Source organism: Podarcis raffonei, chromosome 5 (assembly GCF_027172205.1).
Source record: "Podarcis raffonei isolate rPodRaf1 chromosome 5, rPodRaf1.pri, whole genome shotgun sequence".
In the NCBI taxonomy this organism is placed as follows: domain Eukaryota; kingdom Metazoa; phylum Chordata; class Lepidosauria; order Squamata; family Lacertidae; genus Podarcis; species Podarcis raffonei.
This window is the reverse complement of record NC_070606.1, coordinates 8,122,743-8,408,857: the sequence shown is the minus strand read 5'-3', so window position 1 is coordinate 8,408,857 and position 286,115 is coordinate 8,122,743. Positions and strand designations below refer to the sequence as shown.

Here is a 286,115-nt window from a genome sequence, read left to right as displayed (position 1 = left end):
TTATGTTGTCCTTGGCTGATTTCTTGCTCTGTGATATAAAGCCTTCTGTTTCAACCGCCAAACCTCTCAGGGGAGCATTTGCAACCGTTTGGCACCATTTTTGAGTGAATTGCCGAAGGTCAGATTTTTGATGAAATTGTGACCCCGTGGCTTAGGGATTTTTTCAAAAAAATATTTTTCTGCCGGTTAAGTTGTTTTGGGCTGATTTCCTTTCCCATGATAAAAAGCCTTCTGTTTCGACCGCCAAACCTCTCAGGGAAGCATTTGCAACCGTTTGGCACCATTTTTGAGTGAATTGCCGAAAGTCAGATTTTTGATGAAATTGTGACCCCGGGGCTTAGGGATTTTTTCAAAAAATTCTTTTTCTGCCGGTAAAGTTGTCTTGGGCTGATTTCTTTTCCCGTGATAAAAAGCCTTCTGTTTCGACCGCCAAACCTCTCAGTGGAGCATTTGCAACCGTTTGGCACCATTTTTGAGTGAATTGCCGAAAGTCTGATTTTTGATGAAATTGTGACCCCGGGGCTTAGGGATTTTTTCAAAAACATCTTTTTCTGCCGGTTAAGTTTTCGAGGGCTGATTTCTTTTCCTGTGATAAAAAGCCTTCTGTTTCGACCACCAAACCTCTCACGGGAGCATTTGAAACCGTTTCGGACCATTTTTGAGTGAAATGCCGAAAGTCAGATTTTTGATGAAATTGTGACCCCGCGGCTTAGGGATTTATTGGAAAAAATATTTTTCTGCCGGTTAAGTTGTTTTGGGCTGATTTCCTTTCCCGTGATAAAAAGCCTTCTGTTTCGACCGCCAAACCTCTCAGGAGAGCATTTGCAACCGTTTGGCACCATTTTGGAGTGAATTGCCGAAAGTCAGATTTTTGATGAAATTGTGACCCCGGGGCTTAGGGATTTTTTCAAAAAAATCTTTTTTTGCCGGTTAATTTGTCTTCGGATGATTTCTTTTCCCGTGATAAAAAGCCTTCTGTTTCGACCGCCAAACCTCTCAGGGGAGCATTTGCAACCGTTTGGCACCATTTTTGAATGAAATGCCGAAAGCCAGAATTTGATGAAATTGTGACCCCGGGGCTTAGGGATTTTTTCAAAAACATCTTTTTCTGCCCGTTAAGTTTTCGAGGGCTGATTTCTTTTCCTGTGAAAAAAAGCCTTCTGTTTCGACCACCAAACCTCTCACGGGAGCATTTGAAACCGTTTCGGACCATTTTTGAGTGAAATGCCGAAAGTCAGATTTTTGATGAAATTGTGACCCCGGGGCTTAGGGATTTTTTCAAAAAAATCTTTTTCTGCCGGTTAAGTTGTTTTGGGCTGATTTCCTTTCCCGTGATAATAAGCCTTCTGTTTCGACCGCCAAACCTCTCAGGGGAGCATTTGCAACCGTTTGGTACCATTTTTGAGTGAATTGCCGAAAGTCACGGGGCTCAGGGATTTTTTCAAAAACATCTTTTTCTGCCGGTTAAGTTGTCGAGGCCTGTTTTCTTTTCCTGTGATAAAAAGCCTTTTCTTTCGACCGCCAAACCTCTCACGGGAGCATTTGCAACCGTTTGGCACCATTTTTCTGCCGGTTATGTTGTCCATGGCTGATTTCTTGCTCTGTGATATAAAGCCTTCTGTTTCGACTGCCAAACCTCTCAGGGGAGCATTTGCAACCGTCTGGCACCATTTTTGAGTGAATTGCTGAAAGTCTGATTTTTGATGAAATTGTGACCCCGGAGCTTAGGGATTTTTTCAAAAACATCTTTTTCTGCCGGTTAAGTTTTCGAGGGCTGATTTCTTTTCCTGTGATAAAAAGCCTTCTGTTTCGACCACCAAACCTCTCACGGGAGCATTTGCAACCGTTTGGCACCATTTTTGAGTGAATTGCCGAAAGTCAGATTTTTGATGAAATTGTGACTCCGCGGCTTAGGGATTTTTTCAAAAAAATATTTTTCTGCCGGTTAAGTTGTTTTGGGCTGATTTCCTTTCCCGTGATAACAAGCCTTCTGTTTCGACCGCCAAACCTCTCAGGGAAGCATTTGCAACCGTCTGGCACCATTTTTGAGTGAATTGCCGAAAGTCAGATTTCTGATGAAATTGTGACCCCGGGGCTTAGGGATTTTTTCAAAAAAATCTTTTTCTGCCGGTTAAGTTGTCTTGGGCTGATTTCTTTTCCCGTGATAAAAAGCATTCTGTTTCGACCACCAAACCTCTCAGGGGAGCATTTGCAACCGTTTGGTACCATTTTTGAGTGAATTGCCGAAAGTCAGATTTTTGATGAAATTGTGACCCCGGGGCTCAGGGATTTTTTCAAAAACATCTTTTTCTGCCGGTTAAGTTGTCGAGGCCTGTTTTCTTTTCCTGTGATAAAAAGCCTTTTCTTTCGACCGCCAAACTCTCACGGGAGCATTTGCAACCGTTTGGCACCATTTTTCTGCCGGTTATGTTGTCCATGGCTGATTTCTTGCTCTGTGATAAAAAGCCTTCTGTTTCGACCGCCAAACCTCTCAGGGGAGCATTTGCAACCGTTTGGCACCATTTTTGAGTGAATTGCCGAAAGTCAGATTTTTGATGAAATTGTGACCCCGCGGCTTAGGGATTTTTTCGAAAAAATATTTTTCTGCCGGTTAAGTTGTTTTGGGCTGATTTCCTTTCCCGTGATAAAAAGCTTTCTGTTTCGACCGCCAAACCTCTCAGGGAAGCATTTGCAACCGTTTGGCACCATTTTTCAGTGAATTGCCGAAAGTCAGATTTTTGATGAAATTGTGACCCCGGGGCTTAGGGATTTTTTCAAAAAAATCTTTTTCTGCCGGTTATGTTGTCCATGGCTGATTTCTTGCTCTGTGATATAAAGCCTTCTGTTTCGACCGCCAAACCTCTCAGGGGAGCATTTGCAACCGTTTGGCACGATTTTTGAGTGAATTGCCGAAAGTCAGATTTTTGATGAAATTGTGACCCCGCCGCGGCTTGGGAATTTTTTCAAATAAATATTTTTCTGCCGGTTAAGTTGTCTTGGGCTGATTTCTTTTCCCATGATAAAAAGCCTTCTGTTTCGACCACCAAACCTCTCACGGGAGCATTTGAAACCGTTTGGGACCATTTTTGATTGAAATGCCGAAAGTCAGATTTTTGATGAAATTGTGACCCCGGGGCTTAGGGATTTTTTCAAAAAAATCTTTTTCTGCCGGTTAATTTGTCTTGGGCTGATTTCTTTTCCCGTGATAAAAAGCCTTCTGTTTCGACTGCCAAACCTCTCAGGGGAGCATTTGCAACCGTTTGGCACCATTTTTTAGTGAAATGCCGAAAGTTAGAATTTGATGAAATTGTGACCCCGCGGCTTAGGCATTTTTTCAAAAAAATATTTTTCTGCCGGTTAAGTTGTTTTGGGCTCATTTCCTTTCCAGTGATAAAAAGCCTTCTGTTTCAACCGCCAAACCTCTCAGGGTAGCAATTGCAACCGTTTGGCACCATTTTTGAGTGAATTGCCGAAAGTCAGATTTTTGATGAAATTGTGACCCCGGGGCTTAGGGATTTTTTCAAAAAAATCTTTTTCTGCCGGTTAATTTGTCTTGGGCTGATTTCTTTTCCCGTGATAAAAAGCCTTCTGTTTCGACCGCCAAAACTCTCAGGGGTGCAATTGCAACCGTTTGACAGCATTTTTGAGTGAATTGCCGAAAGTCAGATTTTTGATGAAATTGTGACCCCGGGGCTTAGGGATTTTTTCAAAAAAATCTTTTTCTGCCGGTTAATTTGTCTTGGGCTGATTTCTTTTCTCGTGATAAAAAGCCTACTGTTTCGACCGCCAAACCTCTCAGGGGTGCATTTGCAACCGTTTGGCACCATTTTTGAGTGAATTGCCAAAAGTCAGATATTTGATGAAATTGTGACCCCGGGGCTTAGGGATTTTTTCAAAAAAATCTTTTTCTGCCGGTTAAGTTTTCGAGGGCTGATTTCTTTTCCTTTGATAAAAAGCCTTCTGTTTCGACCGCCAAATCTCTCAGGGGAGCATTTGCAACCGTTTGGCACCATTTTTGAGTGAAATGCCGAAAGTCAGAATTTGATGAAATTGTGACCCCGCGGTTTAGGCATTTTTTCAAAAAAAATATTTTTCTGCCGGTTAAGTTGTTTTGGGCTCATTTCCTTTCCCGTGATAAAAAGCCTTCTGTTTCGACCGCCAAACCTCTCAGGGTAGCAATTGCAACCGTTTGGCACCATTTTTGAGTGAATTGCCGAAAGTCAGATTTTTGATGAAATTGTGACCCCGGGGCTTAGGGATTTTTTCAAAAAAATCTTTTTCTGCCGGTTAATTTGTCTTCGGCTGATTTCTTTTCCCGTGATAAAAAGCCTTATGTTTCGACCGCCAAACCTCTCAGGGGTGCATTTGCAACCGTTTGGCACCATTTTTGAGTGAATTGCCGAAAGTCAGATTTTTGATGAAATTGTGACCCCGGGGCTTAGGGATTTTTTCAAAAAAATCTTTTTCTGCCGGTTAATTTGTCTTAGGCTGATTTCTTTTCCCGTGATAAAAAGCCTTCTGTTTCGACCACCAAACCTCTCAGGGGAGCATTTGCAACCGTTTGGCACCATTTTTGAGTGAATTGCCGAAAGTCAGATTTTTGATGAAATTGTGACCCCTGGGCTTAGGGATTTTTTCAAAAAAATAGTTTTCTGCCGGTTAAGTTGTTTTGGGCTGATTTCCTTTCCCGTGATAAAAAGCCTTCTGTTTCGATCGCCAAACCTCTCAGGGGAGCATTTGCAACCGTTTGGCAACATTTTTCTGCCGGTTATGTTGTCCATGGCTGATTTCTTTTCCCGTGATAAAAAGCCTTCTGTTTCGACCGCCACACCTCTCATGGGAGCATTTGCAACCGTTTGGCACCATTTTTGAGTGAATTGCCGAAAGTCAGAATTTGGTGAAATTGTGACCCCGGGGCTTAGGGATTTTTTCAAAAACATATTTTTCTGCCGGTTAAGTTGTCGAGGGCTGTTTTCTTTTCCTGTGATAAAAAGCCTTTTCTTTCGACCGCCAAACCTCTCACGGGAGCATTTGCAACCGTTTGGCACCATTTTTGAGTGAATTGCCGAAAGTCAGATTTTTGATGAAATTGTGACCCCGGGGCTTAGGGATTTTTTCAAAAAAATCTTTTTCTGCTGGTTAAGTTTTCGAGGGCTGATTTTTTTCCCTGTGATAAAAAGCCTTCTGTTTCGACCACCAAACCTCTCACGGGAGCATTTGAAACCGTTTCGGACCATTTTTGAGTGAAATGCCGAAAGTCAGATTTTTGATGAAATTGTGACCCCGGGGCTTAGGGATTTTTTCAAAAAAATATTTTTCTGCCGGTTAAGTTGTTTTGGGCTGATTTCCTTTCCCGTGATAAAAAGCCTTCTGTTTCGACCGCCAAACCTCTCAGGGGAGCATTTGTAACCGTTTGGCACCATTTTTGAGTGAATTGCCGAAAGTCAGATTTTTGATGAAATTGTGACCCCGGGGCTTAGCGATTTTTTCCCAAAAAAAAATTTTTGCCGGTTAAATTGTTTTGGGCTGATTTCCTTTCCCATGATAAAAAGCCTTCTGTTTCGACCGCCAAACCTCTCACGGGAGCATTTGCAACCGTTTTTGCAACATTTTTCTGCCGGTTATGTTGTCCATGGCTGATTTCTTTTCCCGTGATAAAAAGCCTTCTGTTTCGACCGCCAAACCTCTCAGGGGAGCATTTGCAACCGTTTGGCACCATTTTTGAGTGAATTGCCGAAAGTCAGAATTTGGTGAAATTGTGACCCCGGGGCTTAGGGATTTTTTCAAAAACATATTTTTCTTCCGGTTAAGTTGTCGAGGGCTGTTTTCTTTTCCTGTGATAAAAAGCCTTTTCTTTCGACTGCCAAACCTCTCACGGGAGCATTTGCAACCGTTTGGCACCATTTTTGTGCCTGTTAAGTTGTCCATGGCTGATTTAATGCTCTGTGATATGAAGCCTTCTGTTTCGACGGCCAAAACTCTCAGGGGAGCATTTGCAACCGTTTGGCACCATTTTTGAGTGAACTGCCGAAAGTCAGATTTTTGATGAAATTGTGACCCCGGGGCTTAGGTATTTTTTTTTAAAAAAAAATTCTGCCGGTTAAGTTGTCTTGGGCTGATTTCTTTTCCCGTGATAAAAAGTCTTCTTTTTCGACCGCCAAACCTCTCAGGGGAGCATTTGCAACCGTTTGGCACCATTTTTGAGTGAATTGCCGAAAGTCAGATATTTGATGAAATTGTGACCCCAGGGCTTAGGGATTTTTTCAAAAAAATCTTTTTCTGCCGGTTAAGTTTTCGAGGGCAGATTTTTTTCCCTGTGATAAAAAGCCTTCTGTTTCGACCACCAAACCTCTCAGGGGAGCATTTGCAACCGTTTGGCACCATTTTTGAGTGAATTGCCGAAAGTCAGATTTTTTATAAAATTGTGACTCCGCGGGTTAGGGATTTTTTCAAAAAAATATTTTTCTGCCGGTTAAGTTGTTTTGGGCTGATTTCCTTTCCCGTGATAAAAAGCCTTCTGTTTCGACCGCCAAACCTCTCAGGGGAGCATTTGTAACCGTTTGGCACCATTTTTGAGTGAATTGCCGAAAGTCAGATTTTTTATAAAATTGTGACTCCGCGGGTTAGGGATTTTTTCAAAAAAATATTTTTCTGCCGGTTAAGTTGTCTTGGGCTGATTTCCTTTCCCATGATAAAAAGCCTTCTGTTTCGACCGCCAAACCTCTCAGGGGAGCATTTGCAAACGTTTGGCACCATTTTTGAGTGAATTGCCGAAAGCCTGATTTTTGATGAAATTGTGACCCCGGGGCTTAGGCATTTTTTCAAAAAGATCTTTTTCTGCCGGTTAAGTTGTCGAGGGCTGTTTTCTTTTCCTGCGATAAAAAGCCTTTTCTTTCGACTGCCAAACCTCTCACGGGAGCATTTGCAACCGTTTGGCACCATTTTTGAGTGAATTGCCGAAAGTCAGATTTTTTATGAAATTGTGACTCCGCGGCTTAGGGATTTTTTCCAAAAAAAATTTTTTTGCCGGTTAAATTGTTTTGGGCGGATTTCCTTTCCCGTGATAAAAAGCCTTCTGTTTCGACCGCCAAACCTCTCAGGGGAACATTTGCAACCGTTTGGCACCATTTTTGAGTGAATTGCCGAAAGTCAGATTTTTGATGAAATTGTTACCCCGGGGCTTAGGCATTTTTTCAAAAAAAATTTTTTCTGCCGGTTAAGTTGTTGAGGACTGATTTCTTTTCCCGTGATGAAAAGCCTTCTGTTTCGACCGCCAAACCTCTCAGGGGAGCATTTGCAACCGTTTGGCACCATTTTTGAGTGAATTGCCGAAAGTCAGATTTTTGATGAAATTGTGACCCCGCGGCTTAGGGATTTTTTCAAAAAAATATTTTTCTGCCGGTTAAGTTGTTTTGGGCTGATTTCCTTTCCCATGATAAAAAGCCTTCTGTTTCGACCGCCAAACCTCTCAGGGAAGCATTTGCAACCGTTTGGCACCATTTTTGAGTGAATTGCCGAAAGTCAGATTTTTGATGAAATTGTGACCGTGGGGCTTAGGGATTTTTTCAAAAAAATCTTTTTCTGCCGGTTAAGTTTTCGAGGGCTGATTTCTTTTCCCGTGATAAAAAGCCTTCTGTTTTGACCGCCAAACCTCTCAGGGGAGCAATTGCAACCGTTTGGCACCATTTTTGAGTGAATTGCCGAAAGTCAGATTTTTTATAAAATTGTGACTCCGCGGGTTAGGGATTTTTTCAAAAAAATATTTTTCTGCCGGTTAAGTTGTTTTGGGCTGATTTCCTTTCCCGTGATAAAAAGCCTTCTGTTTCGACCGCCAAACCTCTCAGGGGAGCATTTGTAACCGTTTGGCACCATTTTTGAGTGAATTGCCGAAAGTCAGATTTTTTATAAAATTGTGACTCCGCGGGTTAGGGATTTTTTCAAAAAAATATTTTTCTGCCGGTTAAGTTGTCTTGGGCTGATTTCCTTTCCCATGATAAAAAGCCTTCTGTTTCGACCGCCAAACCTCTCAGGGGAGCATTTGCAAACGTTTGGCACCATTTTTGAGTGAATTGCCGAAAGCCTGATTTTTGATGAAATTGTGACCCCGGGGCTTAGGCATTTTTTCAAAAAGATCTTTTTCTGCCGGTTAAGTTGTCGAGGGCTGTTTTCTTTTCCTGCGATAAAAAGCCTTTTCTTTCGACTGCCAAACCTCTCAGGGGAGCATTTGCAACCGTTTGGCACCATTTTTGAGTGAATTGCCGAAAGTCAGATTTTTTATGAAATTGTGACTCCGCGGCTTAGGGATTTTTTCCAAAAAAAATTTTTTTGCCGGTTAAATTGTTTTGGGCGGATTTCCTTTCCCGTGATAAAAAGCCTTCTGTTTCGACCGCCAAACCTCTCAGGGGAACATTTGCAACCGTTTGGCACCATTTTTGAGTGAATTGCCGAAAGTCAGATTTTTGATGAAATTGTTACCCCGGGGCTTAGGCATTTTTTCAAAAAAAAATTTTTCTGCCGGTTAAGTTGTTGAGGACTGATTTCTTTTCCCGTGATGAAAAGCCTTCTGTTTCGACCGCCAAACCTCTCAGGGGAGCATTTGCAACCGTTTGGCACCATTTTTGAGTGAATTGCCGAAAGTCAGATTTTTGATGAAATTGTGACCCCGCGGCTTAGGGATTTTTTCAAAAAAATATTTTTCTGCCGGTTAAGTTGTTTTGGGCTGATTTCCTTTCCCATGATAAAAAGCCTTCTGTTTCGACCGCCAAACCTCTCAGGGAAGCATTTGCAACCGTTTGGCACCATTTTTGAGTGAATTGCCGAAAGTCAGATTTTTGATGAAATTGTGACCGTGGGGCTTAGGGATTTTTTCAAAAAAATCTTTTTCTGCCGGTTAAGTTTTCGAGGGCTGATTTCTTTTCCCGTGATAAAAAGCCTTCTGTTTTGACCGCCAAACCTCTCAGGGGAGCAATTGCAACCGTTTGGCACCATTTTTGAGTGAATTGCCGAAAGTCAGATTTTTGATGAAATTGTGACCCCGGGGCTTAGGGATTTTTTCAAAAACATCTTTTTCTGCCGGTTAAGTTGTCGAGGGCTGTTTTCTTTTCCTGTGATAAAAAGCCTTCTGTTTCGACCACCAAACCTCTCACGGGAGCACTTGCAACCGTTTGGCACCATTTCTGAGTGAATTGCCGAAAGTCAGATTTTTTATAAAATTGTGACTCCGTGGCTTAGGGATTTTTTCAAAAAAATATTTTTCTGCCGGTTAAGTTGTCTTGGGCTGATTTCCTTTCCTGTGATAAAAAGCCTTCTGTTTCGACCGCCAAACCTTTCAGGGGAGCATTTGCAACCGTTTGGCACCATTTTTGAGTGAATTGCCGAAAGTCAGATTTTTGATGTAATTGTGACCCCGGGGCTTAGGGATTTTTTCAAAAAAATCTTTTTCTTCCGGTTAAGTTGTCTAGGGCTGATTTCTTTTCCCGTGATAAAAAGCCTTCTGTTTCGACCGCCAAACCTTTCACTGGAGCATTTGCAAAAATGGTTTGGCACCCTTTTTCTGCCGGTTAAGTTGTCAATGGTTGATTTCTTGCTCTGTGATATAAAGCCTTCTGTTTCGACGACCAAACCTCTCAGGGGAGCATTTGCAACCGTTTGGCACTATTTTTGAGTGAATTGACGAAAGTCAGATTTTTGATGAAATTGTGACCCCGGGGCTTATGCATTTTTTCAAAAAAATATTTTTCTGCCGGTTAAGTTGTTGAGGGCTGATTTCTTTTCCCGTGATGAAAAGCCTTCTGTTTCGACCGCCAAACCTCTCAGGGGAGCATTTGCAACCGTTTGGCACCATTTTTCTGCTGGTTAAGTTGTCCATGGCTGATTTAATGCTCTGTGATATAAAGCCTTCTGTTTCGACGGCCAAAACTCTCAGGGGAGCATTTTCAACCGTTTGGCACCATTTTTGAGTGAATTGCCGAAAGTCAGATTTCTGATGAAATTGTGACCCCGGGGCTTAGGGATTTTTTCAAAAAAATCTTTTTCTGCCCGTTAAGTTGTCTTGGGCTGATTTCCTTTCCCGTGATAAAAAGCCTTCTTTTTCGACCGCCAAACCTCTCAGGGGAGCATTTGCAACCGTTTGGCATCATTTTTGAGTGAATTGCCGAAAGTCAGATTTTTGATGAAATTGTGACCCCGGGGCTTAGGGATTTTTTCAAAAAAATCTTTTTCTGCCGGTTAAGTTGTCTTCGGCTGATTTCTTTTCCCGTGATAAAAAGCCTTCTGTTTCGACCGCCAAACCTCTCAGGGGAGCATTTGCAAACGTTTGGCACCATTTTTGAGTGAATTGCCGAAAGTCTGATTTTTGATGAAATTGTGACCCCGGGGCTTAGGGATTTTTTCAAAAAAATCTTTTTCTGCCGGTTAAGTTTTCGAGGGCTGATTTCTTTTCCCGTGATTAAAAGCGTTCTGTTTTGACCGCCAAACCTCTCAGGGGAGCATTTGCAACCGTTTGGCACCATTTTTGACTGAATTGCCGAAAGTCAGATTTTTGATGAAATTGTGACCCCGGGGGTTAGGCATTTTTTCAAAAAAATCTTTTTCTGCCGGTTAAGTTGTTTTGGGCTGATTTCCTTTCCCGTGATAAAAAGCCTTCTGTTTCGACCGCCAAACCTCTCAAGGGAGCAATTGCAACCGTTTGGCACCATTTTTGAGTGAATTGCCGAAAGTCAGATTTTTGATGAAATTGTGACCCCGGGGCTTAGGGATTTTTTCAAAAACATCTTTTTCTGCCGGTTAAGTTGTCGAGGGCTGTTTTTTTTTCCTGTGATAAAAAGCCTTTTCTTTCGACCGCCAAACCTCTCAGGGGAGCATTTGCAACTGTTTGGCACCATTTTTGAGTGAATTGCCGAAAGTCAGATATTTGATGAAATTGTGACCCCGGGGCTTAGGGATTTTTTCAAAAAAATATTTTTCTGCGGGTTAAGTTGTCTTGGGCTGATTTCCTTCCTGTGATAAAAAGCCTTCTGTTTCGACCGCCAAACCTCTCAGGGGAGCATTTGCAACCGTTTGGCACCATTTTTGAGTGAATTTCCGAAAGTCAGATTTTTGATGAAATTGTGACCCCGGGGCTTAGGGATTTTTTCAAAAAAATCTTTTTCTGCCGGTTAAGTTGTCTTGGGCTGATTTCTTTTCCCGTGATAAAAAGCCTTCTGTTTCGACCGCCAAACCTCTCATGGAAGCATTTGCAACCGTTTGGCACCATTTTTGAGTGAATTGCCGAAAGTCAGAATTTGATGAAATTGTGACCCCGGGGCTTAGGGATTTTTTCAAAAACATCTTTTTCTGCCGGTTAAGTTGTCGAGGACTGTTTTCTTTTCCTGTGATAAAAAGCCTTTTCTTTCGACCGCCAAACCTCTCACGGGAGCATTTGCAACCGTTTGGCACCATTTTTCTGCCTGTTAAGTTGTCCATGGCGGATTTAATGCTCTGTGATATGAAGCCTTCTGTTTCGATGGCCAAAACTCTCAGGGGAGCATTTGCAACCGTTTGGCACCATTTTTGAGTGAATTGCCGAAAGTCAGATTTTTGATGAAATTGTGACCCCAGGGCTTAGGGATTTTTTCAAAAAAATCTTTTTCTGCTGGTTAAGTTTTCGAGGGCTGATTTTTTTCCCTGTGATAAAAAGCCTTCTGTTTCGACCACCAAACCTCTCAGGGGAGCATTTGCAACCGTTTGGCACCATTTTTGAGTGAATTTCCGAAAGTCAGATTTTTGATGAAATTGTGACCCCGGGGCTTAGGGATTTTTTCAAAAAAATCTTTTTCTGCCGGTTAAGTTGTCTTGGGCTGATTTCTTTTCCCGTGATAAAAAGCCTTCTGTTTCGACCGCCAAACCTCTCATGGAAGCATTTGCAACCGTTTGGCACCATTTTTGAGTGAATTGCCGAAAGTCAGAATTTGATGAAATTGTGACCCCGGGGCTTAGGGATTTTTTCAAAAACATCTTTTTCTGCCGGTTAAGTTGTCGAGGACTGTTTTCTTTTCCTGTGATAAAAAGCCTTTTCTTTCGACCGCCAAACCTCTCACGGGAGCATTTGCAACCGTTTGGCACCATTTTTCTGCCTGTTAAGTTGTCCATGGCGGATTTAATGCTCTGTGATATGAAGCCTTCTGTTTCGATGGCCAAAACTCTCAGGGGAGCATTTGCAACCGTTTGGCACCATTTTTGAGTGAATTGCCGAAAGTCAGATTTTTGATGAAATTGTGACCCCAGGGCTTAGGGATTTTTTCAAAAAAATCTTTTTCTGCTGGTTAAGTTTTCGAGGGCTGATTTTTTTCCCTGTGATAAAAAGCCTTCTGTTTCGACCACCAAACCTCTCACGGGAGCATTTGAAACCGTTTCGGACCATTTTTGAGTGAAATGCCGAAAGTCAGATTTTTGATGAAATTGTGACCCCGGGGCTTAGGGATTTTTTCAAGAAAATAGTTTTCTGCCGGTTAAGTTGTTTTGGGCTGATTTCCTTTCCCGTGATAAAAAGCCTTCTGTTTCGACCGCCAAACCTCTCAGGGGAGTATTTGTAACCGTTTGGCACCATTTTTGAGTGAATTGCCGAAAGTCAGATTTTTTATAAAATTGTGACTCCGCGGGTTAGGGATTTTTTCAAAAAAATATTTTTCTGCCGTTTAAGTTTTCGAGGGCTGATTTCTTTTCCCGTGATTAAAAGCCTTCTGTTTCGACCGCCAAACCTCTCAGGGGAGCAATTGCAACCGTTTGGCACCATTTTTGAGTGAATTGCCGAAAGTCAGATTTTTGATGAAATTGTGACCCCGGGGTTTAGGGATTTTTTCAAATAAATCTTTTTCTGCCGGTTAATTTGTCTTGGGCTGATTTCTTTTCCCGTGATAAAAAGCCTTCTGTTTCGACCGCCAAACCTCTCAGGGGAGCATTTGCAACCGTTTGGCACCATTTTTGAGTGAATTGCCAAAAGTCAGATATTTGATGAAATTGTGACCCCGGGGCTTAGGGATTTTTTCAAAAAAATCCTTTTCTGCCGGTTAACTTTTCGAGGGCTGATTTCTTTTCCTTTGATAAAAAGTCTTCTGTTTCGACCGCCAAACCTCTCAGGGGAGCATTTGCAACCGTTTGGCACCATTTTTGAGTGAATTGCCGAAAGTCAGATTTTTGATGAAATTGTGACCCCGGGGCTTAGGGATTTTTTCAAAAAAATCTTTTTCTGCCGGTTAATTTGTCCTCGGCTGATTTTTTTTCCCGTGATAAAAAGCCTTCTGTTTCGACCGCCAAACCTCTCAGGGGAGCAATTGCAACCGTTTGGCACAATTTTTGAGTGAATTGCCGAAATTCAGATATTTGATGAAATTGTGACCCCGGGGCTTAGGGATTTTTTCAAAAAAATATTTTTCTGCCGGTTAAGTTGTTGAGGGCTGATTTCTTTTCCCGTGATGAAAAGCCTTCTGTTTCGACGGCCAAAACTCTCAGGGGAGCATTTTCAACCGTTTGGCACCATTTTTGAGTGAATTGCCGAAAGTCAGATTTCTGATGAAATTGTGACCCCGGGGCTTAGGGATTTTTTCAAAAAAATCTTTTTCTGCCGGTTAAGTTGTCTTGGGCTGATTTCCTTTCCCGTGATAAAAAGCCTTCTGTTTCGACCGCCAAACCTCTCAGGGGAGCATTTGCAACCGTTTGGCACCATTTTTGAGTGAATTGCCGAAAGTCAGATTTTTGATGAAATTGTGACCCCGGGGCTTAGGGATTTTTTCAAAAAAATCTTTTTCTGCCGGTTAAGTTGTCTTCGGCTGATTTCTTTTCCCGTGATAAAAAGCCTTCTGTTTCGACCGCCAAACCTCTCAGGGGAGCATTTGCAAACGTTTGGCACCATTTTTGAGTGAATTGCCGAAAGTCTGATTTTTGATGAAATTGTGACCCCGGGGCTTAGGGATTTTTTCAAAAAAATCTTTTTCTGCCGGTTAAGTTTTCGAGGGCTGATTTCTTTTCCCGTGATTAAAAGCGTTCTTTTTTGACCGCCAAACCTCTCAGGGGAGCATTTGCAACCGTTTGGCACCATTTTTCTGCTGGTTAAGTTGTCCATGGCTGATTTAATGCTCTGTGATATAAAGCCTTCTGTTTCGACGGCCAAAACTCTCAGGGGAGCATTTGCAACCGTTTGGCACCATTTTTGACTGAATTGCCGAAAGTCAGATTTTTGATGAAATTGTGACCCCGGGGGTTAGGCATTTTTTCAAAAAAATATTTTTCTGCCGGTTAAGTTGTCTTGGGCTGATTTCCTTTCCCGTGATAAAAAGCCTTCTGTTTCGACCGCCAAACCTCTCAGGGGAGCATTTGCAACCGTTTGGCACCATTTTTGAGTGAATTGCCGAAAGTCAGATTTTTGATGAAATTGTGACCCCGGGGCTTAGGGATTTTTTCACAAAAATCTTTTTCTGCCGGTTAAGTTGTCTTCGGCTGATTTCTTTTCCCGTGATAAAAAGCCTTCTGTTTCGACCGCCAAACCTCTCACGGGAGCATTTGCAAACGTTTGGCACCATTTTTGAGTGAATTGCCGAAAGTCTGATTTTTGATGAAATTGTGACCCCGGGGCTTAGGGATTTTTTCAAAAAAATCTTTTTCTGCCGGTTAAGTTTTCGAGGGCTGATTTCTTTTCCCGTGATTAAAAGCGTTCTGTTTTGACCGCCAAACCTCTCAGGGGAGCATTTGCAACCGTTTGGCACCATTTTTCTGCTGGTTAAGTTGTCCTTGGCTGATTTAATGCTCTGTGATATAACGCCTTCTGTTTCGACGGCCAAAACTCTCAGGGGAGCATTTGCAACCGTTTGGCACCATTTTTGACTGAATTGCCGAAAGTCAGATTTTTGATGAAATTGTGACCCCGGGGGTTAGGCATTTTTTCAAAAAAATCTTTTTCTGCCGGTTAAGTTGTTTTGGGCTGATTTCCTTTCCCGTGATAAAAAGCCTTCTGTTTCGACCGCCAAACCTCTCAGGGGAGCAATTGCAACCGTTTGGCACCATTTTTGAGTGAATTGCCGAAAGTCAGATTTTTGATGAAATTGTGACCCCGGGGCTTAGGGATTTTTTCAAAAACATCTTTTTCTGCCGGTTAAGTTGTCGAGGGCTGTTTTTTTTTCCTGTGATAAAAAGCCTTTTCTTTCGACCGCCAAACCTCTCAGGGGAGCATTTGCAACTGTTTGGCACCATTTTTGAGTGAATTGCCGAAAGTCAGATATTTGATGAAATTGTGACCCCGGGGCTTAGGGATTTTTTCAAAAAAATATTTTTCTGCCGGTTAAGTTGTCTTGGGCTGATTTCCTTCCTGTGATAAAAAGCCTTCTGTTTCGACCGCCAAACCTCTCAGGGGAGCATTTGCAACCGTTTGGCACCATTTTTGAGTGAATTTCCGAAAGTCAGATTTTTGATGAAATTGTGACCCCGGGGCTTAGGGATTTTTTCAAAAAAATCTTTTTCTGCCGGTTAAGTTGTCTTGGGCTGATTTCTTTTCCCGTGATAAAAAGCCTTCTGTTTCGACCGCCAAACCTCTCATGGGAGCATTTGCAACCGTTTGGCACCATTTTTGAGTGAATTGCCGAAAGTCAGAATTTGATGAAATTGTGACCCCGGGGCTTAGGGATTTTTTCAAAAACATCTTTTTCTACCGGTTAAGTTGTCGAGGACTGTTTTCTTTTCCTGTGATAAAAAGCCTTTTCTTTCGACCGCCAAACCTCTCACGGGAGCATTTGCAACCGTTTGGCACCATTTTTCTGCCTGTTAAGTTGTCCATGGCGGATTTAATGCTCTGTGATATGAAGCCTTCTGTTTCGACGGCCAAAACTCTCAGGGGAGCATTTGCAACCGTTTGGAACCATTTTTGAGTGAATTGCCGAAAGTCAGATTTTTGATGAAATTGTGACCCCAGGGCTTAGGGATTTTTTCAAAAAAATCTTTTTCTGCTGGTTAAGTTTTCGAGGGCTGATTTTTTTCCCTGTGATAAAAAGCCTTCTGTTTCGACCACCAAACCTCTCACGGGAGCATTTGAAACGGTTTCGGACCATTTTTGAGTGAAATGCCGAAAGTCAGATTTTTGATGAAATTGTGACCCCGGGGCTTAGGGATTTTTTCAAAAAAATAGTTTTCTGCCGGTTAAGTTGTTTTGGGCTGATTTCCTTTCCCGTGATAAAAAGCCTTCTGTTTCGACCGCCAAACCTCTCAGGGGAGCATTTGTAACCGTTTGGCACCATTTTTGAGTGAATTGCCGAAAGTCAGATTTTTTATAAAATTGTGACTCAGCGGGTTAGGGATTTTTTCAAAAAAATATTTTTCTGCCGGTTAAGTTGTTGAGGGCTGATTTCTTTTCCCGTGATGAAAAGCCTTCTGTTTCGACCGCCAAACCTCTCAGGGGAGCATTTGCAACCGTTTGGCACCATTTTTCTGCTGGTTAAGTTGTCCATGGCTGATTTAATGCTCTGTGATATAAAGCCTTCTGTTTCGACGGCCAAAACTCTCAGGGGAGCATTTTCAACCGTTTGGCACCATTTTTGAGTGAATTGCCGAAAGTCAGATTTCTGATGAAATTGTGACCCCGGGGCTTAGGGATTTTTTCAAAAAAATATTTTTCTGCCGGTTAAGTTGTCTTGGGCTGATTTCCTTTCCCGTGATAAAAAGCCTTCTGTTTCGACCGCGAAACCTCTCAGGGGAGCATTTGCAACCGTTTGGCACCATTTTTGAGTGAATTGCCGAAAGTCAGATTTTTGATGAAATTGTGACCCCGGGGCTTAGGGATTTTTTCACAAAAATCTTTTTCTGCCGGTTAAGTTGTCTTCGGCTGATTTCTTTTCCCGTGATAAAAAGCCTTCTGTTTCGACCGCCAAACCTCTCAGGGGAGCATTTGCAAACGTTTGGCACCATTTTTGAGTGAATTGCCGAAAGTCTGATTTTTGATGAAATTGTGACCCCAGGGGTTAGGCATTTTTTCAAAAAAATCTTTTTCTGCCGGTTAAGTTGTTTTGGGCTGATTTCCTTTCCCGTGATAAAAAGCCTTCTGTTTCGACCGCCAAACCTCTCAGGGGAGCAATTGCAACCGTTTGGCACCATTTTTGAGTGAATTGCCGAAAGTCAGATTTTTGATGAAATTGTGACCCCGGGGCTTAGGGATTTTTTCAAAAACATCTTTTTCTGCCGGTTAAGTTGTCGAGGGCTGTTTTTTTTTCCTGTGATAAAAAGCCTTTTCTTTCGACCGCCAAACCTCTCAGGGGAGCATTTGCAACTGTTTGGCACCATTTTTGAGTGAATTGCCGAAAGTCAGATATTTGATGAAATTGTGACCCCGGGGCTTAGGGATTTTTTCAAAAAAATATTTTTCTGCCGGTTAAGTTGTCTTGGGCTGATTTCCTTCCTGTGATAAAAAGCCTTCTGTTTCGACCGCCAAACCTCTCAGGGGAGCATTTGCAACCGTTTGGCACCATTTTTGAGTGAATTTCCGAAAGTCAGATTTTTGATGAAATTGTGACCCCGGGGCTTAGGGATTTTTTCAAAAAAATCTTTTTCTGCCGGTTAAGTTGTCTTGGGCTGATTTCTTTTCCCGTGATAAAAAGCCTTCTGTTTCGACCGCCAAACCTCTCATGGGAGCATTTGCAACCGTTTGGCACCATTTTTGAGTGAATTGCCGAAAGTCAGAATTTGATGAAATTGTGACCCCGGGGCTTAGGGATTTTTTCAAAAACATCTTTTTCTACCGGTTAAGTTGTCGAGGACTGTTTTCTTTTCCTGTGATAAAAAGCCTTTTCTTTCGACCGCCAAACCTCTCACGGGAGCATTTGCAACCGTTTGGCACCATTTTTCTGCCTGTTAAGTTGTCCATGGCGGATTTAATGCTCTGTGATATGAAGCCTTCTGTTTCGACGGCCAAAACTCTCAGGGGAGCATTTGCAACCGTTTGGAACCATTTTTGAGTGAATTGCCGAAAGTCAGATTTTTGATGAAATTGTGACCCCAGGGCTTAGGGATTTTTTCAAAAAAATCTTTTTCTGCTGGTTAAGTTTTCGAGGGCTGATTTTTTTCCCTGTGATAAAAAGCCTTCTGTTTCGACCACCAAACCTCTCACGGGAGCATTTGAAACGGTTTCGGACCATTTTTGAGTGAAATGCCGAAAGTCAGATTTTTGATGAAATTGTGACCCCGGGGCTTAGGGATTTTTTCAAAAAAATAGTTTTCTGCCGGTTAAGTTGTTTTGGGCTGATTTCCTTTCCCGTGATAAAAAGCCTTCTGTTTCGACCGCCAAACCTCTCAGGGGAGCATTTGTAACCGTTTGGCACCATTTTTGAGTGAATTGCCGAAAGTCAGATTTTTTATAAAATTGTGACTCCGCGGGTTAGGGATTTTTTCAAAAAAATATTTTTCTGCCGGTTAAGTTGTTGAGGGCTGATTTCTTTTCCCGTGATGAAAAGCCTTCTGTTTCGACCGCCAAACCTCTCAGGGGAGCATTTGCAACCGTTTGGCACCATTTTTCTGCTGGTTAAGTTGTCCATGGCTGATTTAATGCTCTGTGATATAAAGCCTTCTGTTTCGACGGCCAAAACTCTCAGGGGAGCATTTTCAACCGTTTGGCACCATTTTTGAGTGAATTGCCGAAAGTCAGATTTCTGATGAAATTGTGACCCCGGGGCTTAGGGATTTTTTCAAAAAAATATTTTTCTGCCGGTTAAGTTGTCTTGGGCTGATTTCCTTTCCCGTGATAAAAAGCCTTCTGTTTCGACCGCGAAACCTCTCAGGGGAGCATTTGCAACCGTTTGGCACCATTTTTGAGTGAATTGCCGAAAGTCAGATTTTTGATGAAATTGTGACCCCGGGGCTTAGGGATTTTTTCACAAAAATCTTTTTCTGCCGGTTAAGTTGTCTTCGGCTGATTTCTTTTCCCGTGATAAAAAGCCTTCTGTTTCGACCGCCAAACCTCTCAGGGGAGCATTTGCAAACGTTTGGCACCATTTTTGAGTGAATTGCCGAAAGTCTGATTTTTGATGAAATTGTGACCCCGGGGCTTAGGGATTTTTTCAAAAAAATCTTTTTCTGCCGGTTAAGTTTTCGAGGGCTGATTTCTTTTCCCGTGATTAAAAGCGTTCTGTTTTGACCGCCAAACCTCTCAGGGGAGCATTTGCAACCGTTTGGCACCATTTTTCTGCTGGTTAAGTTGTCCATGGCTGATTTAATGCTCTGTGATAATAAGCCTTCTGTTTCGACCGCGAAACCTCTCAGGGGAGCATTTGCAACCGTTTGGCACCATTTTTGAGTGATTGCCGAAAGTCAGATTTTTGATGAAATTGTGACCCCAGGGCTTAGGGATTTTTTCAAAAAAATCTTTTTCTGCCGGTTAATTTGTCTTGGGCTGATTTCTTTTCCCGTGATAAAAAGCCTTCTGTTTCGAGCGCCAAACCTCTCAGGGGTGCATTTGAAACCGTTTGGCACCATTTTTGAGTGAATTGCCGAAAGTCAGATATTTGATGAAATTGTGACCCCGGGGCTTAGGGATTTTTTCAAAAAAATCTTTCTCTGCCGGTTAAGTTTCCGAGGGCTGATTTCTTTTCCTTTGATAAAAAGCCTTCTGTTTCGACCGCCTAACCTCTCAGGGGAGCATTTGCAAGCGTTTGGGACCATTTTTGAGTGAAATGCCGAGAGTCAGATTTTTGATGAAATTGTGACCCTGGGGCTTAGGGATTTTTTCAAAAAAATCTTTCTCTGCCGGTTAAGTTTCCGAGGGCTGATTTCTTTTCCTGTGATAAAAAGCCTTCTGTTTCGACCGCGAAACCTCTCAGGGGAGCAATTGCAACCGTTTGGCACAATTTTTGAGTGAATTGCCGAAAGTCAGATTTTTGATGAAATTGTGACCCCGGGGTTTAGGGATTTTTTCAAATAAATCTTTTTCTGCCGGTTAATTTGTCTTGGGCTGATTTCTTTTCCCGTGATAAAAAGCCTTCTGTTTCGACCGCCAAACCTCTCAGGGGAGCATTTGAAACCGTTTGGCACCATTTTTGAGTGAATTGCCGAAAGTCAGATATTTGATGAAATTGTGACCCCGGGGCTTAGGGATTTTTTCAAAAAAATATTTTTCTGCCGGTTAAGTTGTTTTGGGCTGATTTCCTTTCCCGTGATAATAAGCCTTCTGTTTCGACCGCGAAACCTCTCAGGGGAGCATTTGCAACCGTTTGGCACCATTTTTGAGTGAATTGCCGAAAGTCAGATTTTTTATGAAATTGTGACCCCGGGGCTTAGGGATTTTTTCAAAAACATCTTTTTCTGCCGGTTAAGTTGTCGAGGGCTGTTTTCTTTTCCTGTGATAAAAAGCCTTTTCTTTCGACCGCCAAACCTCTCACGGGAGCATTTGCAACCGTTTGGCACCATTTTTCTGCCTGTTAAGTTGTCCATGGCGGATTTAATGCTCTGTGATATGAAGCCTTCTGTTTCGACGGCCAAAACTCTCAGGGGAGCATTTGCAACCGTTTGGCACCATTTTTGAGTGAATTGCCGAAAGTCAGATTTTTGATGAAATTGTGACCTCAGGGCTTAGGGATTTTTTCAAAAAAATCTTTTTCTGCTGGTTAAGTTTTCGAGGGCTGATTTTTTCCCCTGTGATAAAAAGCCTTCTGTTTCGACCACCAAACCTCTCACGGGAGCATTTGAAACCGTTTCGGACCATTTTTGAGTGAAATGCCGAAAGTCAGATTTTTGATGAAATTGTGACCCCGGGGCTTACGGATTTTTTCAAAAAAATAGTTTTCTGCCGGTTAAGTTGTTTTGGGCTGATTTCCTTTCCCGTGATAAAAAGCCTTCTGTTTCGACCGCCAAACCTCTCAGGGGAGCATTTGTAACCGTTTGGCACCATTTTTGAGTGAATTGCCGAAAGTCAGATTTTTTATAAAATTGTGACTCCGCGGGTTAGGGATTTTTTCAAAAAAATATTTTTCTGCCGGTTAAGTTTTCGAGGGCTGATTTCTTTTCCCGTGATTAAAAGCCTTCTGTTTCGACCGCCAAACCTCTCAGGGGAGCAACTGCAACCGTTTGGCACCATTTTTGAGTGAATTGCCGAAAGTCAGATTTTTGATGAAATTGTGACCCCGGGGTTTAGGGATTTTTTCAAATAAATCTTTTTCTGCCGGTTAATTTGTCTTGGGCTGATTTCTTTTCCCGTGATAAAAAGCCTTCTGTTTCGACCGCGAAACCTCTCAGGGGAGCATTTGCAACCGTTTGGCACCATTTTTGAGTGAATTGCCGAAAGTCAGATATTTGATGAAATTGTGACCCCGGGGCTTAGGGATTTTTTCAAAAAAATCTTTTTCTGCCGGTTAATTTGTCTTCGGCTGATTTCTTTTCCCGTGATAAAAAGCCTTCTGTTTCGACCGCCAAACCTCTCAGGGGAGCAATTGCAACCGTTTGGCACAATTTTTGAGTGAATTGCCGAAATTCAGATATTTGATGAAATTGTGACCCCGGGGCTTAGGGATTTTTTCAAAAAAATATTTTTCTGCCGGTTAAGTTGTTTTGGGCTGATTTCCTTTCCCGTGATAATAAGCCTTCTGTTTCGACCGCGAAACCTCTCAGGGGAGCATTTGCAACCGTTTGGCACCATTTTTGAGTGAATTGCCGAAAGTCAGATTTTTGATGAAATTGTGACCCCGGGGCTTAGGGATTTTTTCAAAAACATCTTTTTCTGCCGGTTAAGTTGTCGAGGACTGTTTTCTTTTCCTGTGATAAAAAGCCTTTTCTTTCGACCGCCAAACCTCTCACGGGAGCATTTGCAACCGTTTGGCACCATTTTTCTGCCTGTTAAGTTGTCCATGGCGCATTTAATGCTCTGTGATATGAAGCCTTCTGTTTCGACGGCCAAAACTCTCAGGGGAGCATTTGCAACCGTTTGGCACCATTTTTGAGTGAATTGCCGAAAGTCAGATTTTTGATGAAATTGTGACCCCAGGGCTTAGGGATTTTTTCAAAAAAATCTTTTTCTGCTGGTTAAGTTTTCGAGGGCTGATTTTTTTCCCTGTGATAAAAAGCCTTCTGTTTCGACCACCAAACCTCTCACGGGAGCATTTGAAACCGTTTCGGACCATTTTTGAGTGAAATGCCGAAAGTCAGATTTTTGATGAAATTGTGACTCCGCGGGTTAGGGATTTTTTCAAAAAAATATTTTTCTGCCGGTTAAGTTTTCGAGGGCTGATTTCTTTTCCCGTGATTAAAAGCCTTCTGTTTTGACCGCCAAACCTCTCAGGGGAGCATTTGCAACCGTTTGGCACCATTTTAAGTGAATTGCCGAAAGTCAGATTTTTGATGAAATTGTGACCCCGGGGCTTAGGGATTTTTTCAAAAAAATATTTTTCTGCCGGTTAAGTTGTCTTGGGCTGATTTCCTTTCCCGTGATAAAAAGCCTTCTGTTTCGATCGCCAAACCTCTCACGGGAGCATTTGCAACCGTTTGGCACCATTTTTGAGTGAATTGACGAAAGTCAGATTTTTGATGAAATTGTGACCCCGGGGCTTAGCGATTTTTTCCAAAAAAATTTTTTTTGCCGGTTAAATTGTTTTGGGCTGATTTCCTTTCCCATGATAAAAAGCCTTCTGTTTCGACCGCCAAAACTCTCACGGGAGCATTTGCAACCGTTTGGCAACATTTTTCTGCCGGTTATGTTGTCCATGGCTGATTTCTTTTCCCGTGATAAAAAGCCTTTTGTTTCGACCGCCAAACCTCTCAGGGGAGCACTTGCAACCGTTTGGCACCATTTTTGAGTGAATTGCCGAAAGTCAGATATTTGATGAAATTGTGACCCCCGGGCTTAGGGATTTTTTCAAAAAAATATTTTTCTGCCGGTTAAGTTTTCGAGGGCTGATTTTTTTTCCTGTGATAAAAAGCCTTCTGTTTCGACCACCAAACCTCTCACGGGAGCATTTGCAACCGTTTGGCACCATTTTTGAGTGATTGCCGAAAGTCAGATTTTTGATGAAATTGTGACCCCGGGGCTTAGGGATTTTTTCAAAAAAATCTTTTTCTGCCGGTTAATTTGTCTTGGGCTAATTACTTTTCCCGTGATAAAAAGCCTTCTGTTTCGACCACCAAACCTCTCAGGGGAGCATTTGCAACCGTTTGGCACCATTTTTGAGTGAATTGCCGAAAGTCAGATTTTGATGAAATTGTGACCCCGGGGCTTAGGGATTTTTTCAAAAACATCTTTTTCTGCCGGTTAAGTTGTCGAGGGCTGTTTTCTTTTCCTGTGATAAAAAGCCTTTTCTTTCGACCGCCAAACCTCTCACGGGAGCATATGCAACCGTTTGGCACCATTTTTCTGCCTGTTAAGTTGTCCATGGCGGATTTAATGCTCTGTGATATGAAGCCTTCTGTTTCGACGGCCAAAACTCTCAGGGGAGCATTTGCAACCGTTTGGCACCATTTTTGAGTGAATTGCCGAAAGTCAGATTTTTGATGAAATTGTGACCCCAGGGCTTAGGGATTTTTTCAAAAAAATCTTTTTCTGCTGGTTAAGTTTTCGAGGGCTGATTTTTTTCCCTGTGATAAAAAGCCTTCTGTTTCGACCACCAAACCTCTCACGGGAGCATTTGAAACCGTTTCGGACCATTTTTGAGTGAAATGCCGAAAGTCAGATTTTTGATGAAATTGTGACCCCGGGGCTTAGGGATTTTTTCAAAAAAATAGTTTTCTGCCGGTTAAGTTGTTTTGGGCTGATTTCCTTTCCCGTGATAAAAAGCCTTCTGTTTCGACCGGCAAACCTCTCAGGGGAGCATTTGTAACCGTTTGGCACCATTTTTGAGTGAATTGCCGAAAGTCAGATTTTTTATAAAATTGTGACTCCGCGGGTTAGGGATTTTTTCAAAAAAATATTTTTCTGCCGGTTAAGTTTTCGAGGGCTGATTTCTTTTCCCGTGATTAAAAGCCTTCTGTTTTGACCGCCAAACCTCTCAGGGGAGCATTTGCAACCGTTTGGCACCATTTTAAGTGAATTGCCGAAAGTCAGATTTTTGATGAAATTGTGACCCCGGGGCTTAGGCATTTTTTCAAAAAAATATTTTTCTGCCGGTTAAGTTGTCTTGGGCTGATTTCCTTTCCCGTGATAAAAAGCCTTCTGTTTCGATCGCCAAACCTCTCAGGGGAGCATTTGCAACCGTTTGGCACCATTTTTGAGTGAATTGCCGAAAGTCAGAATTTGGTGAAATTGTGACCCGGGGGCTTAGGGATTTTTTCAAAAACATATTTTTCTGCCGGTTAAGTTGTCGAGGGCTGTTTTCTTTTCCTGTGATAAAAAAGCCTTTTCTTTCGACCGCCAAACCTCTCACGGGAGCATTTGCAACCGTTTGGCACCATTTTTCTGCCTGTTAAGTTGTCCATGGCGGATTTAATGCTCTGTGATATGAAGCGTTCTGTTTCGACGGCCAAAACTCTCAGGGGAGCATTTGTAACCGTTTGGCACCATTTTTGAGTGAATTGCCGAAAGTCAGATTTTTGATGAAATTGTGACCCCAGGGCTTAGGGATTTTTTCAAAAAAATCTTTTTATGCTGGTTAAGTTTTCGAGGGCTGATTTTTTTCCCTGTGATAAAAAGCCTTCTGTTTCGACCACCAAACCTCTCACGGGAGCATTTGAAACCGTTTCGGACCATTTTTGAGTGAAATGCCGAAAGTCAGATTTTTGATGAAATTGTGACCCCGGGGCTTAGGGATTTTTTCAAAAAAATAGTTTTCTGCCGGTTAAGTTGTTTTGGGCTGATTTCCTTTCCCGTGATAAAAAACCTTCTGTTTCGACCGCCAAACCTCTCAGGGGAGCATTTGTAACCGTTTGGCACCATTTTTGAGTGAATTGCCGAAAGTCAGATTTTTTATAAAATTGTGACTCCGCGGGTTAGGGATTTTTTCAAAAAAATATTTTTCTGCCGGTTAAGTTGTCTTGGGCTGATTTCTTTTCCTGTGATAAAAAGCCTTCTTTTTCGACCGCCAAACCTCTCAGGGGAGCATTTGCAACCGTTTGGCACCATTTTTGAGTGAATTGCCGAAAGTCAGATATTTGATGAAATTGTGACCCCCGGGCTTAGGGATTTTTTCAAAAAAATCTTTTTCTGCCGGTTAAGTTTTCGAGGGCTGATTTTTTTTCCTGTGATAAAAAGCCTTCTGTTTCGACCACCAAACCTCTCACGGGAGCATTTGCAACCGTTTGGCACCATTTTTGAGTGATTGCCGAAAGTCAGATTTTTGATGAAATTGTGACCTCGGGGCTTAGGGATTTTTTCAAAAAAATCTTTTTCTGCCGGTTAAATTGTTTTGGGCTGATTTCCTTTCCCGTGATAAAAAGCCTTCTGTTTCGATCGCCAAACCTCTCACGGGAGCATTTGCAACCGTTTGGCACCATTTTTGAGTGAATTGACGAAAGTCAGATTTTTGATGAAATTGTGACCCCGGGGCTTAGCGATTTTTTCCAAAAAAATTTTTTTTGCCGGTTAAATTGTTTTGGGCTGATTTCCTTTCCCATGATAAAAAGCCTTCTGTTTCGACCGCCAAACCTCTCAGGGGAGCATTTGCAACCGTTTGGCAACATTTTTCTGCCGGTTATGTTGTCCATGGCTGATTTCTTTTCCCGTGATAAAAAGCCTTCTGTTTCGACCGCCAAACCTCTCAGGGGAGCACTTGCAACCGTTTGTCACCATTTTTGAGTGAATTGCCGAAAGTCAGAATTTGGTGAAATTGTGACCCCGGGGCTTAGGGATTTTTTCAAAAACATATTTTTCTGCCGGTTAAGTTGTCGAGGGCTGTTTTCTTTTCCTGTGATAAAAAGCCTTTTCTTTCGACCGCCAAACCTCTCACGGGAGCATTTGCAACCGTTTGGCACCATTTTTCTGCCTGTTAAGTTGTCCATGGCTGATTTAATGCTCTGTGATATGAAGCCTTCTGTTTCGACGGCCAAAACTCTCAGGGAAGCATTTGCAACCGTTTGGCACCATTTTTGACTGAATTGCCGAAAGTCAGATTTTTGATGAAATTGTGACCCCGGGGCTTAGAGATTTTTTCAAAAAAAAAATTTCTGCCGGTTAAGTTGTCTTGGGCTGATTTCTTTTCCCGTGAAAAAAAGCGTTCTTTTTCTACAGCCAAACCTCTCAGGGGAGCATTTGCAACCGTTTGGCACCATTTTTGAGTGAATGGCCGAAAGTCAGATATTTGATGAAATTGTGACCCCGGGGCTTAGGGATTTTTTCAAAAAAATCTTTTTATGCCGGTTAAGTTTTCGAGGGCTGATTTTTTTTCCTGTGATAAAAAGCCTTCTGTTTCGACCACCAAACCTCTCACGGGAGCATTTGCAACCGTTTGGCACCATTTTTGAGTGAATTGCCGAAAGTCAGATTTTGATGAAATTGTGACCCCGGGGCTTAGGGATTTTTTCAAAAACATCTTTTTCTGCCGGTTAAGTTGTCGAGGGCTGTTTTCTTTTCCTGTGATAAAAAGCCTTTTCTTTCGACCGCCAAACCTCTCACGGGAGCATTTGCAACCGTTTGGCACCATTTTTCTGCCTGTTAAGTTGTCCATGGCGGATTTAATGCTCTGTGATATGAAGCCTTCTGTTTCGACGGCCAAAACTCTCAGGGGAGCATTTGCAACCGTTTGGCACCATTTTTGAGTGAATTGCCGAAAGTCAGATTTTTGATGAAATTGTGACCCCAGGGCTTAGGGATTTTTTCAAAAAAATCTTTTTCTGCTGGTTAAGTTTTCGAGGGCTGATTTTTTTCCCTGTGATAAAAAGCCTTCTGTTTCGACCACCAAACCTCTCACGGGAGCATTTGAAACCGTTTCGGACCATTTTTGAGTGAAATGCCGAAAGTCAGATTTTTGATGAAATTGTGACCCCGGGGCTTAGGGATTTTTTCAAAAAAATAGTTTTCTGCCGGTTAAGTTGTTTTGGGCTGATTTCCTTTCCCTTGATAAAAAGCCTTCTGTTTCGACCGCCAAACCTCTCAGGGGAGCATTTGTAACCGTTTGGCACCATTTTTGAGTGAATTGCCGAAAGTCAGATTTTTTATAAAATTGTGACTGCGCGGGTTAGGGATTTTTTCAAAAAAATATTTTTCTGCCGGTTAAGTTTTCGAGGGCTGATTGTTTTTCCCGTGATTAAAAGCCTTCTGTTTTGACCGCCAAACCTCTCAGGAGAGCATTTGCAACCGTTTGGCACCATTTTAAGTGAATTGCCGAAAGTCAGATTTTTGATGAAATTGTGACCCCGGGGCTTAGGCATTTTTTCAAAAAAATATTTTTCTGCCGGTTAAGTTGTCTTGGGCTGATTTCCTTTCCCGTGATAAAAAGCCTTCTGTTTCGATCGCCAAACCTCTCACGGGAGCATTTGCAACCGTTTGGCACCATTTTTGAGTGAATTGACGAAAGTCAGATTTTTGATGAAATTGTGACCCCGGGGCTTAGAGATTTTTTCCGAAAAAATTTTTTTTGCCGGTTAAATTGTTTTGGGCTGATTTCCTTTCCCATGATAAAAAGCCTTCTGTTTCGACCGCCAAAACTCTCACGGGAGCATTTGCAACCGTTTGGCAACATTTTTCTGCCGGTTATGTTGTCCATGGCTGATTTCTTTTCCCGTGATAAAAAGCCTTCTGTTTCGACCGCCAAACCTCTCAGGGGAGCACTTGCAACCGTTTGGCACCATTTTTGAGTGAATTGCCGAAAGTCAGAATTTGGTGAAATTGTGACCCCGGGGCTTAGGGATTTTTTCAAAAACATATTTTTCTGCCGGTTAAGTTGTCGAGGGCTGTTTTCTTTTCCTGTGATAAAAAGCCTTTTCTTTCGACCGCCAAACCTCTCACGGGAGCATTTGCAACCGTTTGGCACCATTTTTCTGCCTGTTAAGTTGTCCATGGCTGATTTAATGCTCTGTGAGATGAAGCCTTCTGTTTCGACGGCCAAAACTCTCAGGGAAGCATTTGCAACCGTTTGGCACCATTTTTGAGTGAATTGCCGAAAGACAGATTTTTGATGAAATTGTGACCCCGGGGCTTAGAGATTTTTTCAAAAAAAAAATTTCTGCCGGTTAAGTTGTCTTGGGCTGATTTCTTTTCCCGTGATAAAAAGCGTTCTTTTTCGACCACCAAACCTCTCACGGGAGCATTTGCAACCGTTTGGCACCATTTTTGAGTGAATTGCCGAAAGTCTGATTCTTGATGAAATTGTGACCCCGGGGCTTAGGCATTTTTTCAAAAACATCTTTTTCTGCCGGTTAAGTTTTCGAGGGCTGTTTTCTTTTCCTGCGATAAAAAGCCTTTTCTTTCGACCGCCAAACCTCTCACGGGAGCATTTGCAACCGTTTGGCACCATTTTTGAGTGAATTGCCGAAAGTCAGATTTTTTATGAAATTGTGACTCCGCGGATTAGGGATTTTTTCCAAAAAAACTTTTTTTGCCGGTTTAATTGTTTTGGGATGATTTCCTTTCCCGTGATAAAAAGCCTTCTGTTTCGACCGCCAAACCTCTCAGGGGAGCATTTGCAACCGTTTGGCACCATTTTTGACTGAATTGCCGAAAGTCAGATTTTTGATGAAATTGTGACCCCAGGGCTTAGGGATTTTTTCAAAAAAATCTTTTTCTGCTGGTTAAGTTTTCGAGGGCTGATTTTTTCGCCTGTGATAAAAAGCCTTCTGTTTCGACCACCAAACCTCTCACGGGAGCATTTGAAACCGTTTCGGACCATTTTTGAGTGAAATGCCGAAAGTCAGGTTTTTGATGAAATTGTGACCCCGGGGCTTAGGGATTTTTTCAAAAAAATATTTTTCTGCCGGTTAAGTTGTTTTGGGCTGATTTCATTTCCTGTGATAAAAAGCCTTCTGTTTCGACCGCCAAACCTCTCAGGGGAGCATTTGTAACCGTTTGGCACCATTTTTGAGTGAATTGCCGAAAGTCAGATTTTTGATGAAATTGTGACCCCGGGGCTTAGCGATTTTCCCCCAAAAAAATTTTTTTGCCGGTTAAATTGTTTTGGGCTGATTTCCTTTCCCATGATAAAAAGCCTTCTGTTTCGACCGCCAAAACTCTCACGGGAGCATTTGCAACCGTTTGGCAACATTTTTCTGCCGGTTATGTTGTCCATGGCTGATTTCTTTTCCCGTGATAAAAAGCCTTCTGTTTCGACCGCCAAACCTCTCAGGGGAGCACTTGCAACCGTTTGGCACCATTTTTGAGTGAATTGCCGAAAGTCAGAATTTGGTGAAATTGTGACCCCGGGGCTTAGGGATTTTTTCAAAAACATATTTTTCTGCCGGTTAAGTTGTCGAGGGCTGTTTTCTTTTCCTGTGATAAAAAGCCTTTTCTTTCGACTGCCAAACCTCTCACGGGAGCATTTGCAACCGTTTGGCACCATTTTTCTGCCTGTTAAGTTGTCCATGGCTGATTTAATGCTCTGTGATATGAAGCCTTCTGTTTCGACGGCCAAAACTCTAAGGGAAGCATTTGCAACCGTTTGGCACCATTTTTGAGTGAATTGCCGAAAGTCAGATTTTTGATGAAATTGTGACCCCGGGGCTTAGAGATTTTTTCAAAAAAAAAATTTCTGCCGGTTAAGTTGTCTTGGGCTGATTTCTTTTCCCGTGATATAAAGCCTTCTGTTTCGACGACCAAACCTCTCAGGGGAGGATTTGCAACCGTTTGGCACCATTTTTGAGTGAATTGCCGAAAGTCAGATTTTTGATGAAATTGTGACCCCTGGACTTAGGGATTTTTTCAAAAAAATCTTTTTCTGCCGGTTAAGTTGTCGAGGGCTGTTTTTTTTTCCTGTGATAAAAAGCCTTTTCTTTTGACCGCCAAACCTCTCACGGGAGCATTTGCAACCGTTTGGCAACATTTTTCTGCCGGTTATGTTGTCCATGGCTGATTTCTTGCTCTGTGATATAAAGCCTTTTTTTCGACCGCCAAACCTCTCAGGGGAGCATTTGCAACCGTTTGGCACCATTTTTGAGTGAATTGCCGAAAGTCAGATTTTTGATGAAATTGTGACCCCGGGGCTTAGGGATTTTTTCAAAAAAATCTTTTTCTGCCGGTTAAGTTTTCGAGGGCTGATTTCTTTTCCTGTGATAAAAAGCCTTCTGTTTCGACCACCAAACCTCTCACGGGAGCATTTGCAACCGTTTGGCACCATTTTTGAGTGAATTGCTGAAAGTCAGATATTTGATGAAATTGTGACCCCGGGGCTTAGGGATTTTTTCAAAAAAATCTTTTTATGCCTGTTCAGTTTTCGAGGGCTGATTTCTTTTCCTGTGATAAAAAGCCTTCTGTTTCGACCACCAAACCTCTTACGGTAGCATTTGAAACCGTTTGAAACCATTTTTGAGAGAAATGCCGAAAGTCAGATTTTTGATGGAATTGTGACCCGGGGCTTAGGGATTTTTTCAAAAAAATATTTTTCTGCCGGTTAATTTGTCTTGGGCTTATTTCCTTTCCCGTGATAAACAGCCTTCTGTTTCAACCGCCAAACCTCTCAGGGGAGCATTTACAACCGTATGGCACCATTTTTGAGTGAATTGCCGAAAGTCAGATTTTTGATGAAATTGTGACCCCGGGGCTTAGGGATTTTTTCAAAAAAATCTTTTTCTGCCGGTTAAGTTGTCTTGGGCTGATTTCTTTTCCCGTGATAAAAAGCCTTCTGTTTCGACCGCCAAACCTCTCAGGGGAGCATTTGCAACCGTTTGGCACCATTTTTGAGTGAATTGCCGAAAGTCAGATATTTGATGAAATTGTGACCTCGGGGCTTAGGGATTTTTTCAAAAAAATCTTTTTCTGCCGGTTAATTTGTCTTGGGATGATTTCTTTTCCCGTGATAAAAAGCCTTCTGTTTCGACCACCAAACCTCTTACGGGAGCATTTGAAACCGTTTGGGACCATTTTTGAGAGAAATGCCGAAAGTCAGATTTTTTATGGAATTGTGACCCCGGGGCTTAGGGATTTTTTCAAAAAAATCTTTTTCTGCCGGTTAAGTTTTCGAGGGCTGATTTCTTTTCCTGTGATAAAAAGCCTTCTGTTTCGACCACCAAACGTCTTACGGTAGTTTTGAAACCGTTTGGGACCATTTTTGAGAGAAATGTCGAAAGTCAGATTTTTGATGGAATTGTGACCCCGGGGCTTAGGGATTTTTTCAAAAAAATCTTTTTCTGCCCGTTAATTTGTCTTGGGCTGATTTCCTTTCCCGTGATAAACAGCCTTCTGTTTCAACCGCCAAACCTCTCAGGGGAGCATTTACAACCGTTTGGCACCATGTTTGAGTGAAATGCCGAAAGTCAGAATTTGATGAAATTGTGACCCCGCGGCTTAGGGATTTTTTCAAAAAAATCTTTTTCTGCCGGTTAAGTTGTCTTCGGCTGATTTCTTTTCCCGTGATAAAAAGCCTTCTGTTTCGACCGCCAAACCTCTCAGGGGAGCATTTGCAAACGTTTGGCACCATTTTTGAGTGAATTGCGGAAAGTCAGATTTTTTATGAAATTGTGACTCCGCGGCTTAGGGATTTTTTCCAAAAAAATTTTTTTTGCCGGTTAAATTGTTTTGGGCTGATTTCCTTTCCCGTGATAAAAAGCCTTCTGTTTCGACCGATAAACCTCTCAGGGGAGCATTTGCAACCGTTTGGCACCATTTTTGAGTGAATTGCCGAAAGTCAGATTTTTGATGAAATTGTGGCCCCGGGGCTTAGGCATTTTTTCAAAAAAATATTTTTCTGCCGGTTAAGTTGTTGAGGGCTGATTTCTTTTCCCGTGATGAAAAGCCTTCTGTTTCGACCGCCAAACCTCTCAGGGGAGCATTTGCAACCGTTTGGCACCATTTTTCTGCTAGTTAAGTAGTCCATGGCTGATTTAATGCTCTGTGATATAAAGCCTTCTGTTTCGACGGCCAAAACTCTCAGGGGAGCATTTTCAACCGTTTGGCACCATTTTTGAGTGAATTGCCGAAAGTCAGATTTCTGATGAAATTGTGACCCCGGGGCTTAGGAATTTTTTCAAAAAAATCTTTTTCTGCCGGTTAAGTTGTCTTGGGCTGATTTCCTTTCCCGTGATAAAAAGCCTTCTGTTTCGACCGCCAAACCTCTCAGGGGAGCATTTGCAACCGTTTGGCACCATTTTTGAGTGAATTGCCGAAAGTCAAATTTTTGATGAAATTGTGACCCCGGGGCTTAGGGATTTTTTCAAAAAAATATTTTTCTGCGGGTTAAGTTGTCTTGGGCTGATTTCCTTTCCTGTGATAAAAAGCCTTCTGTTTCGACCGCCAAACCTCTCAGGGGAGCACTTGCAACCGTTTGGCACCATTTCTGAGTGAATTGCCGAAAGTCAGATTTTTTATAAAATTGTGACTCCGTGGCTTAGGGATTTTTTCAAAAAAATATTTTTCTGCCGGTTAAGTTGTCTTGGGCTGATTTCTTTTCCCGTGATAAAAAGCCTTCTGTTTCGACCGCCAAACCTTTCACGGGAGCATTTGCAAAAATGGTTTGGCACCATTTTTCTGCCGGTTAAGTTTTCGAGGGCTGATTTCTTTTCCCGTGATAAAAAGCCTTCTGTTTCGACCACCAAACCTCTCACGGGAGCACTTGCAACCGTTTGGCACCATTTTTAAGTGAATTTCCGAAAGTCAGATTTTTGATGAAATTGTGACTCCGTGGCTTAGGGATTTTTTCAAAAAAATCTTTTTCTGCCGGTTATGTTGTATTGGCTGATTTCTTTTCCCGTGATAAAAAGCCTTCTGTTTCGACCGCCAAACCTTTCACGGGAGCATTTGCAAAAATGGTTTGGCACAATTTTTCTGCCGGTTAAGTTGTCCATGGTTGATTTCTTGCTCTGTGATATAAAGCCTTCTGTTTCGACGACCAAACCTCTCAGGGGAGCATTTGCAACCGTTTGGCACCATTTTTGAGTGAATTGCCGAAAGTCAGATTTTTGATGAAATTGTGACCCCGGGGCTTAGGCATTTTTTCAAAAAAATCTTTTTCTGCCGGTTAAGTTTTCGAGGGCTGACTTCTTTTCCCATGATTAAAAGCGTTCTGTTTCGACCGCCAAACCTCTCAGGGGAGCATTTGCAACCGTTTGGCAACATTTTTCTGCTGGTTAAGTTGTCCATGGCTGATTTAATGCTCTGTGATATAAAGCCTTCTGTTTCGACGGCCAAAACTCTCAGGGGAGCATTTTCAACCGTTTGGCACCATTTTTGAGTGAATTGCCGAAAGTCAGAATTTGTTGAAATTGTGACCCCGGGGCTTAGGGATTTTTTCAAAAAAATCTTTTTCTGCCGGTTAAGTTGTCTTGGGCTGATTTCCTTTCCCGTGATAAAAAGCCTTCTGTTTCGACCGCCAAACCTCTCAGGGGAGCATTTGCAACCATTTGGCACCATTTTTGAGTGAAATGCCGAAAGTCAGATTTTTGATGAAATTGTGACCCCGGGGCTTAGGCATTTTTTCAAAAAAATATTTTTCTGCCTGTTAAGTTGTTTTGGGCTGATTTCCTTTCCCGTGATAAAAAGCCTTCTGTTTTGACCGCCAAACCTCTCAGGGGAGCAATTGCAACCGTTTGGCACCATTTTTGAATGAATTGCCGAAAGTCAGATTTTTGATGAAATTGTGACCCCGGGGCTTAGGGATTTTTACAAAAACATATTTTTCTGCCGGTTAAGTTGTCGAGGGCTGTTTTCTTTTCCTGTGATAAAAAGCCTTCTGTTTCGACCACCAAACCTCTCACGGGAGCACTTGCAACCGTTTGGCACCATTTCTGAGTCAATTGCTGAAAGTCAGATTTTTTATAAAATTGTGACCCCGGGGCTCAGGGATTTTTTCAAAAAAATCTTTTTCTTCCGGTTAAGTTGTCAAGGGCTGATTTCTTTTCCCGTGATAAAAAGCCTTCTGTTTCGACCGCCAAACCTTTCACGGGAGCATTTGCAAAAATGGTTTGGCACCATTTTTCTGCCGGTTAAGTTGTCTTGGGCTGATTTCTTTTCCCGTGATATAAAGCCTTCTGTTTCGACGACCAAACCTCTCAGGGGAGGATTTGCAACCGTTTGGCACCATTTTTGAGTGAATTGCTGAAAGTCAGATTTTTGATGAAATTGTGACCCCGGGGCTTAGGGATTTTTTCAAAAAAATCTTTTTCTGCCGGTTAAGTTTTCGAGGGCTGACTTCTTTTCCCATGATTAAAAGCGTTCTGTTTCGACCGCCAAACCTCTCAGGGGAGCATTTGCAACCGTTTGGCAACATTTTTCTGTTGGTTAAGTTGTCCATGGCTGATTTAATGCTCTGTGATATAAAGCCTTCTGTTTCGACAGCCAAAACTCTCAGGGGAGCATTTTCAACCGTTTGGCACGATTTTTGAGTGAATTGCCGAAAGTCAGAATTTGTTGAAATTGTGACCCCGGGGCTTAGGGATTTTTTCAAAAAAATCTTTTTCTGCCGGTTAAGTTGTCTTGGGCTGATTTCCTTTCCCGTGATAAAAAGCCTTCTGTTTCGACCGCCAAACCTCTCAGGGGAGCATTTGCAACCATTTGGCACCATTTTTGACTGAATTGCCGAAAGTCAGATTTTTGATGAAATTGTGACCCCGGGGCTTAGGCATTTTTTCAAAAAAATATTTTTCTGCCTGTTAAGTTGTTTTGGGCTGATTTCCTTTCCCGTGATAAAAAGCCTTCTGTTTTGACCGCCAAACCTCTCAGGGGAGCAATTGCAACCGTTTGGCACCATTTTTGAATGAATTGCCGAAAGTCAGATTTTTGATGAAATTGTGACCCCGGGGCTTAGGGATTTTTTCAAAAACATATTTTTCTGCCGGTTAAGTTGTCGAGGGCTGTTTTCTTTTCCTGTGATAAAAAGCCTTCTGTTTCGACCACCAAACCTCTCACGGGAGCACTTGCAACCGTTTGGCACCATTTCTGAGTCAATTGCTGAAAGTCAGATTTTTTATAAAATTGTGACCCCGGGGCTCAGGGATTTTTTCAAAAAAATCTTTTTCTTCCGGTTAAGTTGTCAAGGGCTGATTTCTTTTCCCGTGATAAAAAGCCTTCTGTTTCGACCGCCAAACCTTTCACGGGAGCATTTGCAAAAATGGTTTGGCACCATTTTTCTGCCGGTTAAGTTGTCTTGGGCTGATTTCTTTTCCCGTGATATAAAGCCTTCTGTTTCGACGACCAAACCTCTCAGGGGAGGATTTGCAACCGTTTGGCACCATTTTTGAGTGAATTGCTGAAAGTCAGATTTTTGATGAAATTGTGACCCCGGGGCTTAGGGATTTTTTCAAAAAAATCTTTTTCTGCCGGTTAAGTTGTCGAGGGCTGATTTCTTTTCCCGTGATAAAAAGCCTTCTGTTTCGACCGCCAAACCTCTCAGGGGAGCATTTGCAACCGTTTGGTACCATGTTTGAGTGAATTGCTGAAAGTCAGATTTTTGATGAAATTGTGACCCCGGGGCTCAGGGATTTTTTCAAAAACATCTTTTTCTGCCGGTTAAGTTGTCGAGGGCTGTTTTTTTTTCCTGTGATAAAAAGCCTTTTCTTTTGACCGCCAAACCTCTCACGGGAGCATTTGCAACCGTTTGGCAACATTTTTCTGCCGGTTATGTTGTCCATGGCTGATTTCTTGCTCTGTGATATAAAGCCTTTTTTTCGACCGCCAAACCTCTCAGGGGAGCATTTGCAACCGTTTGGCACCATTTTTGAGTGAATTGCCGAAAGTCAGATTTTTGATGAAATTGTGACCCCGGGGCTTAGGGATTTTTTCAAAAAAATCTTTTTCTGCCGGTTAAGTTTTCGAGGGCTGATTTCTTTTCCTGTGATAAAAAGCCTTCTGTTTCGACCACCAAACCTCTCACGGGAGCATTTGCAACCGTTTGGCACCATTTTTGAGTGAATTGCTGAAAGTCAGATATTTGATGAAATTGTGACCCCGGGGCTTAGGGATTTTTTCAAAAAAATCTTTTTATGCCTGTTCAGTTTTCGAGGGCTGATTTCTTTTCCTGTGATAAAAAGCCTTCTGTTTCGACCACCAAACCTCTTACGGTAGCATTTGAAACCGTTTGAAACCATTTTTGAGAGAAATGCCGAAAGTCAGATTTTTGATGGAATTGTGACCCCGGGGCTTAGGGATTTTCTCAAAAAAATCTTTTTCTGCCGGTTAATTTGTCTTGGGCTGATTTCCTTTCCCGTGATAAACAGCCTTCTGTTTCAACCGCCAAACCTCTCAGGGGAGCATTTACAACCGTATGGCACCATTTTTGAGTGAATTGCCGAAAGTCAGATTTTTGATGAAATTGTGACCCCGGGGCTTAGGGATTTTTTCAAAAAAATCTTTTTCTGCCGGTTAAGTTGTCTTGGGCTGATTTCTTTTCCCGTGATAAAAAGCCTTCTGTTTCGACCGCCAAACCTCTCAGGGGAGCATTTGCAACCGTTTGGCACCATTTTTGAGTGAATTGCCGAAAGTCAGATATTTGATGAAATTGTGACCTCGGGGCTTAGGGATTTTTTCAAAAAAATCTTTTTCTGCCGGTTAATTTGTCTTGGGATGATTTCTTTTCCCGTGATAAAAAGCCTTCTGTTTCGACCACCAAACCTCTTACGGGAGCATTTGAAACCGTTTGGGACCATTTTTGAGAGAAATGCCGAAAGTCAGATTTTTGATGGAATTGTGACCCCGGGGCTTAGGGATTTTTTCAAAAAAATCTTTTTCTGCCGGTTAAGTTTTCGAGGGCTGATTTCTTTTCCTGTGATAAAAAGCCTTCTGTTTCGACCACCAAACTTCTTACGGTAGTTTTGAAACCGTTTGGGACCATTTTTGAGAGAAATGCCGAAAGTCAGATTTTTGATGGAATTGTGACCCCGGGGCTTAGGGATTTTTTCAAAAAAATCTTTTTCTGCCCGTTAATTTGTCTTGGGCTGATTTCCTTTCCCGTGATAAACAGCCTTCTGTTTCAACCGCCAAACCTCTCAGGGGAGCATTTGCAACCGTTTGGCACCATGTTTGAGTGAAATGCCGAAAGTCAGAATTTGATGAAATTGTGACCCCGCGGCTTAGGGATTTTTTCAAAAAAATCTTTTTCTGCCGGTTAAGTTGTTTTGGGCTGATTTCCTTTCCCGTGATAAACAGCCTTCTGTTTCGTCCGCCAAACCTCTCACGGGAGTATTTGAAACCGTTTGGGACCATTATTGAGTGAAATGCCGAAAGTCAGATTTTTGATGAAATTGTGACCCCGGGGCTTAGGGATTTTTTCAAAAAAATATTCTTCTGCCAGTTAAGTTTTCGAGGGCTGATTTCTTTTCCCATGATAAAAAGCCTTCTGCTTCGACCACGAAACCTCTCACGGGAGCATTTGAAACCGTTTGGCACCATTTTTGAGTGAATTGCCGAAAGTCAGATTTTTTATGAAATTGTGACTCCGTGGCTTAGGGATTTTTTCAAAAAAATATTTTTCTGCCGGTTAAGTTGTTTTGGGCTGATTTCCTTTCCCGTGATAAAAAGCCTTCTGTTTCGAACGCCAAACCTCTCAGGGGAGCATTTGAAACCGTTTGGCACCATTCTTGAGTGAAATGCCGAAAGTCAGATTTTTGATGAAATTGTGACCCCGGGGCTTAGGGATTTTTTCAAAAAAATCTTTTTCTGCCGGTTAAGTTGTTTTGGGCTGATTTCCTTTCCCGTGATAAAAAGCCTTCTGTTTCGACCGCCAAACCTCTCACGGGAGAATTTGCAACCATTTGGCACCATTTTTGAGTGAATTGCCGAAAGTCAGATATTTGATGAAATTGTCACCCCGGGGCTTAGGGATTTTTTCAAAAAAATCTTTTTCTGCCGGTTAAGTTTTCGAGGGCTGATTTCTTTTCCTGTGATAAAAAGCCTTCTGTTTCGACCGCCAAACCTCTCACGGGAGCATTTGAAACAGTTTGGGACCATTCTTAGTGAAATGCCGAAAGTCAGATTTTTGATGAAATTGTGACCCCGCAGCTTAGGGATTTTTTCAAAAAAATATTTTTCTGCCGGTTAAGTTGTTTTGGGCTGATTTCCTTTCCCGTGATAAAAAGCCTTCTGTTTCGACCGCCAAACCTCTCAGGGGAGCATTTGCAACCGTTTGGCACCATTTTTGAGTGAATTGCCGAAAGTCAGATTTTTGATGAAATTGTGACCCCGGGGCTTAGGGATTTTTTCAAAAAAATCTTTTTCTGCCGGTTAAGTTTTCGAGGGCTGATTTCTTTTCCTGTGATAAAAAGCCTTCTGTTTCGACCACCAAACCTCTCACGGGAGCATTTGCAACCGTTTGGCACCATTTTTGAGTGAATTGCTGAAAGTCAGATATTTGATGAAATTGTGACCCCGGGGCTTAGGGATTTTTTCAAAAAAATCTTTTTATGCCTGTTCAGTTTTCGAGGGCTGATTTCTTTTCCTGTGATAAAAAGCCTTCTGTTTCGACCACCAAACCTCTTACGGTAGCATTTGAAACCGTTTGAAACCATTTTTGAGAGAAATGCCGAAAGTCAGATTTTTGATGGAATTGTGACCCCGGGGCTTAGGGATTTTTTCAAAAAAATCTTTTTCTGCCGGTTAATTTGTCTTGGGCTGATTTCCTTTCCCGTGATAAACAGCCTTCTGTTTCAACCGCCAAACCTCTCAGGGGAGCATTTACAACCGTATGGCACCATTTTTGAGTGAATTGCCGAAAGTCAGATTTTTGATGAAATTGTGACCCCGGGGCTTAGGGATTTTTTCAAAAAAATCTTTTTCTGCCGGTTAAGTTGTCTTGGGCTGATTTCTTTTCCCGTGATAAAAAGCCTTCTGTTTCGACCGCCAAACCTCTCAGGGGAGCATTTGCAACCGTTTGGCACCATTTTTGAGTGAATTGCCGAAAGTCAGATATTTGATGAAATTGTGACCTCGGGGCTTAGGGATTTTTTCAAAAAAATCTTTTTCTGCCGGTTAATTTGTCTTGGGATGATTTCTTTTCCCGTGATAAAAAGCCTTCTGTTTCGACCACCAAACCTCTTACGGGAGCATTTGAAACCGTTTGGGACCATTTTTGAGAGAAATGCCGAAAGTCAGATTTTTGATGGAATTGTGACCCCGGGGCTTAGGGATTTTTTCAAAAAAATCTTTTTCTGCCGGTTAAGTTTTCGAGGGCTGATTTCTTTTCCTGTGATAAAAAGCCTTCTGTTTCGACCACCAAACTTCTTACGGTAGTTTTGAAACCGTTTGGGACCATTTTTGAGAGAAATGCCGAAAGTCAGATTTTTGATGGAATTGTGACCCCGGGGCTTAGGGATTTTTTCAAAAAAATCTTTTTCTGCCCGTTAATTTGTCTTGGGCTGATTTCCTTTCCCGTGATAAACAGCCTTCTGTTTCAACCGCCAAACCTCTCAGGGGAGCATTTACAACCGTTTGGCACCATGTTTGAGTGAAATGCCGAAAGTCAGAATTTGATGAAATTGTGACCCCGCGGCTTAGGGATTTTTTCAAAAAAATCTTTTTCTGCCGGTTAAGTTGTTTTGGGCTGATTTCCTTTCCCGTGATAAACAGCCTTCTGTTTCGTCCGCCAAACCTCTCACGGGAGTATTTGAAACCGTTTGGGACCATTATTGAGTGAAATGCCGAAAGTCAGATTTTTGATGAAATTGTGACCCCGGGGCTTAGGGATTTTTTCAAAAAAATATTCTTCTGCCAGTTAAGTTTTCGAGGGCTGATTTCTTTTCCCATGATAAAAAGCCTTCTGCTTCGACCACCAAACCTCTCACGGGAGCATTTGAAACCGTTTGGCACCATTTTTGAGTGAATTGCCGAAAGTCAGATTTTTTATGAAATTGTGACTCCGTGGCTTAGGGATTTTTTCAAAAAAATATTTTTCTGCCGGTTAAGTTGTTTTGGGCTGATTTCCTTTCCCGTGATAAAAAGCCTTCTGTTTCGAACGCCAAACCTCTCAGGGGAGCATTTGAAACCGTTTGGCACCATTCTTGAGTGAAATGCCGAAAGTCAGATTTTTGATGAAATTGTGACCCCGGGGCTTAGGGATTTTTTCAAAAAAATCTTTTTCTGCCGGTTAAGTTGTTTTGGGCTGATTTCCTTTCCCGTGATAAAAAGCCTTCTGTTTCGACCGCCAAACCTCTCACGGGAGCATTTGCAACCGTTTGGCACCATTTTTGAGTGAATTGCCGAAAGTCAGATATTTGATGAAATTGTCACCCCGGGGCTTAGGGATTTTTTCAAAAAAATCTTTTTCTGCCGGTTAAGTTTTCGAGGGCTGATTTCTTTTCCTGTGATAAAAAGCCTTCTGTTTCGACCGCCAAACCTCTCACGGGAGCATTTGAAACCGTTTGGGACCATTTTTAGTGAAATGCCGAAAGTCAGATTTTTGATGAAATTGTGACCCCGCAGCTTAGGGATTTTTTCAAAAAAATATTTTTCTGCCGGTTAAGTTGTTTTGGGCTGATTTCCTTTCCCGTGATAAAAAGCCTTCTGTTTCGACCGCCAAACCTCTCAGGGGAGCATTTGCAACCGTTTGGCACCATTTTTGAGTGAATTGCCGAAAGTCAGATATTTGATGAAAGTGTGACCCCGGGGCTTAGGGATTTTTTCAAAAAAATCTTTTTCTGCCAGTTAAGTTTTCGAGGGCTGATTTCTTTTCCTGTGATAAAAAGCCTTCTGTTTCGACCACCAAACCTCTCACGGGAGCATTTGAAACCGTTTGGGACCATTTTTGAGTGAAATGCCGAAAGTCTGATTTTTGATGAAATTGTGACCCCGGGGCTTAGGGATTTTTTCAAAAAAATCTTTTTCTACCTGTTAAGTTTTCGAGGGCTGATTTCTTTTCCTGTGATAAAAAGCCTTCTGTTTCGACCACCAAACCTCTCAGGGGAGCATTTACAACCGTTTGGCACCATTTTTGAGTGAAATGCCGAAAGTCAGAATTTGATGAAATTGTGACCCCGCGGCTTAGGGATTTTTTCAAAAAAATCTTTTTCTGCCGGTTAAGTTGTTTTGGGCTGATTTCCTTTCCCGTGATAAACAGCCTTCTGTTTCGTCCGCCAAACCTCTCGGGGTAGCAATTGCAACCGTTTGGCACCATTTTTGAGTGAATTGCCGAAAGTCAGATTTTTTGATGAAATTGTGACCCCGGGGCTTAGGGATTTTTTCAAAAAAATCTTTTTCTGCCAGTTAAGTTTTCGAGGGCTGATTTCTTTTCCTGTGATAAAAAGCCTTCTGTTTCGACCGCCAAACCTCTCACGGGAGCATTTGAAACCGTTTGGGACCATTTTTAGTGAAATGCCGAAAGTCAGATTTTTGATGAAATTGTGACCCCGCAGCTTAGGGATTTTTTCAAAAAAATCTTTTTCTGCCGGTTAAGTTGTTTTGGGCTGATTTCCTTTCCCGTGATAAAAAGCCTTCTGTTTCGTCCGCCAAACCTCTCAGGGGAGCATTTGCAACCGTTTGGCACCATTTTTGAGTGAATTGCCGAAAGTCAGATATTTGATGAAAGTGTGACCCCGGGGCTTAGGGATTTTTTCAAAAAAATCTTTTTCTGCCAGTTAAGTTTTCGAGGGCTGATTTCTTTTCCTGTGATAAAAAGCCTTCTGTTTCGACCACCAAACCTCTCACGGGAGCATTTGAAACCGTTTGGGACCATTTTTGAGTGAAATGCCGAAAGTCTGATTTTTGATGAAATTGTGACCCCGGGGCTTAGGGATTTTTTCAAAAAAATCTTTTTCTACCTGTTAAGTTTTCGAGGGCTGATTTCTTTTCCTGTGATAAAAAGCCTTCTGTTTCGACCACCAAACCTCTCAGGGGAGCATTTACAACCGTTTGGCACCATTTTTGAGTGAAATGCCGAAAGTCAGAATTTGATGAAATTGTGACCCCGCGGCTTAGGGATTTTTTCAAAAAAATCTTTTTCTGCCGGTTAAGTTGTTTTGGGCTGATTTCCTTTCCCGTGATAAACAGCCTTCTGTTTCGTCCGCCAAACCTCTCGGGGTAGCAATTGCAACCGTTTGGCACCATTTTTGAGTGAATTGCCGAAAGTCAGATTTTTTGATGAAATTGTGACCCCGGGGCTTAGGGATTTTTTCAAAAAAATCTTTTTCTGCCAGTTAAGTTTTCGAGGGCTGATTTCTTTTCCTGTGATAAAAAGCCTTCTGTTTCGACCGCCAAACCTCTCACGGGAGCATTTGAAACCGTTTGGGACCATTTTTAGTGAAATGCCGAAAGTCAGATTTTTGATGAAATTGTGACCCCGCAGCTTAGGGATTTTTTCAAAAAAATCTTTTTCTGCCGGTTAAGTTGTTTTGGGCTGATTTCCTTTCCCGTGATAAACAGCCTTCTGTTTCGTCCGCCAAACCTCTCAGGGGAGCATTTGCAACCGTTTGGCACCATTTTTGAGTGAATTGCCGAAAGTCAGATATTTGATGAAAGTGTGACCCCGGGGCTTAGCGATTTTTTCAAAAAAATCTTTTTCTGCCAGTTAAGTTTTCGAGGGCTGATTTCTTTTCCTGTGATAAAAAGCCTTCTGTTTCGACCACCAAACCTCTCACGGGAGCATTTGCAACCGTTTGGTTCCATTTTTGAGTGAATTGCCGAAAGTCAGATTTTTGATGAAATTGTGACCCCGGGGCTCAGGGATTTTTTCAAAAACATCTTTTTCTGCCGGTTATGTTGTCCATGTCTGATTTCTTGCTCTGTGATATAAAGCCTTCTGTTTCGACCGCCAAACCTCTCAGGGGAGCATTTGCAAGCGTTTGGCACCATTTTTGAGTGAAATGCCGAAAGTCTGATTTTTGATGAAATTGTGACCCCGGGGCTTAGGGATTTTTTCAAAAAAATCTTTTTCTACCTGTTAAGTTTTCGAGGGCTGATTTCTTTTCCTGTGATAAAAAGCCTTCTGTTTCGACCACCAAACCTCTTACGGTAGCATTTGAAACCGTTTGGGACCATTTTTGAGAGAAATGCCGAAAGTCAGATTTTAGATGGAATTGTGACCCCGGGGCTTAGGGATTTTTTCAAAAAAATCTTTTTCTGCCGGTTAATTTGTCTTGGGCTGATTTCTTTTCCCGTGATAAAAAGCCTTCTGTTTCGACCGCCAAACCTCTCAGGGGAGCATTTACAACCGTTTGGCACCATTTTTGAGTGAAATGCCGAAAGTCAGAATTTGATGAAATTGTGACCCCGCGGCTTAGGGATTTTTTCAAAAAAATCTTTTTCTGCCGGTTAAGTTGTTTTGGGCTGATTTCCTTTCCCGTGATAAACAGCCTTCTGTTTCGTCCGCCAAACCTCTCAGGGGAGCATTTGCAACCGTTTGGCAACATTTTTCTGCCGCTTATGTTGTCCATGGCTGATTTCTTGCTCTTTGATATAAAGCCTTCTGTTTCGACCGCCAAACCTCTCAGGGGAGCATTTGCAACCGTTTGGAACCATTTTTGAGTGAATTGCCGAAAGTCAGATTTTTGATGAAATTGTGACCCCGGGGCTTAGGGATTTTTTCAAAAAAATCTTTTTCTGCTGGTTAATTTGTCTTGGGATGATTTCTTTTCCCGTGATAAAAACCCTTCTGTTTCGACCGCCAAACCTCTTACGGGAGCATTTGAAACCGTGTGGGACCATTTTTGAGAGAAATGCCGAAAGTCAGATTTTTGATGAAATTGTGACCCCGCGGCTTAGGGATTTTTTCAAAAAAATATTTTTCTGCCGGTTAAGTTGTTTTGGGCTGATTTCTTTTCCGGTGATAAAATGCCTTCTGTTTCGACCACCAAACCTCTTACGGTAGCATTTGAAACCGTTTGTGACCATTTTTGAGTGAATTGCCGAAAGTCAGATTTTTGATGAAATTGTGACCCCGGGGCTCAGGGATTTTTTCAAAAACATCTTTTTCTCCCGGTTAAGTTGTCGAGGGCTGTTTTCTTTTCCTGTGATAAAAAGCCTTTTCTTTTGACCGCCAAACCTCTCACGGGAGCATTTGCAACCGTTTGGCACCATTTTTCTGCCGGTTATGTTGTGCATGTCTGATTTCTTGCTCTGTGATATAAAGCCTTCTGTTTCGACCGCCAAACATCTCAGGGGAGCATTTGCAACCGTTTGGCACCATTTTTGAGTGAATTGCCGAAAGTCAGATTTTTGATGAAATTGTGACCCCCTGGCTTAGGGATTTTTTCAAAAAAATCTTTTTCTGCCGGTTAAGTTGTCTTGGGCTGATTTCTTTTCCCGTGATAAAAAGCCTTCTGTTTCGACCGCCAAACCTCTCAGGGGAGCATTTGCAACCGTTTGGGACCATTTTTGAGTGAAATGCCGAAAGTCTGATTTTTGATGAAATTGTGACCCCGGGGCTCAGGGATTTTTTCAAAAACATCTTTTTCTGCCGGTTAAGTTGTCGAGGGCTGATTTCTTTTCCTGTGATAAAAAGCCTTTTCTTTCGACCGCCAAACCTCTCACGGGAGCATTTCCAACCGTTTGGCACAATTTTTCTGCCGGTTATGTTGTCCATGGCTGATTTATTGCTCTGTGATATAAAGTCTTCTGTTTCGACCGCCAAACCTCTCAGGGGAGCATTTGCAACTGTTTGGCACCATTTTTGAGTGAATTGCCGAAAGTCAGATTTTTGATAAAATTGTGACCCCGGGGCTTAGGGATTTTTTCAAAAAAATCTTTTTCTGCCGGTAAAGTTGTCTTGGGCTGATTTCTTTTCCCGTGATAAAAAGCCTTCTGTTTCGACCGCCAAACCTCTCAGGGGAGCATTTGAAACCGTTTGGGACGATTTTTGAGTGAATTGCCGAAAGTCAGATATTTGATGAATTGTGACCCCGGGGATTAGGGATTTTTTCAAAAAAATCTTCTTCTGCCGGTTAAGTTTTCGAGGGCTGATTTTTTTCCCCGTGATAAAAAGCCTTCTGTTTCGACCGCCAAACCTCTCAGGGGAGCATTTGCAACCGTTTGGCACCATTTTTGAGTGAATTGCTGAAAGTCAGATTTTTGATGAAATTGTAACCCCGGGGCTTAGGGATTTTTTCAAAAAAAACTTTTTCTGCCGGTTAAGTTGTTTTGGGCTGATTTCCTTTCCCGTGAGAAAAAGCCTTTTCTTTTGACCGCCAAACCTCTCACGGGAGCATTTGCAACCGTTTGGCACCATTTTTCTGCCGGTTATGTTGTCCATGTCTGATTTCTTGCTCTGTGATATAAAGCCTTCTGTTTCGACCGCCAAACCTCTCAGGGGAGCATTTGCAACCGTTTGGCACCATATTTGAGTGAATTGCCGAAAGTCAGATTTTTGATGAAATTGTGACCCCGCGGCTTAGGGATTTTTTCAAAAAAATCTTTTTCTGCCAGTTAAGTTTTCGAGGGCTGATTTCTTTTCCTGTGATAAAAAGCCTTCTGTTTCTACCACCAAACCTCTCACGGGAGCATTTGAAACCGTTTGGGACCATTTTTGAGTAAAATGCCGAAAGTCAGATTTTTGATGAAATTGTGACCGCGCCCTAAGATAAATTAGTCAACTACATTTTGTATAAATTCATTCGTAATACTGTCGTATTTATCCAAGCAGTCTATGTTTGTAAGCAGTCCGTTCACAGGTTGCAAGTGTTACCATATTATCAATCCACCGATTAAAGGAGATCATCTCTTTACTCTTCCAGTTTATCAATATTAGCCTCTCAGCTACCATTAGAGTGTGTACAATCCATTTCTGTTGTCCAGTTGTTAACTTCCATATAGTAGGCATATAGTTAAAAAAAGTTTCATGTTTTATTGTATATTATTTTATCCTACAAGCTGCTGAGCGTGGCTGGCACGACCCAGTCAGATGGGTGGGGTATAAATAATAAAACTATTATTATTATTTATTATTGAATAGGACATCCCTTTTTTCATCAGAGAAGTGTTGGAGGGTTTGAGAATGAAATATACTCTGAGTCGAGAGTGGATTTCATGCTCTTTATTCAGCTCATAGTGGTGAGGAGGAATGGATGTTCCCTCAAAGTATCTGCTTTATATACATTATTTACACAATGGGCTGCATGTGATTGGCTAATTTACTCCTGCCTTACTCCTACTTTACACCTAGTTTACTCCTCCTTTACACCTAGTCTACTCCTACTTTACACCTAGTTTACTCCTAGTTTACAACTAGTTTACTCCTAGTTTACCCCTAGTTTACACCTACTTTCCTCCTAGTTTGCTCCTAGTTTACACCTACTTTACACCTAGTTTACTCCTAGTTTACACCTACTTTACTCCTACTTTATGTGTGCATTTGTTTAAAATGCATCTCTGGGTAACTTGTGGGGCATAGGAATTTGTTCATTTTTCTCTTACACCACATGGTCTGAGGGACGGTGCACAGGCGTGGGACAACATCTCAGGGGAGCATTAGCGATTTTTTCAAAAAAATCTTTTTCTCCCGGTTAAGTTGTCGAGGGCTGATTTCCTGTCATGTGATAAAAAGCCTTCTGTTTCAACCGCCAAACCTCTCAGGGGACCATTTGCAACCGTTTGGCTAATTTACTCCTGCCTTACTCCTACTTTACACCTAGTTTATTCCCAGTTTACAACTAGTTTACTCCTAGTTTACTCCTAGTTTACACCTACTTTACACCTAGTCTACTCCTACTTTACTCCTAGTTTACATCTACTTTACACCTAGTTTACTCCTAGTTTACACCTACTTTACACCTAGTTTACTCCTAGTTTACACCTACTTTACTCCTACTTTACTCCTACTTTATGTGTGCATTTATTTAAAATGCATCTCTGGGTTACTTGTGGGGCATAGGAATTTGTTCATTTTTTTCTTACACCACATGGTCCGAGGGACGGTGCACAGGCGGTGGACAACATCTGGAAGATATATTTCATGCTCTTTATTCAGCTCATAGTGGTGAGGAGGAATGGATGTTCCCTCAAACTATCTGCTTTATATACATTATTTACACAATGGGCTGCATGTGATTGGCTAATTTACTCCTGCCTTACTCCTACTTTACAACTAGTTTACTGCTCCTTTACACCTAGTTTACTCCTAGTTTACACCTAGTTTACTCCTAGTTTACACCTACTTTACACCTCGTTTACTCCTAGTTTACACCTAGTTTACACCTAGTTTACACCTAGTTTACACCTACTTTACTCCTACTTTACTCCTACTTTATGTGTGCATTTATTTAAAATGCATCTCTGGGTTACTTGTGGGGCATAGGAATTTGTTCATTTTTCTCTTGCACCACATGGTCTGAGGGACGGTGCACAGGCGGTGGACAACATCTCAGGGGAGAATTAGCAATTTTTTCAAAAAAATCTTTTTCTCCCGGTTAAGTTGTCGAGGGCTGATTTCCTGTCCTGTGATAAAAAGCCTTCTGTTTCAACCGCCAAACCTCTCAGGGGACCATTTGCAACCGTTTGGCACCATTTTTGAGTGAATTGCCGAAAGTCAGATTTTTGATGAAATCTTTTTCTACGGATGAAGTTATCGAGGGCTGATTTCTTTTCCTGTGATAAAAAGCCTTCTGTTTCGACCGCCAAACCTATCGGGGAGCATTTGCAACCGTTTGGCACCATTTTTGAGTTAATTGCCGAAAGTCAGATTTTTTATTAAATTGTGACCCCGGGGCTTAGGGATTTTTTCGAAAACATATTTTTCTGCCGGTTAAGTTGTCGAGGGCTGATTTCTTGTCCGGTGATAAAAAGCCTTCTGTTTCAACCGCCAAACCTATCAGGGGAGCATTTGCAACCGTTTGGCACCATTTTTTAGTGAATGGCCGAAAGTCAGATTTTTGATGGAATTGTGACCCCGAGGCTTAGTGATTTTTCAAAAACAAAAAAAATTATCCCGGTTGAGTTGTCGAGGGCTGATTTCTTTTTCTGTGATAAAAAGCCTTCTGTTTCAACCGCCAAACCTTTCATGGGAGCATTTGCAACCGTTTGGCACCATTTTTGAGTGAATTGCCAAAAGTCAGATTTTTGATGAAATTGTGACCCCGGGGCTTAGCGATTTTTTTAAAAAAAAAATTTCTAGCGGTTAACTTGTCGAGGGCTGATTTCTTTTCCTGTGATAAAAAGCCTTCTGTTTCGACCACCAAACGTTTCATGGGAGCATTTGCAACCGTTTGGCACCATTTTTGAGTGAATTGCCAAAAGTCAGATTTTTGATGAAATTGTGACCGCGCCCTAATATAAATTAGTCAACTACATTTTGTATAAATTCATTCGAAATACTGTCGTATTTATCCAAGCAGTCTATGTTTGTAAGCAGTCCGTTCACAGGTTGCAAGTGTTACCATATTATCAATCCACCGATTAAAGGAGATCATCTCTTTACTCTTCCAGTTTATCAATATCAGCCTCTCAGCTACCATTAGAGTGTGTACAATCCATTTCTGTTGTCCAGTTGTTAACTTCCATATTGTAGGCATATAGTTAAAATAAGTTTCATGTTTTATTGTATATTATTTTATCCTGCAAGCTACTGAGCGTGGCTGGCACGACCCAGTCAGATGGGTGGGGTATAAATAATAAAACTATTATTATTATTTATTTAATATTGAATAGGACATCCCTTATTTCATCAGAGAAGTGTTGGAGGGTTTGAGAATGAAATATACTCTGAGTCGAGAGTGGATTTCATGCTCTTTATTCAGCTCATAGTGGTGAGGACGAATGGATGTTCCCTCAAACTATCTGCTTTATATACATTATTTACACAATGGGCTGCATGTGATTGGCTAATTTACTCCTGCCTTACTCCTACTTTACAACTAGTTTACTGCTCCTTTACACCTAGTTTACTCCTAGTTTACACCTAGTTTACTCCTAGTTTACACCTACTTTACTCCTCGTTTACTCCTAGTTTACACCTATTTTACACCTAGTTTACACCTAGTTTACACCTACTTTACTCCTACTTTACTCCTACTTTATGTGTGCATTTATTTAAAATGCATCTCTGGGTTACTTGTGGGGCATAGGAATTTGTTCATTTTTCTCTTACACCACATGGTCTGAGGGACGGTGCACAGACGGTGGACAACATCTCAGGGGAGCATTAGCAATTTTTTCAAAAAAATCTTTTTCTCCCGGTTAAGTTGTCGAGGGCTGATTTCCTGTCCTGTGATAAAAAGCCTTCTGTTTCAACCGCCAAACCTCTCAGGGGACCATTTGCAACCGTTTGGCACCATTTTTGAGTGAATTGCCGAAAGTCAGATTTTTGATGAAATCTTTTCCTACGGATAAAGTTGTCGAGGGCTGATTTCCTGTCCTGCGATAAAAAGCCTTCTATTTTCCCCGCCAAACCTCTCAGGGGAGCATTTGCAACACTTTGGCACCATTTTTGAGTTAATGGCCGAAACTCAGATTTTTGATGAAATTGTGACCCCGGGGCTTAGGGATTTTTTCAAAAAAATCTTTTTCTGCTGGTTAAGTTGTCGAGGGCTGATTTCTTGTCCTGTGATAAAAAGCCTTCTGTTTCGACCGCCAAACGTCTCAGGAGATCATTTGTAACCCTTTGGCACCATTTTTGAATGAATGGCCGAAAGTCGGATTTTTGATGAAAATGTGACCCCGCAGCTTAGGGATTTTTTCAAAAAAATCTTTTTCTGCCGCTTAAGTTGTCGAGGGCTGATTTCTTGTCCGGTGATAAAATGCCTTCTGTTTCGACAACCAAACCTCTCAGGGGAGCATTTGGAACCGTTTGGCACCATTTTTGAGTTAATGGGTGAAAGTCAGATTTTTGATGAAATTGTGACCCCGGGATTTAGGGATTTTCTCAAAAAAATATTTTTCTTCTGGTTAGGTTGTCGAGGGCTGATTTCTTTTCCTGTGATAAAAAGCCTTCTGTTTCGACAGCCAAACCTCTCAGGGGAGCATTTGCAACCGTTTGGTACCATTTTTCAGTGAAATGCCGAAAGTCAGATTTTTGATGAAATTGTGACCCCCGGGGCTTAGGGATTTTTTCAAAAACATCTTTTTCTGCCGGTTAAGTTGTCGAGGGCTGATTTCTTTTCCTGTGATAAAAAGCCTTCTGTTTCGACAACCAAACCTCTCATGGGAGCATTTGCAACCGTTTGGCACCATTTTTGAGTTTATGGGCGAAAGTCAGATTTTTTATGAAATTGTGACCCCGGGGCTTAGGGGTTTTCTCAAAAAAATCTCTTTCTTCTGGTTAAGTTGTCAAGGGCTGATTTCTTTTCCTGTGATAAAAAGCCTTCTGTTTTGACCGCCAAACCTCTCAGGGGAGCATTTGCAACCGATTGGCACCATTTTTGAGTGAATTGCCGAAAGTCAGATTTCTGATGAAATTGTGACCCCGGGGCTTAGTGATTTTTTGAGGAAAATCTTTTGCTGCCGGTTAAGTTGTTGAGGGCTGGTTTCTTTTCCTGTGATAAAGAGCCTTCTGTTTCGACCGCCAAACATCTCAGGGGAGCATTTGCAACCCTTTGGCACCATTTTTGAGTGAATGACCGAAAGTCAGATTTTTGATGAAAATGTGACCCCGCAGCTTAGGGATATTTCAAGAAAATCTTTTTCTGCCGCTTAAGTTGTCGAGGGCTGATATCTTTTCCTGTGATAAAAAGCCTTCTGTTTCGAGCGCCAGACCTCTCAGGGGAGCAATTGCAATCGTTTGCCACCATTTTTGAGTTAATGGGCGAAAGTCAGATTTTTTATGAAATTGTCACCCCGGGGCTTAGGGATTTTCTCAAAAAAATCTTTTTCTTCTGGTTAGGTTGTCGAGGGCTGATTTCTTTTCCTGTGATAAAAAGCCTTCTGTTTCGACCGCCAAACCTATCGGGGGAACATTTGCAACCGTTTGGCACCATTTTGGAGTGAAATGCCGAAAGTCAGATTTTTAATGAAATTGTGACCCCGGGGCTTAGGGATTTTTTCAAAAAAAACTTTTTCTGCCGGTTAAGTTGTTGAGGGCTGATTTCTTTTCCTGTGATAAAAAGCCTTCTGTTTCGACCGCCAAACCTATCGGGGGAACATTTGCAACCGTTTGGCACCATTTTGGAGTGAAATGCCGAAAGTCAGATTTTTAATGAAATTGTGACCCCGGGGCTTGGGGATTTTTTCAAAAACATCTTTTTCTGCCGGTTAAGTTGTCGAGGGCTGATATCTTGTCCGGTGATAAAAAGCCTTCTGTTTCGACCGCTAAACGTCTGAGGAGAGCATTTGCTACCCTTTGGCACCATTTTTGAGTGAATGGCCGAAAGTCAGATTTTTGATGAAATTGTGACCGAGGGCTGATTTCTTTTCCTGTGATAAAAAGCCTTCGGTTTCGAGCGCCAGACCTCTCAGGGGAGCATTTGCAATCGTTTGCCACCATTTTTGAGTGAATTGCCAAAAGTCAGATTTTTGAACAAATTGTAACCCCGGGGCTTAGGGATTTTCTCAAAAACATCTTTTTCTTCTGGTTAGGTTATCGAGGGCTGATTTCTTTTCCTGTGATTAAAAGCCTTCTGTTTCGACCGCCAAACCTCTCAGGGGAGCATTTGCAACCGTTTGGCACCATTTTAAGTGAATTGCCGAAAGTCAGATTTTTGATTAAATTGTGACCCCGGGGCTTAGGGATTTTTTTTTAAAAAAAAATTCTGCCTGTTAAGTTGTCGAGGGCTGATTTCTTGTCCGGTGATAAAAAGCCTTCTGTTTCGACCGCCAAACCTCTCAGGGGAGCATTTGCAACCGTTTTGCACCATTTTTGAGTTAATGGGCGAAAGTCAGATTTTTTATGAAATTGTCACCCCGGGGTTTAGGGATTTTCTCAAAAAAATCTTTTTCTTCTGGTTAGGTTGTAGAGGGCTGATTTCTTTTCCTGTGATAAAAAGCCTTCTGTTTCGACCGCCAAACCTTTCAGGGGAGGAATTGCAAACGTTTGGCACCATTTTTGAGTGAATGGCCGAAAGTCAGATTTTTGATGAAATTGTGACCCCGGGGCTTAGGGATTTTTTCAAAAACATCTTTTTCTGCCGGTTAAGTTGTCGAGGGCTGATTTCTTTTCCTGTGATAAAAAGCCTTCTGTTTCGACCGCCAAACCTATCGGGGGAACATTTGCAACCGTTTGGCACCATTTTGGAGTGAAATGCCGAAAGTCAGATTTCTGATGAAATTGTGACCCCGGGGCTTAGGGATTTTTTCAAAAAAATCTTTTTCTGCCGGTTAAGTTGTTGAGGGCTGATTTCTTTTCCTGTGATAAAGAGACTTCTGTTTCGACCGCCAAACATCTCAGGGGAGCATTTGCAACCCTTTGGCACAATTTTTGAGTGAATGACCGAAAGTCAGATTTTTGATGAAATTGTGACCCCGGGGCTTAGGGATTTTTTCAAAAAAATCTTTTTCTGCCGGTTAAGTTGTCTTGGGCTGATTTCTTTTCCTGTGATAAAAAGCCTTCTGTTTCGACCGCCAAACCTTTCAGGGGAGGAATCGCAAACGTTTGGCACCATTTTTTAGTGAATGGCCGAAAGTCAGATTTTTTATGAAATTGTGACCCCGGGGCTTAGGGTTTTTTTCAAAAAAATCTTTTTCTGCTGGTTAAGTTGTCGAGGGCTGATTTCTTGTCCTGTGATAAAAAGCCTTCTGTTTCGACCGCCAAACCTCTCAGGGAAGCATTTGCAACCGATTGGCACCATTTTTGAGTGAATTGCCGAAAGTCAGATTTTTGATGAAATTGTGACCCCGGGGCTTAGGGATTTTTTCAAAAAAATCTTTTTCTGCCGTTTAAGTTGTTGAGGGCTGATTTCTTTTCCTGTGATAAAGAGCCTTCTGTTTCGACCGCCAAACATCTCAGGGGAGCATTTGCAACCCTTTGGCACAATTTTTGAGTGAATGGCCGAAAGTCAGATTTTTGATGAAATTGTGACCCCGGGGCTTAGGGATTTTCTCAAAAAAATCTTTTTCTTTTGGTTCGGTTGTCGAGGGCTGATTTCTTTTCCTGTGATAAAAAGCCTTCTGTTTCGACCGCCAAACGTTTCAGGGGAGGAATTGCAAAAGTTTGGCACCATTTTTGAGTGAATGGCCGAAAGTCAGATTTTTGATTAAATTGTGACCCCGGAGCTTAGGGATTTTTTCAAAAAAATCTTTTTCTGCTGGTTAAGTTGTCGAGGGCTAATTTCTTGTCCTGTGATAAAAAGCCTTCTGTTTCAACCGCCAAACCTCTCAGGGGAGCATTTGCAACCGTTTGGCACCATTTTTGAGTGAAATGCCGAAAGTCAGATTTTTGATGAAATTGTGACCCCGGGGCTTAGGGATTTTTTCAAAAACATCTTTTTCTGCCGCTTAAGTTGTCGAGGGCTGATTTCTTTTCCTGTGATAAAAAGCCTTCTGTTTCGAGCGCCAGACCTCTCAGGGGAACATTCGCAACCGTTTGGCACCATTTTGGAGTGAAATGCCGAAAGTCAGATTTTTAATGAAATTGTAACCCCGGGGCTTAGGGATTTTTTCAAAAAAATCTTTTTCTGCTGGTTAAGTTGTCGAGGGCTAATTTCTTGTCCTGTGATAAAAAGCCTTCTGTTTCAACCGCCAAATCTCTCAGGGGAGCATTTGCAACCGTTTGGCACCATTTTTGAGTGAAATGCCGAAAGTCAGATTTTTGATGAAATTGTGACCCCGGGGCTTAGGGATTTTTTCAAAAACATCTTTTTCTGCCGCTTAAGTTGTCGAGGGCTGATTTCTTTTCCTGTGATAAAAAGCCTTCTGTTTCGAGCGCCAGACCTCTCAGGGGAACATTCGCAACCGTTTGGCACCATTTTGGAGTGAAATGCCGAAAGTCAGATTTTTAATGAAATTGTAACCCCGGGGCTTAGGGATTTTTTCAAAAAAAACTTTTTCTGCCGGTTAAGTTGTTGAGGGCTGATTTCTTTTCCTGTGATTAAAAGCCTTCTGTTTCGACCGCCAAACCTCTCAGGGGAGCATTTGCAACCGTTTGGCACCATTTTAAGTGAATTGCCGAAAGTCAGATTTTTGATTAAATTGTGATCCCGGGGCTTAGGGATTTTTTCAAAAACATCTTTTTCTGCCGGTTAAGTTGTCGAGGGCTGATTTCTTGTCCGGTGATAAAAAGCCTTCTGTTTCTACCGCCAAACCTCTCAGGGGCGCATTTGCAACCCTTTGGCACAATTTTTGAGTTAATGGGCGAAAGTCAGATTTTTTATGAAATTGTGACCCCGGGGCTTAGGGATTTTTTCAAAAAAATCTTTTTCTTCTGGTTAGGTTGTCGAGGGCTGATTTCTTTTCCTGTGATAAAAAGCCTTCTGTTTCGACCGCCAAAACTTTCAGGGGAGGAATTGCAAACGTTTGGCACCATTTTTGAGTGAATGGCCGAAAGTCAGATTTTTGATGAAACTGTGACCCCGGAGCTTAGGGATTTTTTCAAAAACATCTTTTTCTGCTGGTTAAGTTGTCGAGGGCTGATATCTTGTCCGGTGATAAAAAGCCTTCTGTTTCGACTGCCAAACGTCTCAGGAAAGCATTTGCAACCCTTTGGCACCATTTTTGAGTGAATGGCCGAAAGTCGGATTTTTGATGAAATTGTGACCGAGGGCTGATTTCTTTTCCTGTGATAAAAAGCCTTCTGTTTCAAGCGCCAGACCTCTCATGGGAGCATTTGCAACCGTTTGGCACCATTTTTGAGTTTATGGGCGAATGTCAGATTTTTTATGAAATTATGACCCCAGGGCTTAGGGATTTTTTTCAAAAAAATCTTTTTCTGCCGCTTAAGTTGTTGAGGGCTGATTTCTTTTTCTGTGATAAAAAGCCTTCTGTTTCGACCGCCAAACGTCTCAGGAGAGCATTTGCAACCCTTTGGCACCATTTTTGAGTGAATGGCCGAAAGTCGGATTTTTGATGAAATTGTGACCGAGGGCTGATTTCTCTTCCTGTGATAAAAAGTCTTCTGTTTCGAGCGCCAGACCTCTCATGGGAGCATTTGCAACCGTTTGGCACCATTTTTGAGTTTATGGGCGAAAGTCAGATTTTTTATGAAATTGTGACCCCGGTGCTTAGGGATTTTCTCAAAAAAATCTTTTTCTTCTGGTTAGGTTGTCAAGGGCTGATTTCTTTTCCTGTGATGAAAAGCCTTCTGTTTCGACCGCCAAACCTCTCAGGGGAGGAATTGCAAACGTTTGGCACCATTTTTGAGTGAATGGCCGAAAGTCAGATTTTTGATGAAATTGTGACCCCGGAGCTTAGGGATTTTTTTCAAAAAAATCTTTTTCTGCTGGTTAAGTTGTCGAGGGCTGATTTCTTGTCCTGTGATAAAAAGCCTCCTGTTTCGACCGCCAAACCTCTCAGGGGAGCATTTGCAACCGATTCGCACCATTTTTGAGTGAATTGCCGAAAGTCAGATTTCTGATGAAATTGTGACCCCGGGGCTTAGGGATTTTTGGAGAAAAATCTTTTTCTGCCGGTTAAGTTGTTGAGGGCTGATTTCTTTTCCTGTGATAAAGAGACTTCTGTTTCGACCGCCAAACATCTCAGGGGAGCATTTGCAACCCTTTGGCACAATTTTTGAGTGAATGACCGAAAGTCAGATTTTTGATGAAAATGTGACCCCGCAGCTTAGGGATATTTCAAGAAAATCTTTTTCTGCCGCTTAAGTTGTCGAGGGCTGATATCTTTTCCTGTGATAAAAAGCCTTCTGTTTCGAGCGCCAGACCTCTCAGGGGAGCAATTGCAATCGTTTGCCACCATTTTTGAGTTAATTGCCAAAAGTCAGATTTTTGATGAAATTGTGACCCCCGCGGCTTAGGGATTTTCTCAAAAAAATCTTTTTCTGCCGGTTAAGTTGTCGAGGGCTGATTTCTTTTCCTGTGATAAAAAGCCTTCTGTTTCGACCGCCAAACCTATCGGGGGAACATTTGCAAACGTTTGGCACCATTTTGGAGTGAAATGCCGAAAGTCAGATTTTTAATGAAATTGTGACCCCGGGGCTTAGGGATTTTTTCAAAAAAAACTTTTTCTGCCGGTTAAGTTGTTGAGGGCTGATTTCTTTTCCTGTGATAAAAAGCCTTCTGTTTCGACCGCCAAACCTATCGGGGAGCATTTTCAACCGTTTGGCACCATTTTTGAGTGAATTGCCGAAAGTCAGATTTTTGATTAAATTGTGACCCCGGGGCTTAGGGATTTTTTCAATAACATCTTTTTCTGCCGGTTAAGTTGTCGAGGGCTGATATCTTCTCCGGTGATAAAAAGCCTTCTGTTTCGACCGCTAAACGTCTGAGGAGAGCATTTGCAACCCTTTGGCACCATTTTGGAGTGAATGGCCGAAAGTCGGATTTTTGATGAAATTGTGACCGAGTTCGGATTTCTTTTCCTGTGATAAAAAGCCTTCTGTTTCGAGCGCCAGACCTCTCAGGGGAGCAATTGCAATCATTTGCCACCATTTTTGAGTGAATGACCGAAAGTCAGATTTTTGATGAAAATGTGACCCCGCAGCTTAGGGATATTTCAAGAAAATCTTTTTCTGCCGCTTAAGTTGCCGAGGGCTGATTTCTTTTCCTGTGATAAAAAGCCTTCTGTTTCGACCGCCAAACCTATCAGGTGAGCAACTGCAACCATTTGGCACCATTTTTGAGTGAAATGCCGAAAGTCAGATTTTTGATGAAATTGTGACCCCGGGGCTTAGGGATTTTGTTAAAAAAAAAATTTCTGCCTGTTAAGTTGTCGAGGGCTGATTTCTTGTCCGGTGATAAAAAGCCTTCTGTTTCGACCGCCAAACCTCTCAGGGGAGCATTTGCAACCGTTTGGCACCATTTTTGAGTTAATGGGCGAAAGTCAGATTTTTTATGAAATTGTCACCCCGGGGCTTAGGGATTTTCTCAAAAAAATCTTTTTCTTCTGGTTAGGTTGTCGAGGGCTGATTTCTTTTCCTGTGATAAAAAGCCTTCTGTTTCGACCGCCAAACCTTTCAGGGGAGGAATTGCAAACGTTTGGCACCATTTTTGAGTGAATGGCCGAAAGTCAGATTTTTGATGAAATTGTGACCCCGGGGCTTAGGGTTTTTTTCAAAAAAATCCTTTTCTGCTGGTTAAGTTGTCGAGGGCTGATTTCTTGTCCTGTGATAAAAAGCCTTCTGTTTCGACTGCCAAACCTTTCAGGGGAGCATTTGCAACCGTTTGGCACCATTTTTTAGTGAAATGCCGAAAATCAGATTTTTGATGAAATTGTGACCCCGGGGCTTAGGGATTTTTTCAAAAAAAATAATTCAGCAGCTTAAGTTATCGAGGGCTGATTTCTTTTCCTATGATAAAGAGCCTTCTGTTTCGACCGCCAAACCTCTCAGGGGAGCATTTGCAACCGATTGGCACCATTTTTGAGTGAATTGCCGAAAGTCAGATTTCTGATGAAATTGTGACCCCGGAGCTTAGGGATTTTTTGAAAAAAATCTTTTTCTGCCGGTTAAGTTGTTGAGGGCTGATTTCTTTTCCTGTGATAAAAAGCCTTCTGTTTCAACCGCCAAACGTCTCAGGGGAGCATTTGCAACCGTTTGGCACCATTTTTGAGTGAATTGCCAAAAGTCAGATTTTTGATGAAATTGTGACCCCGGGGCTTAGCGATTTTTTTAAAAAAAAAATTTCTAGCGGTTAACTTGTCGAGGGCTGATTTCTTTTCCTGTGATAAAAAGCCTTCTGTTTCAACCGCCAAACCTTTCATGGGAGCATTTGCAACCGTTTGGCACCATTTTTGAGTGAATTGCCAAAAGTCAGATTTGTCATGAAATTGTGACCGCGCCCTAATATAAATTAGTCAACTACATTTTGTATAAATTCATTCGTAATACTGTCGTATTTATCCAGGCAGTCTATGTTTGTAAGCAGTCCGTTCACTAGTTGCAAGTGTTACCATATTATCAATCCACCGATTAAAGCAGATCATCTCTTTACTCTTCCAGTTTATCAATATCAGCCTCTCAGGCTCTGGTTGAGGCCAGCCTAACTTCTCTGTGGCCTGGGACCTTCAGGATGTTTTTATTTGCAGACCGTAAGTTCCTCCATGGGACATACCAGGAGAGACGGTCCCGTAGATACGAGGGTCCTAGGCCGTATAGGGCTTTAAAGGTTAAAACCAGCACCTTAAACCTGATCCTGTACTCCACCGGGAGCCAGTGCACCACTAAGATACCACTTTACGTACCCATGATGTACTTTCAATGCTTTAAACGTATGGTGTGACCTTGACCCCAGGACCTCTCAGTTATTTAATTCTCGTGGTCCAGTTGGATGCCCTGGCTAAGAGCTTAGGAATCATTACATTGGATAGGCTTGGAAAGGGGCATTTTTAAATCACAGGAGAGAAAAACAAACAAACAAGGCATGATTTATTTCTCAGAGAGTTTATTTGCATTTTCATTACAAATTGGAAATGGTGGGTATACATAATCATTATAAATATTAATAAATACTCTTAAATGCGGTAAAGAATTCAAATAAATAAATAAATAAATAGAACAACATAAAATGCATTAAACCACATTTTCCCTATTAGCTAGGAAACATCCAGGGGCTTTTTTCTTTCAACAATTCCCTTGTTTCTTGAGATTAGGGATATCCAACTATGGAGAAAGCCATTTTACATTTTCCAGTGATGTAAGAGTCCTGTAGTTTTAATAGTGTGGGAAATAATCATTCATAACAGGGAGAGCATACATTGAAACAAACCTCTTCTTTATACCATCTTAATAGTGCTAGGCAAGGGAGCCAGTCCTGTGGCTTGGTTAATTGACAGCATAATATCAATGTTTCTTTAGAACTGAGCATTGGGGCCACAATCACACATACTTCTGTGGGAGTAAATTTCAATGATTACAGTGGGACCTACTTCTGAGTAAATATGACCATGATTGTCTGGCACCCTTATCCTAAGAACAGGTCAGCAAAATTGTCTCATTATTAATAAGGTCTTGTATCTTGAAGAGTTCAGTGCAAACAAAAAGCCATTCTGAAAAGCACTATAGGTTATTATAGTGTGCTAATAGAAGGGGAAGAAATGGAGGCAGTGAGAGATTTTACTTTCTTGGGCTCCATGATCACTGCAGATGGTGACAGCAGCCACAAAATTAAAAGACACCTGCTTCTTGGGAGAAAAGCAATGACAAATCTAGACAGCATCTTAAAAAGTAGAGACATCACCTTGCCAACAAAGGTCCGTATAGTTAAAGCCATGGTTTTCCCAGTAGTGATGTATGGAAGTGAGAGCTGGACCATAAAGAAGGCTGATTGCCAAAGAATTGATGCTTTTGAATTATGGTGCTGGAGGAGACTCTTGAGAGTCCCATGGACTGCAAGAAGATCAAACCTATCCATTCTGAAGGAAATCAGCCCTGAGTGCTCACTGGAAGGACAGATCGTGAAGCTGAGGCTCCAATACTTTGGCCACCTCATGAGAAGAGATGACTCCCTGGAAAAGACCCTGATGCTGGGAAAGATGGAGGGCACAGGGAGAAGGGGACAACAGAGGACGATATGGCTGGACAGTGTTCTCGAAGCTACCAGCATGAGTTTGACCAAACTGCGGGAGGCAGTGGAAGACAGAAGTGCCTGGCGTGCTCTGGTCCATGGGGTCACGAAGAGTCGGACACGACTAAACGACTAAACAACAACAACAACAAAGGAAAAATGTGAAATCTCTCCAGCGTATTGTAGGTTTATTTTCCTACTTGCACTTTCAAGAGATTTGAAGAAAGGAAGAAAATCGGCTTGAAGTCTTGAAGCACCCCATGGGAGCTGCTGGGGCAGCTTTTGCAGAGGTGAACAAAATGTGTACATCAAATGTGGAGGATCTGGGTTTTTTTCACTTACATAAACGGTGGCATCCAATTAAGTCATACTCAGGAGTCTGCCCACAGAAATCTGTGGACTTGAGTAAAGTCTACAGATTTCAGTGTTTGTGCTTCGAGTATGACAGTTGGCTATAAGTCAAAGAGCAAGCGGTATGTTAACAGATTTTAAAAGGTGGATGAGCATTCAAACATGTAATTTTTAACTTGCAGTCTGAAGTGATACTGTCTCCACTAAGAGCTCTGGCATATAATTCTGCTGATCCTGTAGCTTGGCTTGTTTCTTAGAGCTCAGCAGGATTATGTAAGTTGAAGGAAATATGTTCCATTGTGGTAGTATTAATAACTTGCCCTCTCTTCACCCTACACCAGAAATTCAGAGCTTGAAAGGCTACAAAAACATTAGGGCTGAAACAAATGTATTTGCTTTGTATCTCTGCCCCCTTCCCATACACATGCCAAGTATTATTAAAACCCCAGACAGATGTTTATTTCTATTTTCCTCATACACGGCTTATATGGCTTATATACGGTATTCACCCACAGCTTCAGTCAAGAAAAATTTGGTCCTTGCAAACAGAACCGGGCAGTCAATTTGCTACGTTTCCTGGTTCCGATTCATCTGTAGCTGAAGTTGCTCCAAGTTTTGCTCTGTTTCAGAGTATAATGGTTTAGTAGCCAATCTGTCACGCTTACACTGCTTCATTTCATGTGGGAATATTCAAATAATCCCTTAAATTATGGCAATGATTTGCGCAGGAGAGAAGCATATTCATATTTGTTATACTGTATTCTGCTCTTAATCAAGGGACGCAGGTGGCGCTGTGGGTTAAACCACAGAGCCTAGGACTTGCCGATCAGAAGGTCGGCAGTTCAAATCCCCGCGACAGGGTGAGCTCCCATTGCTCGGTCCCTGCTCCTGCCAACCTAGCAGTTCGAAAGCATGTCAAAGTTCAAGTAGATAAATAGGTACCACTCCGGCGGGAAGGTAAACAGCGTTTCTGTGCGCTGCTCTGGTTCACCAGAAGTGGCTTAGTCATGCTGGCCAAATGACCCGGAAGCTGTACGCCGGCTTCCTCGGCCAATAAAGCGAGATGAGCGCCGCAACCGGTCACGACTGGACCTAATGGTCAGGGGTGCCTTTACCTTTTACCTATTCTGCTCTTAATAAGTGATGGTTAAACACAGTGCACAATTGGTAGTAAAAGTTGCAGCATAGTAGAGGAGAGAAGTAAGGGAGGAAAACAAGTGATGTATTTTACACAGGATCAGACCATTGGTCCATCTTACCCCATGCTATATCTATCTACCTGTCAGGCAACAACTCTTGGGGATACTGGACATTACAAAATTATCCCTTCTGTGAGTTATGGCTGCTTCCAAGACAAGTTCTCAGCATGAAACTGCCTTATATTGTCAGACTATGGGTTATTCTGATTCGGTACTGTTTAGCCTCAAGTTGCCATATTTCAAAATGTAAAACCCCAAAAGTTGCCGAGGTTGTTTTTTTTATAGACAAAAACGCCTAAACATTCCAGAATTTAAAAAAATATATAAATTATTTCTTAAACCCTTATTCTAAACTGATACTGTGAACTGTATCAGAGTCCTAAAGCATTTTTTCAAATACTTTAAAATAATTGTTCAGATTATGTCCTCGCCAGGACAGAAAACAGGTTACTGTTACAGATTGGCTCAGGTTTTGATATCAGTCCTAGGGCTTGAAAACCACCTGCTGAACGTTGCACCGTTGGGGTCTCCGTTTTCGGCATGTGAATCATCTACATCATGATACGTGGATGATTGTGCCTTTGGGTTGTCGGAGAGGTTTCCGGCTGATAGGATACTGCCACAGGGATCGGCACTCGCATTTCTCGTATGTCTGCTAGGTTTTGGTGTGTTGAATTGGACTAAAGGGATTTCGTTCCTTCTGGCCAAAAATTGGGAGTACGGTGGTGGATTCATACCGGGGAATAGAGGTTGCTTAGCTTTTCCTAGGCTGACGAGATAGTTGTACTTGGGAGACTGGTAGACATCATAGCCATTTTCCAGGGTCCAGTGTCTGAAAGTGCAGTCCTCATAACTGAAGAAGTGCTGAAGTAAGAAACAAGAACCACAATCAGAACAGTATTAAAATTCGAGTGGAAAATGCTCATCAAAATTCTCTGCTACAGATGTTGAATGGTGTCCGGGTTCTTACCACGTATTTCGTATGTCTAAATGTCTTTACGATACTTGATTTCAACATTTTCTATTTTAGTATTTTTAATGCATGTGCAATGGAATTAGCATTGGCAGTATTTTATAGAAAACGGTGTTACTGTTTGACAGATTACAGCTTGCGAGATGTTTGGTACCTTCCAAAACATTCACATCTAAAACATTTGATCTCATGAGTTATTAGTCTTTCCCATTGCATAGTCAATGGTTCTTTGTTTTTACTGGTTTTTTTCTCCATAACCCTTCTACCTTTACCGAAAATAACACAAAATAAAAAATAAATCCAGATTCTGCACAGAAAAATACCACGTTCAAAACAAATAATATTGGGGGGGGGGAATCAGAAATCCAAGGAAGCAGAAAAGTGATGAAATCCTCTTTTTAAAAGTGTGATAACTAAGCTTTATCAAATGGTTATATGTCCCGTGATAAGGTAAAAAATGTAAAGGGACCCCTGCCCATTAGGTCCAGTCGTGGCTGACTCTGGGGTTGCAACACTCATCTCACTTTATTGGCCAAGGGAGTTAGCGTACAGCTTCTGGGTCATGTGGCCAGCATGACTAAGCCGCTTCTGGCAAACGCTGTTTACCTTCCTGCCGGAGAGGTACCTATTTATCTACTTGCACTTTGACGTGCTTTCAAACTGCTAGGTTGGCAGGAGCAGGGACCGAGCAATGGGAGCTCACCCCGTCGTGGGGATTCGAACCGCCAACCTTCTGATCGGCAAGTCCTAGGCTCTGTGGTTTAACCCACAGCACCACCCCCGTGATAAGGTACCATTTAATAAATGGAGACCCTCACTTTTTTGCAGTGAATAAAGATATAAGGCAGGGGTGAGGAACCTCCAATTCATAGGCCAAATGTGGCTTGGCAGGGGTACCACTTTGGCCCATAGAACTATTCCTTGCAAACAGTGCCCCACTGCCCTGGCATCTTCTTGCTGGTGTAGTGGGGGTGGGCCTTGCTCCAGGAGCACGGAGTGGTTTGCATTTAAACCACTGCTAAAATGGAAAGGAAAAGCTCCTTTTTAGCAGCAGTTTCAATAAAACATCGACTGGTGGACTATGCCACCCAGTGGTCAATTATCCGATGTCATTATGTCATAAGGTGATGGACAGATGGATTGCCGACTCTGGGGTTGTGGCGCTCATTTTGCTTTGTTGGCCGAGGGAGCCAGCGTACAGCTTCTGGGTCGTGGCCAGCATGACTGAGCCGTTGGTCTGCAGGGGAAGAGACAAATAATGATGCGCCCCCTCTTGCCTGCCGCAAAGCTTCTCCATCCCTGATATAAAGCAGCATACTTTGATCTGAAATACTTGTTGAGGAACATGCAGACTGGCAGTTGTTTGAGTGATTGCCAAGATTGTGTGCATATTTGTGGGTGGAAGGAGAGTTCACATCTTCCAGGTTTGGCGGGTGGCACTGTGGGTTAAACCACAGAGCCTAGGACTTGCTGATCACAAGGTCGGTGGTTCGAACCCGCAACGGGGTGAGCTCCAGTGGTTCAGTCCCAGCTCCTGCCAACCTAGCAGTTCGAAAGCACATCAAAGTGCAAGTAGATAAACAGGTACCGCTCCGGCGGGAAGGTAAATGGCATTTCCGCGCGCTGCTCTGGTTCACCAGAAGCGGCTTAGTCCTGCTGGCCACATGACCCGGAAGCTGTACGCCGGCTCCCTCGGCCAATAAGCGAGATGAGTGTCGCAACCCCATAGTCAGTCACGACTGGACCTAATGGTCAGGGGTCCCTTTACCTTTACCTATTTTTAGGTTAACAGTCTCACAGTTATGTAAAGCCCTGGGTTTCACAATATCAAACCGAAGAGGGCAAATTGTGCAGCCCTCTGTGTTGCCTGTAGCACAGGTGTGGCATGCCCGTGGTGTTGTGCAGGCAGAAAGAAATGTGGGACATCCTTCATAAATCATTGTGTCTCGTAAGAACTGCAGGGGCCTGAAGGAAAACGATATCCCAGGCATAAGCGAAAGGGTGAAGGACAATGGTTTCCTTAGAAGTGCAGCAGAACTGGCTTATTGCATCTCCAAGTTATAGAATCACACTTTGGCTGTTGTGGCACGTGGCACCACTTGAAAGATTCCAGAAAAATTCATATGAGAACTCACCGATCCAAAGATATTGCCATTAATATCCATACAGAGGAAGCGCCCAGTTTTTACGCCACTTATCACCACATGGCCTGCACCTTCAGATTTGATCATCAGGGCACCTGAAATTTAAATGGTTGAACATTAGGAGATAATTTAATGCCGTAAACCAAAGATGACCATCTGGTGGCCATAGGGCAAGATCCAGTCCCAAAGGATTAAGAGTAATCTGGCTAACCCTTCCATTTTTTAGTTGAGGTATGGCACAAAAGCTTGCCCACAATTTTAATCGGAACAGGAAAGTTCTAAGAAAATATAGTGTATTCTGTCATGCTATCACTTCATTTCGAATTTGGTTTACAATAAGTAGAGACATCACCTTGCCAACAGAGGTCCGTATAGTCAAAGCTATGGTTTTCCCAGTAGTGCTGTATGGAAGTGAGAGCTGGACCATAAAGAAGGCTGATCGCCGAAGAATTGATGCTTTTGAATTCTGGTGCTGGAGGAGACTCTTGAGAGTCCCATGGACGGCAAGAAGATCAAACGTATCCATTCTTAAGGAAATCAGCCCTGAGTGCTCACTGGAAGGACAGATCGTGAAGCTGAGGCTCCAATACTTTGGCCACCTCATGAGAAGAGAAGACTCCTTGGAAAAGACCCTGATGTTGGGAAAGATGGAGGGCACAAGGAGAAGGGGACGACAGAGGACGAGATGGTTGGACAGTGTTCTTGAAGCTACCAGCATGAGTTTGACCAAACTGTGGGAGGCAGTGGAAGACAGGAGTGCCTGGTGTGCTCTCGTCCATGGGGTCACAAAGAGTCGGACACGACTAAACAACAACAACAACAACAATGTATGCTAATACTTATATGTAATGCTATACTTCTGTACATGTGCCATATGAGGAGCTGGCCAATGGGCAAACCAACTCTGTGTTACAAAGATGTCTGCAAACGTGAGATTAAGGCTGGCAGCATTAACCCTGCCATGTGGGAATCCCTTGCAGATGGCCGCAGTGCCTGGAGATGGGCAGTCAGGTCATGCTTCCACAGCAGAGGAGAAATGACCACTGGGAAGAGCGCAGAGAGAATAAGCGCCATGGTGCATCTGCGGCAGCACAGCCAGGCACCTTCCTCTGCCCCGGCTGCAACAAAACATGTCTCGCCTACATCCCATCTCTACAGCCACAGCAGGCACTACTGTAACCCGCCAACAGTTTGACCTCACTCCCAAAGGAACACTCCTCCATTGTCCCCTGAGACAGATGGATGCCAACCAGTCAACTTGGTTATGGAGTCGGAGCACTCAGTATGTACCCCCTAATCAGCATCCAGCTCTAGTCTGAAGAACAGAACAGCCCCCAAGGCTACAGGACAGCAATGTGGAGCTTCCCTTTTTGCTAGACCCCGTAGAAAAGCAAAGAATCAATCATTTATTTGTATGCCGCCTTTCCAAAGTTCAAACCATGCTCAAGACGGCTTACAACACACACAAAATTACGTAACTATAAATGTAACAGAAGTAAAAGGTAAAGGTACCCCTGCCCGCACGGGCCATTCGTGACCGACTCTAGGGTTGTGCGCTCATCTCACTTAAGAGGCCGGGAGCCGGTGCCGTCCGAAGACACTTCCAGGTCACGTGGCCAGCGTGACGAAGCTGCACTGGTGAGCCAGCACCAGTGCCGCACATGGAAACGCCGTTTACCTTCCCGCTATAAAGCGGTACCTATTTATCTACTTGCACTTAGGGGTGCTTTCGAACTGCTAGGTGGGCAGGAGCAGAGACCGAACGACGGGAGCTCACCCCGTCGCATACGATCGGCAAGTCCTAGGCACTGAGGTTTTACCCACAGCGCCAATAACAGAAGTAGTCATGAACAAAACATTGAGTACACAACCGAATTGAAAATTGTTCACATACTGGTAAATCGTAAGATCCAAAATAAAGATATAAAAAATTAACATCAACAACTCCCACCCCCAACAAAACCCCTAAACAATACCTCTGCCCCAATCTGTGTATGTGTGTATGCAAGATTTGGTTGCCCCTGCCTGTTTGAAATGGTAAAGCTATTCTTCAAGAACTCCTCCCTAGATTTGGAAAATCTAAGTAACTACTGGCCAGTTTGCCAATATCCCCTTCTTGGGCAAAGTTTCTGAGCAGGTGGTTGTGGACCTGATCCAGATGTCTTGCAGGAAACTGGTCTTCTAGATCCATTTCAATTGGGGTTTGGGTCTGGCTTTGGCACAGAAACTGCTTTGGTCACCTTGTATGAGAACCTCTGTCTGGAGAGACATGGGAAACGTGTCCTTGTTAATTCTCAGCCTCTCAGTGGCTTTTGACACCATTGACCATGGTATCTTTCTGGACCGATTGTTTGAGCTTATTACACCAATCCTGGCCCGACTGCACTGGCTACCAATTATAGAATCATAGAATCATAGAGTTGGAAGAGACCACAAGGGCCATCGAGTCCAACCCCCTGCCAAGCAGGAAACACCATCAGAGCACTCCTGACATATGGTTGTCAAGCCTCTGCTTAAAGACCTCCAAAGAAGGAGACTCCACCACACTCCTTGGCGGCAAATTCCACTGTCGAACAGCTCTTACTGTCAGGAAGTTCTTGCTAATGTTTAGGTGGAATCTTCTTTCTTGTAGTTTGGATCCATTGCTCCGTGTCCACTTCTCTGGAGCAGCAGAAAACAACCTTTCTCCCTCCTCTATGTGACATCCTTTTATATATTTGAACATGGCTATCATATCACCCCTTAAGTTTCCGGATTAGTTTCTGGGCCCAATTCAAAGTGCTGGTTTTGAGCTATAAAGCCATAAATAGCTCAGAACCGCAATACCCAAGCCTCTCGTGATATGAACCGGCCCAGACCCTGCAGTCATCCCTTGGGTCTTTTCTTTGTGTGCCTCCTCCTGACAAAACCAGGCCTAAACCCCAGTTGAAATGGATCTAGAAAACCAATTTCCTCCAAGGCCCCTGGTCTGGAGGCAACACGAGAACAGCTCTTTTCTATAGTGGGTCCCCGCTTGTGGAACGAATATTTCCACTTACAAAATATAGGTTCTAATTTCCCCTAAAATTTGGAAAATGTAGACGTGCCCAGGAAACGCTCCCTGTCCTCTATGCAAAGCTGTGCTTCGATTTCTCTGCAGTGAAAGGAATGAATATATCCGATTCTGTATATATTTGAAATTTAAGGCACGATGCAGTTGATGTTTATTTTTTGACTGAATCGTGCTTTTAATTAGAGCTCAGTTTCTGGTTTTTCTTAACGGAAACAAACCATGGGCACGTTCTCTTTCTAATAAGTCTGCCACTTTTACAGATATTGAAATATTAAATCTCCATATTAAACATTAGGACTAGAGAGCAGCCCTGGGCTTCATTCATGTTTCTCCACCTAAAATGGGATTAATAGTGGACTGGGTAATGCAGCTGTCACAATCATACTTCTAGGAAGCCACTAACAGCAAATGAAGGCAGCCCATTTTCCCTTGTTTATTCCCAGCATTCTTCCTTTGGAGGGACAGGATGGAGGGGAATGTCGTTTTAGGTCACATTTTTATTGCAAACCTCTGTAATTCACACCTTACCTAACTATATGAAAACTCAAAGAAATCTGCCCTTCACAATCCGCACTCCTCCAAACTTTGCCACACAGTTCTCCAAGCAAATAACGTGCACGGAAATGCTTATGTTGCCATCGATTTATTTCGTAAAGTTTATATGCCTTTTGATTGTAAAAGAAACAAAGATCAAAACCCCAAAGCAGTTCACAAAACGTTAGGGGCTTAGTTTCTGTAAGAATGCATAGATGAAATGAAAATAACATACAGAAATGAATCGTAAATTGCTTGGGGAAATGTGTGGATGGGGAGAAACGCGGATTAAAATGCTGACAAATATTCACGAGGACTTTTTTTTAAAAAGGCAAACAACGTAGTAATGCGGTGAACTGAATTTACTATTGGAAAAATGACAAACTGAGAGAAACATCTCCCCCTCTCCTCAGCCTTTCAGTGGTACTTACTGTAAACGGTTTGGTGAGGACTTCCATCCACATGGCCATTGGAGTTGATTTGCAGGTGGAAGCTATTTCTTGCTGTGGACGTGTACAGGTGCAAGAGTCTGTCTGTGTTTCCCCAGTTCTGGTTGAGTAGCGGCGAGGCATTGGGAAAAGCAGGAGCTGTCTTCCAGCCACAGGCGGCCAGCAGGACGAACCTCAGGAAGCTGCAGCGAGTGACCGGGCACATGGCTCTGCTTTCTTAGTGGCTGAAACCTGAAACTCGATCCGTTAATCTGTTCCTCCCTTTGCCTATGTCTCCCTCTCCTTTAGAGTGAATCCTCAGATAGGCTCCCTACAATTTTTGCAGCAGCTTTATAAAGGGCAGCCGGGTGACACGGGATCCCTTTTGTTTTGTAATAGCAATATTTTGGGAGTGTCCTGAGACCTCAACAAATCCAGGCAGGGGCAAAAAAGGAATGCACGTAGGTTTCTTAGGGGAGGTTACGCCGCTTCCAAAGTAAGCTTTTGGGCACTAATGACATGTTCAAATGTTATCTGGAAAAAGCCTCTGACATCACAATGCTTCCGACTGGTCGGATCAACCCATTCCTTTGTAAGGGAAGGATATTTTCATTTCTCCCCACCTTTCCGTGCAGCTGATTCTGTAAATATGTGGTGTCAGACACAAAATCTGAATATCTTGTTAGACCCTTTTGGACTCCCCGCTATGGCCCAAGGCGGGACGTGGGTGGCGCTGTGGGTTAAACCACAGAGCCTAGGACTTGCCGATCAGAAGGTCGGCGGTTCGAATCCCCGCGACGGGGTGAGCTCCCGTTGGTTGGTCCCTGCTCCTGCCAACCTAGCAGTTCGAAAGCACGTCAAAGTGCAAGTAGATAAATAGGTACCACTCCGGCGGGAAGGTAAACGGCGTTTCCGTGCATTGCTCTGGTTCGCCAGAAGCAGCTTAGTCATGCTGGCCACATGACCCGGAAGCTGTATGCCAGCTCCCTCGGCCAATAAAGCGAGATGAGCGCCACAACCCCAGAATCGGCCACGACTGGACAGGGGTCCCTTTACCTTTATGGCCCAAGGCACTTCCAGCAAACCATCATTTGAACCATTTATGAGCTAGGAAGCTGATGTCCTCAAAGGGGCTTGACATACGGACTTTGGCCTCTCCTCCCTATATCCTCTAAATCAGAGTTGAGTGGGCTACCCAACCCACCTCCCCACTGCTGGTGGGTTCACGGTGGTCCCCTCAGTCTCCCCCTTGCTCTGGAGCAGAAACAGGCACCAGATCAACATGCTTAACAGCAATTCCCAGAGCCAATCAGTTGGGCAGCTGAGAAGGGGATATTACACAGTGTGATTGCTGAGATTCTACTGCTTTCCTACCTGTGAGATGTCTGTGTGTATCCAAGCATGTGCAACTTCTCACTCACCATCCACTACCAAGTAGGGCTCTTGGTGCCTACAAGATTTCCCACTCCTGCCCCTGTGGGTGTCTAGACTCTGATGAGATGGAAATGAGATGAAGAATCCGGATGAGCAATTGGAACAGTGGAGTTTTCAACACCCTAAGACCAAGCTTCGTCTGCAACTTGTCCTCTTCAGCTGTTCTGGACACAGGAGGACAAAAGTGTGGTGAGATGCTCTCATCAGCCCTGCCTGAAATGTCCCCATGCGCATTAGGCCTGCCATCCCACCTCTGCTCATCTGTTTGCCCTCACCTGAAGAGGACTTTAGATTAAGAGAAAATCCTCTTGCCCATTCTTTGGTCCTTTGTTGCAGGGATAAGGAATCTTCTGTTCAGCTGAGGACCGCATCCCTGCACAGGCAAACTTCTGGGAACTGCCTGCAGGTGACCAAGATTAGAGGCAAAAGCAGGCAGGGCAAAAAGGAGTGTGGCAAAGGATGCTGTTTCTACCTTGGTACACTTGGCTGCTTTCCACTCACACACCTCTCCATTCTCCATCAAGGCAAGTAAGAGACAGTATCACAGCTGAAGGACACATTCCAGCTAGCTCAAAGCACTCAAGGAGGCCATTAAAAAAACTAAATGTCAATAGTGAGCTGGAAAGACAATAGTGAAGGTGTGGAAAGTTAAAGGTGCACGGAGACTTTGCTGCCTGATATGCTACTGCACACATCAAAACTACACTTCTTGAAAAGACACAAGAACGGTGCCAATTAGATCCAAACTTGTGGAGATTACACTTCCGTTCCATTCAGATTTCCTTTTTTTATTTTTTAAAGAATAGCACAGGGAAAATAGTGGTGCAATTTGATGACCTAAGCTGAGTGCTGCCCAGTTGGCACCTGTAACCTTGAAATTATAGCTTTCTCTGTGTGTGGTTATTTTTAAAAGTTCTTAGACACCCTCAATTGTTTTTAAATGCGTTTTGGTTTGATTTTTAATTGTATTGTTTTATTACTGTGTTGCTTTCTGCCGTGGTCTTCATTGGGAGGAAAGGGCAGGATGGGAATTTAAACAAATAAAAGCACTTTTAGATGTTCTGGGGTTGAGGTGGCTGGGAACATTCCCTCAGACTCCTATTTGTTTGCTGAATTTTGTAACTGTAATAACTAGATAGGTTTCAGCTGCATGGGCTCTAGCAAAGCTACAGCGAGCTGCCGATCACATGTCACTATTACTAAACATTTACACCTGAATGTTTGGAAAGCAAAGGATCCTCAGGTAAGCAAACATGCACAGCAGCAATGCTCAGTTTTGCACATGAGAAACACATAGGTTTAGAGAAAGTAAGAGGCTCTGGAAATCTTCAACAGCAGAGAAGGTAAGAAATGATGATCCTCTCATTTTCTGGCATTTTTCACTTCAACAGTGTTACTTTCTCCCATCTAGTTCCCTCTGCATTTTTTTCAGTGATATAGATTTTCTTTGGTTAATGATTGTTTGAAGAACTGTTGCATCTTTTATTTCCATATTATGGGAAATTTATTTACATGATTTTGTAGCTAGAAATCTTACTTTCCTCTTTTCTGGAGTGGGGTTTATTTACTGTACTTTCTGAGATGTAATTTTCATTTTTCTGGCTATGTCTGTATATTCTTAAATTTTTAGATGATGAACTTGACCATTTTCAATTTACCAGTTTGATGAAATTTAATATAATTATTAACTAAAAAGGAAAAGAACAGAACAGAGCTCACAACCCCTTCCCCCACAAAACCCCTTCTGGTCCTCTCTACCTTGTTTTTTTCATTTCAGCAACCTAATTCAGCCTGTTGTTGTTTAGTCGTTTAGTCGTGTCCGACTCTTCGTGACCCCCTGGACCAGAGCACGCCAGGCACTTCTGTCCTCCACTGCCTCCCGCAGTATGGTCAAACTCATGCTGGTAGCTTCAAGAACACCATCCAACCATCTCATCCTCTGTCGTCCCCTTCTCCTTGTGCCCTCCATCTTTCCCAACATCAGGGTCTTTTCCAGGGAGTCTTCTCTTCTCATGAGGTGGTCAAAGTATTGGAGCCTCAGCTTCACGATCTGTCCTTCCAGTGAGCACTCAGGGCTGATTTCCTTCAGAATGGATAGGTTTGATCTTCCTGCAGTCCATGGGACTCTCAAGAGTCTCCTCCAGCACCATAATTCAAAAGCATCAATTCTTCGGCGATCAGCCTTCTTTATGGTCCAGCGCTCACTTCCATACATCACTACTGGGAAAACCATGGCTTTAACTATGCGGACCCTTGTTGGCAAGGTGACGTCTCTGCTTTTTAAGATGCTGTCTAGGTTTGTCATTGCTTTTCTCCCAGAAATAGAAAAATGGAATGTTGTAAATTGTAAATATTGTAACAGAAAACATGGCAGACCGTGGGAGAAGGTCATTTCCCCCGAAACATGCTTTTCCAGGCAGAATTGGCGTGTTTGACGTAAAGTTATGATACAGTCCCTGGGTATCTGATGGCTGAAGAGCTTTGCACTGCAAACCAATGAAGTTTAACACACCAAACACACACCAGTGATAGATCCTGATTCTACAGGGCTGCAGAACACCAGTAAAGGTAAAACGGTAAAGGACCCCTGGGCGGTTAAATCCAGTCAAAGGCGACTATGGGGTTTCGGCGCTCATCTCGCTTTCAGGCCGAGGGAGCCGGCGTTTGTCCACAGACAGATTTCCGGGTCATGTGGCCAGCAGGACTAAACCGCTTCTGGCGCAATGGGACACCGTGACAGCGTGCACGGAACCACTGTTTGCGTGCTGAGGTCCCCCAAAACACCCCTACCCCAATAACTCACACATCACTCATAAATTTTTGTTTAAGGTTTTTGGCATAATTTTGGCCACAACTTTATTAAACATACAAATTGTGAGTGGTTGCTTAGGCATTGGTTATGACTATCTGTCCCCCCCGCCTTGGGGGACAGCACTGACTCCCGGATTCCAGCGAAAGCCAGTGTGGAGGAACAAGATCAGGGATAACTGGAGCTGCGACACAGACCCTCAGCTTCTCCCCGCATGCTCCCAGGGGCTTACGCGGCCCGCACCCGATTCCAGGGGTTTGGACGAAAGAATGGTAAGCCCCTGAATTCCTTTAACGGAATTCCCGTGCAGCAGCAGCAGCATTGGAGGGGCAGGCACAGCCAATCCATACCCCTCCACCAACCAATTTAAACCAATGCCTAACCGCCAACCTTACAAGTTGTGACGATTTGCTACGCAGTAGGCAAAAACCAAATGGCACACACTAATCAGCCAAAAGGAAAAATTCCTACCAGGCCCCCGCACCAAGGCGGACGACCCCATGACAGGCATAGCAAGGTCAAAGCAGAAGCCCAAAAGGGAGGGCGGGCGGGTGATCCGGTTCCCACATTGAAAGAGAAAGCAGCTTGCTGTGAACCTTGTTTAAATAACCTGTTCCCACCCCCAAATTGGCAACATCAATTTTATCCCAGCAACTCAAACAGCCAATCCTTGCCAGGCCTCTCTATCTTATCCTGCCTGGCAACTACAGGGTGTCTTGCTAGGCCCCATCCGCAACACGTGCTCTCCTTTAGTGAGAACACGCTTTGCGTGCTGAGGTCCCCCAAAACACCCCTACCCCAATAACTCACACATCACTCATAAATTTTTGTTTAAGGTTTTTGGCATAATTTTGGCCACAACTTTATTAAACATACAAATTGTGAGTGGTTGCTTAGGCATTGGTTATGACTATCTGTCCCCCCCGCCTTGGGGGACAGCACTGACTCCCGGATTCCAGCGAAAGCCAGTGTGGAGGAACAAGATCAGGGATAACTGGAGCTGCGACACAGACCCTCAGCTTCTCCCCGCATGCTCCCAGGGGCTTACGCGGCCCGCACCCGATTCCAGGGGTTTGGACGAAAGAATGGTAAGCCCCTGAATTCCTTTAACGGAATTCCCGTGCAGCAGCAGCAGCATTGGAGGGGCAGGCACAGCCAATCCATACCCCTCCACCAACCAATTTAAACCAATGCCTAACCGCCACAGAGCCTTAGCTCACCGCCAAACCACTCACAAATGCAACCCTTCCTTCAATCCCAAAGCAACCGTAGCCAACCAGGTGTCGTTCCCTATAGGGGAAAGATGCACCCTAAAGGGGGCAGCAGCCTTGAAGGTAATCACAGGGTGCAAAATCACGGAACCACCTGAAGCAAGGACCTATTTTATTTACTTTATTATTTTTTATTTTATTTTATTTTCCCCTGCCTTATTAACATGCTTTCCGGCCTCTTCGGTGGTAGTTTGTCTAGGCATTGGTTCCCGACTAGCTGCACCTGACCTCAGCAGGGCAGCACTGACGACTGGGCCCCACCATATCGTCAGTACCAGCAGGCATTGGTTCCCGACTAGCTGCACCTGACCTCAGCAGGGCAGCACTGACGACTGGGCCCCACCATATCGTCAGTACAAGCAGGCATTGGTTCCCGACTAGCTGCACCTGACCTCAGCAGGGCAGCACTGACGACTGGGCCCCACCATATCGTCAGTACAAGCAGGCATTGGTTCCCGACTAGCTGCACCTGACCTCAGCAGGGCAGCACTGACGACTGGGCCCCACCATATCGTCAGTACAAGCAAACATTGTGGGGGAGCAATGAATCCCAAAGCAACCGCATCCAGCCAGGTGTTGTACCCCATAGGGGAAAGATGCACCCCATCTGCCCTAAAGAGGGCAACAGCCTTGAAGAAAACAGCATGGTGCAATATCACAGAGCCACCTAAAGCAAGGACCTATTTTATTTTATTTGTTATTTTATTTTATTTACTTTATTTATTTTATTTTATTTTATTTTCCACTGCCATATTAACATGCTTTCTGGCCTGCTCGGTGGTAGTTTGTCTAGGCATTGGTTCCCAACTAGCTGCACCTGACCTCAGCAGGGCAGCACTGACGACTGGGCCCCACCATATCGTCAGTACAAGCAAACATCGTTGGGGAGCAATGAACCAGGATCAGACTCAAGCTCACCCCAAATGCTCCCAGGGACTCTTGCGTGGCCCTACCCCTCGAAAGGGGTTGACAAAAGCATGGCAAATCCTTGGATTCCTTTAATGGAATATCTTTGCACATTGGAGGGGACAGGTGCTCCAACCTCCCCTCCAGATCACCTTGAACCAATGCCTTAAATTATTTTGAGTCCAGGGAGAGCTGCCATCAACTCGAACCAAGCCCTCTTGCATGCAGGAATGCAAACTTATGCTGGAGGAAGACGGCAAATCATTCTCGCCTAGCTGTACCACCAGCACTGCGGGAGGACCTGCACAGGTCACACTTGACCGCACCAAAGGAAGGATCTCCTCCCAAAGCATTCCCCATCTGGACATCCAGTATATGTTCACATGGGCAGGAAGACTGAGATGGCGCCCCAGTCCAGACTCGTCAGCGCGCTTGCCAGCCAAGTGTACAATGCTGTGGCCCAAATGCGCACAGCTGCTCCTATGAAAAAAGGAAACAACAGACAAGCATCAGCACAGACATCATTGTGACACTTCCTGATATAACCCTTGTCAGCGCCAGACTTCCAATGACCCGTATTCACAATCCTGTCTACTGACAGGCCCCCAGTGTGCAGCCTTTGCAGCAGCACCTAATCGTAAGGAATGAGGCATGTTCAGCGGTAAGCAAGCCGCAGGCCGTAATAACTGGTGCACAACGTAAGCACATTGATGCCTGGCTAACGGGAACCCATTTTCATGCACCAGGAGCAGGCCAGCCCCCAGGGAATAAAGCCAAATATTCTGTTATCCATAACCGGGCAAGGGCCCTCCTCACCTGTAAAGGAAGCCTGATTGTGGCACTCCTGCCCACTAAGACTGTTTTAGAGTTCCCAACTCTAACGACAAGCTCCAAAGCAGATGAGGAAAAGTCCTGAAGCAATAAGCCTCCAGACTCTCAGCCCCATGCTGGCTCCAACAACCATTTCCCCAACCCTCAGTGCACCAAAATGCAATGGAATACTGAAAGGAGTCTCGCCTTGATCTTTTACCAGCAGATAAGCTTTAACTTGTTGCAGATACTGCATAGGTAAAATTGACTGACTTCCTGCCCACTGTCCTATGAGGTTGGAGCCTATTCCAACCTTCCAAGGCCCTGTGCACTACAAACTTTATACAAGGGTCTCTGAAAAATAAAGCTTCAGTATAACAAGACATTGCAGCGGACTGAATTCTTATAGTTATAACAGCATGCCCAATCTGCAGCAGGTGGACCAAATACTGCAGGATCTGCTCAGAGGATGGGGGCCAGTTCATCTGAATGGCCAAGGACTGCCAGCTTAAGGTTAAGAAATCCATCCAGGCCTTCTCATAAGAGCTAAAAGCAGAAGGGGAAATGGAAGCTGCTGCTCTCTGTAATTACTAATTGTTGTCAAAATTCCACAGGTGGTCTGGAAAAGTCTGGCAGTAGCTGAGTGTCTGGAGCCCAGGATCCGAAGCGCTCCATCTGAAAATGGGATAGAGTGTCAGTGACATCATTAGAGGATCCCGTAATCAGGAGAGCAGAAAGCACAATATTAAACCTTAAGCGGCGCAGCTCAAAAGCGTGAGCGGAGGGGCGGAGACTCTGCTGGAGCATGAGGACTGTTTTGCCAAGACGCTCACCACTACCTGGTTATCAGACCAAAAGCAGATCTGATGTTCGCTGAACTCCTCGGGCCACATGTGAACTGCTACTACAATGGGGAAAACTCAAGAAAAGTTAGGTCACATGATTGCCTCACCATACCGGGCTTGAGGCCATGGCTTTGCACACCAGCAGCCCCTGAAATAAAAAACCAAAGGGCAAAGATCCAGCATCAGCATGAACCTGAAAATCCCTGTGCAAGTTCCAGGTATCCTGCCATGGCCAACTACTATTGCATACATTTAGGAATTGCAACCATTGCGTGAGATCCCATTGCATGTATGAGAAAGGGAAGGGGACCTCAGGCCGCCTGGCCTAGTGGAAAGGGAAGGGGCGGCCTGGGGCAATCACTCTGCATGCAAGATTAATTAAGTGACCCAGCAAGATCGGATCTGATGAAGCATCACTTGCTACAGAGGAAGTATTACAAAATAACTTCCTTCAAGGCAGACAGCTTCTCCATAGGCAAGTGGTATGTTTAGCAAACGATATCCATCTGGATCCCTAAATAAAATGGGAATATGGGCAAAAGGTATTGAGCTATTGCTTGCCAGCTTCCAGCCCCCGCTTGGGCAGGGGGCATCTTGTGCTGCCATCATAATACGTAAATTTACAGGGCCGACACTGGCCAGAACCCCTAAAGAAGTCCCGACAAAGCTGCCGCCGAGCCAGCTTCCTTTTCAGACACACACTCTGTGCAATGCAACTACACACTCCATGCAACACAACTACACACTCCGTTCAATGCAACTACACACTCCGTGCAATGCAAAAATGCACACTGTGCAGTGCAACTACCCTCCATGCAATGCAACTACACGCTCCGTGCAGTGGAACTACACACTCCGTTCAATGCAACTACACACTCCGTGCAATGCAACTACACACTCCATGCAATGCGCCCACACCCACTGTGCAATGCAACTACACACTCTGTGCACTGCACACCCTCCATTCAATGCAACTACACACTCCGTGCAATGCACACACACTCTGTGCAATGCAAAAAACACACCCTGTGCAATGCAACTACACCCTCCGTGCAATGCACACACACTCTGTGCAATGCAACTACACACTCTGTGCAATGCGCCCATACCCACACACTCTGTGCAATGCAACAACACACTCTGTGCACTGCACACCTTCCATTCAATGCAACTACACACTCCGTGCAATGCACACACACTCTGTGCAATGCAAAAAACACACTCTGTGCAATGCAACTACACCCTCCGTGCAATGCACACACACTCTGTGCAATGCAACTACACACTCTGTGCAATGCAACTACACACTCCGTGCAATGCGCCCACACCCACACACTCTGTGCAATGCAACAACACACTCCGTGCAATGCAACTACACACTCTGTGCAATGCACACACACCCTCCGTACAATGCACACAACCTCCGTGCAATGCAAATGCAAATCTCTCACACAATGCAATGCAAATGCAGCCCATGCAGTGCTGTGCCCTGCAACGCACAGAGCAAACTGCAATGCGGGCACGCAAAGGTGCTTTCTCCCGCTTGCATATTGCAAACGTGGCGCCTGTTACATCCCTCGCAGTGAGGGAACCACCAAAAGGCCTTCGACACTGGACCTAAGTGTCCAGGTAGAGCAATGGGGGAGCATGCAGCTGTCCCATATAGGGACCAATCCTGCAACCTAGGCATTACCGGCACTATGTGCTGACCAGCTGAGCTATCCAGGATGATCCCTAAAGACCCAGGACAGCCTCACCCTGACCCCTGTAGAGGTCCAAGGTGATGTCTGAATCATCATCCCTGCTCCTCTTTGCCCTCCTCCTGGATTGCAGCCTTCAAAAATGCTTCCTTCTGGAAGAAGGCACCTGGCTGTCCGCAAGTCATCCCCTGCAGGAGAGGCAAGCTCTTGAGGCATCTGCAAAAGCCCTGTCATAGTCCGCGAAAACTAAACAATGTAAGGAACCGATGAAACCAATGCTTCATGGACCACATGGGGACACTATTCAGGCCGGAAACGCTTCCAGGCCATCGAATTCTAGGGCAAAGCCCTAGGATCACGTGCTAGGCCAGGCATAAATGTTTCCAGTGAAATAGCAGAGTTGAGGTAGCCCACAGCTTGTCCAGGTACCCCTGCTTGCCCTTTTAGAGGGAAGCACCCCTTCAAGAAACCCAAAGTTCTTTTATCACAAATGGGCCGAACTACCCAGCAAGAGAATAGCCCAAAAGGAGCAGTTTGTTTTGTTTTGTTATAACAATGGCTAAGAGGGGGATATGAACCCTGTCTCCAGGTCCTAGTCCTACACTTTAGCCACTAACCCACAATGGCTCGTCTCTAAAATGGCAGTCGCCACTATCAGGGCAAAACAAACTTAACGAAAATAAACTTGTTCAGAAACAGCATAGTTCAAGAGCATATACAGAGTGCTCATAGTCATTGGAGGCACAGAGAGCCTCTGCCGCACTGTCTGCCTCAGATATACATTAGCAGCAACTGAGCCTGCAAGCCGGTACATTCTTATAGAGAGGTCAGAGACTTAACAATTAACTGCTACCTGTAGCAGACTTAGGCTTGGAAGTTATGTGCAGGCCAAATAGGACTCCCTGCCTCTGCTCTTGAGAATCTTAGTCTCATAGCAATATTAAAGGAACTCAAAATAGTGCTCCCGCCCAAGGCTAGATTAAAATTTGGCCAACAGCGCTGCACACACTCAAATAAGGCCAGCCTTCGGGGGTGCTATAAACGAAAGTGATTCCAGCTAAGCTGGGAAAAGCCCTAACTAGCCCCACAATTTACAACAGGAGAAATGGGGGAAACCTTTTTGCGAAAGAAAGCCCCTAACGGGGGCTCTCTCCCTATTGGGAAAGGCAAGCCACAGATAAAGGGAGAATCTTCCCACAGGGCAGGGTAAGAGGTGGGGTAGGAAATCGAACAGGAAAAGGGGGGAATTAAATTATTTAAGGGACTAGAGAGGATTAAAAGAAAGGGGAAATAAAGAAATAAAGAAATGTAACCAGACAATGAGAAGATTGCATCACTGTCCTCCAGACAGTCCAAGTGCTCCATGTGATCCGGTTCCCACATTGAAAGAGAAAGCAGCTTGCTGTGAACCTTGTTTAAATAACCTGTTCCCACCCCCAAATTGGCAACATCAATTTTATCCCAGCAACTCAAACAGCCAATCCTTGCCAGGCCTCTCTATCTTATCCTGCCTGGCAACTACAGGGTGTCTTGCTAGGCCCCATCCGCAACACGTGCTCTCCTTTAGTGAGAACACGCTTTATCTTCCCGCCGCAGTGGTACCTATTTATCTACTTGCACTGGTGTGCTTTTGAACTGCTTGGTTGGCAGGAGCTGGGACAGAGCAACGGGAACTCACGCCGTCATGGGGATTCGAACCGCCAACCTACTGATCGGCAAGCCCAAGAGGCTCAGTGGCTTAGACCACAGCGCCACCCACACCAGTAATCAAAGTTGTAACAGGAGCTAAAGGGGTGAGGATATTGCACTCTCCAAATGAGCCACATGCTCTCTCACTAAAAATAAAATATTAAAAGCAGAGATTGAATCCAGGAAGAGCCCTACCATGTAGCTTGCCTCTGGAAAGGCAGGAGTATACACCAGAATTCCTGGTAGAATTGGCAGAAAGAAAGCTCAGTTTAGGGTTGCCCGGCCACAAACTGTTGATGCCAGGAGTTGACCAGGTCTAATTCCAACCTGGGGATGTATGAGTCCACCTTAACGGAAAAAGCTGGTTTTATTCTGTAAAGCTATGCATATAGTAAAGTTTTCAAATTGCTAAAGCAAGAAATCACTTTCTCACAGAATTGGTGGGAAAGTGTTAACAAGCCCAGACAACATACACTCTGATTTTAAAAGGGGGAAAGTTTGATAGCAAGTAAGACCTTCAAAGTCACCATATGGCAGCGGAGTCTTTAAACAAATTTACTTTGGCCTTGTAACTTAAGCAAACACAGCTTAGCAAAGTTAGGACAGGCAGCACTGACCCTAGGAACATTTCCCAAAATGCATGCCGTGAAACATGGGTGGGCAAACTAAGGCCCGGGGGCCGGATCCGGCCCAATCGCCTTCTAAATCTGACCCGCAGGGTGTTTTAACCTGAGTAGAATGTGTCCTTTTATGTAAAATGCATCTCTGGGTTATTTGTGGGGCATAGGAATTTGTTCATACATATTTTTTCAAAATATAGTCTGGCCCCCCACAAGGTCTGAGGGACAGTGGACCGGCCCCCTGCTGAAAAAGTGTGCTGACCCCTGCCGTGAAAGATCACTGTTTGGATGGGGGAGAAAATACTTTGCTTCTGTGCCAGAAGGAATCTTGGGGGACTGGTTAGGAGTTGTACCGAAAAACGCTATTCCTGGATTTGCAGACAAATTCCAGTTCTTTATGAATTAGAACTTTGCTTCTTACACTGATATACAGAAACATTTAAGATTTCGCCTGTTGTTTAGTTGTAACAACGTACAGTAGGGGGTGACCCTCTCTTACTGCCCTGAAATCTCCTTAATATTATCTAAAGTCTGTAAGCTTGATCCTCATAGCATGGCGAAGTTAGCCCCAGCCATCAATCTCTCTGATTTTTGTGTATCATCTGGCTACCTTTTTTTTCTTGCTGTAATTCAGTGCTTCTAAAAGCTGTGTGCTGGGCAGAAATTCAGTTGTTACATTGCTTCTCCATGCCATAGCGAAGGCTGGACCTGTGGAATTTCTGCCTCTGTTGAAGAACCGCTCCCTGAAGGGGGAAAGTTGGAAAGCCTTCCCAGTAGGCTTGCGTAAGATTGCAGCCTGGGTTTGTACCCCATGTTCTCACCTTTAAGGGCAAAGAGAGGTGCTGTCATTTACACAGGTGTCCTTTTGGAACTGAACCATGGCTGTTGGAACGCAACAGACTTGTACACAGGTGTATGTGCTTATCTGGGAGCGTAAACTGGCACAGTGGGGCGGATGTAAACAATTGGTACGACGCAAAACATCCATACAAATTTGGATTTATTTACACTGGCATAAAAACACAAGAACTCCCTTGACTCGAGTACATTACTTCTCAGGCATTTATTTCCGAGGGCTCGCTGGGTTCAACGGAGGTCTCTCATAAAAGCACAAATTGCATATATATATATATAAAATCCAGGATGAAGCAGAATATATTGCCCTCTCGCAATTGATCTTTTCACAATCCACACAGGAGAATCCTGCCTCCAACTATAATCTCTAAAAGAATAAGGTGACTAACAGTACAATCCTATGCATGTTTTCTCAACAGTGAATCCCAATGGTGCTTACACACCACGTAAGAGGCAGGATCACAGCCTAAGTTACGTGTTGGGAATAAAATTATATTTATTAGTATTAGAAACAAGTTATTCCTTTTGATGTAAAATACATGGGTGAGACAGAGGAAAAGCAAGACAATTCAGCTGAATCTGATGTGCTAGCGAGGATCAGTGCTGCCCCGGGGTGGTCTTTCCTTGACAACCACGTAGCCTTTGCGCTTCTAAGACTATGGGAAGTCTTACATGGAGCTGAAGGAGACATTGGGAAGAGTGATACTGTCTTCAACTTTCCCTTGTGGCTCTATATGCTTTTCAAAGCACAGATCCAATTCTTCTAGAATCTGCACAGATCCCTTGGAAAAGTGAAGTGTCTAGGGATTCACTTAATGTCTCAGGTCTTAGGGGAGCAGCAGAAGGGACACATGGCAGCAATGCCCATGGCACTCTCTCAAAGATCCAAATGTGCCCATGGGCCTAAAAGGGTTTCTAAACCCTGTTGTAGGCAGTGTAGGAACCTTACCTGCCTTAAAGGTAAAGGGACCCCTAACCATTATGGCCAGTTGTGGCCAACTCTGGGGTTGCGGCGCTCATCTCGCTTTATTGGCCGAGGGAGCCGGCATACAGCTTCCAGGTCACTTGGCCAGCATGACTAAGCCGCTTCTGGCAAACCAGAACAGCACACAGAAACACCGTTTACCTTCCCGCCGGAGCGGTACTTATTTATCTGCTTGCACTTTGACGTGCTTTCGAACTGCTAGGTTGGCAGGAGCAGGGACCGAGTAACGGGAGCTCACCCCGTCGCGGGGATTCAAACCACCGACCTTCTGATCAGCAAGTCCTAGGCTCTGTGGTTTAACCCACAGCGCCACCCTCACCCAGCTAACCCTGTGTTGTCTGCTTAAGCAGCAGCAACAGCTCTTCAGCATGTCTGGCCGAGGTCTTTGACATCTTCTGCGCCTTCATACTTTTTAAATGGAGAAACGAGGGATTGATGCTGTAACTTTCTACATAGAGAGTTTGTGCTATTGACCCTAGTCTCCTTGGCAATCACTTGTAGCCCAGTAAGATTGTCTTCCATGAACATGGTCTTAACAGTGAGTCCATAAGTGACTGTGGAGGCTAATTCTGGATCCAGACGTCCTTCCACAGTGGGGCCATAGGTGTCTGGGTGGGAGTTGATCATGGTGAGGGTTTGCCAAAGAAGATGATGAAGAAGTGCTATTGTCCCTAGTAATGCATAAGCTACTATCTACTGTCTTTAGTCACGAATGCAGTAACAACTAATTGGACAACAGAGTCTCATCAGTCAGGAACACTGTTCTTTAAAATGGGAACTGATGAAACAGGGACTTTTTCATAGAATAAAATTAAGGTTACTGAACATAAATTTACATAAGTATTCTAAGGATAAGCAGGACAGTTTTATACTTGGGATGGCTGCATTAGGACTATCAAATCCTGGCTTAAAAAGCCAAGATACGCATGAGGTTTGTGCACCAACCCACAGCCCCTGTGGCTTCATGCCTCATTTCCTTCCTCAAGGAAAACCAGGAAGCCCCAGTTAACCATAGCTTCCTGTTACTTTCAAACCAGTTAACAGCATTCCAAAGCCAGGATTCAAAAGACAACTTTAAATGATCCCTTCATATTTCGGCTCCTTTGGAAGCCATTAACAATAGTTTTCTGGTTTGGACATAATGGGCTTCCTTGTTTGTTTCTCTGCTCACATAGGGAAGAGCAAAGGGACTCCATGCAAGCACACAGAGCTCCTGCACACCCTGGATTATTAACAAAGCTAAGAAATTGGTTTATATAATTTCCAAGATGAATAAATGCTCAGAAAGATTTTGGAGGGTGAGCATTTTTAACAGAAAACAAAAGTCACCACTGTTCCTTTTTAGCATCATTATAATCACGGGATCTAGGAAGTACATGAGTGTGTGAGTGGAAATACGAAGGTGGGCTGTTTATTCTATAGCAGTTATATTCCAGGAATAATTACAGACCAAGTCAACAACATGTACTGTGGATTACGCGTGCATTTCTCACCGCAGATCTTAGTCCAGAAGTTGTTAAATCGCACATCCTGCAGTGGCTGTATTTGGGACAGCCTGTCTTTGTCATGCAACCCACACACAGAAAACATCCTGGCTCAGCTTAACTACATGAAACAAATCAAGTCAACACAATCCACTGAGGCTTAAATCCACAATATAAGCAATGCCAAATGCATAATCTGTGGTCTTTTTGCATGTTTTCCTCCATCTGTGGAACTGTTACCTTAGAAAAATTCCTGGAATGCTATTTGCGGCTTTGAAAAATAATAAGAGGGGATACTCTAGTAAGACAGAAAGTCCAACATACCGTTAGGGAAGACTGCTTAGCTGAATCGGGGTGTGTGTGTGTAAGACAACACAATGCATTGTGTGATCTACATTACCAATAGTTAATGCAGAGGTTTTCATCCTTGTTGAGTCCATGGCTCCCTTGACCTACTACATACTTTCTGCAAGTCCCCTGTGGGGCTCAGGAGCCTAGTTATGTCACCTCTTCCTGCAGAGCTGGCAGCCCATTGCCCCTTTTCGGACGCCCTCCCTTGGGGAATATTCTCTCAGCCTCCTCCCTTCTCCCTTCTCCATGGGTGTCTTCCAGGCAACAGCCTCCCACCACCCCGGTCTCAGATGGAGATGATGTTGCAAGTCATATGCCTACGACCTGACCTTTTTGATGCCATCCAATTGGCTGCCATGACAGTAGGAGATGCAGCCAGTGTTTGAATCGAAATCCAGTTGTGCTAACCAAGGAATGAAGAAACAAAAGGGAATATTCTCAGGGTGGAGACCTGCTCCATCCTGCCATGAACCACAGAACCATACAAAGTATTGGAAATGATGCCTTCTTCTGTCCAATCACATTTGGAATTTGCTTTGAAGCATTTGTTAGAGGCTAGACGCGGGTGGTGCTGTGGGTTAAACCACAGAGCCTAGGACTTGCTAATCAGAAGGTCAGCGGTTCGAATCCCTGTGATGGGGTGAGCTCCCATTGCTCAGTTCCTGCTCCTGCCAACCTAGCAATTCGAAAGCACGCCAAAGTGCAAGTAGATAAATAGGTACCGCTCTGGCGGGAAGGTAAACGGTGCTTCCGTGCGCTGCTCTGGTTCGCCAGAAGCGGCTTAGTCCTGCTGGCCACATGACCCGGAAGCTGTACGCCGGCTCCCTCGGCCAGTAAAGCGAGATGAGCGCCGCAACCCCAGAGTTGGTCACGACTGGACCTAATGGTCAGGGGTCCCTTTACCTTTACCTTTACCTATATAAACCCCAGGCTTCACAGCAAAAATATGCAGATCGTGCTAGTGTCCCTATCTTCCAAGGACAGTCCCAGAATTTCAGAAACTGTTTTGGTTTCTGGTTAGATCCTGAAATATGTCTCACTTTTCCTTAGGACATCCCTATTTTCATCAGAGAAATGTTGGTGGGTATGGAATAGTTTTATTGCGCAATTTCACTTGCTGCCTGAAATCACTCCTGCTGGGTCCCATCACACCAGATAAAGGACCCCTGGACGGTTAAGTCCAGTCAATGGCGACTGAGGTTGCGGTGCTCATCTCGCTTTCAGGCCGAGGGAGCCGGCGTTTGTCCACAGACAGCTTTCCGGGTCATGTGGCCAGCAGAACTAAACCGCTTCTGGTGTAACGGAACACCAAAACCAGAGCAGTGCATGGAAACGCCGTTTACCTTCCCGCCGCAGCGGTACCTATTTATCTACTTTCACTGGTGTGATTTCAAGCTGCTAGGTAGGCAGGAGCTGGGACAGAACAATGGGAACTCACCCTGTTGTGCGGATTCGAACCATCAACCTTCTGATCAGCAAGCCCAAGAGGTTCAGTGGTTTAGACCAAAGCGCCACCTGCATCCCTTACACCAGAGAGAACCCGTGGACTGACTCAGTCCTCCTCACCTGCTTTTCCTTCATGGCTTCCTGTTCCTCTGGACCTCCCCCCACTTCCTGCAGCAGCTGCAAAGGCCCCTTCCAGAGCTCTGCTCCCTAACCCCTCTTCTCTGGTTCCCTGCTTGCTGAAGCAGAGGTCCTGGCCGCAGCTGCCAAGAAGTCCTTCTAAGGACTCCCTCTTGCGGACTGTTTTCTTGCCTGACTTGGGACTTTCTGTTAGGATATTTCCGTTCCACCTTAAAAGGGAGCAGGCTTTGTGAGTCACAGAGTCTGCGTATTTCCTGTTCACAGGATGTTTATGTTTTCAGTTGCTTTCGTTTCTCTTTCTTGCCTAAGCATACCGATGCAGGCGGTCATGTTTTTCTTTGTTCTGATCAATGCTGAATAAACTTGGAAAAATGCTCTCCTGCTGTGCATCTTTTGCTGTGTGAATTCTGCTGACAGAGTGTGCACCAGCCTAAGAATGTGGCAATCTATTCTTGAGGCTTCGTGTCGCTAATTGCTGATACTGCGTGTCTACGGGAGATCGATGGATTGTCCGGCAGCCGGCTTGGGGGCTAAGATGGACTTTGTCTCCCTGGCAGTATCCCAACACTTTCAATGTGTCCTAGCTCTCATTTTTCCATTTTTATTGCCCAGAGTGCTGAAAATCTTGCTCTTTGCTCTCTATCTTGTCTGGTGCTTTCCCTACAAATTGTTGCCTCCACACCTACAGGTTCCACACACCCATCTACCGTATTTTTTGCACCATAACACTCACTTTTTTCCTCCTAGAAAGTAAGGGGAAATGTCTGCGCGTGTTATGGAGGGAATGCCTATGGGTGGCATGCCTACGGATTTTCCTCCTCTAAAAACTACGTGCGTGTTATGGTCGGGTGCGTGTTATAGAGCGAAAAATACGGCAAGTCTTCCGATTCTCCTTCGGGCTTTTCCAGATAAACAAAACAATCCATTTTGTTGTGTGTGTGTGTGTTAGCTTACTCATGGTTAAAATGAATTATCGAATTCCCTCTTTGAAAATAAATAAATATCTATGTATTGTTGCTGAGCTCTTCCCCATTGAAAAATGTGTATTTATATTCTCTCTGTGTGTGCGATAAAAAAACCCAATTTAAGACACGTGCAAATATATATTACTGCGTAAATCTACCAATATGCACTACCGCCACTGCTTAAAAATCCAGTTTCACAAGATTCCTAGCACCTATGTATGGGAAACACAGGAGTATTTACAAAGAAGGCTTGCTAACATCATGCCGCCACTATCTCCAGCAGTAGGTTATCCCCTCCAAAAAAAAGCCAATTTAACTCTTTCCCGTGTATCTATTTTAACAAAACTTTCCCTTAACGATCTTCAAATGTAGACAGCCATGCCTGTTGAACCATTGTTCAAGGATAGCAGATTGAGTAATGGAGCTGCCTCTTTGTACTTGAGTGTGTGAAGATATGGATGCATGCATTGACCAGTCAATACACTTGCATGTGCTTAGCAAGATGGGACTATTGCTTTGACCTACTGGCAATGCAGTTTCCCGGAACCCAAACCACAGTGTTGTCATAAAGTCAACACAGACATTTGCCTTACTCAATACAGCACCTCTGGAGTAAGGAAGAAACAAACTTTATAGGAAGCTGGACTCCGAATGCTACGAGGAACATAAAATGTAATTTATTTAACAACACATTAAAATGACACTTGTGCACAGCACATACATATGAGAAATAAAAGCATATACTTGACAGACATGTGGTTGAACACAAATGTTTGTTTCCGACAAATGTACAGTTTCCATGGTTAAGTTCATGTTGAGTCAGCATATGAGGTATATTTGGCAGTTCCACTTTATCCTGTAGCAGTAAAAACTCATCTGGGGCACTGTATCCAGTTCTGAGCACCACATTTTAAGAAGGTGAGATATTGGAATGGGATCAGAGAAGGCAAGCAAAGATGGTCAGTGGTGTGGAAAACAAGTCCTGTGAAGAAAGATGGAAGGAGCTCGCGATGTCCGGAGAAGAGAAGGCTGAGGAGGACTCTTGCAGAGGGCAAAGGCATGACTGTGCTGAGCTGGCTTAAGTTAGAGGATAGTTTTGGTTGAGCCTTAGAGGAAACTTCTTAACAGTAAGAGCCATCCAAAAAAAGAAGGATTTATCGCTCCCTAGAAGTCTTCAAGACAGCCACCTGTTGGAGATATTCCAGCTCTAGATCTCCTGCACTAAGCAGGAGGTTGGCCTACACCACCCCCTCAATGATTTTATGAACAGTATACAGTGGTACCTCAGGTTACATACGCTTCAGGTTACATACGCTTCAGGTTACAGACTGCGCTAACCCAGAAATAGTGCTTCAGAACTTTGCTTCAGGATGAGAACAGAAATCGTACTCCGGCGGTGTGGCGGCAGCAGGAGGCCCCATTAGCTAAAGTGGTGCTTCAGGTTAAGAACAGTTTCAGGTTAAGAACGGACCTCCGGAACGAATTAAGTACTTAACCCGAGGTACCACTGTACCCAGCCCAGTTGGTGTGTGATAGGTAGCTATACTATTTTCTGTCCATAACTAGACACTGTTTCCTCATTTGTGTGCAGTGGTACCTTGGGTTAAGTACTTAATTCATTCCGGAGGTCCATACTTAACCTGAAACTGTTTTTTTTAAAAAAATATTTTTATTGATTTTTGACATACAAAATTAAAGAACGTACCCCACAAAATTATCACAAATAAAATCGTATTAGACTTCCGTCAGCACCTCTGGTAATCTTCCGTCTTACATCACTTCTTATGCATTTCCTAACTTAATACTGCCTTTATATCTCTTAACCTATTTTCTCTCCTTTTCCATTTTAACAATATTTCCATTAATACTCCTCACAGAACTTCTTGTAAACCTGAAACTGTTCTTAACCTGAAGCACCACTTTAGCTAGTGGGGCCTCCTGCTGCTGCCACACCGCCGGAGCACGATTTCTGTTCTCATCCTGAAGCAAAGTTCTTAACCTGAAGCACTATTTCTGGGTTAGCGGAGTCTGTAACCTGAAGCCTATTTAACCTGAAGTGTATGTAACCTGAGGTACCACTGTATTTAAATCCTAGATTTATTATTTTGTGTTTCACACTGAAGGATATTATCCCATTTGGCCCTTGTGTGATGCATAATATGCTGGTTTTCACATTTCAAACAAGAGAAGTGCGAGACACCATTTTATTTCTCACCCTTTGCCTTTTCAAAAATGTCTGAATTTCTTCTACATTCACCAGAAGCAATAAGTTTATCAACTGACTATGCAATAAATGCAAGATACATCCGAGCCTTTCAAGTCTACCTCGCTGAGAAGGACATAGTTGGTGAGAGATACAGGATCTTTCAGTGCTCAAGAGGCTAGGCCAAAATGCTTCACGCTCAGAGACATTTGAGATAAGCATAGAACAATTCAGAAATCCTCGTTAAATATCTGACACAGAAACAACTACCTACAGAGCACCCTTTGTAAATAGATTGTTCGTATAATGATAATGTGGGTTGATGTACACATCTAAGGAAATCTAGGGGACAAATTTTCAGATGGTGTTAATTGTGGATCTGCATGATAAAAACTGGATGTATTTACAGTTTTGTCATCAGCTTCCTTTCCAAGCTACATGATTAGTATTCAGAGACTCAAAAGCAGTAAGAGCTGCTGTTCCCTGCTGGACACACGTTAATTAAAATAGTATGTGTGCTCCATGCAACAATTCTTCCATCATATCACCTTGAAGTCTCAGAAAGTACCGTATTTTTTGCTCTATAACAGTGTTTCCCAACCTTGGGCCTCCAGCTGTTTTTGAACTAAAATTCCCTTGACCACTGGTCTTGCTAGCTAGGGATGATGGAAGTTGTAGTCCAAAAACAGCTGGAGGCCTAAGGTTGGGAAACACTGCTCTATAAGACTCACTTTTTCCCTCCTAAAAAGTAAGGGGAAATGTGTGTGTGTCTTATGGAGCGAATGCAGGCAGCACAGCTATCACAGAAGCCAGAACAGCAAGAGGGATTGCTGCTTTCACTGTGCAGTGATCCCTCTTGCTGTTCTGGCTTCTGAGATTCAGAATTTTTTTTTTCTTGTTTTCCTCCTCCAAAAACTAGGTGCGTCTTATGGTCTGGTGCGTCTTATACAGTGAAAAATACGGTATTTTCCTGGCTACAGCTTGATAATTCAAGTCACTTTATCCCAGTGTTGACAGCTTTACAGGGATAGGAGGTTAAAACAAGGGTGTCCAAACTTTTTTCAAAGAGGGTCAGATTTGATGAAGTGAACATGCATGTTGACCTTTTTTTAGGGTTGAAGTTGTTGAGCTTCTTTTTGGATTTCCCCCAAAGTTGTTGAGCTAAGGAATGAAATAAACTGTTGCAGGGGCCAGATTAACCTATGATTACCAGATTATTTTCAATGAATCCAGGGACATGTTTTTTTGTTCTTTTGAAGCCGAGTAGCAACAGGGGAAGAAATAGCAAGAAGTAGCAAGAAGAGTAGCAAGAAGAGTAGCAAGAAGGGGAAGAAATGGAGGCAGTGAGAAATTTTACTTTCTTGGGCTCCATGATCACTGCAGGTGGTGACAGCAGTCACGAAATTAAAAGACGCCTGCTTCTTGGGAGAAGGGCAATGACAGGCCTAGACAGCATCTTGAGAAGTAGAGACATCACCTTGCCAACAAAGGTTCGTATAGTTAAAGCTATGGTTTTCCCAGTAGTGATGTATGGAAGTGAGAGCTGGACCATAAAGAAGGCTGATCGCCAAAGAATTGATGCTTTTGAATTCTGGTGCTGGAGGAGACTCTTGAGAGTCCCATGGACTGCAAGAAGATCAAACCTCTCCATTCTGAAGGAAATCAGCCCTGAGTGCTCACTGGAAGGACAGATTGTGAAGCTGAGGCTCCAGTACTTTGGCCACCTCATGAGAAGAGAAGACTCCCTGGAGAAGACCCTGATGTTGGGAAAGATGGAGGGCACAAGGAGAAGGGGACGACAGAGGACGAGATGGTTGGATAGTGTTTTCGAGGTTACCAGCATGAGTTTGACCAAACTGCGGGAGGCAGTGGAGGACAGAGGTGCCTGGCGGTCTCTGGTCCATGGGGTCACGAAGAGTCGGACACGACTAAACGACTAAACAACAACAAGCAACAGGGAGTCAGTAGTGGGGATGGTGAGGCAAAAGACCCTGGGCCCAAGCACACAGGCATATTGTATAAAGGTGCAAGGCCCTTCTTCCGCACCCTGTGAAACATAACTGCGCAGAGTTTTTTTAAAAAACTGGGCAACGGTGTGGTGTACTGCCTGCCATTGACTCCCAAGCCTTCCTGATCTCCTTCCCCCTTTGTTCTGACAGATCAGGGGAGGCTTGCGAGTCACAGGCAGGCGGCCGTTGCCCAGGAGGGGCCAGCCTGGTAGTGCAGTTGGCTCTGACTGGCTTCAGGAGCTGCTTGCTGCCATGGCGCAGGGAAAATGGCGGGCAGCGAGCAGCTCTTGAAGCCAGCCAGAGCCAACTGCACTAACAGGCTGCTGAGGCTGCCGCTGCCACGTTTCCCGGGACAGATTTGCAAATCTGGGGACTGTCCCAGGGAACCGGGGACGTCAGGTAACCCAAGATTAACCCAACCTGCAGGCCGGATTAGGCCCCCGGACTGGACTTTGGACATGCCTGGGTTAAAATAAATACAGTCAGACCTTGGAAGTCAAACAGAATCCATTCTGGAAGTTCAGCTTCCAAAACGTTCGAAAACCAAAACGCGGCTTCTGAAGCTCCTGCAGCCAATCGGAAGCCATGGAAGCCCCGACGGACGTTTGGCTTCCAAAAATAGTTCACAAACCAGAACAATCACTTCCGGGTTTGCGACGTTCAGGAGCCAAAACATTCAAGAACTAAGCTGTTTGAAAACTAAGATACGACTGTAAATGTCTGAATTCTTTTCAGGATATACAAATGCAACAAAGGGTTTTTTTAAAAAATAAGAAAATCTATGTACAGTGGTGCCCCGCAAGACGAATGCCTCGCAGGATGAAAAACCCGCTAGACGAAAGGGTTTTCTGTTTTTGAGTTGCTTCGCAAGACGATTTTCCCTATGGGCTTGCTTCGCAAGACGGAAACGTCTTGCGAGTCTTGCGATTTTTTACGCTCCCCCCCTTTTTCTAAGCCGCTAAGCCGCTAATAGCCTTTTAGCCGCTAAGCCTTTAATAGCCACTAAGCCGCTAAACCGCTAATAGCGCTAATCCGCTAAGCCGCTAATAGGGTTGCTTCGCAAGACGAAAAAACCGCTAGACGAAGAGAATCGCGGAACGGATTATTTTCGTCTTGCGAGGCACCACTGTATGCTTGGCAAGCTTGCAGCTTCTGCATGGACACCTTGAAGACTGATAGAAGGCTACACATATAAGCTCCTACTAAAGTGAGACAGCGCTAATCCATCCTTATGCTTCAGCTGCTTCCATGTAGCTCAGGTGGCCTCTTTTGTGATTCATAGAGCTGAGCGTTCACCTTGTTCACTTTACTGGATGTGAAACCTCTGGTGAGATTGCAAAAAAGTGCAGGTGTTCTGGCTTAAGATATTTGGGTAAGTAACTAAGCAAGTGATTATCCCAGAGCTGACATTGGCACTCCTTTCCATTTTCTGAGCAGGGCTGGCGAATCCCAGATGTTACAACCCCCCCGGTGGCAAAACTGTGCCAGCACCATAAATGGGGGAATAACTGGATACCTTTCGCTGAAATACTGGTATAATGGGCTATGGCAATTGGCCCTTGGCAAGAAATTGGCACAAGAATGCAGGAAAACTTCCAGTAGTGGTATGGGACCACCTCTGTCAACTCAGTGGTGATCTGGCACCTGTTTCTCTGCTTTGTTAATAAAGGCGGATTTTGACAGGAGACCACCCTCAGCTTCCTTCTCATTTTGATGTTTCTTGATAGTCTGTAACTTCTGGTGTTTCTGTAGTGAGTCTTTTATCAGTTTCTCTTTCTGAATTGTATAGAGTGACTCTCTTCTTGTCGCTTCTTCATTATGGTTTTTAAAAATGACAATAAAAACAGTTTAAAAAGAAAAGTCTAGTTTTGCTCTTGGTTGCAGATGAGACGGAACAAACCTCTCCCTTAGGCATACGATTCAGTTCCTTGTGTTCTGATAACAGATTATAGCTTCACATTCTGTATACCTGAGAGTAAGACCTCTTGAATTCAGTAGGACTTACTTCTGAGTGGACACGGTTAGGATTGGACTGTAAATGATGTTTCAAATTTAGGAATGTCCCCCTCTACTCAGGTATCTCAAGGCTTCTGGTCATAGATATTTATAGTGTCTATTGACTTAGGGTATCTTAAAATACTTTTTAAAAGGATGTGGCATGACTGGCATTCTGGAGGAAGGTTATATAAACAGATGAGTAAAGTTGAGTGGCCTCTACAGGTCTTCAAAGTAAAACGTATTTCACTCAATGACCTAAAATAAGATGACTGCCTCTGGGATTTTTAACAAGCTAGAATATGCCCCAGAATCTTCTGCAACATGCACTGATTCCACAGCAGGAAAGGCAGTGGCTAATAATGTATGCTAAGTAGGAAGTCTGAAAAACACGGTTGTGGCGCTCATCTCGCTTTATTGGCCAAGGGAGCCGGCGTACAGCTTCCGGGTCTTGTGGCCAGCATGACTAAGCCGCTTCTGGCGAACCAGAGCAGCGCACAGAAAGGTCATTTACCTTCCCGCCGGAGCAGTACCTATTTATATACTTGCACTTTGACGTGCTTTCGAACTGCTAGGTTGGCAGGAGCAGGGACCGAGCAACAGGAGCTCACCCCTTTGTGGGGATTCGAACTGCCAACCTTCTGATCGGCAAGTCCTAGGCTCTGTGGTTTAACAGGCTAATATTTTGATGCTTAAAGGAATGAACAGTGCAAGTGGCACGACATATCATTTATTTGCTTCTGTCAGTCTGTGTTCCAACAAATATCCAAAAGTTGGCAAATTTTGTCAATAATGTGTCACAGCACAGTATCAATGTTCTAGCAGTGCAATCATATTTATATCTAATTAGAAATAAGCTCCACTGGCTTCCGTGGGACTTACTCACTGGTAAGCATGTATGGCGGCCTTATTTTGGTGAATGCATAACTAGAGTATGTCAGCCTGCCTCCCAAAATTGTCCCCCGGACCAAGGACTAGATCTGGGGGAGCCAGGTGGCACCTGTGGGTGCATTGCTGCCCTTGACGACTTCCTCTGGTGCCTGTGAAGCCTCTGAGAGTCCCCACTCGCTGCTCAATGTCCCCTTTGTTAAGAAGTTATGAGAGTAGCTCACCACCACTTGAGAAGGAGGAAGCTGGAAGACTTAGGTTCTTCCCAACTTTTTGTTTCAGCTCCGTGGGCTGGATTCAACTAAGCAGGTGGGAGCCAGTGACCCACAAGTCCAAACAGGATCGCCCTCTTCCTCCCTTGCGCCCCCCAGCTGGCTCTAGGGGTCTAGAGAACCCCCCAGAACAACAGATGGACAGAGGAGAGGGGAGACTGTACCCACGAGCAAGTGGAAATGTTTGTTTGATGGCACGATTGAAGGGTTCCCCAGCAGAGTGCTTTTCAAGACTCCAATTGGGACCACAGAAGCTGGATTTAACCTAGAGTGACCAAGAGGGAAGGGAGGACCAGGAGGGATCTGGGAGACTGGGGCAGGGGGAAGAGTCAGGAGGAAAAAGGGCATGTTTTACTGCATGTGCACTCATGCACACATATCCGATCTTGTAGAACAAATCCTCTTGATACCGCTCAACATTTTTACATGTTCGCCCACCATCAAATCACATCTCTTCTCTGTCTCCATGGACAGATTGTACAAAAAAACCCCGGACAGGTTCAATGTTTTTCGGCACTGCCATGGTGCAAAAGCATAGATCCAAGGCACAGATCCAAATGGATCCACATTACAAACGATTATTGAAATCCACCATTAAGCCATAGAACAGGGCGTGTCGAACTCAAGTTATTACAGAGAGCCATATGAGCCAACTCCTAGGGGCTGTGGGGGCTTCAGCCCCCACAATAAAATATTTGAGCACAAAGCTGATGGGCGTTTCCATTCAAATGGTGTGTGTGCATTGTGTCATGTGATCCATTGTGCAGGGTGGGGCTTACCTGGGCCCCTGCAATATTTCATTCAAGTTGGCAGCCCTGCAGAAAGATAAGTTATTTAATGTTATGTTTATTGAATCATAAAACTGTAGAGTTGGAGGGGACCCCAACCGTCATTCAGTCTGCAATCCTGGGGGCTTGAACCATCAACCTTCAGGTTAACAGCCAGGCACACTCGCCCATTGCACCACAGAAGGGCCATTATGGTAAACCCACACCAGGATTTCAGAATGCTTACGCTAAACACAGATTAAAAACTTGACAATGGAAACAGTGAGTGCAAAGTGGAATTGATGTCCGGGAGGAATTTCTGAAAGGTGGTGTTTTGCCCTGGATCTTAGGCAAGTCAAGATCTTGTCTGAAAAAAGCTCAACAGCATTCAGGTTTTCCTAAAATAAGCTCAACAACTTTTGGGGTGTCCTGGTTTTTTACTTTTTGAAATATGGCAACCCTAACAATAAACCAGTTCTTCTGCAAAGTTCAGCCCAGGTCAAGTTCTTATTTCTAAGAGTCCTGGGTCTCTGAACACCACATTGATCCTCACACCCAGCAAACCTCTAGAGTTGCAAACATAGCTAGTCTTCCCTTTAAGAAACCCCTCATAAAGGTCCAATAAACTCCAGGGCTCCTGATAACACAATTTGGAAGCCTAATAGAATGAGATTGATCTATGAGAAGATTGTATGCAAATGATTGAAGTGGGAAGTAACTGAAAAACGATTCATCACACTACTAAAAATCTCAGATATATGTTTTCTGTTGAAGTTACACTGAAAGAGCAGTAGTTGTGGCAAGTATCCAAACTCAGCTAGACCCCAGTTCTGCAGCTACACCACTGATTTGCTTTTTTTGCTTTATGTCAATGCAAAAATTTCACCACTGACATAATTAGACAAAGTAGTAACTTTTGGATAAATAATTCCTATCTCAAAAGGAGTTGCTTTGAAATCGGTGTAGAAAAAATAGTGTAATGGATCCTGTACAAATGATTTCACCTATATATGCATATATATAGTAACAAAGGAGTGAATATATATTCTTTACCTGGGAGATGTGCAAATTCTCATGTGCAAATTGAAATAGGGCAGTTTAAATGCATTTTACTCTGGTCTTCATAATCTGGGTAAAAAGTGTGTGACAGTCTGAACAAGCGAGACTTTGCTTCCTCTTTTGGCTCTCCCATGTTTGCTGAGTGCTATGTAAAAGCTTTTGTACACGGCTGATTCATAGGCATTGTAGTTGTTGGGAAGAAGAGTTTCTTTGAATTTACATTCGTCTTGAAAAGTTGCCTGAATAGAGAGAGATGAAAGAAACACAGTGTGAGTGCAACATCTGCTCACATTCGTCATCACGTGTTGTCTGTACAGTTCCCTTCATTTCTGGAATAGCACCTTTAATCTGTATTGCTTCATATTGTTTCAAGGTGTATACATTAAATACAGGTAGATAGATAGATAGATGAATTGATGGGAATGTATACATCAATTAAATAAATGGGTGTATGTGTGAGAAAGGTAAACGGCCAGTTCCTGTGGTCCATGCCTGTATTGCTACTCTCCTGAAAATACTCCTTCCAAACAGAGAAGGCAGAAATAGCAAAAATGATATTCTGGCGCCCAGAACTGGACACAGGAGTGCAGGTGTGTTCTTTCCAAGGCAGAATAGAATGGTACAGTTACTTCCCTTGATTTGAACGCTATACTTCCGTTGATGCAGAAGTATCAACAAGGAGCAAGACGGTTTGAGCATATTACACCGATCCTGGTCCTATAAAGCCTTAAACGACTCAGGACCATAATACCTCAAGGACCGCCTCTTTCCATATGAACCTACCCAGACCCTGAGATCATCTTCTGAGGCTCTTCTTTGTGTGCCTCCTCCTTGAGAGGTCCGGAGGGTGGCAACATGAGAACAGGGCCTTCTCTGCAGTGGCTCCCCATCTGTCGAATGCTCTCCCCAGGGAAGTTTGCCTGGCACCTTCACTATACATCTTTAGTCCCCACCCATTGCGCTAAACCAGCACAGCACGGTGCAGCGTGGGGATTCGCTTCCGCGGTGCTGGAAAATCGTGTCTGTGCATGCTCAGATGCCGAATATCGTGTCTGCGCAGACACCAGAAATCGCGGCTGCGCGTGCTCACACATGCGCACAATCCGGCCCACGGAGGGATCTCCACTGGGGTGAACCAGCCCAGGCGAGGTAAACCTTGCTGACCCCTGTTGGCTAATACAGCTATCAAGGTAACTTGCATGTGTGAATCAGTGATCATAGTTGTAACGTCACAGATAAAATTCTGTATCTCCTGATGGCTGGGTGAGCACCATAGATTAAAAACACACCAACACCAGTTTCCTTTGAGCAGCAGGTTCCTGCTATGGATCACAAATATGTTTTGAAACTCCCCGTGGTTTTGAAAGCAGGTTGGTGACATTGGTGGCCGCTGTTTGAGAAACACCTCACACATGCAGCTCTTATTCATCAATTGACAGTAAAAGCCATCAACACAGAGAGATGGGAAAACTGCCTACAAGGCAACACAAGAATCAGTCCTAAAGTTACACAGACTATATCTTGCACAATAAATACAGTTGCCATATTTTTTGCTCTATAAGACGCACCAGAGCAGTACATGTGAAAAGGATCTAGGAGTCTTGGTTGACCACAAACTTGACATGAGCCAACAGTGTGACGCGGCAGCTAAAAAAGCCAATGCAATTCTGGGCTGCATCAATAGGAGCATAGCATCTAGATCAAGGGAAGTAATAGTGCCACTGTATTCTGCTCTGGTCAGACCTCACCTGGAGTACTGTGTCCAGTTCTGGGCACCACAGTTCAAGAAGGACACTGAGAAACTGGAACGTGTCCAGAGGAGGGCAACCAAAATGGTCAAAGGCCTGGAAATGATGCCTTATGAGGAACGGCTAATGGAGCTGGGCATGTTTAGCCTGGAGAAGAGGAGGTTAAGGGGTGATATGATAGCCATGTTCAAATATATAAAAGGATGTCACATAGAGGAGGGAGAAAGGTTGTTTTCTGCTGCTCCAGAGAAGCGGACACGGAGCAATGGATCCAAACTGCAGGAAAGAAGATTCCACCTAAACATTAGGAAGAACTTCCTGACAGTAAGAGCTGTTCGACAGTGGAATTTGCCGCCAAGGAGTGTGGTGGAGTCTCCTTCTTTGGAGGTCTTTAAGCAGAGGCTTGACAACCATATGTCAGGAGTGCTCTGATGGTGTTTCCTGCTTGGCAGGGGGTTGGACTCGATGGCCCTTGTGGTCTCTTCCAATTCTATGATTCAATGATTCAGACCACAAGACGCACCTAGTTTTTGGAGGAGGAAAACAGGAAAAAAAATATTTGGAATCTCAGAAGCCAGAACAGCAAGAGGGATCGCTGCGCAGTGAAAGCAGCAATCCCTCTTGCTGTTCTGGCTTCTGGGATAGCTGCGCAGCCTGCATTCGCTCCATAAGACACACACACATTTCCCTTACTTTTTAGGAGGGAAAAGGTGAGTCTTATAGAGCAAAAAATACGGTATATCTTGCACAATAAATACAGTTAATTTGGACCAACTAATCTCATACATTTTGGAATGCCAGTGAATGCAGATCTTGACAGGAACGGATACTTTTTCAAAGGTGAAAATATTCAAGATTTCTCAGTAAAACGCATAGGAACGTATTAGCATTTCCTTGACTGAAAACCAGATTGTAAGACTACTCACCGTGCCGTATAATTTCCCATTGCTGTTCATTGCAATAAAGAGTGCACTTTTGACACCAAACAGACTAACCACACCTCTCTCTACTGTTGATATTTCCAAGAGACCTAAAGAAGCAGACAAATGCAATGGAGATTGAAAGCCGCTTTTTTTACATCTGCTGAAGGAACATTATTAAATATAGAAACCCCTATTTTAAAAAGTTGTACAAAATTTAATAGAAAACAATAACTTTTGTGCAACAGGTTTTTCATCTTAAGAAACTGTACTCTAAAACCAAATTTTAAAAAAACAGAAATAGGCTGGTCCACAAATAAATGCATTTTAGTCGAGCTGCCTTTTATAAGTGAATAATCAGTTAGACGAGGAATTAAATCATTTGCGTCTGCAATCCTCTGCACACTTACCTGAGACAGCAAGTCCTACTGAAAGGAATGGAGCTTCCTTCTGAGTAGACATATATAGGATTGCACTGTGAATTTAGAACCCGACAGTTAAGCACCTTGCATTTCTCATTGATTTCAAGGGGGAGGCTTAAAAGCTTAATTCTTAATCAAAGGAACACACATATGTTTAAGTGTGGCTGGACTGTGCACTAAATCACCATCCTATTTTAATTCTAGTTCTTTTCTGTGCATCTATACAAGAGTGTGCCGCACACCAGAGGGCGATTCCACTTAGAAGAGACTCCAAAACAACACATTGAAGACTGAGCATGAATAGTGCATTGCAGGGGTTGGACTAGATGACCCTTGGGGTCCCTTCCAACTCTACAATTCTACGATTCTATTATTGGGAGAGGAGACTGAAAATTTGGGAAGAGAGGGAACAGAACGGAATGGCTGGGAAGGAGAAGAAGAGAGCAAGAGAGAGAGAGAGAGAGCGCAATCTCATTGTCTAGCTAGGTAATTTCCTGGTTCTCACTGAGAAACTATTCTTAAATATTCCCAGGGATGGAAGTGAGAGTTGCCCATAGAAATCAATGGAGTAATTCAATATTTTAACATAACTGAAGCTGGGCAGCAGTGTAACCCCTTCCCCCCCAAAAAAACTCAGCCCAGTTGGTGTGTGATAGGTAGCTATCCTGTTTTGCTTGTTCACTGACTATTTTCTGTCCATAACTAGACACTGTTTCCTCATTTGTGTATTGCCTTTTGAGCAACATTTTAAAAAATGGCAGCATGTACATAAATGTACACGTTCTTTAGGTTTCTGTCCCTTCTTCCAGGTCTCTAGATGTAAAAGCGCTCCATGTGTGTGCATCTTATCTCTAGTACACAAGTACACACAGGCATTCAGACTACCAACACACTGGTTTTCCTTCCATTCCCCCTCCCAAGCCATCTGTCCCGACAGTAAATGTGGCTCAATGTGTTTGAGTGGCAGATTTCCTGCTACTGCAATCAGGTCCATTGTGAGATAAAAGATTATTTTTTGCATTCTTAATTTGTTAAAAGAAGGAAGGAAATGATCGTTCTCAATCTAGTAGCACATCTGATACAGGACATATTGTTCCAGAACATATACATACTCTATCCAGCAGGAGGAACGAAATGGAAGGCTTAAGTAGGGATTTCTTGGTGTGATAATAGGTGCTTTAATGAACAAATATCCCTCTCTTTATCTGTGGCGATGCTGTAATAATGTAATTGCTGGTTCAGAGCCAGCAAGCCCCGCCTTCTCTGCATTTTTGGCAAGCTCAGAACTTGCAGCAATGCATTTAAAACAAATCATAAATATAATTCCCACTCAGCTCTTTGAATTCCAACCCTCTGAACTGCGATCTCCACAATGTAGATCACAAAATGAATGATGAAGTCATTTTCTATACTTCGCAACCAATTGCTGGCATTATTTTTCAAAGCAGTCTTTTAATTTTCTGGATTAAAATCAACAACCTATATTCTTGCCATGAAAGCCGTCTTTTAAGATTTCTCAGTATTCCCAACTTTCCCCCAAACATCCCGTACATACAGGCTGCAAGTCCATCTACCTGCAAAAAAGGGGGGCGGGGGGGAGCAGGAAGAGCATCTTAGAAAGAGAGAGAGAAAAAAAGATCCCAACCTCTTTGCTTTTTCAAGGCTGTAAAGTCAAACCAACTAAAAATAAGTTGGTATCTAATTTTGTCCAAGTATTCAGGACACGTTTCAGCCTGGAGGTTTTGGGTGCTGATTGATCCTGAAACATTTAAAAAGGCCACAGAAGTACTTAAGACTAATAATAATAATCAGCAGTAGCTTTCAGGTTCTAGGTAGGGTGTTAGAAATCAAGTCAAAAAGTGATATCAATTCCACCATTTTGCATTGTGATGCAGTTTGCAACTCACTGTATTGGTTTTCAGCATGAATACCACTTATCTGTCCATCTGGAAATATCTGGAGATGAAACCCAATGCCCACGTTGCAGTAGAGCCTCCGCTGCCTCTTGATTCCTAGCAAATAGTCAGTCTCCCAGTTGACTTCAGATTTCTCCCCTGACATTCCAGCAAGGGACCTGGATAAGATAGACTCCCATCCTCTGTCCAACAGGGTGCCATTTGTTCTGACGACAACTGGGTAGGAAAGGATAATCTCAGCCAGAAAGCCCAGGAGAACAAAAGCAGGGAACGTCAAGTGAATGCTGGCTTCGTAGGACATAGTGATGAGAAGCCTTTGTGCAATAGCCATCCGTTCACCTCCTGGGCACGTGGTCAGAATTAATGGCCCTAAAAATACCACCCTTCTTGTTTTTCTCCCTTCAGCATGGTGGCAGTGGCTTATTTTTGGAAAGCAGAGGAAGATTTTGGACATGAAACTAAAGCCCAAGAGCAGTTGGGTCAGGGAGAGAACGAGAAGCCTGTTGGAGACCATGTTTTGAATGTTTCCTGCTCTCCAGTCGGCAGCATTCTATATTTGATTGATCTATCGTTATGCCAAAGAATTGATGCTTTTGAATTCTGGTGCTGGAGGAGACTCTTGAGAGTCCCATGGACTGCAAGAAGAATAAACCTATCCATTCTTAAGGAAATCAGCCCTGAGTGCTCACTGGAAGGACAGATCGTGAAGCTGAGGCTCCAATACTTTGGCCACCTCATGAGAAGAGAAGACTCCCTGGAAAAGACCCCGATGTTGGGAAAGATGGAGGGCACAAGGAGAAGGGGATGACAGGGGACGATATGGTGGGACAGTGTTCTCGAAGCTACCAGCATGAGTTTGACCAAACTGCGGGAGGCAGTGGAGGACAGAGGTGCCTGGCGTTCTCTGGTCCATGGGGTCACGAAGAGTCGGACACGACTAAACGACAACATTGTTATGTTAAAAGGGAGACCCCACCCTGCAGTATCGATCTGGCATCAGTGTTCTGCCTAAGGGTTACATCTGTGTAACCCTTAATCAGCGGAAGCTCCACTGTTGAGCAAAGTGGGGTGTAGCCCTACAAAGATTCTAGTCCCCCCAAACCTCTGCAGCCATGGTCCAGTCTCCTGCCGCTCAGGCATTACAGTGTATTAAAGCATTTCCCGGACTGAGAGGCTTCCTCAATATTTCTGCCCATCTTCTCTGCTTAGCTGATCTAAATAATCAACCTTCTGGCTGACAGTGAGTCTCCCAAGGCAGCCCAGGGAGCTTCACAGATGAGCTGAGATTTAGGCTTTCAGCACTGTTTCCCATCTGTAGAGGCAGGAGAGCAATTAGGATACAGTGGTACCTCGGGTTACATACGCTTCAGGTTACAGACTCCGCTAACCCAGAAATAGTACCTCGGGTTAAGAACTTTGCTTCAGGATGAGAACAGTAATCATGCTTCGGTGGCGCGGCAGCAGCGGGAGGCCCCATTAGCTAAAGTGGTGCTTCAGGTTAAGAACGGTTTCAGGTTAAGAACAGACCTCCGGAACAAATTAAGTACGTAACCAGAGGTACCACTGTAATTGGAAATTCCAATAGGTTTCCAAACAGCACTGGGGGATTTCCCAACTGATATGACTGATGCTCCTGTCAAAGCCCCAGCCAACCTCTGGAAGATCTGAATGGCTTGGGCTGTTGACACCATTTCCCCTGAGCGTCTTCTCCCACTTTGTGGAATCCCCTTGGCTCCCTGGTATAAACCAGAGTTTAGGGCAAGGAAACAAGCTGGGAGACAGCTCAAACACGAGTGGAGAAACCTCCAGCAATTGAACACTCCTGAGGGCTTCACTTCTGGTAGTGGAGGCAGTAAAGAAGGCATACTTTGCTGCCTCCATTGCATCCTCAATATGCGGGTGGCGCTGTGGGTTAAACCACAGAGCCTAGGACTTGCCAATCAGAAGGTCGGCTGTTCGAATCCCCACGATGGGGTGAGCTCCCGTTGCTTGGTCCCTGCTCCTGCCAACCTAGCAGTTCGAAAGCACGTCAAAGTGCAAGTAGATAAATAGATACCGCTCCGGCGGGAAGGTATACGGTGTTTCCGTGTGCTGCTCTGGTTCGCCAGAAGCGGCTTAGTCCTGCTGGCCACATGACCCGGAAGCTGTATGCCGGCTCCCTCGGCCAAAAAAGCGAGATGAGCGCCGCAACCCCAGAGTCGGCCACGACTGGACCTAATGGTCAGGGGTCCCTTTACCTTTACCTAGAGCTTTCCAGGGAGTGAGGGGCTTCTTACAGTCTGGCCTGGAGGTGGTGGGACTGACGGTAGCTTGCTGATTTTTTTTTTGCAAAGCATTTTGAGGATAAAATCACTTACATCACCAGGACTTGACTCCATTGTTACAGCAGGTGAATCTTGAGAGGCAAAATGAGAACGGGCCTTTTCTGTGGTGGCTCCCCTGTTAGTGGAACGCTCTCCCCTCTGAGGCTCACATGAAGCCTTTGTTACGTATCTTTTGGACCCAGGCAAAAACATTATTATTATTTATTAAATTTGTATACCACCCTTCAACAGAAGATCTCAGGGTGGTTCATAGCATAAAAATACAAGATAAAACATTCCTCTTCTCCCTGGTTTTGACAAATCTATGGCCTTTTAATAAGCATTTTTCATTATTTTTTGGTAAATCGCTTATCTAGCATAACAAGACCCCCATGCTGCTTCTGAAAATCACTGTTCCTAAGCTGATTTCTCAACAGAACAGGCTAGATTTCAAGATGGTATCCAAGATGGTTTGAACCAGTGAGAGTAGAAACTCAGCGACTCAATTGGGGGTTTCGGGAGTGTATAAAAACAACAATACACATAACAAATGGGTCCCAAAATATCAGTTCATTTAATCAATTTTGATGCCCCCATATAATATCATATTAGTGCTTTGAGGTTGTCTTGCCCTATAAAATATTTGAATTACATATTAAATTTGGAAACAGAACAATGTTTTGAATTTTTCTTTGTCACTTATAAATTAAATGTTATGCTTGCTGAAATTTATATCTATCATCTATCTATCCATCTATCATCTATCTATTTATCATCTATCTATCTATCTATCTATCATCTATCATCTATCTATCTATCTATCTATCATCTATCTATCTATCATCTATCATCTATCATCTATCTATCTATCTATCATCTATCTATCTATCTATCTATCTATCTATCTATCTATGTATCAATCATCTATCTATCATCTATCTATCTATCTATCATCTATCTATCTATCTATCATCTATCTATCTATCTATCTATCATCTATCTATCATCTATCTATCTATCTATCTATCTATCTATCTATCTATCTATCTATCATCTGTCTGTCTGTCTATCTATCTCTATCTCTATCTCTATCTATCTATCATCTATCTATCTATCTATCTATCTATCTATCTATCATCTATCTATCTATCTATCTATCTATCATCTATCTATCTATCTATCTATCTATCTATCTATCATCTATCTATCTATCTATCATCTATCTATCTATATCTATATGTCTGTCTGTCTGTCTATCTATCTATCTCTTTAACTAACTAACTAACTAACTATCATCTCTCTCTCTCTCTCTCTCTCTCTCTCTCTCTCTCTCCCATCTATCTATCATCTGTCAAATTGAGTCCCAATGTTTTTTTGTCTGGTTTGCATGACCTATAGGCTAATATGAGATATACCAGATTGAAATGCAATGCAATGACTATAGGGCTGCCATATGTCCCGAATTTTTCCAGACATACCCAGGATTCGGCTGTATGGCAACCCATATTGGAAGTGCCATTTTTGGCAATTTCTGGGGGGAAAGCTCAATTTCTGGGGAGAAACCTCAGGAAAAAAAAGGATCAACAACTTTGCCTTTAAAAGCTTTCTGAAATGTGACAACCCTAACTTATGAAGATGTTTAATATGCCACAAAAGCTTTTAAGAAAGAACTAATCAATGCACAGAAGGACGGAACAATTAAAGGGAATAATCCACATTTACACAGGTAGCACCAAAGAAGCATTTCTGCATGGTAATTGTACTTTCTTGAACAGCTGGTTTTGCAACCTCACACCATGACATCAAGACAAGCCTGAGGAAAGGATGAAATATTATAAGGATGGGGAGTGAGACCTTTTTTCCGGTACAGCTCATAGGATTAGGTAACTGCCCTCTGCCATATAGCAGTCTTGATACGATGCAGGAAGGTGTCAGCTTGGTTGCGGAAGGCAGGGGTTCTGATTTCTCCCCAAATGTCGAGTGCCTGTCCGTCTGTTGTTCTGATACTCCGCTCCAGCTCAAAACAATCTGCAGTCAGTTCCTTGCTAGTTATGTGAAAGACAAATTTTAACAGTTCCAAAGCTACAAGATGCAAGTAAGTATTCCAGGTTACTAGATACTGTTCTGTTATCAGTTTGTCTTTTGATCACGTTACTATTTGCATTGTGTTAACTTTGTATGATCTTGGCCCGGTAGGGTGATTTGTGAAAAGGTTAGTTTTCAGTTTTCAAAGAGCAAAGCCCGGAGGATGGGCAGAAATCTCTGCTTGAGGGGGATTGAGTTTCAGTTAGCAAGGAGAAGACTTAAGGCTGAGTGTTAGTCATTGTAGTGTAAACTGATTCTGAGCAAGTAGTTTAGTGGATACTAGAAGTTGTTTGGACTGTTCTTGTTTTGATTGCCATCCCCCATCCCTCCTGAGAAGATGGACACCCATTTCTGAGGTCTCCACCTGCCAATCAAACTCAAACCGTCAACCAAATCCCCCAAAGACAGCCCCTCACAGCTGATTCAGCTATCCATACAGACAGTGTATTTGCCTTACTTGTTTGTGCTTTGTTGGTCGATGGCAGCCATTTTCAGGCAGAAACCATGGAGCGAGATCAGACAAATCAAAGAGCAGGAGAGAGGGGTGATTTTATTTTTAAAATTGGTATAAAACCTACCAACCGGCTTGCTTGGTAGGCAAACAAGCAAACTGATGCAGAGCTCTCCTTCGGGTTTGATTATTGCAGTATCGAACAGGATGCTGGCTGCAAAGTCTGAGGACTGGAACATGTACGTGGGTGGCGCTGTGGGTTAAACCACAGAGCCTAGGACTTGCTGATCAGAAGGTTGGCGGTTTGAATCCCCGCAATGGGGTGAGCTCCCGTTGCTCAGTCCCAGCTCCTGCCAACCTAGCAGTTCGAAAGCACGTCAAAGTGCAAGTAGATAAATAGGTACTGCTCCGGCAGGAAGGTAAATGACGTTTCCGTGCGCTGCTCTGGTTCGCCAAAAGCGGCTTAGTCATTGTGGCCACATGACCCGGAAGCTGTACGCCGGCTCCCTCGGCCAATAAAGCGAGATGAGCGCCGCAACCCGAGAGTTGGCCACGACTGGACAGGGGTCCCTTTACCTTTAGCAATCAACCCACTTGGTGCACAGAAGTGGTGCACTAAGGAAAGAAATGTCTCTGTCTGTGCCCATTAACATAGCTGTTAACTGTGCACTGTGCAATTCTAGATTCTGCCTTTTCATGAGCTTCCTGAAGCTGCATAACATCAATAGTCTAATTGGCACCACGTTCCTTTCACCTTGGAATCCTTCAGCAACGACAGCATTGAGGGTCTCATATATCAATTGAGAAACAAAGCAAGTAAGGACTTATTCTCAGGCATACAGGGAAGCGTTCCCAATTATTTGTCAGGAAGGACTACCTGCATACAATAAGGTTACCAGACATCCCCGTTTCCCGGGGGCAGTCCCCGAATTTGCAAATCAGTCCCCATACAAAATCCATTGAAGTTGAAAAGTGTCCCCGGATTCATTGAAAAAAAATCTGGTAACCTTAGCATACAACAGTGTGGAGGTATGCATGAATTTCTAACAAATACGAGATTAACTGACTTTCATTGGTATCTGCCCTCCCCCCCCTCAAAGCTAACTTGAACATTGATCCTGTTTTTTTCAGTTGAACAAATACATCAGCGAGCTCCCCCAATGTGTTAATTTTGGGTAAGCTGCAACAAGTTATCGCCATTGCCTGCAAACCAAACGTGAGGAGTCCATGTCATGTTCCACCTTGACAATTGATGTTACTGTCAGCAGCTGTAGTGGTGATTGCTGTCTTATTTTCTATTAGTGAAATAAGCTTCTTGCATTCATGTCTGTCTCAGTACGGATCACAAGAGAGATGTGGCTCCCAGCCTTGTGAGCCGTTATCTACAGAATATCCTTATCAGCTTGGAATTACTTTCTTCACTGTCTTTGATAGCTGCACAAGTCTCTGTGGGTTAAAGCTATATCATATTAAAGTATACAGTGGTACCTCGGGTTACAAATGCTTCGGGTTACAAACTCCGCTAACCCGGAAGTAGTACCTCGGGTTACGAACTTTGCCCCAGGATGAGAATGGAAATCGTGGGGTGGCGGTTAAGAACGGACCTCCGGAATAAATTAAGTTCGTAACCCGAGGTACCACTGTATTCTGTATGCATTGTGCATAGTGCACTAACGTAAGCAGCAGTTGAATGTTATGCCAAGTACATGTGCTGAAAATCCCTTTACACTGAGCACAGGCAAATTTGGCATTAAAATAAGGAGATCCCTTGGAAATCCTTCTTCTTTGTCTTCCTCAGCAGCTGCCTCAGATTTACACACCTAGAATTCCCTCTGAAGTGGATCCAATTGAGCATACGGATTCCAGAGTTTCTCCTAACCCTTGCTATTATTCCTTCTTGTTTGGATTGGGGGGTTTTTAAGCTCCTACACAGCCAAAGAAATGGGAATAATTTGTTAAAAGCTAGTACGCCCAAGTTGAGAAATCAGATTTAAATTAGTCTAGAAAAGTGCTGCAAAGGAAAAATGGGTTGCCTGATGTCATTGTGATGTCAGGTGATTAACAGGTGGGGAACCTGCCAAATTGGCTGCCAAGGGTGGGGGACTTCAGGGTCTGGTTTGCCTGCTTGGAAAGATTTCTGACCCCTGCCAAAGAGCGAAGGCATCTGTTTGTGACAGCTCTTAACATATGCAAGATCAAGATCAGATTTCGAAAGTATTTTGAAATAATAGTACTGACAGTGGTTAAATATAAAATGTAAGTAACTTGTTCTATTAAAAAGACCATCTTATTTTTATCAACTGATGTTACAAAAGTATGTCCTCTAGCTGGCGAAAGCCTTTGTAGCTGTAGAGACTTCCAACTTGTGCCATATAAAAAAGTCTAATTATAAACAAACAGATCATTATCTTAAGCAGTAACAGCGAAGTGTTTCAACAGATTAGATTTGTAGTTGCTCAACCGTCCATCTTTTAGATATCGATTCATAAAAATGAATGGTACAATTGTGCACAAACGATCAGCCTAGGGCTCAATAGGGCCCTTTCCTTCTATCCCTGTGGACCCTGTGGCTGAAACATTGTGGGCCAGGGTCCTTGCAAGGAAATGATCCCCAGAATGGACTTACAGTATATAGTGAGCAATGAATGGAGAGACTGCAAACCATGTGACTAAATGGAGAAGGAGAGGCAGGAAGGCTTTGCAAAATTATATTCCAACTCCTTTCCTTTTACTCACCTGGGTGGGACAGCTCATATCCTTAAAAAACAAAACAAATGGAAGCTAGAGAAATAATGAACAAAAATACGTACTGAGTTTTAGAACCATAGTTGATTATTATGATAAGTTATTTAATCCTTTACAGCTGAAATCCTGCACTCAAATACCCAGGAAAAAGTTGCATTAAACTCAGTGGGACTTATTTCTGTGTATACGTGTATGCTATTGCGCTGTTAATTTGATTTTAAATGATTCAATCTGGGAGAAAAGCAGAATAAAAATTTTAATAGATAAATGTGATGCGATACAAACGGAGTTTCTGCAGTCACAATGTGAAATATGCTGCCAGGAGATCGCTTGACAAAATGGCCCCAAGAGGAACAGTATGGAAACAATGTGAATATGCTTGTAACAAGTGCAGGAAATTGCCAAAAATGGGGGGAGCTTTTTTGACACATGAAAATGATCCGAAAATGAGATAATTTTGGCCCAACCCTCCTTTTTAAAACTACTGAACATTCCTCCTATTTAGAAGTCAATGAATTCCACAAATTATTCAATATTCCAGAGTTTTTAAGCTTGATCTTGGCTTGATGATCCCGTGAGCCCCTTGCAAATAGGATGCAAACCTTGGGCTAAAGATAAATGAGATCCATTCATAGCCACCGCTCTAATGATGATATGCAGCTATTCAAAGCATCTCCTGTGCAGAATGCCTATTTGACGTGAGATTAGAGAATAGCTCCTGCCTGATTCGCACTAGACGGAAGGCATGGAGCGAGGTCAAGGCAAGCATGCGAGGGTACACTGAAAATTCCTCTGAAACAGACAAGCAGCAGCCATGTGTTCACAGCTGGAATGTGCATGGAACTCTCTTCTGCAGCGTCTCTGTACTGACCTTTAGCTTCAGACTCACAGCAGCTGTAAAATGGTTGCCCAGAAACGAAACTGACATCCCCAGATGCAACTCGCAGCTGTCTTCCTTCAGCCTATCCTTTCCCCTTACATAGCGATGAAAAGAACCCAGATTGTAAAACAATTACAGAATAATAATTGGGGAACTCAGGCCCTTCCACTTAAGTTGACTTACAGCAGGTTCACGACGCAAAAACAATGGCCTCACAATCCATTATGACGGCATTCACTGTCCACTAGCTTAAGGTAAAGGGACCCCTGACCATTAGGTCCAGTCGTGACCGACTCTGGGGTTGCGGCGCTCATCTCGCTTTATTGGCTGAGGGAACCGGCGTACAGCTTCCGGGTCATGTGGCCAGCAGGACTAAGCCGCTTCTGGAGAACCAGAGCAGCACACGGAAATGTCATTTGCCTTCCCACCAGAGCGGTACCTATTTATCTATTTGCACTTTGACGGGCTTTCGAACTGCTAGGTTGGCAGGAGCAGGCACCGAGCAACGGGAGCTCACTCCGTGGGATTCAAACCGCCAATCTCCTGATCGGCAAGTCCTAGGCTCTGTGGTTTAACCCACAGCGCCACCCCTAGCTTAGGTGGCTTAAAAAGAGAGAAAGGACTAATCTGTCTATGATCACATTGGTCACTATTGCTAAAATCCTATGTTTATAGAGGCAGAATCGATTTGAATGGATGGTGTATTGTAATGACACAGGAAAGCCAAATATGAGCAAATATGGAACAGGGCTCTCCGATATGCTTGCTGCTGCAATCCCTTTCACACACACCCAAACAAAAAATGCTGTTATCGGGTAAGAGAAAGGGTACAGCAGTCTGCAGGGAACAGGGATCATTAGCAAAAAATAGGCAAACGCTTAAGCAACTAATGTCACCGGGAGATCCAGGCTGGAGTACTGAACTAAATGGAGACAACAAATACTATTATGATTTTGTATAGGGAAATTTTCTCAAGAGCCCTTCCCTATAATCCCTTTCTAATGGGAAACAGTTGCTTGGGTTCTTGTCCTTCCTTGTCTGCCGACCACAGAGGCAGAGTTACCCTTTTAGAAAATAGCATCTGAAGAAGTGTGCATGCACACGAAAGCTTATAACCAGAACAAACTTAGTTGGTCTCTAAGGTGCTGCTGGACATTTTTAAAAATTTTCTTTAGGGAAGTGTGCTTATTCACATCAAAGGAGCAGTTTGTTAACATAACCGGTACAGGGGTGCCCCGCAAGACGAAAAACCCGCTAGACGAAAGGGTTTTCCGTTTTGGAGGCGCTTCGCAAAACGAATTTCCCTATGGGCTTCCTTCGCAAGACGAAAGCCCATAGGGAAATCTCCGGGACAGCGGGGAAGCGCAGCGCGTCTTCCCCACTGTCCTCGGACCTCCTCCGAAGGCTGGCGGCGGGGCGGAGAGACCTCCTCCCGCCGCCAGCCTTCGGAAGGCTGCCCCGAAGGCTGCCGGTGGGGCGGAGAGACCTCCTCCCGCCGCCAGCCTTCGGAAGGCTGCTCCGAAGGCTGCCGGGGGGGCGGAGAGACCTCCTCCCGCCGCCAGCCTTCGGAAGGCTGCGATCTGAAAATGCTGGCGGGCGGCAGCGAAGCCTTCGCTGCCGCCCGCCAGCATTTTAAAAGCCCCCGGGACAGCGGAGAAGTCTCCGCTGTCCTGGGGGCTTTTAAAATGCTGGCAGTCGGGAGGAAAGCCCTCCTGTCCCCGGAGCTTGCGGGGTGGGAGGTGGGGAGAAGGGCTTTTCTTCCCACCGCCAGCCTTCAGAACAGCCTTCTGAAGGCTGGCGGTGGGAAGAAAAGCCCTTGTCCCCCCCCCAGCCTTCAGAAAAGGTCGGGGGACAGACTGTTCCCGGACCTGGTCTGAAGGCGGTTTCCATAGGAATGCATTGATTGATTTTCAATGCATTCCTATGGGAAACCGTGCTTCGCAAGACGAAAAACTCGCAAGAAGAAAAAACTTGCGGAACGAATTAATTTCGTCTTGCGAGGCACCACTGTATTACTCTATAACAGGGTTCAGCAAACTTTTTCAGCAGGGGGCCGGTCCACTGTCCCTCAGACCTTGTGGGGGGCCTGACTATATTTTGAAAAAATAATAATGAACGAATTCCTATGCCCCACAAATAACCCAGAGATGCACTTTAATTAAAAGGACACATTCTACTCATGTAAAAACACGCTGATTCCCGGACCGTCTGCGGCCTGGATTTAGGCGGTGATTGGGCTGGATCTGGCCCCGAGGCCTTAGTTTGCCTACCCATGCTCTATAAACATCAGGTTCATATACCCTTTTAATTTTGCTTCCCTTTCTCCTCCCCAGGGTCTCCAAACTCCCACCTATCTTCCAACCTGCTTGGGATTTTTGCTTCCTGCCTTGAGAAGGCAGGTCCTCCTTTGGGTTAAACGAAGGATCCTTACTTAAATAGATTACATTTTAAATTGTGGAGAGGCCTAACCTTTATGACATAATTCGCCTAAAACTGCATGGATGGGTCTATCGGTTTGGAAGCAAAACAAAGCCACTCACCCAACGAATCTGGGATGCAGAATTTCAGTGTCATGTGAGTGAGATGAATAAGTACCCATCAATCAAAGACAATGGGAGAGGTTTTATATCTGTCAAAATTAAAAGACGGCCGTTCACCCTTGCTAGATTCAACATGCTGCCATCTACCTTATTGCAGGGCAGATATGTGGGTAAACTGTATGCGGAGCGAGTCTGCCCCTGTGGCCTGATAGAGGTGGAAAATACAAAGTGAGACATTAAGGAAATCCAAAGGGAAAATATGAAGAACAGAGGTTCTGACGAATGGATTATTAAAAACGCGTGAGGTAAACGGTGGAAGTCTTTTTTTTTTAATTAAAAAACAATTTTTTAAAGGTAGATAAGGACAAGATGAAATTATACAATTGAATATAAATATAGATGGGAAACGGCTATGTATTTTGAGTGCTTATCTATTTTTCACTTAGGATGTTTTTCTCTTACTTCTTTATTCTTTTTTTCTTTTTTCTGATATCTTTCATTTCACTGCTTTATTGTGAATAGCATTTTATAGAGGTATAAATAACTGTAAATATGAAAAGAGACAAAATATTCTCTAATTGTTTTCCTTGGTTAGATGTATTTTCTTTTCTTTTGTATTTTCTTTTTTTGTGAATATGTATGTTTTCTAATTTGTACTTAAAAATATTAATTTTTTTTAAAAAGAAGGAAAAAAAAGAGGTGGAAACTATCTCTCATGTCTTGCTACAAGGTCGTTTTTATGAGGATATACGCTCAGTCTTGATCACCCCTGTTATGCAGAAAATTCCAAGTGGGTCTGAACCTCAATGCTTAAAAACCCCGATAGAGGATAAAGACCCAGAGGTCACGCTAAGGGTGGTCAAATTTTGCGCGGCTGCCATAAAACTCAGGGAACACGCTGTGCTATTACAAAGACTAAGGCCTCAGATGCAAACTCTAGATAATATTTTAGAGACTAAGACCTAAACCACATTTCTAATGGCTGTCATATTCATATTGTTTATTGTTATATTCAATTGTTATTTCAAACTTAATTCTATTGTGTTTTATGTTCGTTTAGTACGGTATGTGAAGCTGGGTCTGGGACCGTAATAAATTTCATTTCAAGCCACTCACAAATAAAGTTGCTAGATTCTGCACACTGATCCATTCATTTGATGTGAAGTCTGAAGACAAGGACAAGGTGGCGTTTGTCCCACAGCATGGGCTATTGATGCTTTTCATGGTTTATTTGAGTCATGTTCTTCGAGTGTTTCAGGTTATTTAGTATTATAGGTTAACTCCTGAGCATTAGGACCAGTCGTGACCGACTCTGGGGTTGCGGCGCTTTATTGGCTGAGGGAGCTGGCGTACAGCTTCCAGGTCATGTGGCCAGCATGACTAAGCCGCTTCTGGCGAACCAGAGCAGCACACGGAAATGCTGTTTACCTTCCCGCTGGAGTGGTACCTATTTATCTACTTGCACTTTGACGTGCTTTCGAACTGCTAGGTTGGCAGGAGCAGGGACCGAGCAACGGGAGCTCACCCCGTCACGGGGATTCGAACCGCCGACCTTCTGATCGGCAAGTCCTAGGCTCTGTGGTTTAACCCACAGCGCCACCCACGTCCCTTTATTATTATTATTGGTTAAGATGAAAGAAAAGACAGTTTTATCTTCCAGAGCAGTTCTGTGCACAGGCTCTCAAGAGGAATGGAGTGGTGGGAGAACAGAGGAGGTGATATGTCATATCTTATCCCAACACCAAAACACTGTACCTCGGAAAGGAAAAGTCATTTCTAGAAATGGGTGACAATTACAAGAACGATCAGTAAAAGAATGAAACAGCGTGACCTAGGCCTCAGAACTGTACCGCACCACACAAATCTTGTGGCACGAATGTAGGATGGTGAGAAATGATCATTACTTTTCATTTGCTATCTGCAAGGAAGGTGATTCTCCTCTCATTTTGTTTAAATGTATCATACTACTAACGGGCTTACGTATCATATTTCATGCTTTACTACGTATTACGGAACAAGTATAATAATGCAGGAATAGAAAAGTATCTTGCTCCATTAAACCAGCACTCCGCTTGGAAGGAAGTTGCAGTGGACTTGCCAAACTTGCTCCTTAACAAGGTCAGATGCTACAATATACACATGGCTGCAAATGAAAACAGCAGTGTTATGTCTAAATCCCTTCCCCTTGGTAACCCATATTCTGTCTTCCTAAAATTGTGCATTTCCCTGGCTCCTAGCAGCCAATGAGGTGGAATGTGAGCAGGTCAAATGCACAAAGCCATGGCATCTGGCCACGGGTAAGTTGCCCGAAACGTTTTTTTTGGGGGGGGGATGACAACAGTGCTATAGACCACTGTTCCCAGCAGCGGCCACCAGCCTACATAAGCTTATGACTGCAACCTGTGCGCTGAAGCAAGTTGTAGCCATTTCTGCACATATAAAAAAATGCAAAGAATGTCAAATGTCAACAATGTAAATTAGATCAAGGTTACACTCCATACAAAGTATCAACACATTTGTCAAGAGATCCATTTTTTTAAAAAGTATTTATATCTCTTTGACAATATTTATGTACAGGAAAATACATTACGGCTTGACCCAGAGCTCCACCGTTGTATTTCACACATCAATTAGGCTTCTACCACACTCCCTACTGCCCCTCTCTCCCTAATGCTTCTGAAGCTTGGAGGACCCAAAACATCCCATAATATGGTGAGAGGGCATGCAGACAAAAGTGAGGGGCGGGAAATCAACATACCAAACCACTTCCCCTCGTGCAAGCTTTAAAGTATGTCTTGAATCCCAGCTTTTTCAAGGAATTTACACCATAATCACACTCAGGTGGTTATCATTAAAGAGGAGATGATTAATGTATTAAAATGGATCCAGTGTTGTCTTCCTATATTTCCTTTTCAGATTATTTGATGGCACTCAGTGTTTGGATGTCAGAGTGAGCGTAGATGAGACACGGAAAATCTGTGGCAACATATTACTCAGCTGATAAAACATTTCTTCAGAAATACTCTGTAATAAAAAGGAAGAGAGCCAAAGAGTAAATATGTTTCTTGTTCTCTCTAACGCAAACACAATGTAAGCCTCTGAGCTTTCCTTGCAACTTTTAAATTTTTATTTATTTAATTTATATCCAGCTCTTCCTCCCGAAAGAGCTTCATAAGGGCAGTCTACACATCCAGTGGGAGAGGGAATTTCCAACTATTCAGATTCATCCCAGCAATAAATAAAACACGCCTCTCATTTCACAAAATAAACTCTGTTTATTTTAAAGAAACAGCTATTTTACAAAATGTGTGAATCTACGCCACATATTTGCAAAGTTCTGCTTATCAGCTACAAATAGCCACTTAATTATATTTTTATCCCACCCTCGCTCCAAGCAGCTCAGGGCAACATATATGATGACCGTCCCCATTTTATCTGTACAATGAACCTGTAAGCTGGGATATAAACTAGGGAGTTCCAAAGCTGAACTGAGATTCGAATCCAGGTCAGGCATTCCATCTGATAAACCACACTATTTTTATTTATTTTTTAAAATACTAACAAAACCATGGGATTGGGAGGTGCCTTTTGGCATAAAGTTGATAGATTTTAATTTTATTTTTTTAAAAATAGCACCACCACTCAGGGCAATCTATGAACCATTTCTGTTCTAGAACCTATCAAAATTTCTGTTCTAGAACATAACAAAATTTAAAGTGTGTGTGTGTGTGTCTTCATTAACTTACCTGCGGTACCAGGAATTGAACCGTCCGAGAAATCCCCCCGTCCCATGAAGCCATTTCCATCATGAATCCTGGAAGGAATTCAAAAACACAGTGAGCCCGTAATTCATGGCTCCAACCAGGACTGTATATAATAGAACCTGGCTTCTGCGATTAAGCCACCTGACTGAGCAAAGCCAGTTAGGCGCTCCCAGTTTTCTACAACAGCTTCACATCACAACGTGAAAGGAACTGGCTTGAGTCAAGCGTACAAGCTTTTGCCCAAGTTCCACCTACAGGAGTGCAGCCTTTCAGTGGTTCTGCTAGTACAATTCAATGTGGAATAGAACTGGAAAGGAACATCCTTGGGAGAGGAATTCCTATCTCCCCACACTACATTGTCCACAGCCCCAAAAGCAAGGACAGCTTCCTGCAACATGTTGCTTTTCATACAAGGCTTGGCTGGGACTGGAAGCAGGCTGCATTTCCTTAGTGCAGAGAAACAAGTCAACATGGTCTTACCTAATGTATTATTATTACTGTATTTTTCGCTCTATAGGACGCACCGGACCATAGGACGCACCAGACCATAGGAGGAGGAGAACAGGAAAAATAAATTCTCCCCCTCTCTGCTCAGCCCCTGCCATTTCTCCTCCCACTTTGCTGAAGGGGTGCTGCGCAGAGAGGGAAAACTGTGCAGCGCCTCTCCAGCGAAGCGCAGCCAGGAGAGCAAGAGGGATCGGTGTGCACCGACCCCTCTCGCTCTCCAGGCTTCAGGCGGCCATCCGCAAGCCTTTGGAGGCAGCGGGAACTCCTGCCGCGCTCCAAAGGCTTGCGGATAGCTGCCTGAAGCCCCCGGAGCACAGCCTTTGAAGCCTCCGCAGAGCAGCGGGGTGCCTTCACCCCACTGCCCTGTGGAGGCTTTGCGCAGTGCTCCGTCTCCCTGTTCTGGCTTTGGGCTTAGCCACGCAGCCTGCATTCGCTCTATAGGACGCACACACATTTCCCCTTAATTTTTGGAGGGGGAAAAGTGCGTCCTATAGAGCGAAAAATACGGTAGATTATACAGAGCAGTTTCTTCTATGTTTATGGTGTCTATCTGGTATTCTCAACGGGAAGGCCCAAAGAGTTTATTCTTGTCTTGAAAAGCTCAATAAGACAAAGAGCTCTTGGCATAGTGGATTTTATGATGGATACTCCGTTCAGAAGAAAATAATAATATTGATATCCAGTGTGGTTCAGGCTGCAATTCCACACACATCTGCATAGTAGTTAAGTCTAGTTTTCAAACAGTTCAGAAACCACTACTTTAGTTGAACATACGAAGTTGTCTCACGCTGATTTAGTCTAGTCTAGTGCTATCAAAGGTCTCAGGTCTTTCCGAAATGTACTATTTGAGCTTTGTAACCAGAGATACCAGGGACTGAACCTGGAAATTTTTGCTTGCAATGCACGTGCTCACTGAGTTAAGGATTTCCCATTACTCTTGAAATTGGCATTTCCAAAAAATGTAGACTATGACTGTGCACTACTAACCTTTAACGCACTTAAATACAAGCTCTGCCCTTTTCAGACACCAGGATATAGTCATTTCCTTAAAATAAAAAAACAAAAATTAAAATTGATTAATTATCAATTAAATAGCAGGGGGTTTATATACAGATCAAGACACTCAGCAAATGACTCAAATTAATAAGCCATTGCAACAAGTTAACTGTCACCATTTCTTCATTCATCCAACTTTAACATCTCAAATTTATGGAAAATATGGTTGCTCTGTTCACTCAATCCTCACCCCAAACCACTGCCTGTTGCTTGCCCTCCCCCAATATCTTTATTTATACAAGTCTCGTTTCATTTAACAGTGAGACAATGGGCAATGGGACCAAGTCTCTAGAAGGTCTGTGGGTTCTCACTTTCTAGAGGTCTTCAAGAAGAGGCTGGACAGTCACCTTGAGGATGATCTAGTTCTATCAAGTGGGAGTTGCACTACATGGCCTAAAAGATCCTCTCCGACTCTGATTCTATCACGCCGCAGTCAAACTAGACTGTGATTAAATCTGCTCCCCTGCCATGCACTATGTCATCATACTGCAAAAGCACTTTAAGGGTCCCAATCATTTCATAAGTCTGCTAATAAATAAGCTCTGTAAATTCATTCCTGGGTTCTCAAAATACACCAATTTACATCGGCTGATGACTGCATTTATCTTGCTGCTTTATCAGTTAGCATCTGTGCTTTTTACTGGTTTTTGTTTTATGTTGTATTTTCACTCTTATTGACTTAGCCACCTTGAGGACCTAGTAGAGAAAGCCAAAGCTTACATTTGATAAAATAAATAACTGTTAAATTCAGGTTAAATTCCAGACTCATTGTTGGGAAGCAGCCAAATCTGTCCCACCATGTCCTACAAGGATAGCAAGACTAAAATACCTAGATTCAGTGAATATGTATAAAATACAGACTGAAGGTAAAACCACAAAACATCTTGTAAACTGGAAACATTTAGAATCAATTTTCTGATGATGCAAATCCTCAACGTCTGTTTACTTAGCCCTTGGGGTTATGTAATATATGAATCAGAAGGAGTAGCAAGGGATAACGGAATACAGATATAGGGATTTTTCAGGCTTAGCGGAAGAAATACTAGATCTCCATTGTAATTTCATCTGCCCACACGCTCTCTTGCTCACATGCAACGTGGGTGTTTGCCGGTGGTTTTGATCTGCGTCTTGGCAAAGATAAAAACCAGACTCTAAAAAGGAAGGTCCTGTTATTCTGAAGGGAAATTAGCAGCACATTTGGCAGTCAGTGAGGTTACGAGATGATGCCATAAAAGGCTTTCTGGAAGAAACAGGATGTGACACTTGGATGGTGACTGCTTTGGATGACAACGTGTGTACTTGTCATTTTGGGTATGCACAGAATAAAAATAAGCTGGGGCACAGAGAACAGCACAGAATTTAAATCTATAAAATTAATCTTCTCAGAACAGCACCGTTTGTTTATCTTATTTAACAAAATTTATACACCGCTGGATTGTAAGAAAAGCTCTAAGTAGTTTACAAGAAATCTGAGAATTGTAAATAAAAATCAGGCAAAAACAAGTGTAAACATTCAACAAACAATTAAAATTAACAATAGACTAAAAAGAGATTAAAAAATGGTAATGTCAATGTGTCTGGATAGGCTTGTCTAAACAATAATGTTTTAACAACTGGCAAAAAGCACAACAAAGGCACCTGCCTGGAGTCATCAGGTAAGGAGATCCAAAGTACAGGTGCTTCCACAATGAAAATGATTTGTGAGTCGAGGACCCTAACCCGTGTAGTGGAGAAGTAACGGACATGGACACAAGTATTTTAGGTTAACGGGCTGAAAAAGGCCACAACTTTCATTGGTTACAGCATGTGAGTGTTATTGGCTTAGGCACTGGATCAAACTACCTATATTCGACCCCACCTGCGCAGCGGGGGGTGATTTGAAGGTTAACAACCAGTGGGAGGAGCTTGTTGATGCAAATACAACTGGAAGCTTCCCCTGATGTTACCGGGGGTCATGCCGTGGCCCTAGCCACCAGCAAGGGAATCGGACAGGATCCACGACTGCCGGATTCCTTTAACGGAATACCCAAAATGGGGTGGGGTAGGCCACCCCCCACCCCCCAACACATATTCCAGTGCATAACCACCAAAATCGGAAAAGTTGTGACAAATTGCTACGAGGTAGGCAATTCAGTAGTGATGTCTGGAAGTGAGAGCTGGACCATAAAGAAGGCTGATCGCCGAAGAATTGATGCTTTTGAATTATGGTGCTGGAGGAGACTCTTGAGAGTCCCATGGACTGCAAGAAGATCAAACCTCTCCATTCTTGAGGAAATCAGCCCTGAGTGCTCACTGGAAGGACAGATTGTGAAGCTGAGGCTCCAATACTTTGGCCACCTCATGAGAAGAGAAGACTCCCTGGAAAAGACCCTGATGTTGGGAAAGATGGAGGGCACAAGGAGAAGGGGACGACAGAGGATGAGATGGTTGGACAGTGTCCTCAAAGCTACCATCATGAGTTTGACCAAACTGCGGCAGGCAGTGGAAGACAGGAGTGTCTGGCGTGCTCTGGTCCAGGGGGTGACGAAGAGTCGAACACGACTAAACGACTAAACAACAACAGGCAAAAAAGCAAGAGGCTGGTGCCAATTTAGCCAAATGGACAAAAACTCCTACCAGGCCCCCTGGGCAACCAACCAAGGTCCATGGCAAGGTCAAGAGCACAAACCTAGCCTAAAGGGTGGGCGGGCGGGTGATCTGATGTCTTCTAGGAAGCAGAATGAGGTGCGGAGGCTGCCGCGGCTGCTTGAATGCGGCTAAACCCTGCCCCCAGGCCAACCCTATTGGCTGGCCCACTGCAGGGCGGGGCAGCAGCCGGGGACCAAACACGCCCCCCTGCTGACACAGGAACGGTTCCCCCTCACAACACCTCCCCTCTGGGAAGAGGAGAGGCTTTCTTACAAGTGAGGAATGAGCATTATGTGGCACTTGCAGCCACTGCACAGAGGTTGTTACAAGCTCCATCAGCCATGGGGCCAGGGCCAATGGAACTCAATCCTCTGCGCCTCGTTTCCCCCTCGGTTGAAGGGCCAGTGTGTGATGGTGCCTACACCTGACGGCAGTGGTTTCACCCACGATATACCGCCAGGTGAAAGCCCCATCATGCTCTGGCCCTCAAACCAGTCCTGGGCGATGTATCAATACCTAGTCAAGGTACTGTATCTTGCTTGTGGCCCACGGGGGGGTCCTGAGTTGCTGAAAAGTGCTGGAGGCTGCTGCCCTGTCGACATTTGTGCAGGCAAGGGGAGTTACAGACATGCTCACCCAAGAAAGACATGGGCCTGATCATGAACCATGTGGAACGGCTCTATGGGTCATGGGCAGGCTGTGATCCAAGTCCACTTCCCTGAATACAGTCCATTGAGCAGAGAAAGGAAGAGGAAGGAGAAAGAGGGGAAGCCCTTTCTTCTTCATTTTTTTAGCTAAACAAGCTGAAAAAAATGTTTAGGAAAGGAAAGGTGGAAAAGGGTGGGAGGAAGCTGCCACTCCAAATGGAGGGAGGTTGGAAGATCTGGACGACAGATGGATGGAGAGGGATTTCAGAGGAGTGGGAAAAAAATGTAGAATTAGCTAGAACTAAGAGCAGGGGTTGGCAACCTAAGGCCCATGGGCCACAAACAGCCCATTGGGGTCATTTAACCGGCCCATGGACCCTCGCCTCCCACTCGGTCGGCTCCCGTGTGCCACGCTAAACCGGTGCAGAGCACAGTGGGAACCGCCTTCCGTGATGCTGACCAGCTTCCCATTGGCTGCAGGAAGCTCCTGCAGCCAATGGGAAACTGCGCACGTCTCCTCTGCGCTGGAAGGAGCGCCGGAAATAGCATTTGCGCATGCGCACATACACAAACTCCGGCCCACCGCGGCGTCTGTGGGACCGTGAACTGGCCCAAGCCACAAGGAACTTTGTGGACCCCTGACAAAGAGTGATGTGAATGCCTCAGGTGGAAGCAAAAGCTGATTAAGAGACACCCACTTCCTGCCTGTCCACCAGGTGGAGCTGGAGCCCAACCCAGTGACCCTATCATGCAGGAGTCCTCTCTAGCAATGCAATTAGAACCTCCTCCTTACTGGCACCCATTCTATAGACTCCCATTGATTCCTAGGCCTGGAACTGCTGATATTATCCAAGAGTCAAAAAGCAGGGTGATCCAATATCAGGGTGAGTGGAGACATCCCTGGGTGAAAACCAAATTCCCCTCCTTCCACACCAAAAGAGTTGTTCTTAAGGAGGGGTCACGAATTTCCCCCGTTTCTCTGGAGGGACCCCATCATTCTGTTATGCATTTTCACATATCACACACATGGGCATACGTCAGTAGGCTAACAGAGAAATCCCATTTTCGAGTACAGTCGTACCTCTTGTTACGTCAGTCTCCAGTTGAGTTTTTTCAGGATACAAACTTCCGGGTTTCACCGCATGCGCGCATGTGCAGAAGCGCTTTATCGTGCCCTGCGTGTAAGCGGCACTCTAGTTGTGGACTTTTTGGGGTGCGAACGGCACCCCGGAACGAATCAAGTCCGTAACTAGAGGTACCACTGTATTCTTGTGAATACCGGTGACATTTTTTCTAAGGATCATGATGCAACATACTGCCAGAAAAAAGCCAATGAACACTTGGGAATTGTGTGTTTGTTGAATAGCAGAAGTTGCCATCTATTAATAATCACGCCTATCACAATATTGGAATGAGCACACAGCACAAAATCCTATTAATAAACCGGAGAGGGCAGGTATTATCAAGCCCTAATAAGTCAATCAGAATTGATTCTAGATTCTGACTGTGCCCAGAGCTATTTCCTCGCAGGATGTGCCTACCGAGCGACATAACACACTACATTTTGCAGAGTCCCATGAATGTGTGTACTACCTTTCCCGCCCAGACCTGGCCACAGTGATCCATGCGACGGTCACCTCCAGGTCACCTCCTGTAATTCGCTCTACGTGGGGCTGCCCTTGAAGCTGTCCCAGAAACTCCAGCGGGTGCAGAATGCTTCAGCGAGGCTCCTCACGGGGTCTCTGCCATGGGAGCATATTCACCCAGTGCTTTTCCAGCTGCACTGGCTCCCGGTGGAGTACAGGGTCAGATTTAAGGTGCTGCTTTTGACCTTTAAAGCCCTTCACGGCCTAGGACCCTCGTACCTACGGGACCGCCTCTCCCGGTATGCCCCACGGAGGACCTTAAGGTCCATAAATGGCAACACCCTAGTGGTCCTGGGCCCTAAGGAAGTTAGATTAGCCTCAACCAGAGCCAGGGCCTTTTCAACTCTGGCCCCGGCCTGGTGGAACGCTCTGTCTCATGAGACCAGGGCCCTGCAGGATCTGATTTCTTTCCGCAGGGCCTGTAAGACAGAGTTGTTCCGCCTGGCCTTTGGCTTGGAGTCAATTTGATTCCCTCCCCCTCTTTCTTTTTTCCTTTCTCCTCCTGTGATGAGGCTGCATTTTAATATTTTAATGTTTCAATATTTTAATTGTTGTATTTTAATCTCGTTTTTAAGTTGTATTCATTCAACTTGTTTTTATTATTGCTTGTTAGCCGCCCTGAGCCCGGCCTTGGCTGGGGAGGGCGGGGTATAAATAAAAATTATTATTATTATTATTATTTCTAGCTAGGCTAGCTACCCTAAGCAAGCAGGGAGAGGGAGACAGAATACCAGTGAACAAAATGTGACTATTTTACTTATGTTCCTACTCCATTTGAGATGGGAGAAAAAAATAATTGTGGGAGAGAGTGCTTGCTCCTCCTCCCATTTTTAACACAGGTTTTCAAACGGTGTCGAGAACTTCTTAAAATGATGGCATTAAGCAGCAGCAAGGAGGCCTGAAGTATGTGTTTGTGGTGATGGGGGCGGGAATATAGCTTTGAAGGCAAGCTCCAAAGCCTTTTTAAAAGCTCCTTGAAGTTTTCCAGAAGGCAGCTTGCTTTTATAGCTGTATCTTTGGAGGAAATAATGAATATTTTTTTTGATACTGCAAAAAGACCCCACACACCTCACAATGGTTTTAAAACTGAAACTCTTCTCCTGTATACTTTTTAAAAAAGCAATACAGTATGGTCTGAGAACACTGCCGCACTGCGGAATCTTGTTAAATATAGAGGCTTTTCAGTAGCAAGGGAGATGCACTCTGTATATGCCCATGACCTTTATTTCTGAAGATCACAGCTCCCAATTAGGTTTTCCACATTATATCTTGTAAACGGCTTTTCTACTCCAGGAACCTTTAGACTCCTAGGGCTTTATTGACTGTGGGTCGATGCCCACCACTTTAGGAAACTAGCAGGTCTAGACTAGCAGGGTCAGCCACAATACTGTTAAACAGGAAAAAGCAGTCACTGGTGATAAGTTGCTTACCTCAGACATATCGTGTACCAGCAGAAGAGGAATACTAACTGTGGTGATGTCATGTGTGCAACACACTTTGAGGATATTTCGTAGGCCCATTATTGCAGGATCTCGGGCAGTAATATTACCTGACCTCACATTATCATCCACACAGAGGTGAAAAGTAACATGAATCTCAGAGAGATTTGAATGACGGGTGATGTAAAATTCTCCTAAGGGAAAAATGTTACAATAAGTTTAGTGATAAATTTAAAACCAAACCTATGAAAGGAGTAAAATGTTGGAAAGTATTTTAGCATTACATCCCAATTCTGGATATCAGATGTGTTCTATTAGAAAAGAATTAAATATAGTTCGTGTTGTTTTTTGGCAAGATTACATGGCAAAGTGTAAAAATGTACCCCGTGCTATTTAACATTTACATGTGTGGACAAATAGAACATAGTCAAAACACGGCAGTGCAACAGTGGACTTACAAATTCATTTGATATTGTAACTTCTTGACTGTGAAACACAATTTTACTCCTTTGGCAGTTTCTATTGAGAAAGATATTACAAATTGGACCACTCTCAATTTATATTGGCTTGGGCATATAGCAGCCTTGAAAACAATGATTCTGCCAAAGTTTATGTTTTTATTCTAAATTCTTCCCAGGTATATATCTGATTCTACTTTTTAAAAGTGGCAGAATATTTTTGAATCCTTTAGTGAACAGTGTAAGAGATTTGGAATGTCATTAGTCTTTATTCTGACTCCTGTCAATTAGGTCAACTATTACAAGTACTGACTTGTAATGCTAAAAATTCCTGTGTGTTTCAGTGGAAACGACACGCTTTCCTCCCTGCCTCTTTGCCTTGCCATTTCTGCTTCACTTTAAAAACCCTTTCCTGAGTCTGACACGACTCGGAAGAGATGGCCCAAGAGCTCAGTCCTTTTACATCTTCACTTCTACTTTTTTAAAAAACCACCTAAATTTTAAAACCCCCGAGAACTACTCTCAGTTCTCTGGTTTGGAAGGAAAAGGGCACCACACAGTAGAAAGATTTGACAAAACAAACAAATTTTAGCTAAAATGCTGGATTCCTTACTATAAAGTATAAAAGTTTCCTGGTTTCAGAAAGCCCAAGTCTTCTCTGTCAGTTGTGGTCCTCCTCAATTTCTGACAATGTTCGAAAGTCTATGAGAGACATTACCTTAGAGAAATAAGGGGGCGATTGTGGAAATTTAAAAAATGTTGCTGTATTTCCAATATCCAGACTGCTCTGAATCTTGTCAGCTACGGGAGGACATGAATATTAAAATTACTGAAGCTGAATGGAAAGCTATGTGATCTCGACCTCATTTACATTCTATCTCTGCTAAAGTACAGGAGACTAGCCTGATGGCACAGGACTCCAATTCACCTGAATTATATTCATTGGAGTCTCTCTTCATATTGTTGGTGGGTTTGTCAGGTTAAGGAAGTGCTTTTTCACCTGTAGAGGACTATGCCAGAGTGGCAGATTTTTGGAAGATAGTATTTACCCAAATCACACAGCAACCTATTAAACCAGATCCTTTGCTAGCTCTTCTTCCCTTTGTGCTTCAAGATGACACAAATCATTCTTTAATTCACAGAGAACTGAATTAGGTTACTGGTTGTGGCCCATCTCAAAATTGCCTAGCACTGGGAAACTCTGGGGTGCCTTTCAGTTAAAGCATATTTGGCAAGTAGCTTTCAATGATAAATTGACACAGGAATTTAAAAAACACTGTAATATGAATTCTAGCAAGGAACGCATCTAACTGAAGAAACTGCACAACTAAACGTACCAGGCAAAATATTTGATAGGTTTTGTTCTATGTTCTTAGATTTATCTTCATTGCCATTGTTTCTGTTTCCTGAATCTGTAAATTATATAAAAAAATTAGTACATCATATGTAACTGAATGTATCTTGGTTATATATTATGTCACACAAGGAAAGATCAAATTATTTTCTACATAAACAAGGAAGAAGCAACTGGAACATTTATAACTCAAGCAGCAGCGATCAATTGAAACTTGAGAATTAAAACAAAACTTCTGTGTGCAGAAATGTATTCTTAAATGACACTCTTGAAATGCTTATTTCCCTTGTTTTTACTGGCAAGGGCACTAGAAATCGCTTTCAGTTTATATTTGAAGGAAAGCAACTACAACTAGTACTGACCATGCAGTCTCTTGGATTTACTGCTGCGTTGTGTCCTGGCATAAAGTACAACCTGCTGAACAACTTCAAGTTGTTCCTGAATCCCAGGGAAGTGGAAGTCTGTGCACTCCTGGCAAACTGTTGCAAAATCTGGAAGAAAGGAAAGAAAGATTGTAGATCTCAGTGGAGAAGAACCTGGTTTATGAGCCAGAAGTTCACACGATTGAATACTTTTCTGTGTAAAAACATTCCCTTCACATAGAAGACTAGGTGTCGGGGAAAGGTTCTAGCATGCAGGAGGGCTTCGATTTAAATTAAAAACCAATGGTTTAAAACCAGCAAGGAAAAAAGGGTGCAAACCTGACTACTGAATAGTGTTAATTGACAGCTAAACAGAATGTTATTTATCCCATTTTTCATTCTTACAACTATTGGTCTGTGTGATGCACTTCATTATATCGAATGAGAGGTGGCTGTCAAATGATCAATTATATGTTAGTTCGGGCAAAAAAAGGAAGTAGTTATATAACTCTTGACCTGAACTCAACAGGAAGAAATCCAATTCAATGAGGACGACTTACCTCTTTTGATCCCACTGTACGAACTGATGCGATTATCCACTAACAAGACCAGGCCACAAAGAGAAGTTGAATAAAGCGACAGTGCCGTTTGAAGCCTGTGGAGTTTGACTCCACTGCGGTGATGGCGCTTGTGCTTGCAGAAGTCTAGCATATCTGCCCTCAGCAGTCTCAAGTTATGCATCGTTTTCAATTGGGCTCCTAGGCAGGAGGAAAAAATAAGATGTGTGTGCGAGAGACAGGGAGTGGGAGAAGGACCAAAAGGAGCTCAAATCACCTCAGGAAAAGTGAATTATATAAGCATGTCCAGATACTCTACTGCTGGGGCTAAAGCTAATCTAAAATACACTGTAAAACCAGTTATCTGATCCCACATATAGAGGGAGCAATAGCAAAGATCAGAACTATACTGTATGTCTCAGTTTAAAGATGTTTAACTACTGTTAGCTTTTAATATCTAACCACACACATTCTCTCCCCAAAGGTCAGATGCATCTATGTCAGATGCTGGTGTGGTAGCTCGAGAGCAAACAGGCAAGACTCCAACCTGTCTTTTCCAGGTTTTATTATTAATACAAACTATTTACAGTGCAGAGCGTCGCAAGTCCATGTCCACTCATTCGCTAGCAGAATCTTGGTGTGGCCAGTCCTTGTACCTCCCCCAGCATAACAGTCATGTGACCCCCAACCTTCTCCTCCCCTCACTGCGCCCAAACCTCCTGCGCAGAGTGGGCGCTGGCAAAGGGGTACTTCCCTCCTCTACGGTTTGCTCAGGCTCAGTGTTGGGGCTCTCCCTAGCATCTTCTGATCCCAGCACCCCCTCCCCACTGGAGGCGGGGCTTTCCTCCTCGCCAGAGGAGGAGCTGCTTCACAAGATCTTCGGAGGCTCCCTGTAACACAACTGCCCTTCCACCTCTCGCCTCTGAGCTGATGGCAGTTCCCTTAGTAACTTGTGAAAGAACAGACATGTGTAGTGAAATAAGCCCAGTAGAGTCACCCCAGATCAGAAAAGAAATTTACTTAACCATAGTGTAGCAATGTTCTGGTGAAGGCAAAGTACACCAGTTCAGAGAGAGAGATCAGCAGCAAGTCTGCTAACATTGCAGCAATATCAAGCCACTCAATCCATAGCAGAGGGGCGTGGAATACAAAAATATCTAGAAAACAATAATCTGACTTCAGGGGAAATCAGACAGTTTTAGCATCTGTCTATATGAAATAAACCCATTTTGGGTCCATTTGCATTTAGAAAATCATTTGGGCTATCAGAGAAGACACATGAGTCATCACTGATGCGATTTCCAAAATGAATTACTTTTGCTGGTGCACAAAATTTGCTTTACACTAAGTAAACTTAGTGATGGAATATCTGCACTTGGCACAATCTTTTTCATAAGTTGTAATCAATACCAGCCAAGCTTTTCAATGAATTTTTACTCACTGATGTGGTTACCAAGATAGGTTTAGATCACAACTTAAGACATGTTTCAAATTTTGGTAATTTGTGGCCTGTTTTTGTGTTAAGCCATTGAATATGGATATGTGGACAAACATGTTCAATCTGGAAATGAATGAAAATGTGGTTGTGAGAAAAAGCTCTGGACGTTCAATCTTTCACTTACCCAGATGAATAGTGAAACTTTCTTCCAGCTGTCTCTGGTCTTCAAAAAGCCTCCCATTGCCTTCTGCAGATTCTCTCCACTGATTGGGTTGGACATTTATTTCATCACTGAAATAAAAAAGAAAAGAAAATGAAGCCAGAAAAAGCTTTGTGTCCCCCACTGCCTCCGTATTTATTAATTTGATAGGAACAGGCATTTTACCCTAACCATGTGAACTGCAACAGCTTCAAAGGCAGAGCTACAGAGAGCCTATGTGGTGTAGCAGTTAAGAGTATTGGACTAGGATCTGGGAGTAAAGGTAAAGGGGCCCTTGACCATTAGGTCCAGCCGTGACCGACTCTGGGGTTGCGGCGCTCATCTTGCTTTATTGGCCGAGGGAGCCGGCGTACAGCTTCCGGGTCATGTGGCCAGCATGACTAAGCCGCTTCTGGCGAACCAGAGCAGCACACAGAAACACTGTTTACCTTCCCGCTGGAGCGGTACCTATTTATCTACTAGCACTTTGACGTGCTTTCGAACTGCTAGGTTGGCAGGAGCAGGGACCGAGCAATGAGAGCTCACCCCGTCGCGGGGATTCGAACCGCCGCCGTTCTGATCGGCAAGTCCTAGGCTCTGTGGTTTAACCCACAGCGCCACCCGCATCTAGGATCTGGGAGACCAATGTTTAAATCCCCACAAAACTGTAATTGCTTGCTGGATGATCCTGAACCAATCGCTGCCCTTCAGCCTAACCTACCTTCACAGGGTTGTTGCAATGACAAAATGGGTAGGGGAAGAGCTGTGCTCACCCCTTTGAGCACTTTGTTAAAACAAACAGCATAGCACAGAGAAACATAGCCAACAGGCAACCAGCTGCCACCTTCATATTTAAGTCCCTGGTGCTGATCTTGCAACACAAGCAAACCCCTTTGTTGTGACAGAGTAACGTCCTATCAGGGGCTCTTCCACCTCCTGTGTGCTTTTAGTTCACATTAGGGTGTGGATTTTCTACACTAAAATAAAATAACAGTTCCATAAATTAATCCAGGACTAGATTCAACATTAAGGGACGTGGGTGGCGCTGTGGGTTAAACCACAGAGCCTAGGACTTGCCGATCAGAAGGTCGGCGGTTCGAATCCCCGCGACGGGGTGAGCTCCCATTGCTCAGTCCCTGCTTCTGCCAACCTAGCAGTTCTAAAGCATCTAAAGCAGTTCTAAAGCAAGTGCAAGTAGATAAATAGGTACCACTCTGGTGGGAAGGTAAACGGCATTTCTGTGCGCTGCTCTGGTCCGCCAGAAGCGGCTTAATCATGCTGGCCACATGACCTGGAAGCTGTACGCCGGCTCCCTCGGCCAATAAAGCGAGATGAGCGCCGCAACCCCAGAGTCGGTCACGACTAGACCTAATGGTCAGGGGTCCCTTTAACTTTACCTAGATTCAACATTTGGCCAGAAGAAGCGAGGGACCCCAACATCCCTAACCTGCTCCTTCTAATTAGTAACTAACAGATATAATCCCTAATCAGTAAGTTAAGAAGAAAACTAAGAAAGAAGGGTACCCGAGAGTGGTGCCGGGGTTTTTCAGATCCTCATGAAGCTTTACCACCCATTCCTGATACTCCTGTTTCTGGATAGCTGTAGTTTGCTTCAGTTCATTGTTCCACTTGTTCTCCAAAGCCTAAAAGGAGATGTTGAGTCAGCCAATTGATTAACAACAAATGAGCTGCCCCATTTATTCCAACCAGGTACTTCATTTACCTGCTGGGATTCAAAGTGTTGTGCTGCCAGCATGTTTACGTCTTGATCTGATAACGACTTCCCCAGCTGTTGCATCACCTTATCCATTTCAGCACCTTGCCTACAATAAAAATCTAGTCAGAAAAATGTTGTTTGTTTCCCAAAAGACCGGAAGCATTCCTACTAGGAATAATTGGGGATGAAATCAAAAAAGAAGATAAGATATTATTTCAGTATGCCACAGCCGCCGCCAGATTATTAATTGCCCAAAATTGGAAAAACCAAAATACCCCATCAATTAGAGACTGGCAAACAAAATGATTTGAATTTGTTGAACTTGCAAAAATGACACAAAAATCAGAAACCAAAAAAATACAAAGTTTATTAATGATTGGAACAAATTTATGATATACATCGAAGGGAACTACAGAAGCCTAAAAACTATAGCAGGTCTGATATAAATCTTACGACGTGCAAATCATTAACAATCACTAGCTGCAGGAAAAATAAATTATGCATATTAAGAAGCCTGAAAGTGGGAGGGATGGAGGTCAACAGAGTGTAGAAGAATGATTTAAGTTCCTAAGATATAAAGAGACAAGCGTGAAGACAAAGAACTGTAACGGAAATGGATAATATTTTTATGTTAGGTTTAGATATTTGTTATGTACTTTTTCTTTTCTTTGTAACTGTTAATTTGTTTTCCTTTTTGGTTACTCACATGAAACTTAATAAAAAGAAGTTAAAAAAAAATATAAAATTTTTTTGTTCGTTTGTAAAAAATAGTTATGCATCATAATTTGGCCCTGACAAGAGACCACCCCCTTGCACAATAAACATATGTCAATAGAAGAAAAGTTGAGAATATCTTAAAAACAGCATCTTGAAGAAGAGCATAAAAGACAATCGGCAATAAAAACCATTAAAGGCTTGGTGGAATGAAAACTACCAAAGAGGGGGGAAGTCAAATTTCCCTGGGGGGAGAGTTCGCGACAGGGTTTCTGCCACCAGAAAAGGTTTGTCTCCTCTCACTGCCATTATGTAAGCTGCCCTCCAGATGTTTGGAACTGCAATAGCCAGGTGGAGGGTGAAACTAATGGACTATGCAGAATTGGATAAACTAACAGGAAGGATTCGAAACTGGCGGAACCAGAAATTCACAGAAGACTGGAGTAAATTTACAGATTATTTGAAAAGTATTTGTGATGATCAGACTACGTTTATAGCTTTGCAAGAAGATTTGTGAGGAGTATTATTGGAATTATTGCAAAAATGGATACGGGGGAGGATGGTTAGTTAAAACAATTAAAGGCAATATAAAATTAAGAAATGCATAAGAAGTGGTCAAAACGGTGGGTCATCAGAGGTGCTGATGGAAGTCCAAAAAATGTAATTTATATGTTAAAATTAATAAAAACTCTTATAAAAAAGGAACTGCAACAGCCAGCATAGCCAGATAATGGGGCAGGGCAGTTTACATGCTGCAATATCCATTTAGCATAGGCTTTCTTCCTTTCTTTGAAAAGGTAGGGAGGTTTACAGAGCCCAGGAAGCAAATCTGACAAGCTTAAAAGCTCTCTCTTCCCAGGGGGGAAAACTGGGCACAGAAAGAGCTTTGAAGCTGTCTACCTTGCGTGAATTTTATTTGTGCAGTATCAGTTGCCCAGCCACCAAGTGTGTGAAGCTGAGATCGCGCAAGTTAAATGTGTGAATAGTGACCTGCCCCCATGAAGCGTTTCCAGAAAATTCCATACTACACAGCTAGTGGCCAGGATCCAAAGAACTATGACCCTAAAACTAGTTTTGTCAACTTCATAAGGAGGCTTATTAAGACCCTTCCATGACCATTACCGTATTTTTTGCTCTATAAGACTCACTTTTTCCCTCCTAAAAAGTAAGGGGAAATGTGTGTGCGTCTTATGGAGCGAATGCAGGCTGCGCAGCTATCCCAGAAGCCGGAACAGCAAGAGGGATTGCTGCTTTCACTGCGCAGTGATCCCTCTTGCTGTTCTGGCTTCTGAGATTCAGAATATTTTTTTTCTTGTTTTCCTCCTCCAAAAACTCGGTGCGTCTTGTGGTCTGGTGCGTCTTATAGAGCGAAAAATACGGTACTTTTAAGCTTGTAAAGGACTGCAGATTTGTTTTTAATCAACAGTGTCACACACACTCAGCTCTCTGGCAAAGGGAAACTTCAAAAACTGTCTTCGGCGGGAACGGTACATTAAAAAAGGAGGTGCATTAAAAAAAGAAAATCAACTTGTACTTCAGTACCTGACAGTATTTAAATCTCTGGTAGTTCTTTAGAAAAATAACACACACCAGATTATTTTCTTCTCACTAATTTTAGGACTAACAGAAAATGCCAAGTAAAAAAAATTACCTTTCTCGTAATTTTTTCAGTTCCACATCTCTTTCACTTATCAGTTCAGAGATGCTAACAAAATAATTGTGTTCCAGATTTAACAGAGTTTCAGAAGCAGGAGAATGGATAAGATCATGATAGACATCTGCAAAATCTTCATCCCAGTTTGGGTCTTCCGGTCTTGCATATTCCAATGTTGCCTGGAAAATTATAAAATGATGATAATGTGCCCTGTACAATTGTTGTAAACCACTCTTGATTTTTTTTAGGAATAACAGTATATAAATATTTTTACAAATGAATATAAATAATAACACAGAGGCACAAAAAATTATTCGGTATCATTCTTCCTTTTAAACCCCATTCGTTTTGAATAATTACTGATGTTCTATGTTTATAAGAATCTTTAGAAAAGGCAGTAAGACAACTTTAAAATGTTCTTTATCTGCATTAAAGATTGTGAACAGCATGTTAAATACAGTGGTACCTCGGGTTACATATGCTTCAGGTTACAGACTCCGCTAACCCAGAAATAGTACCTCGGGTTAAGAACTTTGCTCCAGGATGAGAACAGAAACCGTGCTCCGGCGGCGTGGCAGCAGCAGGAGGCCCCATTAGCTAAAGTGGTGCTTCAGGTTAAGAACAGTTTCAGGTTAAGAATGGACCTCCGGAACGAATTAAGTACTTAACCTGAGGTAGCACTGTAATATCAATGGCTCAGACTGTCAGTGTTTAACAGTACTTTCCTAGTACAAGTGATTTTATTGATCAATGCAAACTTAATGCAATACGGTAGATTATAGATGTAATCAAATTATGTTTGTTAGTGCACCACATACCTTTAAACAGATAGGAGTGGGGAACTGCAGCCCTCCAGATGCTTCTGAACTATAACTCCCATCAGTCCCAGAAAGAAAAAAACAGTACCACCCCTCTTTTTTATCTGTTAATAACTTAAATCCATTCATGTGCTACCAACTAGAATAGAACCTCTACTTACGACTGCCTCTACTTGGGCCCAATCCAAGTCGCGACTGCGGCAAACCCAGAAGTAAATACAGTGGTACCTCGGCTTAAGTACTTAATTAATTCTGGAGGTCTGTTCTTAACCTGAAGCACCACTTTAGCTAATGGGGCCTCCCCCTGCTGCTGCACAATTTCTGTTCTCATCCTGAAGCAAAGTTCTTAACCCGAGGTATTATTTCTGGGTTAGCAGAGTCTGTACCCTGAAGCGTATGTAACCTGAAGCGTATGTAACCCGAGGTACCACTGTACCGGGTTTGCCGCGATTCGTGCACCCGCAGAAGTGGCCGCCACCGTCTGCACATGCGCAGAAGTGCGCTGCCACCGAAGGCGCCTGAACACAACGGCACTTCTACCAGCGACCTGGATCGACTTACGGACGGACCTCCGGAACTGATTACGTCTGTAAGTAGAGGTTCCACTGTACTTAAAAGATTCTGTGTAAGCACACACAGTTCTTAAGTATCTAATATATAATGCATTAATAACATTTTTGCCAGTGTTTGTTACAAAAGGAAAAAAGCAAACAAACTAAAAAGCAATTCATGTAATAGCAGAAAAAGAGAAGGCATAAGCTAAAGATGAAAACTCAATCAGCCTTCTAGCAATAATTAGTTGTTAATGCCTTGCGAAGTAGTTTATGTTCAAATTAACCATCATTTGTTACAGCCAGAGAAGGGAGGAAGGCAAATAACTGAACAATGGAAAAGCAAACTCATTCTCTGAGCATGGATCCTGATCGAGACAAAACAACAGTAGTTGGTTCAGAGAGTGAAATATCCAGTAAAGAATGTGTATGCTACAAAAATAAGTTCCAGCATCATCTTCTGAAGCATATATAATTCTATGGAGACTTCTTACCTCAGTATAAGTTTTGGCCCAAGCATTTGCCAGTTGGTGTAAATCTACTTTGCCGGACTTTACAGCTTCCAGGGCTGCTTCTGCTTCTTCATCGTGATCTTTTATGGATTCCTCCTCAATGAATCTATTCAGGGATTCTTTTAAATCTGAAATAATGGCGGGGGGTTTTTGGGTCATCCATCAACTGAAATGCTTATCTTATTAATTTACAGTCCTTATAAAGGGTAAATTCAATTTTTAATGGTTACTAAGAGGACATACATAGGAAAGGTTGTAAGTTCCACACATTTAGTGTTCAAATCCCTCATATCCGATTTAATATTTTTATGCATTACATTTTGGAGGTCTGCTTCACAGGTGGAGGGATCATTCCCACAGCAGAAAGAAGCATAGCTGTCAATTTACAGATTTGAAAATAAGGGACCAGCAGCCTTGAAAATAAGGGACCAGCAGCCAAAATAAGGGACCTGCAGCCTCACCTCTTCCAGGCACTCCAGTCTTCCTGTCCTCCTGCAGTCTGGTCAAACTCATGCTGGTAGCTTCGAGAACACTGTCCAACCAACTTTGTAACCAGAGGTTCAACTGAATAGAATCTGAATCACATGCACCACAAGGCCTATGCAGCCTCAAATTAAGATGGCTCCCCGGCCTGGCTTTGCACTGCAAAGTTTGCAGCAGCACGTGCAACAAAATGGCGTCCAGCATTCAAAAACCCCCTCAGCTTGCATTAACTAGCCACACACAAGGCATGCAAGCTCCACCCCCCAAGTCGTTCTTAGACTTCTTATTGGGTGAGCAACACAGCCAAGCAACACAGTTGGAGCCTCCCTCCTCCCTGGCCGGCAGGGAGGGAGGGAGAGGAGCTGCTTCCTTTGAAATTTAAGGGACATCATTTGAGGGACATCCATTAATAAGGGACAGCACCAGGGGCATGGCGCTGGAATAAGGGACTGTCCCTTCAAATAAGGGACACTTGACAGCTATGGAAAGAAGGGAGGAGGAAGAGTTCAGAGAAGGGAGGGAAGGAAGGAAGCCCTCCCCCCACCGACTTTTTAAAGAGGAGGGGAGGAAAGCAGAGATCAAAATTAAAGCTAGTAAGGCAGAGTTAAAGAAAAACCCAAGCACAGGGGAGTCGAACTCCAACAAATGCCAGTCCCTTATCTCTGTCTTGGGCTAAACAGTGCAATTAATCACATGAATGTATCCCATGCCATCCAGATAATATGTCTATAAAGCACATAGTTTATTAGCCACTGTGGCAAACAATGCCCCTTTAAAAGTGATTATTCCATTATTTTAAGTGATCACAGTATCTTGTGGGTCATTTTATCCAAATAATGTGACTGAATACGCAACAGGAGTGTCCCCCCCGCCGCCGCCCTTGGATCTGCAGGGCAAAATAAGCAGCTATGAGTTACAGCCTCAGCTTCCCTACATCCAAAAACAGAGTTTTGCATGTGCAATGGGCCACCTACGTATCTCCCTCCGACGTCTGCAGATGGCATTATGTGAAATCCAAGTTCTTTAGAGGCCCTACGCAGCTGTGAGAAAGTCTATGTTTGATGGTATAGAAGAAATCCTTACCATTTTCTATGAAGCATGGCAAGTTGTAAGGACGCATCAGGTGCCTATGCAAATGGGTAGCACTTTCTTGAACTGGGAATTTCAGAGGAACTGTAAGGACAAAATGTTGGTTTCCAGCCCTGAATTCATACAGAAACCCTCTCTCCTTACTACAGATTGTTCCTTGGTCACCCTTCATTTCAAAGGCTTCCTGCATTAAAGCAAAAGGAGAATGCTATTACTGTTATATCTTTACACTAACACACAGAAAGGGGAGGGGAGCCAGTAAGTGAATTTTTAAAAAGTAAAACAAAAAAGGAGATTGAAGGCATTCACATTTGTTAAAAAATAAGTTATTTTCTTATTTTATTCACCCTGCAGAAATTAATATTGCAGTAAATAAGATTTGCAGGTTTCCCCTGGACTAAAACAGGAGACGTTCACAGAATAGCACCACTGCTGTTTATTTTTAAAGTGGGGTTGTTTTTGTTTGTTTGTTTGTTTCTTTTAAAGATCTGATAAGGCAATTGCAACCTCCAATTAAAAAACCAAGTTCACAAACAAAGTACAGACAGATACCATTTTAGGCACATCTAATATGTGTGTGACCGTGAACACGTGCATTGCACTGAACCTGGAAGTTACCCAAAGAGTCACAAAAAGGGATGGACTGAGGTTTTGCAACTTCCTTCACACACGCCTTCAAGGAATCAAGGAAGGCAAACATCGTAACAGAATTAAAACTTCTACAAAATAGTTTAAAACAACCTTCCGAGAAAGATTTTAGTATCTTAGAGGAGGGAACAACTAGTTACTATTTTGAATAGAAACATTTCTGTTAGGGGGGAGAAAACGCGACAACATTTTGTTGTAAGTTCCATTTCTAATACATATAAAACCACTTCAACACACATAGTTTTATGTGTTTCTTTAAGCCTTTCAAATAGCTTCTGAAGTTAAATACATTTTAGGAAATATGTACAAGCTCAAGAGCTTGCTTGGGCAAGCCTGCTTGGACAGGGTGTTTTACAACAGGGCTGCTGCATCTTAAGACCCCAATTTTTGGTGACCTCATCTCTTAAACATATGGAATCTGAAGCAGGGTTGATGGCTCCAGCCTACTGGGGTGAGCAGGGTGCATGTAGAAGAAAGTGTATTGGCATCCACAGCCTACAGTGTTTAGAAGATGGGCTGGCTTCAGTTTTATGTAGCTTACAATATATATGTATTATTATTATTATTACTAATTGAATTTATATGCCGCCCTAAAGCCGGGGGTCTCAGGGCAGTTCACAGAATAATATCAAGATATAAAACCACAAAATACACAAGAAAAACAAAAAAGCCACCCACTAGCCCCCTTACAATAAAACACATTACTATTATTATTAGTAGTAGTAGTAGTAGTAGTACTGTAACTCTCCCCCCGCCGCCATACACAATATTTTACATTTCAGAAACCAACTGACAATTGAATTAAGTTTGCTTATGGTCTATCCTGGCCAGAATCATTCACAAGAAAAGTAGCGGCTGCTTAGTGGGGCACTAGGAACCTGCCAGCAAGAGATCCACCAGCAGGAACCCCCCACTCTCCAAATACCACACTGGACATTGTATATCTTGGTCTCTGTCCCTGGTGGGGGGGAGAGGGAGGGCTCTTCCCAAGGGTCCCCCATGGTCATCTGGTTGGCCCTTGTGAGAAGAGGGTGGTGGGCTAGAGGGGCCTCCCTTTGGCCTGATCCTGCAGGGGTTCTTCTCATGGGCTTATGGTGGGGAAAACAGGAGGGCACCCCAATAAAATATCTGAGGGTGTTGCCATTCAAGTGGGGCGTCTAGGGTCGGATTTAGGTTTGATGAGCCCCTAAGCTACTGGAGGTAATGGGGCCCTTTATATGTCCAGCTGCGTCAACAGCAAATTGTGGCTATTTTTTGTGTTGAATATAATGAAGAGTTGGTCACGACTGGACCTAATGGCCAGGTGTCCCTTTACCTTTACGCAGTATATGGTAATTTATGGACCTAATAGGTATTTGCACATAACAAAATATGTATTTTATCGAAGTAATTGTTGAACTGAAATACATTTAAGAAGTATATTAATAGTGGGACGCGGGTGGCGCTGTGGTCTAAACCACTGAGCCTCTTGGGCTTGCTGATCAGAAGGTCAGCAGTTCGAATCCCCGCAATGGAGTGGGCTCCCGTTGCTCGGTCCCTGCTCCTGCCCACCTAGCAGTTCGAAAGCACGTCAAAGTGCAAGTAGATAAATAGGTACCACTCTGGCGGGGAGGTGTTGGGATAAGATATGACATATCACCTCCTCTGCTCTCCCACCACTCCATTCGTCTTGAGAGCCTGTGCACAGAACTGCTCTGGAAGATAAAACTGTCTTTTCTTTCATCTTAACCAATAATAATAATAAAGGGACGTGGGTGGTGCTGTGGGTTAAACCACAGAGCCTAGGACTTGCCGATCAGAAGGTCGGCGGTTCAAATCCCCGTGACGGGGTGAGCTCCCGTTGCTCGGTCCCTGCTCCTGCCAACCTAGCAGTTCGAAAGCACGTCAAAGTGCAAGTAGATAAATAGGTACCACTCTGGCGGGAAGGTAAACGGCATTTCCGTGCGCTGCTCTGGTTCGCCAGAAGCGGCTTAGTCATTCTGGCCACATGATTTGGAAACTGTCTGCAGACAAATGCCAGCTCCCTCAGCCTATAGAGTGAGATGAGCGCCGCAACCCCAGAGTCGTCCACAACTGGACCTAACAGTCAGGGGTACCTTTACCTTTTATATTAATAGTGAAATAATTATTAAGCTCTAACTTAGCATGATTTTTTTATTCATAATAAACTTAACAATGCAAACACATTGGCATTTGGCAATAACAAAAGTTCCTTTAGAAATGAGCAAAGCAGTGATATTTTAGGGAGCAGGCGGGGCCCATTGCTTACATCACAGGAGCCTACAGAACACAATACACTGTTGCTGTGTTTTTTCCCCTTTATATTTTTTTGGGCCCCCCAGAGAGTGGGGCCCTAAGCTTTAGCTTGCTTAGCTTATACGTAAATCCAGCACTGGGGGCACCCCATCTTGCGATCAATTGTGCAGGGCGGGGCTTGCCTGGGCCCCCCAATATTTTTTTCAAGTCCGTCTCCCCCCGGGTTCCTGGTTTCCTCCTTCACGACATGTGTTTATAATACCCGTTAAAAAGGTAAAGGGACCCCTACCATTAGGTCCAGTTGTGGCCGACTCTGGGGTTGTGGCGCTCATCTCACTTTATTGGCCGAGGGAGCCGGCGTACAGCTTCCGGGTCATGTGGCCAGCAGGACTAAGCCGCTTCTGGCGAACCAGAGCAGCGCACGGAAATGCCGTTTACCTTCCCGCCGGAGCGGTACCTATTTATCTACTTGCACTTTGACGTGCTTTCGAACTGCTAGGTGGGCAGGAGCAGGGACCGAGCAACGGGAGCTCACCCCATTGCGGGAATTCGAACCGACAAGTCCTAGGCTCTGTGGCTTAACCCACAGCGCCACCCGCGTCCCTATAACACCCGTTACATTACAGCAAACCAAAACTGCAGGCCTTCCTCGGGATCTTTTTTCTTTCGGACAAGCGAAGTTTCGTCTAAGCAAAGAGTCTCCCTCCAACAACTGCTGCTTGAATTTTAATAGCCAAGAAATGGAAAACACAAGAACTACCAAGTGCAGAAGAATGGCAGATGAAGATGATGGACTTTATGGAGCTGGCTGACCTCACTGGAAGAATCCGCGACCAGGAAGAGGAGGAATATCAAGAAGATTGGAAGAAACCTAAAGACTATTTGAATAAATATTGTAATATTAGAAATTACTTGAAAGTACCAATTAGGCCTAGGATTAAATTCAGATTTAATTAAATAAATGAGATCTATAATGTTAAGAAAAGTTAATACATTTGATTATAATTGGAATATTGTTTTTGAATGTTGGAAAACTGCTACATCCAGTTACAAGGAAATTCAGATGGGAAGGACCAGAGGAAGTCAAGCAATATGTTTATGAGGTTGGAAGTTTAACTAACTAATCAATTTGTATTATTCATATTTTTTGGTAGTTATTTGTTGTGTTTGTTTTATTTCTCCCTTGTTCTTTTTAATTTTTGTTTCATTTGTTTTACAGTGTGTGTTATATGTGTAAGAAACTTAATAAACATTATTGGGGGGGGGGGTAAAGAGTCTCCCTTCCCCCCTCCCTCCCCAACCCGGCCTTCGCCTGAGGCGACACGGAAGCAGCCCGAGAGTCCGCGTTCGCCTTGGAGAACACAAGGAAAAACCCCACAAACTCACCCGCTCCTGAACCCGCGAGCTGCCCTCCTTCGGCGGAATGCCCCTTTCCCACGAGACGCGAGTCCCCGCGTCGTCCACGACACGCCCCGCCCACTTTCCCGTCCCCTCAACCTTCTCCTCACCGGAGAGAGAGAGCGAGCGCGCGGGTGGGGCGGGCTGCCTGTCGTCACTTCCGGGTTCCTGTCGCCGTCACTTCCGGCCTTCTGTCGCCGTCACTTCCGGCCTCTTCTCCGCGCGCGGATTCCGAACGGGCGGCCGGCCGAGGGCCGAAGCGGAGCCCCGGGATGGCGCGGCCGTCGCGGAGGTGAGCCGGGGCAGGAGTCTCCCGCTTGCGGGCGTTATGCGGGGAGGGGGCGGCCCCTGGGCTGCTGCTGCTGTTTGTTTGTGTATAATTTTTCGAAATTAATTTTTTAATTAAATTATTAAATTTTTTATTATTATTATTATTATTATTATTATTATTATTATTATTATTATTATTATTAAATTTTACAATTTAAAGTACTCATTTTCCCATCCGTGACTTCGCTTCTTCTCTTTCCGTGGTTCATTAAACTACACCATTCAGTATTCCATTATTACATTCATCATATCTTATTTACACTGTTGAAATTATCTCTTTTTCCCCTCCCCCTTTTGCTTTTGAGTGCTTTATTGGTTGAAAACGTTATAACAGGAGTGTACAATAGGTATTATAGGCAAAATGAGAAATTTAAAAAATAAACAGTGGTTCATTCTTTAACTCATTCTTGCTTTGTACTTCCATTTTCCTTTTTTTACACTTCAAAGTACTTATTTCTCCATCCTTAATATATCCGTGACTTCGCTTCTTCTCTTTCCGTGGTTCATTTTACATGTCACAAACCCCTGCATATTTTACAGAAACAATACCATTCAGTTTTCCGTTATTCCATTCATCATAACTTATTTGCACTGTTGAATTTATCTCTCCTTTTTTCCCCTTTTGCTTTTGAGTGCTTTATTGGTTGAAATAACAGGAGTGTACAATAGACATTATAGGCAAAATGAGAAATTAAAGAAAATAAACGGTTGTTCATTCTTTAACTCATTCTTGCTTTGTACATCTATTTTCTTTTTTGCAATTTAAAGTACTCATTTTTCCATCTGTGACTTCGCTTCTTCTCTTTCTATGTTTCATTAAACTACACCATTCAGTCTTCCATTTTTACATTCATCATAACTTATTTGCACTGTTGAATTTATCTCTCCTTTTTTCCCCTTTTGCTTTTGAGTGCTTTATTGGTTGAAAACTTTACAACAGGAGCGTACAATAGATATTACAGGCAAAATGAGAAATTAAAAAAATAAACGGTTGTTCATTCTTTAACTCATTCTTGCTTTGTGCATCCATTTGTGATTAAATTTGTCAAGCCCTCTTCCTCTTGCATTCCTTAAATACCCGCTTAAACTTTACTTTCTCCATATTATTTGACTTACTATAAATTTTATTTTATACAATTATCCTATTTGCACACTGAAGCTCAGTCAAAACCTGCCAACGGATTGATCTTTTGACAGTGTTCTTTTACAGAGACTCTCTATATATCCCACTCTCTGAACATTTTTTAATTTGTAACGTCTCTTAGCCTTGCTGATAATCTCGCCAGTTCGGCGTACTCTCTTATTTATTTTGCCAGTCTGACTTAGATGGGATATCCTCTTCCTTCCAATTTTTTGCAGTTAGAATTCTGCTGTTGTTTGTGTATAATTTTTTATTAAATTATTAAATTTTCTGTTTTGCAATTTAAAGTACTCATTTTTACATCCTTAAGATATCAGTGACTTCCTTTCTTCTCTTTCCATGGTTCATTTTACATATCACAAACCCCTGCATATTTTACAGAAACAATACCATTCACTATTCCATTATTACATCCATCACAACTTATTTACACTGTTGAATTTATCTCAATGCTGCCAGTGTTTTCAGCTGTACACAGTTATTCCCCATATATTCAACAAACGTTTTCCGGTCTTCTCTAAATGTATCTTCTTCTTGTTCTCTTATTCTATATGTTAAGGCTGCAAACTGCGCGTATTTTGTCAACTTAAGTTGCCACTCTTCTTTGGTTGGGACCTCGCTCGTTTTTCCAATTTTGGGCTAATGAAACACATAGTAGTGGCATACATAAATGGTCTTTTTTGACACCTGGGAATGTTGTTTGTTCCTTGAATTTGTATACCACCCTTCCCCTGAAGATCACAAAAAAATCCAAGGGAGAATGCAAAATTCATAACAAAGAAACAAAAAGCCAATATCCTCCCTCCCACAGACACGCTTAAAAGGCTGTTGGTTGTTTTTTTTTTACAGCCAGGCCATGGACCGATTGAATGCTTTTGCCTGGCGCCTGAAGATATGTAAAGGGAAACATGCATTTTTATCCATATTTTTCTTTTAGCCGTCTAGGATTCAGAGAGAGAAACTACAGCAGTGTAAATCTATTAATAGCAATCTAAAATGTATTAGTTTATTTTACGTTTTTATTCATAGATTGCACTTTCTTATATAGCTGTCTGCCCCTGAATTTATTTCAGTAAGACTAATTCTAATGCTCTTGTTGAAAAAAAATCAATGAGAAAAATTCAGAGACAGACAGCTATACAGAAGCTACTACAGCAAAATAATTAGTAAAAAAATAAAGTGAATAATTGTTTCATATACGTATATATGTGTGTGTAATGTATATATAATTGGGCATTGTGTGGCTGCTACAGTATCTTAAGAAGAGTTAAGTGTACGGTTTCTAAATTGATTTTACTTTTACATGTTTCCCAGAATCCTTATTGCATAAAGCAGTAGCAATTAAATATGAATATTTTGATTCAAATACAACAACTGCTTACATATGCATAATGGTTCCATGGGCAGACAAAAAAAATGACCCCTCTTATGCATTTGCATGTTTTATTCTTCTAGAAATAAGAAAGCAGTTGATTATTCTCAGTTTGGCAGTGTGGATGAAGATGATGATGGTAAGTCATTCGCTGTTCCTTCATTCCAAAAGGGGGCAGATTCAGTGGGAAAGTAACACGGAAGCTTGCTAAAACTGTTTTATATGAGTGCAACTAGAAGAAAAGTTCATTGTGTTTAAGCTTTGCTTGCACTGGTTCTACAAAGGTTTATCGCAGCTTTTCCCGAACCTGTTGTACGTTTAAATATGAGTACATACTACGAGCCAGTGCTATTGTTTTAAGTCTGGCAAGGTACACTCTATGCATCTGCTCCCAATTAATATCATAGCTGCAGTATTTTGTACTTCCAAGCAATCTTCTGAACGGTTTTCAAGCGTAGCCAATGTACACTGCCATACAATATTCAAATTTGGATGACCCATTCACCAGCACTACCTGTCTTTTACTTGGATTGAGTTTCAGTTTATTAGCCTTCATCAAGTCCATTAATAATCTTGGACTCCGGTTTAGGACTTCTGACAGCTTAACGTGAATCTGATGAAAAGAGAAATAAGAGTTGGATATCATTGGTATATTGATGACACTGCACTTCAAATTCTGGGCAATATCTGGTTTTCAGCATCGTGATATATCACCAGCTAACCATCACAATATAGTGATATATCACAATGACCAAAATAACATCTGAAAAAGCAGCTGGGCTGTGGAGGGAGGGAGGAACGACCAAGAGGAAGGGAAGAAGGCTGCCCGCTTGCTCGGGCGAAGGAGCTCCTGGCCTCTCCCTCCACAGCTCAGCCCAGCCTTGAAGGTGCTCCAACTTCTTAACTGCCTGTTTGTGTGTTTGCCTCTTCGCCCTAGCAAGTGACATGGGCTGCTTCTTTCCTTCCAGTCAGTTGTTCCTCCTGTTACTGAACCTGTCTGAAACTGTCTTTACAATCTGGACTTCATACTTGTTTCAGGCAAAGTATCGAAATATTGCCCAGCGCTACTGTCTGGATATCCTTACCCAGTGCCACATAGTAGTTAGTTTGCATTTTAGTTTACAACATATTAGTTTTTAGATACAGAAAATAGTTTTGTACATACCATGTCCTGGGTAATGAAAGCTGGACAAGCTTGAAAGACTGGCTGGGTACATGAGAGAGATCACCAAAAATAAATGGAAAAAGGAGAAAACTGGTCGATGTCTCCTTCCTAGTAAATCTGATTTTAATACCCTCTAGCTTTCATTGAGGGGACGCGGGTGGCGCTGTGGGTTAAACCACAGAGCCTAGGACTTGCCAATCAGAAGGTCGGCGGTTCAAATCCCCGCGATGGGGTGAGCTCCCGTTGCTCGGTCCCTGCTCCTGCCAACCTAGCAGTTCGAAAGCACGTCAAAGTGCAAGTAGATAAATAGGTACCACTCTGGCAGGAAGGTAAACGCCGTTTCCGTGCGCTGGTCTGGTTCGCCAGAAGCGGCTTAGTCATGCTGGCCACATGACCCAGAAGCTGTATGCTGGCTCCCTCGGCCAATAAAGCGAGATGAGCGCGCAACCCCAGAGTCATCCGCGACTGGACCTAATGGACCTTTTTACTGTCTGGATATCCTTACCCAGTGTCACATAGTAGTTAGATTGCATTTTAGTTTACAACATACTAGTTTTCGGTTTTTAGTTACAGAAGATACATACCATGTCCTGGGTAATGAAAGCTGGACGGACTTGAAAGACTGGCTGGGTACATGAGATAGATCACCAAAAATAAATAGAAAAAGGAGAAAGCTGGTCATCATCATCAGCCTTTTATTCGACCGTCAGTCAGAAAAAAAATACATTTGTCAATACACAGTTAAAACATCCAGGAAGATTTTAGAACTTAGCCAACACTAAAATGGGCTAAACAGATAGCCCCATATCAATACAGTCAATTATAGTCTTGCAACGCTTAAAAGCTAAAAAAAGAAATTTGGCCACCAAGGAAGGTATAGCTCTAGTGACATTATTCAGCAAGTGTAAAACCTGGTTTTCTCTGGGTAGGAAGCTAAATTGACATAGGAGTGGGTCTATAAAATTTTGTCTAAGCTCTGCATAAGAAGGGCAAGTCAAGAGAATGTGTTCGGTGGACTCAACCACACCCATGGCACAATGACAGGTTCTCTGGGCGTATGGTACTCCCCTGTACCTTCCCCACAATATCGCAGAGTCAAGGACATTTAATCTAGCCGCTGTAAGAAGTCTGCGGTATTCCACATAGTGGATTTCTGCAAGGTAGGGGGCTGGCATGGTCCGATAAATCTGGTCCCCTAGGAACATCCCTGGTTTTACCTGGGCTATGTCCTCTTGTCTGGCAATGTCACTCAGTCTCCGGGAGATCACAGCTCTAGCTTGATTGTACGTCATAGACTCAAAGTAAAGGTGAGACAATCCGCAGGATTGAACCTCGTTAATGACCTCCCTTTCCCACGATGATTGGAAATCGTCCCTCAATATCAAGGGGGCAATACCCACTGGTTTAAAACAAAGCTGGTCATTATCTCCTCCTTCCCAGTAAATCTGATTTTAATACCCTCCAGCTTTCATTGAAGAATCATTCCTAACAAAGTTCTGAACAGACACAGCTAGGCTGCTTCATATGAAATAAGCATAATCTATTGCCTGGCTCCCTGTCTTTGGGGTGCTGAAGAGATGGCATTCTTAACTTTGGATGCAGCAAACCTCCTTGTTCCCTCATCTCAGCTGACATGTTGCAAGGAGAAATGGGGCAGTGGCAAAGGAAGGAGGCAAACACACCCCATTTCAGCATCCTTTGCCCACAGCTTGCAGTGGGTGCCACTCGGGAAGAGGCAATGTTAAGCAGAGAAATGAAGTCCCCATTTCCTTTCCCTTGTACTGCTCTGCTATTACTGTGCCAATATCTCCCTGTACGGTGGTACCTTGGTTCTCAGACTTAATGCGTTCCGGAAGTCTGTTCCAAAACCAAAGCGTTCCAAAACCAAGGCACACTTTCCCAAAGAAAGTAATGCATCCATTCCAGACTTTTCCATTCCAGATTAATCCATTCCAGACTTTTAAAACTTGACTTTTAAAACAACCCCTAAAACAGCAATTTAACATGAATTTTGCTATCTAACGAGACCGTTGATCCATAAAATGAAAGGAATAAACAATGTACTGCAGTCACACAATCAATCAATCAATCAATCAGTAGCTGAACTGGGTTCCACACAGTCACAAAAACAAAACAAAAAAGCCACAAAAACGCAAAATAAATAGTAAAAACAGACAGACCTCAGTGTAACACTCAAAATGGAAGTGTGGCACTCAAAACAGAGCATGTTCAGCTTCCGAAAAAAGTTCACAAACCGGAACACTTCCAGGTTTGCAGTGTTCGGCTTCCAAGTTGTTTGAGTACCAAGGCATTTGAGAACCAAGGTACCACTGTATTTTGTTTTAAATCATCCTCGATTACTGCGGAAGTTCTAAAGCTCTAGAATATCTTACAATACATGCTTTAAACATATTGTTAAAATGGGGGATTTTTAAACAACTGGAAGAACTTGCACTGTTACAGTGCGTCTAATGTGCTTCTGCTAAACAGATGAAGATTTTGCAAATATAACTGCACCTTCAAGCAAAAAATTAAAGAGGACATGCTCTGAGTTGACAAAGAAAAAAATTGAGCAAAAGCCCCCCAAACAGGAGATTCAGATCCAAAAGAGTTCACCTAACAAAAGGTAAGAGAAATCCATTCATTTTAAATTTACTTACGTGTTTGCGATACAACACTGGTTTTTTCCTAGCTGTGGTTAAGAAACGGGTAGCTGGCTTTGGGGATATAAGTTCATTCCCTTGGAGTGGAGCGAATTCCCCTTGCCTGCCTAAGATCAGGTTATTGGAACTGATCTTAACCATTATGGAGGCTATAAAATCTAAAACCAGGATTTAAAGTTGGTTTCAGAGCATGAAATAGTTTCTTTGTTCCTTTTTTAAATTTGTGTTGGCACTGAGGTTAATAAACTTACATATTGATAATGTGTTTTCCATAACTGTTTTTCAAATTGCTTCAGACTTCCCTTGGATCACAGACTTTACCAGAGAGATTTGGAAGTTGCCTTAGCATTATCAATGGATGAACCACCAGGAAGGAAGCATAAAGTACAAGATTCACAGAAACAAGGTGATACTTGAAGACTCTCAATAGGAACATTTCTTTCTTGTTCTTTTTGCTGCTCTCAAAGTAGTGTTGACATTTTGGGCTGCAGTCCCACATGTGTTTAGGACCAGAAATAAAAGGCATTCATAATTCTCTTTTAACCAATAAGCTATTTGAGAAATATTGATGTTGCTGAAAATCACAAAATGTAGAAGTTCTGAAATTCAGCCACAAAAACTAGAGTGAAATACCTTCAAAGTTCAGTTAATTATTTTGATAACTTTAAAAAGGAGAGAATGTATCTGGGAATAAGGTGAAGGTTCAAAAGTGCTCATTTCTGATTGCACTGTACAGCCACAGTCTGCTAACTCAGGAGTAAAGTTCCCACAGTGTGACTTCTTTTTTAATAATGTGGTAGAAAGATAGTTAATTTTCCTAGCCTATTACTACTAAACTTTATGCCATTATTTTGTACCTGACTGTTTCCCATTTCTGCTTTCAGCTGAAGAATCTGAGGGTGATTCCAGCTTCGGTGAAGATGATGATGTTGAATTCGTTGTGAAGAAGAAAGCTACAGGAAACAGAAAAGAAGGAAGGAAGCGAAATGCTGAAAGCAACAAGAAGGAAAAGAAGAATTCCAAATCAGAGAGGGATTCGATAGGTAAGATTTGATTCTTTCCTGGGTGCCATTTTGGTGCCAAGCTTTCTTGCATCTGGTTTTCAGAGGTGTGTGTGGTATGCATAAAATAGCACTTATTTTAAAGCTAAGTGAAACTTGCGCTCCAGGCCTTTTCACAGGAGTGTATTATGAAATCAACTTCCCGTGCCCATATTTCCATACTGAAGTGCAATCCTGAGAAAGTTAGAGGTGTGCAAGTGCACAATTTAAACACCTTATTTTCAGTGTGCTCCCGTTGCTTGGTCCCAGCTCCTGCCAACCTAGCAGTTCGAAAGCACGTCAAAAACTGCAAGTAGATAAATAGGTACCGCTCCAGCGGGAAGGTAAATAGAGTTTCCATGTGCAGCTCTGGTTTCGGTGTTCCGTTCCGCCAGAAGCGGCTTAGTCATGCCAGAAATAATGTCTGTGGACAAACGTCGGCTCCCTTGGCCAGTAAAGCGAGATGAGCACCGCAACCCCAGAGTCGTTTGCAACTGGACTTAACTGTCAGGGGTCCTTTACCTTTTTTTAGCAACTTATTAGGACAAACTTTTTGTTAACTGCTCCATTGAAGTATATGTCAGAGGAGTGTGCTTGTTTTCCCCCAGTAGCTGTCAAATAAATTTGCTATTTAGAAGTGACTTCCATATTTCTTAAATATAGCCTCTGTTCTGTATCATCCATCCATTAAAAGTGATTTTCCAAAGTTATTTTTTCTTATTTTTTAACCATGAGACTTTGTTGTTGTTTAGTCGTTTAGTCGTGTCCGACTCTTCGTAACCCCATGGACCAGAGCACGCCAGGCACTCCTGTCTTCCACTGCCTCCCACAGTTTGGTCAAACTCATGCTGGTAGCTTCGAGAACACTATCCAACCATCTCGTCCTCTGTCATCCCCTTCTCCTTGTGCCCTCCATCTTTCCCAACATCAGGGTCTTTTCCAGGGAGTCTTCTCTTCTCATGAGGTGGCCAAAGTATTGGAGCCTCAGCTTCAGGATCTGTCCTTCCAGTGAGCACTCAGGGCTGATTTCCTTAAGAATGGAGAGGTTTGATCTTCTTGCAGTCCATGGGACTCTCAAGAGTCTCCTCCAGCACCATAATTCAAAAGCATCAGTTCTTTGGCGATCAGCCTTCTTTATGGTCCAGCTTTCACTTCCATACATCACTACTGGGAAAACCATAGCTTTTACTATACGGACCTTTGTTGGCAAGGTGATGTCTCTGCTTTTTAAGATGCTGTCTAGGTTTGTCATTGCTTTTCTCCCAAGAAGCAGGCGTCTTTTAATTTTGTGGCTGCTGTCACCATCTGCAGTGATCATGGAGCCCAAGAAAGTAAAATCTCTCACTGCCTCCATTTCTTCCCATTCTATTTGCCAGGAGGTGATGGGACCATGGGGCTACTTCCAGACAAATCTGAACCAGCTTTGCAGAATTTGTCAAGTTCTCTAGAACAGATTGGACTGCCTTTGACAGCATCTAGTCCTTCTTTGGCCAAGAAGCCTAACTGCACGTCACCAGGTATATTCAATACATACACCGTTTATATGGTTGCTTAAGATACCTATATCTATGCAAAATCATTGTCTGAAAACCAGGAAAAAAATATAATCATTAACTCCACCTATTTTCCATGTTCAGGTAAAGCCCCTTAGGAACCATGGATAATGAAAAATGTATTAATCTGGTCTCTCAGGTTAACCTTTTTCCTCAGTAGCCTCTGGCTCTATTTTTGCCAGAAGACAGGCTGCTGGCCTAGGACAATTTGCTGCATTAAAAGGAGTGTGGTGTGGGTAACACAACAACAACAACAACAATTTATTATTTATACTCCGTCCATTTGGCTGGATTTCCCCAGCCATTCTGGGAGGCTCCCAACAGAATATTAAAAACACAATAAAACATCAAACATTAAAAACTTCCCTAAACAAGGTTGCCTTCAGATGTCTTCTAAAAGTCAGATAGTTGCTTATTTCTTTGACATCTGATGGGAGGGTGTTCCGCAGGGCGGGCGCCACTACTGAGAAGGCCCTCTGCCTGGTTCCCTGTAACCTTAATTCTTGCAGTGAGGGAACCGCCAGAAGGACCTCGGAGCTGGACCTCAGTGTCTGGGCTGAACAATGAAGGTGGAGACGCTCCTTTAGGTATACTGGGCTGAGGCCATTTAGGGCTTTAAAGGTCAGTACCAACACTTTGAATTGTGCTCTGAAATGTACTGGGAGCCAATGTAGGTCTTTCAAGACCAGTGTTATATGGTCTCGGCGGCCACTCCCAGTCACCAGTCTAGCTGCCGCATTCTGGATGAATTGTATTTTCCGGGTCACCTTCAAAGGTAGCCCCACGTAGAGTGCATTGCAGTAGTCCACGTGGGAGACAACCAGAGCATGCACCACTCTGGCCAGACAGTCCGCCGGAAGATAGGGTCTCAGCCTGCGTACCAGATGGAGCTGGTAGACAGCTGCCCTGGACACAGAATTGACCTGCGGCTCCACATGAGTCCAAATTGACTCCCAGGGTTCCCCGCAGGGCTCCCCATGCTGCGGATAGCAGCCTGCCACCAGGCACGCGGGGCTCCCTGAAGCAGAGCGCCCCGCACGGCGGACAGACATCGGCCAGCCCCACAAGCTCGGGGGACAGCAAGGAGGCGCAGCTCCGCCATCCTGCTGTTCCTTGACCTGGTTCGGTTTCCCCGACCTGGTTTTGGGGGGTAAATAAAGGAAAAAATTTTTCCTTTATTTCCCCCCAAAAAAACTAGGTGCGTCCTATGGGGCGGAGCGTCCTATGGGACGAAAAATACGGTACGTATCCTTCGGGATACATACGCAGCAAACCCAGAAGTATTTTTCCGGGTTTCGCCACGCACGCGTGCACAGAAGCGGTCTTCCGCCGCATGCGCAGAAGCAGTCCCTCCGGTTGTGGAAACCTCAGGATCCGACCGGAGCTCCAGAACGGATCCCTTCCGCAACCAGAGGTACCACTGTATTGCCAAGGACTTGCCTTGGGATGGAGAGGAGGTTGGCTTTAGGATGCTGAAGAGTTCCATATCCCAGAATAAATGAGGTCAAGGATACCTTCCCCCCTCCCCATTTCACCTTGACAGCAACTAATAGACAAGGTGGAATCTCAGAGACAAAATGGAAACATTGGCACAAGCTGGAGATGATCTGACAACGACAGAAATACCCCTCTGTGTACTAGAAATTGTGCGTTATGTAGTATTTAATTCTACTTGTTTCAGTTTGTCCACTATTTCTTTCACTGGGGTTTCTTGCATCTTGCAGATTACTTGAACCATGGGTTACCCCACATATTTCCCTGTCTCCCACTGTTTTGAGACTCAGACTTTTTAAGTGAGGTTGCCACTTAATAGGAGACTGGATATATTTGAGGAGGACTTGTTGTCATGCAAAGAGTCCTTTAAAGTTTACCGCCCTCTTGCATTTGTATAGTTAAGGGCTGGATTTAACTAAGAAGATGCACTAGTGGGAGCTAGCTCAACAATTCCTCCATCTCTTCCTTCACCCCTAAAATTGGCTCTGATGAGGTCTAGAGAACCCTCCAAACAGTACTCAGGGAGGAGAGGGGAAATGGTTCTGTTGTGCAAGCTGAAAAGCTTGGACTGAACAATTTGCAAAACATGCTGTTGTACAGTGGTGCCCCGCAAGACGAATGCCTCGCAAGACGAAAAACCCGCTAGACGAAAGGGTTTTCCGTTTTTGAGTTGCTTCGCAAGACGATTTTCCCTATGGGCTTGCTTCGCAAGACGGAAACGTCTTGCGAGTCTTGCGATTTTTTTCGCTTCCCCCCCCCTTTTTCTAAGCCGCCAAGCCGCTAATAGCCTTTTAGCCGCTAAGCCGCTAAGCCTTTAATAGCCGCTAATAGCGCTAATCCGCTAAGCCGCTAATAGGGTTGCTTTGCAAGACGAAAAAACCGCTAGACGAAGAGACTCGCGGAACGGATTATTTTCGTCTTGCGAGGCACCACTGTATTCCTCTCTAAATATTTCTTCTGAAGCCTCTAAAGAGATAAAATGAGCCTGAGGAAGAGTATGTGCCAGAGATCAGCTTGCGTCTTACACAAAATTGCAGAGTTTACTGCTACGCAGCCAGTAAAGCATGAATACAATATTCTAGTCTACTTATTTTTCTTAATGTACCTCTCCAACAATCTTTTCAGCTACGTCTGGAAGCAGTGCCATGCAGCTGGGAAGAAGCCACGGGAAATCGCCCACACAAGGTCTCAGGCTTGGCCTCTCTAGGTTGGCAAGAGTGAAATCACTGCACCCGAGTTTTGCCAGTACCTGAGTGCCTGCGCTGGCTTCAGAGGGTCACAAATTGAAATTAAATCCTTTGGGTGTGGTGTAGAATTTTTTTTAATTGCGGATTTTGTTTCAGGCAATATATATTTATCATTCTGAATGAGATAAAGTTGATGCATTTTTAAAAAGATTTCATTCTCAAAAAGTGTAAAGTGTGAGGTATTGACAACACTTAAACTCCAATGTTGTTGTCACACACACACACACACACACCCCACACACACCCCACACACTGAAATGTTCAGATCATTGTCTGGCTTAATACTTCATAGAAGTCAATTGTGATCCAGGCTAGTTTCCAGTTTTTAGATGCTGCATTTTGAATCATCATGAAGACCAGTTCACTTGTAACTTGGATATTTTGCTAAAAGCAATATTGAAGTTTCACCTTGATATCTTCATCCTTTTGATAGAAAACATATTTTCAGAAATTTATGCTGTTATTTTCTGATGTTTGCATTAATGCGTGGATTTTATTGGTAAATGTATATTATGTATCTCTGTCCCTTTTAAGTGAAATAAAATATCTGTATAAAGAGCAAAGAGCTGTTTGTGTTAGCCATTTTAAGTCTTCCTTGTTGACACCTTGAGCAAAATACACGAAACGAAATGCACGAAACAACCGGTTCAGTTTCAGTTTGAGCTGGAGAAAAGTCCTAATGGCTAAGGATCACAACATCAAGCACTTAACGGAAGCCATTTCCCCCAGCTCCTTCCAGCTGATCTTTGATCACAGTTGCCGTGTGTGCTGGATCACTGCAATTGTTCATTCCCACATTGTATGCTATTTGTTGTCAAGCCCTGCCTTGGCCTGTAAAGGAAATGTGAGTGCATCTTGGCTGAAACAGCTTCACCTCTGTCATAACATAAAGTTCTCTGTGTGGCACGCAATCAAAAAAGTAAAAACAAACAATTGAAACACAGGGTGAAACACAAAACCATTAAGGAGCCAGGGAGCCATATACAATTTGAAACGGAACATTAGGTGACCTAAGTTATTTAAAAGTCTAGGTGAACTCCCTTGTCCTGAATGGGGTAACTGTGCCCCTGAAGGACCAGGTGCGCAGCCTGGGAGTCATTTTGGACTCACAGCTGTCCATGGAAGCGCAGGTTAATTCTGTGTCCAGGGCAGCTGTCTACCAGCTCCACCTGGTACGCAGGCTGAGACCCTACCTGCCTGCGGACCGTCTCGCCAGAGTGGTGCAAGCTCTAGTTATCTCCTGCTTGGACTACTGCAATGCGCTCTATGTCGGGCTACCTTTGAAGGTGACCCGGAAACTGCAATTAATCCAGAATGTGGCAGCTAGACTGGTGACTGGGAGTGGCCGCCGGGACCACATAACACTGGTCCTGAGAGATCTGCATTGGCTCCCAGTACCTTGGCCTTGGTCCTGTATACCTGAAGGAGCGTCTCCACCCCCATCGTTCATTGAGATCCAGTGCCGAGGGCCTTCTGGCGGTTCCCTCATTGCAAGAAGTGAGGTTACAGGGAACCAGACAGAGGGCCTTCTCAGTAGTGGCGCCTGCCCTGTGGAACGCCCTCCCTTCAGATGTGAAGGAAATAAGCAGCTATCTTCTCCTTAAAAGACATCTGAAGGCAGCCCTGTTTGGGGAAGTTTTTAATATTTGATACTGTATTGTTTTTAACACTTGATTGGAAGCTGCCCAGAGTAGCTGGGGAAACTCAGTCAGATGGGCGGGGTATAAATAATAAACTACCGTATTTTTCGCTCTATAAGATGCACCAGACCACTAGAAGCACCTAGTTTTTGGAGGAGGAAAACAAGAAAAAAAATATTCTGAATCTCAGAAGCCAGAACAGCAAGAGGAATCGCTTCGCAGTGAAAGCAGCAATCCCTCTTGCTGTTCTGGCTTCTGGGATAGCTGCGCAGCCTGCATTCGCTCCATAAGACACACACACACATTTCCCCTTACTTTTTAGGAGGGAAAGGGTGAGTCTTATAGAGCAAAAAATACAGTATTATTATTATTAATGAACAAAAAGATCTTCACTTGGCACCCAGAGACACCAAGATGATGCCAGGCAAGCAGCCCCAGGAAGGCTGCTCAGATGTGCCACTACTGAAAAGGCCCTCTCATTGCCCACTGCTCTGCCATATGTCTAATGTTGACAGGCAGTTTTGTGAAGCTCGATCACCGTATCTTCAGGAATTCCAACCTTACATGCGTGACACTGTTACATCACAGACACTGTAAAATTCTACTGGTCTGTCATGTACCCTCTATATCCCACTGTTCTCTCTGGAAGCTATAAATACTGGGGGGATGGGGGGAAAAGAAAAATTGGCAAAACCGAAAGGTTACATTAGGATGCCGCTACTTTGATTTGTGTACGTGCCAAGTTCACTTGGTAGCTGGCATTCTGGTGCCTCGTTGACGTTTGCCATTCCTGGGATGAGCTCTTGAGCGTAGTGGGAATGCCACAGAAAAAGAAGCTATCACTCATTGAGCAAAACAAGCAAAGAGCTGCTGAGTACAAGTTGGAGACAGGCGACTATCAAGACAGAACTGGTGCCCCGAGAACCGTTGCTTGCCCTACTCCATGCAACCTGAGTCTCTCTGGGGCTCCCAGTGTGGAAACTGGTGATTCGTTAGAAATCTCATGGAAGACTTTTCTCTCTGTGTTAAGGTCAATGGAGGAATGTTCGGAAAACAAGATGAATGCCTTAGTTCCTCAGCTCATAACATCTCAGCCAGTTCTGTCGAGGTAGGAAAATTCATTCATTGCTTCTAGGTTACTGGCTGGGGCAGGGAAACGATGGCATACTTTCTCCTGCACCATCCATTTTGTGCGGCTTTCACAAACTTTCATTCCAGAACAGGAATTTTAAAATGGGCAAAACTCTATAGATTCATTCGTTAACGTCCTATTATGAGCAATGGTAACACAAACACAGTACAGTGGTACCTCAGGTTAAGTACTTAATTCGTTCCGGAGGTCTGTACTTAACCTGAAACTGTTCTTAACCTGAAGCACCACTTTAGCTAATGGGGCCTCCTGCTGCCACCGCGCCGCCGGAGCCCGATTTCTGTTCTCATCCTGAAGCAAAGATCTTAACCTGAAGCACTATTTCTGGGTTCGCTGAGTCTGTAACCTGAAGTGTATGTAACCTGAGGTACCACTGTAATAGACTCCCCCCAACGTGTTAGTAGAACTGAGAATATTTCAAACTGGCCAGGGTAAGGCAGAGGCATGCAAAATCGCTTCAGGAGGGCTTCCCAGATTGGTAGCGGCTGAGACCAGAAGTCCTTCACATTCACAGTCGTCTTTTCCTTGCTGAGTTACCTTTCATCAGCAGTTTAACTCATTCCTCCCATGTGATTCCTGTGACAACTGGCGCCAGGCTTAAGAGCAGCATGGGTGGCAATTCCCATAAGGCTTATGAGAGGGAAAGTATAAAGCTTTCCGCTCCCAGCGATGTCCCTAGTGCTGCTCAGCTGACTGGGGAACAGCTGAAAGTGCTGAAAAGGAAATTGGACTTCAAGGGGGGGGGGCAGAATGAAATCTTTTCCTTGGACCCCACTCCCTCTTCCTGATCTTTTGTGCCATGTAAGATTAGGCAGTGGGCCAGAAGTAACCCAGGTGTTGCAGATTGCACACTTCTGAAGTAGACATAGAGGTGGTGAAATCGCATTATTTCTTGGAGAACGTACAAAATGCAGCTATGTCCATTCTCCAAGGCTTATATTGGCTGAGGATGTGCACAATCCCTTCTTTGTGGAATAGATTATGTGCACATTCTCACTAAATGCTCACCACGGCCAGTTGTTATGAACAGTACCCCTAACATATACTAAAGAAGCATGCATGCACACGAAAGCTCATACCAATAACAAACTTAGTTGGTCTCTAAGATGCTACTGGAAGGAATTTTTTTATTTTGTTTCGACTATGGCAGACCAACACGGCTTCCTACCTGTAAACATATACTTACAGAGTTGCACTGGGGGCTGCTTCACACACCAAGCAAGGGAGATCAAGATCAGCCACTGAGTGCAGAACTCCATAAAAGGTAAAGGGACCCCTGACCGTTAGGTCCAGTCGCAGACAACTCTGGGGTTGCGGCGCTCATCTCGCTTTATTGGCCAAGGGAGCCGGCGTACAGCTTCCGGGTCTGGCGATCCAGAGTAGCGCACGGAAATTCTGTTTACCTTCCCGCTGGAGTGGTACCTATTTATCTACTTGCACGTTGACGTGCTTTCAAACTGCTAGGGTGGCAGGAGCAGGGAATGAGCAATGGGAGCTCACCCCGTCGCAGGGATTCCAACCGCCGACCTTCTGATCGGCAAGCCCTAGGCTCTGTGGTTTGGACTACAGCACCACCTGCGTCCCACGCAGAACTCCATGCTTGGTGCCAAGTAAGGGATTCTCAGGTTGCAGTTGCACCCTGGCACATTTGTGGCCAACATGCAAATGTGGCATGGAAGTGCAGGGAGTCTGCGAGTTCTGTCAGGGAGAAATGACAGCGAGTTGCTTAAAAATCCTATTTCTGTTCCTTTTCCCTTGCAGTCCTTTGAGTGATTACAGAAGAAAAGCAGCAGCTGGAGGAATGTTGAAAGCCACCATTTTGCCCTTGCAAATCCCGTCTCCCTTTTGCTTTGCACATTAGCAGCAAGCAGATGGTTGGATTGTTGCCACTGAAAGCATTGTACCCCCCCCCCCAGTCAGCTAGTACTGGGTCCCGGGATTGCACATGAACTGGCAAAGTTGTTTACATTTTTACTTGTTACTTGCATCAGGCTGGAGGTCTTGAAATTTAGTTGCTCCTAACCTCCTCTTGAGGGACGCGGGTGGCGCTGTGGGTTAAACCACAGAGCCTAGGACTTGCCGATCAGAAGGTTGGCGGTTCAAATCACCGCGACGGGGTGAGCTCCCGTTGCTCAGTCCCTGCTCCTGCCCACCTAGCAGTTCGAAAGCACCTCAAAGTGCAAGTAGATAAATAGGTACCGCTCCAGCGGGAAGGTAAACGGCGTTTCCGTACGCTGCTCTGGTTCGCCAGAAGTGGCTTAGTCATGCTGGCCACATGACCTGGAAGCTGTACGCCGGCTCCCTCGGCCAATTAAGCGAGATGAGCGCTGCAACCCCAGAGTCGACTGGACCTAATGGTCAGGGGTCCCTTCACCTTTAACCTCCTCTTGACTTCTGCTGACTTCCTATTCCTGCTTCCAATGGAAGCATTTACGTGGGTAAGGCCTGCATTCCCAAGAACGGACACTTAGGATGAAAGGACCACAGGTGCCCTGACAATGGCAAGGTGGTGCTAATCCCCCCTTGGTGCCCATGGGTATATTATTTGTCTCTGAGATACCAAGAAGGATGAGTCCCAACAGCAGCTGGATGAAGGCGTTGGTCGCTTCCTGCTCTTGAGTCTCACCCGTGGCAGCAAGCAAGGAAAGAGTAGCACTGAGCCCCCCCCCTTAAACATATTTGGATCTGCATTGGGGGTGTTGTGGACGCGATGGAGGGTAGGGTTCACCTGAGAAGGAGAATGTGAGCTTCTAAAATATGAGGGAAACTGAATTAAAGTGTGTAGGAAGCTGATTTAAATGCATACTGCCGTTATTGAGGAAGGAAATAGGCCATTTGTTTGTTTTTTAAAAAATAATATTTTATTAAGTTTTACAAAAAAAAACAATACAAAAGAAAAACAATACATATTAAAACACCAACAAATACCAACAATTAAAACACAACAAATAGAAAAAGAAAAAACATATAGCAAACCAGAAAAAAGGAAAAGGATATTAAAACATTTAGCACAAAAAGAGAAAAGAAAAAAGAGAAGAACCTCTTTTCAGATTCTTATCATTCATTGCCTTATTTTCCTGACTTCCACCCGCCTCCCTTTCTTGTATTCCACTTTAAAATTGATCAGCAAATTCATTCTTATTAGTTTTATCCTTAAGTGATTTCCCTCACGTATTATACTTTCCCGATTTTCATCCAATGTCTATCCCTTCTTTCATACTCTTGTTTCCCTTATTTACTAGAACCTCTTCATTTCATTTCAATGTCATCAGCATTCAAAGATTTTACAGTGTTTTTGTAAGTAGGTTTTAAACTTCTTCCAATCCTCCTCCACCCGCTCTTCTCCTTGATCTCGTATTCTGCCGGTCATTTCTGCCATTTCCATGTAGTCCATTACTTGCATCTGCCATTCTTCCAAGGTGGGTAGATCTTGTGTCTTCCAATGCTTTGCAATAAATATTCTTGCTGCTGCTGTAGCGTACATAAAGAAAGTCCTATCCTTCTTTGACACCAATTGGCCGACCATGCCCAGGAGAAAGGCCTCTGGTTTCTGGAAATAGGCCATTTGAATCATAGAAAGGTTCACGTTTTCTTGGTGAGCTCTGAACTATTGCTGGTTATGCATTGATAACAAAGTTTTATTTTTAAATATTAACAGTGATAATAGGAAGGACACTTCCAGTTGTGTTATGTACCGAAGCTCTCACCCTGGGCCAGCAGGGGGATACTGTAGATAGTTTTCACTCAGGTCCACATGCAAATAAGGGATTGAAAGTGACATTCAGTGATTGGATAGTTACAGAAAATGGTTACTGTTGCGTTCTAGTGGTGCTCTATATAAGCAGGCTGGCTGAACCCTTTGGTTCAGTTCTGTTCTGGCCTGTGAATAAACAAGAGCTGTTTGAAGAATCGCTGTGTCGTCTGATATGTTCACCCACAATTTAACAAGTTGCTTACTAAAAAGAACAAAGCATCAGTGAAAATGTGCAAGTTCAACTAATCCTTTTCTTTTTCCCCCTATCCTTATTTCCTGACATGCCCCAGACTATATAACCTTTGTTCCTGCACAGTATTATTTCCTTTTACTTAAACTTTTATTGTCCTAGCTGGCTACATGCCTACTGATTCTTATCTTATTTTACTTTTAATATATATTATCCTTTCTACAATAAAAAAACTCTTCTAAGCATGGTACAGTACAAATTATTTCCTCAAATTATTTCAGTTTATATTTCTAAATTTAGAATAACGTTGTTCCTACAATGTTTGCATCATTAATTTTCTCCATGTTTACTCTTTAGGAAGAAGATTGTCACCAAGGCTGAAAAAATAAGAAAAGGCAGATCAAGTGCGCTCCCTGTTATACTGAAGCCTGGAGAAAAAACAAATGCCTACCAAAAGGTGAGTAAAACTAATGTTGCAGCAGTTGTATACCTTTTATTTTCCCCATTTATAACAATATATATAACAAAAGTGAGGATTATAGATCCTCAGCCTCTTGACCAGGGGTCAGCAAACTTTTTCAGCAGGGGGCCGGTCCACTGTCCCTCAGACCTTGTGGGGGGCTGGTCTATATTTTTTGGGGGGGGGGAATGAACAAATTCCTATGCCCCACAAATAACCCAAAGATGCATTTTAAATATGGACGTGAGGTCTCCAGGCTGAGAGTAGATTGATTGATGGACGATTATTGGGGATTGGAACCGGGAAAGGGGGGGGTGGAGTTTGGGAATCCAAAGGGTGTATAATTATAATTTGTTTTGCTTTTATTTTGTTTTGTCATTTGTATGAGAATTGAGGAAATCGTGGAAGGGAATTTAGGTCGACTTTAGAAAAAGGCTTTAAGAATAAGCACGGATGTATAATTATTGATGTTTATAAGGCAAAATTGGTTTTTCAAAATGAACTAAATATAAAATATAAAACATAAAAAGGTTAAAAATTAGGGACAAGAAATTGTTGAACTGTTGTTTAAATATTGATGTTTATAGGTTAAAATTGGTTTTTCTAAAATGAATTAAATATAAAAAGGTTAAAAATTGGGGACAAGAACTTGTTGAACCAACAATCTGAATTGGAATACAAGAGGGGGAGGTATGGGGAAGTCAGGGAAATATGTCATTGAAAATAAGGACTTTGAATTCTATGTGTTTTTAAATTTTTTTGTTTCTTTTTTTATTTTTTGATGTATTATAATGGAAAAATCTTAATAAATATCATTTAAAAAAACAAACAAACAAACTGAAAAAAAACCAAAAAACAAAGATGCATTTTAAATAAAACCACACATTCTACTCATGTAAAAACACCAGGCAGGCCCCACAAATAACCCAGAGATGCATTTTAAATAAAAGGACACATTCTACTCATGTAAAAACACCAGGCAGGTCCCACAAATAACCCAGAGATGCATTTTAAATAAAAGGACACATTCTACTCATGTAAAAACATGCTGATTCCTGGACCGTCCGTGGGCCGGATTTAGAAGGCGATTGGGCTGGATCCTGCCCACGGGCCTTAGATTGCCTACCCCTTTTCCAAAATTGCCTACTCCTTTTTCAAAATATCTTTCTAGTCCTCATGACATAGCTGTCAACCTTCCCCTTTTTTGTGGGAAATTCCCTTATTTCAGCGCCGTTTCCCACTGCTTCCTGTTACTATCCTGGATTGTTAGATATCCTGTAGACTGTCTCTGGGACAGGTGAGGCTGCTCCTCCCTTATTTTCAAATCTGAAAGTTGACAGCTATGCTGCTGATCCCTTATTTTCAAATCTGAAAGTTGACAGCTATGCTGCTGATCCCTTATTTTTGAGGCTGCTGATTCCTTATTTTCTTTTTCTTTTTTTAATTTTTTAAAAGTTTTTATTGTTAAAACAATTCAGCATTAATACACATGTCTTACAAATATACAAGCATACAAACATACATTTCATACAATCCTTAAAAGTGTCCAAACATACCTACACTCAATCCCACAGATTATTCCTTTTCCCATCACCATCCACCACCCCACAGCCCACCTTTGTGTTAGACTTCCAATCTACTCAGTTGCAATTTCTTTCCACTTCTATTACTTTCTTTCACACACCTTTAACCTAATTTCATACTTCTTTTTCTATTACACATTGTTATCCATCTTATTTGGTATTTCAGTATTTTCAAATCTGAAAGTTGACAGCTATGCCTCATGGCTGCAAGGGTGCCTGGAAATGTACTAAGGGGAATTTCAGGTGACAGGGCATCCCAATATTCACAGAATAAAGAATGCATCTCATTAGACTTACCATCACATGGCTGCGAGGCAAGGACTCCCTGCCTTTCCAAAACTAGTACAGTGGTACCTCGGGTTAAGAACTTAATTCGTTTGAGAGGTCCATTCTTAACCTGAAACTGTTCTTAACCTGAGGTACCACTTTAGCTAATGGGGCCTCCCGCTGCTGCTGCGCAATTTCTATTCTCATCCTGAAGCAAAGTTCTTAACCCGAGGTAATATTTCTGGGTTAGCGGAGTCTGTAACCTGAAGCGTATGTAACCCAAGGTACCACTGTACTATGGTAACACAGCTCTTTCCTTAGGACCTAAAGTGTGGGGAAAGAGTTACCATATTTTTCACTCTATAAGATGCACCAGACCACAAGACGCACCCAGCTTTTGGAGGAGAGAAACAAGAAAAAAAATATTCTGAATCCCAGAAGCCAGAACAGCAAGAGGGATCGCTGTGCAGTGAAAGCAGCAATCCCTCTTGCTGTTCCGGCTTCTGGGATAGCTGCACAGCCTGCATTCGCTCCATAAGACGCACACACATTTCCCCTTACTTTTTAGGAGGGAAAAAGTGAGTCTTATAGAGCAAAAAATACGGTAATCACCACTTCTCAGGTTCAAGTTACAAGAAGAAAGGTCAATTAAACATTAGAAATAACTTCCTAGCCGTCTGAGTGGTTTGACAGTAGAACAGACTGCTTCAGAAAGACTTTCCTCCATTGCAAACTTTTAAGCAGGGGCTGGATGGCCATCTATCAGTGTGTTTCTTACACTGGCGGGGAGCTAGACTATAGGACCTTCCAGTCGTATGATTCTACATGTTGCTTTCAGGCTGTTTGGCGCTAGAATAGGGTCTACTTGTGCTAATTAGTGAAATAAATTCTGTTGCACCAGTGCTTTTGCCTGATAATCTGTTACTTTTCCACTGGAGCACATTCACGTATAGAAGAAGAGTTTGGATTTGATATCTCACTTTATCACTACCCGAAGGAGTCTCAAACACTCTGTGAGATGAGTGAGGCTGAGTGAGGCAGCTGCATGTGGAGGAGCGGGGACGTGAACCTGGTTCACCAGATTACAAATCTACCACTCTTAACCACTACACCACACAGGAAATCTCTGGCTTCATTATACATTCCCTCTCCCTGTTCTTTCTTACAGGAAAGGGAACGGAGTGCTGTTGTTCACGGCTCAAAGCAAGATGGAGAAAAAATTAGAATTGGATCAGGCCAGCCCGATCCCTGTGGTAAGCAAAGCTTAGGTTGTAAGCCTCCTCTATTTTGAAATGAAAGTTGTTCTCCATAGGAGCTTTTGTCAAACAGCTTAGGTAAACATCAGAAAAACCGCAAAGGTTCCTGTGAATCTGCTCACTGCACGCTTGACAGAACTCAACAAACATAGCATATAGGATTCGGCTGGATCTCTGGGAAGTAGACCAATGCATGTGACAGTGAGGCCAGAATTTGCATCCTATTGAAGAGCTGGTTGGTGTAATCTTCATATGTCTATGAGGCATCTGTTAAGTTGTGGGTGAACATATCAGACGACACAGCGATTCTTCAAACTGCTCTTGTTTATTCACAGGCCAGAACAGAACTGAACCAAAGGGTTCAGCCAGCCTGCTTATATAGAGCTCCACTAGAACGCAACAGTAGCCATTTTCCGTAACTATCCAATCACTGAACGTCACTTTCGATCCCTTATTTGCATATGTGGACCTGAACTATCTACAGCACGGGTGTCAAACACAAGGCCCGCGGGCCAAATCCGGCCCGCCAGACCTCGTCATGTGGCCCGTGTAGCCGCTGCCGGCCGCAAGCCTTCACCTATTTATTCTTTTACACAAGAAAGCCGCCTCTTCAGCGCATGTGTGGCAGCCTACAAGCCAGAGAACGTCTGCCCTCTAGCGGCGCCGACCGTTCTACACAGGCAACCTCCACTTTACATGCATTCAGGAAACCTCCACTTGTTTTTATATTGAGCACATGCGTGATGTGACAGATCCAACGGCTGCCTGAACCCTTCTGTACTGTAAGTCCTACAGATACAACCGGCCCTTTGAGGGTGACCAAACTGCTGATGCGGCCCCCGATGAATTTGAGTTAGACACCCCTGATCTACAGTATCCCCCTGAAACTTGAAGTTTTAAGTAAAACTTACCAGATGGACCTCACACCTGAGATGACAAACTACCTCATAAGGAAATAATAATAGTAATAGTGATAATAATAATAGTAGTAGTAATAATAATAATAATAATATTAATATTTCTACCCCACCCATCTGGCTGGGTTTCCCCAGCCACTCTGGGCGGCTTCCAACAGAACATTAAAAACAGAACAAAACTTCAAACATTAAAAACTTCCCTAAACAGGGCTGCCTTCAGATGTCTTCCAAATGGAAGATAAAGCCATTTCCCTTCCCAGGGAAATGGAGTTGCGGGCTGCACACCAGCCCGCCCCGTGTGGGGGGGGGGTGGCTAGCCCCCGCGTCATAGGGAGTCCTCTCCGCGTCATGTCCCAGACCGACCAATCCGGGCGGCCAGGGGGTGTGGCGTGCTCTATTTAGCAGCCCACGGGCGGTAACTCGCCCCTTTTTTCTGATTCCTGCTCGTGCACTTTGGTTCGGGTGGCGGTTAGGCATTGGAGTATTAGATTGGAGGGGAGGCGAGGTCAAGACCATCACCTACCCCTCCTAGTTCAAGGGTATTCCATTAAAGGAATCCGGGGGCGTGATCCTGTCTGAAGTCCAGGCGGGGGGCCGGGGCCATGGCACGACCCCTAGTGGTTGTGGAGTTTGGAGTTTACAGGGTTAAAACTCCTTGGTGTCCTGTATCTGGGAGGGCCATACGTCACAGGCTTTGTCCGTCTTTGTCTGTGAGAGTTGGTTTCATTTTTGACCGAAAGAAACAGCAGAGAGACTGTGTGTGCTTTTAGCACGGGAAAGATGCCGGAAAGCTCTGATGCAATGAGACTGATTTATTGCTGTGTAAATAAACACTTTTAGAGATAGCAACGAACTGTCTCTGGACTTGATTTATCCCTCTATCTCACACGGACGGCAGGACTGCTGCAACTCTGTTTTCCTGCCCAGGTCAGCCCCAAGCAGATTTGCGCAGGGGAAGCGCTGACTGGACGGCAGGATTTAATGGCCAAAGTGGTGGCCCTGGGGGAGTTCCTAGTTGATGTGCATCAGCAGGGCTCCCCCTACTGGTGGTTAACCCTTCCAAGACTCCTGCAGGCAGGCAGGAGTCAGATATAGTCGGTTCCAATGCCTAAGTCAATACCACTCACATTCTGTAACCAATACAGTTGCGCCGTTTTTTAGCCTATTAACCTAAAATACTGGTGTCAAATGTCTTTATTCCAACAAAGGGGGGGCGGGAAGGTTCGGGGTCTTGCCACACAACTGCAGCTTTTATCTAGCAGTGCAATACAGTGAGTTCAGTATGACTGACTGCCAGGTAAGTGTACTTAGATTGTGTTAATAAGATTTAGAATTGCAGCCTTAAGTTGTTTTCATGGGTGCCTGTCTCACCTGCAGTTCCCCCCCCCCCCACCATAAACCATAATGCATAGATTCCCATCTTTATTTATTTATTTTTTAAAAACCCAACCTAACTTCCTAGTGTTATGTACTGAAGTTCTCACCCTGGGCCAGCAGGGGGATGCTGTAGATAGTTTCCCCTCAGGTCCACATATGCAAATAAAGGATTGAAAGTGACGTTCAGTGATTGGATAGTTACAGAAAGTGTTACAGTTGCGTTGTAGTGGAGCTCTATATAAGCAGGCTGGCTGAACCCTTCAGTTCAGTTCTGTTCTGGCCTGTGAATAAACAAGAGCTGTTTGAAGAATCGCTGTGTCGTCTGATATGTTCACCCACAACTTAACACCTAGTATGGGATGCGGGTGGCGCTGTGGTCTAAACCACAGAGCCTAGGGCTTGCCTTTACCTAAGTTCCTAGTGTGGGATAACCTGCCATCTAGGTGCCTTGCAGCTGAGCTCCTGGATCACTCGCTCCCTGGATCCCGAACCCCCCCACCCAAACTCACAACAATAAACGTATGGCCCCTGGGTCACTATCTGGAGAATAAAATCTCTCAAGATTGCAAAGTTTGACTCTTCCTGCTTAATGAAGGCTTTGGCAGTTACAATGGTTTGCAAACCTGTGGATACTTGCCTAGGAGTAAGTTTCATTGAACACAGTGAGTTTTATCTTTAAGTGACAGGCCCAGTAAAACTTAGATATGCCTCCTGTGTAGAAAGACTCCTAACCTATATCTTTCTAAATAGGGAAGACTCCTAAGGGAGACATATGCCACACAGGAAGCAAAACAAAGATAGATCAAGCATCAAGTGAAGCAGCCTATGCCCAATTACCTTTGGTAAGCAGTCAATTTATAATTATTTATAATGATCCATTGCATACATAAACAATTCATTTGCGAAACTGTATGTTGCACGTCTTCATAGCTACAAATAATGCAAATTTCAAGGCAAGTTGAAATACGTGTGTGTGTGAATGTTGATTTTTAATGATTGATTTCTCTGTGTTTTTAGTGGCTCTAGTTTTTTATCTGTAAGCCTCCTTGAGTCCTATCGGGTGAAAATGTGTGGTATTAATAATCATAACAATATCTTCCCTTTCAAACGCATCACACCCAGTGAATGGCTTAGTAGGGTGTTCGGTTGTATGAACAGAAAGGTGGAGGTGATGTGTGAGGGTGTGTGTATGAATAGATTGGGGGTGCAGGGGTCTGTATCACTGCCACCTATCTATTCATAGAACTAAGGCATGGGTAGGCACACTAAGGCCCGGGGGCTGGATCCGGCCCAATCGCTTTCTAAATCCGGCCCGTGGACGGTCCAGGAATCAGCGTGTTTTTACAGGAGTAGAATGCGTGCTTTTATTTAAAATGCATCTCTGGGTTATTTGTGGGGCATAAGAATTCGTTAATTCCCCCCCCCCCTTCAAAATATAGTCCGGCCCCCCACAAGGTCTGAGGGACAGTGGACCGGCCCCCTGCTGAAAAGTTTGCTGACCCCTGAGTGGTCAAACAGCTAAGAATGCGGGGGGGGGGAGGGAGATGGCTGGAGAAAGAGATAAGTATGACCTGCAGTTATGCTCCCTTCCCTCGGCCAATAAAGAGCCCTCCTCCTATACTCCTGTACAGGTATCTCCCATTTTAGGACTGTCCGAATGATGTGTGATCGTCCACACGCCCCCATCATGCCAAAGAGGTGGGGCGGGTTGGGTTTACATGCTCTTCTGCTGACATGAACAGGGGTCCAGAAGAGGACCCTCCTGCCCTGCAAAACAAGGTTCGCCTGTATTCATTTCCCTCCTTAGAGCTGAGCAACAGGGGAAAACAGTCTCAGCCACATCTTGTCTCCCACTCCCCACGATTCTGCCGCTTGGCAGGAGGGAAGACTACAATTAATAAGACGTGTGTGAGGCAGGGAAGATAACTACCAAACCCGTTCACCTGCCTTGTCTCCTTCCTTCCCTCCCTCTTTGTCGCTCACGTACTCTCTCTCCCACTGTTCAAATGGGCACATTTCCCCACGGCTTGTTTATGTCTTGTTCTTGTTGTTTAGTCGTTTAGTCGTGTCTGACTCTTCGTGACCCCCTGGACCAGAGCACGCCAGGCACTTCTGTCTTCCACTGCCTCCCACAGTTTGGTCAAACTCATGCTGGTAGCTTCGAGAACACTGTCCAACCATCTCATCCTCTGTTGTCCCCTTCTCTTTGTGCCCTCCATCTTTCCCAACATCAGGGTCTTTTCCAGGGAGTCTTCTCTTCTCATGAGGTGGCCAAAGTATTGGAGCCTTAGCTTCAGGATCTGTCCTTCCAGTGAGCACTCAGGGCTGATTTCCTTCAGAATGGATAGGTTTGATCTTCTTGCAGTCCATGGGACTCTCAAGAGTCTCCTCCAGCACCATAATTCAAAAGCATTTGACCAGGAAATGTTCAAAGTTACCTTTTCAGGGTTTAGAATGTGCACCATGGGAAGCTGATCATAATTTCTTGGTTTGCTGTTGCAGACTCTACCTGATCCCAAAGCCGTGATCCAAAGACAACGGGAGGTACCTCATTTAATTCCCCAAGAAAACACATCCCTGACACACAAATTCAAGAAAGGAAACTTAGGGCTGACAAATCATAAAGACCGGCATCCGCAGGTGAGATACATACAGTTTAATTTATTTTTAGCAGTTCACTCTCTGCCTGTTGATCAGATTGCAGTGGAGGGAGGACCTGGGTTTGATTAGTCCTGCAACAAAGCTGCTGATGTTTTCCTCAGAAGCATGGGATTGCATCTTGAGGAAGTTGATCTCACTCCAGGGGTGGGTGGGAATGTGTTTATGAAGAGACCCTAATTCACTGTGTTTTAAGTTAGATTGCTTCTTCACAGATTTGCAGTTGCTTGTCTCTCAATATTTTTGGTATTGTCCACATGGCATCCTTCTCATTCGCCTGGCAGCCCCCACTTTTTCCACAGTAAACTCCACCCAAGGAAAATTTGTTAAGCAAAGTTAATTCAACATAAAATTGGGTAAGCGGGTTCTGGTGGTGTTTGCTGTTTGTCACCATGCCCCTAACAGCTTTCAAGGTCAACAGCCGGCTGGAGAAGATTAGGCTGCAATGGTAAAGGCAGCCCTTGCTTCAAAATAGTAAAGCTTCACTTCAATGGAATGTACTTAGGAATAAACAGCTGTAAGAATGCGAAAGCCTTGGGAAGGAGGGAACTTCAGAAAACATCCACCTGGATTGCCTCCACCCAATCGGTTCTCTGCTCTCTCCTTTGTGAGTGAATCAGTGCCACTCATATCTTGACGCCTGGCTATTCTTTGCTCTCTGACACACAAATGCACATTTTATTTTGAACTTGCTGTTTAAAAATGACAATTTTTTAAACTTTACTTTGTACATATTTTTTAGACTCTTTAGAGAGAGAAAACAAGGAGCATATGCACAGATAAATAAATATCTGGGCATGCCAACAAGGGGCCTCAAGCTTCCAGAGCCAGTGTGGTGTAGTGGTTAAGAGCGATGGACTCGTAATCTGGCGAACCGGGTTCGATTCCCTGCTCCTCCACATGCAGCTGCTGGGTGACCTTGGGCCAGTCACACTTCTCTGAAGACTCTCAGCCCCACTCATCTCACAGAGTGTTTGTTGTGGGGGAGGAAGGGAAAGGAGAATGTTAGCCGCTTTGAGACTCCTTCGGGTAGTGATAAAGCGGGATATCAAATCCAAACTCTTCTTCCAGAATTCATTGAGGATGGGGAAGCACTAATCGAGGGAAAGAAAAAACATACAGCACAAAAGCTTCACATCAAGTACCATTCACTAGTGTGGATCAGAAACAATGAGATAAATTTTGGAGGCATAAAATGGAAAGTGCTTATGTGTGAACCAAGGCGGACAAAGGTGCAGAAACAGCAACCCGTGTTCATATTCACATCCGACTTGTGGACGTGTCCTTGGCTATGCAACCATAATAAACTTTAACCTTTCCTTGAGTGCAGAAGTGCTCCATACCTGAACCATCCTTCCCCTTTGGGTTCCCACAACATCTCTGCCATTATGAAGAACATGGCTAGAACTGTAATTGGTCTTAGACAGTAGAGATGGAAGCAGAATTCACTTTCAGTTTATATAGCGGAATTGGGATTTGTTTTATTTTCTATCTCTTGAAAAACAAAGCATTTGCACAAATTCTATATTCCAGTCTAGATTGCATGATTAAAGGGGCATGGTGCCCCAGCGCAGTGGAGTTCCATTATGCTCTGACTGCCATAGAACTTCTGCCTGCTTCCACAGAACAGTCATCTCAACATAGCCTCAAACCACTTTTCTTGTTCCTTTTCTACGTTTTCTACGAGCAGTTTTCAAAAGCTGGATGTAGAAGTTTGATTTCAGAGGTAGCTTTCCCTTCCATTGTAGGAGGGCAACTAGCATGGGAGAAAGGCCATTTGCTTGGGATCAGGAGAACAATCTTATGAAATAAAACTGGATGTGGAAGGGCTTTCTCCCTCACTCCCCAAAGGACTTCATGCCTTCCTTGCCAGAGACAAGCTCCAAAAGGGCTCACCTCCAACATCTACCTACAGCCACCCCATGCCGCAGTCGACCCTCTCAACCGAGACCAGCAGAGTGACTAAAAGAACGCGAGGGCTAGAAGCTGCCAGTGGACAAGTGCTTCCCTCATATCAGCTCAAACATATACTACACCTGAAGACAAAATGAAGGGAATATGAGTTACCTTAAATCCCCTAACAGAAGGCTGTTCTAGGAGTGGGAGCAGGAGTTGCCCGAAAACTGCTCACCCTGTAGGCACAGAACAGGCGGTTAGAACTCAGCAGTCTTGTAGCCTTTCTAAATCAAGTTCCAGAAACAGACACCATCATGGGACAACCAGCAGTAAACCGAAGAAATTCCAGGCCTCTGGACCATGCTGTGACCACAGAGCTTGCATTATGCAACAGAACTGTCCCGTGTACCTTTTAACCTGCCCAGAAAACAGAGGAACCCTGAAAACTCACAAAATCCTCCTCATAATGCAGGGATCCTGATGAACATGCTCAAGAAAAAGGAAAAATCTGGGGAAGATCCTTTGTACCTTTTCCTCAGTTCCAGCTGTGCTTGGATTCCAGAAAGGAAGAGGAGCGTTCAGGAGAGTAGGAGCTCATGGAAGAACTACTCGGAGGCAGACCTTCCCAGGCTTCTTGCTGTGTAGTGGAAAATCTCTGGCTGGATTAATCTGGCTGGCAAAGAAAGAAGCTACACAGTCAGCACCCAGCTGGCAAAGATAGCATCTACTTTATTCGGCAGCACCTCCTTCCACAACACCTCTGTTTCTGGCATGCTTCCACAAGCTGCTATGCAAAGGATGGCATAAACTTTCAAAAAGCTACTCATGTCTTCTGCAGTAAGTTCCACAATCTACCTAAGGACATATCTTCCAGCTGCTCCCAAAGTCAACACACCAGTGGTGACTGTCACATCAAAGGTGCTTCTCAATGATACGCTGCCTAGGAACTGGTCAACATTACCGTAGTGCAAAAGCTGTTTTTTGCAGAGTGGACACCATTGCCCTTCGGAAAGCTATCACAGCAGCCACAATCAAACTGGGAGCAACCACACCTTCTTGTTCTAGAAGTTCACAAATCACTTTATTTAAGCATAGCAGCACAAGCAACTAATAGAAAATACCTGCAGGGCAGAAGAACACATGCAGCAAATTATACCTCTCCTTTGTAAATTATGTGTCATTCCTGAGAGAGTCGGATGGTCACATCTCTGTCTTAAAGCTCCTTTAGTTTCACACCAGATCTCTTCAGTACTTCCCCCTAGACTTTCAAGACCAGACTGCCCTGTTAATCCCTTTTCTGTGTAGGTGCCTTTTCGTAAAGCGCATGTTAAATGTTTTTAAAATATGTGGTTAAAAGATGAAGCCTAAATAATAAGATGAAACCAGGCAGAGCGCCTTCTCAGTAGTGGGGCCCACCCTGTGGAAATGTCCTCCCATCAGACGTCAAGGAAATGTCAATGTAAGTTTTTAATGTTTGCTGTTTTATTGTGTTTTTAATATTTGGAGTGGCTGGGGAGACCCAGTCAGATGGGCAGCGTATAAATAATAAAATTATTATTATTAATCTAAAGTGTCTCTGCAAATTGATATTCCACATAGGACCTCAAAACTCTAATCTTCAAACCTTACATTAGAATTTTTGGGATGGCTGCTTTTGTCTGAGGTGTAAATTTCTATTTTTAATTGCATGATGCTGTGTGGTGAATACTCAGGCTTGTCTGACAAATCTGAATTTTTGCCACAGTTCCCAAAGTCTCCTCCTTCCCCAGGTCCTTCCTATGCAATCTGAGACTTTGTCGCCTTGTCTGTCTTCTTCATACCTCTTCTGGTCCTGGGAGACCGGGGGTGGGGAGGAGAGGGAAGCTGGTCACAGTAGGATGGGGAGACAACCTGGCTTCCTCATCAGCCTGCATTATCACTGCCTTTTAACCCCCCTCTACTTTTGCCTCTGATTCTGGATTGCTCTCTGTGACTTTGGAAAATGTTCATCACTTCTCCTCCCTGGGCAGTTATCTTTCCACAAGGGCCAACATTGATGCAGAAATCCAGCAACTCCTGAGCTCTGAAAGTTCAGCTTTCTCCCGGTTCAAGTGCAGAGTGTTTGAGGACTGGGACATTCTCAGGGAAACCAAAATGCTTGTTGACAAAGCTATTGTACTACCAACCTTACTGTATGCTTGTGAAACATGGACCACTTATAAACATCATCTTCAACTCCTCAAAAGTTTCCATCAACGGTGTCTCCGAATTTTTTTCCACATCACTTGAGAAGATAGGCGAACTAATGCCAGTGTACTGGAAGAAGCAAAGATCACCAGTGCTGACGCGATAATTCTTCAACGTCAACTTCATTGGACTGGTCATGTTGTGCGGATGCCTGATTATTGTCTTCCAAAGCAACTACTCTATTCCGAACTTAAAAATGGAAAGCGTAATGCTGGTGGTCAACAAAAGAGGTTTAAAGACTGTCTCAAGGTAAATCTAAAAAAATGTAGGATAAACACCAACAATTGGGAAACACTGGCCTGCGAGCGCTCAAATTGGAGAACAGCCTTTACCAAAGGTGTCGTGGGCTTTGAAGACACTCGAACTCAGGACGCAAGGGAGAAACGTGCTAAGAGGAAGGTACGCTTGGCGAATCCACACTGTGATCAACTCCCGCCCGGAAACCAATGTCCCCACTGTGGAACATGTGGATCCAGAATTGGCCTTCACAGTCACTTACGGACTCATTGTTAAAATCGTGTTTATGGAAGACAATCTTACTCGGCTACAAGTGATCGCCAAAGAAGAAGAAGACTCTCCCAGCTCCCTAAACCCTGTTACCTCTTCAGCTTCTGACACCACCTCCTTCCTCTTCTCCTTCTGACTTCCCATCGCCATACCACCACCAACTAGTTCCTTCTACCACTGTGCATCCAACCAGTTTGTGACAGTGCCCCTGCAAAGCAGTTCAGCTTTAAAATAAATGAATAAATAGCTGTGGAAATTCATTGAAATATTCAGGATGTTGGAATATTCATGACAAAATTGAAACCAAACTTGTTTTTGTGTTCTGATAATGTTGCTCTTCATCTTTGTCTCATGTGGGATGATCCTTGCCCTTTAACACTTTCTAAATTTTCTTTTGTCTTTTGCTTTCTCATCCTCAATTTCCCCCAGTTCTGCAGCAGTATAATTGGCGTATGTGAATTTTTTAATGTTCCTGAAGTCATAGACATTTTTAAAATAGCAAAATGAGAAAGTTACATAGAAACTTTCAATGAGGTCTGCTTTATAAAAAAAAAAATCAAGCCGCAAAAGTTATAAAAAGTCACATATATGTTTCTTTTATAATCCTATAATTTTTCTGTAGAGGCCGAGTTGGCGTGTGGTGCTTGTTATTTTTGAAACAGAATAATATTTATTTTAATAATAAGAGAAGAAATTATACATATTGGTTCTCAGGAAACATTTTTGTAGAAATGAATCTCCCTGGCATCTTACTGATGGCTGACACAAATAAAGATTCATTCATTCATTCTCACTGACAAACGTGCTCCTGTTAAGTTCTCCAGGATTTCCTTGACACACCTGCATACGGAATATGCTAATATTCACAATTTCTTTCATGTTTACTGAGCTCACGTTTGGAGAGAAACATTAAAATATCAATCTACTAAAGATTGATGTTTTGTTTTGTTTTGTGTTTTTTTAAATAGAACACTTGACTAATATTATTCATAGATTCCATCTTGCTGTGACATTTTTGGATTAGAAAAAGAGTGGTGTTGGATTTCACTTTTCAGAGTGAACATTTTAATGGAGACAGGCCTAAATCATGGAGCTCTGTCATTATGGGGTGTGAAAGACGTGCCCCAAACTTTTGTGATCTCAGTGTCTTCAACGTCTGTTGTTTACCAATGAGGAGGAACCGCAGAGTGCAGCCGAAGGTAACACTTGTTGGAAGTTTGTTTTGCTTCTTTCCTGCAAACTGTGTGTGTCTATGTTGGTTCATAATACGGCTGTTGCAGTGTTATATGGGCATTCCGCCATACAGTATCATAGCGGTCAACTTACAGATTTGAAAATAAGGGGCCAGCAGCCTCAAAAATAAGGGATCAGCAGCCAAAATAAGGGATTTCCCCAGCACAGGTATGTTCAACTTCTGAGCCCCCCTGAGCCAAAGGCAGAAAGCCCGGCCAGCAGCCAAACGAAGCCTCAAGTGGTGGTTCCCACAGCGCAGCAACCCGGCAAAGGGGATGCAGCAAGGAAAACCACCTCTCTGCTGGGAAGCGCTGAGCAAAGGCGGGTCCCCAGGCAATGCGGCCGATTTGATCGGCACAAGGCATGCAAGCTCCACCCCCCAGTCGTTCTTAGACTCTTTATTGGGTGAGCAACACAGCCAAGCAACACAGTTGGAGCCTCCCTCCTCCCTGGCCGGCAGGGAGGGAGGGAGAGGAGCTGCTTCCTTTGAAACCCGGGAAATTTAAGGGACATCATCAATAAGGGACAGCAGCGGGACACGGCGCTGGGATAAGGGAGTTTCCTGCCAAATAAGGGACGGTTGACAGCTATGTGTTACAGTATGGGAACAGAAGTATATTTTAACTTGTTATATTCTGTGTTAAGTAAAAGCTGCTATGATTTAGCTAAATCACTATTACTTTTTTTTAAGTTTTAATTTTCAAAATTTTCACAAAAGAAAAACTGAAAAACATAAAAAAGAGAAAGATAAGTCAATCTTACAGTAGATATTCTTAGACTAAGATGAATGTTACAATAGACATAGTAAAATTGTTTAGAAATCTAAGGTATGTATATAGATATAAATATATACTTATAATAACATTGAAAAGAAAAACAATCGGAAAAGTGTTAAAACTAAAAATTCCTATCGATCGATAAGCAATATTCAACCAATTCAAACCAATACTAGGGTATTTTGTACACAAAATCCTTCGTGTTGGATTGAATCCCGTATCAATTTATTGTTTTGTTGACTTCCGTCTAACTCTTTGTGGTTTCAATTCAACTTACTCCTATTTTTAATTTGTATTTAATTGTTTATCCTCACCTTGGGGTGAAGAAAAAATATTTTTCTATCTGTGAAAATTATTCTACACACAGCCAAGTGTTATTTTTGGAACAGTGTTTTGTCAAATAGTTACTAAAACATTCCCACTATTTTTCAACCTTATCTACCGATTTCTTATTAACTCCGTCATTTTAGCGAGTTCCAAGCACTCACATAATTTTAATTGCCATTCCTCTCTTGTTGGTGTTGATTCGTTCTTCCAATATTTCGCTATTAAGATTCTGGCTGCTGTAACTGCATAAAGAAACAATCTTTTGGTTTCCTTTAGAATGTTTATTGTTAAAATGCCTAATAAAAACGCTTCTGGGTTTTTTTGTTTTTTTTTTAAATGTATGTTTTAGCATTTTTTTAAACTCTTCGTAAATCATGTCCTAGATTACTATTACTATGCTTTCTGAAGAAAAGAAAAAGGTGCACTTCTTTTTAAAAAAGAGGGAGGAAATACTTGATGAGTTTATTAAAGCAGGACAAGTGATCCAAGTAAACATATAGGTCTATTTATCCTGAAGTCTGGGACACAGGTGGCGCTGTGGGTTAAACCACAGAGCCTAGGACTTGCCGATCAGAAGGTCAGCGGTTCGAATCCCCATGACGGGGTGAGCTCCCGTTGCTCGGACCCTGCTTCTGCCATCCTAGCAGTTCGAAAGCACATCAAAGTGCAAGTAGATAAATAGGTACCGCTCCGGCGGGAAGGTAAACGGCGTTTCCGTGCGCTGCTCTGGTTCGCCAGAAGCGGCTTCGTCATGCTGGCCACATGCCAGCTCCCTCGGCCAATAAAGCGAGATGAGCGCCACAACCCCAGAGTTGCCCGTGACTGGACCTAATGGTCAGGGGTCCCTTTACCTTTACCTATCCTGAAGTCTAAAAGGCAAGTTCCATCTGTCTCCAGGCAATGATAACACAGCACACTTTCAAACAGCTTTAGATTACAACTGGTTGGTTTCACCTGTGTTGCGTTTGTGTCTTTTAATGGACTGAACAGAGTGAATGATTATGAGTTATGGGGTTGGGAAGTGTGTGTATGTGAATTCAGCAGTGCTTAGTTTATTTTTGGGTTGCTATTTTGGTAAAATCTGTTAATATTGTTTTATTGATTCTAAATGCCGTATTAATTTGTCCACCCTGTAATATGACTTTTGTTGCAATTGTGCTGTTTAGCTATCTTTTTTAGTTGTTGCGTTAATGGTATTTTGTAGATTGCAATTGTTTCGCTGATGATTTGTTAATTGCTTGGTGAGATTTATGCTGTGTTTGTGATGTTCTGTTCTGTTATTGTTATGGATGGTTTGTAAACCGCTTTGCGATTCATTTGAAATAAAAGCTGCATGGCAATATAATAAAGCAAAGCCAAGCAAACTTGCCAACTCTGAAATAAGTTGGAGACTTTGTTTAATTTTTAAAAAAAATTATTTAGTTTTTCAGTTTAAAGTTTTGCAGTCAATTATCAACAACCAACATAAAAACAAGATTCCAAAGAATTTCCTGAACGTCCCTCCTCCCCTTTGTGGGTCCTTTTGTTAACCATTTCCTCCTGAATCTTTTATAATAATCCAAATATTTTACATCTCCATATATTCAAAATTCAACATTAAACTACAAGTATTATTCCAATCCTACTAACGATTCTAACTGTTTGCAATGGTTTTTAAGATAAATTATAAATTTCCCCCATTCCTTATTAAAATTTTGGTATTCCTGGTTTCTGATTCTTCCGGTCATTTTTGCCATTTTGGCATAATCCGTCAACTTAATCTGCCATTCTTCTCTGGTCGGGACTTGGTCTTTTTTCCATCTCTGGGCCATTAACATCTGAGAAACTGTGGGACTTCGTTTAAAAAATTAGCCTCTGTTCCTTGTCATTTCCCCTTTCCTTAAAAAAAATCTAGGATTCCAAAAAATAAGATTCCACATATATGGAGTTCAGGTTGCTGCTGGAAATTACTTCCTGGTGAACACTCTCATTCTATTTTCCTAACTTCTGTGGGAAGGGTCTGGATTCAATCAATCAATTTCCTTTATTCGACCGATAGTCAGAAATAAAACATTACACCATAATTATAAACTATAACATCATAGGGGTACATAAATAAGGTAGGGCCACAGTACTAGACCTCTCACGGATAACCCACATCAAAGCATTCAGTTATACGTTTCCAACACTTGAGTGCCAGGAAAAGGAATTTAGCCACTGACAAAGTTGTTTTCCCAGAAGACTTATTTAGCAGATATGCTGTCTGCTTTCCTCTTTGTCGGGAACTGAGCTGGGGTAAGTGTGGAGTTATAAGGTACTGTCTTAAATCGTTGTAAATGGGACAGCTCAGTAAAATGTGCTCTGTGGATTCTACCTCACCCAATGCACAGTGGCATAATCTCTGGTCATATGGGACTCCTCCATATCTTCCCTTCAGAACCGCCGAGTCAAGAACATTCAGCCTAGCCGCAGTAAATAGTCTGCGGTATTCCACGTAGTGGATATAGGGTCTGGATTCTATTGTAGGAGTTGGCAAGGTTTACCTCGCCTGGGCTGGTTCACTCCAGCGGAGATCCCTCCTTGGGCCGGATCACACGCACGTGTGAGTGTGCGTGCCTGCATCTGTGCAGACACGATTTCCGGCGTCTGCGCATGTGCAGATGCGATTTCCGGTGAAGTGTGCGGGGACTCGCAGAGAGGGTGGCTCGGTTCGGAGGTGTCTCAGGAGCTGGTTAAACGACCACCGTGGGCTGCTTGTGGCCCATGGGCTTTAGGTTGCTGACCCCTGCTCTGTTGTTTAGTGCCAGACAGAAGAAACATACTCCACTCCTCTAAATCCTCTGGCTTGTCCAGGAGCCAGGATCTCCTATACTAAAGGACACAAAGGGGAGCAGTTAGTTCACTTCTTGTAGCAGGCAAAACTCGTTAATCAATGTGTAAATCTGTTTGCTCGTGATTTCATATACCCTGCAAAAGTTATTTTTTAATGTTTGAAATTCTTTATGAAACCAAACCCAAACGATTTCTTTTTGTGCTAACTTTATTTATCCCATTAGAAATTAAATAGCAGCATAAGTGTGCTCCCGCACCTGGAGTGCCAAGTTAAGAGCAATTTGGTTTCAAGTGCTGTGAAGCCGCAGCAGCAAGATGCTATCCTTCCGCAAATAACCACCAAGAACTTGCAGAATGTCAATGCATTGCATCAGGTAAGCCGAACAGAGCTTAGTTTAGTACTACGTTTTTACGTTTCATTGTTGTGGTTAGAAAAGTTGCGGAATATCGTGTATGCAGATGCGTGCATCTCATGGTGTCAGAATTTTTTTTATAAACGTTGACGTTTAGCAGGCATTCTTAAGATTTTCAAAACTGCCGGAGGAAATTCTGAGTTCTTTAGTAATTGGAGATCATGTTGATTGTAGAAGGAGCCCTACCTAGCCTGGTAGAAAATCTCAGGCCTTATATACAGTAACTCTCGCCTCCAAATCCAGGATGTGGTGCCCTCTTGCAGCAGACAAGAGCACAGACACACACAGAGGGCCCCAAGAGAATCTGGTGGTTGAGACAAGCATGCAGTGTGTTCTGTAGAGCGTGTCCTCCCTAGAAGAGGGCACGTGTTGCGGTGAGACCTGGAGACCAACCTCCTGGTTGTGGGTGGGTATATTGGACAGCCACAACACCCGATCGGTAGGTTCCTCGTTGCTGGGTTTAATCTGGCCAATGGGCAGTTATCTAAATGGGCTGAAGGACCTATATATATCTATGCACATGACCCAGAGCTTCCTCTTTCAGCTCGTGGATCGGAACACCCGGCCACCTCTCCCTATATTTAGGGCATTTTATGACTGACCTTGCTATTCCGTCGTGTGTCGTCTGTCGTTGGGACAGGGGCACGGCAGGAATTTTCCCCACTTGGCTGATTGGCTGGTGCCATTTGGGTTTCGCCAACTGCGTAGCAAATCGTCACAACTTGTAAGAATGGAGTAGTGCTGGCATACTTGGGACACGGGTGGCGCTGTGGTATAAACTACGGAGCCTCTTGGGCTTGCTGATTAGAAGGTCGGCGGTTCGAATGCGCGTGATGGAGTGAGCTCCTGTTGCTCTGTCCCTGCTCCTGCCAACCTAGCAGTTTGAAAGCACGCCAGTGCAAGTAGATAAATAGGTACCGCTGCAGCGGGAAGGTAAATGGCATTTCCATGCACTCTGGTTTCTGTCACGGTGTCCCGTTGCGCCAGAAGCAATTTAGTCATGCTGGCCACATGACCTGGAAAGCCGTCTGTGGATAAATGCCAGCTCCCTTGCCCTGAAAAGCGAGATGAGCTCCGCAACCCCAGAGTCGCCTTTGACTGGACTTAGCTGTCCAGGGGTCCTTTACCTTTACCTAGTGCTGGCATATACTTAGAGATGCTTTGCTGTCTCAAGATATGAAGGTGTAGTTGGGTTTCCACCATATCCTGCAGTCTACTAGCCAGCACTTTTAGAGCACAGGTTTGTTCTCTGACAGCCCATACATAGTAAGAAGATCAAGTGGAACAATACATTACAGTCGTCCCTGCAGGGCTGAGGTCTGGTGGCTGATGGTACATAGTAGATACTGGTTTGCTCTCGTGCCATAAAAAAAGTTCCTTTTTCCTTTCTCTGGAACAATTGTTAAAATTTAAATAATTGGTGTTATTTTTAAGTTTCAAATTGTTTTCTTTCAAGGTGCTTTAAAAATATTTTTAAGACTTGAAGCAGGAGGCAAGGAGTGGAGGTAGCAGGAAGAGAAAGAGGAAATCGGTTTAGAGGCATGTTTGTGTGTGCCGTTTTACAACTGAAGGTGGGGAAAATCTGACCCCCCCCCCAGCAGAGAAATACCAGTTCCTGTCCATACATATGTGCCTATATGCCTAAGGATGCAGAAGGCTCTACATTGCCTTTGTTACAGCTGTCTAAAGATGGCCTCTGTTGTTTTAATCAGACTAGAATTACTCATTTGAAATTATTTTACTGTAGAGATGGACTGAGAAAAAGGGGCTGAGATGTATGGACTTAAGGCAAGTATTTTACAAAGCACCGTATTACTTTTTAGCAGGAAAACAGAGCCCCAGGCCAATCATTTTCTTCAGCTCCTCGCGAAAACAGTGCTATAGTTCTGTCCAGCAAGACAGAAACAGAAAAAGGCCACAATCTAAAGCTGCCTCTGACTTCAGCAGGTACAAATTTTGAATGCTATTTTTTTTTTTAACAGAAACAAATTGATGAGGACAAAATTCTGACAAATGCTTGAATGAGACTTGGAGTGGGTAAATTGTTGTTGTTTAGTTGTTTAGTCATGTCCGACTCTTTGTGACCCCATGGACCAGAGCACGCCAGGCACTCCTGTCTTCCACTGCCTCCCACAGTTTGGTCAAACTCATGCTGGTAGCTTTGAGAGCACTGTCCAACCATCTCGTCCTCTGTCGTCCCCTTCTCCTTGTGCCCTCCATCTTTCCCAACATCAAGGTCTTCTCCACAGAGTTTTCTCTTCTCATGAGGTGGCCAAAGTATTGGAATCTCAGCTTCAGGATCTGTCCTTCCAGTGAGCACTCAGGGCTGGTTTCCTGAAGAATGGATAGGTCTGATCTTCTTGCAGTCCATGGGACTCTCAAGAGTCTCCTCCAGCACCATAATTCAAAAACATCAATTCTTCGGCGATCAGCCTTCTTTATGGTCCAGCTCTCACTTCCATACATCACTACTGGGAAAACCATGGCTTTAACTATACGGACCTTTGTTGGCAAGGTGATGTCTCTGCTTTTTAAGATGCTATCTAGGTTTGTCATTGCTTTTCTCCCAAGAAGCAGGTGTCTTTTAATTTCGTGACTGCTGTCACCATCTGCAGTGATCATGGAGCCCAAGAAAGTAAAATCTCTCACTGCCTCCATTTCTTCCACTTCTATTTGCCAGGAGGTGATGGAACCAGTGGCCATGATCTTACTTTTTTTGATGTTGAGCTTCAGACCATATTTTGCGCTCTCCTCTTTCACCCTCATTGAAAGGTTCTTTAATTCCTCCTCACTTTCTGCCATCAAGGTTGTGTCATCTGCATATCTGAGGTTGTTGATATTTCTTCTGGCAATCTTAATTCCGGCTTCGGATTCATCCAGCCCAGCTTTTCACATGATGAATTCTGCATATAAGTTAAATAAACAGGGAGACAATATACAGCCTTGTCATACTTCTTTCCCAATTTTGAACCAATCAGTTATTCCATATCCAGTTCTAGCTGTAGCTTCTTGTCCCACATAGAGATTTCCCAGGAGACAGATGAGGGGATCAGGCACTCCCATTTCTTTAAGAACTTGCCGTAATTTGCTGTGGTCAACACAGTCAGAGGCTTTTGCATAGTCAATGAAGCAGAACTAGATGTTTTTCTGGAACTCTCTAGCTTTCTCCATAATCCAGCGCATGTTTGCAATTTGGTCTCTGTTTCCTCTGCCCCTTCGAAATCCAGCTTGCACTTCTGGGAGTTCTCGGTCCACATACTGCTTAAGCCTGCCTTGTAGAATTTTAAGCATAACCTTGCTTGAATGAGACTTGGAGTGGGTAAATATATAAGCTATAAAATGGGGTGGGGGGAACCCTGGTTCAAACCACATCCCAACTGTGAACTTACATGCAGATCTCAGGCCAGCCTTTCAGTTTTCCCAGCCCCAATTTGCACTACAGGGATAATAATAACAGCGGGTGGCGCTGTGGGTTAAACCACAGGGCCTAGGGCTTGCCAATCAGAAAGTCGGCGGTTCGAATCCCTGCAACAGGGTGAGCTCCCGTTGCTCGCTCCCAGCTCCTGCCAACCTAGCAGTTTGAAAGCACGCCAGTGCAAGTAGATAAATAGGTACCGCTCCAGCGGGAAGGTAAACAGCGTTTCCGTGTGCTGCTCTGGTTTGCCAGAAGCGGCTTAGTCATGCTGGCCACATGGCCCGGAAGCTGTACGCCGGCTCCCTCGGCCAATAAAGCGAGATGAGTGCTGCAACCCCAGAGTCGGTCACGACTGGACCTAATGGTCAGGGGTCCCTTTACCTTTACTGAGCTCACTGATGCAGGGACACTAATACTAAACTAGCCTCCTCTAACCCGGTGCTCTCCATATGTCTTTATTCTGCACCTCCCAGCAGCCATAGCCAGCATTTTTGGGGAACTGCTTTAAACAGCATATTCTGAGAGATGGGGAGAATGAGGAAATGAGTTATTTATTACATGATGGTTAAGTTATTTATAGGCCAGGAAGATACTGCCACCGGCTCTTGAAGTTGGTCCATCAATATTTTGAACAATTTGTTTGCTTTAGTATTTAAATCGTGGGCTGCTTTGGGTTCCTTGGCAGAATATATAGGTGCGATAAATAAACGAACACAATATCCAATATTCAGTGTTTGATTTTTGTCTCCAAATCAGAAGCCTTGAAACATTTTAAAAACCAGCTAACAACGTATGAGCAGCGGGAGATTAAGGAATATAGAGAGCTGTGGTTTCTTGGACTGGGAGCTAAAAAGATTGAAGCCTATCCTGATGCAGAGAACAACAGTTCCTATGATGATGATCATGGCTCCTACAAAAAGGTAAGAGGCTGAAAGTGCAGTATTGCTTTGGCATCCGTGACTGTGGAAACAATGCAGAACTATTGGTGTTCATCTTGTGTAAGAGCTGTCCAATGAGAGGAAGTGAAGAGTAATTTTCTCATTGCATTTCATAAATCCTGGACCAGAAATATGAATATTGGGGACTCATACTGCTCACCTCTCACCTTGCCAACAAAGGTCCGTATAGTAAAAGCTATGGTTTTCCCAGTAGTGATGTATGGAAGTGAGAGCTGGACCATAAAGAAGGCTGATCGCCGATAGATCGGTGCTTTTGAATTCTGGTGCTGGAGGAGACTCTTGAGAGTCCCATGGACTGCAAGAAGATCAGACACATCCATTCTTAAGGAAATCAGCCCTGAGTGCTCACTGGAAGGACAGATCGTGAAGCTGAGGCTCCAATACTTTGGCCACCTCATGAGAAGAGAAGACTCCCTGGAAAAGACCCTGATGTTGGGAAAGATGGAGGGCACAAGGAGAAGAGGACGACAGAGGATGAGATAGTTGGATAGTGTTCTCGAAGCTACCAGCATGAGTTTGACTAAACTGCAGGAGGCAGTGGAAGACAGGAGTGCCTGGTGTGCTCTGGTCCATGGGGTCATGAAGAGTCGGACACGACTAAACGACTAAACAACAACAACAAATGCTCACCTCAAATATGAGATGAGCATTTACAGCCCTATATTCTTCTTCAGCTTGGATTTTGATCTAAAATGAGAAGATTTTAATCTGAGCCAGAGTCTTTATTGTAATCCTTTCATTCCTTCTATCCACGTGTCACTGGGTGATGAATGCATGGAACACGTACTTGTGTTGTGTTCACGGAGTCACTGGATCACAGAACTGTAGAGTTTGAAGGGACCCCGAGAGTCATCTAGTCCAACCCTCTGCAATGCAGGAATCTCAGCTAAAGTATCCATGACAGATAGCCATCCAACCTCTGCTTAAAAACTTTCAAGGAAGGAGAGTCCATCACCTCCCAAGGGAGTCTGTTCCACTGTCAAAGAGCTCTTACCGTCAGAAAATTCTTTCTGATGTTTTGTCGGAATTTACTTTGTTTAACTTGAAGCCATTGGTTCTAGTCCTACCCACCAGAGCAAGAGAAAACAAGCTTGCTCCATCTTCCATGTGACAGCTCTTGAGATGTTTGAAGATGGCTATCACATCTCCTCTCGATCTCCTCTTATCCAGGCTAAACATACCCAGTTCCCTCAACCAGCTTGGGTTCCAGACCCTTGATCATCCTGGTCACCCTCCTCTGCACACATTCCATCTTGTCAATATCCTTCTGAAATTGTGGTGCCAAAAACTTGACACAGAATTCCAGGTGTGGCAGAAGAGAGAGAGGTACTATTTCTTCCCTTGATCTGAACACTAGACATCTGTTGATGCAGCCTAGAATAGCATTCGCTGCTGCATTGCACTGTTGATTCATGTTCAGTTTGTGATCTGCTAGGACCCTAGGTCCTTTTAGCACCAGAGATACTACTTTTGCTTTCCACTTTTTGTCACCTTGTGTAGGTTCTAAGTGATCATATCGCATACAGATATGAAATACTGGCTGTTATTGGGAAAGGATCATTTGGGCATGTTGTGAAGTGTTTGGACCACAAGACAGGTGAAAAAGTAGCAGTGAAGATAATAAGGAACAAAAAGAGGTACGGTATGTCAAAAGTTTTATAAACTTTATCAAGATACCACAATGTTAGATGTTAGTTGAATAGAAAGAATTTTTTTTTAAATTTAATTGTGATTTGATTTATTTTAGCAAAAGATGGGAGTGGTTTTAATCAGTGTTTAGCCAGAAAACCCCTACATTTTTTTCAGCTAACAAGAAATTGAAGAAATTATTGTTACAGCTTTCTGACTAAACAAACAAAATTCATATTCAGGTTTTCAAAATTGTAAGTTGTTTCGAGGGCTGGTTTTGGTGTGAAGATCTTGGGGAGGTTTCTAACTGCTTGACATGGTTAGAATAATAATAATAATAATAATAATAATAATAATAATAATAATAATAATTTATTTATACCCCGCCCATCTGGCTGAGTTTCCCCAGCCACTCTGGGTGGCTCCCAATCAAGTGTTAAAAACAGTACAGTGTTAAATATTAAAAACTTCCCTGAACAGGGCTGCCTTAAGATGTCTTCTGAATGTTAGGTAGTTTTTTATCTCTTTGACATCTGATGGGAGGGCGTTCCACAGGGCGGGCGCCACTACCAAGAAGGCCCTCTGTCTGGTTCCCTGTAGCCTCACTTCTCGCAATGAGGGAACCGCCAGAAGGCCCTCGGCGCTGGATCTCAGTGTCTGGGCTGAACGATGGGGGTGGAGACGCTCCTTCAGGTATACTGGACCGAGGCCCTTTAGGGCTTTAAAGGTCAGCACCAACACTTTGAATCGTGCTCGGAAACGTACTGGGAGTCAATGCAGATCTCTCAGAGAGAAGCCCCCTCTGGACTTCACACTAAACACATGATAAAGAACCTGCATAGTCCACATGGGACAAGCCCTCCTGTGATCAGACAAGTATAGAAACGTCACATTCAGCTTTGTATTTTGTGTAGTGTGCCTGCGCTAGGAGTAATTTGCCTTAAGTGCTATTTTCAACAACACATGGGAATGATCTAGCTTCTGGCATCAGCCTGTGTAAACAAATGAAAACCAAAACCCTTCTGTTGCACTTAGATTTCATAATCAAGCCTTGGTAGAAGTCAGTATCCTCAATGCTCTACGGCAAAAGGATGAAGACAATGCTCACAATGTCGTCCACATGAAAGAATATTTTTACTTCCGTAATCATTTCTGCATTTCCTTTGAACTGTTAGGGTAAGACAACTTTTCCTTATCTATAATAACAATTATGTAAACTGTTGTGTATATTTATGCCCAAATTGGGGGCATGGGAGGGGAAGCAATCATTAAGTATTCACATTTCCATTCCACAAGCATAGACATCTCTTTCAGCAGTATAATGGGGATCTGGTCATTGCTCCGTATCGAGTTGCATATTGCGGATCCACTTATAATTTTTGAACGTATGAAACTGCCTTATATGGAGCCTGGTCATTCAAGCATTGTTCATTGTGCCAATCCTGAGGGAGTAGTCGATTGGATGCCCCTTGATCCATGGGTTCCATGGGGAATAGGCCCAAATGTGAGTCCCAGTTATTAGCAAGATTCATAATAGTGCAGTGCCTTTGGCTTTAATTGAGGATTCCTACAGCCACGAAATTAAAAGACGCCTGCTTCTTGGGAGAAAAGCAATGACAAACCTAGACAGCATCTTAAAAAGCAGAGACATCACCTTGCCGACAAAGGTCTGTATAGTTAAAGCTATGGTTTTCCCAGTAGTGATGTCTGGAAGTGAGAGCTGGACCATAAAGAAGGCTGATCGCCGAAGAATTGATGTTTTTGAATTATAGTGCTGGAGGAGACTCTTGAGAGCCCCATGGACTGCAAGAAGATCAAACCTCTCCATTCTTAAGGAAATCAGCCCTGAGTGCTCACTGGAAGGACAGATCCTGAAGCTGAGGCCACCTCATGAGAAGAGAAGACTCCCTGGAAAAGACCCTGATGTTGGGAAAGATTGAGGGCACAAGAAGAAGGGGACGACAGAGGACGAGATGGTTGGACAGTGTTCTCGAAGCTACTAACATGAGTTTGACTAAACTGTGGGAGGCAGTGGAAGACAGAGGTGGGCGTGCTCTGGTCCATGGGACCACGAAGAGTCGGACACGGCTAAACGACTAAACAACAACAACATCACACTTTCCCCAGGCAATACACTTTGGGGGGGTTCTTTTGAGAGACAGCCACTGTAGATGCCCAGAGTTCAGCCTGGTCTCAGTGTTTTTGGTAGGGCCTCACTAACTTCTGAGCAGGCCTGGCCTGAGACATATCCCGTCGATGAAACAGGTTCTCACCATCTTTGGCATTTCCAGTCGCTCCTGGTAAATCATGCAAAACTAATTTTCAGAGTCTAAAAAACAATCTAATTTCCCCCCCTTTCCCTCTTCTTTTTGTGTAGACTGGAATGCATGTATTATGAGCCCTTAAAATATTTAGAAACTCCAACTTTTATATCTTTAAAATGAATACACATGCGCACACACATTTGAAGTTGATTTGAAGTTGACACAAGAGAATGCTTTGAAGTTGATACTGGAGGTTTTTAAGCAGAAGTTAGATGGCCATCTGACATAGGTGCTTTTGTTGAGATTCCTGCATTTCCCTCCCATTTCCACATTTCTACGGTTCTATTCTTTTGAATAACCATAATGAAAGATGGTGGTTTTCTGTCATCTGAGAACCCAAGCTGTCCTGCTACGGTCTGCTGTGGTATGGTAGAACTAATTTCCTACCGGGAAGATTTTTATGGTGTTCCAGTGTTGTGCCCCTTGGAAGTGATCTTTTTTAATGAAACTTTCAAAGTGTTTACAGCCACGGGCTCCTTTGGAAGGAAGATCCAGGTGAAAATTTAATAAATAAATTATATAGAAATTAGAAGTCATTAAGGGGACCTATCCAGGCATTAGAGCAGCTTCGGTGCATGGTAACTACCCAATTCAGTTTTTACTCCATTCATCATTAGCTTCATTGATCACAGTGCTCAGCAGCTGCCATTAGAGATGCTGAAACTTTTATGAGGTAACTAGATAGCCATACTTTTTCTCTGAAGGATGTAAATATTCTGACATGGTCTTGGACTTTAAGTGCCTTGTGTTCAGATTTTATCCTTTCAGTTAGAAGTAGAATAAAAGAATATATATTTTCTGCCGTTTAAAATTGTTCACAGAATAATGTGTAAATGTTTTTTTTCCTCACCCCACAGTATAAATTTGTATGAACTAATCAAGAAAAATAATTTCCAAGGTTTTACACTGGGTTTGATTCGTAGATTCACCCTGTGTATATTAAGATGCTTACAGTTGTTGTACACAGAAAAGATTATTCACTGTGATCTAAAGCCTGTAAGTACAGCCATTTTTATATATCATTGCAGATTTTGTGTAACGAAGCATAGTCCAAGTCTTTAAAGGTAAAGGTAAAGGGACCCCTGACAGTTAAGTCCAGTTGCAAATGACTCTGGCGTTGCGGCACTCATCTCGCTTTACAGGTCGAGGGAGCCAGCGTTTGTCTGCTTCTGCAGACGGTTTTTCTGAGTCATGTGGTCAGCATGATGAAGCCGCTTCTGGCGAACCAGAGCAGCGCACAAAAATGCTGTTTACCTTCCCGCCGCAGCTATACCTATTTATCTACTTGCACTGTGTGCTTTCGAACTGCTAGGTTGGCAGGAGCTGGTGACTGAGCAATGAGAGCTCACCCCCTCGTGGGGATTCGAACCGCCAACCTTATGATCAGCAAGTCCAAGCGGCACAGTGGTTTAAACCACAGCACCACCCGCATCCCTCTAGTCCAAGTCTTTAGACAAGACTAAAGATTATTGTTTCCAAAATTGCATAACATTATTTTTCTCTCCCTCACTTGAGATCTTCTGGGCCCCTCGTCAGTGGCCAATTTTTAACTCTCATGCACATTATGGATTGTTATTTACACCAAGGAGTAGAAAAATATGTAAACATTCCCCCCCCCTTAAACTGTGTTGTTTCATATTCTGTGTATTCTACTGCAAAATGGAGGTTAAGTCTGTGGCATTTCAGTATCCGCCCCCCGTGTGTGTGTGTGTGTGTGTATTTCTGTGTAATGAGTTCATTTCAATGAATGGGGTCAGTTAGGTCCTAACAAGATGGGACATTATGTGTGTATTTGCATTTAACATGGACTTTTTTTAAAAAAAATGCAAATAGTAGGTGCCTTTATCTTCTTGATTTCTATCCTGGCAAAAAAATAAATAAATGCTCCTCTGAAACTGCTATTTGCATTGGAAGGAAAACTCCCATTGTCACTATTTAATGTTATGTCTAGCTTGACTAGACCTCATTGGGTGGACGCGGGTCTACACAAGGGACGCGGGTGGCGCTGTGGGTTAAACCACAGAGCCTAGGACTTGCTGATCAGAAGGTTGGCGGTTTGAATCCCCGCGATAGGGTGAGCTCCCGTTGTTCGGTTCCAGCTCCTGCCAACCTAGCAGTTCGAAAGCACGTCAAAGTGCAAGTAGATAAATAGGTACTGCTCTGGCGGGGAGGTAAACGACGTTTCTGTGCGCTGCTCTGGTTCGCCAGAAGCGGCTTAGTCATGCTGGCCACATGACCCGGAAGCTGTATGCCAGCTTCCTTGGCCAGTAAAGTGAGATGAGCGCCGCAACCCCAGAGTCGGTCATGACTGGACCTAATGGTCAGGGGTCCCTTTACCTTTTACCTAGCTTGACTAGACCTCATTGAAAGTACAGTAAAAGGAAGTGATGAAATCCTGAGGTATAGATGACTCTCATATGGTTAAGCGTTCAACATCACAATAGCTGTTTTATGTTGATGCAGCAGTGATGTTTGGAAAGCTTTAACCATTCAGTGAATTTTCCGAATCACTGAGTGTCATATGACCAAATATATACACCAAAGCATTGGCTTATGTTAGAGATATGATGCTTATTTCAGTTTCCTCTAGTACAGGCACCTGATTAAGGCCTGTTTTCTATGAGACACTGTCTATAATAAAAACACTTTCCCTTGTAATTGGTCTGCTGCCACCCTTAGTCTGGCTTAAATGTGTCATTCGGTGTGTTAAAAAAATGTGCATTTGTTCATTCAGGGTACTATACGCTCAATGTTAAAGAACTGAGATCTGAAGTTGGTGGAAATGACCCCCATCAAGGAAGTCTTTTCTAATTCCTTCCCAGATTAGCCCAGCAGGTTTATGTGGTCCCTCTACAGTTATGCAGCAGTTGATTCCCTTTCTGGGGCTAATTTTCATGGCTCCTATGGAACATGATAAAGTCTCAGGGAGGCATGTTCTCAGCGTGGCTGACTAACCTGCCCTTTTCTGACCTGGTCTCTGCCCTTCTGAGCTAAGCATTCAAAGGTGCTAGGGCAGGGGTCAGCAAACTTTTTCAGCAGGGGGCCGGTCCACTGTCCCTCAGACCTTGTGGGGGGCCGGACTATATATTTTTTTTGGGGGGAGGGGAATGAACGAATTCCTATGCCCCACAAATAACCCAGAGATGCATTCTAAATAAAAGCACACATTCTACTCATGTAAAAACACCAGGTAGACTCCACAAATAACCCAGAGATGCATTGTAAATAAAAGGACACATTCTACTCATGTAAAAACACACTGATTCCCGGACTGTCCGCAGGCCAGATTTAGAAGGCGATTGGGCCGGATCCAGCCCCCGGGCCTTAGTTTGCCTACCCATGTGCTAGTGAATGGTCAGTACTTCTTCAGAATGTAGCCATGTGAGCAAAATGGCAACCTATAATTTATAAGCATTGTTTGAGTTCTTGCTGATAGATCAGCAAATGAATGACCTTTGCGTTCCTGTATGAACACACCATCCACGAAATAAGTCACACCTAAAAGAGGAGGTCAAAGATGCTGGGATTTCTCACCAGACACCACCATATACAGTGATACCTCGGGTTAAGAACTTAATTCGTTCCGGAGGTCCGTTCTTAACCTGAAACTGTTCTTAACCTGAAGCACCACTTTAGCTAATGGGGCCTCCTGCTGCTGCCGCGCAGCCAGAGCCCGATTTCTGTTCTCATCCTGAAGCAAAGTTCTTAACCTGAAGCACTATTTCTGGGTTAGCGGAGTCTGTAACCTGAAGCGTCTGTAACCTGAGGTACCACTGTAAAGAAAAAGAAGCGAGAAGCGGCTTTCGGGATTTTGCCACAGAGTCTTCCCTTAGAAGTGTCCCGCTGCCTCTAGCCTAGCAGAGGGAAGGCGCCTGCCTCAGACTCCAGTACTATTTCTGGGTTAGTGGAGTCTTTAACCTGAAATGTGTGTAACCTGAAGTGTCTGTAACCCGAGGTACCACTGTATTTGCAGGCTGGTTGTTTTCCCCCTGTAAAAATGTGTTTGTTGTTAGTCTGCTAACCTGATAGATGTGTGTTGATATTTTCTCTCCCCCTTCTTCGCTTTCCCTCATTTTAGGAGAACATATTAATAAACCAACCCCAACCTGGGCAGGTTTCATTTAAAGTTATCGACTTTGGATCAAGCTGCTATGAACACCAAAGAGGTTTGCAGAAAAGTCAAGTAGATGTAATTTTCTTTATTAGATTTCTTAATTTTTGATTTATTTAATTATGTACTCCATACTCCACATCTTCAGTATAAATTTATAATCCTGGGGCAGCTCACAAGGGAGTAAGAAACAAAGGCACAATGAATTTTTTAAACACCGTATTTTTTGCTCTATAAGACTCACTTTTCCCCTCCTAAAAAGTAAGGGGAAATGTGTGTGCGTCTTATGGAGCGAATGCAGGCTGCGCAGCTATCCCAGAAGCCAGAACAGCAAGAGGGATTGCTGCTTTCACTGCGCAGCGATCCCTCTTGCTGTTCTGGCTTCTGAGATTCAGAATATTTTTTTTCTTGCTTTCCTCCTCCAAAAACTAGGTGCGTCTTGTGGTCTGGTGTGTCTTATAGAGCAAAAAATATGGTAGTATTTCAAAGTAAAAAGGGAAATTAACACTGGCCTCTGTCCCTCTTTCCTTCCCTCCCTCCTCTGATACCCTTTCACATTTCTGCCCCCCCATTGGCTTGCATGGCTGTTTGTTGCAGCAGCCCTGGCTACAGGCTCCTCAGCTGAATGCTGCCTCTGGGGCTGCCTGGGGGGGCGGAGAGTGCTGGGAGCTGAGGCGGCCTTGGAGTAAGCAAGCAAGCAAGTGGGCGAGGGTGCCCAGCCAGCCAATCCTCCAGTCCTTGCAGTTGGGAATGGACAAACTAGTGGGATACCTGGCAAGCAGGTGTTGCGCTAGCCTTTCTTGTGCTTACTGTGTGCATGGCCTGCCTGGGAGCTGAGTTGCGTGTCGAGACCCCAAGACCACCCCCTCGTTGATGAGTAAGACACAAGGACACAGGTATTAGGTTAATGTTATGGGGCAAATTTAGACCACAAGTTTATTGGTTACAGAATGTGAGTGGCATTGGCTTAGGCATTGGAATTGACCCAACTATATCTGACTCCTGCCCGTCACGCAGGGAGTCCAGTAAGGGTCAAGCACCGGTAGGGGGAGCCCCGTCGATGCAAACCAATTTGAGTTCCCCCTGGGTTCCTGTCGGGGTCGTGGCATGGCCCTAGCCCAGCCCCGGACTTTGGACAAGCTCCACACCCCCGGATTCCTTTAACGGAATACCCTTAAGCTTGGAGGGGCAGGTGATGGCCACACCTCCCCTCCCCCAGAGCCAGCGTGGTGTAGTGGTTAAGAGCAGTAGACTCGTAATCTGGTGAACCGGGTTCGCTTCCCCGCTCCTCCACATGCAGCTGCTGGGTGACCTTGGGCCAGTCACACTTCTCTGAAGTCTCTCAGCCCCACTCACCTCACAGAGTGTTTGTTGTGGGGGAGGAAGGGAAAGGAGATTGTTAGCCGCTTTGAGACTCCTTCGGGTAGTGATAAAGAAGGATATCAAATCCAAACTCTTCTTCAAACCAATGCCTAAGTGCCACACGAGCCCAAGGCTCGCCACCAAATACCCTCACACCTGCAACCAATCCTTCACGCGCTCTCCAATCCGGCTAACGCCTCAGTTCAAATGTGGCCCGGCCACGTCCCCCCAGCCAGCAAATTGGCTGGCAGACAAATGACATGGCTGGGAACCTCCGGGGGATGCGGAACTTCATCCCCCGCCCCCGGAGGGGAGTGGGTGGCCACATGGTCCACCGCAAATCCTCCCCACTGGGAAGTGGAGCAGATTTCCCAGTGCTGAAGGGGAATTTTTCCACCATGCAGGCCAGGCAGCGCCCATGGCTGCCTCCTCAGGTGAGTAGATGCTGGCCTCATGTTCACCTTTGGCCAGTCTCTGTTGGGCCCCTGAGGCTGGGGGCATCCTCTTCCCAAAATCCTGGGGGGCATCATGAGGAGGTACCTCTCTTTGGGGTGGATGGGGCAGCTCAGAGACCAGGGTCGGTGGCTGCTGCTGCCCAGAGGACTCCCAGAGAGAGGAGAGGCTGAGGGAACACTCCACAAAGGAGGGTGTTCAAAAAGGGGTGAGAGCTGCCAGCTCTGCAGTCAAGGGGCTCCTGAGCCCCACAAGGGTGCCGCAGAAAGGATGTAGTGGGTCAAGTGAGCCGTGGACCCAAAAAGGTTGAAAACCTGTGAGCTAGAATATCAACATTTGCTATATTGATAGTTCAACACACTGTCTTCTAGAAACGTATATATAAATGAATAGGATGTTAGGATATTTCCGTTCCACCTTAAAAGGGAGCAGGATGTTTGTGTCACAGCCTGCGTATTTCCTGTCTCACAGGATGTTTCTGTTGTCTGTTCCTTTCGTTTTCTGCTGTTTTGCCTGAGCAGTCGGAGCAGACGGTCATGTCTTCTTTTGTTCTGACCAACGCTGAATAAACTGTAAATATGCTTTCCTGCTGTGCATCTTTTGCTGTGTGAATTCTGCTGATAGAGTGTGCACAAGCCTGAGGCTTCGTGTCGCTGATTGCTGATATTGCCTGACTATGGGAGGTCGATAGATCGTCCGGCACCGAGCTTGGGGGCTCAGATGGACTTTATCTCCCTGGCAGTATCCCAACATAGACTGCAGAAAGAATGTAGTTGGTCAAGGGAGCCTTGGACTCAAATTGGTTGGAAACCTGTGGTCAAGACCTCTGGTCAAGACCAAAATGATGGGACTTAAGATAAGGAGCTCAGGAACTTGCATCGAGGCGAGGATCGGTGGCAATGGAAGAGGAGATAATTTACATGTCCAATGTTTTCCCCCCGCCTTTTTATTCCAGTGTATACGTATGTCCAGAGTCGATTTTATCGTTCCCCAGAAGTGATTCTTGGTCACCCCTATGCAACCCCTATTGACATGTGGAGCTTAGGGTGCATTATGGCTGAACTCTACACAGGGTACCCACTTTTTCCTGGGGAGAATGAAGTGGAGCAGCTTGCATGCATTATGGAGGTAACTTCTGATTTTAATATTAGCAGGTGTGCAGGAACAACCCAGGCTCTAAAGAACAAGTTTAGCTCTACACAGGAACTTACGCATGCTCACAAAGGGGATTTCTTTCTTTCTTGCAACATCGCAAGTAGTTCTTGAAACTCCTCTAAGATTTGTCACATAAAGTTCCACTTTATTCCTTACTAGTTTGGCTTCATCTGGAAAACTGTGCACCTTTAGAAGGATATGTAGATGTTGGGAGTGTTCAGAGCAGGACAACAAATATGGAAGGTTGGGCTGATTTCTCCTGGAGAAGACAAGGCTGAGGTGATAGCATTCTTCAGATATCTGAAAGGGTTTTACATGGAAAACAGCAAGGACCTGTCGCCTGCTACTCCAGAAGGCAAGATTAGGTCTAGTGGACTTAAGGTACAGGAGGGTAGATCTCAGCTGACTATCAGGAGAAACTTCTTAAAGGTAACAGCATTTGGCAATGGGAACAATTATCTTGAGAGGTACTGCAGTCTCCCTAAATGGAGGTCTTCAGTGGTTGGACAGCCATCTGTGAGAGATGCTCTTGGGGTTTCCTGCAGAAAGCCAGGGGGTGGGACAATGTGTCCTCCAACTGTGAATCAGATGCCATGCAGAGGTTTACTCTTCCAGAGACTCAACCCCATGGAAGTGTGGTCACGGTTCATACCCTCTCCAACAATCCCCCCCCCCATACTCTCAACCTGCCTTCCATGCACCAAGTCATGAATGTCCTTCCAGGCATACACATCCTTTACATGTAATGGTACTTCTCCTTTCTGTTTGATCCATGCCTTTTGAACAAGTTATCACCCTCACCATGTTTCAGTCATGCTTGTTCACATGAAACGAAGGCATCTCTTTCATTACCTGTGAATTTTATCCGTGCGCCTTTATTAAAGTCTGAGGAATTCAATGTGTCAGACAAAAATTATGTCTACCACAAACATTTTTTTAAAAAAGATATTTATTAAAATTTTCAATTTTTTATGCAAACAAAAAACAAACAAAAAAATTAGAAAGACATATAGTTCATAATATTTAATTTTCAATAACATATTTCTCTGACCTCCTCATACCTCCCCTTCTTGTATTCCAATTCAAATTATTTGTTCAGCAAATCCTTAACTCCAAGCATTACAGCTTATAAAAACACCTTATTTTCTGTCCAACATCTTAAGTTATCGTAACCTTAAATTTTTACTTATAAAGAACCATTTTTTCGTAATCCTTTATACCATTACAGCTAGAAACCACTCAATTTCAATCCAGCATCATTCAACATTCCTTAATTGTACAATATTTCTGTAAGTAGTCCTTAAATTTTTTCCAATCTTCTTCTGCCGACTCTTCTCCCTGGTCACGGATTCTGCCAGTCATTTCTGCCAATCCCATACAGTCAATCAGTTTCATCTGCCATTCTTCCAGAGTGGGTAAATCTTGCGTCTTCCAATACTTTGCGATGAGTATTCTTGCTGCTGTTGTGGCATACATAAAAAACGTTCTATCCTTCTTTGACACCAATTGGCCGACCATGCCCATACCACAAACATTTTAAACACAAATTAGCTAGCGTATGTCTCAGAAGATGCACACACACAGTTGTTTTCTGTACAAAATATGTCCTTATGAAATAAAACGTTGCATTTCAGAAATGACTTGCATACAAGTGGCATTACACTGGCATTAGAGTGCCTGTAAAATGTTTAATATCCCCACAGGAACTCATACAACCCAGAACACAAAGACCAAAATACCACCTAGTGATGGGAAATTGAAATGTGGGATAATAACACAGACCTGTTGGGTGCTTCAAGGATTATAAGAAGATTATGTGTGTGAAGTGATTTAAACACTCTAACTCCCAAGTATTAAAAGCCCCTTTATGGCATGCAACAGGCCCATAGAGTTGACCCAGAAAAAGGAGGCCAGCACTCTTTGTGAAGAACACGAAACTCAAAATGTACCATTTAACAGATACACTCTCATTTGATTATAAAAGTCAGTTTCTAAATTGATTTAGATGTACAGAGATTTTATTAGTTCCAGCCCAGTTTTTAAAGATAGTTTTGAACTTGATTTCTGTTTCCTGATACGTTAGTTCTCCCTCCCAGTTTTGTGCCAGGCATAACTTTCATTTTTAGCCGTTGATAACGGTGATGAGGAGTATCAGATCCAGTACAGATAGATACCACCAGTTAGATTGAAACCATTGATGAGTTCCTCAGAATACTTATTTTTACTGTTTGTGGTATTCCACCCCCCCCCACTTTTCAATTGACTGCAATAAAATTAAAAAGAGCTCAACCATCATATCAACATGTCCTTCATGTTAAAGGTGTAAGACCATTAATTTGTTATATACTTAACAGAGGTGCTCTTCAGGCTGACTTTTTGTGTGTGTTAAAGATACTAGGTCTTCCACCAGCCGATTTCATTCAGACTGCATCAAGAAGGCGAACGTTCTTTGGTAAGTCCCTTGTTGTTATTGACTTACTCGCACAGTGCCCATCATTATGGTGGACAGGGCATTTGTGGAAGAAAGACCTTCATATTGTATGGTGCTTTGTGCAAGAGGGGTCGCAATGCACATTTATATGCCCTAGATACACACCCCAGCCTCTGAGTGGTGCAGATTTCAAGGGTGCTAACACACGCCTTCGGTTTTGTTTCCTTGGAATTAAGAGCAGTGCAGACTAGGGATTGGTCTTGCAGCTTGTCTACATTCATTTAGTGCTCGTTGTTCTTATCATGCCATCTGGGTTTGTGCTTTTGCAGTTTGGGCTCGGACTATAGCGGGCATGTTGACTCTGTTGCCAGGCTTTGGTCTGTCGAGCTGAAAAATATCAAGCTATAGCTTGAAAATGTTGCGGCTGATGTCAACTCTAATGCAATCATCTGCCCACGCAGCACATTGAAATGGCACAGAGAAGAAGAATGGTGTTTGTTTTTAAACTTCCTATATTATATGTTCCATAATATTATATGCAGTTGCTTTAATTAAGCCAGTTTCTAAATTAATGCCCCTTCCACAAATTAAATAGTATTTATTTGCCGTCTCCCCATTTGAGAGTCTGCATTATTATTCACACATACACAAACCCTGCTCCAGCCCCCCTTCACTTCAACCAGCAATCTCACCCCTGGATCATTTTTTTGCCTTCATGACACAAACATCTAAACAGTATTCATTTATAGATCAACTCAGCATTTTCTAATTGGATGGGACTTCCTAAAATACCTTCCTCATTTCCCTCACAGATGGATACTTAATCTTTTAACTGTTGCTGTATTTGCCTGAGTTATACAGGTATTTTATCTTACAACAAAATAAAATTAGTATTTTGGTACTAATTTAGTGGGGTTTCCAAAACAAGGGCATCATTTCCAATAAAAGCCATGCCCCAGTATTGGAACACAAATTTCCCACAGAAAACCAGTTGCTCCCTTACTATTCTAGTGCATTTCCAGGTTGAATTCAAAGTACCTCTGAAGTCTTACTGCACCCAGGAGCCCAGGGAATCAGAAGAACTGCCTGCTCCCATAAAAGCGTGCCTGCCCTCTAAGATCTCCCCAGGCTCTACTCCAGCTGCCCCCTTCAAGCGTTATGAGAGCCAGTGTGGTGTAGTGGTTAAGAGTGGTAGACTTGTAATCTGGTGAACTGGGTTCGATTCCCCGCTCCTCCACATGCAGCTGCTGGGTGACCTTGGGCCAGTCACACTTCTCTGAAGTCTCTCAGCCCCACTCACCTCACAGAGTGTTTGTTGTGGGGCAGGAAGGGAAAGGAGAATGTTAGCCGCTTTGAGACTCCTTCAGGTAGTGATAAAGCGGGATATCAAATCCAAACTCTTCTTCTTCTTCTACATGGGCTGGGGATCAAGCATTTCTGTGTTGGCCTTGTGGACTGTGGAATAGGCCTCCCAGAAATATCATTTATTTTATCTTTAGGCACCAAGTTACTCTCTCGTGCTTTTGGAAAGCAAAAATAAAATATCTATTGCTAGTTTACTGTTGCACTGAATTTCCTTTGTCGTAATACGTTTAGACCGATGGTTGGGGTTTTTAATTTTTGTGTGTGGATTTGAATGTAATTGTTTTATTCTGAATTGTAAACCACCTTGAAGAGATGGAAAGGTGAGATGTGTTTTAAGTATTTATTCATTCCCTTGAGGCTTTTGTTGCAGCTGTTGGCTGCAATACATAAATATTAAAGCACTAAATCATTAATCTCCGAGAGATTTTTCTGCGAGTGAAAATTACTGGTTTTGTGAACAACATTGGCACTCTTCTGGATCAGAGATGCAAACTGTTAGTCTATGCTGCCAAAATCTTCCCAGGTCTCTGATGGTTCTTCTAATCTTCTAATCAAGGTGGGTTTTAAGTTTACCCACAGAGCAAAAAGCTTCATGTAAGCTCTGCGCTGTAAGGTATTTTTCTGTGCATGCAAATTAAGCAAAGTTACACCTGGGGTCATTTGTTTCATTTCTAGGAATTCCTGGCTCCTAACGGCACCACATTTGTTATGGAGTCTGACCATAAAAATAAGGAATCGGTTTTTATGGCAAAATGCACTTCCAATTGAATAGGGCGGATCCCAACATTACAGCGCTGGACATCCCTGTTCTAAATAAATATCATCTGGGCAGACTTAAATCTTCTGTGGACTTTCCCTTCCAGCATCAAAACTTTAAATATTATGCAAATGTGTATACAGTTTTAAAATGTTGCTTTTATGTTTTAAAGATTCCAGCGGTACTCCAAAGAATCTTACAAATAGTAGGGGGAGAATAAGAAACCCGAACACAAGGGAACTGAGCTCTGTATTGAAAACATACGATGGTGCATTTCTGGATTTTCTGAAAAAGTGCCTTGTGTAAGATAGCTTTCATTTGTTTTGCCCATTGCATATATAGACTCTTAAATCCTGCTTTTCTGTCCTTAAGCGTTGGTTAAATGTCTGGCGCTCAGTTATGGTAGCAAGGTTTATTTTGATTTGCTAATTCCCCATATTGCCAGAGTATGTAATGAAAATGTTTTGCAGAAAGAAGCAGCATATTTCACATGGGACTCCAGGAGTTCTTTGGAAGTTTGTCAGAGGTTTCTCTTTTCTTTTTCTTTTTTTTTTAATTTATTGAATGGTTTTATGTTACAAAAAACAATACAGCCACACTACCACAAAATATAATTAAGAAATAAAAATTACATACATCGATATTTAATTTGTTATTTTTTATTTACCGTCTTATTTCCTCCCAAACATTGCATACAACAACACACATATGTGCAGACACCCACACACCCACACCTGCACAGAAAATGATAATAATGAAAGTAAATATTTTTCCCCTTTTATCTTCCAAAATCTTTTCTTCAACTTTGACTTCCTGTCAAGTCCCTTTGCATATGTTTTATCTTACATTTGAATGTACACAAAACAATAAACCTTTCTATATAATTATTCTAATACATTCTGAAAACATAATAAATCCTTAATTGTAGTCCACCTCCTTTTAGTTCCTTTATCACTCGAATGCTAGCACAGAGTCAAAACTATTATTGTATTTTTGAACATATTTTTTATAAACATCCCATTTTTCCGCTAATTTTTGCTTTGAGTTTCCTCTGAGTTTACTACTCAGTTGAGCCGTCTCCACCAATTCCTGTAATTTGATTTGCAATCTGTTATTTTTGGAGTTTGTCAGAGGTTTCTCAGTTGGTATATCAGTCATAGTGAACAAAGTTTCCTGAAAGGCGGCTTGGCTACCACTGCATTATCTCCCCAAAGAATGTGCAACTTTAAAGAACATATTGGACGTGTTCCAAGTGGCTGGTTCACACCATGCGCTAATGGAGAGTTATCCTATTTATGTTTTCCATAAACTTGCTTGGGCCCCATAGCAGACATGCAGGGAAGAGGTTCGTTGATAGACAAGTTTTAAAGCCACTAAGTTAGGGTGATACTAGATGGGATCACAGTCAGCATGTGAGCTGAGTTGGCAGAATTAAAGACATGATTTTAGAAGTGTAAGGCCACAGTCACTTGGTGGCTTGGGAGTTATTGGTGGCTGGCTGCAAAGGTGGCTAAAGTTAGATCTATTGCCCTTGAAGCTCTGCCTCCTAGGACCCACCTGACTCATTTTAATGCCTGTTAAAAACTTACCTATGCATTCTGCCATTCCCAAACTGATCTCCCTCATCTTTCTTCTTTGTTTTGCCTCCTTTCTGTCTCTAAGGAGAACAGGTCCTCTGCCTTTTTTTGGGGTGCAGTGCCTATATATTAGACACTCAGATATTTGCAGAGTGTATTATGTGGCGTGCAGTGATGAAACTGCTGTGAAAATGCAATTACTGACGCAGGTGGCGCTGTGGTCTAAACCACAGAGCCTAGGGCTTGCCGATCAGAAGGTCAGCGGTTTGATTCCCCGCGATGGGGTGAGCTCCCGTTGCTCAGTCCCAGCTTCCTGTCCACCTATTAGTTCGAAAGCACGTCAAGTGCAAGTAGATAAATAGGTACTGCTCTGGCGGGAAGGTAAATGGCGTTTCCATGCGCTGCTCTGGTTCGCCAGAAGCGGCTTAGTCCTGCTGGCCACATGACCCGGAAGCTGTACGCAGGCTCCCTCAGCCAATAAAGCGAGATGAGCACTGCAACCCCAGAGTTGTCCGCGACTGGACCTAACGGTCGGGGGTAAAGGTAAAGGGACCCCTGACCATTAGGTCCAGTCGTAACCGACTCTGGGGTTGCGGTGCTCATCTCGCTTTACTGGCCAAGGGAGCCGGCATACAGCTTCCGGGTCATGTGGCCAGCAGGACTAAGCCGCTTCTGGCGAACCAGAGCAGCGCACGGAACTGCCATTTACTTTTCCGCCGGAGCCGTACCTATTTATCTCCTTGCACTTTGACGTGCTTTCGAACTGCTAGGTTGTCAGGAGCAGGGACCAAGCAACAGAAGCTCACGCCGTCGCAGTGATTTGAACCACCGACCTTCTGATCGGCAAGCCCTAGGCTCTGTGGTTTAGACCACAGCACCACCCCCCAACGGTTGGGGGTACCTTTACCTTTTAAGGTCATACCATATGAGTATGGTGTTTTCATGTGCTGTCACATGTAGGATAATGTGAGTCATAAACCCCATATGCACATAGGTTTGTATGTGTATAATACATGTGCATCGTGCTCCATACTGATGTTCTCCATATGTTTTATGTCAAGATGGAAACCTTCCCTGCGCATGACTCCGGAAGATGCAATGCACCACTCCTGGATGCAGGACCCATGGTTACATAAAGCGAAACAAAAGCCCAAGCCTACTATGAAGTCAGGCGACGCAGAGAAAAAGAAGGAAAATGCCCTTAAGAGTGCTCAGCCAGAAAAAGGTGGACTCATAGTTCTTGGTTCTTTCTTCCCCCCCAAATGAATTGTCTTTAAATAGGTATTTCAGAGGGAGACAAACCAAAACCAAAACACCAGGAAGCACCTGCCAAGTTCAGCAGCATCATGAGGTCTCCTTCTCTCTACGTTATGGAAACCAGAAAGGCCACGTTATGGGATACTAGGAGCAAAACCCAGCTTCCAGAGAATTCCAACTCCAAATAAAGCAGCAGCAGCAAGTTTCCATCCTTTATGGTTGAAAAGATATGTTTGAAATAGTCCATGCCAGAGGACTTGTAGCATAAGAATTTCCAGTGATTGTACGGTGGGGCTGCAGCACAATATATGCCTCCTTGCCCTTCCCCATGATGGGCAGAAGCAGGGGGAAATATGAAAAATAAAACTCTTTTCATGTAATTTATTGCAAAATTGCATAGGGCTTTGAAAAACAAAAGAATAGAAACAATGCACATTTACTGAATTTGCATAACCTATACATTTCACAGAATCTATTTGGTTACCTTGCTGCATATTTTGTTGCTTTCTACCCAGCTCAGTTTTCTGCTCCCCTAAAGTGTGGCGAGCACGATAAAAAGTATAATGTGACCGTGCTTCTCTGTTCAGGTACCCCCAGGGAGTAGTTGCACCTGTGTGGGCGATTTCTGAAAGCAGAGGGCTGTGCAATTGCCACATCACAAGTGCTCTCAAGCTCTGGTGTCCATGCCTGAGCCTCGCAAATGGAAAGGACCCCGCATAGCCCCCCTGTTAGGATATAGTTTCCGTTCCACCTTAAAAAAGTCAGGCATGACTGTTGTGTGTCACATGCCTGTTTCCTTCCTGCTCACAGGGAGTTTCCGTTTTGTATATGCTTTTGTTCCGGCTGTTTTCCTGGACACGGACGCAAGCAGTCATGTTTTTCCTTTGTTCTGAGCTACGTTGAATAAAGCTGTAAATATTCTCTTCTGCCTGAATCTTCCGTTGCGGAAACTGCTGAATTTAATGATTATCTATTTAAATTTGTCAAGTTAAATTAATTGAAAATAGCTTGCAGATACTTAATTGGCTTAGGATTTCATTTATGTTAAGTGATAAATTAATATGTTTAATTCCATAAGGTGAAGATTTAAGGATGTTAATGTCTAAGTTAAATTTCATAAGAATTGGGATTGGGAAAACCGTTAAAAGGACATGCAATGAAATTCAACCAAGGGGAAGCGAGGAAGTCACTTAACAAAGTTAATAAGTGTAATTTTCAATAAGGCTATGATTTATGTTTATTTGTCTTGTGTGTTTGTTTGTTTATAATATTGTGAAAACTAATAAAAAATTTTGGGGGGGGGAGAAACTTATGTGGGGTGGCAGGGGGAATGAACTGAAAATATAAACATCATTTTCCTTGGGTGTGTCCTCCAGTTCCGAGACCAAGTCAAGATATGTACACACAAACACACACGCTATTTGCTTTGGGGTTGGAGGAAGTCTGTCTTCTGCTACTGAAGCTATCACCTTGATGCATTTGATAAGAAAACACAGGCCATTTGATGTCTGTTTCCTGAGCCCAGTTCCCCCTCACCAGCAGCTGTTTCAGGGATAGAGGTTGGTCGCCTATGTTTGCGGTGGTAAGAGAGGGAGAAAGAAGGGACTGAGAACAGAGGAAGCTTTATCTCCCCAGGGATTGATTATTAAGGAGGAGAGAGTCCATCAGTGATGGACAGCTACGTGTTTGTAGTGTGGAGAGACAAAACGGGAAGGTCCCACTCTCTTGGCTCCACTTGCACGATGGTAGCTTCCAGAGACATCTCTCTCTCTCTTTTTTTTAAATGATATTTATTAGAGGTTTAATAGTTACAGAAAAAAAGAAAAAAGAAACAATAAAAAGTTAAACAAAACAAAACAATACCTTAGAATACATCAGAAATAAAAAGAAAAACAAAAAGCAATACAGCAAAACAACAAGAAAAACAAAAACATTTAAAAACACATCCAATATTCCATATCTTTACCTTTCATTTACTTGTTTCTTCGACCTCCTCACACCTCCCTTTTTTGTATTCTAGTTCAAATTAGCTATTTCAGCAAATCCTTTCCATCTTTCTCAATTTTTGTTCTATAATTTATCTTAACACAATCTAACCTTGAATTTTCCACTTTGGCCCATTAACAATCTATTTCTACTTAATTCTTTATAACATTTCTGCTAAAGCCATATAACTTCATTCCAGCATCCTTCTAACATTCATTAATTTTGCAATGTTTCTGTAAATATACTTTAAATTTTTTCCAATCTTCTTCCACCGACTCTTCTCCCTGGTCTCGGATTCTGCCAGTCATTTCCGCCAATTCCATGTAGTCCATCAGCTTCATCTGCCATTCTTCCCGGGTGGGTAGATCTTGTGTCTTCCAGTGCTTTGCGATAAGTATTCTTGCTGCTGTTGTAGCATACATAAAGAAAGTTCTATCCTTCTTTGGCACCAATTGGCCGACCATGCCCAGGAGAAAGGCCTCTGGTTTCTTCAGGAAGGTATATTTAAATACCTTTTTCATTTCATTATAGATCATCTCCCAGAAGTTCTTAATCCTTGGGCATGTCCACCAAAGGTGAAAGAATGTACCTTCAGTCTCATTACATTTCCAGCATTTATTATCGGGCAAATGGTAGATTTTTGCAAGCTTGACTGGTGTTATGTACCACCTGTAGATCATTTTCATTAAATTCTCTTTTAAGGCATTACATGCCGTAAACTTCATACCTGTGGTCCATAACTGTTCCCAGTCAGCCATCATAATGTTATGTCCAACATCTTGTGCCCATTTAATCATAGCAGATTTCACCGTCTCATCCTGAGTATTCCATTTCAGCTTCCAGAGACATCTCGCAGAACTATCTCGAGATCTCGCTGGAAGCTGCTGCTGCCGCCATTTCTCCTTGCTTCTCTGGCGGTTGGTGAGCAAAGGTGTTCATGGGATTCTGCCGCCCAAGATGGCGGCTTCCGTCAGCCTCATGGGTGGGCCGGCCCTGGTGGTGTACTAGAAATACTGGTTTTTGTTACACATCTCAACCTTCCTGTTCTTTCAGCCCACTGCACTTATACCTGTTTAGGGAAGCTTTTAATGTTTGATGAATTGTTGTATTTTAATATTTTGCTGGAAGCCGCCCAGAGTGGCTGGGGAAACCTGCAAACATTTCTGTCAACCTGCTGTTCTCTGCCCATCACAATCCCAAAGCATCACTTTGAGAAAGAGGCCCCCGTTATTTGTGTCTTAGGAGGAGAAAAAGGCATGTGTTTGCTGGAGGTTTCTTCTCTATCTCTTGTTGCCAGGGCTAAGCAGCAGCTTCAGTATTGGCCCAGTAGGACTGCCTTTGAGTACAGTCTGAGCATGCTCAGTGCTGGTTTCCCTAAGGCCACACCTCAAAGCACGTTCGTTGCAGCTAGCCAGGAGAAGGCTGTTGTTGTCAGTTTCGATAGCTGGTTTTTATAATTAATATTTGTCAAGAGAGAGCAGTGGCAGACAGTTGTATGTTTCTAGGTTTTTGCTTAATTGTTTGCACATATTTTTGTGAATGGGGGGGAGGATTGAGAGGAGAAATGTGGCTTCTGTGTGCGTTGCAACTTTCAACACTTAGAGTCACAGAACTGTCAAGTTGGAAGAGACCACGAGGGTCATCTAGTCCAGTTCGCTGTAATGCAGGAATCTTTCACCCAACATGGGGCTTGAACCCTGAGCAAATTACATGCTGCTTGATATATAACCGATATATAACCTCTATATAAAATAAGTGGTTTGCAATAAATATTAAAATGATGAATACAGTTAAAAACAATTCTAAACTATGCCAGCATCCACAAGGCTGGATGCAAAAGTGTTTTAGGCAGGTGCCAAAACCTTACTTGAACTCTCCTCTTTGTATTTATTGAAGTCCTAAAGCAATTTCTGGATTTATTGAAGTCTGGATTTGCTTCTCCCTAAGGTAATACATTTTCTCTTAAATTTTGTGTCTTCCCTTTTCTACAGATGAAACCACGCGGCACCAATCTGCTGGAGAAATAAAATCTGATCCCTCTGAAAAGTTATCCGTTGCGATTCAGAAATTATCTCCCATCATAACCTCCCAAGATGCAAACGAAGAAGAAAAGGAGGATTCCAAAAAGCAAGAAACTCCAGAAAAAGAAGTGGAAACCCTGGTGGACAAAACTGTTAAAAGAGAACAGAGAGACCATAGGACTGAGAAGGTCATGCACAAAAATACAAGCATCTTGCCACCCATCAAGTACAAGCAATGACTAGTCCTCTTTGCATATCATTTGTGGTCTGCTTTTAGGTAACTTTTTTGCTGTAAAATGTTCAAGAACAGAAATTTAACATAACTGCCTGTATACGGTCTGTGCACATTTCTTGGTGTGGAGGAAGATTGTATGAGTGGAAATGGGTACTCTTTTACAGTTCAAATAGAATATATTTTGCTCTGTTGAGGGGCAGAAATCAATTTTGATCAGAACAAGGGTGTGGATGAACATTTTACTTGTGAGTACTGCAAGGTGAAGACATAGGACCTCTGTGTAACCTCCAAGACATTTCTTGCACAGCTCATGGGCTGTTATTTCAGTCAGGGGTTTGGTTTTTTAAAGTGTCGTATCATATTTTATTTATTAAATTTGTATACCGCCATATATCCATAGATCTCAGGGTGGTTAACGACACCAGAAGCGACAGGTGTTTAAAAAAACCCACAACTTGAAACATTTCCCAGAAAAGAGAAAGAAAGAAAAAAAATCAGAAAGCGCAGCAAGATAGGGGTACCAGAGCTCTGCATTGTGACCACAATTCAATAGATAGGAGCCCTATAATTTGCACAAGAGTGATAAAGGGGCATTGTGTGAGACCCCTGCACACACACACACACACACACACACACATTTTAAATGCCTGTTATATATGGGATAGGGACACGGGTGGCGCTGTGGGTTAAACCACAGAGCCTAGGACTTGCTGATCAGAAGGTTGGCGGTTCGAATCCCCATGACGGGGTAAGCTCCCGTTGCTCAGTCCCAGCTCCTGCCAACCTAGCAGTTCAAAAGCACATCAAAGTGCAAGTAGATAAATAGGTACCACTCCGGCGGGAAGGTAAACAGCATTACCGTCCGTTGCTCTGGTTCTGCTGGCCACATGACCTGGAAGCTGTACGCCGGCTCCCTTGGCCAATAAAGCGAGATGAGCGCCGCAACCCCAGAGTCAGTCAGGGATCCCATTACCTTTACCTTATACGTGCTACCATTCCAGTTTCCAAGATAATCTCTCACATGAATTGTGTAGAGATCTTGAGAAAACTTTTTCTGTGTTGTTGAAATCAAAGTTCACCCTCTGTATCCAGCGACTGACACCACAAGGCCACTGGAAGCAAAATGGCCGGCTTGTGCTCAGGTGAGAAGCAAATGGAAGGAGGGGTTTGGTGTTAGAAGCCGCCCACAGAAACATCACCACACGTGACAGGTTTCCGTCATGGTCCTCCATGCACCAGAAGCAGTTGAGTCAGGCTGGCCACATGACCCAGAAAGCTGTCTGTGGACAAACGTCCCCTGGCCTGAAAAGTGAGATGAGTGCTGCATTAGCTGTCCAGGGGTCCTTTAACTTTACCTTTTATGTTTCTGGTGAGTTTCCTGGAACAAAACAATATCTGGATCAGCCTTTCACCAGAAAGCCTCAATTCTGGGGTTGTTGTTTTTTTGCTCCCAGATCATTAACATTAAGCAAAACCAAACTTGTTTTAGCCATGACTTGGTTGGAATCTCATAATAGCACAAGGCTCCACAACGCAGATGATGTCGCAAAGTGATTAAGGTAGCCATAAAATCTTGATTGCTGCAATAATATTAGAATTACTGCTTTCTAATGGAATCATTGGGACGCGGGTGGCGCTGTGGGTTAAACTACAGAGCCTAGAACTTTCCGATCAGAACGTCAGCGGTTCGAATCCCCGCGACGGAGTGAGCTCCCGTTGCTCAGTCCCTGCTCCTGCCAACCTAGCAGTTCGAAAGCGCATCAATGTGCAAGTAGATAAATAGGTACCGCTCCTGCAGGAAGGTAAATGGCGTTTCCGTGCACTGCTCTGGTTCGCCAGAAGCGGCTTAGTCCTGCTGGCCACATGACTCGGAAGCTGTACGCTGGCTCCCTAGGCCAATGAAGCGAGATGAGCACTGCAACCCCAGAGTCGGTCACAACTGGACCTAATGGTCAGGCGTCCCTTTACCTTTACCTTTAATGGAAGCATTGGAGAGAGCCATGTGGTTTTGAACTCTAAAAAAAGTATTTTGAGCTCAGAGGAGAAAATGATGCTTTCAATGGAAGTGTCATCTGAACTCAGATCACCCACATACCCGGTAATTTTGTAAGCATTCATAAAGGATGGCTTGCAGTGTCAACTTGAAGTCTGAGGGTATGGCTGGTCCCTCTGTCAAATAACTTTTGTACTCCTGTGAAACTATATATCAGGAAGACTTCAGGAGCTCTGTGGCCTTGCTAATAAGCCTCTTTGCTCTAGAGAAACTATAAGAGACGGAATATAATTCAAAAAGCATTGGTGGCAAAGAATGCAGTATTTAAAACATTTGCAACAGAATGACTGCCGCAAGAAAAACAATTCAGGTCCAGCCTGCTGGATCAAGCTGCCCAGCTAAGTCCAGCATCCTGCTGTCACAGTGGTCAACCAGATCTCTGTGAGAAGCCATGGAGCAGGACATGAAACCAAGAACTTCTCTTCCCTCCAGTGGCTTCCAGAAACTGGCATCCAGAACCATTGCTGCCTCCAGCTGTGGAGGTAGAGCAGGCTTCCTCAAACTTGGCCCTCCAGATGTTTTTGGCCTACAATAATAATAATAATATAATAATAATTTATTATTTATACCCCGCCCATCTGGCTGAGTTTCCCCAGCCACTCTGGGCGGCTTCCAATCAAGTGTTAAAAACAGTACAGCATTAAATATTAAAAACTTCCCTAAACAGGGATGCCTTAAGATGTCTTTTAAAGATAGGATAGTCGCTTATTTCCTTCACATCTGAAGGGAGGGTGTTCCACAGGGTGGGCGCCGCTACCGAGAAGGCCCTCTGCCTGGTTCCCTGTAACCTCACTTCTCGCAATGAGGGAACCGCCAGAAGGCCCTCGGCGCTGGATCTCAGTGTCCGGGCTGAACGATGGGGGTGGAGACGCTCCTTCAGGTATACAGGACCGAGGCCGTTTAGGGCTTTAATGGTCAGCATCAACACTTTGAATTGTGCTCAGAAACGTACTGGGAACCAATGCAGATCTCTCAGGACTGGTGTTATGTGGTTCCGGCGGCCACTCCCAGTCACCAGTCTTGCTGCCGCATTCTGGATTAACTGCAGTTTCCAGGACACCTTCAAAGGTAGCCCCATGTAGAGTGCATTGCAGTAGTCAACCAGAAGATAACTAGAGCATGCACCACTCTGGCAGGCAGGTAGGGTCTCAGCCTGCGTACCAGGTGGAGTTGGTAGACAGCTGCCCTGGATACAGAATTAACCTGCGCCTCCATGGACAGCTGTGAGTCCAAAATGACTCCCAGGCTGCGCACCTGGTCCTTCAGGGGCACAGTTACCCCATTCAGGACCAGGGAATCCCCCACACCCACCCGCCCCCTGTACAACTCCCATGGTCCCTAGCTAGCAGGACCAGTGGTCAGGGATGATGGGAATAGTAGTCTCAAAACATCTGGAGGGCCGAGTTTGAGGAAGCCTGAGGTAGAGCATAGCCGCCAAAAGCCCTCTCCTCCATGAATTTGTCTAATCTTCTTTTAAAGCCATCTAAGTTGGTGGCCATCACTGGAGGAGCAAGCTCCAAAGTTTCCCTCAAATGCCCCATTTTAGTTGAAATGCCTAGGAATGAAGACTGCTCCGCCACTTAAGTATTTCCTTTTATTCATTTGACTGCTCAGCAGGGGAAGATTTAGTAAAACTCATAACATCATATCTGACAAATGAGTGCTGTGGAAATTAATGCTGTGACGGAAGAGAAGCCTGCGCTCGGAGGGCGCAGGGAGAGGCCGTCTTGTTCACAGGTTTTGAAGCAGCCAGTCCAGAACTGGCAGCCGCACAAAGTTGCCCAAGGCCTCCCCCAGTTGCCTTTCCTTCTCATACTTCAGAACTGCCTGCATCACTTCTCCGACGCTGTAGCCCCTGTCCACGGCCACTGTGGAGAGTTGCTGAAGCTGTTGGGGGGGAAAAGACAGCGATGAGTGCGATTTATTTGGGGAGCGTGGGTGGGGCGCTGGTATTGGTTCATATTCACCCAACAGAACTTTCACATTCCCACCCTCCTACAGCATCTGCCCAATAGCCAATTTCCAAAATCATATTCTACTCAAGATGGAAGCCCAGTTTATACAATCAGGCCCAGCTTCCGCTATACTGCAACACAGGGGTAAGTCAACATAGGGTCATCCAGCTTTTCCAAGCTAAACTTCTGTTAACCCTAACCGTTACTCATGCTAGCTGGGCCTGATGGGAGTTGTAGTCCACAACATCTGGAAACAGAACATTGCCTAGTCAGTCAATTCTTTAATGCAGTCCAAAGACCCACAAATAGATTCCAGTACATAAAAATACAAAATACATATGTACTACCTGAGGATAAAACTAAGCTTCTCCCAGACCTTTAACTAATACAAAGTGCTTTCTGATCCTGACCGCCTCAGAAAGAAACTGGCAACTGCCAAAGATATGCTTGGAATCCTATCCTCTAATAGGTGCCTAACATAAAATTGTGTGGGTTTGCAATTAAAGGAATAATCTTTTGTTATCTGACCTGCTTGTATAGTCTGCAGGCCAGCCGAATTATGCTGTATAGATTCTTCTACCTGTTTTGTACAGAGGCATAATCTAGCAGAGTAAGGAATACCCGCAAATCTGCCTTGAAGCAATTTGGAAGGAAAGATATTCAGTCTGTCCTTGGTAAAAAGTCTGCGGTAGTTGACCACTGTCACTGTCAAGTTCTTTAGATATTCAGCTGTGTAAAGTGTCCCAACATACTGTAAACCCACAGCTCTTGGTGAGCAGAATGAGTTTGAACGGACCTGCAGATCACCGTACACAATGGCCCACAGTTTTGTTTTTGTGGTTTAAAGGCTATGTCAAAGCCCAAGTGTTCAAGAAGAGATGGGGACAGCCCAACTGAGGAAGCTTTTCGGGCGCTGAGCTTGAACCAGCAACTTACAAACTTGTCCTGAGCTACATGTTGGAGTAGTTCTGTGCCCAGTTTGAAAACGTTGACCTTAAGCTGGTATTTTAAGGCTGCCCACCAGGCCCTGGTCAGTAGAGGGCATTCCCCAGTTTCCATGAAAATGACTGAGTTAGGCATATATCTGGAGATCTGGAGGAGAGGCCTCAAGAATTTAGCCTGGAGATTATTCAACTCAAATGTTATTTCTCCACCCCAGATATTAGAGGCATATAGTAATTGGGCAGCAGGACGTGGGTGGCGCTGTGGATTAAACCACAGAGCCTAGGACTTGCTGATCAAAAGGTTGGTGGTTCGAATCCCCGTGACGGGGTGAGCTCCCATTGCTCGGTCCCTGCTCCTGCCAACCTAGCAGTTCAAAAGCACGTCAAAGTGCAAGTAGATAAATAGGTACCACTCCGTTGGGAAGGTAAACAGCGTTTCTGTGCGCTGCTCTGGTTCGCCAGAAGCAGCTTAGTCATGCTGGCCACATGACCCAGAAGCTGTACGCCGGCTCCCTCAGCCAATAAAGCGAGATGAGCGCGGCAACCCCAGAGTCGGTCACAACTGGACCTAATGGTCAGGGGTCCCTTTACCTTTACCTTACTTTGGTGGCAGGTGGAATATTTAGTAAAGAGTGGCCAACTGACTAACTTGTACTTTCTGGAGGGCCACAGATCTATGGGTGGCCCATGTCGTTGTGTGATGGAATGTCAGCCCCAGGTATTGGAAGCTTGCCTGTCTAGTAACCATTTGCATTGGGAAAATTTCTTCTCAAAACCCAAGATTTTAGTTTTCCCAAAGTTAATTTTTAGATCATTCTGTACGCAATAAGACATGAACCTCCTTAGTTTCTCCTGGTCTGGAACGTTACAGAATAGTGGCGTCATCAGCCTACAGTAGTAATGGAGTCCTCCTGACCCCAAGTTTGGGCATGTGGCCAAGTGAGTCATCCTCTAGGTCATTTCTAAATATGTTAAACAAGGAGGGTGCAAGGATACAGCACTGTCTGATTCCTCTAGACATAGATATTTCACCTGAAAGCTGTCCCTGGGTACCACATCTGACTAATAGCTTGCTATTACTATAAAGGGTCTTGATGAGGCAGAAAAGTCTATTGTCAACCAGAACCTTGTCCTACTTTCCCCATAACTTGTTTCTGGTGATGGAATCAAAGGCTGATTTTTAGGTCCATAAAAGCTACATAGTTTGCTTGTAGAGATCTCGAATATTTTTCGGCAAGGTGGAATAGACCTATACAGTGATTGGAAGTTGAGCAGTTTTCTCTAAATGCAGCTTGTGCCTCAGTAAAGATGCTATTAACATTCAGAAAGGCAAGCAATCTAGTGCAGAGGTGGCAGGCATAATTTCCCCCTTTATTGATAACAAACTAATGGGTCTATAGTTCTCTGAGTCACCGGGTTGGCCTTTCTTGAAGATTGGCACCACTATTGCTTTGTTTCTCGCAAAACCCAGATGACCACTGCCAGTGTCTTTATGTAGATATTAAAGAGTACAGGGGACCCCATAGGACAAAGGCCATGGGGCAAAATAGTATCACCATCTTCTTGGACCGTTCACAGACCTAGAACTGGAACCACCAGAAACTGTGGTTCTGTATCAACTAAATGTCTAAATGTGACTAATGGTACCAAATACCATTTGAACAAGATTAAACTCATCCAATGGCAACATTATAATCAGGGCTTTTTTCAGCCATAACTAACCAGAACTCAGTTCCTGCATCTCTCAGGTAGATGCCATTGCTATTCTAAAAAAATGAGGGAAGTGTTCACGGTGAGTTCTGGCACCTCTTTTTCTAGAAAAATAGCACTGATTAGAATGGTGCAGTTGGAGCAGTTGCTCCAGGGCTCAAGCCTGCAAGGGGCCCCAGACTCTGAGCTTTCACTTTTTTAAAAAAAAAAAGTCTCTAACATTATTGGAAAGAAAGTTAGGAAGCAAAACATTCAGGCTACTTTCTAAGTGGTCTGTATGAGAAGAGGCCCGTCTGGCTGCTCCACCTTTCAGTGTTTTTCACCAATGAATGAAGTCAAAACTGTGACTGATTAATAGTGAGTTATTTGGAATCTTTGGGCTTCTAAAGAGCTCCTTCCATTTGCGCAATTTTCTTTTCTGCATGAAACCAGCCTGAGCAGAAGGAGAGGTTGCAGCAGGAGGAAAAAAGATATGAGAAGGGGATGGGCAAGAGGAAGAGTAATCGAAATTGGAAGGTGACTCCCCAATACCCCTGCCCTAACCCTGAAAGGTTATCTGTGGATATATCAGGGAAATACAGAGGCAACAAAACTTCTTGCAATAACACGCACAACTTAATACCATCCCACGCAAATCCCCCCACTAGTTTCTTCCCATTTACCTTATTCAGGGTCTCTTCATCATCATCCATGAAGTACAACACGGGGACGTTCAACTGAGAGGCTGCTACCCACTGAAGGATGGCTTGAAGCTGTTTGTTCTGAATGTTCTCCGGAGCATTCTGGTTGGTTACAACCACTTTGCGGCCAGACACCGTGTCTTCCCCTGACCCTATTCGGCTTTCTGCAGAATCTGTGCCCTTTGCATACAGAGGCCCGCAAGCGTCTTCCCCATCTCCCATATCCCCCAGACCTGACTCAGGATTGCTGTATTTGGCTATCATGAGACACAGTTTGGTCACTGTATCCACCAGGTTGTCAATGAATGGCCCGCTGCCTCCTTCCTTCCTGTTGACGTCAAACTGATCCAGAATCATTTTGGTCAGTCCAGAAATGGCCTCCTCGTAGGAGTGGTCTACTTCAGAAGTGCCTGAAGGCCCAGGTCCCTCAGGGCATTTGTAAGTGCTCTTGTAGGCCTCGTCGGCCATCAAAGTTCCAGCGTTTCCTCCTAATTTGTTGACCGTCTCGTTGATGAGCTTTTGCATGAGCATGACTACGACACCTGACATGTCATTCTCGGCATTCGTCTCCGACTGCTCGTCGTCACTTTGCTTCAACGAGTCAAACTGTTTTGACAAAGGCAGTGTGCAGGCGTTGCCACCTTTTTCTTGAGACAAGAACCCGAACCCGGTGCCACCTGCCTTGCCGGTCCTGCCACATTCGGCCTCCTTCAATGCATTCTCCTGCTGGACTAGATGATACTGTATCAGCAGTAATGCTGTCACAATCAGGTCTCTTGCCCAAGAATCTGTTGAGAGGTTAGCAAGATCTTGGTTTTCTGGATTCCACCCAGCCTTTGATGACTGGGGATTTGAACAGTCGTCATGTTGTTTCTGGTGCCACATGGTGAGGCCCTCCTTTATGATGTGATTGCCCACGGTTTCTGCGCAGGTCATTTCTTTCTCTTTGCAAGATTCTGTTTTCGTGGCAGAAAACCTCATGTTTTGAGACTTTCCATCATGTCCGGACCCAGTCTTGACACTGGCAAAGGCCATGCTCTGAGACTTTCCCCTATCGCTCACGTGCTTCTGCACAATCAAAGCGTTGTGTAACCGATTCAGCATGGCTTGGACAATTTCGGAGGCCTTCTGACTTCCCTGCGTGAAGAGGCTTCGCTTCACGGCGGAAACAAAGTCAGAGTCGGTCATGAGCGTTCCGGTGACATCGTGTAAGTTCTTCATGCAGGAGTCGATGAAATCAGACACAACCTCTTTGGAGTGCTTCAGCAGAACCTTCTTCAACACGGCACAAGCGATGTTGGAGTCGTTCACCTTCACCTTCATGGTCTTCATAACCGAGACCATCATATCGGAAACCACGTTGTTGGCGTAAACCAATATGCCTTTGCTCAGTGAGTTGCTGTACTCGTCTGGACCAAAGCGCTTCTTGCGGTTGCAGCCTTTGATCCCGTCCCTGTAAGGGTCACTCTTATTGGGTATTTCTGCGTTTTCTTCTTTGTAATAAAATGCGGTCTTCTTCTTAGAAGCTGGGGTTTCTTCATATTCGCCTTCACACATCTTGGGTGGCACATTGTGCTTGATGTCCTCCGTTCCCACCCCGATAGACCTGTGGCTGTGGTCCCCAGCAGGGCCATACAGTGACTTATGTATGCATGTGTTGTTGCCATCTGACCGGTCGTTCATCTCTTTCCGGGCCATAGCTATGGCGAGGTTGGAAAGCCTATTGCAGTAAAAAGATACATCATCCGGATCAGGATTGGTGTTTGGTGAGGTAGAGCCATCGCTTTCTTCATCCTTGGATTCCTTCTGACAAGCAGCCTTCATGGACAAGTGGAAGGTGGGCGAAGCCCTGTTGGAGCTGACGTTCACACTGAACTCCTCATCGCAGACACTGAAACCGCCCGGGGAACGCACATTGCGTTGCGGCATGTTTTGCCTCGTCGTGGACGGGTCCCTTGATTTTGCACCCCCTGCGTTGTTACTGGCATTCAACACATTCTGGACTCCGATGGCACAGTTTTCCAGATCTTTTCGGAGCCAGCTTAAGACTTTGAGCGGATCAGAGGCAGTTTGCTGAAAAAGCTTGGCTGAGTCGGTCTAAAGAGCAAACAAAAGACAATTTCACAACGGTTTAGTCCCCGTGGTTATTGTACAGTGGTACCTCAGGTTACACACGCTTCAGGTTACATACGCTTCAGGTTACAGACTCCGCTAACCCAGAAATAGTACCTCGGGTTAAGAACTTTGCTTCAGGATGAGAACAGAAATCGTGCTCCGGCGGCGCGGCAGCAGCGGGAGGCCCCATTAGCTAAAGTGGTGCTTCAGGTTAAGAACAGTTTCAGGTTAAGAACGGACCTCCGGAACGAATTAACTTCCTCGCTCTTTTGATTCTGGGAAACACTAAAACGTCACAAGTGCCATTCTAATGGCTATTGATTGCCTGGTACAGGAAAAGTGTGCCGCCTGGCATTTTGTCACCCCCCTCAGTAGTGACACCCGGTGTGGTCCACATCCATTGCACCCCCATTCCTCTGCCCCTGCTCACATGTGTAGTAGTGAGGGAAGGCAGGCAGGCAGGGGAGACAATGGGGTAGGGCTTACTGTGGGGTTTCTGCCCCTTGTCAGCCGAAAAAATAGCTATATATGATTTCCGTGTATATGTGCTGCCTCTGGAATGTAACCCCAATGTGTGATGCAACTAAGCTATAATATAAGTCTCTTTCTGTTTCATGGGACAAGCAGATATGGGATGGGAACCTAGGCCTTGGCTTAGAGCTAGTACTGGGAGAAGCCGTGTTCTGGTGCCTTTAACACCCCTGTGGCAGGCAGAAATTGAACAGGCCTTTTCTGGCATAGAAGCAGAACTATGGGGAAAAGCTTCACCAGTTCAGATTCTGTCTGTTAGACATTACAGTGGTACATCTAGATGCAAACGGGATCCGTTCTGGAACCCCGTTCGCATCTAGAAGCAAACGTAACCCGTGTCCGTGCGTCTGCGCGTGCCATGTTTCGGTGCGCAAGCGGCGAAACCCAGAAGTAACGCACTCCGTTACTTCCAGGTTGCCACGGAGCACAACTCGAACGCGCTCATCCCGAAGCACATTCAACCCGAGGTATGACTGTACATTTGTGGCTGCTGGCTTATTTTGGGGCCTTCCACTCCACCTGCAAAGTTAAACACATTTTATGCAAATCTGTGTGCTCTTTGTCACTGGGTCAGAGAACCCAATTCACATATAGTGTACCGAACTCAGGAAATACTGTCGGCACCTGAGCTCAAACGTAAAGGATCAAACACATCTTAAGAAGCAACAACATTAGTCTCCAGAAAGCAATTATGCCGAATAACTATCAATTTCTTACTGTCCAGTTCTGGTCCTCCTCATCACTTGCGGTATAACGATCAACTTTACACAATCCACTCTGGCTCTGCAACCAGTCGATACTCTCTGTCATCTGCAATAAAGAGGAATTACAACTAGAGTTAAATTTCCAGGGGGCCATTTCCAGCTTAATTCAGATTTGTTTATTTGTACCAGACCTTTTACAAATCAGAAGGGAATTATGTATTTGTAAAAAATCGACACAAGTTAATGTCAATAAAAACAAACACAGACTCAAATAAAACTCTGTAAAAGCAGAAGCAAAATTCTGGATTTCAAAACCACAACGTTCAATCCCTTTAAAATTATGTAAACCCTAAATAAAACAAAGTGTTCACTTAAAATTCTGAGGCTCCCTGGCAAGATGCAACATTCTCCCTTAAAAAAATAATAATCCCTATCATCTATTACTGGAGGTAGGAAACACAGAGTTTTCAAAGTTAGTAAAAGGTAAAGGTACCCCTGCCCGTACGGGCCAGTCTTGCCAGACTCTGGGGTTGTGCGCCCATCTCACTCAAGAGGCCAGGGGCCAGCGCTGTCCGGAGACACTTCTGGGTCACGTGGCCAGCGTGACAAAGCTGCATCTGGAGAGCTAGCACAGCACACGGAACGCCGTTTACCTTCCTGCCAGTAAGCGGTCCCTATTTATCTACTTGCACTTTGAGGTGCTTTCGAACTGCTAGGTGAGCAGGCGCTGGGACTGCCGCGGGGATTCGAACCGCCGACCTTTTGGTCGGCAAGCCCTAGGTGCTGAGGCTTTTACCCACAGCGCCACCCGCGTCCCTAGTTTTCAAAGTTACATATCTACAAAAGTCCACAAAGTGGATTCATTACAGTCTCATGGACAAAACTTTCAATATACCACCCTAAAATTTGTCCCTTTTATTGTTCTCTTGGCATATGATATACTGTATTTTTTGCTCTATAAGACTCACTTTTCCCCTCCTAAAAAGTAAGGGAAATGTGTGTGCGTCTTATGGAGCGAATGCAGGCTGCACAGCTATCCCAGAAGCCAGAACAGCAAGAGGGATTGCTGCTTTCACTGCACAGCGATCCCTCTTGCTGTTCTGGCTTCTGAGATTCAGAATATTTTTTTTCTTGTTTTCCTCCTCCAAAAACTAGGTGCGTCTTGTGGTCTGGTGTGTCTTATAGAGCAAAAATACAGTAAGGGCAGAGTCTCATGTTGTTTACCAGGAGGGAGAGAGGGAGGGGAGGTATAGAGTTGGAAGGGACCACAAGGGTCATCTAGTCCAACCTTCTGCCGAACACGGGGCTCAAACCCACAACCCTGAGATGAAGAGACTGATGCTCCACCCACTGAGCTAGAGTGCTGCATTGGTTCTGCTGGCGCATTCGCACAATGCCTCATCCCTCATTTTAAGCAACAGCAAGACCCCTGGCCAGAAGCTAGAACAGCAGCTTTGCTCCACCAGACAAGCTGCTTCTACACAAGGGACATTAACATGCACAAGATCTTCAACTTAAACCACAATTACAGGTATGTACAGTGCTTTTTTCTGGGGGGACGCAGGGATATGTATACCCCTAAACATTTTGTGAATCTTCTGTGGATTTACTGTATTTATTTCCCTCGATTTGAACTATAAAATGGTGATTTTCTTGAGTCAAAATGAGAGTACCCCTACACATTTTTTTAAAAAGAAAAAAAAGTACTGGGTATGTATAATTTTTGTACCTTCTAAAATAGCTCAAGATATCACATTTAACTAGGCTTTGGTAAATGCCATCCTAGCTTCTGCAAACCCTTTAAATAACAAGGAAATGTAAGGGAGAAATTGTACTATTTTAGGTACAATACACATGCTCTAGCTAGCTACTCTGACTGGACGGTAACCAAGTATTTTCACTAGTGCAAAGAATGTACACTTACACAACAAAACTTCCCTCTCTTCTCCCTGTGCCCCCCAATCTGATATGGAGGGTTGGGGGGAACATGGGTGTAGCTAGCCCCTGGGGACGACGACTCCAGAACAGATTTAGCAAGTGCAAGAAGAGGGGATTGGAAAGTTCACTGCACTTTGCAGAACTGTTTCATTGAATACCGCCCTGTGTAGCTTAGCTAATAAAAAGTTTAAACAAACAGTATTACAATCACTATCTGAAGCAGATTCTCTTAAAGATCTATATTTACATTCCACTTTTCCAGTCCGAAGAAAGCCTGAAGGAGACAGCAAAACCAAAGCAGAACAATATCAAAAATAGCAATTCAAATAATTCAAGGAAACTACAAAACTCATTACTAACTTATCAAAGCACTCTAACAATGAATCACAATACCCCAGTAACTTTAGGAAAATTAGCTACCTAAAACCCCAGCACAAAATGAACTACCGTATTTTTCGCCCTATAGGACGCACTTTTTCCCCTCCAAAAATGAAGGGGAAATGTGTGTGCGTCCTATGGGGCGAATGCAGGCTTTCGCTGAAGCCTGGAGAGCGAGAGGGGTCGGTGCGCACCAACCCCTCTCGCTCTCCAGGCTTCAGGAGAGCCCCACCGCCAGCCCCACAAGCTCGGGGGACAGCGGGGAGGCGCAGCACTCCTCCAGCCCCGCAAGCTCCCATAGTGATGCCAAAGCTGCACGCAGCTTCGGCATCGCTCTGGGTCCCGTTCTGGGGGCTGGGGGAGGGCGAAGCCCGAGCTTCCCCCGCCCCAGCCCCGCACCTGGGGGAAAAAAAAATAATTCCCCCCCTTTATTCCCCCCCCCCAAATCTAGGTGCGTCCTATGGGCCGGTGCGTCCTATAGGGCGAAAAATACGGTAATTAGGAATAGCTGCAGAAAAATACAACCAAGATATCAAACATCTTCGAGAATGCCAATATTATTTTTCAGTCTCTTATACTTTGGTAACATTTCTGTCCTTTTTCTTCCTTTTCTAAAAACCCACCATTCTTTTTCATACGATTTGTAGGCCCACGGGACGTCTCTGAAAAGTTGCTGACACTCTCAACTTCCAGGAGTGGCTTCCATAAGTTGCCATATATATATATACATAAAAGAATCTATGAGAGAGGAACAAAATAAATTGCTGTTGTCAGCTCTCCACTATGTTGTAGGGCATTAACAGCAAATCCAGTACAGCAAATATCCTTGGGCATAATCCATTGGAAAATTATCCTTTTCCAAACCCGTTGAAATGAAATTAAGTACCAGGATGGTCTTCAGCAACTCCCATTTACTCTAATGGAATTGTCCTTTGCAATTCCGAGTGCCACTAATTGACCAAAATGAGAATGCAATACAGCAGAGATTTTCTAAAATTACACACTTTTGCCCATCACTCCGTATTTCCTGTGCACCTCACCCATCTCACTTCACAAAGAATTTTTCTGACATAAAATACATATATTTTGATGAACAGAATTATTAATTAAGTTGATCTGTGTATTATCCTTGAGACTTACACAACAAAACTTCCCTCTCCTCTTCCTGTGCCCCCCAATCTGCTACGCAGAATTCACATTCATGCCCGAAAGCTAATGTTTATTTATTGTTAACTTGTTAAAGAAATTTACAGATCACAGATGGAGTACTGTGATCAGTTATGGGTGCCACCATTTTAAGAAGGATATTGACAAGTTGGGACGGGTGCAGAGGAGGGTAACCAAGATGATCAAGGATGTGGAAACCAAACCTTTTGAGGAATGGTTGAAGGATAATAACAGCTGCTCAATATTCAAGATCCGTGAGCTAGGTTGACACAAAGGCGCACCTGAGAAATTTCCCCATGTGACCTCAGAAATAGGGTAAAGAGTGAGAGCAACAGGAACTTTCCCCTTTACTCTCTTAATGTTGCACCTGGAAGAAAGGCAAATATTCTATTTTTCATTTACTTCTCATTAATTAGGTGGGCTCCATTAGAAGGGAAATTGCCTGATCCTTAACGCCTACTACACAACAGACGAAACAGCAGAAAAGCCATTTGGAACGATCTTTGGAGTGGATGAACAGAAAAGTACAACCCAGTAAGTAAGAATTCATGAGTTCCTTCTTTTTCTCTGGGTGCTCCCTGGTCAAATAAGGGCTCTCTTCAGTAGGGTCACCAAGTGGGAAAGAGAACATGCCTTCAAAAGTCATGGAGAAAACGGAATTTCAGCAGATATCGCTTATCACCACCCAGTTCCACACCTTTAAATTCCCCATTAATGCGCTCCCTGCAGAACCAAGGGTCCTTGCCTACCTCTGTCACATCAACGTGACCATCCAAAAGAATTCCCACCCACCAAAAAAGCAGAACTTTTGGGCAAAACTTCCAGGATATTCTTTGAAAGCTCCCCACACTGTGGTCTCCTCTCTTACCCTCCACTTGCCAGAATGCAGACTGACATCACAAAGCACCAGTAGAAACTGGCTTTTCCATGGCAACAGTCAACACTGCAAGGAGGGGGCCAGGCTGGTCCAAGCCCGGCATGAGATCTGAAATTAAAGGCTCCTTTAATCATTCCCTTGTGGAAAAGAGAAGCCCCCTGTGCCTGAAATATGTGAGAATGTTCAGGGTGGCAAGAGAGGATATATTGTTTATTAATATCCTTCCTAACTTGTGCTAGCAAGTTCCTTTATGTAGCAGAGTTACATCCTCCTTTTTATATGCACAGCAGATAGCTGGCTGCAGGCTCGTGTGAGCCTCTCACTATTATATAATTCAATCTGTCTCAGATTGAATTGTACGCTCTTGGTAAATTCCCTTGAATCCCTCTTAAAAAGAATAAAGACGCCACAATCTTATTTAAAGATGATAAAATTAGTTTACTCACATCAGTTCACAGTTGGATTCCTGAAGGCAGACTTAGTTACAAATATGTACATGTGGATCTACCCCGTATGGGGGAATAATCCAAGTGCTTCTGCTAGCTGAGAGCTACCAGGAGCAGTCCTAGCTAATAGCTGGTCAAACGAAGAAGGAAGTCAAAAAGAGGGAAGGGTGCTGCGTGACTCATCTTTTTGTTACCTGGACAGGTTAGGTCACGGCCACCTTCTATCACATGCAAAAGGAAGGATGTTCCAGCCAGGAGGAAGAGGAAGTTTTCGACTGGCTGGACCAAACATCCCCTTGCATGTCTTTTCTAGCATTACAAGTTTTTTTTAGGGAGAATCTCTACCAAATGTTTTATTGACTTGTACAGTGGTACCTCTAGATACGAACGGGATCTATTCCGGAGCCCCGTTCGCATCTAGAGGTAAACGGAATTAGCGATGGCACGTCTGCACACGCGCGCGTGTCGCTTTTCGCCGCTTCTGCACATGCGCGTGACGTCATTTTGAGCGTCTGCGCATGCGCAAGCGGCGAAACCTGGAAGTAACACGCCCCGTTACTTCTGGGTTGCCGAGGAGCGCAACTCGAACACACTCAACTCGAAGCATATTTAACCTGAGGTATGACTGTAATGTGTTGATATATATGTAATTTCTTGCATAAGTTGTTTTCTCTTCCCAGAAAACAACCGTTTCTGTTCAAACGTAGTATTTCTGATATCTTTTAAGTTTATTTGAAGACCCGACCGTCTGCCAAAATCCGAAATCAAAGACATAGATTACTTTGTTGATTGTCCATGATTTGTTAATAATAAAAGAATAAGCAAATATTCAAATACAGTGTTGCGTGCGATTTATTTGGATATTCTCTACTTCTGGGTCATTATAGTTCAGCAGGAGGTTCTAGATAAAAAGCAAATAAAAGTGGAGATAAGGCTTTGTTTAATACCATTAGAATTTGAAAAAAATATTACAATCCCTGTCATTGATATGAAGATGAGCCAAACTGTTGCTTTAAAGTTGATTAATGATTCCTATATTTTTGGGGGGCCAAATTTCTGAAATTTTAATAATCTTTTAAGAAAATCTCAATTAACTTTATTAAAAGCTTTGGTTGCTTGAATAGAAAGGACCACTGTAGGAGTGCTGCAGTGATTAATTATATTTAATACTCCCCTTATAGAGTCAGCTATCTGCCTTGATTTAATTATTCAAATTAATAACCTTAGGCGCTATATGACTTAGTCTACCTATCAAACTTTAAAAACCTATTTCCACATTTTGATTAATTACAACAATCCATACAACTGGGATATTTACCTGATTTCAAAAGTAATATTATTCTAGATTTCCACCAGGCGTATGTAATAGGTTCATCTTCCAGTAATTATTTAAAAAGTAGTTCTAAATTTGGAATCAAAATATTAATATAGGGGTTTTTATTTATTTATAAAATTCACCTGTCATTTTCACCTGGCGATGGATGCTTCCTAATTGTTCATTTTATTTCATCTTCTGCTATGCTCATGTCTTAAGGCCTTCCCTTTGATTTTGGGTAACTTTAGGTTTAGTCATTTTTTGTAGAAAGTAAATAATTTAGAAAGTCCTTTACACTGATGGCGAGAGTGTCTTTGATTCCCTCCCCCCCTTCTGAAACTCAAATTCCATTAAAATGTTAGGAAACACCTTATAGTCCTGTATTCTGCATTTTATATTTTCAGAAATACTACTGGGGAAACCCAACCTATAAATTATTATTATTATTATTATTATTATTATTATTATTATTATTATTAATGTGCATCAGTTACCTAAATGATAAAACTGCATAATAATAATAATAATAATAATAATAATAATAATAATAATATAAAAATAAAACAAAATAGAACAAGATGCTGGCCCTTCTTTGATACCTGTGCCTCATATAAAATAACGCACCCCAATTCCGTCGTTTATTGTTATTAAAAAAAAAACACCGAAAACAGATTCGCCCGCCCGCCCTGTCGAAAACCCGCAGATCAATTCCTGCGCGCTCTGTCGTCCCCGCCCGACGCGCTTTCGGAGAGGCCGTTTCCCTTCGATCGCTCGTCGATTGGCCTCGCGCGGCACCCGTAGCGGGGCGGGGCGAGGCGACGGGGGCAAGATGGCGGCTTCCGCTCGGGTCTCCCGGCTCCCCTGCAGGGCCCTCCTGACTCCTCCGAGGGCGGGTAAGAGGCGGGGGCGGCGGGGGCGGCGAATGGGGGGGGTCCCTCCCTCTTCGTAGCCGGGGGGGGAGGGGGGAGAGCGGGGGTCTCCTCGCCGCCGAGGGGCCGCCCTTCGGGAAGGTCACGGCGGTCCTGCGAGGTCCCCCTGGGCGACGCGCCTCCTCTTTGGGAAGCTTGCCCTTCGGAACTCCCTGCCACTGGAGTCTGAGGCAGGCGCCTTCCCTCTGCTAGGCGAGAGGCAGCGGGACACTTCTAAGGGAAGGCTCTGTGGCAAAATCCCGAAGGCCGCTTCTCGCTTCTTTTTATTTACAGGGATAGAATAATTCACTAGGGATAGAATAATTGGTCGGTTTCTTAATTTTTTTTATATAAGATATTTATTAGAGTTTTCAATTTTATACAAACGAAAGAAGAAAACATAAAAATATTAAAAACACATAAATTTCACAACCTGTTTTCAATAACATACTTCCTTGACTTCCTCATACCTCCCCATCTTGTTTTCTAGTTCAAATTATTTGTCCAGCAAATCCTGATCTCTTAGCATTACAGTTAACTAGCACCTTGTTTTCTATTCAACTTCTTGAATTACTGTGGTTTAAACATTACTTATACAAAACCATTTCTTCCATATTCTTTTACCATAGCAGCTAGAGACCACTTAATTTCAATCCAACCCCCAGAATAATTGGTCGGTTTCACTTCCTTCCGTTTCTCATCTTTCCAGTCTTACAGTTCTCCACATTTCTGCTGCGATTTGTAAAAAAGAAGTAAATTAAATAAAATTAATCCTTATGAAAAGTCTCCAGCATTTTAGGGGAAATTTCTCACAACAAACACATTTTTTATATGCATTTTTGTCTAATGTTCACATTTCTGCGAGACGTTTCCCCTAACGTGATGCATTTCCGCATGTTATTTTCACAAATATATATTCTTTTTTTTCTTTTGGTGCACTTGCCTCTAATGTATGCATTTTTGTGAATGTTGTTTGGTTGGAGAGCAGCACTGCAAAATTTGGAGAAGTAAAGATTGTTCAAGCGTCTCCTATTCCTGTGCAAGGGGAGAAGAATGGAAAGAATGTAAGACGTTCTTAACAGTACAGTGGTACCTCAGGTTACATACGCTTCAGGTTACAGACTCCGCTAACCCAGAAATAGTGCTTCAGGTTAAGAACTTTGCTTCAGGATGAGAACAGAAATAGTGCTCCGGCGGCGCGGCAGCAGCGGGAGGCCCCATTAGCTAAAGTGGTGCTTCAGGTTAAGAACAGTTTCAGGTTAAGAACGGACCTCCGGAACGAATTAAGTACTTAACCCGAGGTACCACTGTAAATATACACATACCTTCCCTCCTTGCCCCCAACTTTCCCTTGTTTATTGGCTTTATTCATCCGAATAAAACCTCCCAGACTCCCTCAACGGTGTCTGGTAGGGCAGTTGGACAGTCTCAGAGGCAGGGCCGGGTTTTGGTTTGATGAGGCCCTAAGCTACTGAAGGTAAAGGGACCCCTGACTGTTAGGTCTAGTCGTGGCCGACTCTGCGGTTGCGGCACTCATCTCGCTTTATCGGCCGAGGGAGCCGGCGTATAGCTTCCGGGTCGTGGCCAGCATGACGAAGCCGCTTCTGGCGAACCAGAGCAGCACACGGAAACGCCGTTTACCTTCCCGCCGGAGCGGTCCCTATTTATCTACTTGCACTTCATGCTTTTGAACTGCTAGGTTGGCAGGAGCAGAGACTGAGGAATGGGAGCTCACCCCGTTGCGGGGATTCGAACCGCCAACCTTCTGATCGGCAAGCCCTAGGCTCTGTGGTTTAACCCACAGTGCCACCCGCATGTTTTTGAGGAGGGGGCGGGCAGGTGTGGAGGACTCCCTGGTCCTGAATGGGGCAACTGTGCCCCTGAAGGACCAGGTGTGCAGCCTGGGAGTCATTTTGGACTCCCAGCTGCCCATGGGGGCGCAGGTCAATTCTGTGTCCAGGGCAGCTGTTTATCAGCTCCATCTGGTACGCAGGCTGAGACCCTACCTGCCCACAGAGTGTCTCGCCAGAGCGGTGCATGCTCTGGTTATCTCCTGCTTGGATTACTGCAATGCGCTCTATGTGGGGCTACCTTTGAAGGTGACTCGGAAACTACAACTAATCCAGAACATGGCAGCTAGACTGGTGACTGGGAGTGGCCACCGAGACCATATAACACCGGTCTTGAAAGACCTACATTGGCTCCCAGTATGTTTCCGAGCACAATTCAAGGTGTTGGTTCTGACCTTTAAAGCCCTAAACGGCCTCGGTCCAGTATACCTGAAGGAGCGTCTCCACCCCCATCGTTCTGCCCGGACACTGAGGTCCAGCGCCGAGGGCCTTCTGGCGGTTCCCTCGCTGCGAGAAGCCAAGTTACAGGGAACCAGGCGGAGGGCCTTCTCGGTAGTGGCACCTGCCCTGTGGAATGCCCTCCCATCAGATGTCAAAGAAAAAATAACTACCAAACTTTTAGAAGACATCTGAAGGCAGCCCTGCTTAGGGAAGCTTTTAATGTTTAATAGGTTATTGTATTTTAGTGTTTTGTTGGAAGCTGCCCAGAGTGGCTGGGGAAACCCAGCCAGATGGGCGGGGTATAAATAATAAATTATTATTATGATTATTATTCATGTATTGCTTCCATTTTCTTGTATTTTAGGCTATGGTGCTTCTCCAGCTGCATTTCCTGTTGTCCAGCAAGACCGTCAAGTTCATCACTTGGTGATTCCTCATGGAAGGAGTGGGCGCTCCTCTGTCAGTGGCATTGCGGCTACTGTCTTTGGGGCTACAGGCTTCCTGGGACGATACGTCGTCAATCGCCTGGGTAATTTTCTCCAAAACTAAATTTGAGATGTCTGGATATTTAACAGGAAAGTGAATCTGATATAGTGTCTCTTGCAAGATGTAAACCACTGTGTAAGTTCACAAAGCTTAGGGGTTGGGCTGGATGACCCTTTGGGCCCCTTCCAACTCTGCAGGTCTACGATTCCTCCTAGTGTTGCTTGACCCTGGGACCTGGGACTCAACATCTTGTACTGCTTACACATATTTGAAATGTGAAGGTCTTGACCCATTGTAGCTGATTGCATGCCTTGCTGTTCACTAAATGTACCAATAGTTACTGTGTGCCTAAATACCAAACTTCTTTTTTCTTTCTGTTACCTATTTCAAGTACGATGAAAAATGAATGACCTTCGGTCAAGATGCTGGTGGCAGATAGGGATGGGAAACAGGCTAAATCCCCAAGGAGCCATGATGGTTCAAGATGGTAGTTTTCAACCCTTTTATCACCTGTACTAAGTGAGGATTTCCTTCTCTGAGTCCACCTCTTAAAGGCTCCACCCCCCTTACAAAGGTTGAATGCTACCTTCAATCTCTGCCAAAATACGATTTATTGGTCTTTAAGCAGAGGCTTGACAACCATATGTCAGGAGTGCTCTGATGGTGTTTCCTGCTTGGCAGGGGGTTGGACTCGATGGCCCTTGTGGTCTCTTCCGACTCTATGATTCTATGATTCACATATTTACACATTCAGTCTAGAGGGAGTACAGATCTTCCAGCACGGTATTGTTCTCCACAGCAGTGCAGCTCTGGAGTCCAAGGCATCTTTTCCAGCCTGCCCAAGATGGGTCTCTGTCTCTGTTTCCCCATCTTCTTCCCTGCACACCTTGCTAAATACACTTTTCTTGTTACCTTTCTCTCTCACACCCATCACCTTGGCAACCTCTGTCCCTGCAGGCCCAAGAGTCCTCTAAAATGGGCCATCAAACCTTTTGTCATGTTAATGCCTCTGCATTAATAATAATCAAATAATCAAAATCCTACCATTTATTAATTTACACCCACCCCAAAACCAATAACACCATGTTGGTTTTGCAACTGACATCTTTTAAGTGTGTTCATGAACTTGAGTTACTCCCAGCAGGGGAACAGACTTTTAAAAACATTTTAAATAGGTCAATCAATCAAGTAGATCCAGCTGCTCCTTTCCCCTGTTCCCTTTTGAAATTTCCCCCAGTTTCCAGAGTAGCTTGCTGTGTCGTGGGAAGCTGTGAAACCAAAATTAAAATGTCTGTAGGGCATGGATAGGCAAACTAATGCCCGGGGGCCGGTTCTGGCCCAATTGCATTCCAAATCCGGCCCACGGACGGTCCGGGAATCAGCATGTTTTTGCATGAGTAGAATGTATCCTTTTATTTAAAATGCATCTCTGGGTTATTTGTGAAGCATAGGAATTCGTTCATATTTTTTTCCCCAAAATATAGTCTGGCCCCCCACAAGGTCTGAGGGACATTGGACCGGCCCCCTGCTGAAAAAGTTTGCTGACCCCTGCTGTAGGTTATGTAGTGTTACGATTGTGGCTTCCATGAAGCCCCTTTGAAAACACCATTAAAGAATTAAAGTTATTGTATTGATTACAGCAGGTAGAGTTATATAGCCAAGCATTGATGTTTTCCGAGTGCTTAAAATAGAACATCCTCAATTGATATCATGCCCTAGTTCTCCTTTTAAAACCCCTTTCTAATTTTAGGGCGTATTGGCTCCCAAGTCATCGTCCCATATCGCTGTGAGCCTTATGACATCATGTACCTTCGACCCATGGGTGACCTGGGACAGATCCTGTTCATGGTATGCTCTTTGTAATAATCCAGTCTGGTTCATGATTGGCTAGGATCACTTGCTAAATAGTTGAAAGTTTGGTATGGGCCATAAATAATATCTTCCTGAAAGGTTTTTTGTACTTTATTTCATTTCTCTCTTGATTTGTGCTGTGGCTATCAGGAATGGGATCCGCGTGACAAAGATTCTACACGAAGAGCTCTTGAGCACAGCAATGTAGTCATCAATCTTGTTGGCAAAGAGTGGGAAACAAGGTAACTTTCTTCTTTGGCTCTCTTGGATAGATTGAGGTCACATAGACTGACGATAGTTACAGTCATACCTCATGTAATAATAATAATAATAATAATAATAATAATAATAATAATAATAATAATAATTTATTTATACCCCGCCCATCTGGCTGAGTTTCCCCAGCCACTCTGGGCGGCTCCCAATCAAGTGTTAAAAACAGTACAGCGTTAAATATTAAAAACTTCCCTAAACAGGGCTGCCTTCAGATGTCTTTTAAAGAGAAGATAGCTGCTTATTTCCTTCACATCTGAAGGGAGGGCGTTCCACAGGGCAGGCGCCACTACCGAGAAGGCCCTCTGTCTGGTTCCCTGTAACCTCACTTCTCACAGCGAGGGAACCACCACATTATGTTCTTTCAGGTTACGTCCCGCGATCACCTTGAAGTACCGGAAAGGGTTACTTCCGGGTTTCGCCACTTGCGCATGCGCAGAAGCACAAAATGACGTCACGCGCAGACGCGCAGCTGTGGGTTGCGCCCTTTTCATGTTGCGAACGGGCCTCCGGAACGGATCCCCTTCGCAACCAGAGGTACCACTGTATCATAATTTTTTCTTCTAGAAAGAGAAAACTAAAACTGTATGAGGTTTTAGGGTCCTGTCTGATTTTTTTTTCCAAAGAAAAGACCTGTTTCTTACGCCTTACATGTTCTTTGTGGATGCAAGCTAGCGAGACGAAGACCCGGGGGGAAGCACGAGGAAAGTTTATTCCCCTGGCACAGACGTTTTTGAATGGAAAACTGTAACCCACTTATGAAGTCTAAAATGAGTGATATACTTCTTGAGGCAAAACTTAAAAGACTTTAGCTGCACCTTTCCTCTCTCAGACACAGAAATTGACAGTATTAGGCAATTACAATTATTGTTGTTAGCCGCCCTGAGCCCGGCTTCGGCTGGGGAGGGTGGGATATAAATAAAATTTATTATTATTATTATTATTACAACCCCATATACCGTAAGCATGTACAGTTCTCATACCTTCTTGTCTGCTCAGATTCCTTCATCTTTTGCGCATGAAAGAAACTGCTGTACAGTGGTACCTCGGGTTAAGTACTTAATTCGTTCCAGAGGTCCGTTGTTAACCTGAAACTGTTCTTAACCTGAAGCACTACTTTAGTTAATGGGGCCTCCTGCTACCGCCGAGCCGCCAGAGCCCGATTTCTGTTCTTAGCCTGAAGCAAAGTTCTTAACCTGAAGCACTATTTCTGGGTTAGCGGAGTGTGTAACTTCAAGCGTATGTAACCTGAAGCGTATGTAACCCGAGGTACCACTGTATCTGTGGAAGATGAAGAAACATGACAACCCTTTAGGTATCTGAGGAGATAGGATAGCCATCTTCAGATATATAAAGGGTGGACTGTCCCATGGAGAATAAATAATAATAATAATAATAATAATAATAATAATAATAATAATAATTTTATTTATATCCCGCCCTCCCCAGCCAAAGCTGGGCTCAGGGCGGCTAACAACAATAAAATAGTACAACATTCTAAAATCATTTCATTATAAAATTAATTCAAATCAAATTGATGGCAACCATTGGGCTAGAGTTCTGTGAAGATTGCCAAAGGAGGGAGTCAGGCTGTGCCTTGGCCAAAGGCCTGGTGGAGCAGCTCTGTCTTGCAGGCCCTGCGGAAAGATGTCAAGTCCTGCAGGGCCCTAGTCTCTTGTGACAGAGCGTTTCACCAGATCGGAGCCACAGCCGAAAAAGCCCTGGCTCTAGTTGAGGCCAGCCTAACCTCTCTGTGGCCTGGGACCTTCAGGATGTTTTTGTTTGAAGACTGTAAGTTCCTCTGTGGGGCATACCAGGAGAGGCGGTCCCGTAGGTACGAGGGTCCTAGGCTGTATAGGGCTTTAAAGGTTAAAACCAGCACCTGATCCTGTACCCCACTGGGAGCCAGTGCAGCTGGTATAGCACCGGGTAAATGTGATCTCGCAGCGAGGATAACCCTCAGGTAATCCCCCAATTGTGCAGATAAAGACCAGCTGCTGACTTTGAGAAGAAGGCTGGGGTTTGTCATGGTCACAAGAGGGCAGTTGCACACTTGCCGTAATGAGCAAAGCAAACAAAAACACAAAGCTGCACAAGTCACACATGGTTGTTGCTGAAAGAGACTGAGTTACCTTAGGCTACCCGGTGAGTTATGGGGTTTTGTACTCCTTTAGGATTGCACCCTTAGACACTCTGCTTCACTATCAATAAATAAATAAATGAATAATTTTTTATTTGTACCCTGCCCTTCCCGGTTCAAAAACCAGGCTCAGGGCAGCTAACAACAAATTTAAAACACTTAATTGTAAAAGCAGCATAAAATACAATATAAAAACATGAATAACAATACAATTCAAAGTTCAGAAATCAGTTTAGGGGAAATCCATCTAATAAGCATTAGATAATCCCCAGGGCTAGCTGGCTGAATTAGTCCTACTTGGGCCAGCAAGGAGGCCAGGGGAGAATTAGCTGTGGGGTCTCAGAACAGGTAATCTTCATAAAAGGGGAAGGGGAGGGAAGAGAAGGGAAATAAAAGATCAGGCTGAATTCAAATTAAAGGCTAGGTGGAATAGTTCTGTCTTACAGGCCTGACAGAAGGAGGTTAAATCCTGAAGGGCCCTGGTCTCATGGGACAGAGCATTCCACCAGGTCGGAGCCATCACTGAAAAGGCCCTGGCCCTGGTGGAGGATAGTCTGACTTCCTTAGGGCCCGGGACCTCTAAACGATGGTTATTCATGGACCTTAAGGTCCTCTGCAGGGCAGACCAGGAGAAGCGGTCCCGTAAATACGACGGATATCAAGACTGTGATATGATGACCTGCTAAATTTCGAAAGGAGCCTGGTTTTTATTCTGTTCTTTATGCTTTATTCCAGAAACTTTAAGTATGAAGACGTCTTTGTTAATATTCCCAGGGAAATTGCTCAGCTCTCAAAGGAAGCTGGGATAGAAACTTTGGTTCACATTTCTCATCTGAATGCAGACATGAAAAGTCCTTCAAAATACCTTAGAAATAAAGTAAGTTTTCCATTAGTTTGTGTTTGTTTTTAGATGTTGGTGTTTTGCAATTCCGTATTCAGGGTATTCTGTGCAAAAAAACCCAAAACGGTCCCAACAGGAAGCCGAAATAAGATCGGAATTAGGTATATTTAAATCCTGCTGGTCCCTCAAGAGGTGTTTCAGGTTTGACAAGGAAGAAAGTGACAAAAAGACTCGAGGGGACATAAGGAATGGAGACTTCTTAACCTCTGGGGTGAGAAACTCTTCAAGAATTATGGCTGAGATTTCCTGGTTGCTAAGTTATGACGCTATATTCCACATTAGTAATAATTACGTAGATTCAGGGTACTCAGTGAATTTCCTAATCCAAAAACTCTTCTAGAGCAAAATGAGGCTTGCGTAGTGTTTGAACAGTTTTAAAACTCTTGTTTAAATTTGTAGGGAAAGTTAACTATAGATTTGAGTGTCTTTTGTCCTTTCTTATGTGTGGCTAACACTAATCTGTTCACTTTCTACTATGATTAATTACAATGTCATCTGTAATTATTTGTATGTATGTGTGTGTGATTGTGTATGTCTGCACCTTTCATACAGATTTCCTAGATGCCGTAAGGCTGCTTTTGAAAAATACTGTATTTTTCGCTCCATAAGACGCACCGGACCATAAGACGCACCTAGTTTTTAGAGGAGGAAAACAAGAAAAAAAATATATTCTGAACGAAACAGTGGGTGTATGATTTTTGTGGTTCATGCTGTGGCCACAGACATGTGATTTGACAGTGAGTTTGGGGTAGCCCAATGCAAAAATCCTGAGGATCCATGTGGATCCGTGCTTTGTAACCACGTTTTTGTGCCATTGCGGCCCCACGAAGCAGTGGGTGCATGATTGTTTTGGTGCAGGCTATAGCCATGGACATGCTATGTGATCTGATGGTGAATTTGGGGTGACCCAATGCAAAAATCCTGAGGATCCATGTGCTTTTACCTCCCTACTCCCAGGCAGCCTCCTTTATCGCTAGCCTACCTTATCTCCCTCCCCATCGCTTGCTGATCAGCTGCTCAGCGGTTTTGTTTCAACACCCCCTTCCCTCTTTCTAAAAGAAAATAAGCACGATCTGCTTTTCGCCCCTGAGCAATTCAGCTCCAGGGACCATGCATTCGCTCCATAAGACGCACAGACATTTCCCTTTACTTTTTTGAGGAAAAAGGTGTGTCTTATGGGGTGAAAAATATGGTATTTCAAAACAATTCATTTTTTTGAAAAACTGAGTGACTCCGATTACTTAAATTTGTGTACACTTACTGGTTGCAAAGAGGAATTTTGGAAAGACACGGTCTATGGGCTCATTCACACTCCTGCTTGTCCTGGGCCTAGAAGGCATGGATCAGAGCAGTGGTTTCTAGGTACCGGTCTGAGCAGCTTTGCCTTTGTCCTTCCACTTTCCCCTAGAAAACCTGCTCTTTAGCGATAAATCAGAACAAATGGCAATCCATTGAAAACCTGACTGCTGTTTGCTCCAGTTCAGTCCTAAACTGGGTTTTCCTAGGGAAAAGTGCTGGAGCAAACGGAAGTGTAAAAGGTAAAGGTAAAGGGACCCCTGACCTTTAGGTCCAGTCGTGACAGACTCTGGGGTTGCAGCGCTCATCTCGCTTTACTGGCCGAGGGAGCCGGCGTACAGCTTCCGGGTCATGTGGCCAGCATGACTAAGCTGCTTCTGGCGAACCAGAGCAGTGCATGGAAACGCCGTTTGCCTTCTCGCCGGAGCGATACCTATTTATCTACTTGCAATTTGACGTGCTTTCAAACTGCTAGGTTGGCAGGAGCAGGGACTGAGTAACGGGAGCTCACCCCGTCATGGGGATTCGAACCACCGACCTTCTGATCGGCAAGTCCTAGGCTCAGTGGTTTAGACCACAGCGCCACCCGCGTCCCCAAACAGAAGTGTAGATAAGCCCTTTGATGGATTTTGTGTCTTTACATTCATTGTGGTTACCCTGCTGTCTGCACGGACTTCATTCTGCTTGCTGTTAATTCTTGTGTTTCCTAGGTTACATATTTCATGGTGCTAAATATGTGTTCTGTCCGATAGACTGGAACATTTTATTATTAATAATAATATTTTATTAAGAGAATTTCATTTATAAAAAGAGAGAACGAGGAAGAAAGAATGAAAGAAAAGAAAGTGTGAGAATGAAAAAAGAAAAGAAAAAATACTGTTACATTGCCATATGTTAATATATAGATTTGTATATTCTTGTAAACCTAGGCTGGATTTTTTTTTTTAAAAAAAATTAAATTATGCCAAAGAGCCCAAGCGTATGCAATGTGAAACCGAAGGGTATCTCTAAATTTTATTATAGTTTCATAGTACTGTGCATCTTGAACTTGCATGGGAAATTAATCACTTTCTAATGACCCGATGGCAGGCCGTTGGAGAGAAGGTTGTGAGGGAAGAATTTCCAGATGCCATCATAATGAAGCCTTCTGAAATGTACGGGAGAGAGGATAGGTTTTTCAACCATTATGCAAGTAAGTACACTCCTTGCAGCATAAAATTTGTTTCCTTGAGAGAAAGTAGTATCAGAGAGCAAGGGATGGAATATCTCTTCACACTGCATTTGTACTTAATTAGAATTGTAGAATAATTGTGAAAATCTGTATTAAGATCTTATTCAAATCTATCCAGCAATCATCCTTGAGCTTTTGCTTCAGATCTTAGCAACTTGTTATGGTGCCAGGAAAGAATGTGTTTGGATTTTAGCCTACTGTACCTTTTATTCCATGGGAAATGTGTTGTATTCATGGGCCAACAGATGAGCTTTCCTGTAAATAGCAGAATCCTAATTCTCTTGCATGGGCTTTGCACAGCTAAGTGAACTAATTTCGCTCCAGCCCACCAGAAAATCCTATCTGTTTCTGAGACTTAAGTTTAGCATCGTGAGTGTAAAGTATGCCAAGCCAGTACAGAATATGTATAACTTCCTGAAGATATTTGCTTGGTTTATTTTTAATTTTTTTAAACGAAATCATATTCCTGAGTTCCTCCCTATTAGATCTCCCCCCCCCGCCCCCCCACACTTATGCCCATCTTTGTCATATTTACAGAGAGATGCAGGACCATGTATTAGAATTGTGTGCATTATTTACTCTAGAAATGGAATTTAGATTTCCTTGAGCCCAGGCGAAATGGAATCTCAGACAGTCCGAATTTGGCAAAAGATTCCAAATTCATCTTCTAGAACAGTGCTTCCCAGTCTTGGGACTCCAGCTGTTTTTTCAGACTACAGTTCCCATCATCCTTGACCACTGCTCATGCTAGCTAGGGATGATGGGACTTGTAGTCCAAAAACAGCTGGAAACCCAAGTTTGGGAAATACTGTTAAATTGTTGAACCTGATGACCTCTGAAATTGAAGGTGTTTTTAGAAAATGTGTCTTTTAACCCTTTTGTATTTTATATTGTACTAGACAAATATATGCCAGTCGTTTTCATTACAAGTATTAACAACAATTGCAGATTATTACAGTGAGTGAGTGAAGCATGTAGTTGTAGTAAGTAAATAAACTGAACATAGGCTTCCTATTGATAGTTTCCTTATGAATATGCAGTTTTGGAGCAACATGGCCATAGTATTTGATGGGTTTATTATGTTTCTTTACCTAGCAGTTCTTACCACCTAGCAGTTTGAAAGCACGTCAAAGTGCAAGTAGATAAATAGGTACCACTCTGGCGGGAAGATAAATGGCGTTTCCGTGTGCTGCTCTGGTTCGCCAGAAGCGGCTTAGTCGTGCTGGCCACAAGACCCGGAAGCTGTACGCCGGCTCCCTCAGCCAATAAAGCGAGATGAGCGCCGCAACCCCAGAGTCATCCGCGACTGGACCTAATGGTCAGGGGTCCCTTTACCTTTTCTTTATGGGGGCTTTCACTGAGGCTGCAATCCTGAATTTGCTTACCTGGGAGCAAATCCCACTGAAATCAATAGGACTTGCTTCTGATTAGATATGTACAGTGGTACCTCGGGTTACATATGCTTCAGGTTACATACGCTTCAGGTTACAGACTCCGCTAAGCCAAAAATTGTGCTTCAGGTTAAGAACTTTGCTTCAGGATGAGAACAGAAATTGTGCTCCGGTGGTGTGGCGGCAACAGGAGGCCCCATTAGCTAAAGTGGTGCTTCAGGTTAAGAACAGTTTCAGGTTAAGAACGGACCTCCGGAACGAATTAAGTACTTAACCCAAGGTACCACTGTATAGGATTCCAGTGTTAGTCTTCTTCCAGGAGTTTGGCAGTAGAGTGTGGTGAAAGAGATAGAAATGCAAAGTTGGGAGATGCAGATAAGCTCATGGGATTGGCTTGTTAATTAAGTTACAGTGCTTTCCTCCTAGATAATTTCCATAGCATTGATGACACTGTTTGATATGAAAAATCATTACTGTATTTTACTGTATTTACTGTATTTTAATATTTTGTTGGAATCTGCCCAGAGTGGCTGGGGAAGCCCAGCCGGATGGGTGGTGTGTAAATAACAAATTATTATTATTACTATTACTATTTACTCCTTTATAAGTGATCAGTGCTATCTCAGCGACCCTTATAACAGATTACACCCATCGTAGAGATGGGAAATGGAGCTAGGAATGAATGACTTGTCTGAGGCCACTTTCATGTTCATGGCAGAGACAAGATTTGAATCAGGGACTTCCAGCTTCATAGATCAGTCTCTCCTGACACCCCATGCATTGGCATAACATTTTTAAACAATAATGTTCAATTGCCAAATCTAGTAGCTGGTATCCAAAGAGTGAGCTTCAGCTTCCTGAAAGATTTGAGCATCCTCAGTTAAAGCGTTTACATTTTCTTGGGGCAGATGCAGGAGATTCATACAGTGTGCATTTAGTGCAGCAATTCTCCTGTCACCTTCAGGTGCATTTGAGGTCTTTACTTTCCAGTACTGTTGTTATTCTGGGACGTGGGTGGCACTGTGGGTTAAACCACAGAGCCTAGGACTTGCTGAACAGAAGGTCGGCAGTTCGAATCCCTGCAACGGAGTGAGCTCCCGTTGCTCGGTCCCTGCTCCTGCCAACCTAGCAGTTCGAAAGCACGTCAAAGTGCAAGTAGATAAATAGGTACCGCTCCGGCGGGAAGGTAAACGGCGATTCCGTGCGCTGCTCTGGTTCGCCAGAAGTGGCTTAGTCATGCTGGCCACATGACCCGGAAGCTGTACGCCGGCTCCCTCGGCCAATAAAGCGAGATGAGCGCCGCAACCCCAGAGTCGGTCTCGACTGTACCTAAGGGTCAGGGGTCCCTTTACCTTTACCTTTTTACTGTTGTTATTGCTCTTTGATCTCTAACAGCCTCACTTCTATCCTCCAATAATTTATCTCTCTTAATTCAGACATGCGCTGGTTTTGGGGCGTGCCGATGATTGCTATGGGCAAGAAAACTGTGAAGCAGCCTATCTATGTAAGTATTGTTGGAAAATATAGTTTATGATACATATTTCATACCTCTTTTCCTTTTGTATATATTTCGTTATATTTTTGACCTTGCTTAAAAAAAGGTAACTTTAAAATATATGCTAATTTTTCTTAAATATTATCCCATAGGTTGTTGATGTAGCAAAGGCTATAATTAGTGCTATTAAGGACCCCGATTCAAAAGGAAAAACTTATGCATTGACTGGGTAGGTTGTTGGTTACTATTATTATTTTTACTCAGACCACCTTAAATCACTACAGGCATTTCCTGGCCCCCTGTTGTTTTTATTAAAAACTCTGCAGTGGATTTAGATCAGGCTTCCTCAAACTCTGCCCTCCAGATGTTTTGAGACTACAATTCCCATCATCCCTGACCACTGGTCCTGCTAGCTAGGGATCATGGGAGTTGTAGGCCAAAAACATCTGGAGGGCCGAGGTTGAGGGAGCCTGATTTAGATGGTTTGTGTTCACTACAGATACCTTCTTTTATTGGACTTCAGCCAGTAGCTCCTTTCCATAAATTGCAGTTTCAAAAGGCAGTTGTGTAAGCATTTGGGGAGAATGCTGTTTTCCCTGTTCACATACCTGAACCCCTAATTTTATTATACCCTTAAAGTCTGCGTGATTTTACAAGAATATTGTGTTAGTCAGTTGTGAGAAGTTCAAGAACCAAGGTACCACTGTATGTGTAAAATAAACCATATTTCTTAAAGGCGCAGCATCTTCGCTGCCTCTTGATTCCCTATGGAAACATGACCACCTGGAACCCCCCTTGCTACCACTTGGCAGAGATTGGCGTGTAACCTTGTGACAATACTTTGGGCTATATTTTTACATAATTAAGGTTTGGGGGGAGGGGTTGCTGAACGCTGCTCATTACCAGTGACCACCGTGGCTAAAACAAAGGCTGTCACACGTCCTTCCTGGTGGTACCAGCAGCCCATTTTAGACCAAGACCTCTTTCTCAAATTTACAACTTAATGTCTGTTCCTTTGCAGCCCTAACAGATACCTCCTTCACGACCTCGTAGAGTATGCTTATTCAGTACTCCACAGAAATTTCTTTCCGTATCCTATGCCCCGTCCTCTCTATCGGTAAGTCTTAATATGTTTTTTGTTGACAAGTTGTTACCTCTGAGGCTCCAACTATACCTGTGTTGGTTGTTTGGTTTTTCCCCTTGTGTGCGCACTCAGATCTGTTCATCTCTGCCATTGAAAGCAGGTGCGCAAGCTGCATTCTTCATCAGGGGACTAGGCCTGGATTTTGGAGGGAACGCAAGAGATGTTACCTCTGTTTCTTTCCACAAGCCCAAAGTAGTTTGGGGATGGGGAATGTTTTTGGGAGGTAGATGACTGGGAGAGAAGAAAAACTTAAGACATCCCTCTTCTCTATTTACTATCTCTGTCAGTTTGATTGCAATTGCTGTATGCTTGCTTTTGGGAGTGAGGAGAACTGGACGTCATTAGGTGTCATGTGTAGCTTGAGCCTTAATCAGTCTGGGCTCAGGTTCTGCAGCCTAAATTAGGGAGGTGGCATTAAAAATATGTGCCAGGAGAATCTGCCTGCCTTCCGTCACTCAAGGTGAAGAGAGCCCTAAGCAAGAGCATGTGCAGTAGCCACTCTATTTTGGAACCTCTGAACTGGCAGCAAGAATGCTCTCAGGAAAGCTTTTAACTGGCTAATAATAATAATAATAAATTATTTGTACCCCCCCAATCTGGCTGGGTTTCCCCAGCTACTCTGGGAGGCTCTCAACAGAATATGAAAAATACAATAAAACAACAAACATTAAAAACTTCCCTAAACAGGGCTGCTTTCAGATGTCTTCTAAAAGTCAGATAGTTGTTTATTTCCTTGACATCTGATGGGAGGGCGTTCCACAGGGCGGGCGCCACTACTGAGAAGACCCTCTGCCTGGTTGCCGGTAACCTCATTTCTCGCACTGATGGAACCGTAATGCGTTTTGAGAAGAAACAATCCCCCTCCCCATCATTTTAAAAAGGAACTTTCTCCAGAGGCCCCTAGAGGGCATTTGGCGTCCTAGGGAAGGTGCCTTAAACCCTGGCCATGGCTTCCCTCCTTCATTCCTTGCCCTGATCTTTCTGGGTATGAGGCCCTCACCTAGGTTATGCAGTAGCCACAAGGCACTGATGACTTAGCAGGTCCAGGAAGTCCTTTCCAGCAATGGAAGCTGGGAACCTTGTGGCAGGTCTCATCCAGTAAAGAGCAGACATGGATTCAAGGACTACTCTAATAATAAGCTCAGGAAGGGCAGCAGACCCAAATCATATCCTTCATAATCCTTCATCCCCCCATCTGCCATCCCACCTGGTGAAGTCGTCTGGAATTGGCCCTGTCTATATGGACTCCAAAGGGTGGTACCATCTCAAACATGATGGATGCCCTCCATGAGACTTGCAGAACAGAAATTACTGTTACAACATTTTCAGGTTTCATTTCATTTTCAGGGACACGGGTGGCACTGTGGGTTAAACCACAGAGCCTAGTACTTGCCGATCAGAAGTTCGGCGGTTCGAATCCCCGCAACGGGGTGAGCTCCCGTTGCTCTGTCCTGGCTCCTGCCAACCTAGCAGTTCAAAAGCACGTCAGAATGCAAGTAGATAAATAGGTACCACTCCAGTGGGAAGGTAAATGGCGTTTCTGTGTGCTGCTCTGGTTTGCCGGAAGCGGGTTAGTCATGCTGGCCACATGACCCGGAAGCTGTACGCCAGCTCCCTCGGCCAATAAAGCGAGATGAGTGCCGCAACCCCAGAGTCGTCCACGACTGGACCTAATGGTCAGGGGTCCCTTTACCTTTACCTTTAAGGGAATTGTCAAATTCTACTTATAAGCCGCTCCAGTCCTGTCCTCTCCCAGCCTCACTTTATGCGCCAGCTCAGTTCTCTCAGCACTTGCCCAACTTCAGCACATGTGTCTTGTGGCTTCAGTTAACTTTTCCTTTCAACATTTACTTTGGTTGATAGAATTAATAAATACAAAGTAGTCTGTTTTGTCTGGTGGAGCAGTTCGAAGCGAGTGAAACTTCACTAGCTGATTTGAGAGAAGAACAGAAGATCATTGCCTATGTTCAGCCATGGTATTAATTATTGTGGCACTTTGAATTACAGCTTATTTGCAAGATTTTTTGAGATAAGTCCTTTTGAGCCATGGATAACAAGGGACAAAGTGGATCGGGTAAGATTGCCTTCATTTTCATCTCATTTATTGCTTATCACCTGCGAATCCTAAGGTGGCTAAGAACGGAACAGAATGCAATTAATACAAAATATCAGGATGATAATCAATATAAGAACTCTCTCTCTCTATATATATATATGAATACAGAACATGTTTATCTCTGTGTGTTTTTTCTCAGTATTATTTTTAGGGTTGAATGCATTCTAACATTACATATGTATGGAGTTTTTATTTTATTAATGGGATAGAAATGTTTAGCTTTTGAGTTGCAACATATCAATTATCAGGGGTCAGCAAACTTTTTCAGCAGGGGGCCGGTCCACTGTTCCTCAGACCTTGTGGGGGGCCGGACTATTTTTTGGGTGGGAAATGAACAAAGACGGCTTCAGACTGTTGAGTCCATTCAAGACTGCCAAGAGGTAGATGCAGGGGGTACAGATGTACCAGATCCAAAGCTAGCAGGAGCCTTGACTCTGAGCTTTCATTTCAAAAAAGCATTTAACGTCCTAGAGAAAATGTTATAAAGCAAATTTGTAAAGACCGTTCTAAGCAATTGCTGTGGGATGAATCTGTCTGACTGCTCCCACCTTTTGGTGTTTTAGCCAATGAGCAATGTCAGAGCTGTGATTGACAAGAGAATTGTTTGGACGCCAGACAAGAGGAATCCCTGGGGTCCCAAAGAGCTGCTGTTTCCCCCTCCCCTTTAGTGCAGTTTTCTTTCCTGCTTCTTTCTTGTTTTCTAGTCTTTTATCTCCCGTTACCCTTCCTTTTTTCTTAATAAGCAGGATGCATCTTTCTGGTGGTGGGTCCATCGGAGATCAGGTATTCCCTAGAAGTTATTGTTTGCAAACCCACAATAAGAGTGGGTGGGTGTTGCATATGACAAATGCAAAATGTGGAAACTTTGCAAAGAGCCGTAGGTATGTCTTCTGCTGTGCAGGAGCTTAAATCCAGGCACACACTGAGCTTAAATCCAGACACAATAGTTGTCACAATTGTGACTCTAGCCTAATCACAGATAGGAAAATAGAATCCAAACTGTCCTTTGGTAATACACTCAATAAATATTCTTGCCTCTGACCAGGTATAAGAGATAGATGTTAAAATAGGGGAAATCTAATTGTATATTTTGTAGCTGAAGTTAACTTTTTGATTTCAGACTGTTTCATGTGAAACTCTTAATGAACTCTTTGGAATCCAAAGAACCACCCAAAAAAATAAGATATAATATTGCATACTTGATTTGTAAAGTTACAGCTGTGTGAGAGATGGACTTATAAGATGGCTCACCGTTCACTCATTTCTTCTTTGTTTGAAGTTCCATACCACAGACATGAAGTTCCCTGATCTTCCTGGCTTGGAGGACTTGGGTATTGTCCCAACTCCCATAGAACAGAAAGCAATTGAAGTCCTGCGTCGCCATCGCACATTCCGCTGGCTGGAAGCTGAGCTTGAGGAAGCAAAAATAGCCAAGCCTGTTACCGACATGTAATCTACTTTGGGAGTTTTTCAGACTGGTTACACTGCACTCATTTCTGAAGAAATCTGTACATACAAAGCTAAAACCCTATATAAATCATGTAACCTTTACGATACTGGTGTCAATTGTTTTATTCAGGAGTACGATATGCCAAGAAAATTCTGTATTGTCCCTTTGTAGATTTTCGTAATGAGGGTGCTAGACCCCAGCTCAAGAGTATGTATCTATTGGATCTGTGTCCCTTACTTTCAGAAATGTTAAAAATATTGAGCTAAGCTCTCCAGATCAGCAGAGGAAAAATACTTTAGAAATGAAACTGCCTTTGATTTCTCTTCCACATACCTAACCATGAGCGGTAGTGGTTTTTACTCAATTTTGTCAGTGTGTAGGACAAAGGCATTGTGTCTCCTGTATACAGTGGAATTCTGCAATTCCAGATTTCAGTATCAGAATTAGCAAGGCTGGGTTGCAAGGGCTGTTGCTTGTCTACACTTCTTTTATCCTTACAGCTGGTCCCAAACCAGTGCCAGCAATGCTGAACAGTTTCAGCCTTTTGATTGTTTATTAAATTTGTATACCGCCCTTCATCCGTAGATCTCAAGATGGTTCACGACATAAAATACAATATAAAAACACAAAATGCATAATAAAGCAAGAATAAAAAACAAAAACGAGTAACCCCCCTCCCTCGTCTCACAAACACATTTAAAAGGAGTGGAAGATGTGAATCAGCCAAAGGCCTGGTTGAAGAGGAATCCCCTGGGGGGAGAATTCTGCAAGCAGGGAGTCACTGCAGAATAGGCCTATTCTTGTGTTGTGGACCTCATGTAGGAGGCACACAAAGAAGGGCCTCAGAGGATGATCTCTTTTTTAAAAAAAACATTTTTTATTCATTTTTAAACATATTAATTGTCATACATACAACAAAATTTCACATCTTATACAATCTTTTGGACTTCCATCAACACCTCTGATGATCCCCCATTTATATCATTTCTTCTGCATTTCTTAAATTCATATTGCCTTTAATTCTCTTAACTAATGTCTCCCTTTTCATCCAATTATGCAATAGTTCAAATTATTCATCTCACAAAACTTCTTGCAAACCTACAAATGTAATCTGGTCATCACAATTACTTTTCAAATAATCCATAAATTTACATCAATCTTCTGTGAATCTCTGGTCCCGCTGGTTTCGAATTCTTCCTGTTAGTTTGTCTAATTCTGCATAGTTCATCAATTTCATCCTCTAATCTTCTTTTGTCGGTAGTTCTTCTTTCTTCCATTTTTGTGCCAGTAATATTCTTGCTGCCGTCATTGCATATAAAAACAGCTTACAGTCCTTTCTGTTTATATCGTCTCCTACAATGCCCAGTAAAAATGCTTCTGGTTTCTTAATGAATGTATACTTCAGCATTTTTTTCATCTCATTGTATATCATTTCCCAGATGTTTTTCACCTTTTTACATTCCCACCACATATGGTAAGTCAGAGGATGATCTCAGGGTCTGGGTAGGTTCATGGATGAGGGAGGTCTTGCTCTGGCATTCAGCAACAGCAGCCACAGACCTGAAGGCTGGCAGATAGGACAGCTGCAGTTCCCCAGGTTGAAGGAGGGGCTGGCATATGGCACAGTCAGTAACTTCCTGTGCTGTGTGCCCCTTTACCCAGCCTGTTCCAACTCCCAACTCCATAACTTGAACTACTGTGATTGTGGGTCCTCCTTGCTCTCCCCTGCTCCTCTCTTCCCAGGCACATCCTATGCCCTTTTATTTAAAACAAAGGCAAATGAAAACCAAAATTTAAAAACACTTTTAAACATTTTAAACAGCTGGGGCACTAAAACCAATAAGAGAGTCCCCAACAGCTGCAACCCAGGAGTTTGTTGCACCTTTTTGCAGCTGGAGTGAGTATCCTACCCACTTCAAGGTGACATGGAGGTTATCACTGTTTTAGCCTCATAGTTTCTCAAGGTAAGTCAGGCTTAGAGATGAGACTGACTTGGCTCTCCTACTGAGCTGGGCAAGGATTTGAATCATTTTCTCCATGATCCAAGTCAAACACTATTTACACTTACTTGCATTGGATCTCCTACACAGAAATGGAAGGCAACCTTCTTTCTTCAGCAACAGATACCCTGCTATACTATTTGACCAGTTATTTAGATGAAGGAATTGATGGACGTTCAACACATTTGTGGATGACGCCAAATGGGCGTCCTCAGAAGATGGAATCAGGACTCAATATGAGCTTATTTTTTTTTAAATAAATGTTTATTAAGATTTTACAAAACAAAAGATTCATCATTTCAAAATGTATCGTTTCCATACATAAAGTTCATATATAAAACAAATACAACAGAAAAACGAAAATATATAGCAGGAAAAAAAATAATAAGAAAAAAGAAAAAAGAAAAACCCATTTTCTTAAATTTATAAAGTTCCATACCCCTCTGTCTTGACCTCCTCACATCCCCCTTTTTTGTGTTCCTCTTTATTCCAATTAAATTCAGCAAATTCAAAACCTTATTTAAACCATACTTGATTTTATATTCTTCTAATTATTATGTCCCGATTTTCCATTATTTTAATCCATACCTCATCTTATATACTATGACATAATAATGTTCTGTTCATAACCCCCTATCCTTTTTAACAATCTTCTTTTTATTCACATTTAACCAAATCACGCAAACCCTGTTACCTTCACTTCCCACATCATATTAACACTCAAAGATTTTACAGTATTTTTGTAAATAGTCCTTAAACTTTTTCCAATCCTGTTCAATCAAATCTTCTCCCTGATCACGACAATATGAGCTTAACAGGTTGTGAAACTGGGTCAGAACTAACAAAATGAATTTCAATTGGGACAACTGTAAGGTCCTGCGCTTAGGAATAAACAGATGCACAAATATAGGATAAGGGACACCTGGTACAGTGGTACCTCAGGTTACAGATGCTTCAGGTTACAGACTCCGCTAACCCAGAAATAGTTCCTCGGGTTAAGAACTTGGCTTCAGGATGAGAACAGAAACCGCGCAGCAGCAGCTGGAGGCCCCATTAGCTAAAGTGCTTCAGGTTAAGTACAGTTTCAGGTTAAGAACGAATGAATTAAGATCTTAACCCGAGGTACCACTATGTGTGAAAAGGATCTAACGGTCTTAGTAAACCACAAGCATAACCTGAGTCATCAGTGTGATGTAGCAGCAAAGAAAGTGAATTCAGTTGTCGGCTGCATTGACAGAAGTGTCTAGATCAAGGGAAGTAGCAGCAGTACTCTGTTCTGCTTTGGTCTGACTGCCTGGAGTCCTGTGTCCAGTTCTTGTCTCTGCCGTTTAAGAGGGATAATGACAAGCTAGAACATGTGCAAAGGAGAGTGAGCAAGATGGATAAGGGTGTGGAAATCAAACTTATGAGGAACAGTAGTTTAGCCTGGATAAGAGAAGACACTTCATTGCAGTCCATATTGGTACGTCTGGTCTAAAACTGCCTTGTGTTTTCTGCTCTTAACTCCAGTGAAGAGCATATGAAGAAAGAACAATGCCACCCTGAATCAGAGAATCACAGTCAAAACTTGTTTTCCTTCAGTTTTTACCCCCAAAATAAAAATCAGACTGAGTAGGAATCCTTCCGAATTTCTCTTCAAATAAATCTTCCATGGATTTGGGGAGTTCTGAGTTTCCTGGGTTTGTTTCTAATGTTTTCACCATGTTAGAAATCTGCCATTATTCTGGTTTTATCTGCTAACACATACCCAGCTCCCCCAGAGCAGGTGCTCCAGAAACCAGAACTATGACCCAGGTTCTTGGGACCCCAACTGAGAAACGACCTCAGTTAGAAGGCCTCAGTCTTCTATTTTGGGGGTACAATAGCGACTGAAGGAGCGTCATATCCATAAGAAAGTTAAATAAAACCTTGAAGGGGACTAGGGACAGGGCCTGTTTGAATCCCTTTTAATGTGTAGTAACCTCTAGCTTGGGACGCGGGTGGCGCTGTGGGTTAAACCACAGAGTCTAGGACTTGCCGATCAGAAGGTCGGCGGTTCATAGAATCATAGAATCATAGAATCATAGAATCATAGAAGAGTTGGAAGAGACCACAAGGGCCATCGAGTCCAACCCCCTGCCAAGCAGGAAACACCATCAGAGCACTCCTGACATATGGTTGTCAAGCCTCTGCTTAAAGACCTCCAAAGAAGGAGACTCCACCACACTCCTCGGCAGCAAATTCCACTGTCGAACAGCTCTTACTGTCAGGAAGTTCTTCCTAATGTTTAGGTGGAATCTTCTTTCTTGTAGTTTGGATCCATTGCTCCGTGTCCGCTTCTCTGGAGCAGCAGAAAACAACCTTTCTCCCTCCTCTATGTGACATCCTTTTATATATTTGAACATGGCTATCATATCACCCCTTGCGGGGTTCGAATCCCCGCAACGGGGTGGGCTCCCGTTGCTCGGTCCCAGCTCCTGCCAACCTAGCAATTCGAAAGCACATCAAAGTGCAAGTAGATAAATAGGTACCACTCTGGTGGGAAGGTAAACGGCGTTTCCGTGCGCTGCTCTGGTTCGCCAGAAGCGGCTTAGTCATGCTGGCCATTTGACCCGGAAGCTGTACGCCGGCTCCCTCGGCCAATAAGGCGAGATGAGCGCCGCAACCCCAGAGTCGGCCACGACTGGACCTAATGGTCAGGGGTCCCTTTACCTTTACCTTTAACCTCTAGCTATTTTGCCTGGTCTTCAGTTACCTCATTTCTTGAAGCATCTACTATGGATCAAGGAGAATGAGGCCTTCAGTGTGCCTTTCCCCCATGGATATCACACACCAATGGCAAGAGTACATGTAAAGGTGCCAAAAAGAAGATGCAGATATATGTAGAATCGCATACAGAATCTCCAGTCATATTTACTTAACTTCTGGGATATATATACGGTATAATCCACTGGGAGCAGTCAAGTACAACATTCCTTGTTTTCCTAGAGTGGTCATGCAGGGGTGTTGGTCCAGCCCTTCGAACTTCCTGTTCCTCCTCGCCTGGAGCATCCTTACTTGCATGTGACTGGTAGGTGGGCGTGACCTTTCCAGACCTGATAAAAGGCCAAGTCCCCCAGGTTATCTCCCATATGGGGTAAACCTGTTTAAGCCTAAAGCTCTGCCTGATCATGAGTAAAAACTACTTTTTGTTACTTATGAATAAGACTGTTGTGTCTTTATTCTTTTAGGAGGGATCCAAAGGAGTCTTACCAGGAATATTAGAATATATCTCAATCTGGGCAAGCCAGATTGAATTGTCTCAAGAAACTCACACGAGTTTGCAACCAGCTCTCTGCTGTGTAAGAAGGGGAATGCACTCTGCTAAGTGAAGAAACTTGCTAGCACACGTTAGGAAGGATATTAATAATATATCCTCTCCTGCCACCCTCAACATTCCCACAATATAGACAAGAAGATGGAAGAATGGTTCCTCCACAACTGCAGTGGCCATTTGCTGGTTAAACGTTGCAAAGAGAGAAAGATACAGTACACTTATTTTGGAACCCTTATTTACAAAGCATCTTTATTAGCCTGCAGAACTGTATGAGAACCATTCTCAATATTTCAAAGCAAACCTGGGATATGCAGTTTGCATTAAAAATGCAACAGTCCCCAGCCATTTGACATGTGTTCCTTCCATAAAAGATTAAGGGGTTTTTCTTATATAAAAAAAAATTACAGTTCCATTATGGCACAAGAATCCCTCTCTCAAAGCTCTGGGAAGGAATTACAAGAGAAGTGGGATGAATTATGTAGAGCTGTATCCCAGTCATCTGACAATATCATCTGTCTCCCCATTAAGGCACAGGAGCAGGTTTATCATGGCACAAAAGTGAGACTTGTCTCGGGATCTTCACATTGTTACTGACCTCAACCTTGGACTAAAATAAAAATTAAATTGTAAACCAATCTGTAGCTATTTCCTCCTCTTGTCTTTGAAAGTTCGCTGAAAGCATTGGTTTTCCTTTCTTTGCATCCAGTTGTCATGAGTGTCTATGAAATGAGAGATGATTCTCAGAGGACTTCTGCGGCTTGCCCTTTGGGCAAATGTCATTGGACTCCAGGTTTGATCTATAAAGATGGATTTCCATGCATGGACTTCTCCACACTGCTCTTCACTGAGGGCTCTGTGGGTGACAGACACCTTTCAGGTGCTAAGCACGTGAAAGACTTGGGGCATGGTCCCCTGGCACAAATTTCCATTTGTTACTTTACATTTAGGTGAACTTTTGTAGGGGGGGCTGGGGAAGACTCTGGCTCTTGCCATCAGGGCTTACTCTGAGCTACGGAGTGTCAACAGGACCCACGACAATGTGCATGGGTTGGGATCTCCATAAAATGAGATAAGAGGGGGCTGCAGTCTCACTGGCATTGTGCTTTTCAGTGCCCTGTAAACAAAGGCTTTTTTAAAAGTCCTCAGCTGCTATTTCATTGCATTCACACAGTCAGGATAATGTATTATTTAACTCTATTATATTTCCCCTAGCTACTTGCTCTCACTGAAAGCTTCTCTGACACTATTGCTACTGACTCTGTTGAAAGCCCCTCTTCCCACAAACCACACCCCAAAGGCTGCTGCAGCAGCGTTGGCCTTCTTGCCAAATTCTGCCACTTTTAGACTCCACCCCCTGCCAAACTTGGACTCATAAAATTGTATGGATAGAAGGAGTCATCTAGTCCAGTCCCTACAATGCAGGAATCCACCATACAGGCCAAACCTGGCCTGTCAGGTGTCCAATATGATCTGCAAGGCCTTTCCCCTCAAACCATACCCATCCCACCTCTGACATCAAATGTGACATCAGTTCTGGGGTGTTATGTACTGAGCTGAATAGGATCCAAAAGGCAGCAGTCTGATTGGTCCTAGAACAATAGGGTCCAGAATGCAGCAGTCTGATTCGTCCTAGAACAATGCAGCAGTATGATTGGTCCGCAGGAGCCACCCAATCCAGCTCCAGGTGGAAGTGAATCCACAACCTGATTGGCCTACAGGAGAATCCCAGAATTAGCCAATCACGTGCGGCCCATTGTGTAAATAATGTATATAAAGCAGATATTTTGGGGGAACTTTCATTCCTCACTACTATGAGCTGAATAAAGAGCATGAAATCCACACTCGACTCCGAGTATATTTCATGGGGCTCATACTGTTGTGGCTTCAAGGGAACAACTGGGGACTGAAAATGAGCTCCTGATTATTCCTTTGCTGGGGCCCATCAGCTGATAGTTGGGGAGGGTGGGACTTGCTCTGGGAGGGGGAAGCACACTGTTCTTTGAACCTCTGGTTTTCAAAGGCTTAAAGAGCAGCATGGAACCTCTGGAAACTGGAGATTCAAAGAGCAGTGTTGAGTATGTTTCGCCTGGAGAAGAGGAGACTCTTCAATCCTGATTCTATGGCACTATGATGTCACAGAGACAATATGTGATTGACAGTTGGGCATGCCCACCCACTTGTCAAATCTGGCCCTCCGCCAACTAGAAACGTTTGTCCACCACTTGGGATTGTAAGGTAATTAGATATATAACAAATTGAAGAAAATGTTCCAATTGTTAAAAAACCTGAAGCATTTTTATTAGGGATTGTAGGGAAAGATCTGCCAAAAAAGCTGAAAAACATATTCATGTATGCGACAACGGCTGTGAGAGTTCTGGTAGCACAAGGATGGAAGACTGAAGAAAGCCCAACTAAAGAATCATGGCAAGAAAAATTGATGGACTATGCAGAACTGGCAAAACTGACATACAAGCTACGGGACAAGGATAACTGTGACTTTAAAGATGAATGGGAACCCTTTACAAAGTATTTGAAGACACAACAAAGCGAACTGGACTCCTTGGCTGGTTTTGAATAAACATTCACAAACTTTTTATTGATAATTATTACTTAAATAGCTTGAGGATCTATACAACTGTGTAACATGCAGAAAACAGCATTTTTAAAGAAATCAAAGACTGGAACTGAGGGAAGTCGGGGGGTGGGTTCTGTGGGGGAGGGGGGAGGGAGGAAAAATGGGGGGAAATAAGGATTATATGTTTCTGGATAGTTTTAATTTTGAATAAGAAAGTAATTTTTAAAAAAAGTTTGTCCACCACTGATGCATAACATGTATCTATGTTTCTGCCCTAGCTTGCTTGTCAGGCTCTCTTTCAAACTCCATTTAAGACATAGAGTCATAGATAGAATTGAAGAGTTGGAAGTGAGACTAAGGATCATCTAGTCCAACACTCTGCAATGCAGCAATCTTAATTAAAGCATCCATGACAGATGGCCATCCAGCTTCTGTTTTAAAAACCTCCCATGGGGCAGAGTTCACAACCCCCAGAGCGGTCTGTTCCACTGTTGAACTGCTCTTATTGTCAAAAAATTCTTCCTGATGTTTAGTCAGAATCTCCTTTCTTGTGGCTTGAAACCATTGGTTTGCGTCCTGCCCTCTGGAGCAGCAGAAAACAACCTTGCACCATCTTCCATATGACAGTCCTTGAGATAACTGAAGATGAGTAGTATATCTCCTCCCAGTCTCCTCAAACCCAGGCTAAACATACCCAGCTCCTTCAATTGTTCCTCTTAAGGCTTGGTTTCCAAACCCTTGGCTATCTTGATTGCCCTCTTCTACGCATGTTCCAGCTTGTCAATATCCTTCTTAAACTGTGGCACCCAGAACTGGCCACAGTATTCTAGGTGTGGTCCCTTGATCCCTTGATCCGAACACTATACAGTCATATCTCCGGTTGCGAACGTGATCTGTGCGGGAGGCACGTTCGCAACCCGCAGCGTTCATAGCCTGAAGCTATGAACTGAAGTCTGCACACATACATGATGCGATTCGATGCTTCTGCGCATGCGCACGACGTCATTTTGTGTTTCTGCGCATGCGCGAGCGCCGAAACCCGGAACTAACCCATTCTGGTACTTCCGGGTTCGGCGCGGTCTGCAACCGAAAAACATGCAACCCGCAGCGTTCGTAACCCGAGGTATGACTGTACTTCTGTTGATGCAACCTAGCCTAGCATTAGCTTTTTTTGCTGCTGCATCACACTGATGACTCATGTTCAGCTTGTGGTCCAGCAAGGCCCCTAGATCCTTTTCACATGTACTGCTAGCAAGCCAGGTGACCCTCATCTTATATTTGTGCATCTGGTTTTTCCTGCCTAAGTGCAGAACCTTTCTTTTGTCCCAATAGTAATTAATTTTGTTAGTTTGCTAAGGTCAACTTGAATCCCGATTCTGTCTTCTACCGCATTAGCTACTATGTTGAGAAGCCCTTCACTCAGCTGCCTCCAGCCCCTCTCCAGAATTTCCTCTTTCAGCTTTGGACGAACTCCCCACACACTCTTGATCTTGGCTTCATCAAGAGCTCAGCCATCTGACCTCTAATGCAGAATTTTCTGTCTGGTAAATGCCTCATCTCCTTTAACAAGGAACATCATTCATGTACTGAACATTTCCGCTTCATGCTCATTCTGTGACCTGCATCCCATTGATCTAGTGGCATTCTCTGAACCATTACCCCCTCTGCTATCTTCTTCTGCCTTTAATTCACATTCAACCCCTTGACATATTTGTCCTCCTATTCCAATGACATACCGGGTATCCAGCCCTCTTGTCTCCAGCTATGGCTCAGTCACTTTACAGAAGACTGAGTATTTCTACTCATGCCCTCTGGAGGAGAAAAAGGCTATGTACACATTACTGGTTTAAAATGCTTCAAGGTCATTTCCCCCTGCTGAATATCAACTCCGTTTTTTTACATTGGTGTACACACCAGAGAGGGAGCAGGGGAATTTTCACCCAATGCGCATGAATTACCTGATTTGTTTCCCCACACAGAACTCCCTTCAATGAAGGGGTCATCTGCAAATATGCAATGGCTGCTTCAAACAGCACAACTGTGGCTTACCTGCGCAAATTGGATGGAAGCTGGTTTGAAGGCAAATGCTCCAAACAACAGCATTTCTCAAGAAACGACAGTGTATATAAGAATCGTGGCTAATGTCATGTGTAGTCTGCTTGGCACATCAACAATGGGAACCCACCAGAGACAAAGCAAGTGGCAATGTGTGTACAAAGCCCAAAAGAGCTGACTGATTTTGTCCGGTATAAAATCATCTCTATGTCTGGCATGTTTTTGGCTGAAGAAACACATTGTTTCTTCCTGAACCACACTAAGCCAGGGCATCTTCAGTGTGATGTCCTGCTAAGCCCTGCCCCCTCTCTACTCCCCTCTCTGCTCAAGACTCCTCACTCTTTAGTTAAAAAAGGTAAAGGGACCCCTGACCAATTAGGTCCAGTCGTGACTGACTCTGGGGTTGCGGCGCTCATCTCGCTTTATTGGCCGAGGGAGCCAGCGTACAGCTTCCGGGTCATGTGGCCAGCATGACTAAGCCGCTTCTGGTGAACCAGAGCAGTGCACGAAAACGCCGTTTACCTTCCCGCCAGAGCGGTACCTATTTATCTACTTGCACTTTGACGTGCTTTCGAACTGCTAGGTTGGCAGGAGCAGGGACTGAGCAACGGGAGCTCACGCCGTCGCGAGGATTTGAACCACCAACCTTCTAATTGGCAAGTCCTAGGCTCTGTGGTTTAATACTTGCCCTCCTGTCTCTGCTTCTCTCGCTCCCCCTTTATCTCCTTCCCCACGTACTTTCAGATTACTGGGTCCCAGCCCTTACTTCTGCCCCTCACAGAAGAGGAGATGGGTAACCTGTGGTCTTCAGATGCTGTTGGACATCAGCCCTAGGCAGCAGAGCCAACGGTCAGGGATGATGGTTGTAGGACAATATCTGAAGCTTCTCCCTGCCTGATCTAGAGTGAAAGGGCAGGTGGACAAAGAAACAAAAAGCAGTCCCTGCTTCTTCTTGAGCCACCTCCAAGGTGCCCTCATTTGCCCTGTCCCCGTGGGCCGTAAAGCAGCGAGGGAGGGGGCTAGCAAAGGAGAGAAGTTGCCAGGCGCCACTTCCATCACTCAGGTGGGCAAACGCCTCCTCCCTGCAAACCTCTTCCCACAGACATGAGCAGAGGAGACTTGAAGAGGAAATGTAAGCCTCAGAAATGAAGGGCACGAGCATGCACAGAGTGCACCTGCTGCCTCACCAGTGAGGAGCCTCTGTAAGGTCATTCCACAACTGGTAGCCTTTGTACAAACAGCTCGTCTTACAATCGCCTCGCCAAGTACAAACTTCGTTGGTCTCTAAGGTGCTACTGGAAGGAATTTTTAAATTTTGTTTTGACTACGGCAGACCAACACGGCTACCTACCTGTAACTACAAATTCACGTGTGTGTGTGTGCACACGCGCGAGGCAAATTCCAGAGGGGTCATCCCGTTAGGCTGCGATAGACGGTCATGGATTGCTTTAAAGTCACTTTCAGCACCAGATGAAACAACAAATCGGCCCCTACCGCCCCGCCCCTTCCTGTATTTTGCCAGAACAAAGGCAGCAACGCTGCCCAGCTCTCACCTGCGTTGCCTGGTCCAGAAGGAGAGAGCGGGGAGATGGGGTGATCCTGCTCCGGGGTCCGAATAGATGGCCTTCTGGTGCCTCCGTCTGTGGGCGCGCGGAAGGAAGCGCGCAGCGCAAAGGCGCGCGGAGTGCCGCCGGCCCGACGGAGGAGAGCGGCAGGGAGGAGCAGCTGGAGGAGGAGCCGAAGAAGCGCCGGCGGGGAGCGAGCCAGCGCCAGACGCGCCCGGAGCCCGCCAGCGGCAACAGGAGGAGCGGAGCCGCGAAGGGGCGAGGCATCCTTGGGCGGCGCGCGAAGGTAGGAGGCGGGCGGCCCGACGGGGCGGCCGGGCGGGAGCAGAGCGAGCCCGGCGGGCGCAGCTAGGGCGCTCGGTCGGGCTGCGATGGCGGGGCCGGAGGACGCGCCCTGGGGAGTCCCCGGCCGCGCGGAGGCGGCGCCGCCCTCCTCCTCCCCGGAGGCGCCGGGCGTCGGGGGCGAGCGGCTGGTGCTGAACGTGTCCGGGCTGCGCTTCGAGACGCTGCCGCGCACGCTGGCCGCCTTCCCGGACACGCTGCTGGGCGACCCCCGGCGCCGCGCGCGCTTCTTCGACCCGCTGCGCAACGAGTACTTCTTCGACCGCAGCCGGAGCAGCTTCGACGCCGTGCTCCACTACTACCAGTCGGGCGGCAGGCTGCGCCGGCCCGCGCACGTGCCCTTGGACCTCTTCGTGGAGGAGCTGCGCTTCTACCAGCTGGGCGAGGAGGCCATCGGCGCCTTCCGCGAGGACGAGGGCTTCATCGCCGAGGACGAGAAGCCGCTGCCCTCGAAGCCCTTCCAGCGCCAGCTGTGGCTCCTCTTCGAGTACCCGGAGAGCTCGGGGCCCGCGCGGGGCATCGCCATCGTCTCCGTGCTGGTCATCCTCATCTCCATCGTCATCTTCTGCCTGGAGACCTTGCCCGAGTTCCGCCTGGAGGGCAAGGGCGGCAGCTACGGAGAGGAGCCCCCCCGGGACCTGCTGCCAGAGGACGACTTGCTTTCCTTGCAGCCCGACGGAGGGACCCCCTCGCCCGCGCGCCCGCCGTCGAGCGCCCGCCCCTTCTTCACGGACCCTTTCTTCCTCATCGAAACGCTCTGCATCATCTGGTTCTCCTTCGAGCTGCTGGTGCGCTTCTTCGCCTGCCCGAGCAAGCCCGAGTTCTCCAGGAACATCATGAACATCATTGACATTGTGGCCATCATCCCCTACTTCATCACCCTGGGGACGGAGCTGGCTCAGGAGCAGCAGAAGAAGGAGCAGCCGCAGGGCAGCAGCAGCAGCAACGGAGGCCAGCAGCAAGCCATGTCCTTGGCCATCCTCAGAGTCATCCGCCTGGTCAGGGTCTTCCGGATCTTCAAGCTCTCCAGGCACTCCAAGGGGCTGCAGATCTTGGGGAAGACCCTGCAAGCCAGCATGAGGGAGCTGGGCCTCCTCATCTTCTTCCTTTTCATCGGCGTGATTCTCTTCTCCAGTGCCGTTTATTTTGCTGAGACCGATGACCCGGATTCTTTGTTCACTAGCATCCCAGATGCTTTCTGGTGGGCAGTAGTCTCCATGACCACGGTGGGCTATGGAGACATGTACCCAATGACCATTGGGGGCAAGATTGTGGGGTCGTTGTGCGCCATTGCCGGCGTGCTGACCATCGCTCTTCCTGTGCCTGTCATTGTCTCCAACTTCAACTACTTCTACCACCGAGAAACTGACCAGGAGGAGCAGTCCCGCTATACTCACGTCACTTGCGGGCAGCAGCAGTCCCCTTCTTCGGAGCCCAAGAAAGGTGACAGCAACCAAACACTCAGTAAATCAGACTTCCTGGAGGCGGAAGATTTAGAATCTGCAAAATACTCCAACTTTATTCCGACCAGCAACCACGCCTGTAAAGAGAACAAGTTGTTGACAGAGGTGTGATCACTTCCATTGCCCTCAGTTGAACCTGCTGGCTTCAAGCTGTGTAGACGAAAACTGCAGCTGATCATCTTCGCATTGGAGAAAGAGAGAAGAATGACAACACTTGTTTGTCTGAATGGAAATGATTTGTGCTCCTTGGAATAAAAACTGCTGTGATTTGGACACCGGCTCCCTCATTTATGTTGCTTCATTGACTTCTGTAATAAGTTGCTTAATTTCCTTCCCCAATCACAGGGCGTTACCTGTTGTGTATCCGTTATTTATTTATTTTTCTGGGGGGTGGAGAAGATTTTCTTCCAGCGGTTGCCTGCGGATGGATCTTATTATCTTATCTACTCACAGAAGCAAAAGCAATATGCCACATCAAGTTTGCAATTAGGCTAGGAATTGCTACGCCCTCAAGTTCCACTGCCAGCCTTACATTTCTTACAGCCACATCAGCCCTAACCACTGGCTAATGCCTTTGAGTAACGAAAGCTGTCGTCCAGAATTGCAGCATGCTATTTCACAAATTTTCCTTTGTATTCAAGTTGTGCTTGTTTGTGAATACCCATAGCTCTGAGAAGCTAATATATTTGCGACGAAAGTCTATGATCAACCATGCTTGGTCTAAAAATAGGAGGAGCTCATGATATTTTTGCTGATTTCCCTGAAGGTTAATTTTGCAAGCTTCCCTTCCTTGCCTTCCCTTAGGCTGGAGTAGCTGGAATTTTGCTTCCAGGGGCTGCCAGCACCATTCAGTCTGCTGGGACAGGCCTGTGAGAAAGAGGGGGTGAAAAGGAGCACCGTAGGTCTTGAGTGTTTGACCAAACTGCGGGAGGCAGTGGAGGACAGAGGTGCCTGGCGTTCTCTGGTCCATGGGGTCACGAAGAGTCGGACACGACTAAACGACTAAACAACAACAACAACAAAGGTCTTGAGTGTAAAAGTTTAACAGGTGCACACTGAAAAATATTAGCGGTGCATCTGTTAAAACTTTAAAACCCATTTCATTTCCCCCTAAAAAACACGGTTGGAGACTAGATGATTCTTTTCTAGTAGAAAAGAAAAAAAGTAAAGTAAATGGAATGAAATGTACATGGAATTCTCTATGTTAGTGGTTGTATGCAGTATTTTGGAGCAGGAGGAAAAATATAACACAAATAAAAAGAGGGCTGGCAGTGGGTTTTCTACACACAATTCAGATGTTCTGACATGTACAAATGAATGCAGTGTGTTTGTGTGAAAGTGATTGCCGTAGCAAGCTCTGCCCCGGACTTAAGCACATTCATTTTAAAGTCTGAAAATGTTCCTGTGTACACAACTGTTCCCAAAGGGAGCTTTCTCTAATTGCCCGGGAATCCTGCTTTTGTGTTGTATGCATGGGGAAAGGGGCTTATAATGAATGCAAGTAGGCCTGTTGCTGCGATGCCCCTCCTTTCGTTCACTGTGCCAAAGTGCTAATAGCCTGTCGGCAAACTGAGTGCTGGCATGCATTATCAGTCTTGCCCTTTCTGACATGCTTTCAGTAGACTGTCTACCTTTAAAAAAACCCCACCATTTTTTTTAAAAAAGCATCACATGTATCTTTTTGAAAACGCATGTGCCATACATGTATTCCTGAGAGAGCCAAGGGTTTCAGTGCTTCAGTGGAGCATGCATTCATGTGCCGAGTACGCATTCGGGGGGAAGTCCAGGTGGTTTGCTGGCAAACGACCCCAACAAAAATGAGTGTATGAGTGAAAGAGGTGAGTAGAAAACACCATAAATAATGCATTGTGTAGTATTCCATTAAGATAAGTAATATGCAAAACAGTTTACATAATTTAACAACGCGAGAGAGGTTTTGCAGCTCATCACAGAGAGAGGCACTGGAAAAGGTTATTTTGAAAATCTTAGAATTACAGAGTTGGAAGAGATCCCAAGGGTCATCTAGTCCAGCCCCCTTTAATGCAGGAATCTCAGCTAAAGCATCCATGATAAGATGGCCATCCAAGCTCTGCTTATAAACCTCCAAGGAAGGAGAGTACACCATCTCCCAAGGGAGTCCGTTCCACTGCCAACCAGCTCTTGCTGTCAGAAAGTTTTTCCAGATGTTTAGACGGAAACTCCTTTCTTGTAACTTGAAGCCATTGGTTCGAGTCCTACCCTCCAGAGCAGGAGAAAACAAGCTTCCTCCATCTTGCCTGTAGCTATTTGAAGACGGCTATTGCATCTCCTGTGTCTGTTTTTGAGGAAGCTACCCAGAATTGACTGAATGCTAAAAAATTCACGGGTTTGGAAGAAGAATCTACCTCGAGAGATTGAGATAAAGCAGAAAAAAACTGAGTAGATTCCTGCCAGTGTTGCTTGAGGTCTAAGGTGGTTTAGCAGAGGACAAGGGCATAAGACAAAACTGAACCCTATACCAGTGTTCCCCAACCTTGGCCCTCCAGCTGTTTTGGGACTACAATTCCCATCACCCTTGACCACTGGTCTTGCTAGCGAGGGATGATGGGAGTTGTAGTCCAAAAACAGCTGGAGGACCCAAGGTTGGGGAACACTGCCCTATACCATACTATTCTTATTTATTTATAAAAATATGTATATTACCACTATATATCATAAAAAATACCAAAGTGGTTTACAACAGTATCTATATCTATAATAAACACAAACGCAAATTTAAAATCAGAGACAAATGTAAAGTTCTATTCTTTAGGAAAAATAATCAGATGCATACATATAAGGCTTGCCACTCGTACATGTAAAAAGCATTGAGGGGGTCTTAGTAGACAAAAAAACTTCACATGAGTCCACAGTGTGATGCAGCAGCAAAAAGCTAAATCTAGGCTAGGCTGCAAATCAAGGGAAGTAATAGTTCTACTCTATTCTGGCTTAGCAGATGAGCAATAAGCTCATCTGGAACTTCCGAACCAGGCCCACAGTGAACACATTGCAGTAATCCTTCTTCTAATTAGATTTAGGTCTATTTATTAATTGTATTGACAATGAGATAAGAATATAGATTTAAAGTATGGATTGTGGACCAAACTATTTTTATTATTATCAAGACAGGAGACCCTCTTTTTCTGTGCGTATGTGTGAGCGAGTTGCAGCCCCTCTGAGGCTGCAGTTCAGTTAAAGAGATGAAAACGTCACAGCTCTAGTTACCTCTGGGAGAACTTCCTGTTCTGTAAGTGAATATTTAAAAAATATATTTTGAAATATTTTTAGGAAAATCAGTTTTGAGAGGGGAGCAATGGGTGTAGCGGGAGTGCCATCTAGCAGTGGTTTTGGGGGGGGGGGGCAAATGCCCTTCAAAATTTCAAAGGAGGGGGCCGAAGCCCTCAAAAACTCAGTGGTGGTTGTGTGTTCATGCGGTGTGACATACGCACCTCACTCATGTTGCGCTGCATGCATGCATGTCATGAGCATGTTGTGTGGCATGTACACACGACCTCAGCATGTCGTGTGGCGTGTGAACACTATATGGCCCTGGCCCCTTAATCACGGGGCCAAGCCAGTGAACTTGGAGTGTAGAAGTATCTGAGGTGGGGGTGTTTAACCCTCTCTTCACCACCTGCCACCACACTATTTTGTTATGGATCATGATTTGTTGTTGTTTAGTCGTTTAGTCGTGTCCGACTCTTCGTGACCCCCTGGACCAGAGCACACCAGGCACTCCTGTCTTCCACTGCCTCCCGCAGTTTGGTCAAACTCATGCTGGTAGCTTTGAGAACACTATCCAACCATCTCGTCCTCTGTCGTCCCCTTCTCCTTGTGCCCTCCATCTTTCCCAACATCAGGGTCTTTTCCAGAGAGTCTTCTCTTCTCGGGAGGTGGACAAAGTATTGGAGCCTCAGCTTCACGATCTGTCCTTCCAGTGAGCACTCAGGGCTGATTTCCTTCAGAATGGATAGGTTTGATCTTCTTGCAGTCCATGGGACTCTCAAGAGTCTCCTCCAGCACCATAATTCAAAAGCATCAATTCTTCGGCGATCAGCCTTCTTGATGGTCCAGCTCTCACTTCCATACATCACCACTGGATGGATCATGATACTAGCCAACATTTCCATGGGCACATTGTCTTTTGGATCTTGTTGTCCTTGCAGTGGCACAGCACGCAGATGATGGAAAACAAGGAACTCTGCCAGAAAAATATCCCAGGAATTTTGGAAGAACTCTTCTAGGTGATTTTTATAAGAGTGTCAGGGTTATTAAGGGGAAACAGAGGCCTAACAAAATGTAATCTTGCGTTCATTGAAGCCAGATAGGAACGTGATGGATCTAGTTTGCATCCTTGTGTGTTTGTACCTTTGGATCAAACTAGACATTCTGCTTCAAATAGGAACTGTCTGCCTGGCTCTTTCTTTTTAATTTCTGGAAATTGTACCCCCAGCCGCACCCCAACATCAACAACCAATGGCTGGGAAATATTCCTTAGGAATATTCCAGGTATCTTAATTTTTTGCTTTGATGGGAAATACTTGAATAAATTGACTGTTTGCTTGGGGAGCTAAGACAAAACATGCCATCAGTATTTTATCTAATATATCCATTAAGAAGTAGACCTCTTCCCACTTTCCAGTCTTCTGCCCCAAGAATGCAAAAGCACTGGGATATGCCCCAGAGACCCCGCCTTTTAAAATCAACATATTTTTTTCTATTAAAGTATTTTTTTAAAAAAACCAACAAACCAGAATTAACATAGCATGTTGTATTTCGACGTTTTCTGTTTCACGCTGACTTAAAATAGCTTCCACTCCATTTTACCCGATACCTCCAGTCATTAAAAATAACCTGGCTCTGGTGCTGGCGTTTGTGCCAATGTGACTTTCAGGCAATACAGGTCTGAGGATTGCTGTGCGCAGCCTCTGTTGATGACCAGCTTGCCAGTAACACAGCACATCTCCCACTGCCCTGGGTGTTAGGAAAACATGGCCTAAGAATTCTTAGTTCCCATGGAGCTGGTGGGATCTGAAGTCCTTTCCAAAATACCCTGACCCAAAGTGTCTTTTTAGCTGCCTGCCAGACAGAGTACAGCCTTGTGAAATGTCTGTGGAAAGAAAACATCTTCGGGGACCTGTTTCCATAACAACCTCCCAGACTTATTTTCCATACCTTGCTAACTCTGGCTTCCAAGTAAGGAAAGGGCTGGCTAAACATTCCAGCTTCCAGAACCAAACTACTTTTAACTACTCCAAAGAGGTTGTGATAGATAAAAATAATTTCTGCCCTGTTTCTTCCTTTTATGTGCACCAACAAACTAATCTTGAGCACAGTTACCTGGGAGCGAGGCCTTTTGAGTTCAATAGGCTGTATCTCTGCATGGGCATTCAGGACTGCAGCAGAAAGTTATCCTGTTTTTGAAATCAAATCCAGACCAGTGCAATGGGAGCTTGCGCAAGGAAACTTTCAGCTGGTGTATGTTCTAGAAAACCGTTTGAGGCTGATCCAGACTTCCTTTTGCGCCGCAATTCTCAGACACAGATCCGTGCTTTAAAGCTACCGTATTTTTTGCTCTATAAGACTCACTTTCTCCCTCCTAAAAAGTAAGGGGAAATGTGTGTGCGTCTTATGGAGCGAATGCAGGCTGCGCAGCTATCACAGAAGCCAGAACAGCAAGAGGGATTTCTGCTTTCACTGCGCAGCGATCCCTCTTGCTGTTCTGGCTTCTGAGATTCAGAATATTTTTTTTCTTGTTTTCCTCCTCCAAAATCTAGGTGCGTCTTATGGTCTGGTGCGTCTTATAGAGCGAAAAACACGGTATATGTCTGAGTGGTGGTTTTTTTTGGTCCCTGTGCTTTCCCCATGAAAACCTGCATTTTACCACTGAATCGGAGCACACAGCAATTCATAGAAAACCTGACTGCTGTTTGCTCTGATTCAGCTGCAAAAGACGGATTTTCCCAGAGAAAGCGCAGGGACAGGGAAAAGGAAAGAACACTCAGGCACAGAGCTTTAAAAACCTGGACTTGTGCCTAAAAGCGCAAAGGGAAGCCTGTAGTTTTATTGCAATTTGAGATTAAGTTGCTTTAGAACATTTAAAGGCACAATTTGAAATACAGAACGGAATTCAAATTGGGGTTGAATAAATTTATCTTGCATCACAAAGGTTTGGCTGGTGGTCATGTGAACAGCAGCATGTGTTGTTGTGATTCAAGAGGCCATAAAATGTGAAAAGGTACGCAACAGACATTTTACATTGAATGAACGTACAAGCTATTTCATTTATTTCAGCAGGGGAATAATTTTGTCACTGATTTCCAGGTGCTGTATCTGTGGGCTCTTCTAAATGTAGACAATGTAGTAGCAGCCCACCATTGCTGTTCTGTCTTAAGCAAGAAGTGTAATAGTTACTCTGGTTCCAGACTTCTAACTTTCTGTGGCCAGGTGATGAGTCCTACTTGTGCCAGCCGCTGGAGGGAAGACAACTCTGTGTGCAGGAAGGGTTAAAATCTCCCCCCCCGCTCTCTCTCTCTCTGTGTGTGTGTGTGTGTGTGTGTGTGTGTTTGTCTCTGTCTCTGCTGTATTCCTGATCATAATCTCCCCGCCTTCAATTTAGGGAAGCCAAAACAAGGGAACGGTATAAAGCAGGCATAGACAAACTCGGCCCTCCAGATATTTTGGGACTACAATTCCCATCATCCCTGACCACCAGTCCTGTTAGCTAGGGATGATGGGAGTTGTAGTCCCAAAACATTTGGCGGGCCGAGTTTGCCTACACCTGGTACAAAGGCAATGTTCTTTGAAAGAGAAGAGTTACAGTTGATTCCTAGAGCGGATTGTTTTGTGCAGACACCCTGTAAATAGTCAACATATAAAGTGTAGCTATTCCACAATAATAAAAATGCCTGATGTGAGAGCAACCTGTATCTAGTGTTCATATACACTCTATACGCCTGAACTGGTTAGGAACATAGGAAAGTTCCTTATACCCAGTCAAAATAATCGGGGGGAATAAAAAGTTTATGCATTTTAGAATGACACGAGGAATTGGTCTATAGTCCACTGTTCTCCTGGAATCTTCCTTGCATACAGCAGTTACCACAAGTCAGTTTCCCAAAGATCTCCATGTGTCTGAGGTGGTGTAAAATCGGTGTCTTTGTTGGATCAATAAAACAATACCAAGTAGCCACAAATTTGTCTTTTTCTAGTCCTCTCTTCATGACTCTTCATTTGTGGGTTACTTTTTCAGTTTGCGTTATATTCCAGGTTTCTAGGGAGTTCAAGGATGATGTTTTCCAATCCTTGGCCAGTGTCAGTTTGAACAGTACAGGTTATTAAGCATCCCTTTTTGTGCTGAACTATGATTTTGTGATACCATGGTGTCTGATTTGCCCCTCTTTTTCAATCAGGTCTACATTTCTCCTATAACAGCCCAACTCTTAACTGTTTTGAAAATGCAAGTCCATTTATTTCCATGGCATTTACAGGGATCGGTCAAACTCTGATTCAAAAGCAAAGGTGTGGCAATGGCAGAAATGACCAGCAGAATACGAGATCAAGGAGAAGAGCGGGTGGAGGAGGATTGGAAGAAGTTTAAAACCTACTTACAAAAACACTGTAAAATCTTTGAATGCTGATGACATTGAAATGAAATGAAGGGCTTCTAGTAAATGAGGGAAACAAGAGTATGAAAGAAGGGATAGACATTGGATGAAAATCGGGAAAGTATAATATGTGAGGGAAATCACTTAAGGATAAAACTAATAAGAATGAACTTGCTGATCAATTTTAAAGTGGAATACAAGAAAGGGAGGCGGGTGGAAGTCAGGAAAATAAGGCAATGAATGATAAGAATCTGAAAAGAGGTTCTTCTCTTTTTCCTTTTTTTTTGTTAAATTTTTTAATATCTTTTTCCTTTTTCCTGCTTTGCTATATTTTTTTTCTTTTTCTTTTTCTATTTGTTGTGTTTTAATTGTTGGTATTTGTTGGTGTTTTAATATGTATTGTTTTTCTTTTGTATTGTTTTTTTCTTGTAAAACTTAATAAAATATTATTTAAAAAAACAAAAAAACAAAAGCAAAGGTGTGGCAGGTTTGGGACACGTGAATACAGAGAGTTCTGGGGGGCTCAAAAAGGGGTTGGGATTGAAATCTCGCTCAAAGCAGAACTTTCAGAGTGGAAATGCTTGCAATTGTATTTGAAGTGAGCGCAATGAGGTGCCGATCCCTGTCTTTCCAAGCAAGGAAGTGTGAAACTCAGCAACAGCAGGATCAATTGCTAGATTTCAGCTACCATGGTTTTTAAAGGTACCCCTGCCCGTACGGGCCAGTCGTGTCCGACTCTAGGGTTGTGCGCTCATCTCACTCAAGAGGCCGGGGGTCAGCGCTGTCCGCAGACACTTCTGGGTCACGTGGCCAGCGTGACGAAGCTGCTCTGGCGAGCCAGCACCAGCGCAGCACACGGAAACGCTGTTTACCTTCCCGCTATAAAGCGGTACCTATTTATCTACTTGCACTTAGGGGTGCTTTCGAACTGCTAGGTGGGCAGGAGCTGGGACCGAAAGACGGGAGCTCACCCCGCCGCGGGGATTCGAACCGCCGACCATACGATTGGCAAGTCCTAGGCACTGAGGTTTTGCCCACAGCGCCACTCGCGTCCCCCAACCATGGTTTTTAACATACCACATTTTTTGCTCCATAAGACGTACTTTTTTCCTCCTAAAAAGTAAGGGGAAATGTCTGTGCATCTTATGAAGTGAATGGCGCTGCGCAGCTCCCCCTCTCTGTGCAGCGCCCCTTCAGCGAAGTTGAAGGAGAAACGGAAGGGGCTCTGTTTCTCCCCCCGCTTTGCTGGAGAGGCGCTGCGCAGAGAGGGCCACCTTAACCTCACTGGGTTGTTGTGAGGTGGTTGTGTGATAGCCCTTGTTTAGCCCCCTGAGCAACTTAACAAACAGATAGGAGAACATGATTCTTGTTTTCCCTCTTCAGTCAGTCTTGGATTCCATCACTGCCCAAACCATGTGCCTCTGTCTTTCCAAACCGCCAGATGATCCAATATTTTTTTCTGGGGCTTTCTGTGAGAGAATGAAATCCAATCACTAATGCCTGTTAAAATGCTTCTACTGTTCACTTGCAAAATCCAGCTTTTGAAAAGAGGCTCTACAGAAATAAAAGATTCAGAATATTTTTTTTGTTTTTGTTTTCCTCCTCTAAAAACTAGGTGCGTCTTATGGTCGGGTGTGTCTTAAAGAGCGAAAAATACGGTATATTTTCAGCATCACTGCCCCAAACACCTCCTATTGGGGCTGATTTTTCAGCACTTCTGGGGGAAAGGGTTTGCCCTCATTTTCAATTGACTTCAGTAGTACGATATTTTATTTAATGGTGTGCAGTGACCAGGGCCGGATTTAGGTTTGATGAGGCCCTAAGCTACTGAAGGTAATGGGGCCCTTTATATGTCCAGCTGTCCTTTGTCAACTACAAATTGTCACTGTTTTTTTGTGTTGAATATATGCTATATGGTAATTTATGGACCTAATAGACATCTATAGCCATTTGCACATAACAAAATGTGTATTTTATCAAAGTACATCCAGTTTGTTCCCTTTAAATTTTTTGGGGCCCCCAAGAGAGCAGGGCCCTAAGCTGTAGCTTGTTTAGCTTATACGTAAATCCGGCACTGGCAATGACATCACAGCATCAAATATAGCATTATGAGATCACACAGTTTATTAGGTAAAGGTAAAAAAGGTAAAGGACCCCTGGACGGTTAAGTCCAGTCAAAGGTGACAATGGGGTTGCGGCGCTCATCTCGCTTTCAGACAGCTTTCCGGGTCATGTGGCCAGCATGACTAAACCGCTTCTGGCACAACAGGACACCGTGACCGAAGCCAGAGCGCACGGAAACGCCATTTACTTTCCCACTGCAATGGTACCTACTTATCTATTTGCACTGGTGTGCTTTCGAACTGCTAGGTTGGCAGGAGCTGGGGCAGAGCAACAGGAGCTCACCCCATTGTGCAGATTACCCAGTTTATTACATTATCCCTGACTAGATTAGATCGTCTATGTAGCTAATTTAGGCCAGAGGAGGAAGTAGCAAACAAGGGAAACCATCACACTAAACTGGATTTTAAAAATGATGAATACAGTGGTACCTCGGGTTACATATGCTTCAGGTTACATACGCTTCAGGTTACAGACTCTGCTAACTCAGAAATATTACCTTGGGTTAAGAACTTTGCCTCAGGATGAGAACAGAAACTGTGCTTCCGCGGCGAGGCAGCAGCAGGAGGCCCCATTAGCTAAAGTGGTGCTTCAGGTTAAGATCAGTTTCAGGTTAAGAATGGACCTCCAGAACGAATTAAGTTCTTAACCCGAGATACCACTGTATTTGCAAAATCGGATGCCAATATTTTTTGTTTCTACTCAATCCACTATAAATTACATAATATGGCTTGCCTGTCCATTTGTTCTCTATGCATTCGGACACCTCTTGAGATATTGCCAAACCCAGCACGAGGGTTTCTGAGATGGGGGGAGCAATCCTAATCAATATTGAAACCCTGGCTGCCATTTAAAATCAAGATGGCAAACTGAAACATGAATTAGTGCTGACTTCCTTCCTTTTTTCGGCATAGGTTTTGCTGCCTCCCAAGATATTGTCTCTAAACGTGGCATGGAGGATTCTGAGGGGGTGCTTCAGTGGGTGCTGGGAGCCCAGGTTGGGACCACGTGCTGTGCTGGCCCTTGAGATGTTCTCAGCCCCACTGTTAGGGCTGGTGGCCCCTGTGCACTGGCTAGCTATGCTGCAGTATTCCACCCCTGCTGGTCCTTAGGTGTCGGTGGGGAGTCAGGTTCCTCCAGAGACCAGCCCCCTTGTGTTGGAGGGCTGTGTGATCTCTTCTCCCCTGTGCTCCTAGTATTCCATATTGTCTTCCTACTCCCCTGTTGACCCCTTGGCCCCTAGCCTTTCTGGTGCTTTTTCTTGTTCCACGAGTAGCCACTGCTTCCCTCCTCTGGGTCGTCCTTGTCTTGCCAGCCCTGGCATCCCTGTCACTGCACAACAGGTGAGGCAGCAGATCTAGTATCTGATTGGACACTGGGTGCCATTTTGAATCAAGATGGGGAATCAAAAAAACCACTTTGGCATGACTTCACCAGACCCTCCACGTGTCTCTACAGTGGTACCTCGGGTTAAGAACTTAATTTGTTCTGGAGGTCCGTTCTTAACCTAAACTGTTCTTAACCTGAGGTACCACTTTAGCTAATGGAGCCTTGTGTTGCCCCCGCGCGATTTCTGTTCTCATCCTGAAGCAAAGTTCTTAACCCAAGGTACTATTTCTGGGTTAGCGGAGTCTGTAACCTGAAGCGTCTGTAACCCGAGGTACCACTGTATTTTCCAGGGACATCCCTGATTTAGATGAGCCATCCTGTTTTCTGATTTTATCCCATAATATCCTACTTTTCCTTAGTATGTCCCTATTTTCATTGGAGAAATGTTGGAGGGTATGGAGTTATCCGACCCCTGAGCCATCTGAAGGCAATACTGTATAGGGAAGTTTTTTTTTTAATGTTTAATGTTTTACTATGTTTTTATATATGTTGGAATCCGCCCAGAGTGGCTGGGGCAACCCAGTAAGATGTGAGGGGTATAAATAGCAAAATTATCATTATGGAACGGGACATCCCTATTTTCATCAGAGAAATGTTGGAGGGTATGCTTCACCCCTTTTTTGTTGGCATAGATTTAACTGCCACAAAATACCATCATTAACTTGGAATGAGGGTTCCTGGGTTGGGGTTCTTGGTCAATGTTTGGGTGCCAGGTGCCATTTTGAATCAAGATGGGGTAATGGTCACACCTAGTCACAAATTACACTATTTAAAAATACATTTTTTATTTCTAAAAATTCCGGACAGTACTAGTAAATAAACAAACTGCCAAATATTCAGTGAAAAATTCTAGTTATTTATGTATACAGTGGTACCTCTGTTTACGAACAGCCCTCTTAACGAACTATTCAGTTTACGAACTTCGCAAAACCGAAATCAGTGTTCCGGTTTGTGAACTTTACCTCAGTCTACAAACGGAAGCCCAATGGTGGAAGGGCATTGGCAGCAGGAGGCCTCATTAGGGAAAGCGCACATTGGTTTAAGAATGGCTTTGGTTTAGGAACAGACTTCAGGAACAGATTAAGTTCGTAAACTGAGGTACCACTTACTGAAATTGTCATGGGTGATTTTCGCTTTTGTACCACTAGGAGGAGCCGTAACAGAAGGTTTTAAAATGTTTTGCTCAGCTTATTTTTCTGCCTAGAGGGAAAGGGTTAGTAGCATAAATAATAAATCTGGTAAATGCTTGCTGCTTTTATAATGCTAGCCTAATCAATACCGTCTACTCAAGGATATCATAGAAACGCACAGGACTGGCACACGCTATCAAATGTCCTTACAAAACCACAAACACAAACATGAAATATATAACAAAACCAAATTGAGCAATTTACTCTTTAGAATATAATGGTGATTATGAATTGACCAGGTACTGAATGCAGCATAAAGTAATGCAGTCTGCTAAATTTATTGTCAGATTTGCTATGGCAGAAAATGCTTTATAATTTTCACCATGTTAATTTTCTCAAGAACTTGGGGCAGATCACCTGATTTACAGGTGGGCAACTGTGGATACAAGTTCAGTGTTTCTTAACTGAGGTACAAAGGAATCCAAGGTCTTCTAGACAGAATTTCACTATTAGGTAAAAGCAGAGGTGATCTACTGGTGGCCTACAAGACCACAACAAGCTCCTCAATAATTTTATTTGTCTCCTTGTAGCCCCAACCACTGGAGGAGACTCTTGAGAGTCCCCATGGACTGCAAGAAGATCAAACATATTCATTCTTAAGGAAATCAGCCCTGAGTGCTCAGTGGAAGGACAGATCCTGAAGCTGAGACTCCAATACTTTGGCCACCTCATGAGAAGAGAAGACTCCCTGGAAAAGACCCTGATGTTGGGAAAGATGGAGGGCACAAGGAGAAGGGGACAACAGAGGATGAGATGGTTCTCGAAGCTACCAGCATGAGTTTGACCAAACTGTGGGAGGCAGTGGAAGACAGGAGTGCCTGGTGTCCATGGGGTCACGAAGAGTCGGACACGACTAAACGACTAAACAACAAGCCCCAACCACATTTTTTACTTATTTATTTATGGTTTGGTAAAAAGTATGTCATTAGCTGTCAGGGATGGGCTGGGAGATGAGGAGTGGTGGGAGACTCCAGCAGGAGAACCCCCTAGGGAAGTCTCAGAAGAGGAATGCTCAGAGCCAGGGGAATGTTGTTGTGACACAGAAGACAGGTCAGAGGGTGATGGAGGGGCAGAATGTTGGGTGCTGAACAAGCAACAGGTTTGAGTGATAGGTAGGCAGCCGTGTTGGTCTGCCGTAGTCGAAACAAAATAAAAAAACAAGTTGCTGAGTTACAACTTATTACCAAACTTAAAACAACGGAGAGACCTGGTCTGAATAGAGACATTGGATTCTTATCTCATTATACATGATAAAGCTATTTTTGGCCATCTCACCCTTTGCTTTTCCCTGTAAGACCAATTGCAGTCATTAACAGTCGTCAACAGGTTTACCACCCCTATCAGCCAATCACCCATTCCCACCACCCTTCTGAGTGATACCCCTCCCCACCCTCTGACTATATATAAGGGTCTGGTGACTTCTGTTTCAGTGTATCTGAAGAAGTGTGCATGCACACGAAAGCTCATATGAATAACAAAATTAGTTGGTCCCTAAGGTGCTTCTGGAAGGAATTTTTTTATTAGGTTTGAGTGAGAGAGAGAGAGAGGAAGAAGAGGCAGAAGGCATTGCAGACATAGGACAGGCAGCTGAAGAGGAGGTGGGCGCCGAGGTTGCAACAGATTCATAGGACCCTGTCAGTCCTACTGTATTCAGCCCTCCCTTGTCTCCAGGGGCATCAATAGTTTTGCAGGTAGCGGTGCAAAGAGCACAGAGAGCGGAAGACCCCCTTCCCCAATGGAGTTTAAGACTGTTGGGGAAACAGTTCGCGAGGGAGGAGACCGAGGGGGAAGTGGGAGGTCCAGATCGTCAGTTCTGGCAAATGCCCATAGGTTTCTCTGTTTGTATTCTGTTTCCTTGAATAAAGAATCAATTTTACTGCTCGTCTCTGAGTCTCCGTGCTGACCTGCAGCTGAACCAGCCCTGACAATAGCTGCCCCCCATAAGGAATATTGCCCTCACAGTTCTCCTGCCCAAGGGGGTCTTGAATCCATGGAGCACCATGTGATCAGAACCCCTGGACGTTGTTTTACATGCCATTGCAGTAATTTATGAATCACACCACACAAAAGGTACAATGACGTCTTTGCTTTACCCACAGCTGCAACCCAATTTTTCCTCTCTTCCTGTTCAGCTTGTATTGCTGTAGTTTTTGTTGCTGTTGTTAGTGGATCCAGGGAGGAAAATGAACAGAGCTACCTTGGCAGAACTCTTAAAACTTTATTAAATAATTTAGATTAACATCCTGACATATCACCAAGGCTTGAAATGAGTGGCGGCGTTTCCTTACCTCATTCATCACCATAAAGGGCTCAGGGCGCTGGAAACAGGCAAGAAACAGGCAAAAAAGCAAATAAAAATAGCCACTGGGCAGTGGTAGACTGGTTGCCCCCATACCCGGCATGAAGATGAGAAACAAAAATATGGCCTAAAAAGTCACAACTTTTATTAACTTGAAACACTTAGTGGATATGTGGCAACAGAACAATAGCTTGTTGTTGGCATACCTATCTGAAGAAGATAAGTGGGGAATTTCCATATATCTCCTCAGCTGGGCATCACTATCATGTTTCAAAACCAGTCAAAGCATTTCATCGCCAACTTGCCAGAAAGGTAGCTCACCTGTCTGACAACTCCATGGCTGCTAGTCATAGGTTGGAACAGTGATCATCAGAGGATTCAAGGATGTTGCATCAAAATAACCTCTATAAGCTGGGTGGCAATATTAGGTATGTTGGCTACATATTCCTCACTGCAAAGCTGCCTTTGAGTGCTCACCAGGGACAAATGTTAATCCCCTTGTCTGCACTATTTGCCACCAAAGAGCCTGGCTACCCTCACCTGCTAACCAACAGGTCCAATAGATCACACTGCAGTTTCTCCAAGCAAAGATCACACTCTTCAGTAGAGAGCTGAACCTCATTACAATGGTACCTTGGTTCTCAAACGCCTTGGTACTCAAACAACTTTGAACCCAAACACTGCAAAGTTTGCGAACTTTTTTTGGAAGCCAAACACGCTCTGTTTTGGGTGCCACACTGAGCTCTGTCTCCTTTTGCTATTTGTTTTGCGTTTTTGTTTTTGCTGCTCTTTTTTTGTGTGTTACTGTGTGGAACCCAGTTCAGCTACTGATTGACTGCCTATGTGACCACAGTACATTGTTTATTGCTTTAATTTTATGGATCAATGGTCTCGTTAGATAGTAAAATTCATGTTAAATGGCTGTTTTAGGGGGTGTTTTTAAAAGTCTGGAACGGATTAGTCCGTTTTGCATTACTTTCTATGGGAAACCGAGCCTTGGTTTTGGAATGCTTTGCTTTTGGAACGGACTTCTGGAACGGATTAAGTTTGAGAACCAAGGTACCACTGTATCCCTATAAAGTTGAGAAGCAGATTGAATACGTAGATGGCTCACTTCCTAATATCTCAATTTTCACACGTTCTTGCTCTACGCATCCTATAAGAGCAAACAGACCTTTTCCATACCCAACAATTCAGACCATGTTAGCTGAATACCTGGAACATAAGTCCCAATTCCTTCCAAGTTTTGACAAATGGTGTGAATCATATGAGTCAGTCCTCTGCATGGGATATTTACAATGCAGTTAAACCAACAATGCATGTTTGCTAGAAAGGCACATGATAGGAGCAGAAGCTCATAGAGTTTTCCTGTAAGTTCACTAGAGAGACCTCTGAGAGCCACTTTCACTTTGCCCTGACAGGGAGAGGGCAATAACTTGTGGGTAATAATTTGCCTCAGAACACACCCCACTTTCTCACCCAGTTAATACTGAGTTCACTTCCAGCACTGGAGCAGCTTGCTCACCTCTGTGTCTAGAGGATCACTGAGTGAATACAGATAAGATTATTGATAGGAAAGGGTAGCAACATATAGTGGTACCTCTAATTACAAACTTAATTCATTCTGGAGGTCCGTTCTTAACTTGAAACTGTTCTTAACGAGAGGCGTGCTTTCGCTAATGGGGCCTCTTGCTGCAGCACCCGATTTCCGTTCTCATCCTGGGGCAAAGTTCTCAACTCGAGGTAACTCTTCCAGGTTAGAAGAGTTTGTAACCTGAAGCATTTGTAACCTGAGGCACCACTGTAATATCTGCCAAAGAAAACAAGAAACACCAATATACCCAATGAGGGAGAACAAAACTACAGCAGTAAGCAAAATGTCGCAACACTGCTTCAATGGAGTCTCAAACTAATGAGCAAATAAAGGGCCACATTCAGGTAAACAAACACCAACTTACTACCTCAATGCCCACATTGGGCAAAGCCCAGGATATTTGCTTTTTGCCAGACAGTTTATTGTATTTCTGGTCCATCTTAGACTTGTGTGTGGACAATTCCATTCTGGCACCCTTGAAGAGAACATCTCCAAAACAGGGTTCAGCTGGACCGATTCCTTCTGGAGCAAACTTAACACTTCACCTGCATATAAAGCCCTGAAAAAGGTGATCAGGACACCTGATCCCAATACTGCTGAGGACTGTGGTACACAGGGAAACAGGGGACTCTTCTCTTCTTTGCTGTTGTCCAAATGAAAATCCCTCAGGTGGTGTTGTTTTTTTGGGTAACAAGCAGCTGGAATGGGGTGGTTTTCATTGGGAACACATCAGGAAAGGGAAAAGCCAAACTCAGCCGCCCATCACACCACGATTCCCAGCTGCAAGGCTTGACATATCAGGTCCAAACTGGGGGATGTGAAACACAGAGCAGTCAAGTACAACATCCCTAGAGTGGACATAAAAAGGGGATGTCTGGACCAGCCAGTTGGAACTTCCTGTTTCCTCCTAGGCTGGGACAGACTTCCTCTATATGTGACAAGAGGTGTGCGTGGCCTCACCTGTGCAGGTAACAAAAGCATAGGACTGGCTGCCATCTCTCTCTCTCTCTGACTACATTCATCGAAGAAGCAACATCTGCTTAGCCTAAGATGCTGTCTCCTTATGGGATAGTTTCCAGGTATATTACTTTTGTAACTTAAGTCTGCCTTCTGGGATCCATCTGTGAACAGAATGTGAGTGAGTAAACTCTTTTATACTTTTATAGAAGACTGTTGTGTCTATTTCTGTTATGAGGGACTAAAGGGGAAATTACCAGGTAACTTATTTTAGAGACTTTAGCAAGCCTGAGCAAACGCATCCGCTGTGCAAGTTTAAAAAGGGGAATGTTTCTCTTCTAAATTGTAGAACTTGTTAACACAAGTTGGAAAGGATATAATCAAACAATATATCCTCTCCTGTATCCCTGAACATTCCCACACAAACTTAAGAGGCAAGCTGAAAGCAGCCATCCAGGAGGACTATCAAGCCATATGCTTGTAGGAAGAGTAAAACTGAACAGTGATATGACACCCAAACACACTTTTTGAATCACGTGTAGCTTGAACCTCAGTATGTAGTTCTGATGTTTGGTCCTTTAAGCTACACTTTTCATGTTTTTTATTCCTTCAAGGATTATACTGAAACCCTGCAACTGTTCTAGAAATCATGCAAGCAGATGTCTACAAAAGAAAGTGATGTTTCAAAGAAGCAAAAATGTAGTTTAAGGGTTGGCTGGGAACTGTAAATTTATGAGGAGTAAACGACAATGCCCAGAATTCTTTGAGGGAAAGCAAGTTCTTTGAATGTGCATGAGATTTGAGTTAATGCTGCAGTCTACTTTTGCAGTGGGATGACTTTCTGAGGAAATAAAGGTCAGACAGAAATCTGTCTATTTTCTGCTGACGTAGCTTTTTTCCCATTTGTCTCTATCACCTAGGTATCTATTTATGGAAGCTACTGCTGCTAGCTGAACACCTTCCAAGAGGAAAAAGGAGTATACTTCTAGTTTCTTCTTTCCCTACCTATGGAGAACTGAGGGGTGAGAAGCCTGTTCCATATTAAATGTATATTTACTTACTTTTTGAATAATTTATGATCTGCTTCCCCACAAAATGTTCCTGAAGTAATGCACAATAAAGGTTTTGAAAAACAAATCGCATAGCAGAAAGAAATACATGCAAAACTATTTAAAAGCAAGCCTTAAACACATTAACTTGCACACTTTTTAGTATACATTATGAAATGGCTGAGTCACAGTTCAGGGAAAAGGATAAGTTTTCATCTAAAACCAAGAATGAGAGGTGCTTGTCTAATTTCAACTGGAAACTTATTCCAGAGACTGGAGTCCAACTTTGAAAGCCTTAATTAAAAAAAACCCAAAACAACAACAACCCTAAAATCAAGCATGCCTTTGGAGCATACAGTACTTAGCAACACCATATCTGAGAAATTCAACTGCTGGGCTTAAATGGTAAAAGCAAAACCGGCAGCATATTGGCAGCCAATGCATTTTCCAAAGCAGAGGTATTATTGTATTGTATTGTATTGTATTGTATTGTATTGTATTATATTATATTATATTATATTATATTATATTATATTATATTATATTATATTATATTATATTGTATTGTATTATATTGTATTATATTGTATTATATTATATTTTATATTATATTATATTATATTATTGACAGGATGGGTGTATGGGGTGTTGGGGGAGGGGCAGTACCTCTGGTGGAGGACACATCTATTAGGATATTTCCGTTCCACCTTAAAAGGGAGCAAGCTTTGTGAGTCACAGAGTCTGCGTATTTCCTGTTCACAGGATGTTTATGTTTTCAGTTGCTTTCGTTTCCTTCTTTTTGTTGCCTGAGCAGCCGGAGCAGGTGGTCATGGTTTCTTTGTTTTGACCAACGCTGAATAAACTGTAAATGTGCTCTCCTGCTGTGCATCTTTTGCTGTGTGAATTCTGCTGATAGAGTGTGCACCAGCCTAAGAATGTGGCAATCTATTCTTGAGGCTTCGTGTCGCTAATTGCTGATACTGCGTGTCTACAGGAGATCGATGGATCGTCCGGCAGGAGCTTGGGGGCTCAGATGGACTTTGTCTCCCTGGCAGTATCCCAACAACATCATGCTCCTTCTAGGGCATTTCGTCCATCTTTGGTCCCCACCCTGCACTCAGCTCTCACCTGTGGCTTCTAGAAGCTGTCAGCATGCAACAGCGGCCAAACCTCAGGAATGGCGTTGACTGGTTTGTTAAACCAGGTGAGGGGAGTTGATGGGCCTCAAACTCTCAGTGACTTAGGGACTCATCAGCAACAAGGTTGACCAATCAGCTATTATTATTATTATTATTATTATTATTATTATTCCCAGCAGATGTCAAACAGATAAACAGGCAGCCCTGTTCAGGGAAGTTTTTAGTGTGTGATGTTGTGTATTTTTTTTTACTATTTTTTGTTGGGAGCCACCCAGAATGGCCGGGCAACCCTGTCGGATGGGTGGCATATAAATAAAGAAGTATTATTATTATTATTATTATTATTATTATTATTATTATTTTGTATACTGCCCTTCATTCAAAGACCACAGGGTGATTCACAACATAGAAATACAAAATGAGAACACAAAATGCATAACAATAACATAAACAAAAACAAACCTTTGACCCCTTTCCCACAAGCACATTAACATAGAATGTTAATCAGCCAAAACTGCAGGAGCATTCAAGACATGTTGAACCACCTCCCCACTCAGACAAAACATATATCAACAGCACCTCCATTCTGTCTGGATCAAGCTTCAGTTTATTGATCTTCATCCAGTCCTGCTTTCAGACACCAGCTGAGCACTCGAAGTAGATGTCTTCAGGTGTTCCTTTATTCCATCCTTTATTCCATCCGAATTCCACTTACCTAAGAGTAAGCCCCATGAATTCAGGAAGACTTTCTTCTGAGCAGACACGGTTAGGATGGTGCTATAAAATAAAAGGTTTCCCTTGTTTCAATCCCATTTGAGTAAAGTGAAGTGGATTAGTAGCCCTTCAAACCTGACTCAGCTGTGTACAATCAGCTCTTGCTTGCAGATATTTATGTCCGCAAAATCACACTGCGAGAGTCAATAAAATTATGCAACAGTGTCTTGTCAAAAGGCTTCCCTCATCAGATAATGATAAGCATGCATGCAATTGAGTTTGGCTGCATACACATACTACTTTCTCTCAAAGAATCCTGGGAACTACCCTTTACAGTGATACAATTCCTGGAACGCTTAACAAACGACAGTGTCCTGGATATTTCAGGGGATGTGCTTTAAATTATGGAGTGGATGCAGCTTCTGAAGAGAGACCTTCGGCCAGAAGAAGAAAAACGACAGCGAGGGAATGTGTACCAAGGAGAAAGAGAGAGGCCTGAAGCATAGCTGTCAAGCGTCCCTTATTTGGCGGGACAGTCCCCTATCCCAGCGCCATGTCCCGTTGCTGTCCCTTATTGATGAGGCTTTGTTTGGCTGCTGGCTGGGCTTTCTGCCTTTGGCTCGGAAGGGCTCAGAAGTTGAACATACCTGTGCCCAGAAAATCCCTTATTTTGGCTGCTGATTCCTTATTTTCAAGGCTGCTGGTCCCTTATTTTCAAATCTGTAAGTTGACAGCTATGGCCTGAAGAGATCCTGAAGGACTTGAAAGGAAACCCAACGGGTGTCAGGTTAAAAATGTAGTTGTGTTTTAATATCTGATTTAGATGATGTGTGTTCTAATGCCTTTGCTAACTTGTTTGATATTTTTCTACAGGGAAGATGCATTTTGCTGTTTGTTTCCACATCTGAGGACAGATGAATCTTGCGCCTCTCAGATTTTGGGGTGTCATGCAACACCAGCACACAAACAGACAACAAAGCAGTGACACAGGTTTCATTAAACTTTACTATGATGGTTTCTAAAAATGCCCCAAAAGTGTGGTGGTGTTGGTAGGTAACGTAAGCAGGGATTTAGAAAACACTGGCAATTCTCTCTTCTTGCCTGTTCTCCCCCCGAAAAAAAACCCTCTCCCTGACACTTTTCTCTTTCTCACTCTCACACACTTTCAAAGCAGCTTGTGCCCTTCAAGTTCACCCTTCTCACAGGGGGTATAACCACATGGAAAAGTAGTTTAAAAACAAAAAACAATCTGCTCTGCTTACAGGAGCAATTTGGTCCACCAGGAGTTGCTGCTTTTTCATCTTGAGTTCCCCTGGTATTTGCTTCTCACTGGGCCAGTTCTGCTGGGCCATGACCCAAGGCCTGTCTTGGAGGAAGGAGACCCACAGAGCAGGTTGACTAGCCTATGGTTACCAGATTTTTTTCAAGGAATCCGGGGACACTTAAAAAAATAAAATTCATGCTTTATTTTAGGAAAGGGTTGCCCAGAGTTCTTGATCTTTTTTTAGGGTGGGGATCCCAAAGTTGTTGGGCACGCACCTCGACACAAAGCAGGTGGAGATGCCTATTTACAAACACACAAACGCCAAAAGAAGAGGTTGGTGGTGGGGGAGAGAGATTGCGTAAAGGCGTGGCACAGCTCTTTTCTATGCTTCTCATACTCTTCTTCACCTCCTCAGCGCTCCCCCCCCCCACGGGCCCTTCTGCTGCGGGCAGCTCTGCGTGAGTTCGGGGCGAGCGTTGATCGAGGAAGCGAGCCAGAAAGAAGCTCTCTTGCTCACACCTCGGTTTAAATAGCCGCCCTCCAGCCAGCGGACTGGCTGGCTGGAACTTTGACACAGCCAGGACCTCCTGTGTTGCTCGCTGCCATGGCGCCCGCCATGTTGCCTCACCGGAAGTCCCCTGGCATAAATCCGGGGACATTAATTAAAATCCAGGGACATTTCTGGGGCAGATTTTGTTCGGGGGCAGATTGGTGAATCCGGGGACTGTCCCCGGGAACCGGGGGGCGTCTGGTAACCCTAGACTAGCCTACTGTGCCTGCCCTTCGGGAATGATTTGCCTCATCTGCGCAGCATAGTCCACCACAGAATTATCCAGCATATTGGGTAATTCTACAGCAGGTAACTGCTGTGTGGAAGAGATGGATTGCTCCAATTCAAAATGCTCATTTACCTGCCCAGTGCAATGAACCCAGGCTCCTGTTGTTGAGGAGATCAGTGATAGAGAGCAGCAGGAACTGTGATGGCCTGGGAATCAGATTCAGAGGCTGAACCTGAGGAATCCCAGCCTGCACAGGAGTCCCCGCCTCCAGGACCAGCTGAGCCGGGGCTGGGGCTTGAACCTGAAAGGCCCTCACCTGTGCTGGATCCTCAGGAGCAGACGCCAGCTGAATCTGCTCTGGCTCCGGAGGTGATGAAGGACCCATTGCCTGCAGGTGCTCCACTCTCAGCCCCATCAGGGGAAGCTGAGGTTGCCTCTGGGTCCGGTAACCCTCCAGCCTCTCCAGAGCTGCAGAGGCTCAGGGCAGAGAGGCGGAGGGAACTAAGTTCTTGCAGGAGTAGTGCTCGCCTCCAGGCCAGGAGAGGCGAGTCACCTGTGGACCAGGGCCGCCCTATGCCTCAGAGGAGATAAAAGCCAGCCAGCCTCAGTCCCAGGTTGCGGGAGCAACATTGTTGGTAACCTGTTCCTGCCGGCACCCTGTCCTGCTCTTCTGCCAGAGTTCCTGACCTCACCTGACTCCTTGCCTTGGACCCCGCTTCAGCCTTGACGGACAGCCCCCATACCGCACCCTCGACCTCAGACTGGACTCGGACCACGCAGCACAGTAACCCCCCTGGACCAGCACAGGAACTACTGAATGAGATCCCATGGTCAGAAATACTCAAAGAAAAGGGAGTCCAAGATGGATGGTTGTTTCTTAAAGGTGAAACATTGAAGGCACAGTAAAAGGTAAAGGGACCACTGACAATTAAGTCCAGTCGCAAATGACTCTGGGGTTGCGGCGCTCACCTCGCTTTACAGGCTGAGGGAACCAGCATTTATCCTCTTCTGCAGACAGTTTTTCTGGGTCATGTGGCCAGCATGACTAAGCCGCTTCTGGCGAAACCAGAGCAGCGCACGGAAATGCCATTTACCTTCTGTCAGATGCTGTTGTGGTTGCTCGAGAGTAACCAGGCAAGACTCCGACCTGTCTTTTACAGGCTTTATTCTTGGTGCAAACTATTTACAGTGAAGAGCGCTGTAAGTTCATGTCTGGCTCAATCGCTAGCAGAATCCAGGAGTGGTCGGTTTTTGTACCTCCCCCAGCATAAAAGTCACATCACCCCCAGCCTTTTCTGCCCCTCCCTGCGCCGAAGACTACTGCGCAGAATGGGCGCTGGCAAGGGCGTGCTTCCCGCCTCTCCGGTTTGCTCAGGCTCGGTGTTAAGGCTCTCCCTAGCATCCCCAGGTCCTTACACCTCTTCTCCACTTGAGGTGGGGCTTTCCTCCTCGCCGGAAGAGGAACTGCTTCGCAAGATTTTCGGAGGCTCCCTATAACACAAATGCCCATCCATCTCTCGCCTCTGAGCTTATGGCAGTTCCCTGACACCTCCGACCAGAGCAGTACCTATTTATCTACTTGCACATTTTGGCATGCTTTTGAACTGCTAGGTTGGCAGGAGCTGGGACTCACGTTGCAGGGATTCGAACTGCCAACCTTTCGATTGGCAAGCCCAAGCAGCACAGTGATTTAACCCACAGCGCCACCCATTGAAGGCACAAAGGCAGACACTTCCAACAAGAAAGATAATTGAGAGGCAGCTAGAGAAACCAGTGTGGTTGTATAAGGAGCTCATGGGTGAGATGAGATTTAAGAAGGGCATGTATAAGAAATGAAAAAATGGGGAAATCACGAAGGAAACAGCCAACATAAGTAGCCAGCAAAGAGAAGGTCAGGCAGGCCAAAGTTAAGAATGAGCTCAAGCTTGCAAGACAGGTTAAAAATAATAATAAAGGTTTCTTCAGCTTTGTTTGAAGCAAGAGGAAGAACAAGCTAGTAGTATTTCCTCAGCCTGGAGAAGATGGAGAAATGCTGTTGGGTGACACAGAGAAGGTGGAGCTCCTCAACACTTAATTTGCCTCTGTCTTTACTCAAAAGAATAGCAGTGCCCAGCCTGGTGATAACAGGCAAGAATGTTTGTTGTTGTTTAGTTGTTTAGTCGTGTCCAACTCTTCGTGACCCCATGGACCAGAGCACGCCAAGCACTTCTATCTTCCACTGCCTCCCGCAGTTTGGTCAAACTCATGCTGGTAGCTTCGAGAACACTGTCCAACCATCTCGTCCTCTGCCGTCCCCTTCTCCTTGTGCCCTCCATCTTTCCCAACATCAGGGTCTTTTCCAGGGAGTCTTCTCTTCTCATGAGGTGGCCACAGTACTGGAGTCTCAGCTTCAGGATCTGTCCTTCCAGTGAGCACTCAGGGCTGATTTCCTTAAGAATGGAGAGGTTTGATGTTACTTGCCCAAAAAATGGAAAGAAGAAAAAGTTCCAGCAAAAGAAGAATGGATACAAAAACTTACGGAATATGCAGAAATGGTGAAACTTACCAGAAAAATAAGAAATCAAGATAACAAACTTTTTATAAAAGAATGGAAATGGTTTATTGAATATTTACAAGCAAATTGTAAACAGATAAGAACATTGGCTGGATTATTGTAATAACCTGCAGTATCATAAGAGTGGGTGGCGCTGTGGGTTAAAGCCTCAGCACCTAGGACTTGCCGATCGAAAGGTCGGCGGTTCTAATCCCCGCAGCGGGGTGAACTCCAGTCGCTCGGTCCCAGCGCCTGCCAACCTAGCAGTTCGAAAGCACCCTCGGGTGCAAATAGATAAATAGGGTCCACTTACTAGCGGGAAGGTAAACGGCGTTTCCGTGTGCAGCTCTGGCTCGCCAGAGCAGCTTCGTCACGCTGGCCACGTGACCCGGAAGTGTCTGCGGACAGTGCTGGCTCCTGGCCTCTAGAGTGAGATGAGCGCACAACCCTAGAGTCTGTCAAGACTGGCCCGTACGGGCAGGGGTACCTTTACCTTTTACCTATCATAAGAGTATATATTTAAAGCAGATGAATAAATGACCAAATTAAGTTAATTTGGATATGCAGAAAATATTAAAAGTAAATTTCAGGAACCGCAGAAAGGGGGAGGGGAAGGAAGTCAAGTTTTGAAATGTTAAAATGACTGTAAAATTATTGAAATGTATAAACCTGAAAATCATTTTAAAAAACCCGATGATAACAGAATAAATGATACAAGGATGGAACTGCAGCTGAAGATAGGAAAAGAGGTAGTAAGGGAACACCTGGTTACTTTAAATGAATTCATATCTCCAGGGTATGACGAGCTGCACCCAAGGGTATTAAAGGAGCTGGCAGATTTAATCTTGGAGCCTTTGTCTATATTATTGAGAATTCTTTGAGAACAGATGATATCCCTGCAGACTGGAGGCGGGCAAATGTTCAAAAATGGGGAGAGATACCTCCATAATCTTCAAAAAAGGTGAGGAGAGATCTAGGTAAGTACCAACCAGTCAGCTTGACATCAGTACCTGGAAAGGTCCTGTTGTTTAGTCGTTTAGTCGCATCCGACTCTTCGTGACCCCCTGGACCAGAGCACGCCAGGCACTCCTGTCCTCCGCTGCCTCCCGCAGTTTGGTCAAAGTCATGCTGGTAGCTTTGAGAACACTATCCAACACTATCGTCCTCTGTCATCCCCTTCTCCTTGTGCATCTTTCCCAACATCAGGGTCTTTTCCAGGGAGTCTTCTCTGCTCATGAGGTGGCCAAAGTACTGGAGTCTCAGCTTCAGGATCTGTCCTTCCAGTGAGCACTCAGGGCTGATTTCCTTCAGAATGGAGAGGTTTGATCTTCTAGCAGTCCATGGGACTCTCAAGAGTCTCCTCCAGCACCATAATTCAAAAGCATCAATTCTTTGGCGATCAGCCTTCTTTATGGTCCAGCTCTCACTTCCATACATCACGACTGGGATAACCATGGCTCTAACTATACGGACCTTTGTTGGCAAGGTGATGTCTCTGCTTTTTAAGGTGCTGTCTAGGTTTGTCATTGCTTTTCTCCCAAGAAGCAGGCGTCTTTTACAGATAATTAAATGGTCAGTCTGTGAGCACTTAGATAAGGATGCTGTGATTATTAAGACCCAGAATGGGTTTCTCAAAGACAAATCATGCCAGACAAATCTCATCTCTTTTTCTCATAGAGTTACAAGCTTGGTGGAAAAGCAGAATGTGTTGGATGTAGTGTAGCTTGATTTCAGTAAGGCTTTTTGACAAAGTCCCCTATGATATTCTTGTAGAGAAGATGGTCAAATGTGGGCTGGATGAGATTAACTGTTAGGTGGATTTGCAGCTAGCTGAATGACCGAATCCATACTTTACCTTTACCTTAGTGCACATTAGGTAAAGGGACCCCTGACCATTAGGTCCAGTCATGGCTGACTCTGGGGTTGCGGCGCTCATCTCGCTCTATTGGCCGAGGGAGCCAGCGTACAGCTTCTGGGTCATGTGGCCAGCGTGACTAAGCTGTTTCTGGCAAACCAGAGCAGCGCACGGAAACGCCGTTTACCTTCCCCCTGGAGCGATACCTATTTATCTTCTTGCACTTTGACATGCTTTCGAACTGCTAGGTTGGTAGGAGCAGGGACCAAGCAATGGGAGCTCACCACGTCACGGGATTCGAACCACCGACCTTCTGATCGGCAAGTCCTAGGCTCTGTGGTTTAACCCACAGCACCACCTGATTCTTAATTATCTTGGAAGAAAGTGACAAGTGACATGCCACAGGGTTCTGTCTTGGGCCCATGGCTGTTCAATGTCTTCATAAATGGCAATCTGCCATGGATGCTTTTGTTGAGATTCCTGCATTGCAGGGGGTTGGACTAGATGACCATTGGGGTCCCTTCAAACTCTATGATTCTGTTCCATGCTGCAAAAAAAAAAAAAAAAAGCATCAGGATTCAAGATGACCTTAACAGATTGGAGACCTGGGGCCAAAGTAACACAATCAATTTCAGTAGGGACAAATGTAAGGTTCTGCACTTAGGCAGGAAGAACCAGATGCACAAATATAAGATGGGGCACACCTGGCACAAATATAAGTTGGGTGAAAAGAATCTAGGGGTCTTATTGGACCACAAACATGAGTCAACAGTGTGATGCAGCAGCAAAAAAAGGCTAATGTTATTCTAGGCTGCATCAAGAGAAGTCTAGCGTCCAGATCAAGGGAACTAACAGTACCACTCTATCCTGCCTTGGGCACACAACATCTGGAATACTGTGTCCAGTTCTAGGCATCACAATTTGAAAAGGATATTGACAAGCTGGAAGGTGTGCAGAGGAGGGCGACCAAGATAATCAAGGGTTTGGAACCCAATCCTTATGAGGAATGGTTGAAGTTGCTGAGTATGTTTAGCCCAGAAAAGAGGAGACTGAGAGGAGATATGATAGCTATCTTCAAATACCTTAAGGGCTGTTTGGTAGTGGAACGGATTCGCTCAGAAGGTGGTGGACTCTCCTTCCTTGGAGGCTTTTAAGCAGAGGTTGGATGGTCATCTGTCATGGATGCTTTAGCTGAGATTCCTGCATTGCAGGGGTTGGACCAGGTTACGCTTGGGATCCCTTCCAACTCTACAAATCCTTGATTTTATGACTGTGTGATCAACCACAGAAGAAGGAAGCTTAGTTCAGCTTCTAAGCCGAAAGCCTTTTTAATTCATTCATTGTCTTTCCCCCCCTGCTCTGTGAGATCCCCACTGACCGCATCACCAACTGCTGGCTCTCTGCGGAGAACATGCAGTTGCCACCCAGGAACAGTGGTGTTTGCTCAGCTTCCAGCTGCTCAATGAAACAAAACATCAAAACACTTTCCTAGCAGTGTTCCTCCACGTGAGCGTTTGCTGCAATTGCTGTCGGGCTGTTATGCAACCACACGTGGCTGGGGAGTGCATTTGTGAATGGTCAATGAGATAACCTCCCTGCTGAGCACAGGCTATAAAAAGATTTTGAGAATGCCTGCACTAATACTACTTCTGCAGCGCAGATGACAGAAAAATCCTCATGAGTGTGTTCATGACAGCCAATCACCTAGGAGTACTATTTTTGGAAAGCACAGGCACAGAAATAGGGCACGTGTAGCACATGTGAAAAAGGAAAGTGGTGCCTATTTTTGGAAACCAGTGATGTATCTGCTGACTCAGAATCTGGACATAACTACACACCTACACTTTACAAAATTACTGGAAAATACTTTCTGAACCTGTGTTAATCTTCCTATAATTCATTCTCCTCTGGTTTTGTCAGAATTGCTGGATGAAGTGCAACTAAACAAAACCTCCACAGGCTTTCAAAATGATATTTTGAGCTGGCAGAGAGATTATAAAAGAAGGCAGAGAAATGATTCAAAGAACTGATCAGAATTGAGGAGACCTTTCCTCAAACATATCCCAAGACAGAGCTGCAGGGGCAACAGGTGTTTCCAGGCAGAACATCCCCTGCTATGGGATTCCAGACCCAGAATCTCCACCTGGAAATGAATGTTCATCATGTAATTTCCACTGAAGATGTCCCAGCAGGATCACCTGCTGTTGCCAGTTGTTGTTGTTGTTTAGTCGTTTAGTTGTGTCCGACTCCTCGTGACCCCATGGACCAGAGCACGCCAGGCACTCCTGTCTTCCACTGCCTCCCGCAGTTTGGTCAAACTCATGCTGGTAGCTTCGAGAACACTATCCAGCCATCTCGTCCTCTGTCATCCCCTTCTTCTTGTGCCCTCCATCTTTCCCAACATCAGGGTCTTTTTCAGGGAGTCTTCTCTTCTCATGAGGTGGCCAAAGTATTGGAGCCTCAGCTTCAGGATCTGTCCTTTCAGTGAGCACTCAGGGCTGATTTCCTTCAGAATGGATCAGTTTGATCTTCTTGCAGTCCATGGGGCTCTCAAGAGTCTCCTCCAGCACCAGAATTCAAAAGCATCAAGTCTCTTCGCCGAAGAATTGATGCTGTTGCCAGAGCCTCCTTCTATTCTCCAATGAAAGCTGCTCATCCATAAGGCATATAAGCAGGGAGTAGTGGCAGCGGCAGCTCACAAGAACAAGGGGAGAACAGGCTGAGTTTATCTCAGGCCAACTCACAACATCCCTTCTTCTGTGAAACAACATCCAGTTTATGGAAGTCTTTGCAATATGAGAACTGTCCAACCCCTTGGAAACTGCAGAGAGAGTTTGGCAGCAGGGCAAGGAAGCTTGCGCACCCCCACCTGCCTTCTCTTCTCCTCTACCCAAACAAACTCCATAAACTCTTAAAAAATTAATAAAAATAAATGAGTTATGCCAATAGAAAGCCAGCATAAAGAGTGGGTTGGTGAAGGCTTCCCAGTATTTTGCCACATGTGCAGATATCTTCCTAGCAATGCAATGAATTCTTGCTTTCTGGGTTTATTCCCTTGAGGCCAAGGTGTCTGACATGGAAAAGTTGCGAGGCACAGAGAGGTTGCTGGACGAGGTCTTTGGGGGACGTTATAGCTGTGTCCTAGCTCCCCTGCTGGAAGGGAGAATGAGGGTCTCAGGGAAGGAGGATGTCACTCTGAGAAAGAGGGAAATTATCCCTTGTGGGACCAGGCATTGGGTTCCCTTACCCCACCCATGCAAATAAGAGACCAATGAAGCTGGTTTGGGGGTCAAATCAGTCCACAGCTTTATTGAATACAGATGAAAGAGGGTTGGCTTGGGCATGGAGCAATCTAAATACTTCTGGCCCGTCTGCCAGAAGTGATGCATGATCAATTCAGGTGGGGGTTCCCAAGACTTACATCAAATAGGGTGATCCCTGCAGGAACTGTTGTCTGGGGGAATGCCTTCAGCCCTGGCCCCACCTGGGCATGCAGACATGACCACTCCTCCCAGATCCCTTTAACGGGATACCCCAGAGTTTGGAGGGGCAGGCGGAGTGAAATATACTCGGAGTCAAGTGTGGATTTCATGCTCTTTATTCAGCTCATAGTGGTGAGGAATGAAAGTTCCCCCAAAATATCTGCTTTATATACATTATTTACACAATGGGCCGCACGTGATTGGCTAATTCCGGGATTCTCCTGTAGGCCAATCAGGTTGCAGATTCACTTCCACCTGGAGCTGGATTGGGTGGCTCCTGCAGACCAATCATACTGCTGAATTGTTCTAGGACCAATCAGACTGCTGCATTCTGAATCCTATTCAACTCACTACATAACACCGAGACTACAACCTCCCCTCTATCCAAAACAAAGGATTGCTCCAATGCCCAACCAGTTGTGACAATTGCTATGAGGTAGGCAAAACCACCGGGTCGGTGCCCATTAGCCCGGTGGGCAAATTTCTACCCGGCCCCTTCCAAGGGAAGCCTACCTGTTCCGTTGGCTCTGCCCTCTGGCACAGCCCAAGTCCTCAGCCTTGTTGTTGTTGTTTAGTCGTTTAGTCGTGTCCGACTCTTCGTGACGCCATGGACCACAGCACACCAGGCACTCCTGTCTTCCACTGCCCCCGCAGTTTGGTCAAACTCATGCTGGTAGCTTTGAGAACACTGTCCAACCATCTCGTCCTCTGTCGTCCCCTTCTCCTTGTGCCCTCCATCTTTCCCAGCATCAGGGTCTTTTCCAGGGAGTCTTCTCTTCTCATGAGGTGGCCAAAGTATGGTCCAGCTCTCACTTCCATACATCACTACTGTCCCCAGCCTACATCCCCATTAGCCAAAGCTGGGTGCAGGCTAGGATCCAGTTCCTGATAGGCGGAGGGGGCTTAAGCCCCCAAAGGGGTGAGCAGACTTAGAACTTAGAGAAAAAGCCATCCTCTCATGCCGAGGATGCTACTCTGCAGGTGTGGGGGGGTAATGGTAATAGGAAATACCAAAATTAGGAACATAGATAGTTGGTGTGTGGTAGCTGATTTGTAGTTGGTCAATTCACTGAACTCAGAGAGTGCTCACTAGTGGTTCCTCATCATCCTGAAAAAAAGTGATGAGTGGGTTGCTGTATTGTTCTGTCCTGGATCCAGAGTTTTCAACATCCTTATAAAGGACTTGGATGAAGGAATTGAGGGGATGCTCATCCAGTTTGCAGATGATATACTGGGTAGGGTAGCTAATTCCCCGAAATTGTGCTACTGCATAAAGAAGGCTGATCGCCGAGGAATTGATGCTTTTGAATTATGGTGCTGGAGGAGACTCTTGAGAGTCCCATAGACTGCAAGAAGATCAAACCTCTCCATTCTGAAGGAAATCAGCCCTAAGTGCTCACTGGAACGACAGATCGTGAAGCTGAGGCTCCAATACTTTGGCCACCTCCTGAGAAGACTCCCTGGAAAAGACCCTGATGTTGTGAAAGATGGAGGGCACAAGGAGAAGGGGATGGCAGAGGAGGAGATGGTTGGACAGTGTTCTCGAAGCTACCAGCATGAGTTTGACCAAACTGTGGGGGGCAGTGGAAGACAGAAGTGCCTGGCGTGCTCTGGTCCAGGGGGTCACGAAGAGTCGGACACGACTAAACGACTAAACAACAACAATTGTGAAAAGGATCTACGGGTCTTGGTGGATCACAAACTTAACATGAGTCAACAGTGTGATGTAGCAGCCCGTGGTGGAGCTTCATGCTCTGGCACTGGGGGGCAGAGAGCAGGCGGGGCGGGGCTGGCACGCATCCTGGGGGCATGGTGCGCTGCCCGTAGGGGCATGGTCACGTCCTGGGGCATTATGTGGCGCCCGTAGGGGCGTGGCACCCAGCATGGGCGGGGGGGGCAGCCGCGATGGCACCCCGCTGGGATCGTGCTGCCGGGGGCAGTATGCTCCCCCCGCATGCCTCTTCCTCTGCCAGTGGCAGCAGCAGCAGCAAAAAAGGGAAAATGCTAGGCTAGGCTGCATCAACAAGGAATTTAACATCCCGATCAAGGGAAGTAATAAAGGTAAAGGACCCCTGACAGTTAAGTCCAGTTGCGGATGACTCTGGGGTTGCGGCACTCCTCTCACTTTACTGGCCAAGGGAGCCAGCGTTTGTCTGCAGACAGTTTTTCCGGGTCATGTGGCCAGCATGACGGAGCCGCTTCTGGCGAAACCAGAGCAGCGCACGGAAATGCCGTTTACCTTCCCGCCGGAGTGGTACCTATTTATCTACTTGCACTGGTGTGCTTTCAAACTGCTAGGTTGGCAGGAGCAGGGACCGAGCAATGGGCGCTCACCCCGTCGCGGGGATTCAAATTGCCAACCTTCTGATTGGCAAGCCCTAGGCTCTGTGGTTTAGACCATAATAAAGGTAAAGGGACCCCTGACAATTAAGTCCAGTTGTGAATGACTCTGGGGTTGTGGCTCTCATCTCACTTTAAAGGCCAAGAGAGCCAGCGTTTGTCCGCTTCCGCAGACAGTTTTTCTGGGTCACGTGGCCAGCATGACTAAGCCGCTTCTGGCGAAACCAGAGCAGCGCACAGAAATGTCATTTACCTTCCCGTCGGAGCAGTACCTATTTATCTACTTGCACTGGTGTGCTTTTGAACTGCTAGGTTGGCAGGAGCTGGGACTGAGCAATGGGTACTCACCCCGTCGTGGGGATTTGAACCGCCAACCTTTTGATCAGCAAGCCCAAGCGGCACAGTGATTTAACCCATAGTGCCGCCTGTGTCCCTATTAGATCATTAGACTATTTGACCATAATAGTACTGCTCTAGTCTGCCATGGTCAGACCACACCTGGAGTACTGTGACCAGTATGGGTGCCACAATTTAGGAAGGATACTGCCAAGCTGGAACATGTGCAGGGAAGTGTGAGCAAGATGATTAAGGGTCTGGAAACCAAGCCAAAATTTATGTCCATTTATACTTCTCTCCTGATACAAACAGAAGCTTCGAGGGAGATGATTTTCATCAGGACTAAGGCT

General features: G+C 43.9%; 8 protein-coding genes across 16 annotated transcripts; 4 read left to right on the top strand and 4 right to left on the bottom strand.

Moving 5' to 3' along the window:
* Nucleotides 1-60,882: 60,882 nt before the first annotated feature.
* On the bottom strand, nt 60,883-69,133 carry FGF23 (fibroblast growth factor 23). The gene is made up of 3 exons (XM_053387730.1): nt 68,133-69,133; nt 64,107-64,210; nt 60,883-61,862 (listed from the first exon to the last, which is right to left on the bottom strand). The coding sequence occupies exons 1-3, from the start codon at nt 68,353-68,355 to the stop codon at nt 61,464-61,466; spliced, it is 726 nt and encodes a 241-aa protein (XP_053243705.1). The 5' UTR covers nt 68,356-69,133; the 3' UTR covers nt 60,883-61,463.
* Nucleotides 69,134-95,528: 26,395 nt separating this feature from the next.
* FGF6 (fibroblast growth factor 6) lies at nt 95,529-101,435 on the bottom strand. The gene is made up of 3 exons (XM_053387729.1): nt 100,628-101,435; nt 98,305-98,408; nt 95,529-95,869 (listed from the first exon to the last, which is right to left on the bottom strand). The coding sequence occupies exons 1-3, from the start codon at nt 101,148-101,150 to the stop codon at nt 95,693-95,695; spliced, it is 804 nt and encodes a 267-aa protein (XP_053243704.1). The 5' UTR covers nt 101,151-101,435; the 3' UTR covers nt 95,529-95,692.
* A 12,181-nt stretch (nt 101,436-113,616) lies between these two features.
* Nucleotides 113,617-139,667, bottom strand: C5H12orf4 (chromosome 5 C12orf4 homolog). 3 transcript variants are annotated; one of them, XM_053387722.1, is made up of 15 exons: nt 139,524-139,667; nt 138,898-139,015; nt 135,228-135,413; nt 133,644-133,789; nt 131,778-131,959; nt 129,419-129,518; nt 129,220-129,338; nt 127,681-127,787; nt 126,062-126,259; nt 125,502-125,630; nt 125,123-125,197; nt 123,319-123,521; nt 116,899-116,956; nt 115,387-115,454; nt 113,617-114,664 (listed from the first exon to the last, which is right to left on the bottom strand). In XM_053387722.1, the coding sequence occupies exons 3-15, from the start codon at nt 135,403-135,405 to the stop codon at nt 114,572-114,574; spliced, it is 1,656 nt and encodes a 551-aa protein (XP_053243697.1). In that variant the 5' UTR covers nt 135,406-135,413; nt 138,898-139,015; nt 139,524-139,667; the 3' UTR covers nt 113,617-114,571. The 3 variants fall into 3 exon arrangements, with proteins under 3 accessions (XP_053243697.1, XP_053243696.1, XP_053243695.1); XM_053387721.1 differs by having other exon boundaries at nt 138,898-138,954; XM_053387720.1 differs by lacking the exon at nt 138,898-139,015 and having other exon boundaries at nt 135,228-135,417.
* Nucleotides 139,668-139,716: 49 nt separating this feature from the next.
* RAD51AP1 (RAD51 associated protein 1) lies at nt 139,717-151,774 on the top strand. 2 transcript variants are annotated; one of them, XM_053387728.1, is made up of 7 exons: nt 139,717-139,827; nt 142,462-142,517; nt 146,034-146,169; nt 146,503-146,612; nt 147,091-147,249; nt 148,653-148,763; nt 151,419-151,774. In XM_053387728.1, exons 1-7 carry the CDS (start codon nt 139,808-139,810, stop codon nt 151,544-151,546), a joined length of 720 nt encoding a protein of 239 aa, XP_053243703.1. In that variant the 5' UTR covers nt 139,717-139,807; the 3' UTR covers nt 151,547-151,774. The 2 variants fall into 2 exon arrangements, with proteins under 2 accessions (XP_053243703.1, XP_053243702.1); XM_053387727.1 differs by having other exon boundaries at nt 148,623-148,763.
* A 2,060-nt stretch (nt 151,775-153,834) lies between these two features.
* Nucleotides 153,835-204,106, top strand: DYRK4 (dual specificity tyrosine phosphorylation regulated kinase 4). 2 transcript variants are annotated; one of them, XM_053387711.1, is made up of 18 exons: nt 153,835-154,288; nt 158,632-158,731; nt 161,753-161,837; nt 164,885-164,976; nt 166,637-166,774; nt 172,477-172,620; nt 176,793-176,942; nt 178,805-178,928; nt 181,153-181,316; nt 182,856-182,992; nt 184,020-184,160; nt 186,166-186,304; nt 189,387-189,474; nt 192,190-192,362; nt 194,781-194,841; nt 197,115-197,244; nt 199,581-199,744; nt 203,754-204,106. In XM_053387711.1, exons 1-18 carry the CDS (start codon nt 153,999-154,001, stop codon nt 204,020-204,022), a joined length of 2,589 nt encoding a protein of 862 aa, XP_053243686.1. In that variant the 5' UTR covers nt 153,835-153,998; the 3' UTR covers nt 204,023-204,106. The 2 variants fall into 2 exon arrangements, with proteins under 2 accessions (XP_053243686.1, XP_053243687.1); XM_053387712.1 differs by lacking the exon at nt 172,477-172,620.
* A 3,545-nt stretch (nt 204,107-207,651) lies between these two features.
* On the bottom strand, nt 207,652-219,536 carry AKAP3 (A-kinase anchoring protein 3). Of its 4 annotated transcripts, none has more exons than XM_053387716.1 (6): nt 219,517-219,536; nt 217,650-217,764; nt 216,896-216,922; nt 214,724-214,816; nt 211,343-213,457; nt 207,652-207,958 (listed from the first exon to the last, which is right to left on the bottom strand). In XM_053387716.1, exons 2-6 carry the CDS (start codon nt 217,650-217,652, stop codon nt 207,803-207,805), a joined length of 2,394 nt encoding a protein of 797 aa, XP_053243691.1. In that variant the 5' UTR covers nt 217,653-217,764; nt 219,517-219,536; the 3' UTR covers nt 207,652-207,802. The 4 variants fall into 4 exon arrangements, with proteins under 4 accessions (XP_053243691.1, XP_053243689.1, XP_053243690.1 ...); XM_053387714.1 differs by lacking the exon at nt 219,517-219,536 and adding an exon at nt 218,943-219,055; XM_053387715.1 differs by lacking the exon at nt 219,517-219,536 and adding an exon at nt 218,986-219,043.
* A 2,064-nt stretch (nt 219,537-221,600) lies between these two features.
* On the top strand, nt 221,601-239,905 carry NDUFA9 (NADH:ubiquinone oxidoreductase subunit A9). 2 transcript variants are annotated; one of them, XM_053387725.1, is made up of 11 exons: nt 221,601-221,724; nt 224,395-224,559; nt 226,267-226,364; nt 226,518-226,609; nt 229,516-229,657; nt 232,067-232,169; nt 235,036-235,103; nt 235,247-235,323; nt 236,116-236,211; nt 238,246-238,312; nt 239,634-239,905. In XM_053387725.1, the coding sequence occupies exons 1-11, from the start codon at nt 221,661-221,663 to the stop codon at nt 239,805-239,807; spliced, it is 1,146 nt and encodes a 381-aa protein (XP_053243700.1). In that variant the 5' UTR covers nt 221,601-221,660; the 3' UTR covers nt 239,808-239,905. The 2 variants fall into 2 exon arrangements, with proteins under 2 accessions (XP_053243700.1, XP_053243701.1); XM_053387726.1 differs by lacking the exon at nt 221,601-221,724 and adding an exon at nt 224,908-225,003 and having other exon boundaries at nt 224,449-224,559.
* Nucleotides 239,906-251,659: 11,754 nt separating this feature from the next.
* LOC128413588 (potassium voltage-gated channel subfamily A member 6-like) lies at nt 251,660-253,372 on the top strand. The gene has a single exon (XM_053387723.1). The coding sequence runs from the start codon at nt 251,666-251,668 to the stop codon at nt 253,208-253,210; it is 1,545 nt and encodes a 514-aa protein (XP_053243698.1). The 5' UTR covers nt 251,660-251,665; the 3' UTR covers nt 253,211-253,372.
* Nucleotides 253,373-286,115: the final 32,743 nt, after the last annotated feature.

Coding starts and splice junctions, on each gene's coding strand:
- FGF6 (XM_053387729.1), bottom strand. CDS start 101,150: ATGGTCTCCAACAGGCTTCTCGTTCTCTCCCTGACCCAACTGCTCTTG. Junction 98,409..100,627: donor TCATGCTGAAAACCAATACA/GTGAGTTGCAAA, acceptor CTGCTTCTTTAG/GTCTCTTGGAAATATCAACA. Junction 95,870..98,304: donor ATGGGAAATTATACGGCACG/GTGAGTAGTCTT, acceptor CTCTCTATTCAG/GCAACTTTTCAAGACGAATG.
- DYRK4 (XM_053387711.1), top strand. CDS start 153,999: ATGCCACAGAAAAAGAAGCTATCACTCATTGAGCAAAACAAGCAAAGA. Junction 161,838..164,884: donor AGGCCAGCCCGATCCCTGTG/GTAAGCAAAGCT, acceptor CTTTCTAAATAG/GGAAGACTCCTAAGGGAGAC. Junction 189,475..192,189: donor CTGCTATGAACACCAAAGAG/GTTTGCAGAAAA, acceptor TTTTTATTCCAG/TGTATACGTATGTCCAGAGT.
- C5H12orf4 (XM_053387722.1), bottom strand. CDS start 135,405: ATGAAGGGTGACCAAGGAACAATCTGTAGTAAGGAGAGAGGGTTTCTG. Junction 133,790..135,227: donor GCCATGCTTCATAGAAAATG/GTAAGGATTTCT, acceptor CCATTATTTCAG/ATTTAAAAGAATCCCTGAAT. Junction 129,339..129,418: donor AACACTTTGAATCCCAGCAG/GTAAATGAAGTA, acceptor ATCTCCTTTTAG/GCTTTGGAGAACAAGTGGAA.
- NDUFA9 (XM_053387725.1), top strand. CDS start 221,661: ATGGCGGCTTCCGCTCGGGTCTCCCGGCTCCCCTGCAGGGCCCTCCTG. Junction 229,658..232,066: donor CAAAATACCTTAGAAATAAA/GTAAGTTTTCCA, acceptor ACCCGATGGCAG/GCCGTTGGAGAGAAGGTTGT. Junction 236,212..238,245: donor ATGCCCCGTCCTCTCTATCG/GTAAGTCTTAAT, acceptor TTTGAATTACAG/CTTATTTGCAAGATTTTTTG.
- LOC128413588 (XM_053387723.1), top strand. CDS start 251,666: ATGGCGGGGCCGGAGGACGCGCCCTGGGGAGTCCCCGGCCGCGCGGAG.
- RAD51AP1 (XM_053387727.1), top strand. CDS start 139,808: ATGGCGCGGCCGTCGCGGAG. Junction 146,170..146,502: donor AAGAGTTCACCTAACAAAAG/GTAAGAGAAATC, acceptor AAATTGCTTCAG/ACTTCCCTTGGATCACAGAC. Junction 148,764..151,418: donor GCCTAACTGCACGTCACCAG/GTATATTCAATA, acceptor CAATCTTTTCAG/CTACGTCTGGAAGCAGTGCC.
- AKAP3 (XM_053387716.1), bottom strand. Junction 214,817..216,895: donor TCGGACTGGAAAAGTGGAAT/GTAAATATAGAT, acceptor TCTTTATTGCAG/ATGACAGAGAGTATCGACTG. Junction 213,458..214,723: donor AGGAGGACCAGAACTGGACA/GTAAGAAATTGA, acceptor TTTGCTCTTTAG/ACCGACTCAGCCAAGCTTTT.
- FGF23 (XM_053387730.1), bottom strand. CDS start 68,355: ATGTGCCCGGTCACTCGCTGCAGCTTCCTGAGGTTCGTCCTGCTGGCC. Junction 64,211..68,132: donor TCCTCACCAAACCGTTTACA/GTAAGTACCACT, acceptor TTTAAATTTCAG/GTGCCCTGATGATCAAATCT. Junction 61,863..64,106: donor ATGGCAATATCTTTGGATCG/GTGAGTTCTCAT, acceptor TTCTTACTTCAG/CACTTCTTCAGTTATGAGGA.